Consider the following 239,622-nt stretch of genomic DNA (forward strand, 5'->3'; position numbering starts at 1 on the left):
CATTGTTCACCCCGTGACAGTGAGATCATTCTACCAGTACGTCGAACACCCCGCACAGGCCATCCTAACATTGCCATCCTGCATAATCGTGCCCGCACTACTACATTCCAGAAGTCATTTTTTGTGCACACAGCTCGCGACTGGAATGACCTTCCCCGCGGCTTAACGCTAATCCCTGATCCTGCCCATTTCAAGACTGCCATCGAGGAAGCCATGTCATCGTCATGATTCCCACGTAGCATTCATTGTTAACCGCTGCTCATGCGCCCACCCCCCTCATGCAATGTCCCGCCAGGGACCCTTGAGGTTCAGATAAATAAAAATAAATAACTAAACCCTTTTCGTTAGCCTCCACGTTTCTGCCCCGTAGGTGAGTACCGGTAAGATACAGCTATTGTATACCTCTCCTCATGGATATTGATAAACTGCCATTCATGATCTGAGAGAACCTGCCATATGCGCTCCATCCCAACCTTATTCTTCTAGTTATTTCCCTCTCATGATCCAGATCAACGGTAACTACCTGCCCTAAGTAGGCGTATTCCTTAACCACTTCCAGCACCTCGCTACCAAATGGGAATTGCTGTTCCCTTGCGCGACTGTTGAACATTACTTTGGCTTTCTACATGTTAATTTTTAGACCCACCGTTCTGCTCTGTCTCTCTTAACTCATTGATCATGCTTTGCAGTTTATCTGCTGAGTGACTTCGCAAGGCAATGTCATCAACGAATCGCAGAATACTTAGGTATTCTCCATTGACTCTTATCCCCAACTGTTCCCAATCGAGGTCTCGGAATACCTCCTGTAAACAGGCGGTGAATAGCATATTGGCGATATCGTGTCGGCCTGCCTGACACCCTTCCTTATTGGAATTTTATAGCCGACTTTATGAAGGACTATGGTAGCTGTGCAGCCATTATTGATATCTTCCAGTATTTTCTCATAAGACTCTTCTACACCCTGATTACGAAATGACTGCATGACTGCTGTGGTTTCCACTGAGTGAAATGCTTTCACGTAATCAATGAAGGCTATATATATAGGGGTTGGTTATATTATGCGAATATCTCTGTCACCTGGTTGAAAGTGTGAATATGGTCTATGGTGCAGTATCCTTTACGAAAGCCTGCCTGATCATTTGGTTGATTGAAGTCTAAGGTTGTCCTGACTATTAGTGATTGCCTTAGTAAATACCTTGTAGGCAACGGATAGTAAGCTGATCGGTCTGTAATTTTTCAGATCCTTGACGTCTCCTTTCTTATGAATTAAGATAATGTTAGCGTTCTTCCAAGCTTCTGGTACGCTCGAAGTCATAAGCCATTGCGTATGCAGGGTGGCTAGTTTTTCTAGCACAATCTTCCCTCCGTCCTTCTAAAAGGTTGTTGCCTGATCCTCACCAGCTGCTTTCCAGAAGGGTTGAAGTGCGGGCCAGTTGGTGCATTGTAAATTTTAAAAAAGTCACAAAAGACAGGAACAAAGGAGGAGTGTCCACTCCACAACGACTGGACTATCAACTGAGATTTATTAGATATGACATAGTCCCAGCAAAGCCAGCAGAGCATGAGCAACAGCAGCATCACAAATCACAGCGCATAGGACACACATGTTATCGCATCTACCATGACCGGCCTAAAAAAGCGAATTCTTTCTCGAGTAAGTGCACCGAGGTTGTGCTAATGCAATCATAGCCTGAAAAATTGATATGGTACGCTTCCAAGATTTCTCGCTCTTGTTTTCCCTTACCTCTACCAAGAATCGTTACATTGCTGAATAATTAATAACACCCACATTCATTGCAATGGTGGGGCAAGTTTGCACCGTCATCGGACTCCAGGGAGGAGGGGTGCTGACGCAACCGGACATTAATATACCGACCGATTTGGCCTATGTATACTCTCTCGCATGTGAGGGGGAACTTGTACACGACCTGAGCGACGCACGCCGTGAAACGGTTCTCGTGCTGCGTGGTGCAAACGTGGTTCCTTTCCCTTCCTCGAGAAATGCGCGAGCACAGATCCGAAAGCTTGCGAGGAGCAGAAAACACCACACTCACTCCCTGCTTGGCCGCAAATTTTTTGATGCTGCGGCTCACTTTATACACATACGGCATGACCTCGAGTTTCTTGCGTTCAGTTGCCCCAACGCCAGCCCGCTTCGTACGTTCTTTCTTAAGCTTCTGAAGCAGCGATTCAGCCACTGCTTTCAAAAGGGGCTTAGGGAACCCCGTGGCTTCCAAACGTTGGAAGGGATTGTCAAGGCTACTGTTGATAGCGTGATGACAGCTTTTTTCGAGTGCATTGCATAAACAATTCGTCACAATGCCTCTCTTTACAATCTTAGATTGTGCAGAACCGAAAGGTAACAGAGTTTTCTTGCTTCTAGGCAAGAACATCCAGCATAAATGGCCATCGTCAAAGAATGTTAGTTGCAGTTCTAAGAACCTGATAGAATGATTGCTAGGGAGTTCATGGGTGAAATTAAGAGTGCGCGAAGAAGCTTTAAAAGCCATCAGAACATCGTCTACGGCTGCGGGCAGAGTGTCATCAGGTAAAATCTCTAAAAGTACTAAAAAATCGTCCACGTACCTAAAAACTTTGCACACACGCTTGTTATGAAGTAAGTCGAAGTGTTCTGTGAAATTTTGCTAAAAATATCCGGGAAAGCACTGGAGCAACGCTAAAGCCAATACATATTGAATTTTTCTGAAGAAACAAGGAGCCTTTGAATTCAACAATAGTTGATGACAGGTAAAAAGATAACTACAAAAAGGTATCAACCGACATGTAACATGCGTTCGGAAAGTTCACAGGACTGCAGCGGTCAATAAGTTCACGCACAGCTACAAAGAGTTCATCGTGGGAAATGCTGTAGAAGAGGTTCTCAATGTCAACTGAAAAAGCCATGTTGGCACCAGGGAAACCGTTATTAAGTGCGTCAACCGCTGCCAAGCTGGCCACGCTGAAAGGTTCCTGCACAGGGAGGGCCCTCAACTTTCCCCCTTTTTATTGCTCCTAAGGCTTTCTTTACTTCTCTTTCGTTACATGGCGGGATGACCCATTGCTGTGCGCTACTGTCTCTCTCATTAACGTTGTGATTACACTGGCTACTGTATAGATTTGTGCAGAATTCTTAGGCTACTCTATCTTAACAATATTGCCTATGACATTGCCTTCTTTGTCTCTTAACGTATACATCTGGTTTTACCTATGCCTAGTTTCCTCTTCACCGCTTTTAGGCTACCTCCGTTCTTCAGAGCATTCTCGATTCTCTCCATACTAAACTTCCTTATGTCGGCTACCTTTCTTTTATTTATTCACTTAGATAGCTCTGCTAGTTCTATTCTGTCTGTAGGGTTAGACAACCTCATGCTTTGGCGTTTCTTAATCAGATCTAAATTTCGTCTCCTGAGATAACTTTCCGGTATCCTGTCGAACCGTCCTACCGCCTACTTCTACTGCGCACTCCGTAATGATAGCTGTCAGATTATCGTTCATTGTATGAACATTAAGGTCGTCTTCCTCAGTTAAAGCTAAATATCTGTTCTGCAGCGATATCCTGTATTCCTTTATTTTCCCTCTTACCGCTAGCTCGTTAATGGACTTCCTCTTCACTAGCTTCTTCCGTTCCCTCTTGAAGTCTAAGCTAATTCGAGACCTTACCATTCTGTGGTCGCTACAACGCACCTTTCCGAGGACGGCCACATCCTGCACGATGCCAGGGTGAGCGCATAGTAAGAAGTCTTACTTCATTTTTAATCTCACCATTGGGGTTCTTCCACGTCCACTTCCTGTTCCCTCGTTTACGGAAGAAGGTATTCATGAGCCGCAAATTATTTCTATCTACGAACTCTACTAATAACTCTCCCCTGCTATTTATTTAGTTAGTTACATTACCCCTCAGGGCCAGTGGCATTACAGAGTGGGTTGGTAAATATACAAAAACAGAGAGGAAATACAGTTGGTTACATGAAAGTTTAAATGGCATCTGAATATACAATGTTAGATATTGCTACGCGGAACTGCTCATAATTTACAATGCCAGCAACTTCTGCGAGAAGGTGGTTCCAGTCACGTGAGGTTCGCGGTAGGAATGACTGCGAGAAGCATTTAGTGTTGCATGACACAATTCCGACTTTGTGATTATGATCAATGCGGCGGGATACATAAATTGGCTGGGGAATGAGGTGATCACGTAAAGCGGAATGATGATAAGCTTGTGGAACAGGGCGAGACGAAACACTTTTCTACGCGATGTCAGTGTTGGGAGGTAGAGATTAGATTTCATAGCAGTTATACTCGCTGTGCGGCTGTAGTTAGCAAGGATGAAACGTGCAGTTATTTTGCACCATCTCAAAATCATCAGTTAAGTTACCATGAGCAGGGTCCCATACAGGTGTTGCACACTCGAGTTTAAATTGTATTAGTGTTTTATAAAGCAATAGTTTCAAATTCGAAGGAACATTAAAAAAGTTGTGACGTAAGTAGCCTAGCATGCGATTAGCATTTTTGATTATGTTCTCGGTATGAAGAGCCCAATTAAGATTTCAAATAATGTGAATGCCTAGGTATTTATATGACGAGACTGATTCCAACGAAATGTTATCAATGTAGTAGTGAGGCGGGCCGGAAGTTTTTCTAGACACACGCTTGACTTTGCATTTGTTAATATTTAGCTGCATTAACCAATCTTTGCACCAGTTCCCTATTGTGTTGAGGTCTGACTGAAGTAATGTATTGTCGTTAGCGTTGGCTATTTCTCTAAAAATGACGCAGTAACCAGCGAATAGGTGAATATGAGAGTTCACAAGAGAGGGAAGATCATTAATGTAAATTAGAAACAGTAGGGGTCCAAGAACTGAACCTTGTGGAACCCCGGAAGACACCTCGGTAAAACTGGAGTTATAACCGTTAGCGAAAACAAATTGTGAGCGATTAAGTAGAAAACATTCAATATATTTTAATAGGTTGCAGTCAATATTAAGTTGTTTTAGTTCGTGAGCTAAAAGTTTGTGGCATACCTTGTCGAAAGCGTTTGAAAACTCTAGAAATATACTTCAAAAACGTGGCTTTTTGGGCTTGTTGGTGCATGATCAAGCAGGAGACTATAGCGCATAGTAGACAGGACACAGCACTCGTGTTGTTCGTTTCTTCTGTGTCCTGTCTACTCTGCGCTATAGTCTCTTGCTAGAAATATACAGTCAGCTGGTGATGATAGGTCTAGAATACAATGCAATGCATGTGTAAACGATATTAACTGTGTTTCGCAAGAGTAAAAGTTTCGAAAACCATGTTGCGCAGACGTGAAAAAGGAGTTAGATTCGAGGAAGTTAACAAGTTTGGTTCCTAGAACCTAAGCCATAGTCGCCTACCACTTGGTCCCCAGCCTGCTTCTTTCCTACCTTGAAGTCGCCCGTCAGTACAGTGTACTGGGATTTTTACTTTGTTCATTGTCGATTCCATGTCTTCATAGACGCTTTCAACGATGGGGTCATCATAGCTGGATGTAGGCGCCCAGCCTGCACCACCTTCAGATTGTACCTTTCATTAAGCCTAATTGCGATAGCTGCCACCCTCTCGTTAATACAATAAAATTCATCTATGTTTCCAGCTATATCCTGACTGATGAGGAATCCCACACCTAATTCTCATCTGTCCGCTAATCCACGATTGCACAGTACGTGCCCACCCCTTAGTACTGTATACGCCTCACCTGCCCTAACTTCAATAAGCCCTATGACATCCCATTTAATGCCCGCTAGTTCCTAGAACAGCGCTGCTAGGCTAGCCTCACTAGATAAAGTTCTAGCGTTAAACGTTGCCAGGTTCAGTTTCCAATGGCGACCTGTCCGGAGCCAGAGATTCTTAGCATCCTCCCTGCGTCACAGGTCTGACCGCCGCCTTGGCCAGTTGCTCTGCAGGCGCTGGGGATTGAGGGCCGAGGGTTGTGTGGTTTGTTCATAGAAGGTTGTGACCAAATACTACAGGGTGGGCAAATCATGTTCTGGTGAGGGAGTGCGTTGTCGGTTCTGGTCACCGAGATCAGGCCGTACCCCAGGCCTTGTTATGCAATTCTATCGGCACGTGGAGTTTTTTTTTTTTTTGCAAACCTGGTGGAGAATTGCGCGGGACCGGGATTCGATCCCCGGACCTCTTACAATAAGGACCCCGGACCCGGATCTTATCTGCTCTTGTGTTTCTCCCGTGCACGTGGTTCGTCTAATATTTTGCGTACGTCGATCATCTGTATTATCACCATGCACCAACTAGGTCCAACAGAAGTGTCATTGAAGTTCTTGCACGCAAGGCGAATGCTCTATCTCTACGCCATAGCCGCAAATTACTACCCTGTATATGCTATCCCCATAAGGAAAGACCCTTACATGCCTAGAGTCTTGGGGTGTGGTGGTGCGCCGACGACAGCATTACAGCTATTGTTGCAAAAAGAAGCATGAAAAACAGGCATCTAAGTGCCAAGTCCACACCACAAATAAATCTGGAATTTCTCTATGACGCAGAGAGGCAGGAGGTGAGCTGGCACAAAATCTCAATGTTGGACACATTTTACGGTATTTCTTGTCTTCGGCTCAAAGGTACTCGTACCCTGTTGCTGTCCCGCACGAGCACAGAAGGTCATATCTCACATATCAATAATATTTAAGGCAGCCGAGGAGGCGTGTGTGAGGGTTGTTTTTAAAACGACAAACTACACTGGAGGTTTTTGCAGGTTGGTGTGTCACGGACGGCACCAGTGCCAACCACGCGGAAACACGCCAGCTACTTTTTCAACTGTTGTCATTTCGCGCTGTCTTGTGACAAAGTGCACATTGCCAAATGCTGCACTAACGATCGGCTTCTGCCTACCATGGGTATTGGCTGGGAGAATCCCTCGACAGCACGTCGCTGTCTGCTTGCGCACTTGAACATAGCCACGCGACCAGACTATAGAAGAGCCGTGAAACGTGGGATCACAAAGGCAGAGGCACTTGTATCCGTACAGTCTCTGTGAATCGCGAAGAAATCTCAGCTAGTGAACTTTCCACTTGCAAGCCTGCCTGTTCTGACTTTTATCTGCTCTCTCTTTCCGATATTTGCAAATGCGTGCAATGCGGCCAAATGAAAGAGTTGCTGCAGTCCAGTCGGCGCGCTTTTACGCGTTTCCCTGGCGAGGTGCATCGGCGGCCCAAGCGTTCCGTGGATCGGTACTCAGCTGCTTCCTCGAGCGTGTAGCGCGGAGTGCGGCAAAGCGCGCCGTCGTCTGTCTCCCCGGCGAGTGGCGTCCTGGCGGGTTGTTGACACTTGCCAGTGTGGGAGAGCAATCGACGCAAATGGACACGCATGTTCACACCCTGTGCGGAAGCCGGAAGGGCGTCGTTAGCCGCGAGACAATGGCCCTGTTCGGCTGCCCCGCGTCCGCTTCTGCGGCATTGGCAACGCGGACGCCTGTAACGGGGCGCATCTTCACAACCCTCCGTGAACGCAGCGCACCGTGTGCCCGGCAGCGAGAAGAGAGAGAGCGTGCATTCCATCCGCGCGCATCGTTGTTCCGGGTGTGGGACGTAGAATTGTTCTCTGCGTTAGCATCCCTGTGATAATATGGTGGCGCGTTCGCCTCTGTCGCAGCTTTCAGGCGCAGCTCTTGTTTGAGATGGGGTGAGGGATACGGGGTAAAATGTGCGTCAAAACAGCTTGACTGGCCCCGTCGACCACCTGGCCTGGGTGGTGTTGTTCTAGTGTTCCTTAACCCCAGCTGGTAAAAAAATTGATCCGGACGAGCCATGCGTCGCTTTGGGACCCCGCACACCATTCCTAGGAGGTTGGAGTTTTGGGCATATATATCTTGAAAATTCGGGGGACTTCTTTTGGCGCTTATTGGAGAGCACAGTTATTGTTCTTTTTTTTTCGGCGAATACGATTTTCAATAGGGCAGTTACCTTTTTTACGTGATATAATGCGTTCAGGCACGGTAAAAAATAATTTCGTGTTTAACATGGCATTTCCGTGGCACGTGCAGACAATTTTCCAGTAATTAACCTACAAATGATCTTGCTTAGCAGAGTTGGATTACTAAGCGACTCTTGGAGGGGCAATTGAAGATTGTGGGGAAGGGGAGGGGGGGAGTGGCTGTCTTATTGAAGCAATGCATTTATTGAACATATAAAAAAAATGAATTTCTCCTGTTTTTTTTTTACATAAAACTTTTCGCTGAAAAGAGGTCCCCCCCCCCCCCCCCCTTCCCCCACATCTCTGGCATTAAATCTGTCACTGGTAGGCCTAGCTTGTTGGAGACGGGGCTATCACGATTAATGAAAAATAACAGAAGGGGAATCGTTTGCATGTAAAAACTGCGTTCTCGTCACATTGTCGGGCTGCTGCGCTGGGCTGAGCGAAAGGGCCGGGCGCCGTGTGGCCTGCGTGTTGAAGGAAGGAATGAAACTGCCACTGAACCGTCGCGGTAGCCACAATGTAGCATTTTTCGTCGCGCTTACGCGTGGTTTCGCGTCAGTGTCCTTTTATGCAGTGGAGAAACCTACTTAGCCAAGCAGCTGTCCTAAGCGCGTGATGACAGCGAGCAAACAGCGCTTAGCTAGCGGACGGCAAGGATGGGGAGCCTCCCCGTCAGCAGGTGCGAGTGCACGAGGCTATACACAAGTGCGCTAATCCAACGTGCTCACTCTTTACTTTGTTAATTCTCGCCTTAGACTGGCTGTAACATTCACCCCCGTATACATTTAGCTGGGGCGTGCAAGTGAAGGGTACTGGCACTTTTCAGTTAAAACCGAATGCCGAATACCGAATTCGGCGTGCTTTCACTGTTTTTCTGTCAGTTTAAACCGAAAAGAAAAACAGTGAAACCACGCCGAACTCTTACCGAAAAGTCCACACGCTAAGCATACCCTAATGCACTGTACCGTACCGTACAGTGCCGTACCGTGCCGTACTGTCTTTTGCACAACATAGCATCATAAACGACAATAATACTTGTGTACATATCGAAATGGAAGAAAAACAAAAAAACAACAATTTAAGATCGAATGAATTTATATCTAGAGCCCTCCGTTTTCGAACCTTTAGAACCCGATTTTGCTCTATTCTTGCACCCCAAACACATTCCTTAAAAATCGGATTAAATTCGATTTCTCATCGAAAATGCCCTTTCTAGAGCACACACAACGGCATGGGAATGAGAGCCTCGTTAAGATATACGCATGTGGATATGAACGGAAGGGAGAGAACATACGTTTTCCCGAAGAAAGCTGAAAACACCGCACGAAAATTGGAGGATTTGGAGGAGTTCGTTGAACTGGTGGTCTTAAACCTCCTTTAGCCCTTGCTATTCTTCCCAAGACTTAGTTTGAGAATATGTACGAAAAATAACTTGCGAGAGGTCAAAACGCGACTACTCCCCCCCAGGCATTTATTCGACAACATGTATCAAGCGCTGTCCACGCTAACGACGTTGTGCCCCAAGGCTCTTGCCGGTTGAAAATAGCCTCTATGATGTTTGATTACCATTTTAACAGTATACAAGACCGGCAGGTCTTGAATGCACATGAAGTGTTTCGTATACGAGATTGACAGTATATGCGACGTAAAGTTATAATGGGTGACAAAACAATATAATTTGATGAACAGCTTTTACTGTGCGACCTGTCAATTCCATGTTGTTTATGAAATATTCAGCAAAATAATATGACATTGTGTCCTGCAGAAATGCGAGCGCTTACAACGAACTGTCTTTTGGTGCAAAAAAAAAAGTCTGAGGCGCAGAAAGTTTTTGCTAAAAAAACTGATTTGTACTTTATTTGAACTAAAAAAATATTGGTAGATTTCTACCCCCCCGATTTCAGTAAAAAGTAAAACGCGAAAGTGAAGGTCCCTATTGCCTATATATATTTGATTTTTGTTTAATGTGTAGTGATTATCACTGGGATAATAATACTTAGATTAATGTATCGTTGAAAGAAAATTACTTAAAGCAGCAGAAAAAACAACCATGCCGCCGGTGGGATCCGAACCCACGACCTCCGAATGTCGCGTCCGGTGCTTTTACCAACTGATCTAAGGCGACGGCTGCCCAATCTGCTGCTCTCATGGGTATTTATGTTTATTGGGTGTAAGCGAACCTTGGGAGTGTTCACCAGCGCCACCCCCGTCCATAGCGGCGGACGGAGCACGTCCTGTAATACCGCGACTGTGATGTGGAACGTCATCTAACGGCGAGGGCGGAAACTGTGCGAGAGCCCTCTTATGCTACCTACGGCATCAAGACTGTCAGCGACGTCCATCACATCGCGAGACTACGTGACGCGCGTACACGGTGGCAGTTTCTGTCTCGCCCGCTTTGGAGCAGCGAAGTGGCGAGGAGTGCGGAGCACACCAGCATGGGCGGGGCTGAGCTTGTCGCGTGGTGCGTAGGTCCCTAAGTCTCGCGGTTTCAGTGACGTCACTTTGCGCCTTCCCGCAAGCGCGCGCTTTTCGAGTGGCGAGGGAAATGGCCCAAATTAGGCGAGCCATAGCGGCGAGGCTAACCCCGTTTTCAAAAACCCAGTGCCGTTAATTTTTGTGCGGCAGTATTTTGATTTAATCTGTACATCCGCAGATCGTCGCCAGCATTCCATAAACGACAACACTTTAGCATTGGTTTCCATCCTTGATAATGTGTAAAATGTAAATGCACATACCTTCAGCAGCTTTGGCTTCAGAATTCTGTAGATAGCTTTGAAGACTTCAGATATGACGCCAGATACGGTGTTCCATGCCACATGGAATGAAAACTGCAGACATAACGCTGTTGCCTGAAAAGAAAATGTGGGCATTAGTGTAATGTGGATAACTATGTTTTCTCCAGTATTGGATTTCAATCTGTGGCAATGCACACGAGGTAAAATTATCTAATAATAATAATAATTGGTTTTTTGGGGAAAGGAAATGGCGCAGTATCTGTCTCATATATCGTTGGACACCTGAACCGCGCCGTAAGGGAAGGGGTAAAGGAGGGAGTGAAAGAAGAAAGGAAGAAAGAGGTGCCGTAGTGGAGGGCTCCGGAATAATTTCGACCACGTGGGGATCTTTAACATGCACTGACATCGCACAGCACACGGGCGCCTCAGCGTTTTTCCTCCATAAAAACGCAGCCGCCGCGGTCGGGTTCGAACCCGGGAACTCCGGATCAGTAGTCGAGCGCCCTAACCACTGAGCCACCGCGGCGGGGCTAAAGTTATCTGCTAAGCCAGCTTTCAACACGCAGCTGAAAATGCTTAAAAAAAAAGAACTTCCTAACTGCCCTTGCAGAGAGGCAGCATTCAATTGCTGCAAAGCAAAGAGACAACTTCAAGTGCGAGTGCTGGCAGGTGTAGATGCAGAGGTGCCATTTAAAATGTAACCTGCAGAAAACGGCTAAAAAATGCATACAGCAGATGCTTCGAACGCCAAATCTATGTTGCAGTGGTATTTGTATGGAAGTACCGCTAGAGCTGTCCAATTCGTTTGTATGGCTTGTTTCGTTAAACAGAAGTTAGCCCGTTATTTTGTAGCTCCCGTCATGCTGTTTTGTGATGGGGGACGTGTTATAAATGCAGTCTGTCGCACCGTGTATTGTTTGATTTTTCTTTATTTGCCACGATCGCTTTCGTTGTAATGATTTGATGATCACTTTGCGTACTTAATGGAGGAAACCGAGATATTGTTACTGATGCGCAAGAGCAAATCCTTGAGGAATTTATTTATTTATTTATTTATTTATTTATTTATTTATTTATTTATTTATTTATTTATTTATTTATTTATTTATTGTGCCCTCAGGGCCAGAGGCGTTACAGAGGGGAGTGGGTTACATAGGATAAAACAAAACAATGAATAAAATACAGTGAGTATTACTGGAACACAAATTGAACTCCTGAATGTACAAAGTTAGCTAGTGCATCGCGAAAACGTTGGTCACCTTCAATGGCTGCATTATTGGGGAGAAGGCGGTTCCGCTCGACGGAAGTCCGGGAGAGGTGAGACTGAAGACAGGCGTTGGTATGGCACTTTGTAATCCCGACCTTGTGACGATGATCAATGCGACGGGATAAGTATTCGGGTGGTGAAATGAAATCTTCATGCAGCGTGACGTGGTGATATACCTTGTGAAAAAGAGTTAAGCGACTGGTTTTCCGGCGAGATTGTAAGGATGGGAGGGAAATGTGAGCTTTCATGGCTGTGATACTTGCGGTACGGTTATAACTGAAAAGGATGAAGCGAACGGAATTATTTTGGACAAGTTCGAGAAAAGTTACAAGGTTTTCATGCCTAGGGTGCCATATGGATGGTGTATAGTCAAACTTAGGACGTATTATTGATTTATAAAGTAAAAGCTTTAGGGACGATGCAGCGGCGGAGAAGTTGCGACGTAAATACCCTAACATGCGATTAGCTTTATTAGTCACGTATTCGATATGGGTACGCCGTGTTAAGATTCGTGTGATATCAACGCCTAGATACTGATATGCTATGACAGAATCAAGAGGAACGCTATTCAAATAATATGAAGAAAGAATTTTGTGTGGGTGGGAAACGAGCATGAACTTACATTTGTTAATGTTTAATTCCATCTTCCATATTCTGCGCCAGTTAGAGACAAGAGTAAGATCGTACTGGAGAGTGCCTATGTCACTGTGGTTACTCATTTCCCAGAATATTGAACAGTCATCAGCAAAAAGTTGGATGGCAGAAGATAGGGTAGAAGGAGGGTTAACAATATAAATTAAAATGATAAGCGGTTCAAGGACGGATCCTTATGGTACACCAGAAATCACGTTAGTAAGCGGTGAGGGAGTGCCATTAGCGAATACAAATTGCCAGCGGTTAAGTAGGAAAGATTCAATCCATCTGAGGAAGTTAGGATCGAGATTAATCGAGATTTAATAATTTGTAATGTAACAATTGATGACACGCTTCATAAAAGGCTTTCGAAAGGTCTAAAAAAATGCAGTCTGCTCGAGATGACTTGTCAAGTATGCGGTGTAGCTTATCAGTGAATGGAAGTAACCGTGTTTCACATGAATATGTTTGACGAAAACCATGTTGCGTAGGCGTAAAAAAGGAATTGTCATCAAGAAAGGCAACGATGTTAATAAAAATTATATGTTCAAGTATTTTGCAGTATGTGCTGGTGAGTGAAATGGGACGAAAATTTTGAGGCGAGTGCTTACCGCCGGACTTGTGAAGTGGAACCACCTTCCCGATTTTCCAATCGATAGGAAGGCTTGATGAGTCAAGTGACTGCTGAAGAAGTTTTGTTAGTATAATTGAACTATAAGCGTAAGCACTACTTAAGAACTCGGGGCTAAGCGCATCATATTTAGGCGAAGAATCACTTTTTAAATACTGGATTAGTTTAGCAATGCCAGGTACATCAACAGTTATAGGTGACAATGGAGAATGCTTGCCGCTGTATATCGGGAAGATGAACATTGGAACTCGAGGAAAAGCTTTCAATGAATGCATAGTTTAGTACAGTAGCACAAATATAATTGAGAATAAGGTTACCAGAGGTGCCATGTAATGTAATTAAAGGGTCACGCGCAGGGTGTACAGATGGTAACGTGGGAGAAAAAGGTATTTTTTGTAAGTTTAAGCACGTTCACATATTCGTCAGAGGCAGTCTTGTACGTCGCACATTAGAAGGTGAAAGCTTGACAAGGCGGTACAAACGTTTCTTCTTGATAGATAATCGCCTGATGTGTGAATTGTGCCAGGGTGCCTGTGGAACAGAAGTGACGATGCGCTTAGGGATATACTTATCGGATAGTTCATGTACCTCGATTTTGAACAATGCCCAGTTTTTTTCGACAGAGCGAGGGTAAAAATTTTCAAGACAGCGATCAATAAATGCACATAGTTCATTATTATTAGAGGCAAAGTTAGGACTTTTATAATCCGGAATTAGTTTTCTTATTTTATTCACTTTGGGATGAGGTGTATTAATGCAGAAGTTTAGTAGAAAGTGATCACTAATTCCTGGTAGATACGTTAGGCCTGTGGCTAATTCTGGATTAGTTGTTAAGGTTAAATCCAGAGTATTCGCAGTGCTTGCAACAGCCCTATTAGCTTGCGTTACTGAGTGAGCGAAAACAATGTACAGAGGTCTAAGGATTCCTTAGCTTGTGACGAAGGCGGTGAAGAATAAGGCGGCTGGGCATTCCACGAGATTGTAGGAAAGTTAGTCTCCGAGTAGAAATATCGGTGACGAGGGAAATCGTGTGCAAACAAGACTGATGGCATCATGGAGTTCATTAGTAAATGTGGACGAATAGGAATGAGAACGATAGCAAACTCCACCTATTTTTAGATGACCTATTACCACTGAAGCAATAATTATGTTTAAATCGGCGCAAATCTGAATGCATGAAGAAGAAATGTCTTGAAATGGCAAGTAGAACGCCGCCGCCACGTCTTGCCGTTCTATCACAACGATAAACTAACGATGAGCATTGTGAAAGATTTCAGTATCGGACGCATAGGATGGGAGCCATGTTTCTGTTAGGGCTACAATATGAGCCGCACATGTGTCAATGGCGGTAGATAAGTTTGTTCGTTAGGAAGTTAGGAGATGACAACTGTCCAATGCCCCTCGCGCTTCCCTTATAAAAATGGTCTATAGACAGTCTATAGACTTCCTATAGACTCTGTTGGCTTCCTATAGATATTTATTTTTGTCTGTTCATAGTCTATAGACTGTCTTAAGACAAACGTCTACTAAAAGTGTATGGCCATAAAGCTATAGATTGTCTATAGACTGTCGATAGGATTTGTATAGCCTCTAGACTGTTATATAGGGTTTGGCTATAGAGAGTCTATAGACTTTATAGACAGACGTCTATGGACAGTCTATATACTGTCTAGAGAAATTTTTGTTAGGGTTCCCTACAATTCAACAGGAGATTCAGAACTAGCATCTAATCTGTTAGCTTCATCACGCGCCTCGATCGCTCCGACATCTTTAGTGGGCACCTCTTCCGGCACGCTAGTTTCAGCACGTGTCACGATCTCGTCCACAGTGTCAGCGCTTGCGTTAGCACTTGTTATTGAAGCATAGCTTGTTGTATCGTAATTTAAAAGAGCGAGGACAAGCGCACGCGCTTATTCTCGTCGATATCGCCGCTCCGCGACGTGATAAGGCGCTGACTAGCCGGCCAGTCGACGCTCGCGCGATACTTTAGAAAAAGTGGCCGACTGTACGTGCACGCATCAGTTATTGCGTACAGAAGTTTAGTAGGCATACCTTGCATTTTTTTAAAGCGAAAGCTTTACTACTCCAGCCAGCGAGCCATTTCGGCTCGTCGCGCACCTCAGCCGTATGCTCGTGGCCTGACCTTGAGCCGCCGTTGCCTGGCAACGCCGCAGCCGTGCTTTAACAGATGGCGCCGCCATCGACGCCACTGTCGTCGCCGCTCGCTCCACCAGATGTGCTCCGCTGGGGGGTAGAGGGAGAGGAGGTGCCACCTCGCGGGGTACCTATATATATATATATATATATATATATATATATATATATATATATATATATATATATATATATATATTTGTGCGATTAGCCTCAGTGTATTGTAGTCGTTATGAAGAGCGCGAAAGAGACGCAACTACGACAGAACGAAGCACAGAAGAGCGCGCCACACGACTCGAGAACCGTCGTAACGAAGATGCGGCTAAAAGAAGTCGTGCCACGTCCCGGAGTGACTCTTCACTTGCGGAAGAGACCGGTTTGAGTTTTCGAGAGCGTCGGAATGAGACGTTGCGTAGACGACGTGCCGAGGAAACGAAGCTTTCGCAATTCAACTAGGGTTAACCAGAGCTAAACCGCAGCCATTTTTTTTTCAATAGGGTAGTACATACAAGCGTGTAATTTAAGTTACATGCGCTGCAAAATGGCATACAGGCAGACAAATTTCGGCTGCCCAAGCAAAATTAGGACCCTTAATAAAATTCGCTTTCACAGGTTCGAGATAGTTTGGCGCTAGTCATCTCGACAAGAGCGTCCCACGACATGTTCTCCTGAAAAACAGCGCCCAAGCTTTTAACGACAAAGGTGATTTCAACGTTTCCTCAGATTGGCTCAGATTAAAATGATGATTTATTGGCTTGTTTCTTGGGCGGAAAGTAACTGCTTTTGTTTTAGAAACATTTATAAGAAAGGAATTCACTTCGCTCCAGTGTGCCAAAATCGCTATAGCGTTATTTGTTTTTGATGCCAGCTCAGATAAATGAGGTCATGAGAAAAGAAAAAGTGTGTCATCGGCGTATACTATAAATCTAGCATCCTCATTAATGTTTATTAGGTCATTTACATAACTGTTGAACAATAACGGGCCAAGAATGCTCCGTTGAGGAACACCACTCCGAAGTGATGTAAAGTTTATCTGTAATTATTTACCTGTACTTGCTGCTTTCGATTTTTTAAGTAATTGCAAAAGCATCAAAAATAGACCTCGAAATCCGTAATGTTCAAGTTAATTGCAGGAGTACTGTGATTAATTCTATCAAAAGCCTTCGAGAAGTCTACGAAAATTTCTTATGCTTATTATTTTCGCCCGAACGATTCTAACTGGAATAAATACATATCAAACATATGTACATCATCTTTCAAGAAACTTTGCTTGCTCAGCCATAAATTAAAAGCTGTCCCTGCTAGTGCAGAGCTCCTAGCCTACACGTCCTTCATCAAACCTAAACTAGAGTACGCATGCACCGTCTGGGACTCTTACACAAAACATAACATCGACATGTTGGAAATGATCCAGCGAAAATGGGTTAGATTCATTTTTAACAAATACCGTTCCAATGACTCACCATCGCTCTGATCGCGCAATATAACATGCAGACACTGCAAACACGAAGAAGAATTCAAAGGTTGAAGCTACTTTTCTTACTCAAAAATAACACTTTCCATGAGCCCTGATCCATTTATTAAACCCAGCACAACGCGACTAACAAGAAATGATCACCTGGAATCACTAACACCGTACAACGCTAGGGTCGATGTTTTTTAAATACTCATTATTTCCGCGCACAATAGCACAATGGAATGAACTCCCGCCTGATTTACTAAACAACACCAATGCCTTTTACAAAATTGCTTGTTGACAGTTGCTGAGTGCTTGATTCTTGTTCTGTGCCATTATTTATATTTGCTCTGCGATGCTATTTGCTGTATTTATTTTATGCCTTTTTGCCCCTCCTGCCAGGACCCATTTAGGGTCTGCAGTATACTGTAAATAAATAAAAAATTATTTCCTTTTGTTTTAGTAATGTGCTCTCCGTTGAATGGCGCTTTGTGAATCCAAATTGCAAGGGCGTTAATATGCTATGTTTAGTCAAAAAGCGCTTCATACGGTCATGCAAGTTTTTCAACCCGTTTAAAAATGATGGATAAAACCGATATCGGTCTGTTGTTCGAGATATTGTTTTTGCCACCTCCTTTAAAAATGACTGAAACTTGTGCCATTTGCAGGCGGCGCGGTGAGTCCCCGGTAGAAAAAATTACTTACAATATGTTCCGATAACGGCACTAAATTGTCCATGGCACGCTCAATTGGCTGTACCAGTAGGTCATCAACATCGACAGACCGGCTTGTTTTTAAATGCAAGAACACTTCTCTAATTTCAAGAACCGTTGCCGGAAGCAAAAATGCACTTTCACGTGTTCTGTTCTTTACATACATTTTTCAGTTTGAATCATGCTTGCCGCACGCCACAGAAGCAAAAGTAGTATTAAAAGTTTCAGTGATTGTGCCACCAATAAGTGTTGTTGTTAATAGTCAGTTGGATGGGAGGATCACTATGGCTTGACTGGCGGTTTAGCACAGCATTTAGCCGCCTCCAGAGAAGGTCAGATCGTTTGGTTGTGTCACTGTTTAAAAGGTTTTCGAGGTAGCGCTTCTTACTTCTGCGCAAAAGTTGTTCTATTTCTATGTTTCTTGAAAGACGTAAGGTCTGCTAAATTTCTGGTCTTTATGAAGCGCTGAAAGAGTATTTTCTTTTCCCGAATGAACCTAAAAACTTCAAAAGTCACCCAGGGTGTTCGAGCTAACCGTGGTTGACGCGTTTTTGTAGCGTACGAAAAACAGCAGTTGTAGATAATTTTGACCTTTTCTATGAATAATTCATATGCCTCGTTAGCACCTTTAGAATAAAAGACTTCCTGACAATCAGTTTTACACAGGCAACTAAAAAACAGTGCCATATTTTCGTTATTAATGTCACTGAAACTAGCAGCGCGAGGCTCTTAATGTTTCAACTAGCAGCGAATCACATATACGCACCAAACGAATCGGTAAATGATCACTCACGTGCGCAGCTAAAGTTCCGGAATAAATAGGTGTATTTTGGGAGTTTGTGTTAATGTCGTCAATCAGCGTTGACGTTCTTATGCCCGAGCACGCATTCTGCTGGCCTCCGTCGCGCCTGCCATTGCGCAACGCAAGTCCGGACTCTCGGCCATGTCGCGGCTTGCAGCGTGATTAATCCAGGCTCGCCCGGCGGAATCCTCCCCCTCCCCCTCGTAAGCTCCGGCTCGAACCGCAGCCGACGCTTCGGCGGCAGCCCTTTCCCGGCTGCAAACTTGGAACGGCCGAGCTCCTCTCGTCCATTCGTCAAATTCGACAGGTTGAGAGCCCCAGTTGTTACCGTGTTCAGTTGAGTGCCAGTGGGATGAAAAATAACACTCATGCATGCATCAGTTGTTAACTAGCGTTCAAGCTGAATCTTGTGGTATTGTCGCGGAGTTTCAGGTCCGGACCTGATTTCTGCAATGATCGCGGCGGATTTGCCACCTGACCACGCCAGCGCGCTCTCCACCCTGTTAGTTTCCTACAGTGACGTCTTAGATTTTGGGAATCGTCCTCTCGGCCAAACTACTGTCGTGACCCATCACATACATAAGGGCGATGCCAGCCCCATACACAGAAGGCCCTATCGTGTCTCTCTTCTGAGCGCCATGTTATCCAGACGGAGGTGGATAAGATGCTGGCGAACAACATTATCGGGCCTTCTAGTAGTCCGTGGGCGTCCCCTGTGGTGCTGGTCAAAAAAAAAAAAGATGGCAGTTGGCGCTTCTGTGTCGGCTATCGCTATCTTAATCAAATAACAAAGAACGACGTCTATCCTCTTCCGAGAATTGATGACGCCCTCGACTGCCTACACGGTGCCAGCTATTTTTCTTCCATTGATCTCCGTTCAGGCTACTGGAAAATTGCTGTTGACGAACGGGATCGTGAGAAGACAGTTTTTGTCACCCCCGATGGCCTGTACCAATTCAAGGTCATGCCTTTCGGCCTCTGCAACGCTCCTGGCACCTTTGAGCGTATGATGGACTCGCTCCTGCGTGGATTCAAATGGACGACGTGCTTGTGCTACCTGGATGACGTTATCGTTTTCTCTTCCACTTTCGAAAGCCACTTACGCCGTCTTTCTACTGTCCGTGCCGTCTTCCGCCGCGCCGGGCTCCAAACCAGCTCCAAGAAGTGCAGCTTCGGCCAGCGCCTAATTTGGTCCTCGGCCACTTGTTCGATCCTTATGGTGTCAAGCCCGACCCTGACAAGGTTGTGCCGCTCGCGAGTTCCCCACACCCCGTTCCTCGAGCGATGTGCGCAGTTTCCTCGGGCTATGCTCGCATTTACGCCGGTTTATCCCAAACTTCGCCGACACGGCCCGTCCCTTTACCTCCCTCCTGAAGAAAGATGTGCCTTTCTCCTGGGGCCTTGACCAAGCTTCACCGCACTTGTTGTGGCCCTCACTGCTCCACCTGTGCTGGCCCGTTTCAGCCCTTCTGCGCCTACGGAACTTCGCACCGACGCCAATGGTCATGGCGTTGGGGCCATCCTTGCGCAGCGCTAGCACGACCACTATCGTGTCGTTGCCTACGCCAGCCTCCTGTTATCTCCCTCTGAACGTAACTATTCCATAACTGAGCTTGAGTGTCTTGCACTTGTTTGAGCGTTAACAACATTCCACCCTTATTTGTTTGGGCGGCCGTTCTGCGTGGTTACAGACCTAAGAAGAGCTTCAATTCTTATAATTCATTTCCTTTGCTCGAGTTTTCGTCAGCCAGAGGAGAAACTTTAGAGCCGGTGTTAGGTTCTCGTTTAGACAGACATTGTCGTTGTTGTAGGCAGTAGCCACATGCAGTGGCTAGGCCAGTTAGCTTGACTGCGCTGCTGCGCGCTCCCGTGAGGCTCGCAGCGGCTGGCACCTGTCTCGTGCTCGTGCTGGTACTCGCCGGGTTGGAATAAACCTGTCCTGTTGGCATCTCAACAGTCGTCGATGAGCGCACCCCTTTTTTTTCATCCATTTCTCCTTGATCTCTCGCCTTCTAAGCCTTACCAAAATTGGAGGAGCTGTCTTTTATTTGCCTTTAATGCGATGATTAGCCTCGATTTCATCGTGGCTGGGGGCATCCAATACCAGCTTGTTAGCCAGGAATCCAACAACTTCCCTGAGATCAGCGCCAGGGCTTGGTTTTACGCCATGAATTTCCAAGTTCCTTTTCATTAAATACAGCTGTAATTTACCAACAACTGCTTCTAGCATAGATTTTGAGCGGTTCTGCAAGAGGAACTGAGCTTCCAAATCACTTGTTCTTTTTTCTCGAAATCTTTCAGGTCGTTGATTTGATTTGATTTATTTGTTTCTTTCTGATGCAGAAAGAGGAGCAAGAGCAAAAGACGAAAGGCCTGACGATGGCTCTTGCCCGCATACAGTTTGGCACAAACGTTAAACATAGCTTTAAAAAAGTTTCACACCAAAATCTTCTGGGGGAAATAAGAAGGGGAAAAAAAGGGAAATAAATCATGTAACGAAAAAATAACAGTATACGACAAACAATAATTCGTACATGCCGACACAAAATACTTGGTACAAAGATTGCAAATATAACAAAATTCTGAACATGGTTGTTGCAAGCTTTGGAACAACAAAATTGCAACATCATAATAACAAAACAACAGTAAGATACGCAATGATAATGCACTCCTAAAAAATAGCAATCAGGGACAGAAACATTGCACATTATTTGAGTTCTAAGTTATTTTCCAGCAGCAGAGCTCTAAGCGTGTTTTTGGAGACATTAGCACTCAGATCTGTTAATTCTTGTATTTCATTTAGAAGGTTAGCTGTTTCATATTCAATATGTTGTCGTCCATGATTCGTTTTTATTTTTGGCGGCCGTAAAGTTTCCTTACGGAGTGTGTATGCTGGAACTGCATTGGATTTTTGTATACGGTAAGCTTCGCTTTCTTTATGTACTTAAGCAATTTGAAATAATAAATTTGATTGGCCTTTATCATTTTGTATTTCAGGAAAAGCGACCTTGTCCGCTTTTCTAGGAGCCCAGAGTTTTGAACACATCGTCATTGTTTTTCAGTTGACTTGATTGCTTCCCTTTGCTTTTCAATGCTGCCTCGCATTGACTCATGCTTTGTCAGTTGTTCCTCCTACTTGTCTTGTAATTTATAAATGTGAAAAATCATCGGTGGCCCAGCTCCTAAAATGCTAGTTCTACCTAGTGATGACAAAGGAAGGAATTTTAAGAAAAGGCTACTAATAGAAGCTTTAAAAGAGTCAGGTAACCTCATCAGCCATCCTTGAGTGGGAAAGGGCCTCGAGGCTCCCGACCAAAATAAAAACCTCAGCCGTCTTCTTAAGAGTGAAAAAGTGGCTGAGGTATATCAAAGAATGAAGAGAAGCAGTGGGTAAAAATTTAAAGCTTGCCGAGAAAACCTGCTTCTCTTAAAGAGGTATAACACAAGGTGTGTCAACAATTCAAGCTTGACCCAAGAGCAACGTTGGGTGTAAAGGAATGTACTCATTTTAAAATTCAGTAAAATATTTTTCCCTACTTTTTCAAATTTCGTGCATGAGTATAAAATGTGATTAACTGTTAGTTCGTCTCCACATTTTTCGCAAACAGGTTTGTCTTCTTTTTTCAATAGAAGGTTGTGTGCAAGGTGTGTGTGGCCTATACGGAGACGACATAAAATAACTTCAATGAAACGGTCCTGGTGAAAACATGACTTCCATTCACCTAACACTGGCTTTACCAAGTGTTTGTTGGTTGCTTCGTTGTTCCAAGCGGCGGACTTACATTTTTTTCTTGATTTATGATATACTAAGTTCATGCTATTCTTAGAGGGTACACTTACTTTTTTTATCTGCTTGCCGCCAGCTTGAGATGCGCACAAGTCTGCTCTCTCGCCTTTATTTCCAATATGACTCGGTACCCAGCAGAGTTTTGTTTTGTCCTTGAGTTACGGCTATTGTTATGTTGTGTAATATGTCACCAAGCAGCGGAGTGATTGCATTTCTAGAATGAAGAGTCTGTGTAAATAATGCTGTTATTGAAGTTCTCATTTTCTATTTTTCTACGGTCGCACAGACTGCGTAACATTCGGCAGTGAAGATGGATGCACACTGTGGAAGTCGTACTGTTTCCTCCCAATTCCCTTGTATTACTGTGCTTCCAACGTAAACATTTTCTTTCGAACCATCAGTATAAATATCCGCGAAGCCCGAGTATTTTTCCTCGGGTGCTAGGAATTCCTGTATGATAGGTTCTTGTGGAATTTGTTTTTTGTTTTTGCGGAAATATGTAAGAGTGATATCACATGTTGCAGGGAAATTGTACCATGGAGGTAGTCGATTTGGTCTTTGTGCAACACCAGGTAATGTGTCAAGTACGTCAAGATCCTGACATATATATTCAAATCGCAAGAGACTGGTATCTTGCGGTTTGTTGTTTAATATTCTGAAAAGTCAATTCGTTACAACTGGATAGCAGATGTGTTTTGGTAGAAACCTTATTTTCAGGATATATGCATTGGTCAGAGCGGTGCTTCTAACTTCAAGAGGGGGCTCATTTGTTTCTACATAGAGGCTGACTATGGGATATGTTCGGCATGCGCCGCACGAGAGGCGTAAGCCTGAGTTATGCACAGGATCAAAATTTTTAGGTAAGACGGTCTTGCTGAACTGTACACAATGCATCAATAATAAAAGGATGACCATACCAAATAGCGATAAATGTGCACGAGGCATGCTCTATCAGACCCCTAGTGCTTCCCTGTGAGCACTTTGAGTATGTTCAGAAATCGTTAGGCTTTCTTTTCAAGCGTGTTTATGCGCAGTAGGAATGCGAGTTTTTTGTGGAATGTTATGGAGAGAACTTAGACCCATTTGTGTCTGCCCAAACTGCAAGTCTGTTTAAAGTTAGTTGTATCTGTCACTCGCAGGTTTATTGGCTGGAGGATGTGCGTGCTATTTGAAGGTCATTGACATATACGGAACACATGATATACTTTGGAATTCTTATTGCTATGGAATTCATTTTTACTATAAAGAACGTGATACTTAGGGGTGAATACACCCGTGCGGTACCCATTTTCCTGAATGAATCTTCTCGAAAGGGTGGAACCTAGGCGTACATGTACATGAAATGAACGGTCAGAGAGAAAGTCTTTCAAACAGTTAAGCACCCTGCCACGGATACCTAGGTACGCAAGGTCCCGAAGAATCCCAAACTTCCAGGTGGTTTCAGAAGCCTTTTCCAAGTTCAAAAATACTGCCAGACAGTGTTGTTTGTGTTTTCTGGCGGACATGATGGTCAGTTGTTGAACATGCTTTCTTGAATCCACATTGGTGGATGTCCAAAAGTTATACTTGAGGACAAACATTAAGCTAATGTTCAAGACACAAAACATTTTGCGAGAAAACTCATGAGTGCGTTTATGGGTTTATGGGGGTTTAACGACACAAAGCGACTCGGGCTATGAGGGACGCCGCAGTAAATGGCTCCGGAAATTTCGACCGCCCGGGGTTCATTAACGTGCACTGACAACGCACAGTACACGGGCCTCCCCAGTTTCGCCTCTATCGAAGTTTGACCGCCGCGGCCGGGATCGAACCCGCGTCTTTGGGGTCAGCAGATGACCGAGCGCCATAACCATGTGCCACTGCGGCGGCAACCCGTGAGTGCAATTGGTCTATAACTACCAGGAGAGGATGACGGCTTTTCAGGTTTCAGGGATGGTACAATAACATCTTTTTTCCATGCTTGCGATATTTTTTCATTTTCCATATTTTATTGAAGAATTCAAAAGGACCTCTATGGCATCGTCAGAGAGGTGGGCCAGCATATTGTAATGTATTTTATACGGACCAGGTGCTGTCTGCATACCTGTTAACAGTACTTCATGTATTTCTTGAAGTGTAATTAAGTTAACTGCCACTTGTCGAAAGTCCGTTTTTAGCTGTGTTTTTGTACTTTAAAAATGGATGTGTGTAGCGTGAGGAACTAGAGACCGCCTGAAAATGCTCCGCTAGTTTGTCTGCCTATTCATAAATAGTTGCTTCTGCTCCTGGGGTAGTGAGAAAAAAAGACTGTGAAGGGGGAGAAGCTGCCATTCAGTTTACAGACTTGCTCCCACATTTTCTTTTATGTGACTGAACTGTTAATGAAAGTTATATAGTTCTGCCATGAAGTTTTCTCAGCCCACCTACGGCTGGCTGTGGCTCTCGCCTTTCTGAAATTTTTAAAGGTTTTCTTGTGTTGGTTATCTACGAAAAATGCCCCAGGCTTTGTTTTCTTTTTTTTTCGCCTCTCGACATTCCTGTGTGTACCAAACTTTATAATTTTGTCGCACTACTCCCGAGGATTAAGGACTAGACAGCCATGCTGTAGCGGTTATACAGGTTGGGAATATTGCATTCAGTTCGTCTATACCGGATCATCTGAAAAGATTTTCTCCAGACTGGCTTTTTCTCGAAAAATTGCCAAGTCTTCTAAAAGCAACTTCCAACGGCAATGTTTGGTGCGGATGATAGGCTGATACTGACAGGCAAATGATCACTCCCGTACGGGTTATCAGAACAACCCACTTAAAATCGGCAAAAACAGATGGCGAACTAAAAGATAAATCTAAGCAGCTCATTTTTTCAGCGCTTGTAGGGCAGTACGTGAGCTTTCTCGTATTCAGTAGGCACACATTATTGCAGAGAATAAAATCTAAATTGCCGCCTCCGATGTCTGTTCCTAGCCCAGAAAGAGTAGTTAGCATTAAAATTCCTAACTACCAGATATGGCTGTGACAGCTGTTCAAAAAGGGCTTCTAAGTCATGTCGTGTTACGGACAGATGTGGCTGAAATTTAACCGAGCATATTATTTTTGTTTTAAAATGAATGACGGTGACTGCTACAGCTTCATATTTGGTGTTAAGATTTATTACGTGGGCTGCAACACCGCTCTGAACTATAATAGCAACGCCTCCAGAGAGCCTACTTGCCTGCTCTCGGTCTCTTCGAAATACTGTATACTTTTTAAAAATATGTTTGTGTTGAAGTCTCAAGCTTTGTCTCCTGTAGGCATAATGCTACAGGAGACTGGGAATTTAAGAGGTCTGTTGCATTTCTTTAGTTTTTAGAATTACATGGCAGTTCCAGTGGATAAGGAATGCCACGACATGTTTTTTTTTTTTTTTGGGGGGGGGGGGGCGGTGGGGGGAGGGGGAGTATTCAGAACCTTAGGTCTCCATGTTGGCCCGTTTTCGGATTTTTATATTTTTTTCAATCAAGAGAGCTCCGCCGCCGTTGAGGCGTAGGCGAGCTCTGATTTGTGTCCATCGGCTCAGTGGAGGCGCTGGAGTTCCGCGGAGAGGCTGCGGGCTTCTCCCGATGAAGGGAAGCCTTGCGGGCTGCCGGCTTGGTGGCCGACGGGCCCTTTTTCGGGGGTGGCATAGCAACTTTCTCTGCTACGTCTGACAGAGGCACCGTTGGCAGTGCCTCAACCTCACTGTGTGTAAGCTAGTCAGGTGCCTGAGACCGGTGTGGTGCGCCGCGCCCACGCACCACATCGGCGAAGTTTGTATGGGGGGGTGAAAGAAATGTGCCCTGTGTCATTGCGTAACGCCTTTTTGTTTCTTTAAATGTTATATTTTCTTCTGTCTTAATGGTAATTATTTACTTTTCTTTCTTCCAGGCAGGACGCAACCTCGTATAAGCTGCGTGGTCACCTTCGCAGTTTGCGCATCGTGGTGCAGCATCGCAGTCGTCGGATCGGTGGTCATTTGAGGCACATTTGGCACAGGTATCACTGCCGCGGCAGCTTTGGGACCCGTGGGGAAACCTCTTGCATTTGAAGCAGCGCCTAGAGTTAGGTATATATGATCGGACGGAGATTTCTGCGTACTCTACCACGGCTGGCTCAGGCAGGGTGGAGGAGGCAAAAGTCAGAACAAGGTGTTTCTTCGTAATTTCTTTGTTTTCTTTGCGGATTGTAATGCTATGTACGTTAGTCACATTCTGAGCAGACAGTCCATCAAGCATCTCTTCCCTGTTAGGTGTATAAAAAAAACGCCGCTCGGCTGCTGACCATGCGGGAGTGAATTCGTCGACGACGGCACGGGCGTCGGGCGCGCGACGCTATTTCGCGGGCAAAAAACACTCCATGCAGGCCACGCTTGAGTTCCAGCCGCACGTTTTGCAGAAAAGAACAACTCCATCAGTTCAAAAACAACATCTCCAAACTTCGAAACCCAATGCCTGCAATGAGCGCCTCCCGACGCCTGTGAAAGACTTCTCTACTCAGTGTCCCGCAGTTGCGGCGCCAATTTTGTCCGGAAGTCGGGCGGGCGAGATTTCCGCAGAGCGCGCGTTCGGCCCCGAAGTTGGGCGTCCGATCCGGGACTGCCCAGGCGAGCAGGGAAGCCTCCTTCCTAAGCCAGTGCCCGCGTGTGCGTGGTTTTGTGCATCCAAGCTCGCGTCTGCAGAGAGTCGATCGAGCGACGATGTGCGAGTCTTGCGCGACAGTCCCCCACTGGACGGCGCTGGTTCGGTTGGCGGCAACACTTCGAGAAAAATGCTTGGCAAGGTCCGTGCCTTTCGTGCGTGCATCGCCGCGTGCCTTCCGCCATATTTAGACAGATGTCGCAAAACGGAAAAACGGCACCAGGCAGAAATGCCGGATTTAAGCGCTTATAAGCAGCAGGTCTGGTTAAATAGGAAGCATTCCCTAAAAAGTGGCAAAAAAGGCAGGTAAGTGCAAAAGTCCCCCGTTTAGGCATTTATAGGCATTTTTAGGCAAACGCCTAAAGTTCTAGACACTAATTATGTACTATCATACTCAATATGAGCTGCAACGCACAACATAGGGTAGAAAATTTTATCTTTCAGTGGTTAGTATAAAGAACAGGTACCGCCAATATGTGTACATGCTAGGCGTGGTGTGACAGTGCGCTGCACGTCTCCGGAGGGCCGCTATATCCGCCGACATCTTTCCTTCGTGGGACATCCGGAAGTGCTTGAGCAAGAGGCAGCATGGCACCAGGAATCGTCGGGTGTCGGGGGCCAGGGCTCATCATGGGTCTGAAGGTGGCAGCCTGGCCGTCATCTTTATTCCCACGCCAGCAAGTGTTCAACTGGTCAGTCGCACCCCACAAAAGTATAAGTGGCGCCGGTCGGAGGAGAGAAAGCCCAAGCCGGTGGGAAAATGCGGGGGAAGACGAGGAATGCCGCGGGCGCTGAGAGGAGGACGAGGGTGACGCTCCTGCCTGGAAAGAAGCAGCATCGCTCGAATGGACGGGAAAAGAAAGAAAAAACCCAGTCAGTGGGTAGTAGTAGAAAATTGCATTGGCAAGGAAGGTAAAAGGCTCCAGGAGACATATACAATGGGTGGTGTCTTCATTTCAAGACTCCACTGGCCTCGGCCGCCGCTCTAGCCCGCGAAACGAGTGTGCGCTGCTGATCAAGCTCCGAGCTGAGCAGAGAGGTCTCCCATTGCTCCTTCGTTCTATGTGTTGTGATGTCCGGGGGTTTCGGGCCCTTACATCCCCATGTAATGTGGTATGCATCGGGCCGGTCTTCGCACCACGGGCATTCGCCTTTGTAGCGCTCGGGGAAAATGATATTGTATTTGCAAAGATTGGGGAATGTATCGGTCTGGAGTTGCCTCCATTCCCGAGTGCCGAGACGACACCGCTGGCAGTCGGTCCTCCGGCGTCCGAAGCGCCCAAGCGATCGGGTAGACGCTGAGCATGAGCGAATGAACAAGGTCGACTCCGCAGTACCTCCGTTTTTTCTTACGAAGACTCCGGCGCCAACGTAGCGGCATGTAAGCTTGGGCACCCCTGCCTCTGCATCGTGTACTCGTTAACATGTAATTCTCGAACATATCCGTTTTGTTCCGACTGAGTCTAGCGTTGTCTCCTTGCCTCTCCGTCCCGTGTGAACCCGCACATATATCGGGCGTCACAGCAGTGTACAAAACTGTATTGCTTTGCTATGTGAAAACACTGTTGCTCATTCACTTCTGACGTATTTCAGGTCATACTTAGTGCGGTAGTACATCTACGATTTTGCAACTGTGGCCTTCATTTTGTACTGCTCACAGCAACCTCCTGTGCATGACATACATATCCAAGAAGAGTTGTGCTGTGGACTGGTTGGTTCCTGGTTCCCTCCCCTTAAAAAAAAGATGAGATAGTTGAGATATGAAAGCGAGCGTGAAAGGCTAATGGCATCCATGAAAGACCAGAAAGAAGTACCTACTAAGATTGTTTGAAAAACAGGTGAGACAAAAGCTGGTCGATCAACAGGTGCGGTGCGATGAAAAAGAGGGCGCAAACAAAACGTAGACACGGAAATAGCACAACAGGACGAGCGCCTTTCTATAATGAATGCTGTGTGCGGAATGTGGCATTCTGTCAATTCAGTATGAAAATAGGGTATTCAAAAGGCACAGCAATGGCACATATGCAGCCTGCTGCCCTTCATGGCTGTCTAATGAATGCCCAGCGGATGCTACTGCCATTAGAGACCGCAATAACACCTCAAAACAGAGATCAACAATAGATACGATTTTCTTTTGCAATCTGTCAAGCCAAATGCAGCATGGAAGACATTGAGACTTTTCTTCCAAGTTAATGATTTACAATACCAGCTGTTTGCAGAAGAAAAAAATCTGTCGTCACTTTGGGTTGAAAAACTCTTTGTAACATGAAAGACAGAGAAATGGTTTCAAAGTGGTTGCTTAGGAAGTCATCAGCTGTCATTGTCGATTATTGCTTGCTTCATTCATTGCATACCATTTATCTTGAGCTTTGTCCTCAACAGTATCTGCTGAAGCGCCAGTGATGACGCCTGACGGTTACTTAGATGCATCCATAAGGCTTCACTTGTTCTGAAAACCCAGACAACGCTAAGGAATTTCTGTATGTTTACAAGTAATCGGCATCACTCAGTCAATTTCACACACTTGTTTACTGATATTCCTTTACTGATGTCTCAAATACCCATTGCTGGCGTATTAAGAGTAGAAAACTGAGCAAGATGGTAATCATTCATGTTATCGCAATGTAAAAAAAAATGCAAACAGACACGGATAATTTTTCACGCAGGTCGGGTTGGACATTGGTGACACGGATACAGTTAACAGTGAGGGAAGGATAGGAGTACTGAATAAAGTAGAGGATAAACTGGAGGTAAGGAAATATATAAGTGAAACTGGTGCACTTGGAACTCATGCATATTGTTAATCACTAAACAAGCCAGATATAATATATTGGCAGAAAAAAAATGCAATACGTTCATGAATCTGAAGTGCATTGGAAGTGCTTCTGCACAAAAATTAAGCCCCCTGAAAAATTTGCTTGCTAAAATAAACTGCTGTTCTGGTAATTTTGTTTTCAAGCTCAAGCAAGTTTCAGAGCTAGTCAGCTGCAGAATTGGTTTTTTTTCCTGCAAAGTATCACAACCAAAAAATGTTTTTTTTTATTCTGAAAGCCAATATCATGAGCGCTGCCGAGCATGTGATGGCAACGGTAACTGTGACCCAATCGCTTCTACCACAGAACAATGGTGTTAGAAGACTGCACACATGAGGGTCGCAGAGGTAGATTTCTCCTGGAGCAAGACAAGTTGCCACGTGCAGAAAGAGTGAGATGTGGTGCCCATATACATTAATTCTACCCAGTTGAGTAAGCGACAAGGCCAGTAGTTTCCTCTGTTAAACCGGAGAGTGGCGACACGTCGATTGACGCCCCGGTCACACCAAAGGTGCAAAGGGGGAGCAGATTGTCTAGGATTTCCTTTAAATTCACCTAACAGCCTTAGCAGCAGCCAATGAGCAAAGTGGAAATAGCTAAGTCGGTGAAAATGGGCCCTAACACTGTGCACGTGGTTGGACAAGTGGGAAGTGGCCTTGTCTTTCATACATACTAGCTTGGCAGATAACGACCATAAAACGGTTGCCTCACTTTTTTCCTCGACGAAAACTAGTGTATTACTGTACCATAGCATAGGACATGTAAAAGTAGCAGTAGAAAACAAGCACAGAGGCAAAGAAATGCCAAGACACAAAGCTTGCTTCGCTCTTTGGTCACTAAAAAAAAGACAAAATGGGCACCTCATATTGCACAAACAGCGACCCACAAGATGAGACCGCATTCTGAGCAAGATGTGGTAAATGACTGCAGACACATCTACTACGTATTGTGTATCGCAATGCATCTCGCGAAGCAGTAAGCACGTTATGGGCAGCACACTTTTAACAAGCACCAAGCCAAACTGTGAAGCACTGGTGAACATATGTCCTATCAGTGTTAAAGTGGCAGGAGGAAAACAGTTTGATGACATTTTGTCTCTCACTGTACTTAAGCAGCGAACATATGCACACTGTGCACGCGTAACAATGAAGCAGATCAAGAACTGGCAACTCTTCAGTAGCGCTAAAGCATGTGTTTAAGCACACACATCAAGTTTGAAAATGGTAGGAGGAAAGTTCCTTGGACGCTTCCTGTCTCGTGAAAAACTACAGCCCCAGAGCTTCCTGCACTCTGCATGTCAGAGCCACCAGTCGTCACACACGAGTAATAAACTGAAAGTAAAATGGGGTCCTGTTTAAAGAACAGAAAAATGGTACTTATTTTTGCCTAGTTGTTTTTACATCATGGACAAAAAAACAATCAAAACAAAAAAAACTCATATTAAAAGGGCAAGCACAACAAGGATGAGCCCCTAAACGTCCTCAGGACCTGTACATTTTATGGCAGGAAACGAGTCCGCAAAGTTAAGCGAGCACTGGCCGCGGACCACACGCACATACTCGCTTGTGCGAAGAAGCCTATGTACCCGCTTGGGTCAAGGCGAAACGCCTCGTCTGTGAAGGTTCAGGAGGGCTTTGTGCTCTCCTCTGCAGCCCGGGGTCATAATGCAATTCAGTTAAGCTTTCGGGGAAATTTCCGTACGTCTGCATACATCGTATTTGCACGTTGCAATGTACCGAAAATAGAGACGCAGCTCTCAATGCTTAGTAACTGCACGATCCCGAATAAATAGTCGGCGCAACGGTACCAGGAGTTGGGGCACCTCGCGCACGCTGCTTTGACCGGCAATCCATGCCGAAAGAATGCTGTCGAAGTTCGATCGCAACAGCGATGCCACGCTCCGGACGAGTTGCAGGTAATAGATAAGCTGGCTGCAGATGAGCGGGGTGGGTGCGGAGGGGCGGCGTGATGGATGGTTGTTGACAGTGGCGGGAGCCCGCCCGGTGACACGCCGGCCTCGCCCTCTGGGAGCGCCCCAACTGAGCGACGGAAACGGGTTCTGCCGATTCTCATTACCCCCGCACCCTCTCATTAGGCACAGGCCGGAAGTGTGCTTTACGGTGTGATTCCAGCGGGCGGCCCCGTTTTGTGACGCCAGGCTGACCTCCGGCGCTACCGCGCTCCGGCGGCCCAGTTTCGGCCAAGGTCACCGGGTGTGCATGCCCCGCCTCCTCAAAGGGCACGACCGATCAACACGCCAGCCCTTTCTCGGGCCCTCGTCTGCAGGGACACTCCGGGCGTTCGGCTGCGACTCTCCTTTCTCTCTCGAAAGGCGTCAATTGGCGGCGGCCTGCATGTCCGACAGAGCCGCCTGGAGGCGCTCGGGAGCAGATAGCAGAGCAGTTACCAGATAGCCAGGAAAATTTGCAAACTCTGGTTAGTTGTTGTGGAGACGGAAGAGACGCTCTAGGTTTCAGTTTTAGCGCAGCTAAGTCCGGTGTAAAGATTTTCGACGAGACAACTGATCAGGTGCACACAATATCAAGGCCATGAAATACCCAGAGTGGCTACTTTCGGGAATGCGGTTCTGTGCTAAAGGGCAGAAGTTCAGTCGTGATTACAAGCAAATTTGAGAGCTGTTGGAAGATCAGCACTAGGTGCCCACGGCAAAACCACAAATGCGGCAATGCAGGGGGATATGGGCTGGGATCGTTCGGAGCACGAAAAGCTCAGAGCAAAATATTATATGAAGAACGCCTGAGGAAACTGGACGATAACGGGTGGGTAGCAAAGGTATTTAAATGCTTATTACAGAGGAAGTTGACTCACAATGGCAGAAAATAACTAGCAAACTAACCAGTAAGTATACAGGACACAATGAGTACGCAGGACACGAGAAATAAAGAGCATTGAACAACAGGCAAAATACGCGGAAGGAAAAAACTGGATTAATTCTTTGGAAAAGAAGCATAGTGTCGAACTATATCAATACTGGAAAAGACAGATCAGGAAGGAATCATTCTGTGGTAACTCAAGATGCAGTGCCGCACTCTTTGAAGCTAGATCAAGGTGTCTTAGAACGGGCAGCTACAAAAACAAATTAACGAAGATGACACAAGTGCTGTGTGTGGTAAATCTGTACAAACAACTGAGCATCTCAAACTCGAATGTGAAGATATCCATCCGGATGTCGACGCCGGTACAGTCACTCTCCCTGAGGCCCTAGGATTTAGAAATACGTGTAATAGTGGTTATGTAAATAAATCTGCGGTGGAAGTTAGCAAAAAGTGATTGGAAGATTGGTGGCTCAAAAGTAGAGAGGTGACAAGTGTAGGACTGAAACATATTTAAAGAAAATGGCGAACTTTAAGACAAATTTATAACACAGCTAAATAAAACTGTTATAAATTTCCCCCCGTTTCAAAGGATAGCTCCTACCTTCCATCCATCCATTTATAGGATATGCTGGAGCGCTGAATCCCCGTTGTCGGCACTTCCGGTACTTATCCGTGGAATGATACATCTCAAAAACGCACGCGACGAAATTACACAGAAAAGTGGCACAGCTAAAGAGCATCAAAAAGGTCGTTCCACGCTAAACGTCCCTGATCCAAAAGTGATCATAGCCGATTCTTGTGAAAAAAATTGGCTAGTTATTGATTTTGTAAATAGAGCTTCGTCTAAGCATTTTTGTGGAATGAAATTTTTTTTCCCTACTCAAGCGGTCTTTGACGGTTCCGCGGAGCAGCAAAAAATGGTTGAGGGTAAAAAATTTGAAACTGTGTGTGAATGATAGTGCATTTGCAAATATTTTTACATATTTGGCATGGACTGTTGTTATTTGACTATATTAATAAAATAGTAATGATAGCAATACTTTTATTACCAATAACGAAAGCTGCGCATATAATCAGCCCTGCCAAGGCCATTGGTGGCTTCAGCGGCATCGCCTGGCAGGCGGCGAAATCGAATACGGTACAAAAAAGAAATCAGCAAACCTGAGTATAGCACCTGGCAGAAAAATACTAAATTTAATACAGCGTCTATGCAGAAAATTTTTCATTCAGCATAACAAAATATGGAACATGGAAACAGCTACGTGTCTCGACAAAACGAAACCCTGTAAGAATTTAAATTTAGAGTTTTGTGATTCATTCATTGCTTTTGTTTCTGAAAACAACTATTGTCTAGTTGCTGGGGGCGATGCAAGTATTGTTAAACGCGGCAATAACCAAACTAGATATTTAAGTGACTTCATAGCATCAAATCGGTGCAATATATCATAATAGATCAACCGACTAGAATTACTACAGAATGTGAATCTGTACTGGACCTGCTTATTACTAATTCTTCGTCATTAAAGACTAAAGCTGGTAAAATATCAACTTGTATTAGCGAGCCCCTTTGGTATTTATCTGCATCGATAGACTAAAAGTTGTAAAAATTTATTATGAAACAATCTGCCAAAGCACTGCCCTCAATGCATTTCGTGACGCCATGAAACAAGACAGTGGGCAACATGTCGACAAGTTAACAGATGCCAATGAGTCATATAACATATTTGCCGCTATCTTAAAGCGCTTGCATTTTGCACATTTCCTCCAGAGAAAAAAGTGAAAGCACAATCGTAAAATTCGGAAACAGTAGATTACTCCAGAACTACACTGTGAAATAAAAAGAAGAGACAAACTATACCAAAAATTTCCTAATACTCGTTGATTAGAAGACCTTCTTATCTTCAAGCAATATCGCAACAAGCTGACAAAAAACAAAACTAGGATCTGCGAGAGCCGAGTATTACCATGCCTTTCTAGACGTTAGTCCGGCCGATCTGATTACGAATGGACTCGCCTAAACACTCTGTTGGATAGGAACCATTCGCATGACTTGCTGAAAAAACCTGCAAGTTAATGAGCACGAACTCTCTGGCAAACATCTTGCTGAGGCGTTTAATGTTTTCTTCACAAATATCGCTATAAGCAGTTCGTCATGCGTCGCTTTAGACCATGTTCACACTAGAAACAATAAATCGATATTTATGGAACCCGTAGATGTGCAAGGGGTTCTATCCATCATTACCAGTTTAAGAAACAGTGTTAGCGGTGACATTAATGGTTTGCAAATCGGACTTGTTTGTTCGTTTATTCATACTGTCAGCCCCAAGTAAGAGCCTTTACAGGAGAGAAAAAAATATTATAAAGAAAAGATACAAAGTCTTGCTCCATGTCGAGCCACAAAAGACAATGCACCACAATGGTAGAATCTATAAAAAGGAACATGCGGTGAACAAAGGCAAAATACACTGGTATTATGCGCATCAGAAACAGAAATACATGCCAAGCCGAATTCATATAAGAGAAGGTGAGAGCGTGTAAACCAGCATTACAAAGCACAGAGAGAGGAAGATATGAGAACTAGATCTGGTAGTTCTTTCGATTATTTGATCGCCCTTGGGAAAAATTCATGTTTCAAGGTATCAATCCGTGTAATTGGTGGCTGTATGTATAAACTGTACCTGTGTCTGGAGCGTTGATCCGGTGAAATTACGAGAATTCAGATAAGTTAATTTTAGCCTGGTTATGAAAATTTTAATCGGTCGAACTTCGTCCTTAGTTCTAAAGCGGGAAGGTTTGCACGCCTGCATAGTTCTGTAGGAGAGTGCACGCTCTGATATTCATTAAATATGAATCTGGAAGCCAGTCAGTTAAGTTCGTGGCGCTATGCGTGTTTGCCGCGTCTGGGTTCGCGAAAGAGAATGCCCACTGAGTTTGTTTTTTTTTCCTGCCCTCCGCGCAACGGAAGATATGGGGGTGAGCCACAGTCGCTACCGGGCGCGATAGGGGAAGGTGCACGTTTTTACGGCGAGGCCGGCGCACGCGGCCGGCGACGAGCCGTCATAATCCGCGTCGCGGCGCGTGGTTTTTGTCCCATGTCTGCGGCGCCGCTGAGCAAAGCGTCGAGTGTCGATGGCGGCGCTCGTTGACAGCTTGAGGCGCGGTCAGCAAGACATTGCTGCGCTAGCTGCAGACATGAAGAATGACCGTTCGTTAGCACGAGTCAACCTCACATGCACAGGGAAGGGACGCGCGCTTTGTACGAGAGCTTCTGTACATCCGTCTACTGTGCGTGATGACTGTTTGTGAGGGACGGCGCCGAATAGATGGGTCATGAAGATGGCCTTTCTTCGAAACTGGGTTTACCAGAGGTTGAAACAAGTCGTACCAGTGGGAAAGCGAGAGCGTTCGCCAAGCTCGCGGGTGGAAAGGCGAATACTGTGAAATCTCGGTAGTGGAGACTACATACTTGTACAGTGTTGGGCGAGATGACTTATCTTCTTTCTCCATTCATTGATTGGCTGTGCTCTCCTTTCCACAATCGTTGATTGGCGATGTTTTCCTTTCACGAATGATGTATCGGGTGGATGTTTGTGAATTTACCTCATTGGTTACTGTCCCTACCAAGGGCGGGAACCTAGGGTTTAAAGCTAGCTCTTTCGGCAGGACTGAGCGCGGGCTTCGTCAGCTAACGCTACAAATCAGTCAATTTCAAAGAACTTTTCTCCTTGCTTGCATTTTTCTGTGTTTTATTAATTGTTAATAAAAAGTTAACCTCTCCAGATGTGTCCTCGAGCAACGTGATTGAGCCATATCGAAACTGCGAGACAAGCATCCGTTAACCATCGACATCAACTCTATTCCCCTCTATAATATATGGAGGGAAATAAACTCAGTTGTTGAACCCTGTCCAATTAATGTCGGTTAGTTGCAGTGTGTGGGTCCCATACTATTTTAGCATATTCAATAATTGGCCTTATTAGCATCTTACAGGCCAGGGTTTTCAATTAAGGAGTTGCGTCATAGTCTTCGCCTGAGTTCCAACATAACTTTATTTGCCTTGCTACATATTTCATTGATGTGCGTGTTCCACCTCAAGTACGGGGTGAATATTAATCCTGAATATTTATATCTTGTTGCCTTTTTTTAGTTCGTCTGGACCGATTATGTATTTATACCTGAGGGACACCTTCTTTATTGTTATAGTAATTACGGACTGATTTTACTTGGTTCAGCCACATTTGCCATTCGCTGCATCAATTTAGAATTTTTATTAAATTGTTTTTAAGGTCTAAATGGTCACTTAAAGGCTCGACCCTATTATATATGACGCAGTCGTCTGCAAATAACCTTAGTACAGTAGTTATATCAGAAGGCAAATCATTAATAAAGATCAGAAATGAGAGAAGCCCCAAAACACTGCCTTGAGGTACTCGAGAAAAAACCGGTTTAGAACTGAATTTAATGTTATTTATTTCGACATACTGCTCACGAGAGTGCAGGTACGATGTGAAACATTTCGTAAAATTTGGATTTCAAATTTTTTCATTCATTTTTAGCAAGAGTTTTGGATGCGATACTTTATCAAACGTTTTGTCAAAGCTAAATTAGTTAATTCAATCAGTCCTCGGCTATTTATTGTTTGTGAAAGACCATGAACTGTCTGAACAAACTGCGTTATTGTAGACAACCTCTTACGCAAACCAAGCTGCAATTTTGTGTTAATAAATTGCAAGTTTCCAGATAATTTGAGACATGATTACAGACAATGTGCTCAAGCAGTTTGGAGCAGGTGCTCGTAAGAGAAATGGGCCTGTAGTTACCTACGTCTGATGTGCACCCACTTTTGTGAACCGGAATTATCTTGGTTTGTCTCCAGGCTGTAGGAAATGTTCCCTGGGTAAGCGAATATTGAAATAATATAGTAAGATATTTAGCGACCCGCTGAGCATACCTATATAGGAACTCATTCTGGATATCGTCGGGGGCCGGTGGATTTCTTAGTGTTAATGCGCAAAAAATGGTTCAGGACTCCTAGCTTCCTCGTTGATCAGATGGTCAGACACTCAAGGGCGATCAGATGAGTCATAAAAGTATGGTAGTGTACCATCATCGTTGGTACCATCGTTGGTGGTGCCTGTGAAATATGTAGCTGATATTCTCGCGGCTGTTACAAAAATTTTAAGCGCCTTTTTAGAGACGGCAATCTTTCCAACAGAAATGCAAGTGGCTGCAGTAAGTGCATATAGAAAGGGAGGCCGTAATGAACTGACAAACTATAGAGCTATTTCAATACTCCGTCTTTTCGAAAGGCTTCGTTACGTTAAGCATTCGCGCATGTCCAGATTTACTGATAAGCATACCCTGCTGAATGAATATAAGTTTAGTTTCGCCAAAAACAAATCCACAGCGTTAGCTTTACTTCATCAAAAGGCATGCATCCTACAGCAGTTTGAAACTAAATGTATTATAACTGGCTTATTCATAGACTTTTCCAGGGCCTTCGACTTATTAAATCATAATATTTTGTTTAAAACACGAACTTCATGACCTTCGCGGGCGAGCATCACTGGTATTAAAATCTTATCACACAGGACACAAGTAGTACAGTTAAAAGATGTAAGATCAGGCATCAAAACTTTGCATTGCGGTGTACCACAGGGAAGTGTATCAGGGCCTCTACTTTTTAACTTGCACATAAATGACATCGTAAATGAACCCTGACGCAAAATTCGTAATATATGCAGATAATACAACTGATGATGATGTTGGATTTTTATGGCGCAAGGGCAGCTTTGACCAAACAGCGCCATGACACAAGGTAGCTTTCATTGCACAAGGTGGGGTCAAAGACCCATTTCCCAAGCATTTCACCCTAAAGAAGCCGAGCACCAGGTAGAGGAAAAATAATACAACTATACTTTTTCCCGGTACTGATATCTCACAAGTATTCTCACCACGCAATAGTACTATAAGAATGCTGAAAAGACTTGCTCTCGAATGCAATGCGTATACACGAAAAAAAAAATCGCAATATTCAGGCCCCAAAAACAAAGCAGTCATTCGACACTACGATATTATGTTAAATTCACGTAGCATAGGGATTGTTGGCCATTATAAATGGAGTCGTATTGCCATTCAATATGACCTGGAAACAACACATCATTTCTTTGGCAAAAAAATTTACACAAGTGGCAGGTAAAGGTAACATCACATATCTTCTTTCAAGCGGCATTTAAACTTCTGTATAAAACCCCTTTATTCCAGTCTTAATTAATGTCATTTGGTATAGGGAGCAGCACCTTTCTCTAACCTACATCGCATTCATTTACAGCGAAAGAAGTACATTCGAAACATCTGTAATGAACCATATATGGATCCCATAGCACGAATTTTTCCTTAAGTTCTGCTTTAGCAAAGTATATAATGTGTATAAGTATCACATAACGATTGAATTTAAATCGTATATGCAGAAAAATACGCCTAATCGACGAAACTTAGCACAGTTAAAACGTAAATAATCCATTATTCCGCATGATCACCAAAAGAATGGGTTGCGCCTGCGACCTGCCTTAGTACCGGTCAACAACCGTTATGTTATAAGGTATCTGCAATCCTAAATACCCATCAAAACAACGACACAAATATGCACGCATGTTCTTATCGTGCCATAAAACTGATGTATCCACTGATGCACGACACGTAACCGACAAATTTTGTTTCTCTTTAATTATGTGTTTTGTGCGCTACTTTGTGTGTCATTATTCCATGTACTATCTCCACTATAACGACGGGGTTAGCGGGCCAGCCAAGTTACCCTTGAGCAGCTTTTAAAGCGAAAGCTTTACTGGCCTAGCAGGAGCGAGCAAACTCAGCTCCGAGACACATGACGTCACAACCATGTGACGCCATGTGCCATAGCAACGCGTCACGTGTCTCCATCGCGCCGCCGAGCCGAGTTTTCGCAGTCGCTGCGTCGGGGCTCCACAGCCGCGGAGCGGCTGCTGCCTGACCACGTGATCTAGCCGAGCCTCAACTGGTTGAAGGAAGATTAGCTCCGGTTTAACTTCTGTTGAATCTGGTTAGAGAGCAAAGGCTGTGGTGTATATCGGGTAAGTAGATGCGGCTTGGCCTCTATAACGTTGAGTGCGTTCCGCACACTGGAAAGGCAGCGCACCCACCCTGGCAGGTGGCAGTTAAATTAATGGTTGATCGCGAGAGGTTGGTAACCCAATGAAAGCTGCGGCCTACTGGTGCAGTGCCGCGTGTCTGCCACAATGTTGTCAGCACTAATGCATGCAGCCCACATCTCTCTCTCCCCACCACCACGTACCTCAAAGCGCGATTGAGGCGTCCACTGACCCAGGGAGCCAGTTATGCGCCCTTCCTTTTCTCAATTATCGGCGTCTAGAACGTTTTAAACGCCAACGCCAATGAACACAATCAACGCCGATAGCTTCCACGTTGCATATCCTGGATTAGCTGAGCAAATCTACAGCCAATTTTTTTTCTGCACCATTTTCATGTATTTGGTTATACTTAGAAAAACAAACAGTTGATTTGACTTGAATTTTTTTAGTTTTCTTGGTTCAGTAAAAAGGGAAAAAGTTGTGTGTTTAATTTTTTTTTGCATAATCTTCGTTCAAGCCACAATAATCTTGACGCTTTCGTCTGTGTTTGTATTATCTGTATTATCTGTGTCTGTATTAAAGTTGAATAAAATTGGTAAAGAAGTCGTTATTAAAAATTACTTCGAAAATTCCAAAATAAACAAAAACAATGCATGACTAACTAGCCCTGCAACGTGTTTTGTTAAGCAAACTCCCCAAAAGTGACTTTTTCTTGAGATTCAGATAAAAAGTATGGATTGAGACACTTAGACAAACATGCGTGAAATGGTTTATTAATACACACCAACTTTGCTTGAATCTAGAAGTATTAATTCGAATAAATTTTGTTTGAGGCGAGAACACAAGGCATAGGAAACGTTCACATAAATTCATCATACCATCGCTAGATGTCAAAACTATGTCACGTGTTCCTGCAGCTTAGTGCGGATGCGCGCGTTGTGTCACAAGCTGTGATCTGGTTCATAAGGAGGACACTTTACAGCAGAACACTTTACACTTTATTGCAAATTTCACACATACAAAGAGTCCCAAATACGGGAAAGTATTGATCTGCAATTATCGAACTATAGTCAGGTTTTGCATACGATTGTAAAAGATGCAAAAGCCATCTCGGATGATGGAGGAAGTAAGGCAAATAGCTGTGAAAACAACTCGCCTAAGGCCTTACCACACCAAAGGTAAACAGCAGGCTCTCGTTAATTGGTAGCAGGTGTCCAGGCTGCCGTGTACGAATAATTGTTACATATCTTTTTTGGTGCTGAACTCAAGGCAACCACTTCAAGGCACATTGTAGGGCAGGCACAAAGTGTACTTGAACTACCTGAGAATATTTACTTCATTTTTTTTATTTCCAGAAGCCACTAAACGCCCTCCCTACGAGGGTATTACATAGGGGGTAGCAAAAATGCAAACATAAAAAACTGAACAGTTAACAAACTAGAAAAACAGAATGGTTGAACAGGTAACAAGTATCACTGTGGCGGACCAACAACACGCTAAAAGAACATAGTGATAGCTAATAAACAGTGCTAAACATAAAAATCAAAACGCATTACGGTGAACAGAAATAGATGAATTATACATCAATTTCACTTTTTAAAAGTTCATTAAACACTGACGGATTAATTTCAGTTGCAATTGGACAAGGCAGCCGGTTCCAGTCAATAATAGTTTTCGGAATGAAAGATTTAGCAAAACCTGAAGTATCGCATGTGGCGTGTTTGATTTTGAAAAGATGGTCACGGCGTGGGAAGACTGCTAACGGTGAGTGAAAGAAATCGTCATGAAACAACGGATGATGTTAAATTTTGTGAAAACGTGTGAAGCGAGTAAGTTTGCTACGATGGGGAAGGTTATCAAGTCCAGCTCGAGTTTTTAGCGCCGTGACACTAGTGAAACGTGAGTAATCCGAATATATATATATATATATATATATATATATATATATATATATATATATATATATATATATATATATATATATATATATATATATATATATATATATATATATATATATTAATAAAACGAGCAGCACTGTTTTGCAGGGATTCGATGTTATCTAGTAGGTAGGCTTGGTCCGGATCCAATATGGCTGAAGCGTGCTCAATTTTAGGTCGAACTAATGTAGTTAGGCAAGTTTTCACAAATTCACAGGAGCATGTCGAAGCTTACGTTTTAGGAGGCCAAGAGAACGGTTAGCGGCTGCAAGAATCTAGTCAATGCGATAGTTCCAGTTTAAGTTGCACTGTGGGTTAACTCCTAAATACTTTTAAGTGGAAGCTATCTCCACAGTTATGTCTTTAAGAGTGTATGTGGTTGGGAGACGGCTATAATCTCTTGTAAAGGAGAGGGACTTTGTCTTAGAATGATTTAGGGTCGTTAGCCAGGATGAACATCTAGCGTTAATTGAATCGACGTCAGTTTGCAAAGACTGGCGGTCAGTGTCGGTTTTAATGGCTCGGTACAAAACGCAGTCATCCGCAGACTTTAACAAATGAGCGGTTTTACATTTAGCACCGGTCAAAATGCAACTGCCAAGTCACTGTGCGCATTAAGAGAAAACCACAGACATGCAGCAACCCTATGAGTCACCCAAGCTTATCTTTACAGTAGCGTGACAACTCGCAATGTGATTTAATTTTTGTCAGACTATCTTGACATGTAGACACACGCTTGGCTGGGCTGCGAACGCCGTTATTGTCCAGGTGCTTCATTGTGAACATTGGTTCTGCGAAATTGGCAGCCTCAGTGTCAGGCGACTCTTTCTCCCCTGGTGCTGCAAGGCTCTGCAAACCATCCTTGCTGGCTTTCCAACCTTCTCGGCGATGCCCATGCGCTATGCCATTTTGCTGACCTGAGATTTCCGGCCGCTATCTTGAAATTGTGAACGAAGAACGTTAGAATGCGAGTAGTAAGAGCGAATGCTCTTAAAAAGCGTGCTGCAGACATCCAAATGAGCAGCCACTGGACCCAGAGCCCTCTTGCTGCGCGGCCGGAGCCAACCCATACAAAAAAGTCCTATGGGCGTCTATGGAAAAAGCTATGTAAGTCTATGGCCTTTTATGAACGTCTATAAGCACCCACAGAGGTGCTTATTGCCAGCTATTGAAAAATCTATGCCACTAAAGCTATAGCTTTGGAACCATGCAACTGTCTTAAGCTCTCTATAGAAAAATATATCAGCCTGTATAGACAGCTATAGACAGAAATAGGAAAGGTCTATAGCTATTTGGGCCAAAATTCTATAGCCGGCCATAGGACATTTTTGTATGGGAAGTGAAGACCGCGAGGAGTATTGGTCAGTATACGGACAGTGAGCCGTCGTGTCGTTGTAATGTGACCTGTGGATCTGACGGTCTGCCGGCTACGGGCCCTCGACACAGGCGTCCGCCGAGCATCGACGTAGAGTGGCAGAGCTAAGTACAAGGCAGAAACTGCGTTGGCATCCGCGGTATGCCCACTGAGATGGGCCCAAGCGCGCCGCTTGGTTGAAGAACTCGAGGTCGTTCCTCGCTCGCTTGGCTTTTCTCAGCATATCGCAGCCCCGGCCAGGTCTGCCGGCACTTCAAAATGCACTGGTGTGCACATCATGTGTACGAGAGCAGACGACGCAGCAGTCTGTGTGTAACTACTTTTGGGGCCCACGGGACCAAGGTTTCTGCTCTTCCCTGGGCGCGACGCCAGCACACCGCGACGCTCAGAAGTCGGAATCGTTCGGTATAAATAATGCTATATTACATTAATTACGGCGCATATGTGTATCGCGGAGTGGGTTTCACGAGTCCTGGGGCAATTCGCAACGTTTGAGACAAAACACGCCAACGAAAAATTTGGTGTCTCCATCCCTTTAAGAACAAAGAACGGATATCTTCGTTCATACCTTTTGCGGTATTCCGATAGTGTTCAGTGCCGCCGCGGTGGCTCAGTGGTTATGGCGCTCGGCTGCTGACCCGAAAGACGCGGGTTCGATGCCGGCCGCGGCGGTCGAGTTTCGATGGAGGTGAAATTCTAGAGGCCTGTGTACTGTGCGATGTCAGTGCACGTTAAGGAACCCCAGGTGGTCGAAAGAAATTTCCGGAGCCCTTTACTACGGCGTCTCTCATAGCCCGAGTTGCTTTGGCACGTTAAACCCGCACAAAACCAAACCAAACCGAGAGTGTTTAATAGGCGGCCTGTTTTTGTTTATTTAAAGCGGAGACTGCGCAGTCAAGGGAAGGTGCGTACGTCTTATTCGTCGCGCATTTGCTCCGAAGGCCCCCCGCCTTCTAAGCGCATTCTGATGCATTTTTGTTTTCTTCTAGAAAAGTGGTAGAAAAATGCATCTTTCTTGTGATTCCTGCGCTCTTAAACCAATTGATGACGACATGAGAGCCATGCCAGAGGTTTTGGTGGCATCCATTATAAACGCTACCGATGCGGAGCTCGCGCCGGCCGCAACGACGCGACACTTGGGCGCGAAGCGGCAGTCGAACAGCAGCGCCAAACGCGGGATGCTTCCGCGCACCCGGAATGTGGGTCTGCCGCCATCCGGGGACACGGCTCAGCGCTCTCGGTAAGCGGGCGTCGGCGACACACCGGAGCGGAGACCTGAATGAGCTTCGGCCACTCGTGAGCGTGCGTGGCCGCGAGCCGCCAAACAAGTCACCGTTACACCTTCTCGCCTTTCGGGCGCCGAGCTTAGTGCGGCCACTGCAGCTCACAGCTGGCTCGCATTTGTGCGTACAGGAGCGTGCAGTGCGAACGCCTGAGCTGCTTGCGATCAGCCCCCTTATTTGCTATCGAAGTGCCCACCGCGGTGGATACTATTATGGCACATGGTACCACCGCAAGAAACAAGGACGAAGAGAGAAGAAACACAACACGAACGCCTTTCTTGTCTTTCTTCTCCCTTCGTCCTTGTTTCTTGCGCTGGTACCATGTTCCATAATAATGCAAACCAACTAGCCCAGCTGTCTACCCTTAGCGGTGGATACAGCGGCTGCTGATCCCAAGGTCGCGGAGTTGATCACCTGGCGCGGCGGCTGCACTTGGGTGGAGGTGGAATGTAAAGACACTCGCGGGCTGTGCAATGCGAGTGCGCGTGGTCTAATTACCCAGAGCGCTTCGCTGCGGCGTCCCGTATAGAGCGACGAATAAGGCTTGTTGGTACGTACGTACGTGACTGAAAATGACTGCAGCCCGCAAAAAAAGCAAGAGCGCTGATCTTGCACTGTTTTCGCGCGACTGCCCATGAGCAGCATCAAGCCGGCCGTCGATCGAGAAGCGAGATTGCATTCGCCTCTTGAGGGTCATCCCCTTTACTACCGACCTGAGTGCAACCGCTAACAATCCTGTAATTTATGAGTGTGGTGCGCAACATCGATATGCCACCGCTTCGTGAACGTACAGGACGTTTGATTTTATTCAATTCTGGCAAAACTGAAAGTTAGAACGCGTAAGGTAATTATAACCCAGCGTGAAAAGCGGCGCCATCTACATGTTATAACATTCTTGTAATATATCTGTAATGAATAAAATGAAACGGTCTGCACATACACTTCGATGGATGCTTTACGCAGGCTATCGATCACGCAAGTTTCTAACTACACTTCAACATCAACTCTGAAAGACAATGTTCTCTGCACAGATGAAATTCGTGTTCGTTTCCGAAATTATCATTACCGGCACGTATTATCGCCGCATGTAGGCAAGTTGCCAAACCTTTCGAGGTTGTTAGCTTTACTTACGAACTGCCAAACAAAAACCGCCAGCAATAACTGCATTCAGTTTCCAGAAAGGAAGCAGTTTTTTTTTCTTCAATTGAGTCTGCTCACTGGCAGTGCAATCAGTGGGATCAGGCGACATCTGCTTTTCTACAGCGACCATTCCAAGCCAGGAGCCACATGCATTCAGAGGCCGTGATAAAAGTTGAAATATTGCGATGATCAGCTTCAGGCTGCCTTCAGCAATCAGCAATTTTCTTCACACTGAGCTTCTGTTTCAGCGTAATAATGATTACAGAAACTTGTTATGAAAGTACTAGTGAAGTTGCGCACCTGTCCGACTACAACACATATGTGCAGAAGCGTATTGATAAACGAGGTGGTGGCGTCGTGACAACAACGAAAAAGCTTTCAAATGCAGCAATCTTACCGACTTTGTTATAACCCACGAATAACACGAAACACTGCCGTAACAAAGCGGCAGACACATCTGCTCCATTATATACCGGGCTCCTAAAGGCAGCGCTCCGAATTTCGTTTGCTTTCTCTATGGTTATACTGCAAGTAAACTTGAGGCCGAATACATATTGCGGAGCAAGCAATTTATTAACGTCATAAATAAACCAACACGGCTGCATGCAGTGAAGGCAATTGATGTCTTCATTAGTAACTGTCCGGTTGACTGTCTTCATCATTAATGCCCAGATAAGTCATCATCTGCCCATTCTTTAACTGCCCCAAAACAGCGCATATTTCGTGTGGTACAGTGTTGACATATACGCCACGCCACATTAAATTTATTTTGGGCAGCACTCGCAGGCGTGGACTGGAATGTTGTGCTCAGCAAAAATGATCTAGAGGACTCATACAGTGCATTCATTGCGAGCAAAATTTTCTACTTGAGTCTTAAAAAAAAAAAAATCTCCCAAGGCCAACAAGTCCCTGATAACAAAACAGTGCCTTCAGATGATAAAACAAGAAACGGATCCACACTCAACAATCACTTCAGTTTCCTCTCCTACTGATGTTTCAGCTAATGAACGCATTCCTGAGGTTTTCACCCTCCAACCCTGATAGCGTATGTATCATTTCTCTCTCTCTCTCTCTATTCCAATTTTTCGCGAAATACAAAAAACTGGGAACGGCGTGAAAAAAGCAGTGTTCCACCACTGCTTGACAAGCCACGCCACCCCTGAATGTTGGCAGCCGCACATGATGCACAACACATATGTGCAGAAGCGTGGTGGTAAACGGGGTAGTAGCGTCGTGATAACACACATTCACTGAAGTATGAGCATTCAGGAATAGAAATTTGAAACAACACTCGCTACAAAATAACTCGGAATAACAGCAACATAAAGACGAACGCGTGGTACTGTAGAAATAGAAAAATTAGAGTACATTCTTATACTATCACGAACAGCCCTTCGAGTAGGGCGCTTTCGAGCAAAAACAATGTTTTAGTTAACAGTGCAGTTGAATATACAGGTTGCGAATAGAAGACAGTGACGTGGCACTAAATTCATTAGACAAAGATGTGCTTAGAAACCGAGGCAATCATGAAACCATAGTTGGTTCTGAATTGTGGGGTTGCATACGAGCCACAGCTTCTAATGTGAATGAATGAATGAATGAATGAATGAATTAATTAATGATTTAATTTTATTTTTTTGTCATAGCGAGTGGAGACTTGGACTAAAGGTACCAATGACCGGACGAAAGGTCCCAGCCCCTTACAGTAAACAGTTCCTACAGCAGTGATAAGAGAAGGAAATACATATAGAGGGCAAAAGTACAGAATTTACAAAACTGCAAACATACTACGCTTGTAATACGCACTACACAGTCACAATGCACACATAGCACATCTGCACTGTATATATTCATTTTGTGAACGGATGTACGTACATACAAACAGAAATGGAACAGAATGACATTGATCAAGAAAGGAAACTACATCGGCTAGTAGCAATGCGGTGAACTCTTTTTGGAAAGTACCCAATGGAGTGCTAAAGTCTAACAGTTCCTCAACCTTGTTTAATATTTCTGTTGACTGATATAAAAATGTCTGCTTTCCATAATTTGCTCTTGTTTTCGGCTTGTGTCGGATGTTTCGCCGTAGAAGTCATAAGAAGATTATAAGACGATGTCACAAGAAGTAAACTTATCGCATCTCTCAAACTATCAACATCTGCCGGCTGCGATTAAATGAACTGCAAATTACTAAAAAAACACCATGTCATTGTCTACCCAGACACCGCATCTGATCTCTACACAATATCTAGAAACCAGGGAGGGTTGTCTGTGATGACTAGAAAAACACTGAAATTAAGCCCATATATAAAGCAGATGACCGCACGAGCCCTAATAACTATCGTCCTATTTCTGTCGCCAGCATTCCGTCTAAACGGCTTGATCACATTATTTCCTCCAGTCTAGAGTCACCTGCAATCTGTTCGTTTCTTCTACTCCAATAAGCACGGCTTCTGGAAGCAGTTATCATGCGGAACCCAGCTCGCAGAGTTCACTCACAGCATTTTGAAGTCCTTGGATGACGTTGTTCAGGTAGACGCCATCTTCCTAGATTTCTCAAAAGCATTCGACCGTGTCTCCCACAATATGCTTCTTCTAAAACTCTCAAATCTTGGAATTCCGCAGAACTTGCTGCCCTGGTTAGAGCATTTCCTGAAAGGACGCCAGATATTAACCTACGTCAGGATCTGCCGCTTACCTCTCAGTTACGTAACAGCTGGTGTCCCGTAAGGCGCAGCCTCATAACCCGTTATTTCTCATCTACAAAAATGACCAATCTGTTAACATGAAATTTACGGCACGTTTATTTGCCGGTGAATGCATCCTTTACAGCCCCATCCTGTGCCCTTCCAACAGGACATAAACTCTGTCGCATCGTGTTGCGATAAGAGGCACATGCCACTTAATCGGTACAAATGCAAATTCATGTCATTCTCTCGCAAACGCGCAGTAATCGGCAGCACTTACCGCATTAGATCAGTAGCCATTAGCCCAACATCATGCTATAAATACCTAGGAGTGCACAACACGTCATCGTTATCATGAGTCACGCGTATCCAAACCATCTGCTCCACGGCATCACGTACACTTGGTTTCCTCCGGTGCAATCTAAAATCCGTATTGCCTGAAACTGAGCAGATGGCATACACAACGTCCGTCCGTCCGAGGCTAGAATACACATCTTCTGTCTGACACCCTTTGCAAGCATATCTCACCTCAGACCAAGCAAGGTTTCCTAATTCACAATGACCCGCCCGTTTTACCGCATTGAAATAATCAAGCGATACCAACGTCACTTAATTAAAACGATCCCTCTGCCTTCAAACACCAGCAACTCGCCGCGTTCACGTCTATGCCTTTTGCACTCTTTCTTTTATCGCTCACCAATATATTCCTTGCTTAAATTAGGCGCCGCGGATGCTCAGTGGTTATGGCGTTCGGCTGCTGACCCGAAATACAGGTGCTCGGAATTTCCGGAGCCCTTCACTACGGCGTTCCTCACAGCCTGAGTCGCTTTTGGACGTTAAACTACCATAAACCAAACCAAACCTTGCTTAGAGAACTCTAAAGGACGTCATCTCGTCTAAGCCACAGCCATCCCGTCGCACGCATTAAGGCGCGCACCTCCGCCATGAGCAGCTCGTTTTTACCCGACGCCATAACACTATGGAACACCCTGCCCGATATTACAACCACTTGCTCTGACCGCCAAATATTCCGCGACAAACTGGTTGCTCACTTTTTATAAACTCACTGACCCGTTTTCTGGAGCTCCGCATTACGTTACTTTGAAACTGCTCAAACCGTACCACGGCGTTGAAGTGCCAACTGTACCTTCTTTTGTATTTTGAGTGCCTGCCTTTGCATTGTTTAGTTTCTATCATTCCTTTTAGATCGAACGTTATTGCCCTGGTTTTTTTTTCTTTTGCTTCATTTTTTTTTGTTTTGCAACCACCCCAACCTGTACGCAAGAACCCCCCCCCCCCCTTATGTAATGCCTTCGGGCCTTTAAAGGACAAATAAATGAAATTAAATGAAGTGAAACTATTTTAACAGAAGAAGGTCAATGCATGACATAGTGCGTTTTAAGACGTATAGAAATGAAGTTGCTCCTTTTCTTCGCCAAGCAAGACAAGAGTCTATAGACAAACTGTTCAATCCAGACGTATTAAAAAAGAATGAGCTTGCTTGGAAAGCAGCAAATGGAATTCTAATCGAGATGAACATGCCAGCGGTATGCTTGATGTCTTAGTTGATAACACACCACTGAGTGGGAAACTTTTAGCAGAAAAATTTAATTATTTCTTTGTGTCACTGGCAGATATCAACCATGGCCCCCATAATGTGAAATGCCGAGACTGGCGGGCTCCTTCCCGTGCATTCTTGATGCCAGCAGATGCCAGTGAAATCAAAACTTGCCTCTTGGCTCTCCGCAACAGCAGGTCACGAGACATAAATGATCTCAAAATGCTGGCGATGTAATGCGCCCTGTACCAGTGCACATCTGTAGTTGTCGTCTCGAAGAAGCAGCGTTTCCCCGAGAGATGCTGATTGCCAAAGTAAGCATTTTTCATTAGGGCGGAGACAAAGGTGGCCTATCAAACTATTGCCCAGTTTCTATTATCCCTATTTTCTTGGTGTGTTTTGAAAAAAAAAATAATATAGGGGCGAATGTCGAGTTCCTGCCAGAATTGTAACATACTAACGCCGGGCCAGCATGGTTTTCGGAAAAACTAGACAGAAAATGTGCTTCTCACCGAAAAAGAACTAATTTTGGAGCCATTTCAACAAAAACTGTTCACTCTCGGCTTTTTTATCGAATTTTTGAAAGCGTTTGATCGCATCAATCACTAAACAGTATTGACCAAACTCGATCACTATGGTTCTCCCAGAAAGTTTATTGAAATAATCAGGTTCTACCTTAGTTGCCGTGTCCAATAAGTAACGGTAAACAATGAGTCATCAAGCACCTCACTTCTGGTGTTCCGCAGGGCAAGGAGTTGGACCACTGTTTCCCTCTTTTATGCCAACAACACAGCCGGGATAAGTGAAATTCCAAGTTTTGTCATTTGCGCCAATGACACCACTCTACTCTTCTGAGCCGCAAATGTGTGAAATATTGAACAGCAAGGTGCAGATTGTTTGCACCAACATCATAAATGGTTTGAGCCAAAATCACTAGTCATTAACACCACAAAAAGCAAAGCTGTACTTTTTAGGCCTCGTTATAAGATTCCTTATACCCCATAAATTTGCCTAATTATGGGTTCCTTACTCGTCCAGATAGTTCGTGCGGTCAAAAGTGTAGGAGTGTTTTCTGATGAAAATTTATCATGGAGTGAACACATCGAAAAGATCAAGGACAAGTTGTCGAAGGCTATCGGTGTCGTATCTCGGCTGTATTATTTTTTGCGTAAACGTATTAAGCAGATGCTGTACAATGCGCTGTATTCTTCTGCTGGTAATTATTGCTGTTTGGTCTCGGGTACAAAGTGATTAACAAATATCATAAGCTTACATCTACTTCAGAAAAAAAAAGTTCGAAATATTGTCAATTTTTCGCAGTTTGAACATATCGAACCGATATTTGCATCGCATGGCGTCACTCCCCTTCCCTAACTCAATGAATCTATACTGCTAAGGCGGTATAAAACAAGTGTTAGACAAAATAATTGCTGTATGACACACCTGTTGAGTTTAAAATGTCAAGAACTTAAGTACGCCAGCCGTACTGGTCTCACATGCTTTGTGCCTAAAACTAAATTGAATTATGGCCACCAAATACTTTTTTGTACTCTTCCGTGCTTATTAAATAAAGCATCTGAATTGATGTACACTTAGCTACCACCGCCACTGTTGTGCCATTGTGATTAGCCCTCGTTTTTACTGTGGAAGCACGACTTCACGAGGTCAAACCGGCTCATCGTTTTGTGTGATACTTGACCTTGAGGGCTACTTTGGACGAACCATAAATAACTAAATTAAATGAAGATTACCGTGACTGAGCATCGAACCCGCGGCGGCGCGAACAGATCAGCTTCGCTGGCCACTGCACGAGGGCACTATATATGCTGTCGCCGCAGCCGAACTCGCCTCGTGTTAAACTGCAGCACACTCACGCGCTGTGCATTGCACATCGTCTTCTTCATCAACTAATACCACTCATCATCATCAGCCTGACTACGCCCACAGAAAGACAAATAAATGCCTCTCCCTTACCCTGCAATTAACCCTGCTCTGTGCCATTTGCGGCAGCCTTATCCCCGCACCTAAATTTCTGCCGCCTCCTTCTACGCTTCCCTTCCCTTTGAATTCTTAAGGACCATCGGTTATCCTGCCTTCGCCTTACATGCCCTGCCCAAGCCCATTTCTTCATCTTGTTTTCAATTAGCATGCCATTAACACGCGATTCTTCTGTCACCCACTCTGCTCACTTTCGGTCTCTTTACGTCACACGTATCATTTTTTTTCCATAGGTCGCTGCGTTGTCCTTGACTTAAGTTGAACCCCTTTCGTTAGCCTCCACGTTCCTGCCCCGTAGGTGAGTACCGGTAAGATACAGATACACCGGATGACGTATTCATGGGTGGGGCCCAGTCCCAGAACTGTTTTCTTTATTTTTCCCTGGTGCCCCGCGTGTACGAGTTGAGCAGGGAGAGAAGCGTAATTTTTAATCGTCTATATCTTCGTTGTTATTGATGCTAGCTTAAGACTATGCAATGAATAAAAAGTCGCTTGTAAATGTTTCAATGCTTAGAAATGATGCTAAGAATCATTCACACCAAGTATGAGTCTTCGGAACTGAGCCGGCAATTTATTATAAATTTTTAAAAACCGTGTTTTTTTTTTAAATTCGCGGGCCGATTGGTGTGCTCGTAGTGACCGATTTTGGAACTAAAATCGAGGAAAAAAAACGTCACAATACCAACGACGTCGCCAGGCCACCACACGCTGTCATTCGCTGGAGCCACGGCAGCCACGACGTCACGGGCACACTTCCGGTAGCCGTGGAAATCGTCTGCTCGTGCCGCCGCGGGACCCTCTCACAATGTTTATAGATATAGTTGAGTTTCGAAACTCTACCGCCGGAGTCGGGCGTGACTTGCCCCTAGGGAGTGTGAGGGCGCTGCAATCGACGCTTGTGCCGTCGTGGCCGTCGCGCGGTGCGGACGACAGTGCTCATCTCGTTGGATATGGTGGTAGAATGTTTACTCTACGTCCAGTTCTTTTTTTCTAAAGATGTCATTCCATTCATGGCTTTCAGTAACAGCTAGCCGTTCTCCTTCGCAGTTTGATATCTATCAAGGAAAAGTTTGAAAGGTGTTATGAACGACACTACCGCTCATGCATATGCAGCCGCTTCCTGTGATCAGGAAGTGTTATTCTTATTGGACTTCCGAGCATTTAAGTGGCGCGGCACTGCTTTATCCTCTCTGATTATCTGATATTCAACAAATATGACTGCCTGCTTCATACGCGGTTGCACAAGCGGCTGAGGATATGCAAGAATGGCCGCAATTGTATATTGGATATGTAATTGGATATGTAAGAATGGCTCACTATGTGACCCTCTGTTCCTGAAAAAGTGAAAAACAGGAAAATCTCTGCGCTGTCAGGCTGTTCGAGAAAACACACACTGTATGTGATTAAGTTTCAAACAATCACTTAGCGTAGAAGCGTAGACATCAATGGCGACGTCGTGGAGATACACAAGGCGCACTGAAGAAAAAATCCGGTCTGCGCGACTTCTGATCAATCCTGCTTATCCACCTGTCGTTTATCTTCAAAAAGCGGCGATCGCCGAACATCTAGGGTGGACAGAGTTTATAGCAGCACGCAACCTGTATCTTTTAAGTCAGGTTAAGAAAGGCGAGCCACATAATTATTTGGAGAGCACTTATCTCACAGCTATTAGCGAAAACGATGCTTCCCACCCTGCGACTTCCTCAGAATTGGAAAATCTCACAAAGTCAAATTATTTTAATGCCGCTTTTAGAACCAGAGCCTGATCTTCTGCAAGTGCATTTTTTTTTCAAACGGAAAGAAGAGGCTGTTTATCTTCAAGAGAATTGAGCATCAGTTTTCGAGCTGGCTGGAACGCTAGATGAGCCCAATTGGTTCATTTTTACTCGGTAACACACATGCACTTTTTTGCAAAGTAAGATGAAAAAAAAATAGATCCATGCAAAGAGAGCGTCTATAGTGGTGTTAGGTCGCCCGGGCCCAGAGCGAGGCTGGAGCAGCCTAACACCGCCTGGAAAAATAAAAGGAACGCTAGTAGGAGTTTACCTCCAAATACGCCCACAGTATAAATTGCCAATAAATTCAAGTGCGTCCTTTCATTTTTAATAGCCTTAATGCAGTACTTTTATTATTCGCAATAGTTTTCTTGGTGTCACTTCTTTGGTGATTGCTTCCCTCATACGCGTTCTTTCATTAGAAATGTTCGCATTAAAACGATGGTGCGTTGCCCGGTGCTGCAGTTAGAGTATATCATGAATCAGCACATTGAGGAATGTTGCATCATGAGCGGCAACGTAAACCAGATGAACGGGGCGCTGAGCGCACTAAAATTATTGTCCGTCGCCGGGACACGTGTGCACGGAGCTATACGGCGGCCTGACACGACAGGTGACGAGCAAGTGCATTTCAAATTATACCGCAACACGCCTAAATTAGCGCCAGCCATATGCGCACTAGTTCGTGTGCACTCTTGTCGCAGATGTCAGCACGGTGAACGCAGCATGTAGACGCATCTCTTTGCTGTGTGCTAGCATGCAGGAGCGGGTGCGCAACATATGTAGTGCTACCAAAAAAAAAAACAAGCCAACGCGACTCAAACTTTTATCCACGCGATAAAACAAGCGTGCCTTATTGAAATAATGACTAGTTGTCGAAGAGGGTCGCTGAACAAACATTCTACCAGCGAACTCTGAAACCGCTGCGCAAGTGAAACGTTGGGTGCTAGCAGACAACGCTTGCCCAACCGTAGGGTGCCTCGATGCCAGCGCTGCGCCGTCGACCGCAGCGCCGCGGTGGCAGGAACCGCGGCGTGACTAATGTGCAGATTTATATAGAGTTAGTTATACTCATTTGGGATAAATGCACTGGTAATTTTTAGTGCGTAAGCACTAATGCAATGGGTACTAACCCCGAGCAAAATCATCTTTGTCCGTTAGCAGCTGGCCTAGCGCGAGCGCTCCGTCCCACGGCATTGCCCCCTCATCGTCGTCTTCTGCTTAGCAAAAATCCGTGATCTTGCACTGATTAGGCTGTAGTAACCATTCTCGGCAGTTTTTTTTTTATTTTCAACGACTGGGTCAAGACTTTAACAAACGACACTGACAAGAAAGTAAACAGGCGCCTGGCCGAAGTACATTTCACTACCTTGCCGTTAACGTCGACCCTCTCTTTGTACGTGCTCTGGCGTTTCTCCACTCCTTAGATTTGCTTTACGTACCGGCTCTTATTCATATATGCAGCCTTCAATTAACTCATGGGTATTTCTCTGATAAAGCTAGTGTTGTGAATAAAAATGACGATTAAAAAATTTCCCATTTTTCCAGCAATGTTTAAATGTGTTCCTAGATTAGCAAAAAGAAAGCTTTCTCTTTTTGTGTGCGCATGTGCGACGTGCGACACATCAAATAAAGCCGTCAAAAATATGCAGCCCATGCACCGCTTAACGAAACACGTAATTCTGAGCAAAAATTGCTCGCACGTCGCAGTTTTTCTTTCTCACTCTGAAACTTGTGACACTGCAGCCTGGACTGGATCGATATTGAAAAAAAAAATGTCTGTTGGTATAGCATTGCTAAGCACGAAATGTTTTGCGAAAGCACATTTTTTTTTGCAGGTGGACACCAGTGCCACGTACGTGAAAGCGCGATTGAAGGTGTCCACTGACGCAGGGAGCCAGTTATGCGCGTCTTCAACTTTTCCATCCTCAATGCCCTTATACCCAACGTATACGCCGACAGCCTAAGCTCTAGTGCCGTGTTTCTGCCACAGCGTTGTCCACAGCATTGCATGCAGCGCACATCAGTCCGTCCCTACTACATAACTCAAAGCACGAATATTAGTTTTACAGTAGTACTAGTTGATGAAGAAGACGATGTGCAATGCTCAGCACGAGAGTGTGTTGCAGTTCAACACGATGCGCGATCGGCTGCGGCGATAGCATAGTGCTCTCGCGCAGTATCCAGCGGAGCTGATCTGTTCGCGCCGCCGCGGGTTCGACTCTTCGACTCCCAGTCATGGATATGTTTATGGTTTATTTTATTCACTTCTTTAACCTGGAACAAACCCACAAACATACAAATATCACGAGATCTTGCTAAAATGTTGCAAGGTTTTAACGCAATTAAACCGAGCAGACGTGCTAAAGCATGTGTTTAGCCTGGTTGACTCATGGTTTCGCTTTGGTGGATTGCCGGCATGCCTAGTGACGATATTAGTTCGATAGTAGTAAAGTGTGGCCTATTGGGACTAAATTCACTGGAACGGGAAAAGTACCGCATTCGTTTTCTCTCGCCGCCGCGCCGGCCGGCCAGCGCGCCCGCGTTCCCGATTCGTTCTCCGCGGTGACGCGGTCATTCCCTGCCATAAATGGTCCGCTCGCTTCTTTCTCGCGGCCGCCGGCACACAGATAATCCGGAGCATTACGTAGCACTTGCTCTTATGGGCCGAGATATGCGTGCACAGCAAGCGGCGCTGGACCAAATATGGCGGCTGGTTGCGGTACTTTTCCCGCTCCAGTGACTTTAATTGGGACGAGGGAAGCGCCGGCTACTCTTGTAAAAGCTAATCGATGAGGCAGCAGGGCGAGAGGCAGGGTCACAAGGAGCACTTCTCCAGCAGGAGCGTCAGCCGACTGCCTCAAGAGCTTCGTCATCGTTGGCGCGTGATCATCTTCTTCATTCCAGTACATTAGTTGATGAAGACGACGTTGTGCAATGCACAACGCCGGAGCGTGTTGCAGTTCAACACGAGGCGTGATCGGCTGCGGCGATAGCATGGTGCTCTCGTGCAGTGGCCAGCGAAGCTGATCTGTTTGCGCCGCAGCATTTCAGGGCAATCGGGAACCTGCGCTGCCAAGGTGGCACTGCAATTGTTCCATTCGGTGACTCAAAACTGCTTTTGTGAGCCGCTTGGGCCGCTTAATTGGGCCGCTGCAAACGCGAGAACACATTCTGCGCGATTAGATACCCGCGTTTGGCTGATAGAATTCATTACCTAGCTTCTCTCGGCGTAGCCCATATAGCTGACGCACCACGTGCGCCTTCGACAGAGCGCGGAGGCTCACGCCAATAAGTGCCTGAAGGTGGCGCGGAAAAGTACTAAGAGTACTACCCAAAACTGCTTGCTCTTCTCGCTAGGCAGTGTGTTATGGCGCTGCAATCGGTACCGCAAACTTCAGCGCAAGTTCCCCATTGCCTTTAGGTGACACTCGTAACGTGCGCAGACGACGGCGCGGCACACTGAATGCAACTTTTGCTAAGCTGATATCAAGCTCAGGAAACCGGGCGCCTGACAAAGTGTGCGACCAAGGTGTTGTTAACTCATTCAACAAAAACAGCGCCATCAGTGGAAGCGAGCAGTGTCCACCAACCTAGGCCCCATGTCAGCGACACTGAAATAATATCCTGGCTCTGCTCCGTACTGGAGCACGAAATGTCTTGGCCGCAATTGATATGGGCTCGTTGCTCTTGCGTCGTCAGCCACTGCAGTGCTCGAATCCCAGTTGGTGCACGGTCATCGCTGCCACTCACGAGCCAGTCCTCTAATACGTTTCGCGGGTGCTTTTTGTGGCTGCGCCCAAACTTGAGGCCTCACCTTGCGCATGCACGCATTGATTCATCTCGCTGCAAGCACTCGCTGCATGCCAGCTCTCCAGGACAGCATTGCTCCGAAGAAGGCAGTGCGTGCCCCGTTTGCAACGTGGTGTGTGCGTTTTCTTTACGAGGTCGCCCTAAGCGCTGTGCAGGATATCGAATTGCAACTGGAACGTCAGCTCCCTGGTGGGCATGTCCCGCTTTCCGTGGGCTTAGCCAGGATGAGACTCGCTCTCTGTTCGCAGCGCCAGGGACGCACGCATGAGCTCACAAATGGAACGCTGCGCATGCGCCGTGCCGATATATCCTCTTCGAAACCACGCTAAGAACCACGCGCGCTCTATGCAAGAGTGCTGTCCACGTCTAAAACATTCCATTGGCTAAACGTCCTTCAGACCGACATAGAACTAGCACACTGATGGGCCAAGCGCCAAAAAAGATGGAAAATATGTTACTTGCTCTGGCGGTGCCAAGTATTCACTTGCAGCACAGCACGTGCTGGGTGTGTTAAACGTCAAGCTTTCCCTGCTTTGCGGCATACTGATTAAGCTTACGCGCATCTCCTGCAGACGAGTGCCAGGACCGGTTTCTCGTTCTGTCTCTTTTTGTGGCTGTCGTTGCGCATGACCGTCAAAGAGTGAGAGACTTATACATAACCAGACCCTATAAACGGCAGGTGCTGCCTGGAAAGAATCTGTGCATATTAAGACACAACCTGCTGATACTTAGCGTTTCCTTTTAGTACTTCAGGCACAGCATCTCTGCACTAAAGGTGCTTGAAGAAATGATGACGATTACCGTTTATGGCGCAAGGTCAGCGTGGCCAATGTCTGCTCTTTGTCTACTCAATGTGGGGTCAAATACCCATTTCACCCAAGATAAGCCGAGCACCACGCCAGGGCAAAGCTTGTACCCATTGCATCACCGGTGGGCACCCGGAGACACTAGGGATCAAACCCCCCGCATGCGAGGCGGATGCCCAACCGACTTCTGCGCTAAGAAATATAACACTACCCTGTTTGTACGTGCGTACTTTTAGCCTTAACGTTTCTCTCTCTTTTTTTGCGTTAAATCGTCGACTGACATAGGCGTTAGCACGCGTTGTGCCCGTGGCCACTGCAGATTCGTTTCTCTGCCGGTGGCCGTCCCGCCAACGTCCAGCATATCCGCAGACAGAACTTCCTTGGAGGAGGCCGACTGGCCCCCTAATTTATATATACAAGCAGGTGTGAGCCTGTCGGGACGGCCAGAGAACTTATTGCCGACAGGGTACCCAAATGTACTACTCGAGCTTGTAGAGCTATGCGTCTTCTTCTCATTGCTTCGCCCCCCGTGGATGATCATCTTGGGTGCAGTGTGTCTGTGGCTAGGCAGTGACGTCTGTGTCGCTCCCTCGGCAGCAACCCTGGGCCGCAGTGTTGTGGGGTGATTGGCAGCCGCGCTGACCCCCGGCGAGGAAAAGGCCGGCCGCGAGGTCAGCTGGCGGCGCCTCCCGCGGCAAGTGGGCCGCGCCGCGCAGCCGAGCGTTGCAGCGGCGCCGGCGGCCACTACGGATCGGGACTGCTCCGGAGCCACCTCGTCCGCCGCCGTCGACACGTGAGTAGTGGGTGCCGCGCGGCGGCGAGCTGCCCCCGGGCAACGCCGGGCGCCGCTCCTCGCGCGCCGCGGCTTATCGTCGATTGGCCGGTGACAGAAGCGGCGGCGTCTCGCGAGTGAAGATGGAGATAATTTGCGCTACGGATTGGACCTGAGTAACACGGAAAAGCCTACTGATTTTCCCTCAATCTGGAGCGTTTTTTGCTTGCCTGTTTTAAACGATGTCCCCCGTTGGATTAAGCGGAACTCTGTTTGAGCGTTCGAGTATTTCGCCCACATTTTTCGCGCTTTGTCGCGGTTGGATAGGTCCGTAATCTAGGTATGGTTGACTTCCCTTCCGACGAAGCAAGCTTGGCGCAACAGATCAGAGATCGCTACGAATTTTCTTAAGTATTTGCGCGGCGGCGGTTTATTTAGTGGCCTTTTATTTAATAGCGAGTGGGCTTGGCATACGTTTATGAGTATACGGCGTCGGCGGCAGCATCTTTCGGTGTAACGGGAAAAGCCTCTCATTCCGCAGACTGCCCCCGAGAGACAGCAGAGTGTTTCTTTTTTTTCCCCCTTAGGCCGATTCTCTTTACAGAAATCGGCCGGCACGTTGTGTCGAACAAATGTGTTAGCACTGAAAATATATGTGTATCTGGCCTCAGCGGATCAGCCGTCAGTGCTTCTCGTTTGTAATATCGGAGTTCCTCCGCCCCGGCATTTCGGCAACCTTGACAGCTCATCTTACGACAGCCAAGTTGCTGAACGATCGCATACCGCTGCGACACGCGAACATCTTTCAGATAGCAGTCCCTGGTTAGCTGAAGCCAGCTGTTTTTTTTTCGGTTCAGTGCCAGCATTGTGAGAACTCTAGAGTGACAGGTTTGGACGAAGCATCCCGCCTTATCCTTGATCTTGGATGGCACCGCCGTTCGTCTTGTATGGCGTGTCGATTTGCTACCCTGGCTAATCGCCTCGGGTATAGGCAGTGACGCAAGTTTTTGCTTCGCTTCTGAAAGTTTGTTTGCTTGTTTTGTTTATGGGGGTTTAACGTCCCAAAGCGACTCAGGCTATGAGGGAAGTCGTAGTGAAGGGCTCCGGAAATTTCTACCACCTGGGGTTCTTTAACGTGCACTGACATCGCACAGTACACGGGCCTCTAGAATTCCGCCTCCATCGAAATTCGACCGCCGCGGCCGGGATCGAACCCGCGTCTTTCGGGCCGGCAGCCGAGCTTCTGAAAGTTTGCTCTAGAACATTCCGAGTTGTGAAAAAGTTCTCAGCCCAGAAATGCAAGGACGAGTCTGGAAACGCAACCACAGCGCTGACTTGAACTTACTGTAATGACAGAAAGGAAGGAGGGAGGCATGGAACTATTGTGTTTAGTTTTTGGATCACGACGATTCACTCGCGGTTTCTCGCCACCTAACGGTTCTTCCCTTTTTAGCTAATCCAGCGTCATATCTCCTTTTTTATTTTGTCTTGTTAAACCTTCTTACTATTTTAGAGTTCCTAGACTGTCGCGCATTTATCCTTCCAGTTTTGCGCTGGGTTGTTGCGACAGCTTCTACCATTTGGCGTCTGCCCAGCAAGTGTTTTTCTCCATCGCGCCACCTGCCTCTATACGCATGCCTTTTAGTCGAGCTCAAGTCGGTGATACGGTTGTGTTTCTAGCCTCATCCTCGTGTTTATGGCTTCTCTAGTGCGAGCTATCAACGAGCTTCCACTTTTGTAAACCACTGCGCACTCAGAGTTAGTCACAAAACTGTTTCCGCTGTGCGTCGTGGCCGGCGCACGGAGGAGATTTTCCCGCAAGCATGACGTCGTGACTCGAGTTTTTGTGAAACGAGCGAAAAAGAAACGCTGCTTCCGTGTGGAGAACACTTCTCAAAGCGGCCCGTCATTTCGGAAGTGCACGGGGCCACGGAAACGCGCCACTGCTCGCGGGAGGGGGCACAATTCTTTCAATCTGCAAATCAAATTGCGGCGGCTGGTGAACGTGGAGAGAGGCCGTGAGTGTGGGCCATCTTGGGGTCGCGCTATAATAGACCGAACAAAAGGGGTTATTCCCGCTGCACTCACGGAGGAAACAACAAGAGCACTAGCTCCAAGCTCCTTGGTTTCAGTGGGAGCCAAGTTCCTGTCAGTTTTTGTGTAGTCCACGCTGCAGGAGGAGGCAGCTTTAAAAGCTTGCGGTCTTCGCAAGGTCCCCTGCGGCCGCGGCGGCGAAGCGACAGGGGCACGTGCTCTCTGCGCCTGTGCACAGCTGGGGACAGTGGGTAAGCCTCCGGTCGGGGGCCACGCATGCGGCGAGGAGACACCGTTCACGGTGCCACCTGGAGGCGTCGTCGTGAGGGTGTTTACGGACGTGTGTAATGCCTTCAATATTCTCCGGGCTGTAGCGCGCGCTGAGACTATGTTAGCAGTCTTTCGGATAACCAGTTCCTTGAGCTCCCCTGCTCCGCGGTTGCAAGCTTCCAAGTTAGTGTAAGTGTAGTAAGTGCCAAGAGCGAGGATCCGCGGTTTCGCCCACCGAAAGGGGATAGTGCCTTGCTGGACAGCTGTTCGAGTAGACGGCATTTTCCCCCCCAAGTGACAGTCGTGTCGTGTACTCACTGAGGACTCCTGAAATGTTGCGCTAGAGATGATAATGGCGGACTCTCTTTTCGTTAGCCTCCAGGTTTCTGTCCCCGTAGGTGAGTACCGGCAAAGTACAGCTGTTGTATACTTTCTCTTGAGGGATATTGTTAAACTGACATTCATGATCTGAGCGAACCTGATTTGTATCCCCTGCCATCTATTAGTTTACAAAAATGATGCGCACATTCCCGTAGCTGTGTCACCGTTGACAAGCCCTCCCGAAGCCGGTGTTGGTACTCATTTAAAAAAATGGTTACGAGCTAAATAATGGCGAATATGTTTAGACAATGTGCTCTAAAAGCTTACAGCGCACTAATGTTAGTGCTATTGGCCTAAAATTGGAAATATTAGTTATGTCTCCATCCTTAAAAATTGAGGAAACCATACAAATCGTCTAATCATCAGGAAGCGTACCTGTGATCAATGATTGTTAATAATTATGAAGAGATATCTAGCTGTCCATTTTACGTACGTCTTTAAAAATAAATTCTGTATTTCATTCTCACCTGCATGTAGCCTGAAGTGTTTTACTTCAGCACTGAAGCCAAAATTCCCTCGTATGTCACTTGCAGTTTGTCCCATTCGGGCAAATTATTATACGACGTGAACTGTGTCGGTTCCTGATCATTCACAGTAAGGCCGTTCTGTACGTTTATTTTGGTTATTGATGTCTTGGTTGCCGACAGGTGCCTCGAATACTTGTGGGGAGATGTACGAAGATAATCCGATGGGTACACCCCGAGCCAAATATTTGGATGTTTGTGGGTTTGTGCCAAATGAAATAAATATTGCCGTGACTGGGATTCGAACCCGCGGCGGCGCCAACCGATCAGCTTCGCTGGCCAGTGCACGATAGCACCATGCTATCGCCGCAACAGATCACCCCTTTTTTTTCTTTATTGCCTGGCTTTGGCAAAAAGTTCACGCCTGGTGTTAGACTGCAACATATTCTCGCGCTGTGCATTGCACACCGTCGTCTTCATCAACTTCCATGTGTTGCGCGAAGAGAGACAGAAAATTATCCGTATTCACGGTCGTCGTTATATTTAATGCAATTCTGTTTTCGCACGTTTAAAGAATTTACGCAAAAATTATGCCATTTTTTTAATTCATTGTGGCGTTGTAAAACGTATCTTTTGATGCATTAAATATTTATTTCAATCTTTTATTTAATGTTTGTAAGCCATCCGGTAGAGCAGTGTTTAATGATTGCGGTAGCCTTGCTTTAAGTCTAGACACTAAGTTAGCTGAATTCTTTTTTAGGAATACACGGATTGTGTACATGTTTTCTATTATATTGAAGGAAGCCAGCAGTCACCGAAACCTACTAATATCCCAGTGATCAACAGCACAAATTAATAAAAAAAAGAAACATCCCCTATGCACCTTGGTTTCGGTGACTATTGGTTTGGTTTATAGGGGTTTAACGTCCCAATGCGACTCAGGCTGTTAGGGACGCCGTAGTGAAGGACTCCGGAAATTTCGACCACCTGGGGTTCTTTTACGTGCACTGACATCGGTTTCGGTGACTATTGGCTTCCTACATGTATGTCATAACGAGGCCCTCTTTTCCCTTCCCTTGTCTGCTAATTGCTTTACGAGGGTCTCGGTTCTGGCAGTCTTGATGCCATAGGTAGCATAAGAGGGTTCTCGCACAGCTTCCATCATCACCGTTCGATAACGTTTCACGTGATACTCGCGGTAATACAAAATGTACTATGTCCGTCGCTATCGACTAGGGTGGCGCTGGTGAACACTCTCGAGGTTAGGTTACCTGCAAAACATAATATACCCCTGAAAGTAGAAGATTGGACAGCCGTCGCCGTAGCTCGGTTGGTAGGGCCCCGGGCGCATAATTCGGAGGTCGTTTAATTTTATCTTGCCCATTGAAAAACGTTTGCATCGTAGCCAGTATGCCACCGTCAGGACGAGGATTTGTTTCAGTCTCCCCCTCTACACATCAGCAAAAGTGTCATTATGTTCCAACAATCAGCTGTAAGAACACAAAGTGTCTATGGACTCGAGCACTAGCCGATCACGGCAGTCATCTCAGATAAATGTTACAAAACGCTTTTCGCCAACCTAGGCGAACAGCAGAAGGTTGGCCATCGTCGTCGAACTAATGCCGCCCACTAACGGTTTGACGAAAACGCTCCCTCCGTTGATGTCCGTGTTCCTTGCGCTGTCCGCCGACCGCTGGCAATTCGGTGGGAAAAAGCGTACGTTGGTCTAACTAAGGTTGGTGCAGCGCACCAGGTCAGTGTGCTGGTAGTGTCGCATTTACATGGTGATTAGTTTCCGCTGACCTCAATTATCCTAGCACATCGGAAAGCCAGAGGTTCTTTCGTGGAAAGGGTGCTTATACCGGATTTCTTTTGAGTTGTGGCGCTTAGATAAAAGACATTTTTTTTCTCTTGACCTTCGTCGACCAGCAAAGTTACGCCTGCGGCGGGAAAGCGCCCTCGTCGTCGGATCTCTGCACGTGGTTGGACTCTTAACAGTGACTCGTTCCGGAGGCGTGGTCGGCGCTTCATGAAGAACACGGGTCGACGGTGGGATCTCCTTTTTGTGACAAACGCGGTGACTCGTGGGCCGCCAGATGTGTCATGCGTGGATGCACCCGGGACCCACCGAGGCCCAGCCAATGGAGCATGGCGGCCGTCAATGAGCCGTCAAGCGCGCGCACGGGCACTCACCCCGACATGGGTAGCCTCGGTGCTGCCGGCTATTTACCTCCAGCGACCAGGCACACCTTTTTCGCGGCTGCTCCGCCGCCGATCAGTGTGGGTCTAAGGCCGCACACGGTGGGGGCTGTCCCTGTCACCCGGAGACCCTTCGCCCAATCTGGAGTACTCACACAGTCTCTTTCCATCCGACGGGCTGCTCTGCTGGTCGTCGCTGCCATCGAACCTATCCCCCCGTGTCTCTTCCTATGGGCAGCCGTGCCTCAATCGGCGTGCTCCTCCCCAGTCACGTGGTGTGTGACTTTTTCAAGTCATCTGGGCCAAGGAGGCTGCGAACTGAGCTCAACACCTGCGCTTCGTAGTTCATGGGCACCTCAAGTGCGGCTCTAGAGAATTTTGTGTGGTGTCGCACCATCGATTTGCTAATGGGGACAAACGAGGCATTACTGCAACGTTCTTACGCGGCACGTGATTCAGTGCAGATTCTCGAAACTGTCTGTCTGAACTCCGAGACAGGTGGCCCCAAAACGTTTCAGCAGCTTCAAGAGAACGTCGTGCCACCAGCGCCGCTCCGTCCACCAGCTACACATCTGACGAAGGCTCTCACGGAGGGAGAGAGAGAGATGGGGAAGAACGGAAACGGAGAGAGGTTAACTAGGCGACGCCCAGTATGCTACCCTACACGTGGGAAGGGGAACGGAGGCTCTCACTGTGTGTGTGGCTGTGAAGAATGTATTATTCGACACGTAGCCAGCTGGAGCCGAGCGGAAGAAGCTGCTAGAGTACACAGTGCATCGCGGCCGGAAGAGGCTTGTTGTTTTCACTCACCTGAACTTAAAAACACTGTCTACAAACCACGGTTTATCGGATTTTGAGCTCATGTAAAGGTAACTGTTGATGCGCGGGCTTTGGCAACAACCAGGTAGTCTCAGAAAAATAGGGCCGGTTCTCGTTTGTTCCAAGTTGTGAAAAGTCAAAAACGCCGAGCCTGGGTTTTGTGGTCACTAACAGATCCATTTCACTGCGTATTCGTGCTGGCGAATAATAAAACCAAGGAGTGTACTACCGACGTACCACCACTTACAGACGATATGCATGGTCCTGCAAAGACTTTGTTAAAGAGAGCGCAGAGAAATCAGCCAGGAGGCGAGAGAACGGTTAGTTATAACGGCAAACCGAAGGCGCATGACTGATTCCTCTTCGATGTCATGCCTGAGACTGTGGGGCACCTCCCACGAAGGGCAGGCATGAACGACTTCTCCGACAATCGGTATGTGGCCGAGGACCTTATCGTACGTAATTACGATCCACCTCTCGATGGGCCTACTGCCGGATAATCTTACTCAGCGGTGCCTGGGCCATCTTATTGCCTCGTATTCGCGCAGTGCGCGGCGTCATGGCTTTTACTTCAGAACTTCGTACGCGTTCTTCTAAACGTCTAGATTCTCTGCGCGCTACGCAGCTACCCGCAACCGCTGCTGCTGAGATGCTAGCTGAGCCCTCACTTAAATATGCACTCACATTGCTGTTTGAGATAGCAGGGTGATATCCGGGTAAGGCAGCGAATAAAAGAAAAAAATAGGGTGTAGATGAACACAGTGCTCAAGCGTTGCATACACCTCTGATATGCTACGATGAATGACTCACTTTGTACGAACAAGCTGTTCGTTTGACTGTGCACTGAAAGGCGCACCGAAGAGTATCGCTGCGACAGTAAATACCGGCTCACACATTTAGCCTCCCGTTTTGTACGCTAACGATGAATAAGAAAGCTAATAGCAGCTAATTAGAACGCTGGGAGTAGGTTTTTAACACAATTGTGCAGACAGCTTTCTTTTAATCTGCATTGCCGTCACTGTTTTTTTGAGGTTCTAATTCCCTGCTTCGTAACCAGTTAGCTGGGTTACCAGTGATCGGATACTGATGCCCCTCATCAAGTTGTGCCGACGACCTGCCTCGGCCATCACAACGCGAAAAAGGCCCGTTTCTCTTGGCGCTTCTCAGCCCTGTGACCATCAGCGTCCATGCGTAGATGCATTGGCGAACGCACTCTTCTATCGCAAAAGTCAACAGGGTACTCAAGAACTAGGGAGTGGATGCCCTTCAAAGGAGGCCCTCCAGCCAACGGCGTGGACTGGTTTTCATGACGCCGCGGTTAATCTGATTAAGCCGTGGTTATTCCCTATTGATCTGCCACCCCCTGCGATTTCACGCTATCAGGTCCAAGGCGATCGGTCAAGGGGGAGGGGAAAATCGGTCAACGTTCCTGGCTGGATGGGCTCCATTGAGGGACATTTGCCGCTTTGTTCTTGCGTTGTATCCTACTATGGTGGCACTTTATTTTCAGAAGGCCCTCTAGCAAGCCTACTGAGAGCGGAACTCAGATTCGTAGCTACGTGACCGGGTCTTTCAAAGGGTACCTAGTGGCCGGAAAGTAGCGGCAGTAAAAGAAAGCGCGAGGCGCCAGAGTTCCCTCACAACGTCATTTCGTGGCAGTTCGTCCACAGGTTTGACCACTTTGTCCTCAACTTCACAGCTGCCTGCCATCCGCAATCCTTGGTCACTGCGCCACTGGATGATGCCAGAATGAGCCTTGGCCCGGGCGCATTTTGAGCTGTCTTTTGTTTAAACTGTTCACGGGCGTGTTGGGCAATGTGATAGTCACTTACGAGACCAATTCATAAGAACAGGGATGAAGGCGGTTGTTGCGTCAGTTAGGGACTTCTGTTCAGCCATTATTGAAATTTTCCTGTACTGCTTAGAACCTGTTTAAGTGATGCGATGTAAGCAGAACGTGCAGACAAGATTATAGATGCATCAGAACTCTGTAAGTAGCACCAAAACTTGCTTCCCGGGTTCTTTCTGCATACCTGTGGTCGACAGCCATGTCCGAGTTTCATACGCAGAATTGCGCTACCACTGCAGAGTGCACAAGCGATAATTCGACGGCGACAGATATGGCGTGCTCTTTTTCGCATTCACTGCAGCCTTGAAATAAACTTGAGGGGACATTTAGGTTCCGGGGTACAACGCGATAGCGCTAAAGCCCGTATATGCGGAATTCTCTAGTTTGCATTCATAGATCCCATCCACTCCTGGCGCAGTGATGCTGCGGCTAAAGGATGCCCTGCAATGGCAGGTGCGGCTTGTGAGACCCAGGTTGCCATCATTAACTGCAGTCTGGGAGGACGTTGCCAGGTCACGTTACTTAGGTGGCCCACCTGCCACCTTTAGGTTGCTTCTCTGGGGATTTTTCGTGGATTTTTAGCTCACGTTCGACGATGCTGACACCGACGTCAGCTTTTCTGTGACGCGGGGCTCTTAACGCTATGGCGTTAAAATGTAGCATCTCCGCTGCATCGATGGGTCGACGTAACTTATCCCTCTTTAAGCGATAGCGTTATGTGACGTTCTTTTTCGGAGACCAGGCCATTTCCACTGCCCTTCGACAACATCCATGATGACAGAGGCTTTGCAGGGAAGGCCACCTGCAGAGCAGAGCGCATCACTTGGTGCAGCGTATACTGAGGCGAGGAGCAATAACTGCATACTGTGCGGCTGCTGTAGCAATTCATAATGCAGACAAGATTCGCATCATAAATAAAACGCACGCAGAAGACAAGGAACAAACAAGACGTTACTGTGCGGCACTTCCAACTGATTTTATTTGAAAAACCTCGACGTTTAAATAAATTCAGTTATCATGAGGTGAAAACTAATCGCAGTCATCCAAAAAAGCCATTTCATTGTCCAACAAAGGCAGTGAAGGCGTGCTGATGCATTTGTCACCAGATTTCTTAATAAAAAAGACTTCGATAATTTCACGCTGAAGCATATCCTTGGCGTGACCCAGAAACTGCGCCTTGTTAAACGTAGGTTTGCATTTGTAAGTCCGGCAGTGTACAGCAAGATGGCCGCTGATACCATCCTTTACTAGATTAAAGTGTTCTAGCGCTCTTTAATTAAAACAACGTCCTGTTTGGCCGATGTACACTTTTTTACACGTAAGAGGAACGATATAAACGACCTTTTTTTACACAATTTGTTAACTCTGCGACGTGCTTAATATTAAACGGCGCATTTTTCCTTCTCGTTATCATTGGGCAAATTTTTGACAACTTCCATGGTGCTGAAAATACAACGTTAACGTTGTATCGGCCAGCAATTTTCTTCAGATTGTGGGATATATCTTATGTAGGTACGGTATTACTTGGGTGTTTTTGTGTTTCTTTTCTTTATCATTCGCTCCTTCTCTTTCTTTTCTGCAATAGGCTCTCACAAACAGCTGAAATACAATCATCAGGTAAACCAGACATGCGTAGCCACTCGACTTGCTGATTGACACTATCGGTCATTTGATGGGGGCAAGTTTTTTTACAAAGCAGTTGATGCATTTGATGGCAATCCCGCTCTTTATGATCTTAGAATGAGCGCTGTTAAAAGGGTGAAGGGTCTTTTGTGACCTAGGGTTATACGTCCAAGAGATGTGGTTCGTTCTGAAAGAAATTTTGAGACCTAAAAACTGTATGTTGTATGTGCAGGGAAGTTCGTACGTGAATTTTAAAACTCTTGCTGCGGCTTTAAAAGCCGTGATAATTTCTGCAACTGTGTCGTCAAGGGATAAAATATGCGGATTGTCAAGAATCACGAAGTAATCATCTACATATCTAAAAATTTTTCAAACATGAAGGCCCTTTAGTGAAATGTTAATCAACAAAACAAAGGTGTCACAAAGTATGGGAGCTACTGAAGAACCTATGCAAATACCAGCCTTTGGGATATAAAAACATTCATTAAAATAATACCGTACCTACATAAGATATAAGGTAATACCGTACCTACATAAGATATCCCACAATCTGAAGGAAATCTCCGGCCGATAAAACGTTAACGTTGTATTTTCAGCACCATGGAAGTTGTCAAAAATTTGCCCAATGATGACGAGAAAGAAGAACACGCCGTTTAATATTAAGCACGTCACACAGTTCACAAATTGTGTAACAAAGGTCCTTTATAGCCTTCCCTTACGTGTAAAAAAGTGTACATTGGCCAAAGAGGGCGTTGTTTTAATGAAAGAGCGCTAGAACGCTTAAATCTTGTAAAGGATGGTTTCAGCGGCCATCTTGTTGTACGCTGCCTGACTTGCAAATGCAAACCTACGTTTAAGAAGGCGCAGTTTCTGGGTCCCGCCAAGGATAAGCTTCGGCGTGAAATTATCGAAGCCTTTTTTTTTATTAAGAAAGCTGGTGACAAATGCATCAGCACGCATTCACTGCCATTGCTGGAGAATGAAATGGCTTTTTTGGATTACTATGATTACGTTTCACCTCATGATAACTGTATGTATTTAAACGTCGAGGTTTTTCAAATAAAATCAGTTGGAACTGCAGCAAAGTCCTGTCCTGTTTGTTCCTTGTCTTCTGTGTGCGTTTTATTTACACTGCCAGGCTTGTCTGCATTATGAATAGCAACCAATCAGCCCAATCCACCGTGCTACTGCTGTAGCAAATAGCTCTCAGAAGCTTTGGCAACTGGGCAAGAGCTCTCCGAGTGCGAAAAAAATGCACATTGCGCCAGCTTTCTGCAGATCCTGTTGTCAAGGTGGCTCCATCCACTCGCGCAAAATTGCATCTCGCATATGTAGGCGATTGATTTCCTCTTTGTCGATATTTGCACTGCTAAACTCAACGTCTCTAAAGCACTGCTGGTTAGCTACACGGATGACAGAATTGTTTAAATGAGGGCGCCTTCCGTATAGGGGAGCTTTCTGATGGATGGAAGTCGCCGTTCATCGCGAGAGCTTCTCAGTTTTGCACTCTGCTATTACAAACCTTGACTCCACGCCGCTTTCAAGTGACGTAATATTGGACGCATACCGGCTTGAGGAGGGTGTTTTGTGAATTCACTATATCGAGGTATCGCGCAAGCAGAACTTGCGCTTTTGTTCTCTCGTTTTAATGCGTTTCATTGGGCTTTCGACAATTCTTGAAATAACTCTGCCGGAGAATTCGAGAGACGCCACTGCGTTGATCGCCGCTCTTTCCGGAATATTTCGTTTCCTGAAGCTAATAGAACGAGAAGACTGCGATGGTTCTGCGTGGTTTCCTGGAACCCCCCGTCTCGTGGATGGTCTTCAGACTCTCGCTGCAACCCATGGTGCTTGCCTTCACGCAGCGCAGCACGGCAGTGTACTGACCGCATCAGGTATAGTGACGGCCTTCACGCGGGCGGCGTCTTCGCGGCCTCCCGCTACTAACGTCAGTTCGGGGCCGACACGAGTGACCACAATGTGTAAAAATATAGCCACTCCTTATCCTAAGGAGTGACTTCCTGCTCGCACTTGGCGAGCGTCCCCTGACGGAGGGCTTCGTTTCTGCCAGCCCTGCTTGGGGATTCCGCGCGCGTGTGGCGGCGACAAGGCGATCCGCATGCCGCCGCCGGCTCTCATCGATGTCCAGCTTTCCCCGGCGGGGAGCGGCGGAGAGCGTGATCGGAGCCCCAATCAGATCCTGGCATGCGATGCAATGGGAATGGCATAAACGACGCTCGTCTTGGCATGGTGCGAAATAACGGCCAAGAATGAACGGAAAGAAAAGAGGCGCCGACTGGTGTTAGTGCAGCGCCTCTCCTACGTAAAACCTAACACTGTGGAGGGAAAAAAAGCATTAGCTTTAGGCTGTTCTGCCTTCCTTCAGCTGAAGGCATGAATGAATACTATGCAGGAGAGAACCCAGCATAGCAGACCACCAACGACGGCATGATAAAATATCGCGCATTTCGGTCAAGCAAGGCCAGACAAATAATTGGTTATCGTTTACTAGTATAGTGCACGTTGCGTTTGCTTCTTGCAGAGGCTGAGCCATGGGCTGAGCACAGAGCTGAAACGCCAGAACCACGTGGCAATGACTGCAGACACCGAAATCGCTTCTAGACGCGCAAGGAAGGAGGGGTGGACACGTGGGATCAATGCCTCTATCGTGTGACAGAATACATGCAGACCGCATGCGCAATCTCCACGACGCATTTCTTTTGTGCGCCGAACAATTCAAAAGATTTAGAATAATGTGTGCCCACTTACGTGCGGCAAGCTCACGCATTGTGTGGGACGTTTGTAACACCAGCACTTTTAGTTGAGCGTATGCAGGGCTCAAAGTCGGGGGGGGGGGGGGAGGGGTCTCAAACCCCCCACAAGGGATCGAAGACCCCTGCGCTAGAACGTAGGAACTGTATGAATCCGAAGCAGGAATCATTTCGAAAATTTCGCTGTGATTATTACTATGAATCATTAACACGTTTTCGAAACCCGAAACGGAGAAAAATAAAAAGTCAGCAGCACTGACAAAAAAGGCTGAAAGGAAAAGGGAAACCAGTGCCCAGAGCTGGCCACTCAGCTAGAAGGCTACACAACAGCACAGAACAATTATGAGCACACTGGTAGAGCATCGGGATCGCTTGCTTCAGGTCCGCGTCAGAAATTGAGCAAACAGCGACCTCCAAAGATGATTTGCATAAGATCATGTGTAAAAGAGACCACTTTCTCTCCCTCTTCATTTCCCGCACCACCTGGTCCTTGAAGACGCATCTTCGATGGCGCCAGACTTTAAGCACTGACGTATGCAAATGTGGACACCGTTATCAGCATAATTCCGTTATCTAGTTTTTAAAACAGAAACCTTTTTTTTTTCAACAAACCGAGGTTCGCTTTTATAGATAGGAGTGGCCTGCTTGTCAGTGGAAATAAAAATAAAGCAGATTTATCGCTCATACGTGTTCTTATGGGCGATATGACACGAAGTGAAAGTCCCATGCACCATTTATGCCCAGTGAACGTAATGAAGAAAGGAGCAGCAAAAACGAATTCACTCATAAGCGAGTGGTCCTGCTTCCAACCGCGCCGCCTTATTGAAAGCTCTGTTTTAGCCTACGGAGAAGCCACGCACGCGAAAGTCGAGAGATCGCGTACTTAACGCGAGCGCACGCGAAACCTGGATTTTAAATAGCGTTTAGCGCATGCACATTACAAAGCACGGCATTTTTTTGCGTAGGATATCCGTTTGCGTCTGCGTACGTATACTAAAATTGCCTATTTCATGAGACGCCCTTCTATCATCAAAGGTATCGGTCTGTTCTGAAATTCTCTGGCGTGCTGTGAGAGAGTTTCACCAGTGCCAGCGCCTGAAAGTTGCGTGTGTGTTTCCTGCAGGGATTTGAAATTCTTGCCAAATTTAACTAGTGCGACCTGGCTCCATCTGGTGTCATACTATTTTTTCACTACTACACTCTATCACCAATCTCCTGCTTGTCCTTGTTCGTGCGCGCAGGGTTAATTTTTGCATAAAAGATGGGAGGGCGCTTGGGCGATCCAAACCAGAAAATGTACTTCACCTGGGAGCAGCCAGAATGGTGCGCTGCTGGAATAAGGTCCATTCTCTCACTCCCACCCCCTTCTTTGCTTGATGGCTTGAAAGGGGTTAACTCTTAAGCGCTTCGCTCCCCGAGCTTTGGCCGCATATCCACAGAAAGTTCTCAACTCTAATTTTTGTACGCGGAGGAACTAATACATTCGTGTCGCGGTGCAATTTACACACCTGGAGGGGGAATGGAACTTGCCTCCTTTTTGTGGTACTTAAGTGCTGCCATCTATCGCCACGAAAAGTTCAAATCTGAGTAGCCTTGGAGCTGGATAGCCCCCTGTAAGTTTCGTGCTAATTTAGATGAACATCGAGCCCTGCAATCGAGAACAGAGTTGGAGTTCTCGCGCTATTCTTCTTCTTTGATCGGTTTCATCAGCATTCCAGAGGCGTGCCTCTTCCTTGATCATCCTCAGTGAATTGAGAGCGTCCTCCAGGACAGGGATTGCCCCGGTTCGTCGCATTATTCCGGGAATTTCAGGGCCGCGAAGCGCAGCGCCGGTGCCAGCTGACAGCTGCGTGCCGAGCATTGAAACATCGGCGGCGCAACAGTATACGTATGCGTATGCCAGCTTCAGAAACACTCGGCTCCCGTCTGCGTTTCATCCGAGAGTTGGAATCACATATTATAGAAGGACGGCACGAAGGCGGACTGGCGCATTACCTGACATGCGGTGTCGGCCAGGGCAATGCATCCATCAACAAACGAAGAGCGTCCTGAGGATTTTCCGCGCCCTTCCAACATGGCTCCTTACAGGGGTGGCCCATTTGGTATGCCCGTCACTTGCGCGCCACGATTGACTCCTCGACTTGGCTTCTGCCGGCTCGCATACAAGCGTCACAATCTGACTCCTCAGAGCTTGCTGTCTGTAGAGACAGCCACGGATTTATGCTGTCCGCTTTGAACGTGCACTCGCTCAGCGCCGTTGTGCGTTCTCTGGCAGCGGGACACTCCGAGGTGCGAATCGTAGCTCTTGAGCTGAAGCGCGTTCGCATGCGAATTTTTTTCTAGTGCCACTGCGTCCGCACAGGCGGATGAAGCACACACTCTGCACACACTGTATGGCCTGGACCACCGGAGACTGCACTGCATGCGCAGCCAGGAGAGAGCGCTTCACATATTTCTTAACACACAAACGCAGACGAGCACTTTCTGGGCCCATCACTGTCGCAGGTTTACGGAGAAGGAAAGAAGGGAATGCCTGGAGGCCAGTGGAGGGCGCTGGGAGGGGGAATTGCCCCTAAAGAGTAGAGATGTTTTTGCAAACTGTACAACGCCACAAAACAGAAAACGCTTGTTTTGTGTCGTTCTGTTAACACCACACTGGGCGGAAGAACTGAACAAGGAATGCACGTGCTGCTACAGATAATCACTTTGCAAGTTCTTTTCCTCTTCTGAAACCTTAAATATTCTGTAATATTTTATCCATGCAATACATAACGTTCCGCCCTCGAGCTCATGGCTACCGCGAAGTGGCTGCTGAAACCTTCATCAACTCGCACATATCGCCTGAGCGAACGCAAATGTGTTATAAGAAATGTACGATATCGTGAGAGAGCAGCTGACACAATGGGTCTTCCTTGTATTTTCTTATTTCCTTCGACGTCCAGCTCAGAGCAATAGAGTCTACGCAGTGCCTCCCGGCAGCATACCATTTAAAGCGGAGATATTGGAACCGGAGGTGCGTTGTGCCACTTGGCTAGTTTTCTTGCGTGGTCCTTTCCGAGCTAGGCCAGCAACTTATCATCGCAGTGCCGTTGAAAAGAGAGACGCCAGCCGCACGAGGGCCAGCGCCAGGTTCCACGAAACTGCTTTCTTCTCCGCAAGACTGTCCTCCCGAGCATTCTTCCACTTGGTCCTACTGACGCGTCGTCTTCAGGAAACGCCGGGCCGTGCGAGGATGTAATTGCCCGGCGGAATGCGGCGGATCATCTAATGGGCGCCTGCTTTGTGCGGGCGCGCCATTCCGAGCATAAAAGGCAGCCGAGCGAGCAGCGGGGTCAGCCGAGCATGGCGGATGGCCCCGCCGACTGCCGTTACTGGTGCAGTACAATGACGAAAGACAAAGCCGCGCGCAGGGGCGTGATGTAGAGAGCAGTGATATCTCTCTCGCGCTCTTGTCAGCGTTTCCTCGTGCGCACCCGTCGCGACGAATGCGGCCGCTTTAATGCCCTACTTCAGCGGCTGGAGCTGCAAGTTATTGATTCCAAGGAGATGAAATCCTTGTCGGGTTGTCCGAGCTTTTGGTGCTTACGACTCCAGCAGCTGAGCAGAGAGCGAGGAGGCCACCCGCATTCGCTCGGGACATGGGGAAAGCGAGTAAAAAGCAGCGGCACGCGCAAGAAAAAGAACGGTGCACCCAGTAAAAGGGCAGCCACCCTCCGAAAGAAACAATTGTGAGCTGACGTGAGCACAGCGTCGCCGTTGCAACGAGAGGGTAACAACTTCCGTTCTGAAGACGCCTCAGTTACTTCTTGCTGATACAGAACAGGTTTACAGCGTTTCCGTCCGTGATTGGTTGCGAAAAGTGCGCGGTATACATCGCAGCCAAGCTCCACTGTTGTGTCTTTTAATGCCCAAGTTATCACGCGTTCTTATCTCATTACCATGACGTTGAATTTTCACGACTGCACGCTCAATTTCACCTCTCGCGATTAACACACACATATCACCCACTAAAGCGTCGAGCGATTAGTATAGTTTCCGATTCTCCTTTCGCTAATGACTATTAATTTCACCAGGCCATCAGAGGTGTTATAGTTAGTACGGAATGAGCATACTTCCCGGTTGTTTGGCTCCGTGATGTAGTCTGTATTCAGCTCAGAGCTAGCCCGCTGCGTGTGGGCTTAGTTCATCTCTCGCTGGCGGGTGGTGAGATGTGAGGGATACCTGCGAGGCTACGGAATGAAAAAACCGGCTGCAGTCCTTCACAGCCGACCGCTCTGAGCTGCCCCCGGGTGTCGGTCGACGGCCGCGCCCCTCGAGAGGATGACCGGGCCAGCGCAGCGTTTCCTCGGTTCGCTGGGCGACAAGAGAGCAATGAGGGCACCGGTGGCAGCCGGCTGAGCGTGCATTCCGCGCCGAGTGCATGCATACCCGCCTTAGTGGTCCGTCCAAGCGGGTGCCAGCAGCTGTCACGCTGCTTCCTTCGAAGCATCAGATCCCCCATGCGTTCTTCGGCGCTGAGGGCTTTGAAAAAAAAAATACTGCGCCTCATCCACAGACTGGGCGGTGCGAAAAGCAAGTTGCCAGAGAACTGACGACCGGCGTTCAGTCGCGGTCGCCGATTATGAACAAGTTCGCGACACGTGCATTGCACCGTACCGTTGTCATAAAACTTGAGTCCCAGGTTGGCGTATGAGGCTCTGCGGGGTATTTAGGCAGAAAAAGATGGCAGGCTGGTGGCATCCCACGACACTCTCAGTAATTTGATTTTCCAATAGAGGCAGACTATTCATTAACTGCAACCCAAAGAGTAAGGCCCAGTCTCGAGCCAAGGGCTCTGGTCTTCGTTCCTTCCTTCAGTGCTTTGGTGAACAATATTTTTCGTTCACAACGGAACGAAATAAACCAAATATTTCGTGCCCTCCTTCAACGGGCCCTTCTCCATCTCATTACCAGGCCTCGGCACTGACTGAAACGTCAAGGTCCAGTCGCCTCATTAGTTCTCTCAATATCCTTTCGACCAGTCCGACAACTCAGGCTTCAGCCCGCGTAGCACTTGTCGAAAAGCCACCCAGATACGCTTCCGAGGAACGGCCTGACTGCTGCTTCGAAGTTGGCATCAACTAGAAGAGAACCGCTAACATGAATTGCCTGCTCTAAGTAGCTAAGGCTCGTAATTTAGTTACTTGGCTACTGGGTACAGACATGAAGTCGAGAGTATGACGGAATCGCGTCTGGACGGGGGATACATTGAAAAGACAGAGACCCCGACCAGTAAAAGGAAATTTAATGTTGACGTTTCGGCGCCCAGAACGGGGCCTTGTTCACGTGAACAAGGCCCCCGTTCTAGGCGCATCTCTGCTGTAATAAGACATAATCGTATCTCTGCTGCCCGTGTATTTGTGCGCTGGTTCCAACGTCTGGCTGCGAGTAAATGCGGTGAAGTAAATGAAGCGCTAAATCAACCGCGACCTCACATCATTCATCCTTCCACCTGTGGGCGCCTACTCACGTCATTTTCAAGCGACAGCGAAGGGCGCCTCAGAGTTGTATGCTTCAGCATGACGGTTTAGAGGTTGCACGCCGGGCGACTCGAAGTTCCGTTAGTGGACGGTCGCTCTGTCGAAAATGCTACGTCACGCTCTTGTCACGGAGATCTCGGTTAGGAGGCAGGTTCGTTCAGTCGGTATACCTAGTCTTCCGCCCACTTTTTCGCTGATGTGCAAATTCCACCTGTTTCTCAACAAGATTAGGGGGAGCTGACACCGTTCTCTCGTGACCGTGGAAACGTGGCTGGCTGGGAACGACTGAGGACACGCTTATTCTACACACGCACAGCCGGCGTATTCTGCACTCGCAACTTAGCCCTCGATTCTCCTCTGCACACCCCCTGCGGTCCGACAGTGCACGCGAGGCGCCTGCTAACTAGATGGTGCAGGTGGACGCTGCATGAAGGGTCAGCGGGCGTACGAAACCTTTCAAACTGTGAGAGGAGCCTCGCGAATTCGAATGTTGGGATAGACCGTTTGCTGCGCTCCAAAGCGTTGATGTGCGGTCCTCTTGGTCACACTAAAGCGCCGACACGTTGCTCGCTCAGGTGTTTGGCGGAAACATCCTTTCAGTTTCGTTTCGACGCTACATCTGGCCGAGTCTGAGGACGCGACGGTTAGCATGGCGCATGAAAACGCACAACGCGATCTTTTCATCGGCGTCAGGTATGGCGTGCAGCACCAGTCTGCAATTCTTGTCCAAAAGCTCCTCACCAGGAGAAGTGAGGATATTTGTGGTTCTTTGTGCGACCGCACCTGGCGTATCCTTCCTCGTATCAAATTCACAGTGAACCTCAATTCTAGCTGTACCCGTGACATGGATTTCGATCTGAGCTGGTTGGTAAAATTGCAGTTTTAACGCCGCTAATTCGATGTCAATGTTCCCTTCACACGAAACACACAAAAAAATGAAACAAGAAATCTGAAAGTCATCTACACCAAGGCGTTTTGAAATCTAAAAGAGGTATAGCTCAGATTTCATGCATCCGTCCGAAGTCTTGAAACATTCAAACGTTGCATTAGCCTATAGGAGAATGCAACGCTATCTGTCGATTACAATAGATTTACCTTAACGTCTTGTAGACTTCTAAGGGATACATTGATTCGCTGTGAAGAAGTGTTTTAGCCGTTTTTTATGTCTGGTAATGTAAAGCTAATAAATGAAAGGCACTTTACGAGGAGGCCATGCTTGATGTCCCACAAGCGAAATGAAATGTGAAGAAACTGCAAATGTCATGCATGCTTGGGAAGCAAAATGTATGTTTTAAATGTGTGCTAAAGAGCATGAGAAATATTCAGTCGCAGAAAATACAGCCGCAAATTAAGCCCATGGAAATAAAAATATGCGTGGGCTATTTAATTTCGTGAGACGCAACCTCATCACCCTGTCATGGGCAATGAAAATGCTATAATCCGTGAAGACTCTCAAAGTAATTTTATTACTCTTTGTGGACAGGACGCAATTATTATTTTGATAAAACCGCGACATATCTATGGTTCGGAGAACATATAACCCCAAGTAACCAGACCGAAACAAGCGGACTATGTTTTCTCCTCACTTGCTGCCGCAGGGGTGATGCGCCCGTCTGCTCCGGTCAGGCCACGGAGCAAGAATGATAGTCTTCCTCCGTTGGTCAGGCGCATCACTCCGCGTATTACTTCGCCGACGAGAGAGCTGCAAACCGCCATGCGAATGGCTGAAAGGCAATCCGCGCGTGCTTTTAGTCATGGTAGCCATGTTGGTTGATTCCTTCTATTCTCTGCGATCAGTTAAAAAAAAAAAGGCGGGAACCGGGATGTTTCATTCGATTTAATAGGGAAATCGAAGCTTCTAAGAATGCTGGGAGCGTGTAAATCGTGTTCCTGCGATGGGCCGACGAGCTTAGAATTCAGTTCAGCGCGCCTTTATGGGCATGTGGGAAAACTTGCTGCTATGTTCTCGCTTACCGCTCTTGTCTGGCATTTGGTCTGTTGTCTACAGATTAAAGGCATGGTAGCTGTGGGCAGAGGTGTGGGTACCAAGCAATTGGTGCATGCGATGACACAGCAGTTTCTTTTTCTACAAAATTTTGCATATCAAGAGTGGAAAAGAAAATGCTGTGTCATCTCATGGTCCCATTATCTGGTGTCTCGACATCTGATAAGCGTAAATACGCCTATAACCTGTAGACAACAGGTAAAATGTCAAGCAAGAGGCAGAAGACAGTACAATAACAGTACACAGATTTGTTCTCCCAAGCGTGCAAGACACTTGTGTTTTCCCCAAACTGAGTTCGTATCGCTCGTAAGACTTGTGGCATGGGCTCTTCGTAAAATGCCTTTCAATCTGCCAGCTGCGTAACTGTAAGCGAATTGTGCAAGCGTGACATGTTCTTGCAGCGTTCACTGTGAGAATAAAGCTTTGGGAGGGCAAACTGTGTCAGTTAAATGCAGTCACTGTAGAACTTCAAGTAAAATTTACACTAAAGAAATAAAAAGAAACAGTGTGGTTGATTCTCAATGCGGGAAGGGCTCTCAGTGCAAAAGAAAACTAATAAATGGCTTCAATTAAAGAACCATTTTATTGCCTCAATAAAACATGCCTGCTGCTTAAGATTGAAAAAAGCGAAACGCTGAATCCAAACACATGACAAATGAGTTCAAGGTTCCAAAAAGTGTCTCTCGGAAGGAACAGTTGAACGGCATCTGCTACACATGATAGGCCCCAGGTCCATGTCTCCCATGAAGACCGCAACACAGATGTTGCTTGCAGTCACACTCCACAGACGGAGTGAAGAAAGGCCACTGGGCGTGCAGAAAAATTATTGTGAATTTTAAGCGCTCGAAATTTGGTCCCGGCTGCGTGCATTGCACAGGCACAAAATACACACGAGAGCCCGCAACTAATAACTGCTTATCATGTTCCATTCATGATTCTATGCATGCTGCTTTAAGCAGAGTGAAAGAATAAAATGACGGAAATCTTACTTCAGTTTTGAAATTTGGATTACAATAATCCAGTTTCCCTCGCTGTATAAACCACTTCTGTTTCTGAAAGGCTTAAAAAATTGTCTTCCCTTTCTTGAGTCATTGTAGAGAATTTGCTATTTTTCCTTCCGTTTTCCAGTTATTACTGTCTTCAAAGCTGGTCATGCATCGCCACCTTCAAAAATGTGATGTTAACAGTCCAGTGTTAGTATTTCTGATGGCATGCATACATACCTGTGTTCGTGCAGCAATTCGTTCGGGCACCTCCCTATTTACCCAATGTACATTTTGCCCGGAGATTAGTATACTGAACTCAACAAACAACTTTATTAACTTGAAAACTTTTGCTCATATGTCGTGCCGCAACCAGCGTATTTACTTGATTCTACGCGTACCCTTTTCTGGAAAAAACACTTAAAAATTGCATACGCGTTATAGTCGATCGACTGCAGCAATAAAACTACATCAGCATCATCCTACTTTCGTCTGCGTCACAAAAATGGCGGCTTGGTACTTCTTGCGCATCCATATTATCGATATCGCCTTGGATACTGAGAGTCCCCTCATGAGTCCCGTCAGCAAGGCGCCGACCTGCACTTGAGCCAAGAGAGAAACGTCGGTTAAGAAGTCGCGCCGACTTCGGGTTTAAAGAAAATTACAGAAGGCCCTTAGGGATGCTTGGTGATTTGAAGGCGAAAGTATTAATTTTTTGATAGTTTCTCTTCCTTTCTAATAGCACACTTTTCGTTATAATAAAGCGGGAAATGCAATGATTGGCCAAAACTGAATTCTGCCACGAAAATGAGAACACGCGTGTGCGCATTATGGGGTAGCTGCGTTGCAGGGACCGAACAAGACGGTCGTGACATCGGAGGTTGACGGAGATCATGCATGCTTGGTGTGGACTCCGGTTTATTTGAGATTGGGAGGCAGATACTTCGCTGGGTAGCGAGTTTTGGCCTGATTCCACAGTTTAATACTCGGAGGTAGTTTGTGTGCAAGACTACTGGATAGTCGGAGGCTGATGGGGCTTCGTGCAGATTCCGGCCTACTTAAAAGTTTGCGCTGGTAGTCTTCACTGGGCGCACTTGACGACCAAGTTGTAATATAATTTAAAATAAACGTGTACTTTCGAAGAAAAATTTGTCCTCTCAGCCCGTCGCAATGTGTCACCGATTCAGCGAACCACCGATCAACGACGAACAACAGCCTAACAACGAAGAAGAAAATATAATTGAGCATCTCAACTGAAGGCACGCAACTTGGAAGCACTGTCTCTGAATGGCCACTTGGACTGAACACTCTCATTGTTCTTTACTTGACACTGTATGCTGACAAGAAATTGGCGATGCGAAAAAGGCATCGGCGACATGCTGATGAGGGCGCTGAGGTGATTCGCTGAGTGCAATTGCTCGTTGCCTGGAAGCGAGCTTGTCCTCATAGAGAAGCGCACTGGCAGCACTAAGAGTATAGTCATACGACGCGATAGGTGCCAGCTCCGCGATTGGAACAATTCGCAGTCTACGTGGCCGCCATACGCACGCAATGTTTGTGTTGCAACGCGCTTTCGCTCGAGGCGGGCACGTCGCGACTTGTTTTGCGTGAACCGCGGGGCTAAAAGATAAAACAGCGATCTGCTCCATACAGGGGCAAGCCCGGTCCAAGACAGCTTCCCGGCAGCAGCGGAGGGCGTATCGCTTCTCACGGAGGCGTCCGTTGATGGCCGCAGAGGGCGCTCCTTTTGTGACGACGCCTTTATCAATGCAACTCGGGAAGCGTGCGCGGAAGGCGTGAAAATGTCGTCGTAAGAAGTGAGCGTCGAATTTCTTTGTTGCTTGGGAGGAGAACTGCGATCCAAGTTTCACTCGGCGAGTGTTGTTTGCGCGCGGCGCCCGAAGCGTGCAAGAAGGACTGCGGCGTCTTAAAGGTCAGCGCGAAGATATGTGAGAAACGTGGCAGAAGGCGCGCCCCAACGAACTCGCCGGGAATTCCCACTGAAGGGCGTGCTTCCGCCGGACGCAGCCGTTGGCCCGTCGACGACCCGAGCTGTCAGCAGCCCAGCGCCAAAGGGCCATGCGGAGGGCCGCAAACGCTGCCCAGCCGCCATGGTCGTCGTGCGCGCTTTGACGGTGCTGCTTTTGCCGCACTCATTTCAGAGAGACGTAAAACGCACGATGAACAGTGACGTATGTTACATCCCAGTTTATGCGCGGAATGTCCTCTCTGTCCGGAGCAAGTCACTTTTCGGCATGATCCGGTGGCCCTTCCACCACCGGTGCACTGGCTTCCGAGCGCCACGCAGGACTCCGTGCCACCGAAGTTGTTGATGCCTTGGTGGCTGCCATATGCGGCGTGCCACCAGGTGCAGCGCATATTAACCGAGTCGCTTGTTTTTCTGCTTATGCCAACATCTTAGCCATAAAGTTCCTCCCATGTCTCTGCTGCAATGAAATGTCAGGTTGCAGAGGAAGGAAATACGCGTGGAAGAGCGATTTCCGTTTGGAGGCTTATTGGGGTAATTAGGAGGAGTAGTCGATTGGGAGGAGTCGATTGGTGGCAAAGCGTCGTAATAATAATAATCATCATCGCCAACCCAGCTGTACGTCCACTGCGTCAGCAGCGGCCACCTAGGCCCACATGACACTGTATAGCCCTTCGCTACGCTTGCCTTCTCTTGCAATCCACACTGTGCGTTTCCATCGATAATCATGCCTTCGCATTACATGCCCATTTCTTAATCTCGACTCATTAATTCGCGTTCGCTATCCTGCTGACTCTTATGCTGTCTCACTTATTGTTAACATGAGGTCGCGCCGCGAGTCAATGAAAAGCGCATCGGTGGTGTCACGCGCTGGCGATAACGAACTCTCGATTTTGCAAGATCGTTGCTTAAACCGACGTCTAAGTCTGGGCGCACGGTGTACAACCTCTGTCGGTGCAAACGACTCGCTTCACTGCAGTCAGTTGAGTGCGCGCCAGACGTCCGCTCGGATATATCCTCGAAACCACTACACTGGCTGGCACTTGAGGCGTATACCGGGAATGTGCGGCGCCGAAGCGGGAACGCCTCTTCGCATACGTGGCACCGCGGTACTCCGCTCGCGTAGGTGGCCATGTCCTCGCGGATGAGAGTTGAAACGGGGTCCGGCGTACGCACTTGGGCACACGTCAGCGCAGCTGCTGGAGCACATTCTCACGCACAGGTGGGAGCAGTGAGGGGAATGCGCTCCAGACTTGCACGCTTCTTCTCCCTTGGAGAGGCTTTCACTTTTTCACCTGTGTGCGAGATCCCCGGCCGAACTCGATCGGGATGCCGCGTTTCAAATCTTGGTGCAATAAACATTCATAACAATGACCGAAGGTGGTTACATGTTAAGAGCGAATTATCCAGTCTTGGGGAGAGCTTATTTGCGACGCAGCACTAAGCTTCGCGGACGTCCTGCTCCGGAGCCGCTCCGTCAGCTGGTCCGAGGCTACCTTGGGGGAGGAGAGGGATGCGGAGAGCGGGGGGATTGAATGGCAAAGGGGAAGGAGAATGTTCCACATTAGCGTAGGATTCGGAGCAATTGTGGCACTCTGGGGAGGGATGGAGACAGTAGAGGAAAGAACGGGCAGGGGTGAGGGGCCGATTTGTCTGGAACAGAGAGCTAGCTGTACGAAGAGATTCTCTAATGTTGTCATAGTGGAAATTTATTTTGAAATCTTCGAAAATGTCGCCATAGAATCCCTTCGGCACTCGCATTTTCTGCCGGGTGTAGTAGGTCGGCCTTGCGGCGTCCACAGCTGTCAGAGCGGTTGTCTCCTCGTTGGTCCCTTAAGGTCTAAACTCGGGAGACAGTCCCTGGATTCTCCGAATGTAATGATGCACCGGATTCCCCACCAGCGCAGGGCTGACATTTCTTCAGCTCCGTTACGCTAAGTGAAGTATGTGCAAGGAGCAGTAATGTTATTTCGTTGTAGAGGAGCCCTGATATCTTTTCTTTGCGGCATTTTTAACAGCGCTGAAGAACCCCTAAACTGCGCGCCAAGAGGAAGGCAGTACAAAAGCCGCTGGCAACGCAGTCAGTGCGCGCGAGATTAATCCGGTCACGTGACAGTGAATAATATATATCTCGTAAGTTTCGCCGACGAAGCATCTGCTTCGACCAATGTTGAGTGGCCTGCGAACATCTAGGGGGGCTTGCGATGCACACGGAACACGTAGATATTGCTCCTTCTTGGCGTGGTCTAGGGTACGGCGACGCCACAGCGGCGCCGAAATCATCACATTTGAGGTTTCAATTTGCTCCGCGAAGGCGCGTTTCACGTCGATGGTTTTGGCACGCGGAAGCGATTTTCGGCAGCGCATCACAAGTGGCGCGTCTACTGCGACCGGACAGGCGTCCAGCTCACACTTCGTTTCCTTGTTCGCGTGAAGCGTTTAAAACAGCAAAATAATATGAAAGAAAACTCTTCTTCCGAACTCTTTGCCCTCCTCCGTGAGCAAAATGATAGGTGTACCGCTCCCTTTACTTCCTTCTCTCCTGAAGCAGGGCCCCCTCACACAGGCCTGCATCACATGAACACAGGCTGCACAGCATCCTCCTCGGTCAGCAGTGGGACACGGGGATATTCCATGCCCACAGATTAGGTGGTGATCTCTTGGTCGCGGAGTGGTGACGGCCTTCAGTTCTTTATGACAAATATACACTGCGGCTACTGCGGCTACTACAACTCCGTAAGCACGGAAAACCTCCATTGTGCAGCTTCCCCCCCCCCCCCCCACACACACACACATAAAGGAAGGGGTGGGGGGTGGGGGGTGGCAATCAATTCGATTGGTGCGGAGGAAATACGATAGCATGCTTCTTTCACCCGCCAATGTGTCTATAGTCCTGATTCTGTTCCATTTCTGAGTTCATTGTGCTTCACTGCCCAATCTATGTCAATTCTGTTTCTATTCCAATTCCGGCAATGCAACTTCACAAAGCGTTAAACTAAATGGCCACCGTGCTGACACAGGAAACAAGGTCTAAAAAGTAGTGTCGGAACATTTTAATCAACGTGGCAACAACTTCGATGAACTATTCGTTCTTCAATCAGGCTTCAAGTCTGCAAGGGACAGGGAATACTGAGAGGCATTTCTAATCCACAAATTTGAAAGCTACAACCAGCAGGGATCAACATCTCCAAAGGCAACTTAGGCTGTGTCTGGTACTTTCCGGCACTGATGTTATTCTTTAAAAGAGGCCTTGCATGTATTCAGAACAAAAATAGCACAAAAAATTATTGCACCGGTCTTTTCATGGATTTAACGTCCCAAAGCGACTCAGGCTATGAGGGACGTCGCAGTGAAGGGCTTTGGACCTTTCGACCTCCTGGGACTCTTTAACTTGCACTGACATCGCACAGTACACAAGCCTCCAGAATTTCGCCTCTATTGAAATTCAACCGCCATGGCCGGATCGAGCCCGCGAGTTTCGGGTCAACAGCCGAGCGCCACAACCACTGAGCCACCGCGGCGGCTCACACCAGTCATTTCATTACTCCATACCGACTCTTTAGCGTTTCTTTCACCCTACCTCCCTGCCTACCCGTCCCCTTCTCCTCCTTTTTTATTTTTCCTCTTTGCCTACTTTCACCTTATGCTCTGCACCACCTGCTACCATATCTCAGGAACCGTTTGCTTTCTCGCTTCCCCCCCCCCCTCTTTTATTTCGCTCCTTCTCTGTACCCCTCTCTTTTTTGTCTTTGCTTCCCGGTATTTCGTTGGGCCATATTTTTCAACTGTGTTCCAGTTTTTCCAGGTCATCATGCATGCATGCATGCTGCATCCATGTATGCATCCATGCAAGTAGCCGTCGCGGTGACTGAGTGGTTATGGCGCTCGGCTGCCGGCCCGAAAGACGCGGGTTCGATCCCGGCCGCGGCGGTCGAATTTCGATGGAGGCGAAATTCTAGAGGCCCGTGTACTGTGCGATGTCAGTGCACGTTAAAGAGGTCGAAATTTCCGGATCCCTTCACTAGGACGTCTCTCACAGCCTGAGTCGCTTTGGGACGTTAAACCCCATAAGCCAAACCACACACACACACACACACACACACACACGCACACGCACACGCACACGCACACGCACACGCACACACACACACACACACGCACACGCACACGCACGCACGCACGCACACACACACACACACACACACACACACACACACACACACACACACACACACACACACACACACACACACACACACACACACACACACACACACACACACACACACACACACATACATACATACATCACGGCCGGTTGATAAGCAACGAGGCCATCCATCCATCCATTCAAGAAGAGGTCCGTATGCGAGAAGAGGTAGGCGGACACAAATCTCCAACCTCAAGCCTGCTGAAAATCTGCAGTGCCAAACCACCGAAGAGCGTGCCGAGTAATGTGCGAGTCATGAGGCGAAAGGGTTGGAGAACAATCATAGTACCTTCGGATCGCTCATTTCAACCGCCCTTGCAACTTCCGCTAGAGTAATGGCTGCGTTTTGCGATTGTAGGAAAGAAATTCGGTTTTCGCTACATTCTTAGATTGCTTTTGCAGCACCGCCGATACAATGATAATATGGAGAGCTATGTATGATAGCAGTGACATCGTTTATAAAAGCAGCACAAAAAAAGAATAGGGCCCTGGGGCACGCCACTGGTTGCTCTGTGCCCGAAGGATGTCTGCAAATTAACTTCACTATAACAGTATCGGTGCTGGAGGTAGATTCGTATAAGAGCAACAATGGAGACGTCAACATCATACAAAGGGAGCTTCACAAGCAAAAACGGATAATTAACTATATCGAAGGCCTTACTCATAGACAGCATCAAGCAGATTCCTACTGAGTAGACTGCAGGGGCAGCTTGCGTCATGAAAACATGAAGACTTGCTTGTAGTAGGGTGACCACGAATAAATCCGTATTACAATAATAATAGTAATAATTCTTATTATTTATTAACAAATTTATACCACTACGGTACAAAAAATCAGGTTCGCCTGAGCCATCAGAGGGCCTTGTGTATTACGATAGCTGTTAATAATAATAATAATAATAATAATAATAATAATAATAATAATAATAATAATAATAATAATAATAATAATAATAATAATAATAATAATAATAATAATAATAATAATACCCCGCCGCGGTGGCCCAGTGGTTATGGCGCTCGGCTGCTGACCCGAAAGACGCCGGTTCGATCCCGGCCGCGGCAGTCGCATTTCGAGTGAGGCGAAATTCTAGAGGCCCGTGTACTGGGATGTCAGTGCATGTTAAGAACCCCAGGTGGTCGAAATTTCCGGAGCCCTTCACTACGGCGTCTCTCATAGCTTGAGTCGCTTTGGGACGCTAAACCCCCATAAACTAATAATAATAATAAGAAAAAGAAGAAGAAGAAGTAGAAGAAGAGGGGTATCACGTGCCAAAACATGCAGCGCCTGAAGCTATGAGGGCCGCTGAATGCTAGTTAGTTAGTTATATTGATTTTAATGGCGCAAAAGCAACTGAGGCTATGATTCGCCAAACACACGGTTAGAGTTTTTGTTAAAGGTTACGCTTTTTATATCTAAAGTTTGTTTAAAACATTGGCTTCTCTGAGAAATTTAAAAATGCTTGAAAAATCAACCAGTGCTTGATCTCCTAAAGGTAACATGGGGTGTAGTGGGATGTATTCATTGTACAATGTTGTGAAATATTTTTTCCTCAGTTTTTCCAGTTTTTTGCATACAATTAAAATGTGGTTTACCGTGAGTTCATCGCCACACATTTCGCAGAGAGGTTTGTCTTTTTTTGTCAGTAAGAAGTTGTAAGGTGTGTGTGTCCAATGCGTAGTCGACACAAAATAACTTCTATGAAACGCTCCTGATGTGTACATGATCTCCATTCTCCCAAAACAGGTTTTATAGAATGTAATTTGTTGTTTGTTCGTCCCATGCAATCTGCCACTTATTCCTGAGTTTACTGTGCAGTAATTTAGAAAAATCCCTCTGTGGTATGTTAACTTGTTTTATATGGCCAATTCTAGCTTGTGCTGCGCAAGCATCTGCTCTCTTATTACCTAAAATTCCAACATGACTAGAGACCCAGCAGAATATAATGTTATGTTTTTGCTTTGTAATTTTAACTATGTTATGTATGATTTTTCCTATTATGGGTTCAGCAGCGTTTGTAGAATGCAGCGCTTTTAGCATACTCAGTGAATCGGTGTAAATGATGCTATTTTTTATGTTTTGTTTTACTATTTGTTCTACAGCTACAAAGATGGCATAACACTCTGCAGTAAATACCGATGCATACTGTGGCAATCGTATCATTTTTGCATTTGTTCCTTGAATTACTGCACTTCCGACATGACTTTCTGTTTTTGAGCCATCAGTGTAAGGGCCGCTGAATGAGTCATTCGAGTTTAGTATACGTGTGGCGTAATATAGCGCTCCCTTCGCGCGTGAAGTTTGGAGAGCATTAGGGCCTTTTCGCGGCTCATGGTTCTTTTTAGCTTGCTGCGATCAACGCAGCTGTGGCTTAGTGGCTTGAACATCCGTCTGGCATGCGGGAGGTGCGAGGTTCCAACCCCAGTGCCGCCGGGTACAGAATGGGTACAAGCTTTCCCCTGGTCTGGTGCTGGGCTTATTTTGGGTGAAATGCTTGAGGAATTGTTCTTCGACCCCATCTTGCCTAAATAAAAAGCGCCACAATGTACTTTTACCGCACAAAGCGGATTTCGATCCCTCGCGGATAGACTTTCCATCTAGGGAGGGTGAGGTGACAAAAGGCCCTTTTCCAAGCATTTCACCCTATAAGAGCTGAGCACCGGGCCGGGGGAAATCTTGTACCCATTAGAAAACCGGTGTTTACCCGACGGCCCTGGGGATCGAACCAAGGACCTCCCGAATGCGAGGCGGAAAGAGAGAGAGAGAAACCCTTTATTGAAATGCAGAGATTTTAGCCGGCATGAAAAATCATCTGACATGTCATCACTATCACTAGTATCTGCTTCGAGGTGGTGTAAAGGTGCTTGCCAATGGACAAGAGCATGTTATGAGCCCTTTCGACACGTTCACTGTTTGACTTGCAGGTTCCATTCCAAACATAAGAAGTAGAGGCATGTAGTAAAAAGACAGCGATGCTGGCATGGTTGGTACATACTGACGGAGACGACGTAACAGCGCTTAAGATGAATATTAGATGTTTCTGCGCAAGACAGTGCATGCGCAGAGGGAGTTCGCTGTCTTGAAATCGGCGACAAGCGCCTTGACTATCACTTCTGGTGAGGTCTTGGCTTCGAGAGTGTGTGCAAAGGGTGATGGCCTCGGCGATGGACGGCGTTTCGGCAGCCATGAAGAGCTTCCTTCGTGCAAAACGAGAGAGCGTGTATGGCAAGAGCCATCCGTTCGGTCCTGTTGACGGCGGTAGCTTTGAACAGCTTAGCATTTCTCCATGTTTGCCTTCGGCTCTTAACATGGTTCTCTTTTCTGGAGCAGCGGGCACATTTTGTAGGTGCGAGGCTGGTGGTATATAGAGGTAGCTTGGGAGATTAGTGCTCTTGATGCAATATTTGACGACACTGTCATCATTTATTGTACCCTTAAAAGCCCCACCTGGGGTATTACATAAGAGGGGGCGGGGAGTGATACTCAACAAAAACACTCAATTGAAAAGTTACAGAAATGAAGAAGGCGCTGTCATGAAAAGGAAGAGGCAGCAACATTTTAATGCAAAAGCAATACTAGTCGCGCGCGTGTGTGCGTGCGTGCGTGCGTGCGTGTGCGTGTGTGTATGCGTGTGCGTGTGCGTGCGTGTGTGTGTGTGTGTGTGTGTGTGTGTGTGTGTGTGTGTGTGTGTGTGTGTGTGTGTGTGTGTGTGTGTGTGTGTGTGTGTGTGTGTGTGTGTGTTGTGTGTGTGTGTGTGTGTGTGTGTGTGTGTGTGTGTGTGTGCGTGCGTGCGTGCGTGCGTGCGTGCGCGCGCGCGCGAGCTCTCACACGGTTCTATTCCCCGCACCTCAGGAAGAGTTTTTATTTTTCTTTGATACCTCGGTGACGTCATTTGGGATTCTTGGGATCACTGCTGCTGATGAACGCCGACGACACCGGGTTTCAGCTGCCCAAGGACGGAGCTTTGGGAAACGCCCGAGGTTACTTCATGAGTGTCGAAGTGATACCCTAATTCCGACGACTGTGAACAGTTAATCCAGGATAAACTGAATGGATCAATACAGAGGCATGAGACGCCGGTCGTAGGTGAAGGAGGCGATAAAATGCTTTGGTGAAGTCTAGGAATATGACGGCGGTTTGGAATTATGATTCTAGGCTGAAGAGAAGAGAAGGACTGTAGTGAATGCAAAGAGTTGGGTCTCGCATGAAAGGCAAGGGCGGAAGCCATACTGATTCTTAAAGAAACATGGGTTATTATCAAGGCGGCGTCTTTGGAGTAAATTATGTGTTCCATGGTCTTACACGCGGTGCATGTTCTTGAAATGAGGCGTTAATTTGGTAGATCTGAGCGGTTTCCGGATTTGAACGGGGCTTATTCTGCTTAGTCTCCAGTCATCCGGGATCTAACTGTCAGCTGGGAACTGAGTATTGAGTACAGTTTGTGAAAACAAGGCTGGAAATAATTTTAGCAAACTTAAGTACCTTTGCAAGAATCTTGTCAGGGCGGGGACTACTTGACAGCTTAGGTTGTCGATGAGTTTTACGATGCCTTCAGCAGTAATACGAATAGGGAGCATGTGGATCTAAAGAAGGTAAGCCGAGTGTTCTTAGGGCATGTTCACGAGTGAAAATAGACTATAAGTGCGAATGCATGACAACGGAACGCTGATCAGTCGACACAGGACAGCTGTCATGATTAAAGAGGGAAATGTTATAGCATTTGCTACCCGTATAGGAATAGGTACATTCCAGGGTTTTGGGGAAGCTGATATGTAGGATGCTCAGTAAGTCCCGGTGGTGAAGCTTTTTCTTGGAGCGTCTTAAATGGTTTGTGTGCTCCCTCTGGCAGGAAAAATATTGGCGATGTCTTGGCTGCACGAAGAAGTCTTTTTTCTTCCTGAATAGTTTTCTCGCAACGTTAGAATACCTGTTTCGCCACGAATAGAGGAACGTACTTGTTAACAAGCGATAAGAGTGCGTTTGTTTAACAGCCAGTTTTCGTCGACCGATTTGTGATTCAGGAAAGGAATGAAAAGATATTTCTAATTCTTCGCTGACACCGGAAATATCTGCTGTGTTGTAGTCGCGTATGAATTTAATGGATGGTTGTCGAAGACGGGCGGGGATGGATAAGTTGAATAACAGCATTTTGTGATCGCTCGGGCCATTGCCACACGACATTGACTGTATCAACTCTGCATGGGTGGAAAAAACCAGGCCAAGTGTGTTATTATTACGAGATGGCATGCTGCATGCTGACAGTCTACGCAAAGTTAAACATGAGAACAAGGTAAATAAATTATTTGGACGGCCGGGACGATGCAGATAAGCTTATCCAATCAATATCGGGTAAGTTGAAAACGCCACAAAGTATACAATCTGCGCGAGGAAAGCGAGAGTTCAATTCCAGAAGGCCCGAGTGCATGTCATTAGTAAAAGAGATATCACAATTCGGTGAACAATAACAGGCAATCAGTATGCTTGTGCTTCCAGGAGACAAAAAGTTGACACAGAGAATTTCATGGTTCCAGTCAATATCAAGAGTGAAGGGGGGCGTACCCAATTTTCAATACGAGTTTCTACGGCTTCCTTCATGGGGACGAAACCAAGAATGTTTGCAGGCACGGTGGGCATATACTGATATGCGTGACAGTAAGGGATTATAAACTGTGAGGAGCGAACACTGGGACGCCAATATTAAGGCGCGAGGACTTATAAAGCACATTTGTGCAATTTGCAAGGTTGTGTGATGGTTAGGCAGCAAAGAGAAATAGGCATTGCTCTGTAGAGGACTGCCAGTCGCGGGGGCATTTCAACTACGCAGACGTACGAACAGCTTTGTTAGTCTAACGCCTGTTTGAGCCAGTTGGCTCATACTTGAAGCATAAGGGTAAGGGAAAAAATAGACTGTCCTGTTTTGAGTGTTCCTTTGTCCGCGTTCTTTTTCGTGTTGGCTCTTATGTTTCGCTTTCAAAGTTTGCGCCTGAAGCATTTGGCCTTAACGCCGGTAGCGCTGATGCTGTACCTGAGTAACGCCGGTAGCGCTGTAACTGCTGTAACGCCGGTAGCGCTGATGTAGCGCTGATGCAGTACCTGAGTCAAGGACATGTCTTATAAAAGCGGAAACATTTTTGCAGCTGTTGCACATTATGCGTCACGCATTTCCCGTACACGAAGAGAAATTCGGCGACCTGTGCGCATCTCTGTCAAGGCGCTCGAATGAGACGAGCGGAGGAGTGTGAAATGACAAGCAGGGCATTGCTGTGCTGAATGCACAACATTCGAAATGATAAAGCGGAGAACGAAAATAAGTGGCAACGTACGCCGGGTATGCAAAACAAAAATAACGTTCAAGTGCAACGGCTGCAGCAGTTTTAATTGACGTACGTGAGTTTTTTTTTTTAAGTAACTGGGCGCGGCTTATCCCACGTCAGGGCGTTCCATTCAGCCGGCGCGCGAGTGCACCAGGACAAGTTGCACTCTATATTATAGCAGTGTTCAACGCATGCAATGGTTGAAATATATTTTGGTGAAGCAAGCAAGAACGGCAGAAGCCTAGGAGTTTATGCAATTACGCTTACGCGTGATGGAGCTGAAGCTGAACGTCGTTCTTTAATACCAGATAAACGTGAACGGAGCGAATTTGACGCGAGATTGGTGGTTTTGTTAAAGTGTCATGTTCTACATTAGGCTGCCGGGGTCCGCACTTCGTATAAATTCTTTTTTCACTTCATTATTTTACTACCATATCCTAATCGACTGTGCTTTTGATACCGCAGCTGACGACCGACTTCGCTTGCTAATTATTGTTCCCGAAGTCATGGACTGCAGCTACCAATGATAAAGCGACAAAAGAAGGAATGGGACAAACAATCATTACAAAACAAAGTCCCTTACAAAACAAAGTACCTCTGGCAGTGCTGAAGCGTGTTTAATTTTAAGATGGATATCGATGATGAGATCAGATCTGACGGAGCGTGCTACGCTTTGAAGACTGAGCGAGTGATTGGCTGAAGCGAATGGAAACTCACCGTGATGGTGCCATGATAGATTACCATAAGTGAATGTCGAGGTATTTAGCTAAACAAGAGTGCAGTTATGCAAACCCGAAAAAGTGAGAAAGAAATCGAACGTTTGCATGGTCGAAGAGCAAAGTTTGCTGTGCAAGGGAGTATAATGCCTACACCAACAAGCAGCCGCAAAGACCACAGACTACCAAATAGCACCAAATCAGGATGGTGAAATGCAGCGAGGGCGTCGTGAATGGTGCTTTCTCGTTGGAAACAACACGACAGGCTCCGCGAACATAGAAATGGCATAATGTAATTTAGTGGCAGTAATTTGACTATGAACTACATAAAACCTAACAGAACACGTTGTGGGGCTAGTTGGTGAAGCATTGTTTCTCGAAGTTCTTTATAGCGCTACAAAAAAAAAAACAAGGACACAGGAAGAAGCATACAGCACGGGCGTCCGTCCTGTGTACTTCTTCCTGTGTCCTTTTTTTTGTAGCGCTATAAAGAACTTCGAGAAACTGAACTACATAAAGTGTGACTGTGAACCGCTTTTTTTAATTCTTTAACAAATGTTTGATCGTGCGCAGGAGTGAACATCAGCTAACCCGTTAAATCTCGGGAGGTGCACAGATTGCCTCACTGAAGGAGGATTGTGTTAGCTACCCGTGTGTCTCCGTGTCGCAGAAAGAGCTGGCGTTAATATTATATCAATCGATGATCCCCGTCATGTGCCGCATGCAGTCGGTGCTCCGCCTCTATCAAGATCGCTATGGTGTTTCTTGGAAAATCGCTTGGAGGTTTTTTTGTGTGTTGTATTCCTTTTGTCTTCTGTCCTTTGCGCAGCACGGATGTCGAAGCAAAACCTTTCCAAGATGAAGCACCGACTGACCGCAGTCATTGATGTCCATTTCCACACAGAGCCAGAATAATGTACAATGATATCATTCCACTCTCGTAGCGTTTTGATTCTTTTCATCGTTGCCAAGCGAAGCCACGCACCGCGGTCATCAGGAGCCTTCATTCAGCACGCAGACTGATGAGATATTCAAATGCAAAGCATCTTCGCATTATGCAGAGGTTCTTCTCCTTCGCTTCTGCTGATGGTGATGATGATTTTGATGGTGCAAGCGCAGCTTAGCCAAGCGCAGCTTAGCCCTAGCGTCGCCGTGGCTAACATGTGCTTCCATTCCATCCCGCACTGGCTGACGGAAAAACAAAGCGCGGATAGAATACTGTCGAATGGCGTTAAAGCCTGCAGAATTTGAGGGAACCGCATTTTACCCCAGCGACGAAATTCCTCAGGGTGCACCCTTCTCCCGAGTTGCCCTTTTCACAGCATCAGTGGACATGTCGTCGTGCTTTGTATTTCCCGGCGCTTTCTTCGCCGCCCTCCAAAGGCACGTAGCGCTGTCAAAGCCGGCGTCAAGTAATCAGAGGCCAAGCAGGGCCTAGATGTCGTCATCCACCAGGTCTGAGAATTCATACGTGTCTCGATTGCTGCTTTTGGCTTTTGTTAGATTTTGTTTCCCACTTATACGCGTTCCTTTCTCGAATAAAGCTTCAGTTGCGAGTTAGCGCTTGTCCTTGTGTTTTTCTTCGCCTGTATGTATTTTAAGCGATTTTTCAACCATCCATTATCGCCAGCTAATTGGCCGACTTTCTGCCCTTCTAACTGTTGGAGAAGCGTGACTGAATCCGGCCAAGAGCGGTTTTCGGCAATCATTCCCGTCACCCGAACGGGCGGCAGGAACTGCAATGCGGACCGGTTTCTTTCAGTGCTTTCCACCCATCCCCAGCTCAGCGTAGGGTGATAAAAAAAAAAATGAAAGTTTGTCAATGTATGCGCGTGTCATGAATAACAGGTTCTAGACGGGAAAGGCCTTGGCTCAAGCGTGCTTACCAGACCGAGCGATTGCGACGCAAGAACATGTGGCATGGGTGCGTCGGCATGCGACGCACTGGTATGGCCCGTCACTACGCAGAACCGCGACAAAGTGAGGCGAGAGCTTGCTGATTCCCGTGTTTGCCGTTGACCTGATGGAGTCGTTCACAAAAGCTATATAAAGTTAGTATTTACTCGTTACCTGTCCACACTGACATGATAACTGCCAAAGCCTCTCGACTTCTGTATTTTTTTTCCAAAGAAATTTTTGAAAGTGCTCCCCAGGTACTGGAGGAAACCCTGTATTGTCAGGCCAGTGTTGGAATATGCTTGCGTAGCATGGGACCCTTTCACCGGCACTCTCATAGACAAATTGGAAAGGGTACAGAAACGCGCCGCAATTTTTGTGGCAGGGAACTATAACTTCCGTATAGAAAGCTCAGAAATTCGCGACATTATTGAATGGAAGGCTTTCTGTATCCGAAGAAAAATCTGCAGGCTGAAGTTCTTACATAGTATTTATAATGAATCCACCTGTATTAATAAAAGCGCTTATTTAAAACAGCCACATTACATATCGGAGAGAATATACAACACAAAAAAGATTCCGAATTATCAATGCCGTATTAATCTATTGAAGTATTCATTTTTCCCCAGCACAATTCATTACTGGAATAGTCTTCCGGATGATATGGTTTGCGCACCCAATTTTCAAACAGTTATTGAAATGATAACCTGGTGTACCTGATGTTATGTTATCGTTGATGCTAAGTGGCTGTGAATTCATTTCTTCTTGTTTTCTTATGCTGTGTTACCTTACTGACATGTTCTTAATATCTTCTTTGCGTGTGCTATCATATGTCGTTAATGCCCCTACAATAACGCCTCATGGGCGCTGTGGGTACTTAAATAATAAATAAATAAATAAAACTCTGAGCTAAAGAATCTGGTGTGAAATTAAAAATGGATATATTTCCAGACTGTTGTTCGCTAATTGAAGAATGAAGGAAATGCCAGTTTAGTTTCCATGTACACGGAATCAAAGTCAAGCACTGTTAATTTGATTCAGTTCAACATTTGGGGGTCACACTACAGGCACCTGAATTGGGATCTCTGTACTAGTTCAATATATATCATAGAGGCCAAGAAAAACTTCTCACGGGAAGTGTACGAAAAATGGAGAGGTGTTCGATGTAGTAAGGGGCACACATTTATCCAGGCCAAGTAATCACCGCTGATCTGGACCATGAGATAGAAATTACCTAAAGAATAAGACTAGGTCGGACGGAGTATTTGGCAGGCGCTGTCAGGTTATGGACCGCAACTTGCCGATACTCCTCGACTAAATGTATTCGACAGTTGTATCCGGTTAGCGTCGTACGGTCAGCCGCCAGAGCCTTCCCGTTCTTTTTGTGCCTGTATCCAGTTACTACCGGTGAGCTCTCAGCTCGAATAAACCGTGTTCACAAGCTCAACACGTCCGTCCGTTTAAAGCGCGTACGCCAGTCAAACCTATGTAAAGCAGTTGGATAAGTGGCTGCACAGTGGAGGCCAGCACAAAATCCTGAAGTTGAAGTGAGAAATGCCAACTCGAATTAAGCTTGGCGAATGCAGAGAGCAGATAACCTAGCGAGGAGACTCCAAGTGTCGAAAGCCCACATATTTTTTGGAAGAGAGTTTTTATGAAGAAAAAAAGCGAAATCGCGTCCACCTGCATGATGACGAGAACTTATACTGGATATTAACGACAGTCAAGCTCAACAAACCGCTGTAATTAAGACACACATTAGAATCGCGCCGCTATTCAATTGAGTTCATGCACTTCGTTACCATAGCTGCGCCCTGTAACGTTCACGAATCTTCCAAACACTCTGGGACAGACACGCATGATAAAGAGTAAGCAGACCTCAAGGTCGCTCTGATGCCGATAAGTATGGCATTCCCCGTTCGAACAAATTACCTGATAATGCCTGTCTCGATGCATCCGTTAATAACATGTCGGAGATTGTTTTACTATCATATCTGCGCCTGGCTCTGCGTCTTTGCCTGAATTATATCAGCCGAGCCTTCGCTCTTTTCTGTACTCGATCCCTCTGAACAAGACGTGTGAAAATTAAAAGCGCTGATCCACTTGGTTACATGCAGCCTGCGCATGAAAAATTACACGGGCTGCAGTTTTCACCGACAGAGGTCGACGCATAAGTGTCTGATTTAAATGAAGTACGCTGAATCGACGTGCCCCAGTGCAATCATCCAATATTTAGCGCACAATTTCGGATCTAGCGATATTTTGTCTTATTCGGAAGCTATTTCCGTTGTCTTCATCATCGAGAAATGAGCATTCAGAAAGCCACGCTGGCGACGCCCTTTCGTGATTAACGCTAGCCTGATCGACAATAGTCAGGCCTCATACAGCACGATTAATTACGCTTCTTTGCAGAGCTAGCCCTTTAAGATCGCGGGTCCCAACATTTGCAGCACTTTTTGCTTGCCCTTCCTGAAGCACCTACACTCGATGCAGGTACTTTGTTCTTCAAATGCTGCCACAAAACGGTAGATACACCTAAATCAACAACCTGTTGCGCATAGCGACGAAAATGCAGCTTACGTTATGCCTGACAAACGATCACGCTTCTGTAAAGTCGCACTGCTCTCCCCATAGCTTTAGCACGCAGACAGGCAGGCGTTTAGACCATGGCGCCTTAATACTGTGCAGCTCCTGATCAAACAGCAGCCGTGAGCTTCTGCCGGCAGTGGTAAGCCGACAGATCTGGACTACTGCGTCCTATAACGGCCAGTATTCTACAAACACAAAGTGAACGGGGGAGGGGCGAGCGCCTTCCCCTCCCTTGTTCACTTTGTGAGCGTCAAGAAACCATCTGCCGACCCTGTCTCTACCAAGTATTCAACATGGTTTTTTTAAACAAAAATAGGTTCACCAGGGTTCTTGCCTATTTAATTGAGTGTTGGGTGCGAACGCCTCTCAGAGCGCTTGGCTTCCCTCATTTACGGCGTGTTTTTAGCCATAGTTGTTGGGGTGAAACATGGGGAGAATGCAGCACTGTGTTATAAATGCGGCTATTTCCGGTTTATAGCGGACATTTCACGCCTGTACCGGGTTCTCTCGTGTATTAAGGATGCGTTTCTGGGTTACGCCAGAAAGCGGAAATCAGCGAACGGTTGCTCTTCGAGGGTCATTTGCTTCCCAACTCGACAACTTCGCATAGTTCAGATATCGCACTTCATCGTCGCGAAGGTGACTCCGCTGTCGTTGAAGCACCTCACACATTTTTCTACATCTAACGCTCCGTAGATCGCTCATAACGTAACACTTTGTAACCGGCAGCTTGCTACCCATCAATGCCAGCACCCCTTAACGGGCGACCACGCGTGTCAGTGGCCGTATTCTATAAGCAGCTCATTTTCCGCTGCCCATTTCGCGTCCATTCGGTCCTGTGTCAGTGGTCACTCAGATGTACCCGCGGCTTTCAAACGTCTGCGTGAAGCGACCCGGCCATTGGGTGGTTGGCGACCGGATCTCACCACAGGCTGCATATCGCTGCCAATGGTCACGTCCGGTCGCCTGCTGTAGACAGAGCGTTGCGATGCTCCTCGCCATTGGCTGCACATTGCATCCAGTTTCAGCCAATGGTGAGATCCGGTCGCCGGCCACCCAACAGCCGGGTCGCTTGCCACAGACGCTTGAAAGCCGCGGGTACAGCGTGCCTCGTTAATATGCACACTTTGGTTCCCCAGCAAAAGTGTCCATAAAGCGAGTCATCTGTAGTAATGAATCATGAAAAATATACATATTCTGAATAAAAGCACTTTATGATTACTGACCGCTTCTCTGCGTAAATGCGGGCAGAGAAGTGGACCTCGCGCAGTCATGGAAGCTCCAGGTTTATTAATCTGGTCGTCATTATCAGAACGTTCGATGCGCCTAGCGATCTATGAGAGGCGTGACGGTGCCTCTTGGTGTGATGAAGTATCTTCTACTGCCACTGTTCACACCTCAAAAACTCTCTACTCACTCGGCTGACAGCTGCTGAATATATTTTTCAATGTAGCGCACAGAGAGAATTCTTTTCGTCAGCCATTTATGCAACGAGGGAAATGGTAAGGCGCGTTGACCGGGAACATTGCTACTATAAAAGAACGAGACCACAAACACACAAAAAAGCCATTGCTGCTGCATCTGCACTTTCGCACTGCCTTTCCCTGGTGCTCTGCACTCAAGATGCATGGGGCGGAACACGTGGTACAGGCATTTGGGAACGGGACAAAAATATACGGTCACCAATCGGCTCCATGCATTTTCACGCTGTCTACTGTCCACACAGCGAGGTTTCATATTAACGAGGCGTAAATAGATTGAAATTTTAGGTCCCCAGAAAAATTTCCAGAATTCGAGTCGTCCATATTAACGGGGGTCGTATTAACGGAGCACAACTGTATATCTGAGTGACCATTGAGAGAGGACCGAATGGAATTCAAAGGAAAATAGACAGCTTATCGAATACGGCGGCAGGTTTCCTTTGGTATGCGCCGCGCTTTCCTCTGTTCTCGCGGAGTGCGTCATTCATATAGGCACTTGCTCGTCCGACACTAAACCAGGCGGAGCAATCTACTGACTGCCCTCTTGTTCCCCTGCGCAGGCACCCAGATCTGAAGATGAAATGGAGCGTGCAGTCTGCTGAGACATTGACTCTGCTGCAGGCATACGTGGTGAGTGATGGGCCACCTTCCACGAGCTTTTCTCAAAGATGGGATCATGTCTTCCAACTCTAAATGCCAATCATGCAATGATGCTTCCACTGTATTTTGTTAACTTTTAAATTTTAGAGCTGTTCTTTCAATAAGCTAAGCCTTTATATCCACACAAGAGCGTCTGGTTCGTGGAAGCGATAAGAATAAGAACAAAATTCAGTCTTTTTGCTTTTGCATATTCTCAGCCTTTTATTAAACGCTACTGAGCGTCAAATTTACTTCACATTATGTCCCAGCAGTGCGCGCGCCTTGATCGCTGCCGCCATGACGTGCTTGGAAGACAAAACGAAGCACTTTCCGTTGGACCACTTAGTCAGTCGACCGCTTCTCAAAGTATCTTTCCACACGCGTCCTTGATGTTACGTTGAAACGACCAAAGAGATGGCACAGAAGACGCTGTGGCGACCTTTTCAACGCGCCGTCAAAAGGAGCCTGTGGTAAAAAAAAATTAACAGTCAATTTGCGTAGTTAGGCCAAATTGTGTATTAGGTGTGCCCGCAGTACGGTTCCGGTGTTCGGATCGTTTGCTACTTTACATTCATAGATCCCCTCATACCATTGCCGGATCAGTGCCTTGCGATGGCAGGTGCTGCCATCGGTGGAGTTTGTGGCACGCAGGGTGCAGTGTGTGTGTGTGTGTGTGTGTGTGTGTGTGTGTGTGTGTGTGTGTGTGTGTGTGTGTGTGTGTGTGTGTGTGTGTGTGTGTGTGTGTGTGTGTGTGTGTGTGTGTGTGTGTGTGTGTGTGTGTGTGTGTGTGTGTGTGTGTGTGTGTGTGTGTGTGTGTGTGTGTGTGTGTGTGTGTGTGTGTGTGTGTGTGTGTGTGTGTGTGTGTGTGTGCGCGCGTGTGCGGGGGGGGGCGATATGCATGACAACAATGACTCAGACGTGAGAGGAGACAGCTGAATTGACGTTTCGGCCGCGGGACCGGCCTTCGAGAGAAAAAAAAAAGTGCGAAAGGGTTAGCAGCGCCATATATTTTGGCGGTGATGTCTGTATCAAAGTGTATTTTCCAGCGCTTTTGTTATTGCCTGACGAGGCACCTGTGAATTTATGAATTAGAAACGATTCCCTGACTTCTCGGTCATGGCGTGATCTAAATCCACATTCCAAAACTCTAGATTTTGCTCTTGCTCATCATCGCTTCGTGCGTGCTGTGCGTATAAGAGCAGTGGTATGCGAGGATGACTTCAGCTTTTTCTTGTTTTCACCAGGCACTCTGCCGGAGTCGATGCGTTTTGCCGGCCTGCGTAATTTTGTCATGTCAACATTTCTTATCACAAATATAAAATAACTTAATTTTTTAACCACAGATGCATCCAACGGATTAGGGTGTGTTGTTCTTATGGTTGTAGTGAAGGTGCTGACATTTTTTTCTGTTCAGCAGGTTCAGCCGCAGGTTAAGTACCGCATCACGAGACGGCGCGCTCTCTATGGAACTGTTATGTCGTGCAGAGGATGAAATTACAGAACTCGGAGACCTTGCGAAGTGCGTCGTCTCCCTGAAAGCGTGCGATAGAAGCAAGGAAAAATCAGCGGTGGCGAAACGCCGGCCTCCTGAGGCGGTCATACACTCGCTCTTATGGAGACTCTCTCGACTCAGCATGTCTCTTCTCTTGTAAGCAAAGCACGCTAGAAGCGACGAGGCCGGCTTCGCTCTGAGCGGATGAGCACGGAAGCACGCGATGAGCAGGCGAGTGCACGGAAGGAGAGCAGTTTTCAGCAGCGCCGAGGGTGTGTTGTGCAGTGAAGTGGCAGTGCGGGGCAACCGTCACCAGTGCTGTGGCGCGCAACTTCAACGACTTTTTTCTCGTATTAAGCAAAAAATACCTCGGTAAAATTGCTAGGCGAAGTTAAGCAGCACCACGCACTTTTCTGAAATTTCGAAATTTTTTTCTGAACGTCATTCAGCTCAACTTTAGATAAAGATTTTTTTTTTGTGGTACATGTAAGGGAGAGCAAATTAAAAGTTTTATATTTCTCGTGAATTTTTCGTGCAGTTTTTTTTAATTAGAAAAATGAAACGCCTTGAGCTAAAAAACAGATTCAAAAAGCCGGAAAACTCTGTATCGACAATTTCTTGATGCATAATACAAAAGTACAACTTCTATACATTGTTCATAAAGAAGTGTCTGTGTTAAAAAGAAATAACAGTTTGTTTCTAAGTTTTTTACGGAGACCGAGTTTGGCACTTGTCTAGAAAATTCAAAGAGCTGTCACTTCACGGGACAACTTTTTCCCGAGATATAGCAGGTGTTTTTGGGAAGACGTTAAGCAATTTTCAAAAATAGGCTTTTTGGTGTAAAAATATGGCTTTTGCGGCATAGTATTAGCAATGCTGGTGGACACCGGAAAGCTGGTGAATTTTCTTAAGTAGTAAGCTGGTTAAATAATTTCTGATAATTATCTTTTTAACTATCACAGCTAAGCAACTGGCTGCAACTAGAGACTTGTAGCCGATCGTTAGTAATAGCCATATCACTTTTTAAAATTTCGAAAACACATTACCCTCGCCGCTGTGGCTCAACAAATTTTGGCTACATCGCGCCAAAATACATGCGCTTTCGAAAAGCATGCAGGCAAAAGCAACCCCTTCAGTGGAAGTAATTAACTAGCCAAAGAAGCCAAATATTGTCGAGCCACATCAGCGAGGGTAATCGCGTTTTCTAAATCCTAAAAAGATGATGTGGCTATTACTGACGCCCGGCTACAAATATCTAATTTCAGCTAGGCGCATACCTTTAATAGTTAAAAAGTTAATTATTAAAAACAAGTTAACCAGCTTATTGCGTAAAATGATTCGCCGGTTTTCTGGTGTCAGCCAGCACTGGTAGTAAGTACTATGCTGAAAACCTATTTTTGAGAGTTACTTAGTCTTACCTGAAACAGCTGGTATTGAGGGAAATTGCTTTAGAAGCTTCAGTAAAAGGCCGCAGGTTTTTCTTTAAATAAATCGAAGAGGGTCGAGCTTCGAGTCTGGCGTGTTTGGCATGGACCGAACCAGATGCGAAACGAAGGCCGTCTCTTCACAAGACAACGCCCACTAAATTAGCCTGGGCTCGCCCCCCGGCCACAGCGAAGCGCAGTCTGACACCGTCTCGTGGCCTCGCAGGTGCTGTTCGTGTGCAGGGGCGTCGGGGTGACGATTCCGATGCGGCCTCCAGGTAAGGGCCTTGGCTTGGCCGCAAGTTTTCTATGGTTTTCCAGCTCAAGTTATCCAGCTAAACTGTGCTACTATAGTTGGGCCGCACATTTCGCACTTTTTGCTCCCTCGAGTGCAAAGAATGTGCAACTGCATCCTTAAATACCGCGCTGTACGATCGGAGTCAGTCCGTGGGTAGTGCGCTGGCTTCGCCCACCACCAGTGGTGAACGTCCCCGTGATTTGCAGCCTAACGGTCCAAGCGCTGCTCGGAGCGCAAAGTAAGCTGGCAAGCGAGGGGGGGGGGGGGGGGGGGGGCAGAGAAATGATGTGCATCACAGGGTAAGACGACAGACGCTGTTCAGCGTGCCAGGGCGTACTGGCGTCCAAAAAGAATTGTAAGCCTAATCTGCATGCGGTTGGATGTTGGAGACAGGGGCACCGCTTTAGCCCCGCAATCTACGTGCTCGGATGTGGAGCGAGCTGTCGGTCCGAAATCAAGTACAAATTGTGAGCCACTTAGACGAGCACGAATTCCTTGTCATGTGTTAGTTTTGGCACTTTTCGCGCCAGCCGTGGCCTAGTAGTTTGGTCGTCCGCCTCGGCTGCGGGAGGTGGCAGGTTCGAAACCCACCGACGGGTACCCACCGAATGGGTACAGGCACACCCCGACCTGGCGACCGGTTCTTCCGTGGGGTGCAATCCTGGGAGAGGCTCCGTATATCCCGCTTCGCTCTTCGGAGCACCCATTCTGTTTCGAATAGCAAGAAATTGCAGAGACCGTTGATATTGAAGCACTCTCCTGCCGAATGTGCCGTTAAAAGGTTTTGAACGCACAGCCCGTTCGCATGAGGTCGTGCTCGCATTTTTCAGCTGGTCTGCGCTCTGATCTAATTTCCGATAGCTGTTTTAAAGTATTATGTCGAAATCTTGAAGTTCTCATTTTTACTCAGATAAGATATACACAAAAAATAGGAGAAGGAGCCAAACACTGAAAGCGCTGCGGACTGCCCAGCTGGACGCTTCATTTTCCAAACTTGCCGTCTCACGCCTTAAGTCCACAGAAAGCGCACACTGGTATGAGAAAATATATCGTTGCCATTAGCGACCTTGAGAGGCATACACAGGTCGCTTAAGACACCCTGGCTGCATGCAGTGCCCTGATAGACCGGTATATGGGTGTATTTTCCAAGCGTTTTCTCCCTTGCGAAGCCGAGCATCAGTGAGGTTGCGGTGGTGCCCGTAAGAAAAAAAAAACGCTTTAGTGTTCGACGGTTCAATTATTCGACCTCCAGGTCAAGAAAAAAAGATTGCTGGCATGTGCGCTTTAGGCAATGAGTTGGCATTCATAAAGGTATAAATATGTGTTTTTGTGAACAAAGTCAGTCGCGAGAATGCGCACGTCCTTGTGCCCTTCTCGTCCGTGTCTTTTTCAGCGATTTTTCTTCGCTTAAGTTAAACCCGAAAAGGATAAAAAGCATTCGTGCAATTTGAGGACTGTGTGTCGCTGGCAACAATAGTATTATGCCTGTTGCAGTGTTTTGTAGCCAGGCCTGACTCTTTGTTGTGCAAAATAAGTTGTATAATTAAAGTTTCCACATTTCTGGTGGATGATACTGCTCTGACGTCGCGTTGGAGCTGCAAGCGCTCTGCGTCCGCGAGTGGACGCAGCCGCTGCGGCCCTCCAAGAGGTGCGCGCCGCATGCTCCGTCGGCTCGACAGACGACTCGGTGGCCGTCGCGGCCACCGGTGCAGCGGCGCTCAGTTGGCCTTTGACCATTGATTCAAGGGCCTTCAAAATGGCTGCCGTGTGGCAGGGGTATTACTCTCTTCATAGACCTGATGTTTTCTCTTTAATTATCCAAACGTGCGCAACGCCAGGCATACGAACTCAGCGCCCTTTACGAGCTCCGTTAGGACAGACGAGAACGCATAAATGCCCTCAGCAGCCACCAGTTTGGCTGTTCTCTTTCCTTTTCTCCTTCATTTGAAAGTTCTAAAGCCTAATGCCAGGAGCCGGAAACATTACTTTGTTTGCCAGTACCCGCAGCTTTCAGGAAGTGTCAACAAATTAACTGCGTATTTTTTCAGCACGTACGTACGTACGGATTGCAGGATTTTAAAGCAGGCGTATTTTAGCGATATTACGCCTGTGAAAATATGCTGCAACAATATTTTTACGTAACGCTGCCGATTGAAAAGTTTCATCTTTTCAAAGTTGACATCAACGGCGGCATAGTGGCCTCAGCGTCGTTTGTTGGAAGTCAATTCCGGTCGTTCCACGTTCGATGCTGGAGATCCGTAGCGGCGTAAATATGGCCTCGGGATATTTTTGCGCCCTTGCCAGCCAGCAGCTACGATGGTCCATCCGCGGCCATTCCCTCTCCCCGGAAGGGGCAGCGCTGCATGCCCGGCGGGGGAATCGCGGCCGCTGGCCACACCTCCGTAATGACGGCTGCTGAGCTTCCTCGCGTGACCCAGTAGGCGTGACGCCGCACATGAAGCGCCAGCTCTGCTGCTGCTGCTGCTGCTTCTGCTGCTGCCTTCTCTCGTTTTGTTGTCATGTCCAACGATATTCTACTTCGGACACAGCGTAACCCTGCCAACTACCCCCTCCCCTCCTTTTTTTTTTACTTTTTGGAAATCGACTGCCTGCATCGGCTGAAAATGATGCTTGCTTTTTAAAAAGAAAAAAACACCGGGCCGGAAGATATAAAGGCTGCGCGCTGTTAACCCTCACTTTGAAGCGAGGCAGTTGCTTCAGAACAGAAGACAAGCATCGCAGTTCCCGCGATTCAAATATGGCTGGCGCCACTGAGTGCCGTGAAAGCCGGGGGCTGCTTCAATACCGTCAGCCGGTTCCTGAATTCAGCAGTTCCCTTCGACGACGAACGCCATCGGTAGATCGGGTGGATTGAGCAGCCACGGGGCATACAAGGTCACCAAAGAACCCATGCAGCACAAAGTGGCGTATGAAATGTGGGCCGCTGTCAGTCCGATGTGGGCTCCGATAGAAGCCGATGTTGGTTTTGCAGCACGGGTCAGCATCGGCCCAAGGTTGCCATCGGTCCTATTTTGAGCCGGTGTAGGCAACCCATTGGGGGCGACGTCGGTTTTGCAAGTGGGGCCTGCAGCATAGCAATGTCGGCAGCCCACTGGGTTCCTGTCGGTCTTGCATTCTCTCCTCGCGTAGCTGAAGGGATCGATGCAGGTTGGGCGTGGGAATGCGGGCTCGGATAGTCCTTCGAATACCGATATGGGGCCGATGGCGGCCTGACGTTGGCAAGCCCGCCTTAGGCTTGCCCACGTATTCCCTACAGGGGGGGGGGGGGGGGGGGGGGGGTTGCAAGAGCTGCTTCAAGTATACCCACGGTGCACGCGCAGGGTCAACCTGATGCGCCGCCTGGGCAAATATTTTTTTTTAAAAAACCTCTAAACGGCTCGTACTAGACTGGCAACGCTGTTTCAGACTCGGCAGCTCGACTCACCTGCTCATGAGTCGGCGCGATGCAGCTGATTCGGACTGTGTTTCCAATTAACGCAGTCAGCGCGATGCAGCTGATTCTGACTGTGTTTCCAATTAACGCAGTCAGACGTTAGCTGTATTAAAAGTAAATTTCGCTTGAACAATCGGAGCAAAACGCAACGCCAATTCCCAGCATCACTGAGCGAAAAGAGACAGCTGAAAGTGTTAATGGCAGTCAAACCGGGAGATGCTCCTCTGAAAACCCGGGCCCCCTTCTCCCCTCTGTGCGGAGAAGTTCCAGCTATGCTTGTACCGTTTTCTGACATACTGGGGGCTACGTAAGGAAGCCGCCTCGGGACGAGTTAAGCGATAAAATAACTACACTAAAAATTTCGACTTGATTAACACCGCAAATTAAAAATAAAAAGAAATATAAACATTCCTCTGTGCCCCTTGGTTTCAGTGACTGCTGGCTTCCTTCATGCATGTCATAACGAGACCCTCTTTTCCCTTCCCTTGTCTGCGTAACTGCTTAACGAAGGCCTCGGTTCTGGCAGTCTTGATGTCATATAGGTAGCTTAAGAGGGTTCTCGCACAGTTTCCGCCCTCGCCGTTCGATAACATTTCACGTGATACTCGCGGTATTACAGGATGTACTATGTCCGTCGCTATCGACTCGGGTGGCGCGGGTGAACACTCTCGAGGTTAGGTTACATGCAAAACATAAAATACCCCCCCCCCCCCCCCCCCCGAGTAGAAGATTGGACAACCGTCGCCTGAGCTCAGTTGGTAGAGCACTGGACGCGTAATTCGGAGGTAGTGGCTTCGGATCCCACCGGCGCAATGTGGTTATTTTTTTTCTGCTGCTTTCAGTTATTATTAAGGGATAAAATAATTACACTAAAGATTTCTAATTTATCATCCCCTCAATTTAATAATAAAGCAAGTGGAATATCACCTTTGGTTACGGTGATTGCTAGCTTCCTTCATGTATCTGATCAAGACGTTCACCGGGGAAATGAAAACATTTCAGTCCTACGAATCTTCGGTATTCGTGTGTTGAACGGTAAATATGAGTTTTTTGCACCAAAACGTACTTTTAAACACGTATGAAGATAGGTTCTGGAACTATAATGGCAGTCTGACACCTACTGAATTTGAGCTCTAGCTGGTACTGTTTAGTGTAAATTGGAAAACGCGGCTTTCAAGGCGGAGCTAGCAGTATTATCAAAAGCTTAGCAATAAAACGCAAGATAAGTGATATGAGGAATTGCAAGATGGAACGCATTGAAGAAGCGCTAAAGCGCGCAGTAATCCTGTAGATAGCAGGAAACTAGGCTCTGGAGTATATAAGCCAGATATTCGTAGTAAAAGAGTAACATTGCAACGTCATTAACTTAAAGGGTAAGATAGTTAGGGTGGAAGGAGAGCTATTTACTATATAGGGTGTGCTAATACACGACATCTTCGAATTTCGGATAAATTCGGTTCCACGGCCTATAGGTGGCACGCACAAAAATCCAATATGGCTGCCGGCGCGCTGATAAACCACCACCGTCTTGAGTGCGTGCTCGTGTGTGTATATCTGTGCACTGTGCATTTGATCATCAAGCACACGAGTACGTTTAATGATGCCGCTGCCAGCTGGGCGTCGTTGTCTTTAGTCGCCGTATTAAGGCATGTTGGAGTGGCTGAGACGGGAGTCCGGTGTCTGGTAACAAAGCGAAGAGATTCTTAATGCTGGACGCCTAATCTGCTCCGGTATTAAAACGTGCACGACTGTATGCGTCAGTCTGCAATGGGTTTTTCTACAGACATCTCACGTGCAACAAATGCCGCATGAAGTTTGTGCACCATTCCGTAATGGTATGTGGAATATATTTGCTCTTCGCCGACGAGTTGGAGGCCCCGTGTCAGAAAAAAAAACGCCGCTTTCTTGCAACTGTCATTCGCGCTTTGTCGAAATGTTGCATGCGCGTGTCCCCATCGTACGGCGCGGGTATTGAGGGCAGAAAAGGCTGCATGACGCAAAATAAATACATTCATAAGTGCTTCCAACGGAAATTTTGTTGGTTTGTAGAAGCGAATTTCGTTTTTATTCTTGTAACGATGCTCTTTTGTCGGTGGTCATGTGTCCTGAGAGGTAGGCACCGTGAAGAGACTGCAGTCTTCTTCAGTCTCTTTAACGGGCGTCCATGCCAGTGGATCTGTGAAACATGACATGAATTAGACAACTCTAATACCCCTGTCACCAGGGCTCCACAAAGGTCTTTGAGAATCAGGCCCCCATGTCCAAAGGCGTAAGGAGTGCAGCTACATGGCACAAATGTTGCGCCTTTGCTGCTAAGGGCCTTGGAGGCGAAGGCGCCCGTCAGAGACCTTCGGAGTCCTAAGGCGCGGCCTTCGAGAACCTGCGATCGCAGCTGTTTAAACACCTCCATTTCTCTTCGCCACTGCTCAAGCTAGGTCTACTGTGAAGGTGCAACGGTTTTGGAGAGGTGGCCCCAATTAAACCATGTATTTAAGTGCGTTGGTCGACAAAACGGGTTTCCTTATATAAAATTTCTCGCTTGGGGGCAAGGGCCCCCTTAAATCCGCCCCTGCATTCGGTGTTAACCCGCCACGGTGGCTCAGTGGTTAAGGCGCTCGTCTGCTGAGCCGGAGTACCCGGGTTCGAACCCGGCCGCGGCCGCCGCGTTTCGATGGGGGCAAAACGCAAAAGGCGCCCTTGTGCTGTGCGATGTATAAGTGCGCGTTAAAGATCCCCAGGTGGTTGAAATTATTCCGGAGACCTACACTACGGCACCTCTTCTTTCAATCCCTCTTTTATCCCTTCCCTTACGGCGCGGTTCGGGTGCCCACCGAGAGATAAGTGAGACAGTTACGGCGTCATTTCCTTTCCTCAAAAATAATTAAAACCAATTCGGTGTTATTACTTCCAACTTAACCATTTTTCAGACATAAGGCAGTCATTTATATCAGTGTTCACTTTTGTAATGCGGCGTAAAAAACTCTTTTGGTTACCATGTATATATACTAGCCTATAAAAAGGCGATATGAAAGACCTGAAAAACGGGTACGTATACGGGATGCGGTGCCGTTATGGTGTCTGAACGTCGGCTCGCCGTAGTGTAGGGCTCCGTATTCTCGACCTGGTGGTTCTCAAGGTGCACTGACATGGGAGTAGTCATCCACGTCTAACCTTCTCCCTCCTCGCCCGCTCACTGCGGTCCTCCATGCTTGAGGGAACAAAGGGAGGGACGACAACACGCGTACACTCAGATATGCCATAGATTGCTCTTGCAAATAATACACATAGCTATAAAACATCAACTAGGCATTCCTCGGGACGAGAAGGCCATAAGAAGGGCCTCCGCGGCGGGTGTCTACAAGAAGCATTCAGCGCGCTAAGGTGGGAAGAGTTAGCGATGAGCGCAGCGGTGGCCTAGTCGGCTGAGCACCTGCCGTATATGGTAGAATTACTTTTAAAAGTAATTAAAACACATTGCTAATTACATTCCTGAAAACGCAAAAATGTAATTGAATTAAATTGCCAGTTACTCCTCACAATAAGTAATGGCATTACAATTACTTCTGAAAGTAATGCAATTACCTTTAAATAACTTCTTAGTAAACAGAGTCAAAGAAATACCAACTTCTCTCGACGCGCACATTCCTTGGTCTTCTCGACAAATTCCGTCCCAGCCAACTACTCCTCCATCCCTTTTCATTCCTTCAGCACGGGTCATTGCAAAGATAAGGCAACACCAACAAAACAAATAAAAGGAACAGTGGCCCAACACTCGTCACGAGCGGCCATTTGAACTACCGAGGCAGCTTATTTATTGCCTGGGTGGTCCCGAGAATAGACCTCGGCCGCTTACGCTGGGTAATGTCTACGTCATGCGCATACGCACCTTGGCGACGAGTGCACCACCGCGCCCCAATCTTGGGAGTGCCTCGGTGCGCTCCTGACTAGTTCCGGCGTCCCAAACACAGCCTTGCATCTTGCTGTTTGGGCGCTGCGCGCCACGTATGGACTCTCTTGTGTTTTTCACCTATAAAGTATCTTACTACTACAGTAGGATAAAACTTTAAAAAAACAGCAGTTGTTAACACTGGGCCACGGTCCGCGGCGTACTGTCTCACTCCGCTTGCCAGTCACAAAAGTAAACGAAATCAGCTTTTAAACGTTTGACTCTATTAAACAAGGCCAGGTGTCCAAAGTTAAGAGTTCATAACTTTTTTGCTGTGATTAGCTTCTTCTTTAGATGGCAAGAGAAGTTTTAACAACGGAATACTTTTTGTCGTGGAGGAATTCTGTGCACCGGTCCTGAATATGGGCGGAGCTTCACTGCAGACTTAAGTTGTATCCGACTATAGTACTGCTGCCGGGCTGTGGCAATACTGCATGGCATCGTAATTTAGGGGAATGGATGCCGCTTTTCCCCCTTCTTGTATAAATGACCACGTTGCGGTAGTGCCCCGATCGTAACGCACGGCGAACCAGCCGAATCTCCGAGCCCGAGAGTCACGATAAATTAGCGGCAGCGGCAAACGTGGCCTCTGCGAAACCACGGAAATATCCCCTCGCCCCTTTCATTGGAGACTTTGGGAGAAAAGGAGCGGCGAGCGGGAGGTAAGGACCCAGTGTGACACTCTGCTATCGCACCTGGTCGAGTTGCTGGCGGCCAGCTTCAAAGCGGTCGCCCCGAGAACCTGCCGCCCGGTGAACCTGGACTGGAGCTGGCGCCAGCTGCACTGCAGCGCTGACACATTGAGAGGGCACGGACCAGGCTTCGAGGCGGCCACCGGGAGTAGCGCTGTGTGTCACTAGACTCCCGTAAAAGGAGCCCGGCTGTCTTCTCGCTCTCCGACCGCCCCGTCTCAATTCTAACAAGATCTCAATACACTGCAAGAAGTCCTTTCCTGCTCCAACTCCTTTCCAGGCGACCTGCGTGAATCACTACGACTCCCGCCTCCTATGCCCACGCGCAGCGACCCGACAGCAGAGAATGCCAGTGGTCTCGGAAGCAGTCCGTATACGTTGTTCTTGCCGCGCGTCATTCCTGCCTTCGAGGCGCACGAGAGGTCAAAGCTCTGACGACACAAAGAGTAGCAGTTCATTTGAATGAAAGTAATTTCGCTAGTAATTACTTTTGCTGGGGTTGCAATGTAACTCATTTCATTAATCAATCACTAGACCACAAGTAATTCAATATATAATAAATTACCGGAAAGGTAATTAAATTACATTAATATCATTACACTATTTCAATGATAGGTGTAACTTTAAGAGACCGGAAGCGGGCAGAGTGGGTGAGAGAAAAAACGCGGGTTAATGACATCCTAGTCGAAATCAAGAGAAAGAAATGGCCTTGGCCAGGGCATGTAATGCAAAGGCAAGATAACCGCTGGTCTTTAAGGGTAACGGAGTGGATTCCAAGAGAATATATAATTGGTTTTTTGGGGGGAAAGGAAATGGCGCAGTATCTGTCTCATATATCGTTGGACACCTGAACCGCGCCGTCAGGGAAGGGATAAGGGAGTGAGTGAAAGAAGAAAGGAAGAAGGAGGTGCCGTAGTGGAGGGCTTCGGAATAATTTCGACCACCTGGGGATCTTTAACGTGCACTGACATCGCACAGCACACGGGCGCCTTAGCGTTTTTCCTCCATAAAAACGCAGCCGCCGCGGTCGGGTTCGAATCCGGGAACTCCGGATCAGTAGTCGAGCGCCCTAACCACTGAGCCACCGCGGCGGGTACGTAAGCGTAGCAGGGGGCGGCAGATGGTTAGGTGGGCGGATGAGAAGTTTGCAGGCAAAGGGTGGATGCAGCTGGCAAAGGACAGCGTTAATTGGAGAGACATGGGAGAGGCCTTTGCCCTGCAGTGGGTGTAGTAAGGCTGATGATGATGATGAGTATTTCAATTACTGCCAAGTCTGGCATTCGCCTCGCATGCGGGGGTTTCGATCCCCAGCGTCTCCGGGTGCGCACCGGTGGTGCAGTCGCTACAAGCTTTGCCCTGGCTTGGCCCTCGGCCACGGAGGAAGACTATATAGGAGAGGAAGCTCCGCTGTCTGCGGCGACCAGAAAAGGTCACAAGCCCGCGGCGCCACTATCATGCTGGCGGTGCCTGGCGGCCTGGAAAGAAACTACTGCCTGTTTCGGTTGCCAAGGCAACCGGTCGAGCGTGTTGCTCCCGTTCGGCCGCGCGCGCCTGACTTCTATTGAGGGCACTCTTGCGCGCTTCTTTACCGCTGATAGCCCGAAGAGCAACTGGTGCTACGCTTCAACCATTTGAGCACAGACACCGATAAGAACTGTTGCTGTTTGACTTAAGGGCGCATAAATACAACGTCACGGCGTGCCCGCTGAAGCAAACACCCGTGTCGTCTCCTTGTCGTATGCTTTGAGCGCGCGCCGCCGGAGAGCGCGCTGGAGCCGCCTGCCCTAGTGTTCCTGTATATGGGAGCATATACAGGAACACTAGCCTGTCCGGGCGCTGCATTTTTTTTTTCGCTGCTGCTTTTACGTTGCGCCGTATGGCGCCGCCACTGCATGCGACCACGTCGGCGCATAAAATTGTGACATTACCTGATTGCCTGCGCTCGCTCGCGCTGACGGGAGTTTCACCTCCTGTATAGTCTTGCTCTGTGCGCTCGGCTTATCTGACGCCACTGACGTTGACGCCACCTTGAGTAGACGGCGAGTAGACATTGACCTTTTTTCTTGGCCAAGCCGCGCATGCGTCATGAAAATTCATCAACATCACAGTTCGCTATTAATTCGAATACATCAGCAACCTCGTATTTGACGACGACGTCATCCCGGTAAGCAAAAGGGGGATGAATTACAGTGTACGATTGTGGGTCTAAGCGCGCAAAGTGAAACGGTGGGCTTAAAAATTAGAATGAATAAAACCATATTAATTTTGAATCATTTGGCAAAATAGCAACCAGTCGCGATAGGTGCGCTTCAAGTATACCGAACTTTGAAAGATGAAGACAGAGACTACAGCAATGAACACGATTTACTTCTCCTTTGTCCTTGTCACTTGTCCAGGGCTTGTCCTCTTTCCTTCTGCAGTGCCTGCCTTCACCTGCGCTTTCAAAATTCGGTACGATATGGCAACTGGCCCAACAGACAATTTAGTGCTTCCTATAGTTAAGGTGCATCTATGTGATCCAAGTAATCACAACGGGTACAGATCATGAGAGGGAACTTGGCAGCTGAATAAAAATGGTCTGGAGCGCAATATCCTGGCATAACTCAATTATGAACAGAAGTGTATCGGTACACCTGAAAAAGAAAGTATAAAACTGATGAATCTTGCAGTAGTTAGCTATGGGGGCTTAATATGGGGTGTGAAAAATATTCTACCTGGTGTTTACGCTCTCCTGTGTGACGCACAGAACTCAGCGAAAGCTCGAAGGGCGATTACGATACTTCGTAATGCGTTATTACAGCGCAGCTGCCGTGGGGGTCCCTCCTGTTGAATGCGGAAGTTTTCCTGGTAATTTTAACGCAAAGTGAAGTATCCATGATATATTATTTAGACATTTGAAATATTTTTTCTATTTTCCAAGTTTTTTTTAAGGCATGAAGTTGAAGCGTACTTTTTTTTCGAGAGTGTTCTCCAGAGTGTTGAAGGGCCGCCTGGTGGTTTGTGAAATGAACGCCCGTACAACTTTCGATCCCCGACTTTCCCAAAATGTTCCAGATTCCAAATGGTGTCATATTACGCACATATCGCAGGTGTCGCACTGTGCCGTTCACGAAGCCATGACCTCTTTCAGGACAAGCGTTCAGAGCAGCATTATGCGAGTGCCCTCCACTCTGAGCCTACAAGACGACGAAGCGGCCACGGTAGCTGCGCATATGACTGACGATGAAGCTCCGGCCTGGATGGGCTCCGTATAAGAGCTTCCGCGGTTTAAAAAAAAAACTGAAAACAAAAAAACAAAAGCAACGCATGCAAAAACAGCGCAGCCGTTTATGAAAAGGAAATCAATAGGTGAAACATTATCAGCTAGGATTACTGCATCGGCTAGGATTAGGTCGATTAAATTGTCTGTGTAGATACGAAGAGAAGAAAAGCGTGATCGCAGGTGCCCAGCAGCCGAATGGAGTGACGATATTATGAAATATACTAGAGCATCATTGCGGCAGCTGGCGTGAAACAAAGTCGGGAGGTGATTGGTAAAGGCGTTTTTCCTGCCTTGGACAATGCTGGTGGCGATCGATACCTTTCCTTAGCTGAAAAATGCAATAGCCTTTTTTGTGAGCAAGAGGCATGTTCAGAAAATTGTATTATCTGCCCTTGTTTGCATATCACTCGAGGAGCAAAAAACCTGAGTTTTCTTGAGTTCTGTATTTGCAGCTTGCCATTGATTGGAGCAGTCTATCGGCACACGTGATACCACCGAAAACTCGTCCGAGTTATACGTCTGGGCCGCGAAAAGCAACTGTTTTTTTCATAGCTCCCACGTCCCATAAATGTTTGTGATCTTGTCTTGTTTCTTACAGAAATTGTGAGGATGAAATACACTGTAAGGGGTAGCTTAGACTATCTTTTGAGCTGGCCATGGAATTACCAACCACCAAAAGTGGACATTTGACCTCAAAAATCTGGACCTCAACCTCAAAAGAATTTGCAACCTCACTCAACCTCAACCTCATCAGTTGAGGTTGAGGTCTCCTTCGACGCCCTAACCTCTCTTTTCCTGAGGTCACTGCTGACCTCACTGAACCTCACCTCAACCTCAAATTATGAAGTTGAGGTTGGCTGCTCAACCTCAAAAAAAAAAACGAAAAACAAACAAAAAGCGATTAAGAAGTTTTTCAGTTAGCAACAGTTCTGAGAATCCTGTGAGACAGGCAAGCCAAAATGATGATAGACGATCTGTACAGACACTATTGATGTGCACGCAATAGGAGAAGCTTGTAATCTGGGATGAGCCGTCAGAGAGTTTATGGCCTGCGGGCAGGGGTGTCCCCTACGCGGTTACCACCAGTACGTTGGTGAGTACTTTATATGTGTCAATATTTGGCAACCTGCTTTATGTATACTTGTTCGTATTGAAGCCTCTCGCTCATTCATGCACGAACTGGCAATTCGCAAACATAGACCTTCTACACCATATACCAGAGATCGGGAGGAGGGGGAGGTATTAACGATGCTGTTTTTAGGCTTGAGAATAGTTACCGAATGTAAGGAAACTGGTCGTCGATGTACTTTCTAATGCCTCCGTTATGCAGACGCATATCGATATATTTCGATTTTCTAGCTCTATCCGGCATAGCGATAATGCTCTTGAGTTCTCTGTATATTGCCTTCGAAAGCACTTCACAAGCTGAGACTGTAATACATTAACAGAGGCACGTTGCGTTAAGGGCCCCGTGACACAGAAAAGCGCGTGTCGTCGGCGTCGTTGGCCGGGAGCGAAAAATCCCAGAAGCATTAATAAATAAAACCGAGTAGTAAATTGGTCGAGTTGGGGAATCGAACCAGGGCCTCGGGAGTGCGAGACGAGCTCGCTAACCACACCTTCACGCCAGCTCGATGGTTTGGAATAAACAAAGGCGCGTCTATGAATACGGTGTTGTCTTAGAAGGGTGCTTTTCCTTCACTTACGGCGCGGTTTGTGTGTCCATCGAGGTATGTGAGACAGCTAGGCGTCATTTCGTTTCCTTAAAACCAAATTTATTTTCATTTTCTTTGCCTTACGGCGTGTTTGGGGTGGAAAAAATTGAAAAATGGTTTTTGGGGAAAAGAAATGACGCGGTATCTGTCTCACATATCGGCCGACACCCGAACCGCGCCGTAAAGGCCGATTCACACGATGGACCGTTCGCCCGCGGCCCGCGCATCACGTATTCGTGCGCCACCAAATTGAGAGGCGTGCTGTCGGCCCGCGGACTGGACAACAAAGGAAATTCAAGTGCCTCTCCCCTCGCGGGAATTAGCGGCGGTCCGCGAAGATGCGCGCGCTAGCTCTGGCAACTACCGCTCTTTATAATATTTGGGCTGCCGCATTTCGCTGAGGGACGTTGAGCTGGCGCGGTGTTTTGACAAGCTACACTGCGTTCGCTACCATGACAAAGCGGTCGACGGGGCTAGCAAGACGGCCCAGGTCAATGAGGAACTGGACAAAGGGCGGCACCTGCATCATTCAATCGGAGTCATGGGTCGTATATGGGTTCCAGCACTTCGGATCTCTTTTGTATTCTTTCATATCTAGTTCTGGGTGCATGTTTTTTTAGGAAAGGGGGATCCTAATGCGACTCCTGTTCTCCTTGTTAATTTCCTCCCTTTCTTCTATAATTGGTTGTTGGTTTTTAGGGAAAGGAAATGGCGCAGTATCTGCCTCACATCTCGGCGCGATCGCCGAGTCTCCTTGAAAAACACGAGAAATACAAGCCGCAGATAAAAATAAAAGCCGTTCTCCGGTGCATTTGAGCGCGTGTGTGTGTAGGCAGACACCTGAAGGCTTCATTTAAGAATTGAGAAAGAGGTGTCGTAGTGGAGGGCTCCGGAATAATTTCGACCACCAGGGGTTCTTGAACGTGCACTGACATCGCACAGCACACGGGCGCTTTAGCGTTTCGCCTCCATCGAAACGCAGCCGCCGCGGTCGGATTCGAACCCGAGAACTCCGGATCAGTATCCGAGCGCCCTAACCTCTCAGCCACCACCAAGATGTTTCCTTTCCTTAAATTGTTCGGACAAGGCGTAGCGCCGAACGGACAATGGCATTCCGTGGATTCCCTGGCAACGCTGCAACAGGCTGTCGCGGCCTCTTAAAGACGAAGCTTATGCGTCCTTCAATTTTTGAAAGTGAAAGCTAAACTGGCCGCGAACTTGCGATTTCGCCGTCGCGTTGCTTAGACGAGGCACATGACGTCACAACGGGCGTCTCGCCGCGGATATTTCTCTCGCTCGCTCTCTAGCAATACCACCTAGGTAACTTTACAAAGCCCCCGCATGACCTCCTCGCCAAGCGTCTACGTCACTGCTAAGAGATGCAGCGCGCAGCAGGTTGACGTGGCGCCATCTGGGAGAAAACTGACTAAGCGGAAAAATTCTGTTCCCTCGATCGGATTTGGAATTATCCTGGCTTGGCTCGAACTTGGCTATTTTCTTGTCGCTTCAAATAAAACTCAAGAAAGCTCTTTTCCTATTTTTGCCACGCTTATATTAACGAGTTTATAGTTTGAAATATTGCAAAAATAAATGTCGTGTTAAGCCTTGCATCCTTGCTGTCAACTGCGGCTTTAACAATGTTTAATATCAAACTCTACTTGCGCTTGAAAGCTAATGCCAGTCCGCATCCTAAGTTGGTTGGGGACACTGAGACAACCAGTACGCACATGGTCATGGTGCTAGCTCACGTGAATGTGTCGCGTTTTCACGGAAGAGCTCAAGAACTGTGCAAGCTTTTTCATCTGCAGAGGCTTCGTTTGCGTGTTTGAACCTGCGTAGCCTCAGTTCTGAAATGCCTAGCTGCTGCTGCGCCCCAGGCTGCAGATCAAATTATGATGGTGGTCCGAGTGTTCGCGTCTACAAGTTTCCTGCCGACGAGACGCAAAGGGCAGCATGGACAAAGGCTATTTCTCGCGAAGATTTTGTGCCAATCAAGCACACTGTGGTAAGCGTCACTTTTGGTGCTGTTTTTCAGGATGCTTGCCTTAAACTTTTTGCTTCAGTAAAACTTCTTTTTAGGCTAGTTAGTGCATTTTGAACCAAGGAAAAGGAGCAGCGCAAAAGCATGCAACTACGCAAGAAAAAACAAGACACGAGCGCTGTTTTCGCGTTTTGTGCCGTGTCTTGTCCTTTCTTCTCTTGTGGTTGCATGCTTTTGCGCTGCTCCTTTTCCTTGGTCTTGTGCTTCACACGACATTTTTTTTATGGCTTGCTTCGGAGAGGGGACTTTTTCTTCACTTTCTTATTACTTCGCTTGCGGAGTTTTATTTCCCAGTTATTTCGCTTGCCGAATTTTGTAAGCCTGTCGCCCAAACCTAATGGACTTGTGGTTTTACTTTTCTTTTAGGTGTGAAAAACACTTTCAAACGAGTGACTTTGTCAGGTTTGCAACGTACACGGACGAGAACACTGGAAACGTTATCGAAGTTCCGCTGCAGCGTGTCCGCCTGAAGCTAGCTGCTGTCCCGAGTGTGTTTCCCGGCTGCCCGAAATATCTCTCTCAGCCACCATCTTCGCGAGAAGCTCCTGCAGAAAAGAAGGCCCGACTCGAGGCAGCGTCACTGCGAAAAGCGATAGAGCTTTCTGTTGCTGCTCAAGAGGAAGATCGCAGGAACAAAATTTGCAGTTTTGGGGAGCTGTGTTCTGCCCTTCTGAAGCTTAAGACTTCTGACTTCTGGACTGTGGTCACTACGCAGGCAAAGGTTTTGTTCCTGGCGCTCTCCCTCGACCAAGCTCCCGCAGTGCGTTCATCAGTGGTGGTTTTAGACGACCTGTCTGTTAAGGTGTTTCTCGGAGGGTCCCGACTCCACAATCTTGGAGACGAATGTGTGCCGTCACAAATGAAGGATTTAAGGGTGCTTGATAAAGTGCTGCAGTCTGTTGAAAAGCTGCTGAGTTGTGCTAGTGGCAGCGAAAAGGAACACCAGCTTCTCGCAACTGTGCTAATGCTCCTGGATGAGGTGAACAAGGATTATGAGCTCCAAGAACATCATGGATGGAACTTACAGGTACTGAAATTTGTGCGAAGCCAAGTCGAGCTTGTTTTGAAAAATGTGCCTCGATATCCACCAGATGTACTTGTGTTTTCAGGTCTGCTGTATACCATTTCTCCACATGCATACAGGTTCATCAGAAGCTCGCTTAAAATTAAGCTGCCGCACCCAGACACTATTCGACGACTGTGTTCGTCATATCACATGAATCCAGCACTTGAACAGCAAGATCCTTGTTTCTTGAACTATGCTAAAACTGTATTGCAAGCAATGGCCGAACATGAGCGCACTGTGACATTAATGATAGATGAGATCCATCTTCAAACCTATTTTGAGTACAAAGCAGGCTTCGTTACAGGTGCCGCAGCCAATAGTTCCGATCCGGCTAAAACAGCATATGTGTTCATGCTACAAAGCCTTTTGTCAAGTAACAAGGATGTTGTTCACATTTTGCCAGTCGCAGAGATAGATGCAAAAGCACTGCATCTATTTTTGCACAAGCTCATTACTGACCTTGAGTCACTGGGATTTAAGGTACTAGCTGTTGTTTCAGACAACAATGCTATCAATCGGAAAGCCATGACATTTTTTGCTAGCCCTCCCAAAGCCAGTATAGTTTACACACACCCAGCTGATTCCTCTCGTCCACTGTTTTTCATTTTGGACCATGTGCACCTTTTGAAGTCAATTAGGAACAATTGGCTAACCCAGAGAAGCAGTGGAAAGTGTATATATTACCCTGATCCAAGCAGCAATGACCCAAAGCCACCTATTCTTACGGCATCATTTAAATCTTTGTGTGATCTGCATGAGGCTGAGCAAAATAACCTTTTAAAGCTGGCACCAACACTCTCACTAAAAGCACTGAACCCATCAACTATGGAGCGCCAGAACGTTAAGCTTGCTCTCAGGATTTTTCAATGAATCGACAGCAGCTGCACTGCAATGTTCCGCTGTACAACATGCTAAAGGAACAGCAGATTTCATAAACACCATTTTGACATGGTGGCGAATAGTGAATGTAAAGACGCCAAGAAAAGGTGAACGCCTGCGTGATGAAATGCAGTCTCCGATTGCGTCAACAACATGTCCACAGCTTGAATTTTTGAGGAAAATACCAGAGTGGCTAGACTACTGGGCTAGCCTCAGATACGATGCTGGCCACCTGACGAAAGAAACTCACATGGCTTTTGGCCACACGAGCCACGCTCTGCATGAGATCGCTTTATACTGCCTTGAAGAGCTGGGATTTTGGTATGTGCTCCTTGGAAAATTTCAAACAGATTGCCTTGAGGATAGATTCGGGAAGTATCGCCCTGCCCCGCCGCGGTGGCTCAATGGTTAGGGCGCTCGACTACTGATCCGGAGTTCCCGTGTTCGAACCCGACCGCGGCGGCTGCGTTTTTATGGAGGAAAAACGCTAAGGCGCCCGTGTGCTGTGCGATGTCAGTGCACGTTAAAGATCCGCGGGTGGTATAAATTATTCCGGAGCCCTCCACTACGGCACCTCTTTCTTCCTTTCTTCTTTCACTCCCGCCTTTATCTGTTCCCTTACGGCACGGTTCAGGTGTCCAACAATATATGAGACAGATACTGCGCTATTTCCTTTCCCAAAAAAAAACAATTACTTAGCGCACACCAGCAAGGAGAGACGCTCTCTGACAGCTCACGGTTATGTGTGTCGTTTTGTTGTTATTTTCTAGGTGCATGATAAATACGATCAAATAATTAAAATCTATATGCAAGTAAAGCAATTACATGTTACCTGTGTGTGGTCGAGTTATTTTACGCGACTACACAGATGAATTTAGGCAGAGCTTAATAACCAGACCAGCCTCTGAAAGGTTGTTCAGAAGGAAGACGAACTGCGAGCAGTTTTAACAAGGCGGCTTTCGTTGCACTAAAGCATACGCAAATAGTGCGTGGGCCAGATGGTCTTAAGTTCATAAAGAAGCTGCTTTAAGTCAGCTCGATTTGCATCGCCCATTTGGAATCATTATCAAGGTTACCTGATCAATGCACTCGAATCTGTTCAAAATCGCGCTGCTCGCTTCATTCATTCATCGTACTCTTATGACATCAGCGTTTCCTCCTTAAAAACAGCATCCGGATTATCACCCTTGTCGCTCCGCCGTCGCATTGCCAGCCTGTCTTTATTTCACAAATTCTTCCACAGCCGTATGCACATCGCACCTTAAATTCTTCCCCCGGCACGCATATCTCATCGCACCAGCCATCACCTACAAGTTGCCCGTCCACGCTCACGCACCGTCACTTTTTCTACTTACCTCTTTCCTCGTGCAGCCGCAGACTGGAACGGCCTTCCAAACAACGTTGCCATCATCACTTGCCCATGTCTTTTCGCTGAAAATGTAAAAACTTTCCTTTTATTGTGAATCTGTGCTTTTATTTGTTGCCGCCCCTTATGTAACACCCCTCTTTTGGGGCCTTTAAGGTAATAAAATGAAATGAAATGAAACCATGAATTGTCTACTGAAATGTCATTTGCATATATGTGATACCTGTACAATGATGATTCATTCTAATGTCCTTAAAAACCAGACCACTTGTGTAGAGAGTCCTTAGCACTATAGATATTTTCGGAAAAATAAAATTCTCTTAAACAACCAGATGGTCTTCCTGTGGAGTTCTGTTTACAGTTCTGGCATATTGCAGGCCCCATTTTCTCGCAATAATAATAATAATAATAATAATAATAATAATAATAATAATAATAATAATAATAATAATAATAATAATAATAATAATAATTGGTTTTTTGGGGAAAGGAAATGGCGCAGTATCTGTCTCATAATCGTTGGACACCTGAACCGCGCCGCAAGGGAAGAGATAAAGGAGGGAGTGAAAGAAGAAAGGAAGAGAGAGGTGCCGTAGTGGAGGGCTCCGGAATAATTTCGACCACCTGGGGATCTTTAACGTGCACTGACATCGCACAGCACACGGGCGACTTAGCGTTTTTCGTCCATAAAAACGCAGCCGCCGTGGTCGGGTTCGAACCCGGGAACTCTGGATCAGTAGTCGAGCGCCCTAACCACTGAGCCACCGCGGCGGGGCATTAAAAGGTGGGGCGCAAGTGTTAAAACTGAGTTTCACTCGGCATGTCTTTCCCAATTCATTAAAAAAAAGGCCGCATTGTCCTGATCCCTAAAAAGTCCCCTTTCTCGAGATGTCCAGCAGATTGGCGCCCTATCACCTTACTAAATTCAGATTATAAAGTATTAGAAAAAATTTCTCGCCCGCCATCTACGGTCTCTTCTCCCGTCCCTCATTTCCTGCCACCAGGTTTGCTCCATCCCGGGTCGTGAAATACATAGTTTATCTTCCGTGACGCGACATATCCTACAGTATACTATACGGCGGCGAACACAGGGTTTTCTTGTTTCCCTCGATCAAGAGAAGGCGTTCGACTTTTTAGAGCATGAGTATAATAACGGTACAGTGGATGCTTTCGGTTTCCCACCTTCATTCGTGCTTCTCATTAACGAGATATGTACAGAGACATTTCAAGCACTCTGTTCCTCGACGGCTGGGAAAGTATCGCATATGATGTTTTCCGCGGCGTCCGTCAAGGTTGTCCGCTGTCCCCCCTATTGTTTGTCTTAGCATTAGAGCCTTTCCTCCTGGCAGTTAATCACCACTCTCTCATTAGAGGTCTGGCGTTGCCAGGCAGTGAGGCAGTACGCGTCACTGCTTATGCAGATGACATCTCACAGACTAGTTAGCTGGTGAACGCAGCCTGCTCAAAGCTTTAAACGTTTTTCGTGAGTATGTCGCCTTGTCGGGGGATGCTCTTAATTATTCGAAAAGTCATTACTTTTTAATGGAGTCTCCTCAGAGACGTATTACATGTGCGATACCATTTTGTAGTGGTGTGTGCAGATGCGAATTCTAAGCGTGACCTACGACTATGCTGGAATATGGGATGGTATGTGGTCTTCGGTCGTAGAGGGGATTACAGCTCGTGTGCGGAGGGCCCAGACATTTGACCTGCCTCTGCTTGAGAGGCGCTACCTTGTTCAGTCGGTCGTGCTGGGTGCCTTCTGGTACGTTTGCCACATTGTTAAACCACCCCTGCGCGTCATAAGGCGGGTGCAGACTACAGTTTCTTCCTTTTTTTTTTTGATCAGGCGGAACCGAGCTTGTGGCTCATGCTGTTCCTGGACAACCACGAGAGAGAGGCGGTATTGGCTTTCCAACTTTGTCCATCACGTCCTTGTTGTTACCTTTGAAGTGTATTTTGCGCATCCTACTGGACCCGCCGCGGTGGCTCAGTGGTTAGGGCGCTCGACTACTGATCCGGAGTTCCCGGGTTCGAACCCGAACGCGGCGGCTGCGTTTTTATAGAGGAAAAACGCTAAGGCGCCCGTGTGCTGTGCGATGTCAGTGCAGGTTAAAGATCCCCAGGTGGTCGAAATTATTTATTATTATTCTGGAGCCCTCCACTACGGCACCTCTTTCTTCCTTTCTTTCACTCCCTCCTTTATCCCTTCCTTTACGGCGCGGCTCGGGTGTCCACCGAGATATGTGAGACGGTTACCCCGCCATTTCCTTTTCTAAAAACAAAACAAGTGAACCGACGGGGTTCATAGAGTTCATTGGCGCTGACTGCATTGCAAAGACCGTTCATTTTCACGAAAGGAAAGGCGCACAACCAGCTCCGTCGGTCAGTGGAGACCTCAATCTCGCTTTCATGTACGTGGCGTTGGTGTCCAACTGCAAAAGCCAGCTTTGATTGCGTTACCCACACTGGATAGGCAGTGCGCCCTCCCTGCCAACCAGGGAGGTGGCATGCAGTTAATGGTTCATCGCGAGAGATCGAACACCAAATGAACGCTGCGGCCTAGCTATTGCTGCAGTGCCGCAAGTCAGCCACAATGCTGTCAGCGCTAATACAATCATGCGATATCTCTCTCTCATCACCGCCACATGTATCAAAGCACGAATGAGGCGTCCGCATATCCAGGGTGCCAGTTATGCGCTCTTTCTTTGCTCAAAGCCATCGGCGTCTAGAACATTGTCAACGCCAACTCTAATAAACACACTGAACCCCGACGTCTTTCGCTTTGTATATCCTGGAATAGCTGAGCTAACCACATTAATTTTCTCACTTTCCTTCCCTTACGGGCGCGGTTAAGGTGTCTACCGAGATATATAGGCGCCCGTATGCAGTGAGATGTCAGTGCACGTTAAAGATCCGCGGGTGGTAGAAATTATTCCGGAGCCCTCCACTACGGCACCACTTTCTTCCTTTCTTCTTTCACTCCCACCTTTATCTGTTCCCTTACGGCACGGTTCAGGTGTCCAACAATATATGAGACAGATACTGCGCTATTTCCTTTCCCCCCAAAAAAACAATTACTTAGCGCACACCAGCAAGAAGGGACGCTCTCTGACAGCTCACGGTTATGTGTGTCGTTTTGTTGTTATTTTCTAGGTGCATGATAAATAAGATCAATTAATTAAAACCTATATGCAAGTAAAGCAATTACATGTTACCTGTGTGTGGTCGAGTTATTTTACGCGACTACACAGATGAATTTAGGCAGAGCTTAATAACCAGAGCAGCCTCTGAAAGGTTGTTCAGAAGGAAGACGAACTGCGAGCAGTTTTAACAAGGCGGCTTTCGTTGCACTAAAGCATACACAAATAGTGCGTGTGGTCTTAAGTTCATAAAGAAGCTGCTTTAAGCCAGCTCGATTTGCATCGCCCATTTGGAATCATTATCAAGCTTACCTCATCAATGCACTCGAATCTGTTCAAAATCGCGCTGCTCGCTTCATTCATTCATCGTACTCTTTTCACATCAGCGTTTCCTCCTTAAAAACAGCATCCGGACTATCCCCCTTATCGCTCCGCCGTCGCATTGCCAGCCTGTCTTTATTTCACAAATTCTTCCACAGCCGTATGCACATCGCACCTTAAATTCTTCCCCCAGCACGCATATCTCATCGCACCAGCCATCACCTACAAGTTGCCCGTCCACGCTCACGCACCGTCACTTTTTCTACTTACCTCTTTCCTCGTGCAGCCGCAGACTAGAACGGCCTTCCAAACAACGTTGCCATCATCACTTGCCCAAGTCTTTTCGCTGAAAATGTAAAAACTTTCCTTTTATTGTGAACCTGTGCTTTTAATTGTTGCCACCCCTTATGTAACACCCCTCTTTTGGGGCCTTTAAGGTAATAAAATGAAATGAAATGAAACCATGAATTGTCCACTGAAATGTCATTTGCATATATGTGATACCTGTACAATGATGATTCATTCTAATGTCCTTAAAAACCAGACCACTTGTGTAGAGAGTCCTTAGCACTATAGATATTTTCGGAAAAATAAAATTCTCTTAAACAACCAGATGGTCTTCCTGTGGAGTTCTGTTTACAGTTCTGGCATACTGCAGGCCCCATTTTCTCGCAATAATAATAATAATAATAATAATAATTGGTTTTTTGGGGAAAGGAAATGGCGCAGTATCTGTCTCATAATCGTTGGACACCTGAACCGCGCCGCAAGGGAAGAGATAAAGGAGGGAGTGAAAGAATAAAGGAAGATAGAGGTGCCGTAGTGGAGGGCTCCGGAATAATTTCGACCACCTGGGGATCTTTAATGTGCACTGACATCGCACAGCACACGGGCGCCTTAGCGTTTTTCGTCCATAAAAACGCAGCCGCCGTGGTCGGGTTCGAACCCGGGAACTCCGGATCAGTAGTCGAGCGCCCTAACCACTGAGCCACCGCGGCGGGGCATTAAAAGGCGGGGCGCAAGTGTTAAAACTGAGTTTCACTCGGCATGTCTTTCCCGATTCATTAAAAAAAAGGCCGCATTGTCCTGATCCCTAAAAAGTCCCCTTTCTCGAAATGTCCAGCAGATTGGCGCCCTATCACCTTACTAAATTCAGATTATAAAGTATTAGAAAAAATTTCTCGCCCGCCATCTACGGTCTCGTTTCCCGTCCCTCATTTCCTGCCACCAGGTTTGCTCCATTCCGGGTCGTGAAATACATAGTTTATCTTCCGTGACGCGACATATCCTACAGTATACTATACGGCGGCGAGCACAGGGTTTTCTTGTTTCCCTCGATCAAGAGAAGGCGTTCGACTTTTTAGAGCATGAGTATAATAACGGTACAGTGGATGCTTTCGGTTTCCCACCTTCATTCGTGCTTCTCATTAACGAGATATGTACAGAGACATTTCAAGCACTCTGTTCCTCGACGGCTGGGAAAGTATCGCATATGATGTTTTCCGCGGCGTCCGTCAAGGTTGTCCGCTGTCCCCCCTATTGTTTGTCTTAGCATTAGAGCCTTTCCTCCTGGCAGTTAATCACCACTCTCTCATTAGAGGTCTGGCGTTGCCAGGCAGTGAGGCAGTACGCGTCACTGCTTATGCAGATGACATCTCACAGACTAGTTAGCTGGTGAACGCAGCCTGCTCAAAGCTTTAAACGTTTTTCGTGAGTATGTCGCCTTGTCGGGGGATGCTCTTAATTATTCGAAAAGTCATTACTTTTTTATGGAGTCTCCTCAGAGACGTATTACATGTGCGATACCATTTTGTAGTGGTGTGTGCAGATGCGAATTCTAAGCGTGACCTACGACTATGCTGAAATATGGGATGGTATGTGGTCTTCGGTCGTAGAGGGGATTACAGCTCGTGTGCGGAGGGCCCAGACATTTGACCTGCCTCTGCTTGAGAGGCGCTACCTTGTTCAGTCGGTCGTGCTGGGTGCCTTCTGGTACGTTTGCCACATTGTTAAACCACCCCTGCGCGTCATAAGGCGGGTGCAGACTACAGTTTCTTCCTTTTTTTTTGATCAGGCGGAACCGAGCTTGTGGCTCATGCTGTTCCTGGACAACCACGAGAGAGAGGCGGTATTGCCTTTCCAACTTTGTCCATCACGTCCTTGTTGTTACCTTTGAAGTGTATTTTGCGCATCCTACTGGACCCGCCGCGGTGGCTCAGTGGTTAGGGCGCTCGACTACTGATCCGGAGTTCCCGGGTTCGAACCCGAACGCGGCGGCTGCGTTTTTATGGAGGAAAAACGCTAAGGCGCCCGTGTGCTGTGCGATGTCAGTGCAGGTTAAAGATCCCCAGGTGGTCGAAATTATTTATTATTATTCTGGAGCCCTCCACTACGGCACCTCTTTCTTCCTTTCTTTCACTCCCTCCTTTATCCCTTCTCTTACGGCGCGGTTCAGGAGTCCAACGATATATGAGACACATACTGCGCCATTTCCTTTCCCCCCCCAAAACCCATTATATATTATCCTGCTGGGGGACGCGTCTCCGGCGCCAACCATAGAGCGGTACTTTTTGGGCCCTTCTAAGCGCTTTTTGAATCCCTCCGCCCCTGTTAATCATGAACCTCAATCAGAACAGCCTACCGCTTTCTACGCTACGTCAGTGGCCTTTTTCCGACATGCAAGCGCTGTAGCACCTGATGTCATTATGGGCTCCGGAATAATTTCGACCACCTGGGGATCTTTAACGTGCACTGACATCGGACAGCACACGGGCGCCATAGCGTTTTACCTCCATGAAAACGCAGCCGCCGCAAAACGCTATGATCCCCGTGTGCTGTGCGATGTCAGTGCACATTAAAGATCCCCAGGTGGTCGAAATTATTCCGGAGCCCTCCACTACGGCACCTCTTTCTTCCTTTCTTCTGGAGGAGACGTTGCAGGCGCGGCTGACACCGTTTTCCGCTATGTCGGCAGCGTTGGTCTTTCATGTTCCCCTCAGAAATCGGAGTTCTAGGCATGCACATTCAAAACAACGGTAGCCAGACAAACAGATTAATCAGGCGTATCGCGAACAAGTACAACGGTATGAAGAAGGCGGGCCCCAGGAGGTTGGTTCGAGCCTTTGTCCCTAGTCGTATCGTCTACTCTGTACATTACTTACATCTCCATCAATCAGAAAAGGGCAAAGTAGAGTGCCTCATCACGCAAACCTACAAATCCACCCTTCATCTCCCCAAGTGTGCACCCACTGAGAGACTTCTACAACTAGGGATACACAATACGACGACGGAATTGGTTGAAGCCCATCGTGTGGCTCAGTACTAGCGTCTATGAAGAACTCCAGCGGGAAGAAGTGTTGCGAGAATTGCAGATTGGATACGAATCCACACGCAGTCCCGGAGGCCAGCTCCCCACGAAAATACATAAAAAGCTCTATATTAATCCTATCCCCAAAAACATACACCCTGAACACCACGCCGCAAGCGGAAAGCGCGGGCAAAAGCACTACACAAGAACTATTCCCAGCTCCAGGAGACAGTCTACGTCGATGTCGCAGAGTATCCTGACCAGGACGCGGCTTTCGCGATAGGGGTAGTCGGCAAATCGGGCAACCCCCTTGCAGCGGCAACTGTTAAGGTGAATCACGCGGAGGAGGCCGAGGAGGCGGCTATCGCCCTGGCCACCGCCTCAACGGAAGCTGAATATATTCTCAGCGACTCCAAAACAGCCGTGCGAAATTTTGCGAAAAGCAGAATCCACGCTGCCACCGCGTGTATTCTTGACAGTCCAATCTACCACCTAACCACCAGATTCAAATCATCTGAGTGCCTGCGCACTCGCCATAGCGTTTTACCTCCATGAAAACGCAGCCGCCGCAAAACGCTATGGCGCCTGTGTGCTGTGCGATGTCAGTGCGCGTTAAAGATCCCCAGGCGGTCGAAATTATTTATTATTATTCTGGAGCCCTCCACTACGGCACCTCTTTCTTCCTTTCTTTCACTCCCTCCTATATCCCTTCCCTTACGGCGCGGTGCAGGTGTCCGTGGATATATGAGACAGATACTGCGCCATTTCCTTTCCCCGAAAACCAATTATTATTATTGGTTTTTCAGGAAAAGAAACTGCGTAGAAAGTGTCACATATCTCGGTGGACACCCGAACTGCACCGTAAGGGAAGGGATAAAGGAGGGACTGAGAGAAGAAAGGAAGAAAGAGGTGCCGTAGAGGAGAGCTCGGGAATAAGTTAGACCACCCGGGGATCTTTACGTGCATGCTGACATCGCAAAGCACACGGGCACCTTTAGCGTTTCGCCTCCATCGAAAAGTGGCTGCCGCGGTCGGGTTCGAACCCGGGTACTGAGAGAGAGAGATGTGTACTGCATGCATTAGCGCTTACAAGGCTGTGGCAGTCACGCGGCACTCCAGCAATAGGGCACAGCGTTGATTGCGAGGCCAACCTCTCGCGATGAACCATTAAGTGCCACCTGCTGGTGTGGCAGGGTATGCGCGCTATTCAGTGTGCGGAACGCAGAATTGGTGGTGGTGGTGGTAGTGTTTATTTATTAAAATAATAGTACAAAGGAAAAAAAGATTTTTGCTAGCCCCGGCATCTGCCATCGATACTGAAGCACCTGAGCTGGGGCAGCGGAGATAAAGGATAGCAGGCACAATGGAGAAGTTAAATGAAAGAGGCGAGCAGACAGGAAGAGAGGATAGGGGGAGAAGTAATATATACAAACTATTTACACAATAAGAAATGTGTCCAGGTTGTGCGCGTGATTAGTTCATGTTGCAGGAATTAAAACACACGCGCACAGCACTGCGTTGGCTACAACTGGAGTGGGGCGTCCAGTTATTAATCGTTCAAGGTTGAACTCGCTTGAGCGTTCGGTCACTGCGTGTAACTGCCTGACGGAGAACAGAAATTGAAATTGAAAATTGGTTTTTGAGGAAAGGCTCGCATATATCGGTGGACACCCACACCGCACCTTAAGGAAGGAAAATTAAATGAAAATTGGTTTTAAGGAAACGAAATGAGGCCTGTCTCACATATCTCGGTGGACACCCGAACCGCGCTGTAAGCAAATGCTGATGAAATAACTTTAATTGCACCCGTCAAGGAATCAGAGGGCGGTGAAGTCTTGACCGCCGTCATCTTCCTCCCCTTTCAGCAGGCTGTCAGCGGCGTCCAGGGCCAGACGGATGACTTTTTAACGCAAAAGCCTTAAGGATCTCTTGTAGCGGAAAAGCCGGTGTCGTCGGCGGCGTTGAACGCGAGCGAAAAATTCTCCTCCTCCACCTACTCTTCCTCCTCCTCGCAATGTACCCCACTGCCCCAACAGAAGGCGCGCGACAGCAGTGCCTCCCGCTCGTCTCGTTCGCACGCAGTGAGCCCGTGGTGGGGGTGGTAGTGGTTTTATTAAAAATAATAGTAAAAAGGAAGGAAAAGATTTTTGCTGGCCCCGGCATCTGCCATCGATACCGAAGCACCTGAGCTGGGGCAGCGGAAATAAAGGATAGCAGGCAGAATGGAGAAATGAAATGAGAGAGGTGAGGGGACAGGAAGAGAGGATAGGGGGAGAAGTAATATGTACAAATTATTTACACAATAAGAAATGTGTCCAGGTTGTGCCAGTGCGGGCACGCAGGAATCGCGCGGTGAGCGGCGAACAACACAGCGCACATCCAAAGCGCGTTCACCACGAAGCTTGCGGCTTCCTGCCCGTTCGTTCGGCGCGGAAGCTATGCTGGCGTTCGTTGCATCGGGTTTGTCGAGAACGATGTGCCGACGAACTACGACTGCAACTTGAGTCCGGCGCATTTCGGCAAGGCGCCTGGCAGCGCTTCTACGCGGTTTTCCGCTCCGCGCGTTCGCTTCACCGTATGTAGCAGGGCGATTTGTCTAACGGGCAAGGCGTCGCGCCGAATGGGCGATGGCGTTCCGTGGACTCCCTGGCAGTGCTGCAACACGCTGTCGCGTTCCACTCTTACAGGCGAAGCTTAAGCGTCCCCTAATTTTTGTTTATGTCTGTGTAGAAGTGAGCGGGCTGTTTTATTAATGCAAAAGCATTAAATGGCTCACTTTCAAGTTTATATCCGCAAAAAAGTGTCCGCAAGAAACGGCACTAGGTAACGTCACGCGCCGACGAATCATGCGACGAAGATGATGATGTCACCTAATCATAAGTAATATAATTAGATAACGCTAAGACTAATATTATAATTAGTGAAGACATCATATGAGTACGAAGTCATACCAGGTCACGTGACAGCGATGTATTGTGCCAGCAAACCTAGTCACGTGACGCTGTAATATGACATCACACCTACTCACGTGACGATATAATTTCTCGTCATACCAGGCCCCCATCCACCCCCTTCCACCCCCATTTCAAGACCAATATGGATCCTACATCAATACACATGCTCGCATGACGCATTACAGAGTGCCCAAAACCCGATCCACATTAATGACATTCGGATTGTCCAGCAGGTAAACGCGCCAGTTCTCAGGTACGACATACTGCAAAGATCATGCAACGACACATGCCTTTGACTCTCCAGATGATGGCGATGATGATGGTGCTAACAGTGTATCCTTATGAGCCCGGGGAAGTCTGATATACATCTACCAAATTAAAAGTTGCCAGAATATTGATTAAATATTGCACATTAGCCGGCAACCGAAGACAATTTATTGGGTGGGAAAATATGAATACCTGCGGCTAATAAATGGGGAGGATGATATTGATGTTCCTGTGAGGGCAAGACCCGCCCCCGTTTCCGCCACTTCCCTCCAGGTGGCGATGGTAATGGTTTCGCAATCCTGGGAATTCTCTGATGACTCGGTGATACTGCGGCATTTTGAAAGAAATGGCTAGATTACGTCTTCGAACCCTGTGCCAACTATTAAAATCGCACGGGTCGAAACAAGTGGCCTAGAGTGGGCAGCGTGAACCGCTCTCTCTGTCAAGAGTACTATGGCTTTCCAATCAAATTTCCCCGCAGCGAAATCTTTTTTCGAGCCCACTCCCCCCCCCCCCCCCCCTTCCCCCAGGGAAAAAAACCGCCTAACAACTCATAGGCCTCAACAGAATGCTGAGACACACTGCTTTAAGTCAATCACTTGTTTTCCTTCAAAACGGTACGCCAGCATACTGAACGTTTTTTACCCGCGAGCACCGTTTGAGCATTCTGCGAAGCCTTTTAAAGTGAACGATGGGTGTCTGCAATATAGTTAAAGGAAAGATAACGTGTAGTGCTTGGCCATCTGCAAGGCTGGCCGCCAACCTGACTGATACCATACGAGAAAAAAAAAAGAATGATTAGAAACATACAAACAAAAATCGCACACTAATCACAGAAGCGAACAACAGTGTGCCCCATTAAATGTCATATTAGAAGGTTGGAAAGAGCGACTTAGCAGCACAGCGCGAGCATGTAATAATATTCACACATCTTCATTTAAAAAAAAAGGAAAAGGAATCAGCTACCACATCACCATGCATTCATTATAGTTTTGCACTTTTTCTCCGCTGTAACACCGCTATGCTGGCGCGTTCGTTCGTGTTGCGGTGTTTCGGCATAATAAGCGAATTTCCGAGAAGGAACAAGGAACCGGAGACCAAAAGAGAGGTTATTCAGAAGGTTAAAAAGTGAAATTATTTTTGCATCTGCTTCCATTACGGAACGGGAATATACAGGATTAGTGTGAGATTCCAAAAGGAACCGGAGACCAAAAGAGAGGTTATTCGGAAGGTTAAAAAGTGAAATTATTTTTGCATCTGCTTCCATTACGGAACGGGAATATACAGGATTAGTGTGAGATTCGAAGGGGGAAGTCACCGATCAAAAGCTTCCACTGTGTTATACAGGTTTTTCTGGCTTCGTGCTTGTTTATTCAAATCAGCAGATGTCGTCGTTAGGAACAGCATGAATCATACTCTCTAAACCTGTGCTGACTACTCCAGTTTCTGTTAAGTCAGCTTGTAATAGTAACAATAATAATAATAATAATAATAATAGTTTATTTCCAGGCAATTGTACATGATAGTAACAATTAACCCACTTAATCATTGCTGCTTGTGAGCGCGGCTGGGCAGTACAGCATGACTGCATGAGGACAAAGCCTTGCTCAAAAACAAAAAAAAGAAAACATAATATTGGAAGCACATAAATGTTCCAAAGAAATAAACAAACACATCTATATCGCAAAGTAGCGAGGCTCAAAACAAGGTATTAGTACTGGCATAGTATATGAACAAGATTGTATTTTCCTCATTACACATAAGAAAAAACCAGACAGGCCGTTTTGCAAATGAATTATCTTTTGAGCACTACATATAAAGGAAGAGCATTGTTCCAAATTAATTGTCTAATAAGGGCAGCATACGAAAAGCACCCGGTGTCATTCATTTGACTCCACAAATGACCGTATAAATGCCTTAATTTTTTCGAACAGAGGTGAATGTGTTGAAACATGAAGGTACGTGAAATGCGCGGGTTCTCTTTACTTAATTAGTGTACAAACGTGGAATACTAAATTTCTCTATGTGTACAGCAGGATCCTCTTTATTCGATTGCAAGGCAAGAGCCATGACGTCAGCGCTGGCAACGAGCATGAACACGAAGCAGTCTTTCATGGGGCCACCCGCGCTGCGACGAATTTATTGTGTTTGTTGGACTGAGCTTATTTGTTTGCGGCATCAAACAAAGCCACCGCGGGTCAATGTGAGTTACGTGCTTTGCGCGCTCCCTGGCGTTTGAGCCAACCGGCGGGCAGCTACGGGTGCTACGCCATCGGGGCAAGGGGGAGGGAGAGTGGCGTGCTGTGACAGTAACACTCCTTCCGGGAAGACCAGAGGGGTGCGTCTTCCTGTATTCTCGGGCTGCGCGGACATTGCGGCGCAGCCCCGGAAGCTAAGAGCGGACTGCGGCATCCGGTTGTCTAGACAAGGGAAACCGAACACCAAGCGTCATTGCGGTGATGCGCTGCAACTCCGCTTAGGTAGCGGCACTCTTCGGAGTAAGACTTGGCAACTCCAGAAAGTCACGACTTCAAAATTTCGACCTCACTGAGTGACGACATCACTCAACCTCAAACTCAGATGTGAGGTTGAGGTCTGATTTGCTGACCTCACTCACAAAATTTCGAGCAGTCGCCGACCTGACCTCAACCTCACTTCACGACGTGAGGTTGAGGTCATTTTGAGGTTGAGGTCGACCTCATGAGGTTGCCCCCCTCTGTCAACCACACTCTGCAGGGGCATAGGCAGTTATGGACTACGCCATGATGACAGATCGAGTCGGTATGCCTGATTAAGAAAAAGTTATTGTTGCAAACTGTGGCAGGAAAAACCAAAGAATCTCTGACATTGTATGCGCAAACACACCGCTTTTTGTCCTTTTTCTTCGTTAGAAGTTCAGAGGGGATGACGAATTTATAAAGATTGTAAATAACCGCTCGTTGACGGGAAGGCGGCAGTAGCCAGATGAAATAAAGTGTGCCGTTCAAAATGCGAAGAGACTGGCAGTGTCCGTGCCATGAGCACCACTGGTGGGCCCAGCATTGAGGGGAGGTGCAGTGCCTACCGGCTTCTAGCACAGTTGTAAGGAGTCAGCTTTTACGCCAGCAAATGTTCCCAGAAAGCCGCGGTAATAATTTTTTCTTAGCTCAAAACGGGAACAGTCACATGAAAGAAGACACGCAAAGGCAATAGCGCCTGTCTTCTGTCATGCTGCTTCCCCCCCCCCTTCTTTTTTTGCTAAAAATGAACCAACGCGCCCAGAAGAGTTTACCATGCTCATAATTCCGCACAAGCGAGTTTGTTTGCGCGGATACACAGCACAAACTGTTTAGCTTGACAGCTCACTCGTCCGCTACCAATGTACCGTTTTCTACCTACGCGCCACATGCTTTTTTTTACTTCTCACGCTGTCGTTTGCGCTTCAGGGGATATACGAAAGTGTGTGTTTTGGGGATGAGCTGTGTGTTGTGTTCGAACAACACAGGAACGCTCCAAAAGCGAGTCTGCCGTGACTGATACACAACCGTATATTCGGGTGCAGCGCTTCGTTGCGTCTTGAATAAAGATTCCAAATAGACGGTATGTTCGAACCCCACGCAGGTTTAACAACCGGAAGTGACAAGTGCGCTATGAGGGATTAATTTAGACCATCTTTAACGTCCGCTTACATCACACACGGGCATATTTCGCCTCCATTAGCAGGAACAGCAGCCTCTCGATGGATGGGCACTGCAACCCTTAGAATTCTGTCAGAATCCCAGCCGCATTCAGATGGAGACTAAATGTACGAGCGAAGCGTAAAACATTCGGGAGCCCATTTCTATTCCTGCCATAGCAGAAATTCTCCAATTCGATCAGCCATGGGCGGCATTCGTGCAAAATTCGGAGACAGACGATCTAGAACAGCCGCATTGAAGTGAACCGCTGGTGGAGATGGAATCCCAGGCACTGGGGTGCTGCGTCGTCTCGCTCTGCAACACTGGGCGCCCGGGACTCCCTGCACTTATCCATCGACGTTGGACGCAACTCTCCGCTACAAGCACGAAATAAAGCTTCACTATGCCAGCATTAGAGAATCGCCTCCGCGTTCTCTCCTGTATACGTCTGCCTATATCAGCCGGCTTTGGTGTCACCGTGAAGTGAGGATGGGTGCAAAATCCTCACAATGGGGCGCTGGGCAGCATGGGTTCCCTCACTGTCTTTGACTACCGAAATCAAAGAAACAGCTGAGCCACGCCAGTTTCAAGCGGAAATTTGGAGTCGGATATCTCGAAACACTGGAATAGTCTAGGAATACGACCGACCTTGAGTTTCCAATGTCATTATGCACAATAAGTGCGTGGGAGTAAAAGTGTATTGGATGGCTTTGCTCATTTACAACACTGGCGACAACAGTTATACTCTCACTTTGTGTGCGCGTGGTTGCATAACGTGCGTTGGTTGGTTTGTCTTTGGTGAAAGGAAATGCCGCAGTATGTCACATCTCGGCGGACACCTGAACCGCGCCGTAAGGGAAAGGATAAAGGAGGGAGTGAAAGAAAGAGGTGCCGTAGTTGAAGGCTCCGGAATAATTTCGGCCACCTGTGGATCTTTAACGTGCACTGACATCGCACAGCACACGGGTGCCTTAGCGTTTTGCCTCCATAAAAACGCAGCCGCCGCGGTCGGGTTCGTGCAAAGGCGGCTTTCGTGCACTGCTGATTGCGTTTTAATTAAAGCCTGATTTTGAACACCTTTACAAAGGCGCAGCATTCGGAGGGCATTGCGCGAGAGTTGGCTTCGATACTAAAATTGTGGAAGATGAAAGCAAAGCATTTTGGAGTATAGATACTGAAGGACCTGTGTCCGCGTAACTGTGGCACAAAATGGAATGAGCGGAACAGGAAAACTGCGTGGCCTGGCACGAGACCTGACCTCCGGCCCGTGCGGCAGTGCTTGAAGCACGTGCCTGCAGAACGATCGAGTGGATTTGACGCACTCGACAGCAGTTCTTTGTGCGAACTCCATTTTGGCCGGTCTTGGCGCTCTCCGTCCGTGCGCTAGTGCGGGCGACGAGAGCTCACCGCGTGGGCACGAGCGTGACCTGGCATCGGCGATGCGCTCACGAAACTTGCCTCCGGTAAGTATCGCATGGTTCAGCAACCTCACAAGAGTATACACGCTCTCATGTCTTTGTAGGGAGCCATCTGAGCTCTTGTAAGGTTGCTAGTGGCTTGAATGTCTGTGTAGAGAGCTTTCGCGGAGGCGTAAGCTTTGTCAGCGCATTGCCGATAGCAGGTCAAGCTAGCGCCTCGTTCGATTACGACAAGGCGCGCAAGGAATGACCCATATGCCGTGACGTGTTACTATCGCGCTCGAGCGCTCTGCATTAAGGACGAATCGCCGGACATATTAGTGTGTGGCTAAATTGATCACAAACTCCCCACTGTGTGGCCCCAGTAAGTGTGCAATAATTCGATGGTGACTCCTGATGCTGGAAAACACAACCGCCGACCAAAAGGTCCGGATGCGAGCGGTCGTTCGTTCCCATAGGTTCCAGAGTCGGTTCGTGAAAGAAAAAAAGAACACTTAGCCTGTCTAGCCGACCTCGTGCATATACGACTGAGCAGACAGAGTCCTAAGTGGCGAACCTTGCGCAGGCATTCTTCCCTCCTCGCTGGCACTGGGTTCCGGGTGCCGGTCCTCGCTCGAGTGTCTGCTGTTCGTCGCCAACAGCCACTGCAACTGGCACAAGGGCGCCGTCTGTGACTGCCAGCCGTACCACGTGCGCCAGAACGACACGGCCTGCCTCAAGAGTGAGTGCGCTTGCCGCGGCATAGACGCGCGCCCCCTTCTCACACGCAGCTGTCTTGCAGTGGAGGCGCGGGGTTTCTGGTGGCCTCATGTATTTTTGAACACCATGCGGGCAGCTCTCTTCGAACAAGTAAAACTCGTAACCTTACTCACTCGCTGATGCTTTGAACTCACACGCATGCAGTCAAAATTATTGCTCATCTATAATGTTAGCACGCATGCACACACCAAAGAGTGCGCATAGCGCAATCTGTCAAAACTGCGCATATGCACCACCTTAACGCGGGAAGGTGGCATACTCAAAGAAAGACTTCAGATATCTGGGCGCTAAAACTCGATCATAATTGTAACCCTTACAAATGTTTTTTTGCTGAAAAATAACATGTGACTGATCAGCGTTGACAGGTCACGTTAAAATAGCATTGTTTTGCTTTTGATGCAACATTGAGGGTGCATTGAGATCTCCTGAATAGTAGCCACTGAAATAGTTAAAATTTCATTGAGTACAGTTGTGTTGAAATTTTGCTCTCGTATCTCGTATATCTTGTTGGACATTCTTCAGAACTGCCACTGCACATAAAAGTAAAAAAAATCGTATGCATGCGTTCCTATTACACCGGAACGTCCACTGCCAATGGAATTCGCGGGGTGCATCTGCTTCTATTGTAAGAAGTGCAGACAATGAGTGTCCACACTTTATTGCTGCAACCTCCAAACATCCGGTCGTGCGTGTCTGTGTGTGTCGCAGCGCTGTTGTGTTTTCCACTTTTGTGCCATCTTTGCTCTGTTAATATGGAAGTGTGTATACAGGGTGATATTTTTTACAGGTTACATATTTTTTTATTTTTAAAAGTGTGAAAGATACATCGTTGCGGTCTGTGCAGGCGAATTGTGCACCAAGGCAGACATTGTGCACATGATATTGTTACGTGGCGGTTAGCCGAAGAAAGAGACACAATGATCAATGGCAATGAAATGATTTAATGGCTGCTGGCCTAGCGCGAGCGCTTCTGTCCGTGCCACTGCACAGTTCGTCTTCTTCGTAACACTACCCGGGGCCACCGAGCGATCCTCTCGATCGGTGACAAAGAGACGCGCGAAGTGATTGCGGGCTTAAGAGGATGGTTGGACCGGAACGAGAATGGGGTGAGGTGCTGGCCGCCACGATGACTGAGATGGCTGAATGATTCCTGGTCTTGAAGTTTCCGGGCCTAAGCTTCCGGGACGAGGCCCCAGGACGCGCCGATCGGCCTGGGCAGGGGAACGGTGTCTTCAGATGTACGCGGCGTCTCGGGTCGGTGGGGTCGATAGGTCAGGTCCTTGCACCGGGTTCAGTTCGTCGTGTTGAGTGGTCTGGGCGGGGGACGGGGCGGGGAGGAACAACGGCGAGGTCGGTTCGGGTCTGAAACGCTGGGGCACGGCCGAACGACGCACGCCAGGAACTCACGGCTGACGACCACGCCTAACGCAGGGCGCGGAAGCCCCCCGGACCAGGATGTCGTTGGTACCCCGTACCTCCACCAAATGTTACGTGGCGGCGAGCCGAAGAAAAAGACACGATGATCGATGGCAATGAGATGATTTAATGGCTGCTGGCCTAGCGCGAGCGCTCCTGCCCGTGCCACTGCACAGTTCGTCGTCTTCTTCGTAACAAAATGGCTCAGTACGATCAGTACACGATTGATTGCCTAACATTTACTAATCAACTTTTTAATTTTTTATATTACGGCCATGATTATATTGCGAAATTGACGGCCGTGAACATCGAAATTTTCTTTATTGGCAATGTGGTTCGAAATATAGAATGTCAACTGTACGCATTTGGAAGCTCATTGAGTTAGTTTTCCCTTGTTGCACATTTGCGATATGGTGTCGCTGAGCATAGTATCATCGCCGGAATCCCGTTTGCTGCTTGTACGCGATAAGATACACAAACGGCGTTTACATTAACTGCATTAGAAACGCCAGCGACACCATTTTATAAGTGTGCAACACTGCAAGCCCATCTCAAGGAGTTTTCAAACACGTATTTTTGACGATCGACATTTCGAACCACATTGCCAATAAAGAAAATCTAAAAATTGGGCCCACCTTAGGTGCTGGCGACCTTCAATTTCGCAGTATATTCTTGCCTCTTACAATTAAAATAAAAAAGTTGATCATTTTATTTTAGTAACTTAATTTTTCTATTACTGAGCTCTGTCAAGTGTACAATGCTCTTTCGGGAAGCTCACAGGCAAAGCAACCTCTCCAGTGCACGCAGCTTGTCGAAATGGCCAAAATTTGCTGGGCCACAGCGCCGAGGTTAACCACACTTCCGAAATTCTAAAAACTGATATGGATATTAATTTCGGTGGGCTACACACCTCCCAGTAATTAAAGAGTTTAACAGGAAGTTAAAAGTTAACCGTTAAATATTAGTTAACGAGCCTGCTAGTTAGCACGTCTTGGCTGTGTCGTGATGTACTATCCCGCTAACAGTGCTACGCCAAAAAAGTGCTCTTCTAACTCAAAATGCCTTTTTTTATATTGTATAGAGACTTGGTGAAACGCCCTGTATACTCCTACACAAGGGTGTGCCGATGGGTGCAGGTGATGAAGTGCCAATCAGCAGTGTTATGTGAATTATTTTAAGTCGAAAGCCTTTAATGTATCTTGCTCAAGTCCGTCCGTCCGTTCGTTACGCTATTCAACTTTATCAGAAAAAAAAATCATTGTGCACGACGGCGTTCGAACCACCACCCTTCCGTCCCGCAGCCGAGCGTGCTAACGACTACGCTACTTCCTGCCGACGCATATGTAGTTCTCCTTGTCTAGGACGCTGGAGAGTGTGCGCAGGAAGGCGTCGAATCAGACGGACGACTCCCAAACGCCCTCCAGTGTCTCCAGCATTTAAGATTCCCAAACAATTGTGCACTTAACATCTTAACCACAAATTAGTCACACACGCAGCAACACCACGCTAAAGGATTTCGCCTCACCGCACTTTAGGTCAACAAAGTTCCCCCCTCCCCTGAATTTTTATGGCTATTTATTTATTTATTTATTTATTATGTGTGCAGCACAATCAATGAGGCTCATTTGTGATGTTATGTTAGTTGAATACTTTGATTCCTTCCAGAACACCAAAAACAAAGGCAGTATAGCAGCCGCTTTTGCATGAGCGCACACAGGAATCCTCCACAAAATGTAGCCCTGAGAGCGCATTTTAACTTGGGCACTTTTCTCGCATGTCGAGAGGAGAGCTTGAGCCGCTGCCTGCGTTTTTACCAAGCAGGATTCAACTTCAAAAAGAGCAGCAGTTGGTAACGATGGGCGCCCTGTGCGACTCCATTTGACCTGGTCAAAAAAAGTAAACTAAATCAGCTTTTTAATGTTTGACTGTGTCAAACAAGCCACAGGCATGAAAAATCGTTAGCTAATAATTTCGTCTGGTTGTTAGCTTCCTTTTTAAGAAACAAGAAATGTTTTAACGGACTATATTTTTTTTTTGTCGTGGAGGAATTCTGTGCGGCGGCCCTGCATGTGAGCGGTGCTTCACTGCAGGCTTAAGTTGTATCAAATTATAAGCATAAAATCCCCGGCAAGGCTGTGGTTGCATCAGGCGCATCCAGATTGGGCCTGCCGATTTACTTAAGCTTAGCTACATGACCGCCTTCGCAATTGAACCTTAACTACTAAGCAAATATTTCGTAATGAAGTACTCGGTGAAAATGTGATTGGGGTTTCTTCTCTAAATATTTACATTAAAAAACCTTTGAGTCTGTGCAGGGTGCTCCACATTTATTGGAGTCCCGGTAGCCGCGACTGAGCGGACCGTTGACGTTGCTGGCCAGGCCGGTTGCCGAAAGCGTTCTGTGCTGCGCGAGCGAGCTCTTCCTTCATCAGCGCGGCTGGCGATGCCAGCGCCGCTACAGTGCCCCCCCCCCCCCTAGTGCGATGCGCGATGAAGGAAAAATAATAAAACGGTATGTACAAGTTTCTACATGCTAATGAAGTCCAGGTCAGAGTTCGTGAAGGCCACCGGGCGGGAAAAGAAAACTCGGGCGGTTGAGCCTGGCTGCTTCGCAAAGGGTGAGGGGAGCCAAAGGATGAGAATGATGATGCACAAAGCGGTGGGAACAAAGTGCTGGTCAAACCGTCAAAGAATCGTGCAGGCCGTCCGGGGTCCGAAGACGCGGCTCAGTCCGGCGACCCTGGCTGTGGCGCTGGGGTTTAGCTTTCGAGGGGGCGTCGAGGGACGCGTGGTGGCAGTGGAGGGCAGCTAGGCGCGCTGCGGGCCGTGAGAAACTGCTGCCGGGCGGAGCGGCCCTGTATATATCCAGGCAGGCGGCTACAGGAGGCGCAACGAGGTGCGAGCCAGGGGAATGGCTGAGGTGGACTGCATGGGACATGCGCACTGCCAGCCGTGATGGGCTTGAACGCAGCGGGCGGCCGCACGAGCACCACCGCGCGGAGCGGCGCCGCGCCGTTCATGGAGGAGGACTCCAGTGAGGTAGCGGCAACAGGAGGTGCCCTCAGCACCGCGACAGCGACCAGGGGAGCGTCCGTTGGCCTGGTCAGCCTAGGCATCTTGCCAGACGACGGCCGATGACGCTGCAGCACGGTTTGAAACTGCACCTGCAGTGGGTGAGAGGTTGTGTGCGGTGGGCTCCCGTTGAACCCGCTTGTGACGACGGCCGAGCCACTGGTGGCAGGCTTCTTTGAAGACGCGAACACCGGTGAGGAGCAAGAAGGGCCCACATCAGCGGCCTGGTTCAGCGCGAGCGAGCTCTTCTTCTTCTCCATCAGCGCCGCTGTCGACGCCAGCGCCGCTACAAGTCAACCGAGCCTCGACAAAATATAAACGGAATAATAATAATAATTATAAGTTTTTGGGGAAAGAAAATTGCGCAGTATCTTTCTCATATATCGTTGGACACCTGAACCGCGCCGTTAGGGAAGGGATAAAGGAGGGAGTGAAAGAAAGAGGTGCCGTAGTGGAGGGCTCCGGAATATTTTCGACCACCTGGGGATCTTTAACGTGCACTGACATCGCACAGCACACGGGAAGGTCATTTCTGTAACGGAACCACAGCAGGCTCTCCTTTAGCTATTAAATTTGGCTAACAATATTGTGAGTACTGTCGTCATCGCTTGTGCTGTTCGCTCGGGGCGCGTCTCTGGCTGCAGGTTAGAATAAACCTGGTCGATGAAGTCTTGTCTTAAAATATTTTCACTGCTGCGCTTAGGACGCTGTTGCGATGGTAATGGGGTCGTCGTATAGCGCACCAACGCAATTTTCCAAAACCCAGCCCTTCTTGTCGACAGTTTCTTGTCTTTCTCCGCTCTGTTGCTGAGAATGGGAGCACAGGGAGAGCGCTACCTGACTGCCATCACCAATGCACTTAATTTTTCCCCGTGGGAACCACAGGAAATGGGCAGGCATAGTAGCACGCACGGACAGGGTTCAGAGGACCGAATCCGGGTGATGCACAGCACTGGAACGGCACGTTTAAACGACTACCTAAACAAGACCAGCACATGCTGCTACACCGCAGCTACATGCAAGCATCTTGGGAAACGACTCTGGCCCCTCACAGGCGTGAAAAAAGAAGAATATTCCAGTAATGTCCTCTTTCTTTAAAAAAAAAGAATATTCCAGTAATGTCCTCCCCGCTGCGGTGGCTCAGTGGTTAGGGCGCTCGACTACTGATCCGGAGTTCCCGAGTTCGAACCCGACCGCGGCGGCTGCGTTTTTATGGAGGAAAAACGCTAAGGCGCCCGTGTGCTGTGCGATGTCAGTGCACGTTAAAGATCCCCAGGTGGTCGAAATTATTCCGGAGCCCTCCACTACGGCACCTCTTCTTCCTTTCTTCTTTCACTCCCTCCTTTATCCCTATTCAGCTAAAAAAAACAGAACGAGGCGTTGCGAGCTGAACTTAAATTGGTCAGGCTGCAGTCACAAACAACTCACGACAAAACACCCGAAGCCCTGCCAAACTCACAGTCAGTTTATGAGCGCGTCATTGCAGAGCTGAGGGCTGACAGAGAGGAGCAGAATAAAAAGTTCCTACAAGTTATTCAGATGGTCAAAAACGAGCTCGCAAACGAGTCCGCCAACACTAGGAAATACATAAACTCTGCCATTGCCACAGTCCGAGGCGAATTCAAATCGAAACTCAACGAGTGCAACTTCAGAAATAGGAAATCCAAATATGCCGACAGGCACCCCTTTCCAGAAGAGGACGAATAAGGACCATGGCACATAGGGGACAGGAAACAATTATTTCGCAATGGAATTGTCGGGGCTTTAAAAAGACAAAAGCAAGCCTTCAATTTTTCATCGACATGTCGGAGGCGCCACCTGCTGTAATAGTACTTCAAGAAGCAAATACGATCATCAGCATGAAGGGGTACAAAACTTTCCAAGACGAGCATAGCCTAGGAATACTTGTTCACAAAGAGTTTACCGCAACGCTGCAAGAACCGCTAACCGAAAATATCGAACATGCTTACATTGAAATTCTTCCCAAACACAGGGGAAAACGCAGCTTGCACATACTGAACGTGTACAGTCGCCCCAGGGACTCAAGTCGTCAGATAGCCACGCTATTTAATAATTTTATCAAGAGGGCAGGTAAGGACCCCCTCGTCATAGCCGGTGATTTCAATGCACCCCACCAAGCATGGGGATATCACTTTAACAGCCCGAAAGGCAGGAGGATCCTTGAGATCGCTAACAGAGAAGGGCTCACAATCTTAACGGATCCCCTGCATCCCACCAGAGCGGGTAATAGCGTCAGCAGAGACACCTGTCCCGATCTCACGCTTGTGAAAAACTGCCTGCAGTCCACCTGGTCTAACACTGGCGAGTCCCTGGGCAGTGATCACTTCATCATATCCTGCACTGTTCAGGGAGTTAAATGTCGGAAACCATTTGGCAAGGCTAAGATTGTGAACTGGGACAAGTGGAGAGAGGAGCTCGCACGTCTCCCGGACGAAGATATCACAGATATTGAGGCATGGACAGCGCTACAGATGAAAACCGTCGCCAGGCATTCTGCGACAGTGAACACCACGGAGGAAACTCCGGCAGTTGACCCGCACCTGTTACACCTGTGGGAAGCCAGGAGATCTCTGACAAAGAGGTGGAAAAGGCAAAAGTTAAATCGCAAGCTGAAGACCAAGATTGCAGAACTCACCAAAGAAGCGGATGACTACGCACATAACCTCGCTAACCAAAACTGGCTCAAGCTGTGTGATGAGCTCAACGGTAAAATGGGCACGGCTAAAGCATGGGGACTCCTAAGATCCCTTATCGAGCCGAACTCAAACCGGAAAGAGCAAACAGACACGCTCTGTAACGCCTTGCACAGCTATAAAGGGGACAACGGAAGCCCTCATTGCAGAACTTGCACGGAAATTCCTCGATCTGGGATCCTCGTACCCTCTCCCTGCGTACACCGGTGCACCCAATGAAGAGATGGACCAAGACGTAACGGTTGAGGAACTGAGGGCGGAGCTTGACGTCATGCGCAAGAACACCGCTCCTGGACCGGACCAGATAAACACCAAGATTCTCTTTAATATGGATGACATCTCTTTAAGAAAATTAGTGAAATACTTCAACACGCAGTGCTGGCACAAGGGCCAGATCCCCGACTCCTGGAAATTGGCTTTAGTGCGATTTATTCCCAAGCCCAATAAGCCATGCGATATTGATCATTTACGACCGATCTCCCTGACGTCGTGTCTGGGTAAACTGTTCGAGAGGGTCGTGAACGCCCGACTGAAGCGACTCCTGAGGAAGACTGATATCCTCCCTGACACGCTGTACGGGTTTAGAGAAAAGCTGTCTACACAGGATATTCTCCTCCGTATCAGAGAGGATATTCTGGACAACCCCGGTAGATGTCAGGTCAAGGCCATCCTTGCGCTCGATTTAAAAGGGGCATTTGACAATGTCAACCACCAGGGAATACTGGATAAGCTTAACAGCGTCAACTGTGGTGACCGCACATATAATTACGTGAGGGACTTTCTCTCCAATAGAATAGCGTCAATAAGTATTGGTGATCGGACCTCCTCTCCGTTCAATCTAGGTTCCAAGGGCACTCCGCAGGGAGCGGTCTTGTCTCCGCTTCTCTTCAACCTGGCCATGCGTGGGCTACCAGAGAAGCTAGACCGCATCCAAGGCATTGAGCATGCTATATACGCCGACGACATTACGATCTGGTGTTGCAGCGGTAATGAAGGGGAAATTCAAGGCCGGCTTCAGGAAGCAGCGAATGTCGTGTGCCAGCATGCGGCGAGGTATGGGTTAACGTGCTCTCCCGAGAAATCAGAGTTACTCCTGATCGACCGTGGCAAGAGGCAGAATACGGGGCTTTTGCCGTCCACTCCCTCTGTCACCATTACGGTCCAGGGTATGAGCATTCCGATCAAGAAAGAGATCAAGATCCTGGGAGCCATCATACCCAGCGGCAACACTAACACCACTACAATCAGACAGCTCCAAGCCTATTCCGAACAAGTCTCTAGAATGCTACGCCGGGTAATCAAGAAAAGAAATGGGCTAAGAGAGAAGGAGGCCCTAAGATTAGTTCAGGCTTTCATTCTCTCTAAACTAACATACGCCACCCCGTACTTACGGCTTAGCAAAAAGGAAAAAGACCAACTAGATGTTATTATTCGAAAGGCAGTTAAGACGGCGCTGGGACTCCCTTTATGCACATCCACTAAGCGCTTACTACAGCTGGGGATCCATAACACCATCGACGAACTAATAGAGGCCCACCGTGTAAATCAAATTGTCAGGCTCTCAACATCTAAGCCTGGCAGGAAAATATTACAGAAGCTGAGAATCAGTCCACCCCGGGAAGTCGCTGACAAGATCGACATGCCCATGCAGATGAGATCACACATTACGAATCACCCCATACCAAAACGCATGGATGAGGAATATAACAGAGGACGGAGACTAGCCAGAGCTAGACACCTCTCTAAGCGCTGGGATGGAAACAAGGACACGATCTACGTCGATGCGGCTGGACCCGCTAACGGAGTCGCGGCAATTGCAGCAGTTTCACCCCGGGAGATATCATTGCAAGCAGCCTTATCCAAGCGGTGGATACCACATCGGCTGAAGAAGCAGCTATCGCACTAGCGATATCAAAGAACAGCGAGGCAATGGTTATGTCCGACTCACACGCAGCGGTACGCAATTACCTCAGAGGCCGCGTTGGCGCTCCGTGTTGGGAAATTTTGGAAAGGTCTAATCCTTCCAACATCCAGATCTTCTGGACGCCAGGGCACCTCTCAACGACGGGCAATGAGGCGGCCAACACAGCTGCTCGAGCTCTCCTCCTCCGATCATCTGGCACGCAGCCTCTCTCTGACATAGTTGACAACCCCTCACCCTTACTAAGCTACGCAGAAATTACGGAGTACTATAAAATCACAAGAAGGGAATATCCTCTTCCTCACAAAACCCTAAGTAAATATGAAGAGCACATAATCAGGCGACTACAAACTAATACTCTGCCCAATCCTTACCTAATGAGTAAATGGTACCCAGAAACCTACAATTCGTCCTGCCCCTTCTGTGGAGCTGTTGGCACACTCTTTCACGCGGTTTGGGAATGTCAAGAAAACCCAGACTTGGACAGCAATCCCGATCCGACTCATGAGCGCTGGGAGGCAACCCTTCATAGCCACAGCCCACTCGACCAGAAATTGCTGGTTGAGAGGGGCCGGATTATGATGGCGACCAATGGGTTCTCGTACTGAACCCACCCAGTTTTTGTGCTCTGAATAAATGTTTTTCCTCCTCCTCCTCCTTTATCCCTTCCCTTACGGCGCGGTTCAGGTGTCCAACGATATATGAGACAGATACTGCGCCATTTCCTCTCCTTCAAAAAACCAATTATTATTATTAATGTCATCAAACACTTCCCAAGGCAGAATAAATTTTCTCACAACGCTGTCCCATCTGACAGAAATGGCTCAACGGCCGCGATTTGCCTTTCTAGATCCTATCACGTCCTGCATTTTTTAGACGACCCTTGGAAAGCCGTGTGTCTATCTCGCCGTGGCCCTAGAAAATCAGCTCACTGCGTTGGCCTGTGTAGTGCAGGTGCATGCATAATCCGTCTCTGCACTCGGGGCCGCGAGCTGATTCTGTTTCCTTTGACTGAAAGGCGCAGTCGTCGTCACAGATGCCTCACAAAGCTGCGCTGCCGACGAGCGAAAACCGCATTCGGTATCTCCAGTGACTGGAATTGTCGGTTGGCGGGTTTTGTGACGGATTACGATTTTAACTCTGCTTTCAAGCTGAAGTACATGTGCAAAATAAACGATAAAGTAGATGATGCCTGCCAAACAGCATTACAGGGGCTTCTGCCACCCTCTGGGTAACAGCTTTAGCATCGCTTGTTTATGCTGCATGCAGTCTGGACCCCGGACGCGGCGGCTTACTTCACGAAGTTGCTGTACGCACGAGAAAATAAGCGTCGTATTTCATTCGCACTTCCTGCCTCTCATGATGTGACGCCAAAGCACAAATTCCGCATAAACTTATTTAATTTGCATAAATATAAAGCATGCGCTAGCAATGGGTTGCAAACAAATCGTGTTTTTTTTCATTGCCCATTTCTATGAATGGCATCATGATGTTTTTACGTTGCAAGAAAATGAACGTAGCTTGGAGACCATGCGCTGCCGCTGACCTGGGTCCCGAGCTAGAACTCTAAATCTGCACCCAGAGAGCAACACTGCGCTTTCTCAAGCAAGAGCATAGGTTGCACCAAACCGGTGCAATGGGAAATTTTTTTTCTTTCAAGACCGGTGCACTCAGCAAATCTGGCGGGGGTGCACCTTCACTCCATCGAGGCTCAACGTTCGGCAGATTGGCCCAACTGCGATTCACCTCCGTTCGCGCCGTCTACCGCGGAAGGTGTGTTGCACCTGCCAAGCTGTGGTTTGGGAGAGCTGCGCTTGCCCAGGAAAGGCTCGCGGGATTTCTCTGACTGTAAAAGTCTCCCGGGCTTCACTTAATTTCCGCCCCCAAAACCTCTCTGGCGGCTGTCGTGAAGGGATTTTTTTTTTATTTCTACAACCCGTCCATTAAGCGTATACACTGTTTTCGCCGCTGTTCTCATACCTGGATGCACTGCACATGACGACACTGTCATCCCAGAGCATATTGCGCGGCCAGCTTATAGTCACCTCTTCACGTTCTACAAAGGAATTTGTGACTCGCTCTTTCTATTTGAGAAGCCAATCGTAGGCTGGTTCCTGCAGCGTCGGCTGCCATATTTCATTACCAGCAGAAGGGATACCTAATTTCAGTCTGTTTCAATTTATTTCCATGCATCGTACATGAAGAGGTGAGTGAACTTCAAGCAGCTTGACTGCTTCCCACCGCCTTTAGAAGTGCAAAGCAGCCGCTCATAATAATACATACAGAATGGCCGCTAGTATCAAAGAAAAACAGTAAACACATCTAGCGCTGCCATTAAGTATAGGCGAAAAGTCCAAAGCCATTCAGATGCGAATTGAGGCAAATATTGCGTAGAAAATAAGCCAGCTTACTATGGGCAATCACCCACAACAAAACTGCGGTTGTCTATAGGTCGTGCACAGCATGTCTCAGCAAATCGCCCCCGGTGGCGCGCGAAACGCTGTGGCCCTCTGCAGCGGCGGACCCTGTTTTTCTCTTGCAGCGTCGCTGCTGTCGTACGGCTGCGCCCTGGACGAGCAGTGCTCCCTGCGCGTGGCACACAGCCGCTGCGGCTCCGACGGCCTCTGCCAGTGCCGAAGCGGATACCTGCCCCTGCGCCTCGACAAGTGCCTGCCGCGTGAGTGCACCCTCTTTGGTGCTCGACTTCAAGACGCCTGTTTTGTCGTCTAAACCCGGTGGTGGATACGCATCTCGGCAGAGCTTCCTCCGCCATTTATTTCTTGCTGAACGCTGCAACGCCGACGCATTAGCGATGGAGCGAGCGGCTCTTATTTCGCGGAAGCGCGCTTCGCAAGGTGCCTCCTCTAGTGCTGCCACCACCGCTGCATTTTTGTCGGCGTTTCGACACTGCGTAGTTCGCTTGTCTTGAAGCTATGCACTGGCTCTCTTGCTGTGTTCAGTTGTGGTCAGTACTCGGCGATTGCGCAGCGGCCAAGCTGGACGACTACTGCCTCAGCGAGCAGCAGTGCAGGCTCGCTGACCCGTTCAGCTACTGCAAGTACATCATCCCGGGCGTGTACGGCAAGTGCAAGTGCCCCAACGGATACCTGCTGACGCGCGCCAACGAGTGCCTGCCCTGTAAGTCATTCGCCCGAGCGGCATCTACTCCAGACGTGGGGTCTCAGTACCGGCATTCGAATTCTAAAGGTTTTTCGCAGACCGGTGCCAAGCGCCTGAGTGAGTCGAGACAGTGATATGACCAGCGCTGTGCGGGTGTACGCAATGGGGAACCTGAGCTGAAGTTTGCGGTGCCGATTGCAACGCCGTAACACACTGCCTAGCGAGAAGAGCAAGCAGTTTTGGGTAGTACTCTTAGTACTTTTCCGCGCCACCTTCAGGCGCTTATTGGCGTGAGCCTCCGCGCTCTGTCGAAGGCGCACGTGCCGTGCGTCAGCTATCTGGGATACGCCGAGAGAAGCTAGGCAACGAATGCTGTCAGCCAAACGCGGGTATCTAATCGCGCAGAATATGTTCTCGCGTTTGCAGCGGTCCAAGCGGCTGACAAAAGCAGTTTTGAGTCGCTGAATGGAACAATTGCAGTGCCATCTTGGCAGCGCAGGTTCCCCATAGCAAGCAGGCATGTTGTCACCGCAGATAACAGCGCTCATCTGGGGATGCGCTGCAGAACAGTCAGTGCGAGATGCACAACTTTGATAGGCACCCTAGATCATAATTTCAGCAAGACGGGTGTCCTAACAGGGTAACATCAAACCTGCACCCACCTTTATTCTCAGGGGGTTAAATAGATTGATCTATTGTCACTGTGCCCTTGAAGGCTTCTCGGGTGCAAACGGTTAGGAACCCTTCTTAAAGCTGCCTAAAATACGGTGCTAATTAATACTGTCCTTCTGATTGCAGACGCCTGTGCCTGATGCGTGGAATTGTGTTTATTGATATGTCAGCGTTAGACGGCTCAGTGCAAGCGGAAATGGCGAGCTCAGTCTGCCAGTAGCCAGTGGCAGCTGGCCTACCGGGCTACGAACGAACCTAGTATGCTACCTCTTATATAACCAACTTTAGTATGCCGCCTCGAATGTAACAAAATATCGTGTGTCGAATTCGGATATATCAAACCAAAGTGTGCCACCTCGAATATAACTAACTGTAGTTTGCATGTAACGAACGTTGGCTGCTGACGCATTCAAACGATCTACCGAGGATCACCTAAGAGAGTTTCTTTGTGGCGTAAGGTGTCTGTAGCAAAATTAAAAGCCTCGCATAAAGACTGAGCCCCACTGCGAGGTTGGATATACAGGGTGTCTCTGATAAATTTACTTAGGGTTTAAAAATATGTGGAGGCACTCGAAGACGACGCGACCAAATGCATGTCGCTGGCTATTGTATAGAGCAAGTAACACTATTTTTGTGTTCTGATTAATTGCATAATTAGTCGAGATTAATTAACCAATTTCGCAAGCAACGAAGTTAAGCGAAAAAATCCAATTAACGAGCTGTAGACCGGTCCGAAAAACGTCCGATTGAACAGTTTCTAACTTTCCATCTATTACGTATTTTTTTCCCGCTCACTGAAGATGCTCGCGAAATAAAAGAAAAAACTACACAGAATGTTTACTACATTCGAATCGGTGCGAAAGCACGGATTTTTGCCACGTAGAAGACAATGAGCGGGCAGTGCCGCGGGCCGGCCGAACAGACCACGCGACAACGGACGGTTGTGCTCGTGGTTGGTATACCCATCGGTATGGTCCTTACGCACTAAAAACACCACGTGACATGCCTGCTCGCGCGCCGCGATTGCAGTGCTCTCGAGCGCTCGCGCGTACGAACGAACAGATCAATGAGCGGGACTTGGTGCCGCTTAAAAGGCGACAGGACAGCGACGCAGGCGCTGGCTGTGCGATTTACGCCAGCTCTATGCTTCCCTCTCGGCGGATCATGATAACGATAAGCGGACGCAGCCCTTATCGCTTGCGCCGGCGTAAATCGCACAGCCACTGCCAGCTTCGCTGACCTGTCACCTTTTTAGCTGTAGCACATCCGGCTAAATGATACCCGGCAATTTTGAGAGCACTGCAACGCGGCACGCGGTATGTCACGTGGTATTTTTTTTGTATTTCGCGGACATCTGCAGTGAGCGGGAAAAAACTAATACGCAATAGATGGAAAGTCAGAGACTGCTCAGTCGGATGTTTTGCGGACCATTCTACAACTTTCTCATTGGAATGTTTCCTCCAACTTCGTTGCTTTCGAAGTTGGTTAATTCATCATCATCATTATCGTTATCAGCCTGAATACACCCGCTGCATTGCAAAGGCCTTTCCCATGTCTCTCCAGCTAACCCTGTCCTTTGCCAGCTGCGCCCTCCCTATGCCTGCAAACTTCTTAATCTTATCCGCCCACATAACATTCTGCCGCCCCCTGCTACGATTGCCTTCTCTTGGAATCCACTCCGTTACTCCTAAGGACCAGCGGTTATCTTGCTTTTGCATTACATCACCTGCCCAAGCCCATTTCTTCCTCTTGTTTTCGACTAGGATGTCATTACCCCGCGTTTGTTCCCTCACCCACTCTGCCCGCTTCCGGTCTCTTAACGTCACACCTATCATTCTTCTTTCCATGGCTCGCTGCGTTGTCCTTAGCTTAAGCTGCACCCTTTTCGTTAGCCTCCACATTTCTGCCCTGTAGGTTAGCACCGGTAAGATACAGCTGTTCTACACTTTTCTCTTGAGGGATATTGGTAAACTGCTATTAATGATCTGAGAGAACCTGCCATATGCGCTGCGCCCCATTTTTATCCTTCTAGTTATTTCCCTCTCATGATCCAAGCCGCCGCGGTGGCTGAGTGGTTATGGCGCTCGGCTGCTGGCCCGAAAGACGCGGGTTCGATCCCGGCCGCGGCGGTCGAATTTCGATGAAGGCGAAATTCTAGAGGCCCGTGTACTGTGCGATGTCCCCAGAACCCCAGGTGGTCGAAATTTCCGGAGCTCTTCACTACGGCGTCTCTCATAGCCTGTGTCGCTTTGGGACGTTAAACCCCCATAAACTAAACTAAACCAAACCTCTCATGATCCGGATCACCTGTCACTACCTGCCCTAAGTAGACGATTCCTTTACAACTTCCAGGCTCTCGCTGCCAATTGTGAACTGCTGTTCTCTTGCTAGACTGTTGAACATTACTTTAGTTTTCTGCATGCTAATTTTTAGACCCACCATTCTGCTCGGTCTGTCTAACTCATTCATCATGCTTTGCATTTCTTTCCTGGGTGACCCAGCAAGGCAATGTTGTCAGCAAATCGCAGGCTATTTAGGTATTCTCCATTAACTCTTATCCCCAACTGTTCCTAATTCAGGCCTCGGAATATCTCCTGTAAACAGGCGGTGAATGGCATTTGCAAGATCGTGTCTCCTTGCTTGACACCCTTTCTTATTGGAATTATGTTGCTGACTTTATGGAGTACTATGGTAGCTGTGTGGTTCCTATATATATATATATATATATATATATATATATATATATATATATATATATATATTCTTCATTCGCCTTCCTTCGACTTCATTTGCCTTCTCTGCTAATAGCTTAACGGGGGTCTCGGTTCTGGCAGTCTTGATGCCATAGGTAGAATAAGAGGGCTCTCGCACAGTTTCCGCCCTCGCCGTTAGATGACGTTCTACGTCACACTTGCGGTATTACAGGACGTGCTACGTCCACCGTTATGGACGAGGGTGGCGCTGGTGAACACTCTCAAGGTTCGCTTACACGCAAAACATAAATACCCACGAAAGCAGCAGATTGGACAGCCGTCACCGTAGCTCAGTTGGTAAGAGCACCGGACGCGATATTCGGAGGTCGTGGGTTCGGATCCCACCGGCGGCATGGTTGTTTTTTCTGCTGCTTTATAACTAATTTTCTTTAAAAACTAATTGATTGGCACTAGATATAAAAAAATAGAAACATTCCCCTATGCACCTTCGTTTCGGTGACAGTTGGATTTTTTAATATGTTTGTGAAACGAGCCCCTCACTTCGTTTGCCTTCTCTGCTATATATATATATATATATATATATATATATATATATATATATATATATATATATATATATATATATATATATATATATATATATATATATATATATATATATATATATTGGTTGATTGAAGTCTAAGGTTGCCCTGACTCTATTAGCGATTGTCTTAGTAGATACCTGGTAGGCAATGGACAGTAAGCTAATCGGTATGAAATTTTTCAAGTCCTTGGCATCTCCTATGAATTAAGATTACGTTTGTGTTCTTCCAAGCTTCTGGTACATTCAAGGTCATAAGGCTTTGCGTATACACGGTGGCTAGTTTTTTTCTGGCACAATCTCCCCTTCGTCCTTCAAGAGATCTGCTGTTACCTGATCCTCACCAGCTGCTTTTCCCCTTTGCATAGCTCCTAAGGCTTTCTTTACTTCCTCTTTCGTTACTGGCGAGATGACGCATTGTTGTACGCTACTGTCTCTCCCATTAACGTTCTGATTACATTGGCTACTGTATAGATTTGTGTAGAACTCCTCGGCTATTTTAACTATCTTATCCATATTGCTAATGACATTGCCCTGCTTGTCTCTTAACGCATGCATCTGGTTTTTACCTATACCTAGTTTCCTCTTCGCCGATTTTATGCTACCTACGTTCTTTAGAACATGCTCGATTCTCTCCATATTAAACTTCCTTATGTCGCCTACCTTGCGCTTGTTTATTAACTTCGATAGCTCCGCTATTTCTATTCTGTCTGTAGGGTTAGACGCTCTCATGCTTTGACATTTCTTAATCAGATCTTTCGTCTCCTGAGATAACTTGCCGGTATCCTGTCGAACCGTCCTACCACCTGCTTCTACTGCGCACTACGTACTGATAGCTGTCAAATTATCGTTCATTGGATGAACATTAAGGTAGTCTTCCTCAGTTAAAGCTAAATATCTGTCCTGCAGTGATATCTTGTATTCCTTTATTTTCCCTTTTACCACTAGCTCGTTAATGAACTTCCTCTTCACTAGCTTCCTCTTTAAAGCTGAAACTTTTACTAGTAGCCATTTCTACAATTTGTGTATGTGTTCACTCGGAAGTATTAACCTTAGAGGGCTTCTAAACCAGGGATGATTTTTACATTTCTATAATATTAAAAAAAAACTTTTCCTATACCTTGTTCTTCGCGCATGATGGCCTCAGTTGCCTATGTGCCATAAAACCCAACACAACAGCAACATCTTCACTAGCTTCTTCCGTTTTCTCTTGAACTCTAAGCTAATTCGAGACCTTACCATTCTGTGGTCGCTACAACGCACCTTTCCGTGGACCTCCAGAACCTGAACGATGCCAGGCTGAGCGCATAGTATGAAGTCGATTTCATTTTTAGTCTCGCCATTGGGGCTTTTCCAGGTTCACTTCCTGTTCTCTCGTTTACGGTAGAAGGTATTCATGATTCGTAAATTATTTCTTCCTGCGAATTCGGCTAATAACTCTCCCCTGCTATTTCTAGAACATATACCATAGTCGCCTACCGTGCGGTCGTCAGCCTGCTTCTTGCCCACCTTCGCATTGAAGTCGCCCGTGAGTACAGTGTATTACGATTTTAATTTATTCATTGCCGAGTCCACGTCTTCGTAGAAACTTTCAACGGTCTCGTCATCACAGCTGGATGTAGGCGCGTAGGCCTGCGCCACTTTCAGCTTGTACCTCCTATTGAGCCTAATTGCGATAGCTGCCACCCTCTCGTTAATACTGTATAACTCCTCTACGTTGCCGGCTATATCCTGATTAATGAGGAATCCCACACCAAGTTCTCCTGTATCCGCTAATCCGCGAGAGCACAGTATGTGTCCGTCCTTTAGTACTGTATACGCCTCGCCTGTCCTCCTAACTTCGCTAAGCCTTATCACATCCCATTTAATTCCCGCTAGTTCCTCGAACAGCACTGCTAGACTAGCCTCACTAGATAAAGTTCTAGCGTCAATCGTTGCCAGGTTCAGATTCCAATGGCGGCCTGTCCGGAGCCAGAGATTCTTAGCACCTTCCGCTGCGTCACAGGTCTGACCGCCGCCGTGGTCAGTTGCTTCCCAGCCGCTGGGTACTGAGGGCCAAGGGTTTTCTTTTTTCACCATCATCATTTTATTTTATAAAACCAATACATCAAAACTTGATTGGACCTATAGCCAGCTCGGCTAGTGAAAGGTCCAAATACATGATATTCACTAAAGAATGGCAAACATTCAAAATACATTGCAAATATGTTAAGCACATATATATTCTGAAAAACAAAAAAAAATAGGTTTATGAATGTACAAAACCAAGCACAAACGCATTCAGTCCCACAGTTCTGGGCGGACAAGAAAAATGTTTTTCAATAAGGCCGAAAAATTATGGTTGAGTTTGATGTCATCGAGAATCTCATTCCATATCTGGGCGCCATTGTACTCTAATAGCCTTTGACCGTAAGTGTTATGACAAGGCGGTAGGTTAAATCTATTATTAGTGGCGGCTCTTGTTTGTCTCAACGGCGATCTAAACAGTCTAAGAGGAATCGCATCATTAGTTCTTAATACTGTGTTTATTATTTGAGCGATATTTAGTTTGTATGCAACTGATACCAATAATATTCGCAGTTCTGGAAAGAGTGGTCGGCTAGGGTCGATTGTCTTTGCGAAGGTTATGGTACGAACAGCACGCTTCTGCAAGCGTAAGATTGATTCTAAATACCTTTTATAGGTACCGCCCCATGTCTCTAGACAGTGACATAAGTGACTATGGACAAACGCGAAGTACAATATGCGTAAAATCGGTGCACGAAAACACTCCCTCGCCCTTAATAAAATATGACAGCTGTAAGCTAATTTAGAGCAAACATTTTTAATTTGCTGCTTCCAATGTATGCCCGATTCAAAGACTGTACCATAGTACTTGGTGTGGGAGACATTAAACAAATACGTACCGTTTAATGTTAGAAATAAGTTATCACAGCTAATACTCTTTTTCCTTGAGTGAAATAAAGTATACTTCGTTTTCTCGGTTTTAAGTGTGAGCCGATTGCTTACGAACCACTGGGAAATTTTACTACGTTCCTCGTTAATTTTGCCTTCCAGATCCTCTAATGTATCTCCTGTAAAAAATAGCACAGTGTCATCAGCGTATATAACAGCTTCAGAATAGTTAAGAAACAATGGAAAGTCATTGATGTATACAGAAAAAAGAAGGGGCCCGAGTACAGAGCCCTGCGGCACGCCAAGTGTGATTTTTTGAGGAGCGGAGATATAGTTTCTGGTAACAACGCATTGCTCTCGACTAGAAAAGTAACTTTTGATTAAATCATAAATTTTGAACTGGTTTTTTCATAGAAGGCTGTGGCCAAGTACTACACCAGGGTGGCCAAATCCTGTTCTGGTGAGGGAGTGTGTTGTCGGTTCTGATCACCGAGATCAGATCGCACCCCAGGCCTGGTTATGCAATTCTATCGACACGCAGAGTTCTTTTTTTTTTCAAACCCGGTGGAGAATTGCGCGGCACCGTGATTCGAACCCCGGTCCTCTTTGCACCCGAGGCGGACGCTCTACCTCTACGCCATCGCTGCACTTGTTGGTTAATTTATCGCGACTAATAATTCAAATAAGCAGAATACAAAACATAGTGAATTTCTGCATGCAATAAACAGCTACATGCATTTGGTCGCGTCGTCTTAAAATGCCTCGGCATATTTGTAAACCCTGACTACAGTTAGCTGGGACACCCTGTATACATGTTTCGGCAAATGTGCAAGCGCAAAGTACACGGAGCATTGTGGTGATTTGCAGCCATGCTTGCACTGTGTGCCGGCTTCATCTGTCTTTGTACGTGGACACAAGCGGTTCCGCTTCCGATCTCCTCGGAGCATTTGTGTGCTGATGTGCTGCAGCGTTGAGGCTTTGTGTCATATACTGCTGAATGTTGCGGATAGAGCAGGTTTCGTGGTAGATGCATGAAGAGGTCCTCTGTGTATTTGCAATGACTCATGATAATGGCGTGCACCCAAGTAAACTCATGAAATTATTCTAGCTGCACCCTTCCATAATGGTGCTGATTGGTTCCAAAACCATTTAGAGCATGGGAGTAATCTCCTATGAAGCGCCTACTTTATGTGTTTTTACATGCCCATTTGGGCTGGTGCACGGGTATGAGGTATAGACGCTGCAATCCACCGTTAGGGGTCTAAAGTGGTTTACAGTGTACTAGTAGTAAGCGCCCATATGCGCATTGTCAAGCTATGGGCTGACGTCTTGACTCGGCAGTTTGGTAAAATGTTCATTCGCAATTGCAATGGCAGTGAAGAAATTTGTGTACTGCAGAAACCGTGGTTAAAATGTAACGTATTATCCGCAAAGCTTATTAGTCGACTCTCGATATTTCGAACTCGAAGGTTTGGAATAAAGGGGTGCCTTTTTAATTCACTTGAAGTTGACGGGACAGGACCGTAAGCTGGAATAAACCCGCAGTCTATGGTAAGCGAGCTCGTATCACCGAGGTTGCGCTCGCAAGAATTGTGCGCCGTGTACAGTGTCCAACATGACTGCAGAGAACTTACCGCCGTGCATGCAGATCTGGAGAGTGCCTGCCGGACGGACGAGGACTGCTCGCGGGTCACCCGGCACTCGCGCTGCGGCCGCAAGGGCGACACCAGCGTGTGCGTGTGCGCGCGGGGCTTCCGCATGTCGCGCAGCAAGATGCGCTGCGAACAGGACTCCTCCGGTGAGGACCCCTTGCCCGTCCCGAGATGGGCGTAGCGCTAACGCCGCCGCCACGCTTGCACGCAGGGACGAGCGCAAACGAGGTGGCGCTGCAGGCGGCGTCGCTGGGACAGCCGTGCAACGCTACCGCCGAGTGCCGGCTTCGCGACAAGCACAGCGCGTGCGTGCGCGGCCTCTGCGACTGCCTGGCGCCCACGACGCTCTGCAGCGCACGCAGCACGGGTGAGTTCTCTGCGACTATCAGGACTTGGTACCGGCCAGAGCGTAATTGCGACAGTACAAGTAACTGCTGTAAGTGAACTGGAGAGATGGCGACCAGCGTTCGCAAAATAAGCAGGAATTCATCACGTAACTCGCGCGAGGAGAAAGCGCGGACTACAGACAGGAAAGTAGAAAGGGGATACCTGAACAATAGCCGGCGGGAAGTGCCGGCGGGTAGCGCTGACGTGAAGGTTGATAGATGGCGCCCCAGGCAAACAGGGTTCTCTGTTTAGCCTTCCTGGATATCGGCGCTGCGTACAACAAAGTATTAGGGGGCTCCTGCGTAGCATACTTACATCTGAAGGCATCAGTCATGAGCTAATAGAACTGCTAACAAAAATTAACCGTGATAATCAAGTTCAAATTGTATGGGAACTGATGAGGAGTGTGACAACAGTTGAGGTAAACAAAGGATTAAGGCACGGCTGGCATTTATCACCATTTCTGTACACGATTTACATGATAAATATTACTTTTTTGTAAAAATGTTGTAAAAATGTTGTAAAAATGTTGTAAAAATTAGGCCGAAGGATTGTATAGCAGCGGCTCCAAGGTTCAGTGTATGCTTACAAAATTGTGCTATTAGCGGTTGACAAGAAGATTTAAAAACCCTGGTTATTATTTGTGAAGACGAAGCAGACGCACAGGCTTTGCTTTTAGCGCAAATAATTCAAGTTCGATAATACTGACAAAGATCGGATGCTTACAATACAATCGATCAGGCATCCAGTGCTGGCAGAATACAAATATTTCGGGGTACGGGTAAACGAAGGACAGACATAGAGGACGAAAAGGCTACAAGGGAGAAAGGGCAAAGAGATGCCGCTATGGCGAAGCATATGGAATTATGGGGGTAAAGCAGGTGTGAAGCATTTGTAAAGGAATAATGGCATCAGGGCTTACCTTTGGGGATGCGGTTTTGTGCCTGATGGCAGAACTTCAGTCGGAACTACAAATAAATCAGAGAGCTGTTGGGAGATAAGCTCTAGCTGCCCACGGTGAGACCACAAATGAGGCAGTACAGGGGGACATGGGTTGAGCGTCGCTTCAAGCGCGGTAAGCAAAGAATATGATATTATATTAAGAAAGCCTGAGTAAATTGGACGATAGCACATAGGTAGCTAATTTATTTGAATATTTGTACAGAAAAAGCTTTGTCAAAGTGGCGGGAAAGGACTAGAAAGCTGACCAGTCAGCAGGCACGTATCCAAGGGGGATGGGCGAAATCAAGTTTGCCCTCGCCTTCCTGTTCCCTTGGCAGTGCTCAGCCAGCTGCCAACAATCCCCCCCCCCCTTGTCGGCTAGAAAAAATTACATTGGATCTCTTCCGAAAAAAATTCCTGGCTATGTATCTGCCAGCAAGTGTGCAAGAAACCAAAACAGGGCAATAAAGAGCTTTATACGCCGGGCCAAACTACAGAGGGTGAGAACTGGAATAATTAAATGAAAAAAAAGCAGACTATGATCCTAGATAGAAAATTAAAAAGACAAATTAGCAAGTAACCATTATATGGCAATTCAAGAAGCAACTCCCATGCTCTTTGAAGCTCTAGATCAGGACGTCTTAAAACGCGAAGCCGCAAAAAGAAATTTAAGCGAAAGGATGACACTTGTGCAGTGCATGGTAGATCCTCAGAAACAATTCAAGATATTTGACGCGTCTATGGCTGCACTCATAGAAAAAGCGCGGGGTGTGCGGCGGTCGTTGGATCACGGCTACCGCGCCAGCGAAGACGGCGGGCAGATGACCGAAGCCGCTGCCGAAGTGCGCGCGAGACTGATGAGAGTTGTGATTCTCAGGGGGGGCAGCAGCAGGGCAGGGGGGAGAGAATTGGGGGTTAGCGCAGCCCGGTAATTGCCTCCAATGAAGGGGTCACCACAACCGGGCTTTGCTGGGGAGGGGGGGATGATAGAGTAGAGGGGAGGAGGCGGATCTGGGGCGGGAAAGGGGCACGGAGTGGAGGCAGGGCAGGCCGCGAACTGATGAGCTATAAGCGGCGAGGTTTGCCATTGCAAGCGTGTTTCGCGCAGGCTGCCTAAACGACACGTTCCAGTGCCGGAGCGGCGAGTGCCTCTCGTGGTACTTCGTGTGCGACGGCCTCAAGAACTGCGCCGACGGCAGCGACGAGTCAAGCTGCGTGCCGCACCGTAAGTCGGCGCCCTCCGCGCCCTCTGGCGGGCTCCGCTGAACACTCCGCTCGCGCAGGCTGCCCGGCCGCGGCGTTCCAGTGCGACGACGGCACCTGCAAGTCCCGCGCCGCCGTGTGCAACGGCCGCTGGGAGTGCCCCGACGGCAGCGACGAGGCCCGCTGCTACCGGGGCGTCAAGTGCGACCGCGCCGCCTTCCGGTGCCGCAGCGGCCAGTGCGTGCCCCAGTACGCGCTCTGCAACGCCGTCGTCGACTGCGCCGACGGCAGCGACGAAGACGAGCAGGCCTGCGTCCACGGTACGCATCCCTGGCGGGGCAGCGATGCGGCACCGGCCTGCCCGAGCGTCTTGTTACGCCCAGCCGGACCAATTTTCCGCCAGGTCTATGCAAAAGCCAAGTCGTTCGCAGTATATGTACACTATCGGGGTGGGCATTAAACAGCGAAAGAAATAGGCTCGATTGGCGGTTCTCTGGGAGCTGGCGTGCGAAGAAGATGGAGCTGTCGCGCAATGCTTCGTGAATGCGCGCCTCTGTCCTCGGTCAAGGCCCACAATGCTGGAAGCAAGGTGAGCGGTGGGCGGACACTCTAACGGGAGGCTTGCCATGTTGGCTTCGGGCAGATGCTGTGAAGGAAAAACAACGAGGTTCTCTAGAATAATACGGTTCAGTGCGGAGATCAGTCGAAAGAGCATCTCCGGCTATGAAGTACAGCGCCTCGGGTACTCCCCAAGCAGCACAGGTAATCGGCCCAATATTGCAACAGGATAGTTCCATCCTGGTCCTCTGTAGGGCCGGCCTTTGCCTAAGCGATTCCAATATTGGGCCAATTACCTGTGCTGCTTGGGCCGTTGCAAGCAAGAGAGGAGAAATGAAGCGCATTCATTGCTGTGGTAGCATTCGAGGACACGACTGCACATTCTTCATTCATAAATGACGGAAGTCAACAGCCACCGAAACAAAGGACCATAGGGGATGACTTTTTTTTTGCGAACACTGGCGAACTCTCTCAAGGTTAGCTTAAATTACACATAAATACCCCCGAAATCAGCAGATTGGACGGTCGTCGCTGTAGCTCAGTTGGTACAGCACCGGACGCGGAATTCGAAGGTCGTGGTTTCGGATCCCACTGGCGGCATGTGGTTGTAGTTTCTTCTGCTTTTCTTAATCTCCCATTGATGAAAAACTACAAATAAAAAAGACGTACCCAGTGCTCCTTGGTTTCGGTGGCTGTTGGTTTCCGTCATTTATGCCATAACGAGCACTTTTTTATAGCGCGTATATTTTATTTTTATAGCGCGTACAGAAATTGCGTGTGGTTTGCACTGGCGCACAGCCGCGCCGTCGCCGGCCGCCATGATTGAGGTGCACGTAGCAGACGAAGTTCTGAAAGGCGCAAAAGACACACACACAGGAAAAAAGGGGAATGACGAACTCATGGGATGACGAAGCAGACGAACTCATGCTCCGCAAGCATGTTATCGGTTTTCACTAGCGCACAGCCGCGCCGTCGCCGGCCGCCATGATTGAGGTGCACGTAGCAGACGAAGTTCAGAAAGGCGCAAAAGACACACACACAGGAAAAAAGGGGGATTACGAACTCATGATGACGAACTCATGGGATGACGAAGCAGACGAACTCATGCTCCGCAAGTATGTTATCGGTTTTCACTGGCGCACAGCCGCGCCGTCGCCGGCCGCCATGATCGAGGTGCACGTAGCAGACGAGCTCATGCTCCGCAAGCATGTTATCGGTTTGCACTGGCGCACAGCCGCGCCGTCGCCGGCCGCCATGATCGAGGTGCACGTAGCAGACGAACTCATACTCCGCAAGCATTTTATCGGTTTTCACTGGCGCACAGCCGCGCCGTCGCCGACCGCAATGATTGAGGTGCACTTAGCAGACGAACTCATGCTCCGCAAGCATGTTATCTGTTTTCACTGGCGCACAGCAGCGCCGTCGCCGGCCGCCATGATCGAGGTGCACGTAGCAGACGAACTCATACTCCGCAAGCATGTTATCGGTTTTCACTGGCGCACAGCCGCGCCGTCGCCGACCGCAATGATTGAGGTGCACGTAGCAGACGAACTCATGCTCCGCAAGCATGTTATCTGTTTTCACTGGCGCACAGCCGCGCCGTCGCCGGCCGCCATGATCGAGGTGCACGTAGCAGACGAACTCATACTCCGCAAGCATGTTATCGGTTTTCACTGGCGCACAGCCGCGCCGTCGCCGACCGCAATGATTGAGGTGCACGTAGCAGACGAACTCATGCTCCGCAAGCATGTTATCGGTTTTCACTGGCGCACAGCCGCGCCGTCGCCGACCGCAATGATCGAGGTGCACGTAGCAGACGAACTCATGCTCCGCAAGCATGTTATCTGTTTTCACTGGCGCACAGCCGCGCCGTCGCCGGCCGCCATGATCGAGGTGCACGTAGCAGACGAACTCATACTCCGCAAGCATGTTATCGGTTTTCACTGGCGCACAGCCGCGCCGTCGCCGACCGCAATGATTGAGGTGCACGTAGCAGACGAACTCATGCTCCGCAAGCATGTTATCTGTTTTCACTGGCGCACAGCCGCGCCGTCGCCGACCGCAATGATTGAGGTGCACGTAGCAGACGAACTCATGCTCCGCAAGCATGTTATCTGTTTTCACTGGCGCACAGCCGCGCCGTCGCCGGCCGCCATGATCGAGGTGCACGTAGCAGACGAACTCATACTCCGCAAGCATGTTATCGGTTTTCACTGGCGCACAGCCGCGCCGTCGCCGACCGCAATGATTGAGGTGCACGTAGCAGACGAACTCATGCTCCGCAAGCATGTTATCTGTTTTCACTGGCGCACAGCAGCGCCGTCGCCAGTCGCCATGATCGAGGTGCACGTAGCAGACGAACTCATGCTCCGCAAGCATGTTAACGGTTTGCACTGGCGCACAGCCGCGCCGCCACCCGCCGCCATGATTGAGGTGCACGTAGCAGACGAACTCATGCTCCGCAAGCATGTTATCGTCGCGTGTCGCATTCAGACTGTCGTTTGGAATACGCGTGCATCGGAGATTCGGCCGGTAGTCGCCCGGCGCGACTTCATTAGATGGGCCCACCTTTCCTGCTTTATTTAACACCCACCCACTCTTTTCTTTCGTTTCTCTTTTCTTCCCAACTCCCCTTATGCCCGGAGGCAATAAACAACGCTACCAAAAAAAAGTATGCCTCGATAACCAAGGCACGAACTCCGCTCTTAACAGGTAGGCATGCCTCTTTTCCTCACAGCGAATGAAATGCAGAAAAGCTTCACCGACCGTTAAGTTTCATAGGTCAGTTCTCGGCGTTTATATCAAATAATCAAACTGAAAATGTTAGCTTGTACGCAGTTAAGGCATCATCGCCACACTCTTTTCGTAGAAATGGAAGTTTCCGCTGGCAAACTTCCACTGAGAACAGATTTTGTATAGCCTGGCGTAGGCCAAAAATGAAGGTACCGCCTTCAGTGGCCGTTTTCGCTAGGAAAACTGCAAAACAGATCGGATTTCTGAGGAGGCTACACCGCGGCATTCACTGCCAGGCGCGACGTCATCGCGGAATTATGTTTGGTCTTGACGCCTCCGGCTTGGTTCTAGTGGCAGGAAGCAATACTCAAATCGAACTCTGTCATTCCTCTTTTCCTGCCGAACAATCATGAACACAACCAGAAGGAACAATAAGTGGATTTTTACTAAGAGCACAGATGAAATGAAGTTGTCCTGAGTGTCTCTTTAAGAGACCTTGAAATACCATCAGTTTCACAAAAAATACCAGTGTACTTGCGAAGCCGTTTTATTGAGATCACAACGTTAATCTCATCGATTTCGACGAAATTCGAAGTCGTTCATGTGCACGTCAGTGTTCCAAATAATCTAAATCGTCATGAGCGCAACTGGAACCGACGTCTGACTCTATGAGGCAAGAGCTTTCTTTGTGTTCCGCTTAATCGGCTGAGATAAACATTTTGAAGAACAATTTTATCGCCTCGGCGAGCTGAGCGCCACCGTCATAGCTCACGTGCGTGCATACACAAAAAACAACAAATAAACGAAGTAATTACTCCAGCTGCGGTAAAACGGTCACGAAAATAATGCTGTACAGAAACTTGGGCAAGTCGTGCTGGCCTGGTGTCTTCTCTGTGTACCTACGCTCAGGTGGATGCCAGTGAGTAATTACTCCCTCGCGTCTGTCGCTGTGCTGCAGGTCAACGGTGCCCCGAGACAAGTTTCCGGTGCGCGAACGGGGCGTGCCGCTCGTCCGCCATCCTGTGCAGCGGCGTCGACGGCTGCGGAGACAACAGCGACGAGGCCGGCTGCCGTGTCTGCCGTGAGTGGCGTCCACTGTGCGGCGGTAGCCTTGCCTAGCTCACCGCGAAACCCGGGCAAGGGACCGTAGCCATGCAAATATATCACGCAGAACGGCTCTTACTTGAGCGGCGCACATTTCATGCGCGTTTGCTTAAATCCTCGACTACAGCGCGAAGGACGAGTCTGAGCGGTGCTGTGCGAGAACTCGCGAAATTAAAGAGGCCCTGAAAGGCGGTCTCAACAAAGGTGCCGTACTCCTGGTACGCTATAGAGCGCCGCTTCACGAATACCATCCAGCAAGAATTTTTAACGCGATAGCGTCAAGGAGCGCGTGTCGCAGAAAATCCGGCGTCGTCGTCGTCGTTGACCGTGAGCGAAAAATCCACCAAAATCTCCAGATAAGCAACCTAAGAGGCAGGCGGCCCCTTATTGTCACTCGACCTTAATTGTGGGATCATCACAACCTGCCCACCGAATTCTGAGCAAAGTGCCCGCCGCGCCAGATGGAAGTTAAATTAACGATTGGTCGCTCGGGAAGAGCAACCTAGGTCGCACAAACCCCATCCGTGGCAGCACCTGCCGTCACAGGGCAGTGGCGCGTCGCATAACCACTGCGCCAGCAGTGGCAAGGGTGTAAAATAGAGAGTGACTAATTCTGCATATATGGGAATTGCGTCATCCCTTCAGGAGGAGCTTAAGTGTTCCCTCCAATTTTTTTTATCGTTTCGTAGAAGGTGAGTTATCAGCAGTCAGAATTTGAATTTCGGCGTTTTCGCGCCTCTCCCTCTCGTCACTTCCTGTGCGCTCAAAGGTCGGCGCTTCTTCCCCGGGGGCGGAGCTTCCTGACTCGCCGGAGCTACGCGGCTTATTGGCCACGGCCATTGTAACTGCATGACGCCTGAAAGAATGTAACCAATAGCCGTCTCTGGACAGAATTACGCAGGAGCGTGCGACGGAGGAGGGCGCGAGCACGAAAAAGTCGCCGGGAAGGACTCGCCAACTTTCGCCCACGATCATGAGCTTTTGGCGCAGGTATTCATGACGAGAGATCTAGCGATTCAGTGAGTTTATCTACTCTCCTCAGAAGCTGTTTCAGAGCCCCCTTTAAAAAGGCGCATTCAATGAGCGAGGCCAGCGCGCGCTGTAATCCACGAAAACCGGGAGGGGCATTTCTATTATTTTTTTATTTTTTTATTAATTGCCCCAGCGTAAGCACTGCTGCACGCGGGAAGCCACGAGTCATCCGCGTTATGCCCTTCTGTCCCTACTCGACGGCGCCGCCACTTGATGCGGATGCTGTCTTTTGCGCCGTTCCGGGATGGCCTAAGAAATCGGTTCGCACGGTCGCTTCGCAAGCGACTATGAACGCTCGTTTCTGCTGAAGGCAACTAGCAAAAACTCAGGCGACGCGCTTTGCAGGATAGGCTGTGTTCGCCCGCCGACTGTACAGGCGAGGATCGCCGAGGTTTTCAGTTTAAGTGATGACACAGTTTTGATTGGGAACGGGTTTTTCGGCGAAACTACCTACTATGCTTGTATTTTGTGAGTGTGTAATTATGCCGAAGCGTAGGAACACGAGGATGTTCGAAAAGCTATAGCGCAGAGTGAAATGGCGCAGAGTGAAATGACTTGTGTGGATGGGGAAAGCTTTTCTTTCCCATAGCCTCGATTTCCTGCATCGTCCTTTCCTCAAGCTGTAATTGAGCAAGCGTTTGGAAGTTTACTCGGTTGCTTTGCAAAATGAGGGCAGGGGCACAGGGACTAAAAGAGTGCATATCTTCGCGCCACAGCACATAACAGGGCCTGCACTGAAAGCGTCTGCGCAGCAATACATATATCGCGGCCGCCGGATCATCTCTCGGGCAGCCATGTTGTTTTTCTAGTGGCGCCCCCTATAGGCCATAAAACTTGCGAGAAGTTTTGTCCTTGTTCTTCCGTCCTGTATTATTTTTTAAGTGTAAGTAAACAGTTAATTCTCCCGAAGTTGACTCTGTGTAATGTGACCGAGCAAGTTCGAGCTTGGACGACGCTTTGCGTACTGTTACCATCATCGGCCTTCCTCTCACAATAGATAGATAGATAGATATGTTTATTTGAGTGTGCCTCAACAGCCAAGTGGCCTAAACGAGCGCACACTAGGTCAGATACATCAAAAATACCACTTCAAAAGATTTAAAAGCAGGCACGAAAACAACAATTAGGCAAATATGTCCATGTCATTAAACGTTTTGTTATATAAGATTTGTAAACGAGTCATTGGACAGATGGCGTGCAAATCGGGATAAAATGTGTCGAAACATTTTGCAGCTTTTGCATGCGGCACACGAAAATTCAGCGACATCAGTAAGGTCCCACAGTTAATGTAACCGCGCACGACGTTTTGCAGAAACTGCATGTCACGTATGCGTCGCCTGTCGCCAAGGGTAGACATATTGAGGTCTGCCAAGAGAGAATCATAGTCGTAGAAACGACGGCAACCAACATATCTATCATAATAGATGCGTATGAACTTACGCTGGACATTTTCAATTTTCGTGCAATAGGCGACAGATACGCTATTCCAGGCTACTGACGCGAACTCAAGACGCGGTCTCACAAGGGCACAGTATAGGCCGTGGTTTGCATTGTCCTATAAGCCCCTTTTATGTCTAAAAACTGCATCTCAGGCCGTGGTTTGCATTGTCCTATAAGCCCCTTTTATGTCTAAAAACTGCATCCACAGTGGTCGTTCACAAGCGTGAATTGCTCGGCGAGTTGGTTATTCATGTTCTATCAAAAAGAAACTGCGAAAATTGCAGGAAAAGACGACAACGACACACACACACACTCTCTCTCTCTCTCTGTCGCCCTACTTACAACTGATTTATTTCTCGCTCCTCCACGTACTCAAACCAATTCCGCAAGCGCGCATACAAAAAAAAATCACAGTGAAGTCCGGTCGTCATTCCAACTCCTATAAAAAGCGCCGCTCTTTCTCTGTGATGACAGACGGATCGCTTATGACTAGATTGTTTTCTTTGCATGTGCGCCTGCGCAAGAAAATGGCTTTAAGTACGTGGAAAAGCAAGAAATAAACCACTTGTAAGTCAAGTCAGGCGACAGTGTGTGTGTGTGTGTGTGTGTGTGTGTGTGTGTGTGTGTGTGTGTGTGTGTGTGTGTGTGTGTGTGTGTGTGTGTGTGTGTGTGTGTGTGTGTGTGTGTGTGTGTGTGTGTGTGTGCGTGTGCGTGCGTGCGTGCGTGCGTGCGTGCGTGTGTGTGTGTGTGTGTGTGTGTGTGTGTGTGTGTGTGTGTGTGTGTGTGTGTGTGTGTGTGTGTGTGCGCGCGCGAGCGTGCGTGAGTGTGCGTGTGTGTGCGTGTATACGTGCATGCGCCTTCTCCTGGTCCTGCGTCTTCGTTTTCGCTGTTTTTATAGAACAGTGGTCGCTCTTCGCTTGCAGCAATTTCGATGTATTTTGTGACTGCAAACAAGCTGTCGTCTAATCTACGTCCTTGTCTGAATTCATTCATTCCGCGTTCCCCTAAAACCATTGCCTCTTCGGCCCAACGTTGTAGTTGATCCTTGATGGCTCCTTCGATGGCGCCACTGCCCCGCTTCGACGGCAATCCGGCGCTGGTGGCTTTCAGTTCGTCGATCTCGGCGCATACGATTTCACACTTGTATCATGCGCGGCCAAACCAAGTAAGTGCCGTTGTCAAGCTTGCTCCGAGACAAAAGTCGCCACAATACGCAAGCTTTGCGCGCAGTTAGTCGGGGAAATTTCTATAAGTCTTCACGATAAAAATGCACTATACTGCATATGGTGTTTTCTCTGTCAGGCCTAAATTCCCCTTGCACGCCAACTAACCGTTCCGCAATCGCTTTCAGAGTGCGCACGGGTGCAGGAGGCGGACCGGTCCTGACGGAAGGCTCAGCAGAATCGACGGGAATGCTTGCGCTCTTCGCGGCACCAGGACCACCGAAGCGCCCCCCGATGCTGCGACGCCGTCGGGAAGTCAGCGCAAACGAGCGAGCACAACGGACACCCAGCAGCGAAGTACGCTGTGCTGCGCGTACATTTTGGCCCACATTCCTATTGCACGCGGCCGCTTTAGAACAATGCGCAGGGCTGCTACTCAGGCCAGTTCAGTAGAGCCTGTGCGCGATCAGCTCAGAGCGGCTGCGGACCGTCCAGCTTCGGTGATTTTGCTGCAACCCTTTGATGACGCGATTCTCTGTCCGTTGACAGACAGAGGACCTGCAATAAAAATTGAGTCGTGATTGCTTGGGGTGATTGTAACGCTGCACCCTGCCTGAAGCAGGAAGAAGCGTGTATGAAGAGAAGCTCGCAAGAACTCTGCGCGCGTAGGTCAGGCGCCAGAGCCTCTGCTCTCCAGTGGCGTCCTTCGATGGTCTGTGTTTGTCTTCAGCATGGATAACCTTCTAAAATGTCGCGCAGCATACCTTCTACGCGGGTGCAATAGCTGTGGACGTTTCGGCGCGCCGCACATCTTAAAATGCCGGGTTTACTTTAAAGCAACACCGGCCATTGAGAAATTCATGCGAGAAAGGGGCCGCCCTAGAAGGTTTGTGTTCACTCTGGGCACGAAAAGCTCGAAACAACGCGCTAAGTACGTTTCAAGAGTTGTTCCAGACATTTCGCGTACGTCGGCGGCAGACAGCAGTCGCGACGACCGAGTATTTTAGCAGCGGTTCTGTAACAGCAGGAATAAAAAGGAAACGTGTAGCAGCTGTGTCACTCTGGGTGAGCACTTGAACTTCACCATAAAGAAAGGGAGTTAAAAAGGGAAAGTTGACCACGTGTCCACTGAAGAGGCGTTCTTGTGACGTCATGGTGTGTTGCTCTTCTGCTGGAACTGCCACTCCGCAGTTCGAGCAGTAAATCATGCAACCTGTAGCCACCTGCGATGTCACTCTAGCGTGTGTAAATGGATTAACCCTTTCAGGCCCACTGGATATTCCAAGTGGAATCACCGAATTTAGAGGCCGCCAGTCTTCCACTGAGCAATAAAGTGCGACTGTTTCTGCAGTAGTTCAATTCAATTCGTTTATTTTCCAGAGTGGTACAAACACAAACTCTGAATGATCCCCTGGACTAAAAGTTGCACTAAGCAACTTGACGACGGCCCAGGGGCCACCTTACAAGACAGCAGTCGACGCAGATTATTAAACAAAAGAAAGGAAACCGCACTCATCAAAGGTCACATTGAAAATATATGGGCGATAAAGCAGGTCTCAAAAGCGCATATATACACGAAACAAACAGTGAGTCAAAAAGAAAAATCACGAGATGATATGGAAACTCACGGTCAAAGGACAGTCAGTTTAAAACCACGGCAAGATGCATCAAATCAGGGTGACACGTAAGAGTTCAGTTGAGGTTACAGAAATAATTTTTACATTCTTTCTTAGATGGAAAAAAATCCTTTGCATATTTGTTTAGAAGTGATGGACCATTATGCTTTCATGACTGAAACTTGTTTTGGGTGCGGAGATAGAGAACTAGCCAGTGTGGGGGTTTCTAGTGAATACGTCTGTTGTCCGCTGTTGTAATGTTGCAACAGTTTTAAGAAAATTTGCAGATTCAACGGACGAAAAATAAAGCCGGTTTAGAACTTCCCACATTTAGCACTTGATCAACTTATACTAAAGGCCTTTTACCTGGCCGACATATGCAAGTAGGTAGGAAAGGGATATATAAATGGCGTACGCTTTGATGTCACCATCGGCTGGCACCACTTCCTCTCTTGCATCGTGTAGAAGAATCAAAAACCATTTCTGTTTTTCTCTAACGATGTGGAAGGGTACAAGTAAGCTTCACGTTACTCCTTCAAAACAGATTCTTTCGGTAAAACGCATTTACAAGGGCTAAAATATGTCGCACAAAATAATGGCTCCAAATGGAATCACTAGATACCTGCGACTGCTTGTGTCGTGTAAATACCGCTTCTTACACAGCCTATATGCAACAATGAACGTTGTTTCCTCCGAAGAATCTTCCTGAGGATCCCTGATCCTCAACAGGATCCCTGAGGCTGGGTTACACCTCCTTCCGAGCGGTGATTACACCGAGTCCTTTTGGTCACGAATTTGAAAAAAAAAATGGTCCACTTTTAGGCCTACTTGTCTCAGCAATGAATGCTTAATTTGCTTTCGAACAAACAAAAAAAAAATCCATACAATCATTTTACAGAAACCGGGTAGAGTTTCGAAGCGAATGTGCAACGTATATATAAGATGTCTGCGCACAATTCGTTTAGAAATTGCTGTTTTCAGGACTGATCCAGGACACTCCCACGTCGAGCAACAACTCGGGGTTGTCGACATTTATTTGAAACGAATGCAACCTGTACAAATAAAACCCGCGCATCGCCTATAGTTAGGTTAGCGATGATAATGAAGCGAAATCCTTAATGTTGAGTGGTGGCTCTCGGTGGACACCACAGCTGCACCGTCAGGGAAGGGATGAAGTAGTAGTGGTAGTAGTGGTTCATTAAAATAATAATAAAAAGGAAGAATAAGATTTTTGCTAGCCCCGGCATCTGCCATCGATGGAAGGATTGCAAGAATGGAGAAAGAAAGAGGCGCCGTAGTGGCGACTTTTGCATTTCGGCGCCATCGAAATACTGCAGGATTCCCGCGTGCGACGAGTGTAGAGTAAATAAGGGTACCAACGACACCCATTTTCGAATGCGACGGCAGTGGGGGCTCCGCGGAACGGCCGTCGCTCCAATACCCGCACCACGACAATTGGTGTCACGTCCACGCGGCGCTGGATGCTTGCAATAACGCACTGGGAAGCGTTCAGCGCCGGAATCGGAAGATGTTTAGACGATAACTTACAGTACAGAAACAGCTAGGGCCGATAACAGGCCGGTGTTTTTAGCATTCATTTCTGGACACCTGCGTACATACGGGGGCCTATTATGAAACACACTGAGAGATGAAAGGATCGGTGATGATAGTACAGTTGCTTAAGGAAAGGTATCCGGATACCAAGTTCAAGTCGCATGGAAAAAAAAGGTAAGCAACGGGCCGACAGACGTTTTTCATAAAAGGTTAATTAATCACTGCTGTTGTTCTTTATTTGTCCGACAAAAACAAAAAAAAATAAATGAGGGTATAACTCCCCTTATAAGAGGAACAGCTGTAGAAGGGCTGCCGCTGAATCTAATATATCCAAATTATATTGCTATTACGAATATATGTAGACACGAAAATATTAATTGTTGCGTAAATAAGCAGACGTTACGATCTTCAGAGGTACCGCTGGTAAGGCGTTTACAGTGGGGTCATCAGATACTTGGCCAGACGAAAGGAAACGTATCTGCAGAAGCGCTGCCTTGTGAAAGTGGTGGACGAAGACTCTAGACGCAGTTCGCAGGAAGGTGGAAAAAAAAGTCCATTTATGAGGCTTTTCATTTTTGCTCGAAAACCTACGGCATCTCTCGCCTATCGGAGATGACCTCAAACATGCGTGCACATGTAGTGCTGCCCTCTCTTGGGGGACGCTTAAGCTTTAAAACTAAAACACGATAGCCTTTAACTGTGCACAACTGCCTAATTAGCACGTGTCACTAAAACAATTCCGAAAGTCAAAGGCCACAACGCATTCACTAAATCTTTCTGCTTGAACCAACGAGCCTTCGTGGCCTGCGTCAGCAGCCACAGACTATTGATCATTGCTTTGTGTTTAGTCGTGACGTGTATTTTTGCGACATTCTACAACGGACGTTCAAAAATACTTTGAGATCGCGCCCTATACTATACGATGGAAGGTGCTAAGTTTCCATGTGAACTTTTTCTACTCACGGGACAGTGTAGCCTGTGGAAGAGCCGCATGACACATCGCCACGCAGAGCCGCCGCGTTCATCGATGTCTCTGTGCAGATATCAGTGTGCGCAAACCTTTACTCGTTGCTTGTGTGTGTCTCCCAAGCAGGATGCTGGTGACTATGTATGACGGGTTCGCAGGATGCGGCCTGGATAAGTAAAGCTAGAAGTCTCAGTACGTATTGTACTTGCATGCAATAATTTTTTTTTTAAATAAAGCCTTCGTGTCCAGTGTGTAGCGTCTCGCAGTCTTGGATTCTATTCCCACCCAAGTTAACACAATTTTCTTTTCAGCTCAATTATTTTACTTCGGTAACTTTCCTGACCTTCACTGACTCTTTGTTCCATCTGGATTTTTCGCTTACGAAAAACGACGCCGAGTTTTCTGCGACCGGGGACCCTTAAAGGAGCTGTGAAGGGGGCTCTAATAAAGTTGCGGCATGCCTAAGATATTGAAGCACGCCGCTTCACGAATAGTGTCCAGCAAGGATTTGTTTTAAATGCGCTTTGTTATCTGTAGTTAGCTGAGTTATCTGTAGTTAAAATTTGAATTTCAGCGTCTTCCCGCCTATCCCTCTCCTCTCGTCACTTTTTGCGCGCTGGAAGGTAGGCGCTCCTTCGCCAACCCCCCTGTGGGAGCGGAGCTTGCCGACGCGCCGGAGATAAGCGGCTTATTGGCCGCAGCCACGGTAGCTGCCTGACGTCTGAAAGAATCTAACCAATGGCCACCTCTCACCTTGTCTACGCAGATGCGGGGGACGGAAGAGGGTGCGAGCATGAAAAAGTCGCCGGGAAGGGCTCGCCAATTTTGACGCGCGATTGTGGGTCGTCTGCTGCGTGTAGAAGAGTATTATTTGGCTCCGGTTTTCATGGCAACACAGTGCAGTGATTAAGTGAGTTAATGTGCTCTCCTCGGAAGGAGTTTCACAGCCCCTTTAACGCTATCGTGGGCTCACCACCACACTTTGCCGGCTGCGTTGAATTACCTGCCGCTGTGGACTAATAATATTAATAATATTAATTGGTTTTTGGGGAAAGGAAACGGCGCAATATCTGTCTCATATATCGCTAGACACCTGAACCGCGCCGTAAGGGAAGGAATAAAGGAGGGATTAAAAGAAGAAAGGAAGAAAGAGGTGCCGTAGTGGAGGGCTCCGGAATAATTTTGACCACCTGGGGATCTTTCACGTGCGCTGACATCGCACAGCACACGGGCGCCTTAGCGTTTTTCCTCCATAAAAACGCAGCCGCCGCGGTCGGGTTGGAACCCGGGCACTCCGGATCAGTAGCCGAGCGCGCTAACCACTGAGCCACCGCGGCGGGTCTGTGGACTGCGGCATAAAAGGTTTCACTGCAAACCAAATCTGCCTCCACGCGTAAAAAAGACCTTCGTATTAGTCTTTGTGTTCACGCCGACTCGCGGCTGAGGAGGCCTTGGAGTTTGTTCAGAGAAGCGGCTGGGACACACACGAGTCAAGCCGCGACACGCCACGCGCCTGCTTACGGAAGACGCCTGTGCGGAGAATGGAAAGTGGCGGTGCTTTCAGATAGAAAGCATATGTAAACCATGATTCAACTGCGAGGTTTATTCTACGCTGAAATACTGATAGCGACACTTCCAATAAGAGAGAAAAACACGTTATTTGGCGACAAATTAGACGCTCAGCATCTTCTTGGCCTCTCGTGCCAAGGCTAGTTGTGCAGCTAGCTCTGCGCAAACCGAGCCAGGCACGCCAGGTTAACGGCGGTGGTTGAAGGGAATGGGATGACTGCTTGAAACTACCAACAAAATATTCATCATTGCGTCCTTGAAGACGGCCCCCGTAATGATTTGACTGACCTTAATTGTTTTTTAAGGATAATGTTCATTCATAAAAGACAGGTATTACACAAACCATACAGAAAGATCATACAAGGCAGTAGCGGGACCTCCTACAAATAAATAAGTTTTTGCACAATAATATTGGAAGGACAGCAAATGTAGCCAAAGTAAACAAAACCAGCGAATACAATACGGCAAATGAAGAAAGAGCAGCTTGAAAATTTCATACGAGGCTGCTGCAGTTAGAACAAAATACGTTAAAGTTTTGCATAATTTTATAATGCTTCCCGACACACATATGAAACAACTCCGGTGTGAAATATGAACAAGCGCGGCCGCGTTGGCTCAGTGGTTATGCTGCTCAGCTGCTGACCCGAAAGACGAGGTTTCGATCCCGACCGCGGAGGCAAATTTCGATGGAGGCTAAATTCTAGAGGCCCGTGTGCTGTGCGATGTCAGTGCACGTTAAAGAACCCCAGGTGGTTGAAATTATCCGCAGCCCCTGATTATGGCGTCCCTCATAGCCTGAGTCGCTTTGGGACGTTAAACCCCATAAACCAAACCAAACCAAATATGAACAATCCGGTATGCAAAGCGAAACACTTGTTTGGTAGTAGTGTTACGCTAATGTGGTATCACGGATAACAGTTGGTGTTTGAAACGAAACAGTGACGGCGATTGTTGGACATCAGAAGGCAGGTTATTACAGATTTGTAAAGATGCAAGAAGAGCAGTGTGATTCCCATAATTTTGTGCGAACGGTTGGTAGTAAAAAAATTGTTGCCCTGGCAAATTTCCTTTGGTATAGTTATTGATGACGGCCTCCCACTTGATTATATTTGAGGTAATGGTATCGTGCACAGCTTTATAGAGCAGGATTGCGAGACTAGAGGCAATCAGTGAAGCAATTGATAAAATGTTGCGATCGTGAAGAAGCAATAGCACTGCTGCGGTATGAAATGCAAGTTATTATACGAATAGCCCGATTTTTGATGATGCTGTAGTTGATTTAAATTCGATGGGTAAGTGTTTCCCCATGATGTCATGCAGTAAGTAAAATGTCTATGAATATGATGAATGCGTAGTAAAGAGTATCCCGACTGAAAAATGGACGCGGTTTTAGTAATGCTCTGATTCCGGAAGCACACTTTTTGTTTTATGCTTGAGATGCGCTCAGTGTATTTAAGGTTAGCGTCTAGAGTGACACCATGAAGAGTGCAATGGCCAGATACTTCAACGAATGGGAATTAAAAGCGAGCGATGGAATGTGTGCAGGAGCTAATACCATGAATGTTGTCTTAGAAGGGTTAATCTGTAAGTAGTCGCGATGACACCAGAGTAAAATATTATTGAGACCAGTAGTGAGCATTGTTGTTAATGAGTGAATTGATTTATCGGTAGTGCTGTGTCTTGGGAGGGGAATGACACTGTAGCCGAGGTGTAACAAGAACTCGGGTTTACTGTCAGCCGGCCGTCAGACCGCGCGTCCCGCTGGTCGACGACTGCCCGTGCAAACAGCACGCCATGCGCTTATATCGAGATACAGTGGGCCAAGAATGGAACCTTGAGGTACACCTGCATTAAATGTACTTAAGTTAGCACATTAGAAATGAACACAGCTTTTTCTCTGTCTGATAAGTAACGCTTGATCAGTTAGAGAGGCGGCCGTATTGCCCGTACAGCTTCTAGTTTAGTTAGTAATACAGAGTGGACGATAGAATCGAAAGCCTTGGATAAGTTAACAAATTCCGCACCGCCAAAGCACCCCCTTTCAACGGCAGATTTAATTTTGTCAGTGAAGGCGAGCAACATTAGAGTTAGTTGAATACCGAGGGGAACCCGAATTGATAAGGCGACAGTATATTGAACCTTGAAAAGTAATTAGGCGCTGCTCGATTCACTTTTCTATTAGTCTGCCAAAAATGGTAAAGTGGCAGTGGGGCGATAATTAGAGAATGAAGGTCACCCTTCTTGAAAACTGGAATAATCTTAGTTATCTTGAGCTGAGCAGGAAATATTCCTGTTTCGAACATGAGGTCAATATGTGAAAGAGGGTAGGCAGGGATGAGCGCTCATCCCTGTGTCGTCGTTCTCTCGCCGTGTTTGTCTTTTTTAGCGCTGACCTGTTTCAAACGAAACGCTTTACACTGCTTTGTAGTGGCCACTTATCTTAGCATATTTGCCAATATCTTCCCAGATGCCGTTCTTTCCGGCTCTGCTCAATGCACGAAATTCCTCGCCATCGGTGGGTAAACCATGCTTGGCGACAATGTCGTCGCGTCACTTGCGGATCTCTGATCAAAGCCAAACTAGATGGTACAGGTCAGCAAGACACATACAGCCACAGTACGGGCACTTCACAACGTCAGTATTGCCCTCTTGATGCCAGCGAGGGTCGGAAGCCATTTAGAGATTATGTTTGGCGTGTAGGTGGCATCGGCGATGATCTTATTAATGCAAATCTGCTCATGCCGTGTGAGACCAGCTGAGGTATCAAGGTAACCCGGTGGCGTAACGGCCGTAAGTCGTGCACGGCTCCTCTGTTTAGCGCGCTCTAGTCGACACGTTCGGACAGCCAGGTTGTTGGACATATCAGCAGGGTGGTCGGTCACGGCAGGGTATTCCAGCGGAGGAAGGAACGAGTCACTCTCCCGAGCCGCGTTGGGAGCGGAATGGTTCCCGTCGTCATCGCCCGTGTGCCCAGGGATGCACGCGAGGCGGACGCGCACGTTGCGTGTTGAGAGGGTTCTGATTATAAAAGTAATCTGCTGTGCAATTGGGTGGGTCAAGAATGGTTTGTGGAGCTCGCGTACAGGTTCATAAGAATCAGATAGTATTCGGATTTTGCGCGACATGTCAGTTTGTAGCAATTGATTGCCGACCAGAACGTTTTCCACCTGCAGTACAGCGCCATATATATAACGAGCAGCTCCCCTTCCGTTATGCACCCACCGGGTGCAGCAATAGTACGGGTACCGCTGAAATTGAGATTCTCACGGCTGCGCCATATCATTGATATGGCGCCGTCTTTAAGGGATGCATATACGTATATGTCCTCCTCATCTTGTTCTCTATCAGCGGCCGTGTGTCGAGCTAGGTGGAGCTTTGCCGCCGTTTGTGCTCTGGGTGGAGCCGTACGTCTGTAACGGCCGAAATGTGGACAAAGCCAGGGCAGAGCCGTCCGGCCTTCATAATCAAATGGTACAAAGAGTTGGCGGTCCCAGCTTCTCAAAGGGCGTCTATGTTTCGTGCAAGTTCTGCGTGTTTCGTGCCGAGTTACAGCTTCCTCAATGATTTTGTGTACAGAAGGAAGGACCACCGCTTCCTCTAGAGCCGTGATGCGCGTATGTCGTGTTAGACCTGTCATGGTGCAGAACGTGACCCTGGGCAGACGAGTTAGTTCTTCGCAAACTTCCGTGGTCAGTTCGTACGAGGGGCGCCGTAGAAAATCTTGCCAATTGCTACCGCGCGAACCAACGTCTGACAAGCCTCCTGCCTTGCACCACCGTACTTGTTTGACATACGAGCGATGAGGCGGAGGGTGCTCTTCCAGGTGCTCTTGAGGCGTTTGATCCAATTACGAGGACTGTTACAGCTGCTGACGGGAACACCGAGAAGCTTGATTGATCCGTTATGAGATGTGAGCACCTGGCCCGCCATGAGAAGATGCAACTGCTGGGACGGGTTAGTACGAGCCCTGCCATCAATGCTGCGAAATTCAGTCTTGTCAGGTGCCAGTTCGCGGCCCAGCTCAGTTAGTGAGGTCTCCAGGATATGGAACGCTGCCTGCAGCTCGGATTGCATGTGATCGACGGACTCAAAATCATTGGCCTCGACCCACACTGTTACGTCGTCCGCGTAGATCGCGAATCTTGCTGCACTGTTTTGTTCTGCCCGTCTTGCTGCCTTCGCCATCGCAAAGTTAACAGGAAAGAGCCCATGATTGAGCCCTGGGGAACTCCCCTGTCTAGGTAGTATGTGCGAGGGGTGCATTCTTGGGTACCACAGTTGAGACGTACGGGTCTGCTCTGGAGAAAGTTTCGTATCCAGTTCAGCACCCGTTGACTTGGGTAGGACTGGGAAAGCTCCACAAAGATGACGCTTTGATCGACGTTCTCAGAAGCTTTTCTCATGTCGACCGCGAGGATTTAGTCAGGCATGAGGTGGTGGGAAGTTCGATTAATGACTCGCCGAAGCAGCCACAAGCAATGTTTTCTACTCAAATTGGGGCGAAAGCCAGTTTGCGCAGGGTGGTACCAAGTTGTAGTGTATTCCAGGTAATATTGAATCCTATTGTTGATTAGTCGCTCAATCAAAACGGTGGAAGTGAGAGCAATTGGTCTGACGTTGGAAATGATAGAAGGATCTTTTCCAGGCTTTGGCATGGGGTTAACCAAAGGAAATTGGCCATGTAGTTGTATGTGCGTTCCCCGACGTTTAGAAGAGCCAGGTTTTCGCGAGAGCTACATCTGGCCGAGTGGAACTCGCTCAGTCGAATTGCGAAGTCAGTCTTTCGCCGCTCCATTTCGCTGGCGTTCCTTCTTCATCCTTCATCTTCGTCCCTGGACGTGGATTCAATCTCTACTCCTCTCCACTCGACACGGCGCATGCGCACAGCTGTTGCAGCTCGGTTTCACAGGCGCGCAGTGCCGCCGGCAGCAGCAGCTGCTCCCCACCACGTGACCAGCCAGCTCAAGGCCACGACGCCGCCACGGAGCTCAAGGGGTGCCACGCTGAAGATCGCTACAATAGGATTTTGAGGAAATGCGTGCCGCAGCGGCGGTACACCTGTGGCTCGGTGCGTGGCGCATGCGCATAACTGACTAGCGACGCTTGCGCATTCTTTCGCTACAAAAACATTAATTTGTGGCTCGCATTATCGGGTGCTGTTCAGCCCTTTCGCTTTCCTTTGTACAGAATACGCAGTGACATCGAAATCGAGCTTAAAAATTCTGTGTTACCTGTTACTCAGTGTTATCGAAATCGAGCTTGATGCTGTCGGTCTGTCTGTTGTTGCCAGGAAGTAAGAAAAGGAAAGTGCACAGGCCTGCCCACTGGCTCAAGCCGAGCCACAATCGCTACCACGTGCAGATAGAATGACCCAGGCCGATCCGGGAGGCAGTGCAATACCGGGCCAACTGGTGGCGGAAGTGAAGCAACCTTCAAGCACTCCGCCACATTTCCAAAAATATGTTGGGTACAAATGGGACACGGATCAGATATTCTACGGGTCCCAACCAATGATGATGATGCTTGAGGCTCCAGCCGCTCCTACATGCTGTGATAGAGAACATGGAAATGTGCTCTCGTTATGAGCGTAACTTCTGTTTAACTACATGGTTTATTTATGTTGGGTGTGTCAGTGTACTGGCATAGCTGAATCACAACTGAGCAACACCTTAGTCGGCTGACTGAGCTGTTAGGCGGAACAGCTTGAAAACAATCAATATAAATGCGGGGTATGGATTTTTGAATGACCACATTTTGCAACTAGGCCGTTTTTTGTTTGTTTTGTTCTCGCCAAATTTCCATCCAAGCATGCGACCACGGCTTCCGCACTTGCTATGTTCTCAAACGCATGACGAGCCAACAGCCCACGTCTGGTAGCCTTCGCCATCCACGACCACTGCACTGCATTTGTTGATGCGCTACGCTTTTTGAAACCCAGCCGAATTGGCTTTCCCGCAGTAGTGGCTCAGTGTTCAGAGTGCTCGGCTACTGAGCCGGACTACCCGAGTTCGAACCCGACCGCTGCGGCAGCGTTTCGATGAGGGCGAAACGCTAAAGCGCCCGTGTGCTGTGCGATGTCAGCGGACGTTAAAGATCCCCAGGTGGTCGAAGTTATCCCGGAGCCCTCCACAACGGCGCTTCTTTCTTCCTTCCTTCTATCAGTCCCTCCTTTATTCCTTCTCTTGCGGCGCGGTTCAGGTATCCGCGATGTGACAGATACTGCGCCGTTTACTCCCACCCCCCCCCCAAAAAAAAGTTTTCAGTTTATTTTTTCTTTGCGCTTCGAGTCCATCAAAACGCGGCCGCCGCCGTGACCGGGTGATGTGCGTTGTCAGTGCACGTTAAAGATCCCCAGGTGGTCTAAATTATTCCGGAGGCCTTCACTTCAGAGGGCCCAGTTTCAGTTCTCTGATCGTATCTATTACCATACGCAGTGTGTCCAAGGCGGCATAATATTTCGTCATGCGTGTACTACATGCTCTAGATAAACCTTCGAGGAAGCCAATCCGTTCTTGCTTACTGTATCATCACTGAGTGTGAAAACTTTAGAGCTTAGAAGCTGTCCTTTCAGGTTTTTAAGGACATGTGCTGGGTCAGAGATGAAAAAAGTTCCTTCCCATCTAAAGTTGGGTGGGGTATTGAGCACGAAGTTGTCGAATGACGGTGACTCGAAAAGCCAAATTCTCTCCACATAGCGGAGATTGCTGCACGCATGTCACAGGTGACTGACTACCCGTACTCTTAGAGAAATCTGGCTGCATATCCGGACTATTTCCAGGACCTATGCCTTGAGTACAGAACCGTCCACGTGCCTACCAGTAAATTCATAGGCTATCACCTGCTTCCACCTTTGGTTTACCCCACCTATTATAAACACCAAATCATGGTTGGCTGCCTCTTCAGGCTTTGAGGGCAAGGTCGTTCCTCCCAAAAGCACGTCTTCTCCCCGGTCGAGTTCAAATCCCGGTGCTATCTCCATTTCATCTAGAAAGAGGACACAGTCTTTTGCCGCGTCCTCCATTCCCTTTGTTTTCGACCTGATTACGTCCATCACTTCATGCAGGTTACCTGGCAGAAACTTCACGCTCTGAATTCTTCATGCTAGTGTTCTGCTTGATGGCAGAGGGTAGCCAATCTTTCAGAGAGTTTCATACCCACGGGTTCCACAAGCAAATTTAATTTTTACGCCTTACTTTACTGTTTCGCTGACCATGAATTGCCACGATTGTTGTTCCCAGAAAAGGCACGAATTTGGTCTTCAATTAAAAACTTCGTATTTCGTGAGAAATTAGCTGCCTCCTTCTGCAGCTTGCGAATCCGGTTCTGTAGTTTTTTGACAGTGTTCTTAGATTCTTTATGGTGTTTTTTTCAGCCTATTATTGGCTTCTGTGAGATCTACTATCTTGTTCCTCAACTCTGGTGCCTCAGAATTAAAGGGTTGAGTCGCACGAACCACTGCAGTTTCTTGAGGCTGTACATCCGCGGTGGTCGGAGTACGTTGCTCACTAGCATTGCTGTTTTCTGTCCCCACCAATGTCTCATTTTACACTCCGTCTGACGATGAATCTGCTGGAAGATATTCTTGCGTGTTTAAGGGAAGGGTGTTTCTCACTTCTGGTGAAGAACCTTGTGCGTCAGCGTCATCACTGAACAATGCAGGCACATGCACACTTCGGTCCCTTGGTGGCCTTCGCTCTTTAGCAGGTTCTGGAAGCAGAAAAAATAAGCGAAAGTTGCTCTTTATATATTTAAAATAGTTGTCCTTTTGCAAAACACCGAAAGTAAGCTTTTCTTCATTGTAAAGGACCCTTCACCATGCGGCCCATCCTAAACGTCAGGTACAGCTGTTGTAAACCCTTCATCAAAAGGAATGGCTAGGCAAAGCTGGTGCTAATCCCTTTATCCCGACAACGTGTCGTGCAAAGGAAAGGAACGCGGAACTGTTCAGCCTATATATGTCTGCAGCATTGCAACTTTTTTTTTACCCCAAAGCTGGTTTGGCGGCCAGGGTGAAAGAATTTTGCTGTGCCAAGAAGCTGACCTCCAAAGTTTTGAGAAGAGTCCATAGAAGACGCGCCAGAAAATTTAATATGCATGCACACCAACCACTTCCTCACTCAACGTCTTCAAATGTAGAAGACGAGGCGAGAAGCAACATGGCCACAAACACCAAGGTTAGCAGGTATCTGACCTTTCAATGGGAACATCGTTGCGACAGCATTGTGCTTGAGCTTCTTCCATTGTCACATATATTAAGGAGCCTAAATTAAATTTTAAAGGAAAGAGGTCTGAAGAAGACGACGTCGACTAACCGAAGAATAAAGAAGAGGAAGAAGCATTCGGTGAGGTGGAGAGAGATGATTGGTGGAGAAGAGAAGAAGACGACGACAAGGCTTACGTGGACTAACACCGAGGCTATAAAAGGGCGTGTGAGAGCGAGGAACGGGGGGAACAGCAGAGAAGCGGAGGCTTCGGCGGGTCAGGGACACTTTGGCTGGAAGAAAGCGACGCGACGGCTACTGCTCCGCTGAGCTCGCGTTCTGCGGCATCGCATCGTGGACTTCCTGCCGTGGTGGGGGTGGTAGTGGTTTTATTAAAAATAATAGTAGAAAGGAAGGAAAAGATTTTTGCTAGCCCCGGGATCTGCCATCGATACTGGAGCACCTGAGCTGGGGCAGCGGAAATAAAGGATAGCAGGCAGAATGGAGAAATGAAATGAGAGAGGTGAGGGGACAGGAAGAGAGGATAGGGGGAGAAGTAATATGTACAAACTATTTACACAATAAGAAATGTGTCCAGGTTGTGCGCGTGATTAGTTCATTTTAGAGGAATTAAATCACACACGCGCACAGCACTGTGTTGGTTACAACTGGAGTGGGGCGTCCAGTTAATAATCGTTCAAGGTAGAACTCGCGGAGCGTTCGGTCACTGCGTGTAACTACCTGACGGAGAACAGACAGGACGTCAAGCCCGTGTGTTCGAGGAATGCACAGAGGCTCACCAAAGTTCGCTCACAAGTGCGCGCACTGCCCTGCGGCCACAATAGCGTCTTGATGGAGTCTGGTAGTATGCCCTGCGCCCTATAGGCCGCGAGCATATCGCGACGAGCATCGGCGAACGCGGCACAGTGAAGGAGCAGGTGTTCTAGTGTTTCCACTGCACCGCATCCGTCACACACATCACTCGTCGCGATTCCATCCATCACGGCGGCGGTGATCCTCTTCATCTGCAGACAGGCCTTGGTCGCCGCGGGGCGGAAGGAAAGGCGCCAGTCGATGTCCAGGCCAAGGTACCGCACCGATTTACGCCAAGGAATCGGAGTCCCGTCCAGTGACAGTGGCGCAAGGTGCGCGCGCGAGCGCGAAACGCAGGCCATGGCCACCGATTTGTCCGCGCTCAGCGACAGACCAAGTCGCGCAAGCTGGCATCGATTGCGGTCAGGGCTCCCTGGAGGCAACCCCGCACGCGGAACACCTCGCCCGGTGGTCCCCGGCACCACAGAGCTATGTCGTCTGCATATATGGAAATGTACACATGGTGTCGGCCGTTCGTGGCGAGGGAGGCCGGCACCACCGACATGGCCACATTAAACAGAAATGGCGATAGGACAGAGCCCTGCGGCACGCCCATGTCCACCGGGCGAGGCTTGGAGAGCTTACCCCCTACTCGTACGCGCATGGTGCGCCCGCTCAGGCAGCTATGAACGTATCGCAAAAGGCGCCCGCTCACACAAGCCCCCTCAAGCACCGCGAGAATTGGTGCGCGGTGAACGTTGTCAAAAGCGCCCGAGACGTCCAGCAGTAGCAGCAGCGCAACCTGGCCTGCCGCCCTGGCATGCTCCAGCGCTGTAACAACGTCCGATATAGAATTAGCCGTGCACCGCATCCCACGAAAACCCGTCTGCCGCTCGTCAAACAAATCAGCCTCCGCAAACCGCTCGTTCAGACGCTGCAACGCCATATGCTCCATGAGCTTACCTGCCGTCGATGTTAATGCCACTGGCCGGTATCCGCTCAGCTCCGTAGGTGGGCGCCCTGCCTTTCGGATGGGACAAACGACCACGGTTCGCCAATTCTCCGGTAGCTCCCCGCGTTCCCACACCAGGTTGATCTGCTGCAGGAGGATCTGTCGTTGCTGTGCATCCAGGTTTCGCAGCATCTGGTATGTCGCCCCGTCCGGTCCGGGCGCCGAGCGGCCGCGGCAGCGCTGCAGCGCATTGTTCAGTTCCGCCGCGGTGAACGGCGCATCACATGGACCTTCCGAGGCGACGGGCGAGGGACTGGCGTCGCTTCTGAGGCTCTCAGGAGCAGCTATGTTAGCGGCGTTTGCGGGGCAGGGCGGCGCGAATCGATCGGCAAACCGCTCTGCCATTTCTACAAAGCTGAGCCCGCTGGAGATTGCGAGGACGGCCAGCGGTTGACGGTTTGCCTGTGGTTCGGTGATGGGCCGCAGGGTGTCAAACAGCCTCCGCGAGCTGACATCTTCCTCCATCCTTTGGCATCCTTTGAAGCTCGCTGCGGGCGGTATAGCTTGTTGGCGTGGCGGCGCGCTGCTGCGTTCAAGCGGTTGTAGACAGTCCAGTCGGCGGCTCTGTCAGTCCGTCGCGCCCGTCGCTCTGCGCGATATCTCTTCTCGCGCAGATTGAGCAGCTTCAAATCAGGTGTGGGCTGCCCTGCCCTTACCTCTGCTCGTAGGGTGGCTGCGAGAGTGCTTCGGACTATACTTGAAAAGAAATCTGCGCCATTGGCCGCCGCCTCGTCGACCGCCCGCCTGAACGCACTCCAGTTGGTAATGGACTAGGCACGTTTGGGGCGCGCCTCCAACGCAGTGGGTTCGATTAGGATGGAGTATTGATCCGAGCCCCAGAGAGATGGTGATCGGCGCCATGTCGCCTCGATGCCTCTGGGTGCGAAGGCAACGTCGATGCAGGAGCCGGTTGTTCCGCGTCGTCGAAAGGTGGGCTCGCCGGTGTTCAAGGGGGTGAGACCCAGCTGCGTTGCTGCGTCGTGCAGGTCGTCTCCACGCGCGGAGTGGCGCGCACTGCCCCACGCACTATGGTGGGCGTTAAAATCACCATAGATGATTTGGCGCGGGGCACAGCACGAAGACACAGCACGAAAACACAGCGCGTTCCACGCGACAGCTGGACGCACATAAACACTGGCCACCGACGTGTCAACACCACCGACGCGCACTGTCACCACCACGCACTCCTGGGCGTCAGATGTCGCCGCCGCCGAGCCGACGAGGGTGTGATGGACGTCCTGCCCCACGTATATCGCGCACCTTGATTTCCCGGGGCGATGAGATGTGACACAACAGGGCACTGCGGCACAGGTGGGTTCCTCGCACGTGGTGGCTGAGAGGTAGCCAATGTAGCCAGGTAGCCGCATGTGGGGCTCCCCGTCATGTGAACGTACGTACGTCTCCTGCAGCGCGATAACTTCCGGCGAATCCTGTGCGATGCGAACTCGCATTTCGGCGTACCGCGCCGCAAGGGAGCGCACGTTCCACTGCAGGATGGATGGTATGCAGGAGGGAGTCCGGCGGCTAGCCATCATGCTGGCTTATCTGTGCGGGAGTACCCGCTGCTTCTAAGCAAGCCCGGTGTCCATCGGTGCCCTCCGGGGAAAGTGCGCTGAGGGCGCGTAACGTCAGCTTTAGGCGCGCGATCTCCGCGTCCCGTGCGTCAGGGGGCTGGCCATGAGAAGCGGCCGTAGGCTCGGGCCACGCTGTACGGGACGCCGGGCAACCGGATCGCCGCTGCCGCTGCCGGCCCTGCCGTTGCTTCGGTGACTGCTGCTGCTGGGGTGTTCCCCTGACGGCCTGCGCATAAGAAAGCGCGCGCGGCGTCTGCTGATTTTGCTGGGCTGGGGCCGCTGTCTCAGCCTGGACGACGGCTCGGACAACCCGCCTGGACATCAGTGCCATGGATGTGGCCATTAAAGTGGACACGTGACGCTCTCGCTGGCAGTGCGGGCATGCTGGGTCAATGGCTGCGTGCCGCCCCCCGCAGTTAATGCAGCGGGGCTTGCTCGCTCAGGTACCAGGCTCGTGCGGCCCGCCACAGCGCGTGCATCGGGCAGGAGCACGACACACCTCAGTGGCATGCCCAAGGCGGGCGCACTTGGCAAACTGGAGCGGCCGGGGACGGCAGGGGCTACCGCGAGCCTGCGCTTGAATATGGTGATGAATGCCGGGGGTGTCGGCGCCGCAAAACGGAGAGCGAGTGTGCTGCTCGACAGAGACGCCGACACCATCGGTACCGTTGACTCCGTCGCCGCTAGCAGCTCCTCCGCCGTCCTGCGCCCGTCCACACCGAAGACCAGGCCGTAGCTTTGATTCCGAGGAGGAGGCTCCTTGGCGCAGACCGGCACGCCGCAGATGACGGCTGTGGCTAGCAGGGCCTGGAGAGCATCGCTGCTCCCCGCGTCCACTGCCACCACATTCCGCCGCATGTTTACCCGGATGGCGAGGACGCCAGGGCGGGATCCGATCTCCTCGGCCAACTCCCAGCCCTGTTCCCTGGTAAAGGCGGTGCCCCGCTTCGCCGGCCGAAACAGCACCGTCCCCAACAGGCTGGACGGGACCTCCACGGCAGCCTCGGCTCACTCCAGGGCAGCTGTCCGACGCCGCTGCGCCTTGGTAGTGATAATGCGCCACGGCACCAGGCTGGCCCCAGCATCAGCGTCGCCGCTGTCTGCGGCGTATTGCTGCGGCGCGCCGCGGAGTTGGGCGCGCTCACTGCCAGCCGATGAGGCCCCAGCCGCAGCCTGGTCTCGTGCGGCGGGATTTGGTGAGGACGCACGCGGTTTTCTTCCGGATGCCGTCGCCCCAGCAGCAACAGCAGCAGCATCAGCAGCAGGCTGGAGGTGGGCTCCATGGGGCTCGTGCTGGGAAGACCCTGCTCATTCGAGTGTGGAGGGAGAGGGAACAGTGACGGTGGGGGCTTCGAGCTTCCCGCTTGGCCACCGCGATGTCCCTTTTGGTTTCCGTGTCCCTCTCCTCCTCGGACCCTGTTGAGCGTCGCCGTTTCCGGAGAGCAGACTCGTCCATTGGGGTGCACATGCTATCCTCGGCTGCAGGTGTCCGCGGTGAGCCCGCAGCAGCAGCTTCAGGGGGAGAGGGCATCACAGCCGGTTCCCCAGATGTAGCAATGGCGGCAGGAAGCGCAGGGGTGGCCAGAGGCGGGGAGGGAGCCGCCATGGAGTTCTGCGTCTGGTGAGCGAGCGCCATGGCGTCCCTCAAGGCTAGAACGCGTGGGTCCGCCGGCGACACGTTCTAGGTCCCGATGACGGACTCGAGGTTCGCCGAGGTGGTGATGAGCGCCGCCGTCAGGCTCCTCACCGTGTCCCGCAGATCAGCGATCTCGGCCTGCGTTCGCCGAATGGTGCTGGACGACCTTGTTCTGGATGGCGTTCGTCTCCGCGATCGTGAGCGTGAGCGGCCTGCCCTGCGTTGCTCATTATCACCACCGAACACAGGCGTTCGCTCGTTCACGGTGTCTGTGGCCTCCATGGGGAGACCCCGCAACGCCGCGAAGCCTTAGGCCCAGCGTCCGAAGGAGCAGAGAGCTAGAAAACACGTCCGCTCGCTTCGAGCGCCCGCCGAAGAATCTAAATTGGCGCAGTATCTGCCTCACATATCGGCGGACACCTGAGCCGCGCCATAAGGGAAGGGATAAAAGAGGGACTCCGGAAGAAAAAGCGGCGACGGCGGCGACGAAGCGCGCGGCGCACCCACTCCTCCTCCCCGGTTGCCATGGTAACGGCGCATGCGCACAACTGGCCTCCTCCCCATGTACCATGGTCGGCGAATGCGCACAACTTGCCTTTCGCGTGTACCGCGAAATGTTCGACCGGTAGCATAGTGTAGCTCCCGCTAATAAGAGGTGCAGTAGTGGAGGGCTCCGGAATAATTTCAACCTCCTGGGGATCCAGAAAGTGCACCGACATCGCTGAGCACGCAGCCACCTCTGCGCCTCGCGTCCTTCAAAATGTGGCCGGCGCAGCAGGGTTCGAACCCGAGTACGCCGAATCAGTAGCCGAGCGCATCGTTTTAAGAAAGGGAAGGTCGCAGTAGCTCTCACATCTCGCTGGGCACCTCAAGCGCGCCTTAAAGCATGCAAATGAAGGCGCATATGTCATCGGTCCGAACCCCTGTCACAAGATATAGCCTCAAACTTGACTAAAACATTTAATCTATATGAAAGAGAAGTGCTGTCACAACACCCGGAACGCTGTACGATGAACGGTTGCTCAAAATTTTTTTTCAAAACCTAGTAGGCAATCATGCCCCCCCCCCAATTAGTTGAGCCAATGATGCTATCACTAGATTTAATCTGTCACCACCATACCTGATACCTGATTTAATATTTACTGCAGGTCCCTGGACCCAAGATATTAAATTTACTTTTGGAATATGGCGGTGTGCTCGGCTTGAAGCACTCTTGCGCTGGTTTGCCCGGTATTGCACTGCCTCCGGGAACGGCCCGGGGCATATTAGAGCGCACATTTTCTTTCTGTTTTTTCTTCCTCTCCTATCTTATAACTCTCCTACTTTCAGCACGCAGCAGCGAGCGTGGCTCGGCTTGAGCCAGGAGGCAGGCCCGTGCACTTTCCTTTTCTTCCTATCAGCAACAGCAGCAGCAGTACGTTCCGCACACACCAGTTCTTATTGCACACACACACATCGCGCAGGGTTGCAGAAAACAGCTCTGTGCACACTCATATCCCAGCAGAAACGCGTATGCACAGGCGACGTACCCGCCGTGGTGGCTCAGTAGTTAGAGCGCTCGGCTTCTGATCAGGAGATCCCGGGTTTCGAACGCGACTGCAGCGGCGGCGTTCCGACGGAGGCGAAACGCGAAGGCGCCCGTGCGCTGTGCGATGCCAGCGCACGATAAATATACCCAGGTGGCCGAAAATGAAGCTTCTCTTCGTTAGGTAAAGTAGTCGCGTAGGCCGCAGAACGACCTTGAACGACCTTCAGCCCAAACACGTTGGCCGTGTATGACCATATGTGATACAGTTATGGTGTGGAACCCATGACCCCTGACACTGACGCATGAACTTTAGTTGATCTTTGACCTCTGACCTTGAGTTGACCATTGACCTTTGATACTGGATGATTTCATTGACCTTTGATACTGGATGATCTTTGGGTTAAATTGGAAGCTATTCTCGCCAGCCCGGACCCAGACGTTCAGTATCGGACCAAGGCAAGAGCGTAGCAAGTCGCCGACAGACAAACTGCCGGCCACCTAAATCGGCTGAAGAAACCCAAGAGCACCATCTTCTTACTGACAATAAAGTTTTCTCTGTTTCTCCCCTTACGGAGCGATTCACGCGTCCGCCGATATGTGAAACATGCACTGCGCAATTCGTTTTCCCCAACAACAAATTTTCCAGCACCAGCGAACTCGAGTGCTCCTACACGATATTCCGCGCTCAACCATGCAAATAGTCTGCTAATTTCGCAATGTTATATGTGCCGATATCATCAGACCTTACAATTCACATATTCGACGCAGCCCACAAGGCTCTGCGGTCGTATGAAATACCTGCGTCACGAACTGCTGTGGCATCTAATAATGAACATATAGCGACAACCACGTTATGTACCGAAACGACCCAAGTTGTGCTGGTATTACAGCAAAGCCGCCGAAAGTGTCCTCGTACTTCTTCAAATATGGCGCCTCAAACTTCCTCAACATTGTGTGCTGCTTGAGGAGATGAAAAGCTTAATACCATCTCTGAATAGGCGAGTAGATTTTAAAGCAATACGAGATTTGTTCACCGTCGTAGGAATCACTTGTGCCACAAATTCCGCAAGATTCTGGAAATTTAGAAAATTGGTTTTTGCGGAAAGCAAACGGCACAGTACCCCTCTCACATATAGGCGACACCCGAAGCGCGCCGAAAGGAAGAGGTGCCGTAGTGGAGGGCTCCGGAAAAATTTTGGCCACCTGGTGATCCCTAACGCGCACTGACATCGCACAGCTCACGGGCGCCCCTGCGCCTCGCAGGGGCGCCTACATCGAAACGCAGCCGTCGGGTTCGAACCCGGGAACTCCAGGTGTGACTGGCTCACGGGGTCAGTGGACACCTCAGTCGCGATTTGAGTAGTCGGTGCCGTCCGCCTGCACATTGAGGCAGTTATGCATCTCTTCTTTTCGCAAAACCAACGGAAGGCTTAGACTCCGTTGATTTTGAGGAAATCAAGGCTCACAACTGGCTCCTTGGGTCAGTGGAAACCACAATCGAGCTTAGAAGTAGTGACGGTGGTGCCTCCCTGCAAAGAGCCGTGCTAATGCACAATATATTGTGCCTAGTAATGCTAAACCGCCAGCCATTTCTTGTCTCGTGTGGACTGAAGTGAAATTCAAATAAAATGTGGTAATGACGATGACAGTGAACCACTTATTCTTGAACCGCCAAGCGGTTTTGTGAAGAGTGAAACAGAAGTTATGAATGGCGGCGTTTCCTCCAGATGACCTACCTTCAGATAGCAGATCAGCTGTTGTAGACGGCTTACAATGTGTCTCAAAATGATGATGATACATCTGACAAAATGAACTGAATGTCACCTTTAGTTCAGTTTGTTTAATAAGTCTTTCTTGTTTTGTTAAGGGTTCATTGTTAAAACAGACTCGGGTTCACTGACCTGTGACTTGACAGAGCTCTAAATGTGAAGTCGTTGTTTTTTCCCTCCCGCATAAGCATGCTGCAGGCTTCCTCAAATAATTAAAAAAAAGCTAGTAAAGATGACACCTTGGCGTTAGGTAATCATCATCATCAACGGTCGCAAACTCTCTCAGAACGTTTTCGTCTTCGACGACCAATTATTCGTTCTACGCCCTGCTCGAGGAGCGCGAGCAGCGCGCGAGCATCGCGAGAGCACCAGCGCTTAACACGCGCAGCAGTGTGCCAGCGCAGTGCGACCGATCGGCTTTGTTCTATCGTGGCTGCGACTCGACGCAAGTAGGTGAGCCCGTCGTTTCCTTTCTTTGTCTTTCGCAGTGCTTCGCTGCCTATTCGGAGGGCGAACTACTTTGACTGTTTGTGGAGGTTGAGGCTACGCACTCACCGCGGGCGATGCTCTCTAGGCGAAGTAGGCAGGACAGTGCTATCCGTCTGTTCAGCGCGACGAAGTGCAGTTGAGGGGAGCTTGCTCTCGTAACGCCCGATAAAGGAACGGTTTACTCGGCACTGGCTTCGAATGAGGGTGCAAGTTCGCGTCAGCTATTAGCAAGCGGAGGCGGTTCGTAGCTGCCGAGTCTGCTTGAGCCTCATAGCTTGTCAATGGAACGCGTGCTCAACTGGAAATCGTCTTTTTGCACCAGCGTTATGCCACCACTCTGGTTCAGGCTTACCTCAGAATTCAGTGTGGCTTCTCGATCGCAGCAGCAATGCGGTTCAAACTGAGTTTATCTCTGCCAGCGCAAATTAGCTATGCCAGCGCAAAGCTGGACATTTGGTTTCAGAACCTGATGTTCATTGGCGTAAGCGAAAATTCCCTCTTTTGGAGCAAAAATTTCCGTTTGGGGACTTTATTCGCAGCACCAGCTTTAAAACACCGACAGTTTCAAAAATTGAGACGATTTAAGTTCTTACATTTGCTGACCTTGCGCAAAAATCCCCAAATGGAACATGACTGTTCAGAACGAGCGTTGCTGGTCGCGCCACTCCTACAACGCCTATTGTGTTAGAGCCATTGGTCAATTTCATGACGTTCCGCCTCGCCAAGCGCACAGAACTATTACCCACACTGCGCGACAGGATATATTAACCTTTAAGCCTCCCCCAAAGCCACTGATGCTGGGCTTTGGCAGCCCCTGTGTAATACCCCTGGATCTGCTGTGGCTTGTCACTCAATCGCACAACAGCGTGATTTATAGCCACGACCACACACGTTATATACCCCAGTTATGCCACGTTACATTCCAAATCTGCTAAGGCAGATGCTTAACGGCCTCATATGCCAGTCAAGTGACTAACTCGTGCGGTAACTCTCAGCATCTCCGGTGGTAGCCTGGAATTTTTTGCGCTTGGCTGTACTCTAGATTCAGTTCAGTGTAATCGATGTTAGTGATTGTTTAATGTAGGGCAATCATTTTGTGAGCTCTAGAACGCGTCGCCGAATAGGTTTCCACCATGACTGATTGCTCTAATCGGCATGGACGCTAATCATTTTCGGTATTTGATTAACTGGGGATGACGCCCTGGCTTTCTACCCCTGCGGGGGTTGGGAGACGATGTGGTTATTAGCAAAGGTTTTTGGGTCAGAACTAATAGCTTCTTTTTACCGGACGCTGCAGTTGTCAAGCCAAAGAGAACACCTGGTCCTCGGGGCAAGCTAGTACCTAGCAGATTCACCACCGCCGCCGAGAACCACTCGCAGGTACTTGAGCACCCACCTGGTAGCCACCGTGCAATGAGCCGGACTCCGAAAGCCGCTGCCGGCCCCAACCAGCTGAGGGAGGAGCTGAGGCAGCAGTTGTTGACCACGTTTGCGGCCAAGAAAAGGGAATCGGCAATGGGAGAGGGCACCCAGGCCGTGGAGGATTCCTGTTCCGCGGCGTCCGGAGAGCCGCTGAAAAAGCAGCCCCTGCCAGTAGTGTCCGCCACTAGCTGCGGCTGCCACAAGTACGATGACCTACACGTGCACGTCACTGTGCTGTGTCCGTGCTCTCGGCCGACCCCTACCGACAAAGCGACGCAGGTATTTAAAGCGTGCCACTGCGATATCCATAACTTGTCATTTCGAAATTCAATGCATTTTTAAAACTGTTGTACACGTTTCACCTATGCAACTAAATTTTTTACTGGGTTCGCAGTCGTGTTTAGGAAGGCCCCCAGCCAATTTTTCAAAAAATAATCTTTCCGAGTTATAAACCTGAGTTTCGCGGCATAGTAATATCTCTTTTGGCGGACATAGAAAAGAGGCAAGGATTGTTACTATCAAGCTTTTAACTTATTCTTGATAGTCAACTTTGTAACTTTTAAACTTTTAGCCGACTGGTCGTACTGGCCACATCAGTTTTTACAATTTCTATACCGCTATTACCCTCGCCGCTGTGGCTCATTTGGCCCCCGAAAGATGCGTGCTTTTCAAATGCACTTGTCTGGCAAGCGCAAAAGCAGCGCCCCCAGCGCACGTCACTCCAGGCGTACCTGTATGGGACCTCCTCTCTCCCGTGTGGGTGTCGCGGGCGGGGCAGAGAAGGTCACATGACACGTGTGCGAAGAGTCAGAGAATCGGAAAGTAATCATGGAGGGTAATTGCAACTGCTTTCGCAAAATTCTTGCATAAGATGTCTGATCGCCCCATGAAGTTTTTTCTTAGTAGGTTTTTGCGCCTCATGTGCCTTTCCGTCTCTGCGCAGACTGACATGGCGCGCACAGACGAGCAGCAGAGGAGCACACCGCGAGGAGTTGGGATCAGCGTCGACATCCTCCATACGTCGAACGAAAGGATGTTTTCCCAGACATGTTCACACGAGCTTGCAGCCAGCGTTCCAAACGGAACTCCCGTCACTCCCCGCCTCCAAGGGGTTCCGAACAGCGCAGACATTTCTGGTGAGTAGCAGAATAAGCTTCATGGTATTAGACGTGGCCTAGCTTGTGAGGTCGTGTGCGCACATTAAATTTATGTTGCCAACAGGGACACTCTATATTGGTGTATCGGTGTGCATGGATAGCCGTAACGCTGACATGTGTTGGAGTATAGGCACCTAATTTTGGTGACACGTTTTCTTCTCTACAATTACGCGAAAGACATTACTACACATGAATCACCATGTGGTACCCACCCACGACCATTAAATAATTCATAATCACATTTAACCAGTCATGCTGTTTCGGTTTTGGTTTCAACAGCCGAATGATGGCTGCGACGTGAATGAGTGGTTTTATAATCACTGCTTCATCGTTTTAATTCTATACAGTGTTTACAGGCAGCCTTCCTCAATAGCCGGAATGACGACTAATGTGGAAGGAGCGATTATATTGTAGTTTTTTCATGTCTCACGTGACAAAACCACTCTTTGACGCTACAGTCCTCATTCGGCCGCTGAAACCGAAACAGCACGACAAAGAAATACGATTATAAATTATTCAGCGCCGGCAGGAGAATACCGGATGGGGATCCATGTATATCAATGCCTTATATGCTAGTATCAATGCCTATGCTAGTATAACTGCAACCAAAGCATGCAGGAGAATGATTCGAGAAGAGGAAGGAAAACGGTTAGTCAGCTTCAGTGATGTTTAAGTGCTTTGTTACGTTGCACTTTTGAGTATTTTATGTTCAGAGTGCAACGACGACTTAGAGGGAGAGCATCTATATAGTGTGGTAGGCGCTCGGAATGCCTGTATCACCGAAGACACGCCGCTGTTCTTTTTTTTTGCAATCGTCCGTTTACGTGGCTACCAACCCCCTCGTGCGCTATCAGCGGCTTCAACGTGGCCAGCGGCCAGCAGCAGATTGAGAGCGACCGTGTGTGTCGAGCTCATCGCGATCAGCTGTGGTCTATTGCTCTGGGGTGCCCATTATACTGGTTAATGGCTTAGTACGATTCCTAGGCAGTCAATTTTCCTGTTACGACACACGTTGTCTCATGCGTCATCAACGAAGTTTTCGCACCAATGTGTAATTGCAGTATTACCAGGTTTTGTGGCATCGTTTTTGCTAGTTTTTGCTTTTGTGGTGCATAGTAACGCAGACGCTGCGAATTGCAAAGATTGCGGCTGTGCATACTTGATATTGTTGGTAAATGCAGCGCGGCAAGGTGCTCGTCTTTTTCTGATGTAAACCTTCGGAAGAACTGGCACCTTTGTATGCACTTACACCCCTTGAACTGGCATTACGCAAATAGAAAATAGCTTTTTTTTTGGAACCAGGCTGACAACGCAGAGATAAAGTGCTTCAAATGGGGAAAAATATATTCTGGAACCCTTCACTACGGTTTCTTCCGTTGCCCACCCGTAGTTTTATGACGTTCAACACCATAAGCCGTGCCTTTACGCACCTTAAGGCCTTACAAAGAATGATGTACCAATCAGGTGCAAGCCGCATTTTTGGACCGAGAGGACCCTGCTTCATTCAACTCTGTTACAAGTTTCGCATTCCGCATGTAGTGAGCGAGACCGAATAACGCCGCTAGCAGGCCTCAAAATCGTGCTCATCTATAGTAGGATACAACTTAAAAAAACAGCAGTTGCTAAAACTGGGCCACGGTCCGCGGCGTACTGTATTACTCCGCTGGCCCATCGTAACAGTAAACGAAATCAACTTTTTAACGTTTGACTATATATATATTAAACAAGCGATGTATCAAAATTATAGCTCCCATAATTTTTTTCTTGCGATTAGTTTTTTGTTTAGGCAACAAGAAATGTTTTAACAACGGGCTATACTTTTTTGTCGTGCAGGAAATCTGTGAGGCTGTCGTGAATATGGGCGGAGCTTCACTGCACACTTAAATTGTATCCGACTATACTAACATTGCCTCTTCTGGTGCCGCTTAATGCTCGCCCCGACTTATCTTTTCGATAGCCTAATATAATTAAAAGCATCGATTCTAATTATAACAACCCGCCGCGGTGGCTCAGTGGTTATGGCGCTTGGCTGCTGGCCCGAAAGTCGCGGGTGCGATCGCGGCCGCGGCGGTCGAATTTCGATGGAGGCAAAATTCTAGAGGCCCGTGAACTGTGCGATGACAGTGCACGTCAAAGAACCCCCGGTGGTCGAAATTTTCAGCAGCCCTTCACTGCCGCGTCCCTCATAACCTGAGTCGCTTTGGGACGTTAAGCTCCCATAACCCTACCCTCTAATTATAATGGTTTAGTGGTTACGTTGCCCGCTGCAAATTGGAACGATGCTGCGAGCAACGTGAGGAACCTGTTCTTTCGTTTGGAGAGGAGCAATGAAGTGCAGTGTATTTTATTGTATATATGCTGCTCATCCCTGCTACTATTTTTGTGAAGCGATAAACAACTTTTAACTTTCCTTCCCGCCATACCACGGGGCGAAAAAGCGACTACTATTGTAACGGTGCAAGGTGACAGCTACTAACATTTTACCTGTACACGGGTCCTTATTCATCCGTCGTTTTAAGATGTGCTTTTGGAGCTCGACCCATGCGGAAATTTGAGTGAATTGAGTGACCGATTACTTCTATCGTATTATAATTGCTTCAAGGATTCATAATACTTTACTCATTCATTGTCCGCAGTTCAAGCTCTCGAAGATGAAGGAAACGTCAGCATAGAGGACGGCAGCAAGTAAGTTTCCAAAGGCTTAATTTTTGAAAAGCATGCCAGGCATTCCAATAGCAAGGCGTAAAATTTTATTTTATTCAAAACCAGTGTTAACTGTTATTGCTTTTGAATGCGTTTTTAAAACTTGAGCGACTTCGAACTGTGCATTCATATTAATTGCGAAAACAGAATTGTGCAGTCAGGGATCGCTTTGACTACGCGCTGCTCTAAGGTAAAGGAAAATTCCGAAAGCACCTCTGCACATTGTAGTTACTTGACGTTGTTTCCGCGCTCGTTCTTTCCGCCGTAGCCATGCTCACAGTTACACAGCGGGAATTGTACGCTGGCACCATTAACTGCAGACTGCATGTAATACACGGTACTGCTGAGTAGACAAAAGAATGGAAATGAGGGGATTGTTATGACACATATGAAGGAAGCCAACAGTCTACAGCACCAAGAAGCATAGAGAAATGTACATAATTTTTTTAATAGCGGTGCTGATCAGTAAGAGAATAATAGTGTACACATTTTATCGCTGAAAGATAATTGGTTCGAAAGCAGAAGAAAAAACATGCTGCCGGTTGAATCTGAAACCACAATCTCCTAGTTTGGCGACCGCTGGCTTCCTTCACGCGGTACCGTTTTTAATTACATCGAAACCATGCTCTGGTCTTTATTCTGCATTCAGAAATTGAGTAAATGGTTCGCTTTTGAAGCCTGTGTAACTTACTCCTGGCTTAAAACTGGCGTACAGAAGTGGCGGCTATAACTGGCACCCGCCGATTCCGTGCCGAATTTTTAAAACGTCATTGTATATGCCTGCATATGATGTCACTCGAGCAATCACGTCAGACAGTGCGGGATGCTTTAATGGTTAGACTCTGATTGGCTGGCTGAAGCTGTGGCTTCTGGAATTGTTTCTTAGCCGGTTCGTGCGCATTTGGTGGCTACATACGTGACGTACAGCACACTGCACTGACTGGAACTGACGCAGAATGGACTGCACGAAAAGCGAAAAAAGAGAACAGTCTAACTGTTTAAGATTTCCGGCCATGCGCTGGACTGGCCATGACGACAAAAGCTCCCACAGAGGCGCCAGTTGAACTGAACGGTGATGCCCTGCACTTACAATATGGAACGTCGATAAGCAAATAAATGAGTTGAAGCCGCACGTACCGGTAACTGAACACGGATTTTGTGGCGTATATGTGTTGTCATGACGTTACGATAACTGAGTGCTAAAGTGTCACTCAGTGCATAACCACCATGATCATCAGCAGCGTGACTACACCCACTGAGGGGCAAAGGCCTCTCCCATGTCTCTCCAATTAACCCTGTCCTCTGCCAGCTGCGCCCACCCTATGCCTGCAAACTCACTAATCTCATCTGCCCACCTAACCTTCTGCCGCCCCCTGCTACGCTTGCCTTCTCTTGGAATCCACTCCATTTATCTTGCCTTCGCAGTACATTCCCTGCCCAATCCCATTTCTTCCTCTTCATTTCGACTGGAATGTCATGAGCCTGCCTTTGTTCCCTCGCCCACTCTGCCCGCTTCCGCTCTTTTAACGTTACACCTATCATTGTTCTTTCCACGGCTTGCTGCGTTGTCCTTAACTTAAGCTGAAGTCTTTCTCGCCAGCTTCCACGTCTCCGCCCCATAGGTGAGTAACGGCAAGATACAGCTATTGCATCTCGCCCAAACTGTCCACAGCTACCGCTGTAGCCGAAAACGCAAGTTCGCCATCACACCGCGGTATCGGAAGAGCGCTTATGTACTTCACGTTATGCCAAATCAGTGCGGCCTCTCCAGTTTGGTATTCCCACCATCAGCGAGAAATTTTGCATGAGAAATTTATTGAAGTACTATTTTTCGTGATAAAATGTAATTCATTGTACAAATGAAACCGTCCACTCGGACCTCCTTGTATAGATTTTTCCGCATAAAGCCGACCCTGGCTCTTTTGTCACTGTTCCTTTCACATGTCCGCTTAATTATATCTGTTAATGTGCATAACTTTAATCTAATCATGTGGTCATAATAGTGTTTTGTTTGTTTTTCTTTTAATAACACAGTTTCTGCACTCTTCTCTTTTCACCTGTTTCCTCCTTCTGCGGTAGCACGACGGCATGTTAAGGTTGCACGACGCCAGGGTATAAGCATGCATCAATCGCTGCACTCAAATTAATGGGGTCTGCATCATCGCATAACAGATCTTTGGGACTGTACCACGCAGGGAAGAGTGGTACCCAGCACACCAAGTGTTCAACGGCGCTGACACCTCGCGGATCTCGCCCGCCGACAGGAGGCGCAGCGTTCACGAGGCGCTGGCCCGCGTGCGGGACACGCTGTTCGAGGCGCTCCGGGACACGCCTCGCGCCATGGCTGCCACTTCCAGAACCGCCATATTCGAGAGCGTGTTTCCCGCCATGCCAACCTCGCCGACTCCGTCACCACCCACTGCGCAGCCGCTCTCCTCGCTGCTTCGGGTACGTGCACATTAACTTTGCTGGCACAGTGGAGCTGCCGCGTCGGACGAGTTTGATGCATCATTGTGATGGTACGCTTGTCGACGAACCTAGAGAGTTCGAGCGACATCCGCCGTTGGCCTCCCGGTTCGAGCGGAGTGTGGTCCGTTACCTTTTGTCGCCTTCCGTGGCCAGCTGTTGCTGCGCGCCTATTTCGCTGCCGGACGCACTATTTGTGAGTGGCTGCGCGCATCGTACATGACGCAGTGCTTTTTCGGCTGTTAGAAACTGAGGCCCCGGCAGCCGTAGTTTCTAAATACTACCTAGAGGGAAAGCTGGCGCCACCACCTATGCGTGTTTCTTAAAGAGCACTTATTCCACCGCGGGAACGCCGGGAAGACGAGGCCTCCTTCTTGGCTCGGCCAGTGTCAGGCCGAAAGCGTGGATTCTACCTCAAAATTAGTAGTTAAAACGCAATTCTCACCTCTTTGCAAAAATTAAATTCATTCAATACTGCGTTTTTCGCTTCTTGAATAGATTTAACGCAAGTGAAAGGTGTGTGTTAGGGTAATAAGGAAGCTTTTTACAGCATTTCTTCGAGGACTACTTCGAGAAGAGTCGTAATGTTACGGCTAAATCCACTTTTTATGCCGAAGACCAGCCAAGGCAAGTAAGAAACGTCATCTTCCCGGCATTCCTGCGCCTATGCACATAGGCTGACTTGTAGCGCCGCCAGCTCTCCCTCTAGTTATGCCTGGATATGCCGGCAACGCTATGCCGGCAGCGAACAATGCGCAAAGCGAAAGGCGGCCTCTGAAATCCGAGGCGTTAAATGACTTTATAAACAACGCATTTTCGCTTGCGTGTTTTCTTCTTTCCAAAGATGCCCTAGAGATTTTTATCCACAGAGCACCCCGTAGTGTTCGCCCACGACCACTAAACAAATTTTAATTGAAATTTTCTTCACAATGGTTCGGTTTCATCCACCGAACGACGGCTGCGACGCGCAGTAGAACCCCACGTCACGTGCGGCACGGAAAAACGGCAATATAACTGCTAATTCGGCGTTTGTTGTATAGATCTTGAAGAGTTCTGTTTTAAATGTTTTAGGGCCTGAAAACAACGGATCAGCATTAATATTGCAGCCCCTCCGCGCATCACCGACGCAGAATTGAACCACACGTCAAAGCCATCGTTCGGCTGAAGAAACCAAAACCGAAAAGCATGAGAGAAGAAATTGAACTATAAATTGCCGTACTGTCTAAAAAGGAATTTCTCTGCCGCTCCACGCGTGCTTGAATTCGACTGCGTGGATTCAATCTTCCCGGCGGTTCAGCTCACCGTGAGGGCGTGGCGTTGAGGAGTATCCGGGTTTATGCTGCTCTGACGCCTGAGGTCGGGTCCTCCTGGACATGACATACCCTGCTTCTGAACTGCCCCTTCTGTTCTTTAACCCTCTTATGCAGAAAGCAATATTTGCGCGATAAAAATATATAGTTTGCGGTCGTAGGTGAACACCCCGCGGTGATCTTTGTGTTCTAATATCCAACGCACTATGTGAACGCAGAAAACACGCATTAAATTAGGTGTCTATGGCAGCACGCTCAGACAGGCTAATCCCGAACCCAGAGGCAAACTGCAGATATCGCTCAAGCACTGAAGAGCAGGCTCCTCAAAAGTTCTAAACATGTGTGTACATCGGCTCAAAGGGACCAGAACATTGATCGTCACTACAAACACGTGCGCAGATTTTTGTGCACATTCTTGCGTCTATAAGTTCTGCAACATTTGGAGTAAAGTTTTTCTGCGGAAGTTACGCACACGTTTTTAACAGGAAAAGTTGACGCTTCGTTTATTTATACTGTTTATAACTCCAGTAGACGGATGCCGTCTATGCTTTTGCCCAGAAGGCCATGAATTTCGGATACGAGGAGCTTTCATTAAAACAGGCCTCTTCGACTGGAAACCCAATCGAAAAAAAAACTATAGAATCGAAATTCGAAAAAAAATCTTTTCTCGCAGTGACTGACTTTCACTAGTATTGTAGATTTTGTAGTGGTTCTGTTGCTACTCTAAGGAACAACACAATACTACAGAAAATCTGCTCTAAGTTCATGCACAGAAATTCTACAGAAATATGTTTTCACAGCCGGCAGTTTTCTTTTGTGTTCTTCGATAGGCAGCTTTTTTACTAAGTGATAGAATAAAAGCTGGTAACCTTCTTACTAAACTTAGAACTGCACTCAATACCTAGAGTATGCCACTTACACACAACCGTCAGCAGTGGCGATGTTCGCGTGCCGTCGGTTTGCTGGTGGTACTTTCACGGAAGAAGATTGAGCTATTTTCCTTCAAGTTACAGCACGGACCCAACATTTTGAAGGCGTTATAGTGACGCTAAAACATGAATTTTCAATGGAAAACAAGACTTACAGTAAACGTGCAGTTGTCGTATGACAACCTCAGTTGCTTACGCGCCAATGAAACCCTGTAAAAAACAGCTGCAGCTTAAATCACGTCCAGCATAGGGTAATTAGTACTGTCCCCGCAGTTGATGCCGTAGAGTTCCATTCTCATTTTTTGTGTCATGCAATGACTACTGGTTCTTTTGGTGAATGTGCAACAATGTTGATGGTGCTCAGAAAGCTTCTCTTCGGAAAGGAGGCGTTTCAAGGGAAAGTTTGAATCTTTCAAATCTGGCACCCAGCGTAGCGGTAACTACCTGCCCTGACGTCTACATAAGGCAAGCAGTCACCGCTGATCCGCATCATGAGAAGAGTAAGAATGGGGCGGAACGCATATGGCACGTACGATCAGATCATGTAGAGCAGCTCGCCTATATCCCTCAAGAGAAAAATTAACACAACAGCTGCATCCCACCGGTACTCACCCATGGGGCAGAAGCATGCATGGAGGCTAACGAAAAGGGTTGAGACCGGAAGCTAGCAGAGTCTTGAGTAGGTGAGGGAACAAAGGCGGTCTAATGACACTGTCACGGATCTCCCCGGAGAACACTCGGACTGAAAGAATGGACTAGGCGACGGGTGTACCCACAAAAACGCACATTTAATACACCCTATGTGACACACACACTAGAACACAAAACTAACAAAACTAACCCAACACACAAAGGCTATAAATACAGATGACCCGGGCACACTGCTACCAGCGTCTACTACTAGCGTTCTACTATTCGTGGTTGGCGTTCGTGCTCATGGTTTGTTCGGTGCGGCTGCGGCGTTGTATGGCTCCCGTAGCCGGCGTCGAGGCGGCGTTCGGCGTTCGGCGTGCTTGGGCTGGCGTTGCTGGCGGGGTCGCTGGCTGCGTCGTGCAAGCTCCCGGTCCAAGCGCCCGTGGAGGTGATGCCGGTGTTGTTGGGGTTGGGGCACCACCCGGATGGGTGTCAACAGCGCTGGAGACACCCCTGGCCGTAGCAGGTGGTAGCGTCCTCCGTTGACTCCCCGGAACGGGCTCAGGCACGCCAGGAAGTCCACGATGCGGAGTCGTAGAACGCGAGCTCACCGGAGCAGTAGCCGGTGTCGCTCTCTTCCAGCCGATGTGTCCCTGACCTGCCAGAGTCTCCGCTTGTCTGCTGTTCCCCCGCCTGCCGTGCCTGAGCCCGTTCCGGGGAGTCAACGGAGGACGCTACCACCTGCTACGGCCAGGGGTGTCTCCAGCGCTGTTGCTACCTAGCCGGGTGGTGCCCCCAACGCCAACAACACCGGCATCTCCTCCAAGGGCGCTTGGACTGGGAGCTTATACGACGCAGCCAGCAACGCCAGTCCAAGCACGCCGAGCGCCACCTCGACGCCGGCTAGTGGATCCATACAACGCCGCAGCCGCACCGAACCAACCGTGAGCACGAACGCCGACCGCTAGTAGTAGAACACTAGTAGTAGACGCTGGTAGCAGTGTGCCCGGGTCGTGTGTATTTATAGTCTTTGTGTTTTGTGTTAGTTTTGTTAGTTTTGTGTTCTAGTGTGTGTGCCGCGTACGGTGTATTAAATGTGCGATTGTGTGGGTACACTCGTCGCCTAGTCCATTCTTTCATCCGAGTGTTCTCCGGAGAGATCCGTGACATCCATCCGTCAGCGCGGTTTAGTTCGAAGCTCTTGTCTTCGAAATGAGCCTGCACATGAAGTTTTTATTGGAATTAGCCCCACATTTCCGGCTCGAGAATGAAAACAATGAACAAAGCAGGCAAGAAAACAAAGAAGTCCAAATATATCAGTCTAATTACTCTAATGAGCGCCTCAATCTGCACCTGACATATTGTGTTAATCTCATTTACTGATTTAATGCGGCGTCGTTGGACGAAGCATCAGGCTAACAGTAAGCGCACGCTACCCAACGCCGCATACGTGTCAAAAACTGAAAACTCGTGAGTAAATTAATCTGTATTGGTTCCTAGACGACCCAGATGCACAGTAATTGCAACAGCGTATGTTCCCTCGTTTGTGCTCGTGCTCTGTGCCTTGATTTGTGCCGGCCGCGAATCGCTGACAAGCGCCTCATAAAGGCAAATATTCTCTAATGAACAGAAGCGGCGAAAGCACGTTTGGTGCAGATTCAAGAGCGAAAACATTGTGTCATGCAATTTCGGGTGCAAGCAGGCAAGCGGCAGGCAACGGACGGTTCGGCGCTGAAGCGTACGTGCCTTTGTTTTACGCCGAGCAAAACGAATAGTGCGGAAATGACATCTGACCAATACAAATGTTTTACTACATTTAGCTGGTTAAACGCAAAGCGTTAGATCGCAACAAAAGCAGCACTGAACCCAAACACTGGTTGTTTACAGGTTTTACAGGCGAGTTCGGCAACGTCACAGCGTTAGGGGCAAATGCCCCTTGACGTCGATGGATTCATTCAGTTCTTCAAGCGACGTCACTCCGGTTTAGAATAAAGGTGTGATTAATACGATTTACCGAACATGTCGCTTCGAGGGACATCAGCACCGTTAACGACGATAGAAACGGCAGGCCATCCTATGGCCACCCATTATCGTCAGCCGCCGCAAACACACCGTGCAACATGGTCTCAGACATAACAGCCAACGCTCCGTGGCACTGGGGTCAGTCCTCCAAGCCACGTGCTTCACCATCCGCGTTAAATATGCGGATGCTGGTATTCCTCCCCGAGATGCTATTTCAGCCATTAAGTTCTACATACGGCTAACTAACAAAGCGAAGGACAAAGAAAGTGACACGACTACGACACTGTTATCAAGATAATAAAGCGGCAGCCTTTATCGTTGCGTTCATGAGCGATATCTGTTTTCGGCTCATTTGTTCGAACGCCCAGATTCCCTCAATGTGCACTGACGATAGCACAGCTCAATACCAGATTGAAAGCGCTGTACGCCTCACCTGGTACCAGGCGGAGGCCTTCAAATTCTCGTGAGCCTCGTCGAGCTGCTCAGAGAAAAACTCCTCGCGCGTTCAGCGCACCACATGCTCGACCTGGCTCTCGAGCACCATGGCCATGTCTGTAGGGTCGTTCTCCTTCATATATTTGCTGAGATTGGACACAGCCCCGGAGAGGGCCTCGCTTTCACTTTTGATGCGGTACGACTTCAGCAGTGCCCGAATCTTCTTAGCATACCTGGAGCAACGGAAAAGGATGAAGCACTGTCACTGAACTGTGATTTGTGACTGGAAACGGGGAGGAAGAAGTTTGCTAGGCTGATGTGTTTTGCTGGCAGCTGCTGTTCTCTGGCTCTCCTGGTGGTTCCGGCTTGTTCATCATTGCAGAGGCCGTACTACGTTGGGGGGTTTTGGCCAAGGTGTAGGTTAAAGTGCAGTTCATGTGAACCTGACGGTGCATTTTGCTGAGAGATGTCGTTGACCTCCCCAGAAGGGTTGGCAGCTTGGTTTGCCAGCTTGCCAGCCCAAAGCGTGCCGCTTGATTCCTTCGAAAAAATGGCATTGACGCAATTCCCGTGGCTCGCGTCCCAATCGATGAGGGTGCAAACAAAATGAAAACCCCCAAACTAAGTCAACAGGAGCTAAGATCATTGACAGCCCATTATCTGAAGATCTCTGAAATGCGTCCATTTGGGTGTTGAGGCATTGTTTGCAAGTCCTCAGGCATCGCTAGTGTTGCTGACTTACTTCAGCGCAAAATTTTCAGCTCATTGCCGGCGAAAGCATTCATTCCCGAACAGCTTGCATGTGTCAAGGCTATCGTACGTGGTGTTTACCCAGCACCATCCCCGCAAGAAATTCTAGAAGAATTTCAGGATGCAGAACTTGAGGTCCTTTCAGTCTACCGCTGTAGTAGAGAGGTAAATGGCTTGCGTGTTGCTGCTGAGCCTGTAATAATAACTTTTGCTGGCTCTAGATGCCCTACTGAACTAAAACTCTGGCCGATTTTTTACCTTGTGGACCCTCTAGAACCCCGCTTTCTTCAATGCACCAACTGCTGTCGGTTCGGGCATAGCGGAAAAGCATGCAAGTCGGAGACCCCCTGCCGTTTATGTGGAGAAGGTCATTCTGCTGATAACTGCACCTCAGAGCAGCCTCATTGCTGCCTCTGCAGCTACATTCATTTAGCTGATGATTCCCGACTGCGCAAAACGTAAAGAAGAGCATAGCTTTTTGGACATTATCAAAGAGAAGCGGTGCTCAAGAGCCGATGCTTACGCTGCTCTTAACAGGACAAAAGACTCATACGCTAGTCGTGCGCGCTTCTGTTGGGGACATTGAGTCCAACTTGACTGCCTCAACTGTGACCGCAGTGGAAAAAGCCCTTAATAATGCGGTTGAGCGAATGCTAAACACTTTTTCTGAGGCGTTGGCTCAGTTTGTTGCAGTTCAATCTGTGTAACCATCAACATCAGTCCTGCAGCAGCGTCTGCATCTGTTTCAGCTTGTGCAGCTAGTGCTGGCCGCTCAACATCACCTCCTGATGCTACTCAGATCCCACCTAACATCTCTGTTCCTAGCATTGCATGTCGGACTGACATCTGCACACAGATGTCGAAATGTCGTGTCCTACGCACAAGCGCCGTGCTTACTCGTCACCACCTAATTCTAGATCTCCACAGATGAAACCTGAAAAAGGGCCACCCAAACTTCTTCCCCATGTTGATATCCTTAAAGAGGCAGGTTCTGCCTCTTCAAATGGTCAGTAATCATGGCAGGTACCAAAGTATTACACTGGAATTGTCGATCCGTATTGTCTTCTCTTCCAGATCTAGAAATACTTATTCACAATCTAAACCTGATATTGTGCTTTTTACAAGAAACTTGGTTATCACCTTGTAAATCATTTTCAATGAGCAACTTTCGAGTTTTTAGGTCAGATCGAAATGTTGGCAGGGGAGACAGATTGGTAACCATGCTATGTAAACATTTATGTCATCAGGCATCTATAAGAAAATTCTTCTCCCTGGCTGTGAGCTTCTAGAGATCAAAATTTCAATACCGCATTGTGCCGATATTACAATTGCTAACATCTATTTTCCTTTAGGTGCACACAGGACAGAGTCTTTAGACAGCTTGGTTACTGGCACAAGCAGTGCAGTCATCGCAGGAGATTTTAATTCTCACCATAGTGACTGGGGAAGTCGTACTGATTACTGTGGCAAGCTTCTCTGGCCGTGGCTGTCTGGAAATGCTGTACGCTGCTGCAATTCTAGAGAAATAACCTTTATGTGAGGGGTTGCTCCCTCGGCCATTGACTTAACATTATCAGCAGGTAGGCTAGAGGTGACTGACTGGTCGACAGAGGATTCGGGTACATCTAGTGATCACCGTCCTGTAACAATCACTATCCAGTGATCTCTGCTCAAAGCTTGTTGTGTAACCCATAAATTTGACAACCACCATATTTATAAAAATTAGATTTCCGCCTCATTTGCATCTATAGTTAGTACAAGCCGAGGAAACAGAGCTCAGCAGATGGTTTCATTTTTGCAAAATGCAGTACACCCTTCAATATTCGCTGTACCTGCAGCAGCCTCTAAAAACAGCCATCTCCTTGGTAGACAGAAGAATGTGAGAAGGCCTATCATCGTAGAAAAGCGGCCTGGAAGAGGCTACCCTGCAACCAGAGTCCAGCTAACTGGTTAAATTACAAATTCTTCTCTGCATCTTTCAAAAGAACAACTGCAAAAGCCAAGGAGGAGTACAACTAACATTTAAACATATATCTTTCAAATCCTCGCAATCAGAAGGCCCTGTATAGATTCATGGCACATAACAAGAGTTCTGCAGTCTCTCTCCTAACTAGTTCAACAGTGTTATCTCCACAAAGTGCTTAGGAAACCCTGGAGTGTATTTTTCAGGGATTGGCGTTACGCTTCCAGATGCAGAGAAACGTCCCTTTGTGCAAAATCTCACCCTCTTCGGATTATACCGAGGTTGATGCATCAGAGCTCCTCTCAGCCCTGGCAATGTTGCATCCTGCTGCTCCAGGACCAGATGATGTCAATGTTTGTACGATTAAAATTTTATCCGAAGATTTTACAAGCGACCTCTTAGATATGGTCAATGCTTCGTTGGAAAATGCATGGATTCTAAGCACTTGGAAGACAGCTAAAATTATTTTATTGATGAAACATGCAGGAAAAGGATAAATCTTAGATAATATTTGGCCACTTGAGCTGATTTCAAATTTAGTCATATTAATAGAAAGAACAGTGCACAGTCGCTTCTCATAAGTTCATGACGTCAACGGTCTCAGCTCAGCCCAGATTGGCTTTCGCCGCGGATGCTCTACATGGTCCGCGCATGTGGATCTAGAAAGCAGAATTCGGCTTTCGCTACGCAGAAGGGAAGTTTCAGCTTTGGTCACTCTTGAGTAAAACTTTTTGGGCTAGTTGGTGCATTTTTTAACCAAGGGAACAGAGCAGCGCAAAAACATGCAATCACACAAGAAGGACACAGTGCTCGGGTTGTGTATTGTCCTTCTTGTGTGATTGCATGTTTTTGCGCTGCTTCGTTCTCTCGGTCACTCTTGATGTAGCAAAGGTCTATGATAGTGCAGAACATACTCTTTTGCTTAACAGACTTGCTCAGTAACATCTTGCAACCTACATTTATGTGTGGATATGTGAATTTCTCAAGGACAGATACTTTTATTGCACTACCCATATGTGCTAATACATATTATCAATGAACGAGTGTGCCTCAAGGATCGGTCCTATCCCCGCTGCTTTTTAATATTTTGCTCAGTGGCATCCCCATTCGTCCTGATATAACAGTTTTTGTGTATGCAGATCACATAGCTTTTTTCGCCTCGTCCAGGGATATCCATTCCCATTACCAGATTCTGAAGGGATATTTGGATGCTCTTGGAGTATGGAGGCAGTCAACGAAAAACGCCTTCAAAAATCTTTTAGTCTTTTTAATTTTTGGCCCCTGTTAAACTTGAGAAATGTTGAACGCCCTCTTTACATGTTTTTAGCCGCACACAGCAATTTTTATTGTTTTTAATGGTTTTATTCTTTCACTATCGTTTCCACGAGTTTTAAACTTTTATAAACCCATTTTTTCGCCATTCTTTCGCATCCTGTTTAATCCTTCATCTGGTTTTTCTTAGTTCGCGTGACGGCCCTCTACACCGTGCAGTTTTTTATCGTTTTTTTCTGTTATATCGCCTCTTCCCTTCCGTCCTTCTCAGCCTCAGATTTCTAAATTCATTATTTGACGTGACTATTCACTGTTTCCATGTGACCTCGCATACCTGATTGTACCCTCTTGCTGCCACCTTATATATGTTTGTGCAAGTTCTCTCATGAGACGGACGATAACATATTTCATGCCCCGTCCATTTACATTCGTCTAAAAACTGAAGGTCAGAGTCTTTACACGTGTGCAAAATATCTGGTGGCACTTTTAAGAGAACGAGCGCGAGCGGGTCACTTCTAGGCCTGTGCTGCTGAATTTACTCTTGAGCCGGCGAGAAATTTAGACATTTAGCAGCCGTCCCTTCCCAGTCAACTACGTATATAGTAGTACAGGCACAGAAATGCATTACATGTGCTCGCTTTCTCACACAATGGCACCATTATTTAAAGTAAGCCATGCTGCACACTCTCTTGACGTCATAACTGACATCTCATAAAAAATTAGACAAGTTTGTTTATGAGAAAGTTTCGCATGGTTTCCTTAGCAAATAATCATCTGCTTGAATCGGTTTTGTTGTGTTGACTTAGCTACGCACAGTCACATTGGTCAACATCCAAGACAAACATATTAGTAAACCTCAATACTCAACAAGGCACTCATATTGGTAAACCAACAAGATACAATTAGCCCGACAGCTCGTCTTATTCAAGTACGGACACAGTCCGATGGTCAAGCCACCGCTCTCAACCTAAAATGGTCAAAACGACGCAAGGTTTGCAAGGTAATATCCCCATTGAGCAAAGAGCGTTGCCCCTCGCGAGTGAAAACTGAGCTGCCAGGCGTCCTTTTATTTCTGCTTTCTACACGGAAATCAAAATTCCGAACATAGACAATAGGTTTACCGCTTTTACAGCCTATTGGACAACGGAACCATAACTCGACTACTGCCTCTTTTCGAACCAAAAGGCCCCCTGTAGCTGATTAAGACTCCATTGCAACCCATTTGTGATCAATGTTTAAAATACAGCGACAATCTAGATTTCGTCGTATTCTACCGCTGACCGTTGATATAGCTGAAAAATATAGAATATATTTCATTATAGACAATACTGCAGTCGGTACAACTGGACTACTGGCACCTAAAATAGTTTATCCAGAATTATAAAGCCCTTCCCCCACCCAACCCCCCGACTAAGACTAAGCAGGCTAAGAGACCACAAAATAAGCGATATTGCTCACTCCAATGGACGCCTTTCGTTCCTTGGGCGGGCCGCTGTAGTAGTGCATGGGATTGCAGTTGTTATTGAAGATGAGGTCCTCGTACCACAGCACTGAGTACTCGTCGCCATCCAGGTCAGAACCTAAGCACAGGTGGAGACTACATTAAGGGGTACCATTGGCAACAAGCTGCGTCCGGCCGTCTCTCAAAGCAGTGACGGAGAAGGGCCTTGCTAAATGACCCAATTAAATAGAGATCAGTCAGTAGAGGAATCGCTGTGACTCCGAAATGAGAAACTGCGAAAGATTTTATGCCCCAGGTCATGGAACCTCACAGTACGTTTTTTCTCACGCTGTGACTGTGCTCACAGCATATATCAGTCAAAGCCCGCAGGGTCCTGGCCTTGGCAGAGCCCTGACCTAACGTGCATGTGAACTAAGGCACGCTATCCGTCACAAGCACAGAGAGCGACGGTTACATCCGTCTCCGCATAGCTCAGTGTCAACAGGGAGCGCGCCAGGAAGGGTGCGTACCGGCCATCTCGTCGGGGTGTGGCCGCTCCCCCTTTTGAGAGAAGACAGTGCAGTCGCGCACGTGATGCAGCTGCGGGACATTCACTGCCTCCAGCTTGCGGATGTCCCCCGGGTGCATGCACGGGTTCTTGGTCACGATCACGCCGCCTGCGCATCCCACCATGCATGGAATACTCAGTGATTTTAACGCAAAGTGTGGCTGCAAATTCAGGTGAAAAAAAAACGTATCTCAAGCGTCAACCTTTCGGCTCCTCTATGCGATGTAACGAAAATAATAATAGTCCTTTCCTTCCAAGCCCATGAATAAAATGGATATACTCGCGGACAGCTTTTTGTGGCTATGAAGTGAAGCTACGAGGGCGAGGCGCAAGGCTTTCACATGCGCGCTCTTGCCACGCTCTCACGAGGGAGAGAGATAGGCGTTTAAGCTGGCGGCGAGTATAATATACTGTTTCGGCTCCAGATGCCGGTTTCTCAAGATTACCGCGATTAGCAGCGCACAACGCCCGGGTACCTCACCACTGTATATTCTTTATTGTCTATCCGGTGCTGTCAACATAAAAGCATCAATCCGTGCAAACCACGGATATCTCCCAAGATATATCCGGGACATTTCTTGGACAACTGAGCATTAGTAAGTCCTAGCTTTGGCTTCAGACATGAGAATGCTGTGACCAGAGAAGGAGCTCGCAGGCGAGGCCGAAACGAGATAATTTCGGTCAGAATCAGCACACGCGAAATCTAGGTGTGCGTCCATCTATACAGACTGCAATAACTTGTTATACCGCCGGAGAATTCTACTTTTAGATCCGACTACAAGAATCTATATTTCTGCAACAACAGCCCTCGAATACGCAGCACATTTGCATACGCCTTCAAAACATGTACTCGGGCACTTTATTCCCCTATCATTTCTAACTGCGTTCACATTAATGAATCCTTTCGAATAAAATACGAAAGCTGCTGCCTAAACGCACCAAGACCACGCTGCGCTATGTTTGCTATAGCACGAAAATAGGTAGCTGGGATACCTTCGAGGATGGTCGCAGGGTCGTTGACCTTGTACCGTAGCATGTCGTTCGAGTACTGGACAAACACCTGTCCATACTCGAGCGTTCCGGTCTCGTCCAGCACGCCGAACATGGTGCGCCCATAGTTCGGAGGAACCAGAATACGAGCCTTGGTCCTCAGTTCCTCTGCAAAGGCGCATACATTATCCGGCGTGAAGAGACAAGGGTTCGTCGTTCACACATACTGTTGTAGAGAAGTTTCGACAAGCTCCCTGAGGGCCATTCGATGCCTTATTAGCTGAAGTCTTTTGCCTCAGGAAACATTTATCTTTATGGGCCATCTTTTACTTGGCCATAATCTTTGTCGTCAATTCGCTGAAAGTTAAGCCGGTCCTTTAGGTGCCATATATGCATTCGTCGGCTATTACAAGGCTTGTACACGGGTCAAAATTATCCGTTGTTCACTGTGACACTGATTGAAGGCATTTCAGACCAGATACCACATTCTAGAAATGTGTGGTTATTGTAGACGCTAAGGGCAATGACTGTAACGATTACCACAATAGGCCTGGCTAATGCAAGCGACAGGTTCTCAATGGTGTCACCTATAGCTTTTAATCTATTGTCTGTAACATTAAACACATGGTAAGAATCTTATGATTGCGCTAAACGTCGCACAAAACTGACAAGGAGCATCTGGTGAAGAAATTGGAAATTTGAGATAACTTTGAAAGATCCCGGAAATTACCGCAACTAATCAACAAAAGGACGAAGTCGGGGCCAGGGTGCTGCCTCTCTACACTTCTTCTCAGACTACGAAATGAACAAAAGTGGTTAAGCTCGTGCGTTTCATTCACTCAGGACCTTCTTGTTGACGGCGCGAACCAGAGCCCGAAAGTAGGGCTCGACTGTCAGGTCAATGCCCACACCGGCCAGCTCCTTGTACGGGAGACGCAAGGCGCAGTAGGCACGGAGAACCTGCACAATTAGTAAGGTGCCCAGTTTCGTTATCAGTTTACAAGCTCCGTCCCACTTCAGAGGTCGTCGACCCCGTCACCGAAACCCTGAATCCATCCTTAAATGCGACTAAAATGGGATCGGATGTCGAACATGGGTTTCAGTAATTCGACTAAAATAGAATCAGCTGTCGTACATAGGGTTCAGTTAGTCGTCTAATATGGGATCGGCTGTCGTACATGAGCTTCAGTTATACGTAGAACAGTGCAACACACTGACACCACACATGGCACAAAAGCTGCGAACATGAAAAAATTTCTCACAATGCTGTCGATGAAGGAATCGAGGATTTTGTTCTGCATCATCAGGAACACCTCGGCCTTATACCACTCTGCTCCAAGATGGTGATCATGGGTCGGTTCATGTAAAAACGCCTGCGAGGAGCACGGTGAATCATCACGGGCGTAAATATACTGTCGCGGCAGCACGCTCAAAATGCAACTCTGTTGCAGTAATCTATTCCTACAATTTTCAATGCATGCCACGGATTATCCTCACTACAGAATCAGCGACGTCCACCGCAGAAGGAAGGCGTGCCCCTTCACGCTTTGTAACATACTGTGGCTCGATGACTATGCCTTCTGTCTGCTTGTGGTAGCGAGCAGCGAAGTACAGAACAGTGCACGACTGCCAAAATTGCAAGCTTTAAGTCAGATGTGTAAGTGCAGCACTGAGAGGGAAAAGTACATTGAAATTTTCGCGCAAGTAAGCACAGTCTTTCGTCGCTATCCATTCATTTGGTACTCATTCCAGTGGGTAGAGAATGAATACCCCTCCCGTATTCTAGCCTTTCAGTTATCAGGTTTATCTGACCCAGAGGAAAATTTTGTCTACAATCCTGCTTCCCGTAAACTTTTTGCATTGACTGTTCTTGGCCACGTGAAAAAAACGGCACTACACTTCAACAGAAATTGTGGGATGCTCTGCACGACAATTCATTGTAAGCGTGGAACAGCAACCCGAACTATGGATAGCTGAAAATTCGCTACGATGCTCGTAAGGAGCCCAGCGCAAGCCCACTAGGACACAGCGTAACTGCAGTCGGACACAACTGAAGAACGAAGCGGCTCTCACCCGTAAAAGGACCCCCTTCCAGCCAATGGCGTCAGCAGATTTCCATGACCCTGCTAGCGTGACATGCGGGAAGTGCCAGATGAAAAGCGATTGTCCACTCCCTCTTTGGTCGGGGACAGTCCCCTCCCTGCATTGTCGCGCCGCTCCTTGCGTTGTCTAGCTAGCAGGGTCGTGAGAGCCGGCCGTCGCCATTGGCTGGAAGGGAGTCTTTTGACTGACAGGGAAAAGTCGATTCGCTCTTCAGTTGCATCCGACTATAGTGGACTGCGGGAGAGAGTACGGGAGAATTATGTGTCTCTGGGTCCAACTGCTTCTCTAAGCGCTTTCTGTCGATGGTCGCGGTCATAGCGCATGAAGACAACGCACGCGGCTTGCTCGTCTTCAGCACGTATAGGTCGGAGTGGTCCGAGTGGAACTTGCGCATGCTCTCGCGGAAGACGATGCGGCAGCCGCTCAGCGTCGGGTCCAGCAACAGCATTCCCTTGCAGCCGCCGTAGCGGATTTGTACGGCACACGGCTCCTCGCCCTCCTCCAGCTCCAAGGCGTGGTGGACTTGCGGAAGGGCAGACAATTAAGGCTTCTATGAACGACTATGTACTTAGGTCACTCCATACATTATACGAAAACAAAACTAGGAAAAACCGCCAGGACCTTGTCATATGCGTGATCTGCGGGACTACACGATTCCCAGTTCCGTACCGGTACACGCTTTCTCCTGGCCTGGTGCTCGTGTTCCACTTTATTAGGGTCTCAACGGTCAGATCCGCTGGGTCATCATAACCACAAAAGACGCACTGCCGAGAGCACCATCTCTAGACTATCTAAACGGCAAGAAGGCGTATGCAGCTATCGCTGCAAATATACCGTCCTATTCCTCACAGGTTTCTGCAGTTCAAGGAGCAGAAACCTGTCCCATGCATGATGCATGAGTAGACATTGGAATTGGAAAGCTCTTGGACATTGATAACACATCCACTGCTCACAATAGACGTACGATCGCCTCTCCTGTTCAAAAGAAGCGAAGCATTATCATGGTCGGCAGAGTTCTGGGTAGAGTATTCCTGTCAGGAAGTTAGATCGGATAAGATGGCTGTGGGAGGTGCGAGGCATGAAAAAAAAAGGCTTCTGCTGTTAACAAAAAAAAAACTTGCAGGACTGTGCCCCCACCCAGTTAAATGCAAAGTGAAACCATCGGTCAAGCTCTGTCTGCTTCCGTGACCTTCGGGATCCCGGCCGACGGACAGACACGCTGCGGAGGATGACTACTTTGAAGTGCGGTTTTGATTAGTGGGAATAAATGTTTTTGCTCTCTCCCTATCTCTGTCTCTCACACAGGACTGTTACCGGGTGTCTAACGTGAATGTATGAGCGTTGGCAGGGGTGTGAAAACAATGAATTTTTCAGGACGGCCTGCCGCTACTTGGCACGCTGCCAATTTCTCTAGTCGATTCAAATTCACATCGCCTTGGCACGATAACAATTTCTCTAGTCGATTCATATCGAGGCATAGTAATTGCGCGGGAGCGTCTTGGCACCGACGAATTTCGTTGCTACCCGCGCGGAAGTAACTTGGGGCGCAGGCAAAATCACCGCCGGCACAGCCACGCTTGCCTTGGTGGCATCAGCGACACATTAGCAAAGTTTAGAATAAGTTTAGACTGGTTGTCGATAAGGACGATAATATACATACCTTGCGTAGCAGGCCGTGCGATATTCGCCCTATGCCGTCGCTGAAGATGTACTCGCGATGGGAACCATCGCTGCTGCGGCCAGGGGCTGCGTGCCGGATGTCCGGTTCCACAGACGTGTTTTGGCTCGGGACCGTTAACAGACCCAACGACTGCGAAAAGGCCTGCACGCAGGAAAAGAGGTCTCCCGAGTGGGCAACTTCGTCCTAGCTGGCTGGCTATAACATTGGTGATACAGAATTCATGTTTGTGCAGCTGGGAGTTGCGAAACTTGTGAAACCATTGCGCAAGTATAGAGAACATTAAATAGTGGATTCTCAGAAGTAGAAAGTGTGTAATGGAAACAATTAATACCTTCATAATAGGAACTGGTACTCCAAAAAGAGGCTGATTTACTCAAAAAGTAGGCTGATTTGCATGGCTAGATCTCAGGGCATAGTCTGCGCAGTGTCGTAAATATTTATGAATGCTAGTCTTACTTTCCATTCCCCTCTGGAGTATTTTGGCACCCCCGCAATCGATTCAAAAACGCGCAAGGCATAACTTATGATGATGTGGATAATTTCACAGGCAGCTATGAGTCACTGCCCATGGCGCCTGATCCCTGCGAACCACTGATCAATGAAGGGCTCACATTGCTGCAGTGCCATCGAAACATATATGGATTAACGCAATGCACCTGGCCTCGAAAGTGTGCTGAAAGATGGTGAATGGCAGAGCCTTTTGGCTCAGCCTTCTTGCAAACAAAACTTCCCTTACTAAAAGCGAAGAAGAGATTCCCTCACACACTTTTATGCGATTTAGTTGCTTTTCTCGTCACCTCTGTCAACAAGAACGTGACTGGCCTCTGACCTGTCCGAGCCGTGCCATGAACTTGGGCACACTGAGGATGGTAGAGAGATCGCCGATTCCATCGCGTATCTGCTCCGCGGTGTGGCCCTGATTGTCGTGCGTGTACAACCAGACGCCGTGGTTGCGTAACTGGCTCGTCGAGCTACCCAGGAGCATGAACCGGCGGCCACCAATCTTCAGGCCGGACGACAGCGGAGGCTTGATCACCTGTAGAAAACAAGCCCAACGTTGAAGAGAGGACCTAAATGGACGCCTTACATTGTCATCGCAAAGAGCACACCCCATGCATCACTTTCCTCAGTGCTCCTATCAAATATCTTCATGCAGTTATGTGCCTTCCTCTGTACTTCAACTACATTGATCCATACAGCTGCGGAATGAAAAAGCGACGGCGAAATCAAATAAAATAGGCAAATAAAAGCACATCAATGTGCGACTGAAATGTAGCACTACTGCTAACGTAGATTTGTTGCATGAAATTCTGATTCCCTGTGCCCTTCAGTGCGAAAGCAATTAGCCGCACTCCTCGGGTATCAGCAGTGTCTGTGCGTGTGAAGCCTTTCAGTAGCAAGTGTATTACCGGCTCTATAGGTGAGTGGACACGTCAGTGGCACTGTGAATAGGTGGCGCTGTGCACTTACAATTTGAGGCAGTTACACGCCTTTCCTTCTCTCGAAACCTGTGGAATGTTTAGACTGTCGACTTTGGAGAAAGGAAGGAACATAACTGGATCCCCAAGTAAGGGGACACCTCAAAAGCGCTCTGAGGTACGTGGCGGTGGTGTCCATGTGAAAAAAACCGTCCTTTCGCCCAGTCTTTTGTGCTTCGCAATGCTAAACCGCCAGCCATTTTTTTCCCCTTGAGACTTCAGCTACTGCATTTTTCCAAAAATTAAGCACGCTACGGCTACTTGTTTCCTTGGCGATCATGAACCTCCGAACAGCATACCGCGGTGAGAAAGTCGTCCTTGCAGGCACCCAACGAAAAGGAGATGAGCTTGCAGTCGTCGTCCCGCACGACGATGCGCAGGGCGTAATCTGGGTCGCAGTGCTGAAGCAGGCGGCTCTTGCACACAAGTTGAGGGGGCATGTAGACGCGCCGAGTGGGCGTCAGGATCACCTTGCGCACCTTGACCATATGGGACGGTAGCTCCTGGGCGATCACCGAGCCTGTGAAAACGTCGATGCGCTGCCCGTGCGCCCGATACCGGAAGTACAGGTGCTCCAGGGCACTGCGGAACCAGAACATCTGCGCTGTACCGCGCCACAGTGACACTGTTCTTGATATGCTGGATATATAGAAGCGTTGCACAATGATTGGTAGGAAAAAGAGGCAATAACGTTGATGTACAGTAAGCATTGAAAGGAACTGTAGTCCGAGAAGAAATTAAACTTCTTTTAAACACGATTATGTTCAGGGCTCACCGGCACTTCTTACGTGTAAAATGAATTTTTTCCCCTCACTTTTTGCTTAAAATGACACCTTGAGATCTGGCTCCTCAAAATCGCTAATCTACACACCGTTCACTTACCTGTGTGCCCGTATTATCACACAATTAGCATACTGCATTTCTGCATGCAGTCTTTAACCGACCACATGTCTTAATACTGAGTTCTTTGTGTATAAAACTGAGTCCTCGTTCAGTTCTGTAATATTGCGCACTTGTCAGCCAACTTACAGCAGCGCAGTCTACACCATGTCATGCAGCACTGCACCAACATCAGAGGTCTCCCATGCGCCCGCGTGGTGTTACGCTTAGATCTTTTGAATAAACGCTTACTGAACGTCGGTATGCACCGTATGCTAGCAGGGTGAAAGAGATAGCACGACCTATCCCCTCATTTGTTCGCAACCGTTCAAAGAGCAGCTATTTTAATATCAGCATGTACACATTTCTAAGCTATTTATCCGACGATCAGGCACACAATAAAAAATTTCCGACATCGGTGGCTCACATTGCATGAAAGCAAAAGTTATCCACATTTTTTTTTTTTTGCGATACGCTGGGAAGACACAGGAAACCGGACTTCGAATTTTGTAACGGAAAATGTCGTGAGCAAGCTTGGTGACGGCAAGCAATGTGCCGACAATAATGCAGATACAACACCTTTGGAAGATTAAAGTGAAACTTCTCTAAGAAAGCAGCATGTCACTTTTCGATGCAGTCTCTGGTAGTTCCCACTTCCGCTACCATTGCCCTATACAGTCTGCAAGCCGTCGTGAAGGAATGAGGCGGAATGCTTACGCCAACAGCGGGCTATACTTGTGACAACTTCGTCGCGAAAGAAGCAGGTGCCTCTCAGGTGTTCACCTTGGGGAAACTGGTGGAGTAGTTCAGGGGAACAACCTGCCGGGCTAGTTGGTTATGAATTCTGTTTACTAGGAAGTGCAAAATACGGACGAGGGACGGAGTAGGGGACACAAGCGCTCGTGAACGTGTTTCTGTGTCGCCTACTCCGTCCCACGTCCATTTTTTTTTTGCGCTTCCTAGTAAACAACATGGTCCATCGCTTCTGGTCGGTTGCGCGTTCCCAAGAAAGAGGATACTGCAAACTTGAATGTAACTTCTTTCACTCTGTTTTCTTAATTCGTTACACTGCGTTCCTCACGTTTCCACTAGCCTCATTTTACCGTCACTATCTAAGAAAAAACGAGGTTCTACTACTGCACACATCCGCATAGTGTTGTGATGGGCACGAACTGAACATGCTCTGCTACATAAAACACATCTGTAGTTACACTGTTCAGCTAAAAAATAACTAGCAGAGGTTTAGCGCTTGTTGAACCTAGTAATACGAGCCAAAGCTCTGTTAAGCATAGGTACATATGGTTTGGCCCCGGAGTCAGTCTGGTGCGCGTCATAACCATGGCGAGACAGAGACCAAGCGCCAGCGAAGCAACTGCTTTTGCAACCTTTTGCTAGACACGTGGCAGAGCAGCAACGAGGCCCGGAGCGAGCCCAGCTGCGGCGACTCTCCACGGCGAGCTACGTATTATGACGTTCCTTGCTACGCCTTCGTTGCGCCGGCTCAAGGTGAAACGCGCACTAACTTGACCTTGGGAGTTGTAGTGGGAAGAGTCGAGCTTTCGCTCTAAGAAAACTGCTGTTCTGCTGCTGCCTTGAGTACAGAATTCTGCAATATAACCTTACTTAACATAGTTCATAAAACAAATCTTACTGAATGCCCGTTAGTTGGCGTTCGGCGGAGCCTGACATGTGGAAAACTAAATACCGAGCGTATTACAACAGCGCCCTCTACTAAGGCCACTGGGCAATCGTGCTTTTCCTTTCATCCCTGTATAGGTGGCACATTATTGGCCAGGTGCGAGGCGAGCGGGCTACGGACGTTAAGAGGGCCCTTAAGCTTTTGTTGTTAAAGCCAGCCTGCCAACCGGGCTCTCACCTTTCCCTGGCTAAGCGAGAAATAGATCTCGAAGAGGGCTTCTTCCAGGGCACGGGGACACTCCTCGGCGCACGCAACCAACTCAAGGAGCGTTTCCCGGCAGCTCTGAGCATCCATCGCGAGCTCATCGGTGACCTGCAAAGGCAGTAATCCTCATGTTGCTCGTCCGCGTTCGACAGTGCAGCTTTCAAGCGCCGTTCGAGTCGTACGCCCGCTTAATTCTACTTCTCTTCGGGAAGCTCTCTATTGAAAACCAAAATGACACCGAAGGTCCGCAAAATTGTGTGCAAAGAATAGTGACGCAGTTTTATATTTACGCCAGGTCATGGCACAGCGCGATATGCCAGAACCGCCAACGCAGCAATTCTCCGAACGAAGATCATCTTTATTCGTCAACAGCGTAGATCCAATGCATCGGTGTAACCCTTACTTTGGAAGCAATATGCATTCGCTCGTCATAATCCTTATTGATTCTGCATTTCAAATTGTTTAGTGTGGTATGAGGGGAACGTCCCGAAGTGACTTATCCTGTCAGGGACGTTGCAGTAGGTGACTCCAGAATTTATGGTCGGAATTTTTGATTAATTCCGACCACCTGGGTATCTTTAACGACCAACGACAGTGCACACCGCACGGGCGCTTTTGCGTTTCGCCCCCACTAAAGCGTGGCAGCCGCGACCGGAATTGGAACCCGGGTCCTCCGGGTCAGTAGCCGAGCACCATGACCACTCAGCCAATGCGGCAGCTACCTTTAGAACGCACTTGACATGAATCTCCTGGAGGTCCTGTACATGGAAATTATGTGATGTACTTGATCCAAGTCCGACGGATATAGACATGCAAAAGGTGTCTTCTACTGTCTGTCATGTATGTCTTTTAACTTATTCTTCAGAAAGCGAGAAGTTTGAAAGTGACAAGAACAAAAAATGTTCAAGAAAATCGAAGGTTTCACGCCGACGTCATGGAACATTTCTAATCCCCACACTTTTGACGTTTGTTCTTAGGGTAGAGCTTACAAGAAATTTATGCAGCGAGTTAAATACCTACCTGAAAGGTCTCGGACCAGACGCTGAGCAAGGCGTACACGACGCCGAAGTCCTGCACGCCGGGCCTGGCCACTGCCTTCAACTCGCGCGCCTGCAACTCGCGCACCGGCACGTAAAAAACCTGCGCGTTTTTGCGCGTGCGCAGGATCAGGTTGCAGAGAGGCGCCTAGTGGCGGAGTCCACTGAGCGTCAGGCGCATCACGCGGCTCCTGCCCAGAACGTCGGCACCGCACTTGAAGGGTCCTTCACCGAACTCGACGGCCCGGTCCCACGGGGTGGTGTCGGACAGGTCGAACTGCGACCGGCAAGGTGGTGTGTGAGCAAGCTGTTGTGCGGCTTATTTTGAGGCTGACTGGAATCAATTATTATTATTTCATGAGTCAAGGAACAAACTCAGGTTAATGATGTTTTCATCAAAATCAAGAATAGCTATAGCATTGCAGTCCATTGGCACGGCACGTAATGCGAATGCACGATAACCGATGGTCACTTAAGGTAACAGAGTGAATTCTAAGAGAAGGCAAGTGTAGCAGTGGGAGGCAGAGACTAATGTGGGCGGATGAAATTAGGGAGTTTGCAGAGATAAGGTGATCGCAGCTGCAAAAGACAGGGTTAATTGGGGAGATGCGCAAAAAGCCTTTGTCCTGTGCTGACACAGTTATACTACTGCTGCTGATGATGATGATGACTGACCTAAGTTAAGCGCCCATCATCTACACTAATGGCTGTAATAGTAAGGAGCTTCTAGAGTCACCACTGTCATAACTTAATGTTTGTGTAAAAAAACCAGTGCAGTCACGACTGTACTGTCATACTATCACTATGCCCCGTGAATGGGATAGGGAATATATGGGCTCTGGGCCCGTCAAATTAAACTTTTGACATTACCGGCATAGTCGTTTTGGCATTTTTGTGTGTATTCCCATTGCCCGAAGTCTGTTAATGCCTCTTAAGAAAGAAGGAGAGCGGGACATGGTTGAGAGAGAGAGAGAGAGTAAACTTTATTGTTCCAATTGAGAGGTTTGGTTGCGTGCCCGGAGACTGCCGATGTCTTCCAGGCTGAGCGTGGTTGGCGCCCTTAGTCCAAGGCACCACTGTCCCTGGCCATCCGGCATGCGTGGCTCACTAGGTCTCTTTGGACATTAAGCTGGCTGCTGGTTAGCCGGTCCTTCCACTGCTCCGCATTTGGGTCTTTATTATTTCGGAACGCTACATTGTGTGTACATTCCCATGTAGTAGTAGTAGTAGTATGTTTATTTGGCCATATTATATACAATATGCCCTCGAGGTGAGGCTAAAGGAGGTAGACCAAGCATACCTCCTGACAAGGCCTACACCCCGATCACACATCATGGAAAGCGGGGGCCGAATGGACAAAAGATAAAAAACAATGAGCAAACATGATCACAATAGAAAATAGTTAATGATAGACAATAATAAATATCAATTAACAATAAACGAAACATTTCATAAAAGCACATTCAAAAAATAATAAAGGAAACAGAACACAAACACACTCAAAAAATAAAAAACTAAGTATACAGAATTAGCTGAAATTTAACCGGGGGGGGGGGGGGGGGGGAAAGAATCGTCAGTTTTTTCTTGAATACAGACACACTATAACTTTCTAAAGCAATCTGAGTAAGATACTGGTAGGCATTACACAATGTTATAATTTGATAATCGGTTGTTTGTTTACCATAATTTGTTCTGGGTCTTGCAGAAGATAGGGCAACGGAACGTAGACCATACGCAACGTTTCTTGAATTATAAGTATTCGAAAAAGAGCTAATGTCATGCTTGACTTTATAAAAAATGTGAAGAGGCAAACTAAAATTGTATGAATTAAAGAAATTGCGAACATGAAATGTTTCAAAAAGATTTGCTTCAACAGATGAACTTGAACTTAATAAACGTAGAGCTCTTTTCTGGAGAGAAAGCAATTTGCATGAATCAGTTTTGTTGCATGTACCCCAGACTAGGTTGCAATACACCAGGTGAGAATGAACAAGGGCAAAATATAACTGTTTTTTAACTTGTAATGGGAGGAGATGTCTAACACGATAAATAACATAAATAGATCTGGCCATTTTTAGTCTAATGTAGTTTATATGATCACTCCAACCCAAATCGCTACGAAAAAACACACCAAGGAACCGGCAACTATGAACTTGCTCGATGTTAAAGTCATTAAAAAATAGTTTGATGTGATGATCTAATGGTTTGTTTTTTGGATGAAAGAGCATAAACTTTGTTTTGTTTACGTTTAATTGAAGTTGATTAACATAGAGCCAAACCGCTAACTCCTCAAGCCAGGCATTACATTGGTGTTCAATTACTTGGAGACTGGAGCCGGAAAAAAAGACATTAGTATCGTCGGCATACATCATGATATTAGGAGTTAATGGAATGTTTACAATGTCATTAATATAGAGAATAAATAAAAGTGGTCCCAAAATTGAACCCTGAGGGACACCGAATTTTATCATACCAAAACTGGATTTTACATCATGAATCTTAGTGTACTGTATCCGTGCAGTTAGATAACTTTCCAAAAGTGAATTTGCCACTCCACGGATCCCGTAAGTCTTTAATTTATGGAGCAGTATTGTATGTTGCACAGAATGGAAAGCTTTGCGTAGGTCAAGAAAAATTCCAACAGAAAAAAGCTTAGTTTCAAAATTGTTAATTATAGAGTTTTTAATATCTAACAGAGCAGATTCTGTTGATTTACCGGCCTGAAAGCCATACTGTTGGGGGCAGATAAGATGTTTAGCTTGTAAGAAATTGTTTAGTCGCCTATAGAGTACACGCTCAGCTAACTTCGAAAACAGTGGCAATGCCGAAATAGGACGGTAATTATTTGGGTCATTTTTGTTGCCTCCTTTGAATAAAACGGTAACGCGCGCGACTTTTAATTTGGTAGGGAATACACCAGAAAGTAGCATTCCGTTACAAATATGCGTAAGAGGGCCAGCAATAATATTTACAGCACATTTGATAGGAAAAGCAGCAACTTCGTCATCTCCAGGTGAGCAGGTGTTCCTAAATGAATTAATGATAGAAATAACTTCATCCACTGAAGTAGGGGACAAAAATATAGATTCAGTACTGCAAGAGGGTAAGTATGAGTCGACAGTCCGGGTTGAATGACAGCTAGCAGAAGGTCGGTATGCTCCGGCAGCTAAAAAGTGTTCATTCAGCATATTGGCAAGTGAAACTCCAGCATAATTTCACCCCATTGACTTTCAGCTCAGAGGGAAGACAATTCTTCCTGTTCCCTATAATAACGTTAATACCTTGCCAAAGTAATTTAGGATTGTGTAAGATTGACGAAAACTTATTAATATAGAAAAAAAGATTTAGCTTTCTTTAGATCTGAGTTTAATTTATTTCGAAACTTCTTAAACTTAACTAAATCATCCGGGCATCGCGTTTCCAAAAAACGAGAGAACATTTTGTTCTTTTCTTTAATTTGTTTCAAAAGTGCTCCTGTCATCCATTCTTTTCTAGCCTTTCTATGTTTTTTTTATAGTTTGAGTGGAAACGCGGCGTAATAGCATTCAAGCAGCTTCTGAATAAATATATCATAAGCACGGGGACGAGTCATTTTCACCATATACATCTACCCAATTAATTGTAGACAACAAGTGACAAAATCTGGAGATGCTCTTTTCATCATTAACTCTACGAGCGTGAACGGGTTTATTCAATTTGGTCGTATCAGGAAAAAGTGAAAAGAAAGGCAAGTGATCACTAATACCAGAAGAAAAAACACCGGATATGCAACTCTGAGGTGGTAAATTAGTGAAGCACAAATCAATTAATGTTTCAGAGTGCAAGGATATGCGAGCAGGCAATTCAATAGTATTGTCACAACCATTAGACAGCATTATTTCATTTAAATTAATCTTCAGAGCGTTATCCTCCAAAAAGTTAATATTGAAGTCACCTAGCACAATGATACGCCAGTTGTTTTGGTTTGCAAACTTCAGAAAACAATCAATGAAGCGAAAAAAATTGTCAGAATTTCCTTGAGGGGGGCGATACACAACCATTAATAGCAACTCTATGAAAAGCAATGCAGACAGTTTCAAAATCAGTACAAACAAGTGAATAATCCGACAAGACCTCAAAGCACAAATAATAAGATACACCACCACCCCGCTTTCCATCTCGAAATACTGAAATGGGTTTGTAACCAGGAAACTCGCTGACATCTGCATTTGAGGTAAACCATGTTTCAGTGAAGGCAATAAGGTCAAAATTAAAGTTCAGTTTAGTTAATTCAGCTTCTACTTCTTCTGATTTATTTTTTAGGCTTTGACAGTTCAAGTGGTAAAGAGATAGTGTGTTGCGAGGATTGTAAGCACCGTCCTTTAGAAAGTCGGTGAATGACTCGGCAGTAAAATAAGCCATTGTTGAGCAGGCGTACTACGCAGACTCGCAGCAACAGTGATTAAACCATCTTATCAATGTCCTCCTCACAAGCGATCCTGATGGCTCGTGCACCAGGTTGCTTTCGAGCGTAGATCTTTCCTTCCTTAGACCAGACGAAAGCGTACTTCATTTCCTTAGCCTTCATTTTAGCGAGCCACAGTAAATTCCTGCTAGAAGCCGTCAGGTTATCAAAGAATCGAATGTCATCTTCGCATTCTTTGCGCTTTGAAATCCAGTCTGTTTTTGTGGATGATATAACGTGGGGGTTGCCCCGCACCACGGACATGTATCCCTATACTGCTCTGGATACATCTTATGTAGGAAATGAAGGTTGTAGAAGGTCCTGTTTAAAGTCTTCACCAGCATGTCGCCTCGTATTGTGTTAGCTGAGGGTGTGGCTGGGGGTATTTGCGCCTTCTGTATTTAATGAGGTTGAGGATAGCTGCGTACGTGAGCTCCACCGTCATCCACGGGCCGTTCGAGGCATTTGACGCACCAGCTCGGGTAGTGAGCTCGCGAGATAGCTTGTCTGCCTTCAGACTGCCTTTGATTCCGGCGTGTCCTGGTACCCAGTAGATCCTATGTTGGATATTTTCATTGGTTCGCTTCGTTTTCAAGAGTATCTTTTGTGCTTTCTTATTGATTCTTCCTGCCATGTAGCGTCTGCACGCTTCCTGGGAGTCATTTAAGATTGCGAGATTTGTTGGTGCGATAGCCCTCGGCTGCCGCTAGGCTACAGCTAGCTCCTCTGCCTCAGCTATCGCTCCATCTCTCGTGGATGCACCGCTGATGAGGTCACCTTCCTTCGTTGTTACAACCGAAACTGTTTTCTTGATGCTTTGGCTGCGATTCCAAGGATACAGTGTGGCGTCAGTGTACACTACTCGATCTTGTGTGGCTATCTTCGTTTCTACATATTTAGCCCTTGCCTGTCTTCTTGCTGCGTGGAGGTTTGGATCCATATTCCTGGGTATGAGACTAACATGGAAGGTTCGACGTATTTCATCTGGGATGTTTTCCGACCTGTCCTCGATGTCCAAGGCTTCTTTATAGTTCAGCCTTCTTAAGAGGGCCCTTCCTGTTGTCGAGTTCCTTAGCCTTTGTATTTGCGACATGAATTGTGCCTTACTAAGCTCATCAAAAGTGTCGTGCAGCCCCAGTTCGGCCAGCTTGTCGTTTGACGTGTTTCTTGGTAATGTTGTGATCGGAGGCCCCGACAGCTTGAACAGACGAGCCCGGCAGGGCGCCATCGAACTATGCTTGACCCAAAGGTGCTGTCGTCCTGAGAAGAGGATTAGGAACGGCTCCTGGCGACGGCGAGCTGTGACGAAAGGCCTCTCATCCCTTCGTCCGGAGTATGGAATGCGGCATTGCTCCCGAACTGCGCCCTCACGTGGACTGGCAGAAAGACGCGAACAAAGGCGCCGAACCCGCCTCGCTCGCTTGCACGTGCGGCCAGACAAAGCGGGGGGCGGACACGGCTGATTCATCTTACCCTCTGGAATGCCCGGGGCCGTCAGGACGCCTCTTTCCCACAGAGGGCATCACCGCCTGCTAAGCCAACGACCTTGTGCACATGATCAACCCGTCGGAAAACACATTCCGGGACGCCTCTTTCCCACGGAGGGGGTCACTGCCTGCTAAGCCAACGACCTTATGAACCTGCTCAACCGGTCGGAAACAATTCCAGGACCTCAAGGCGCCAGGATTCCTTATCGCCTGTGCACGTGTTTGTGGGGGCGGAGCGGTCACGCGGTTAGGGAAGAGACTATGAAGAGTGTGTCTGCCCATTGGACGCTTGATCAGCCACCGGTTTCCCTAACTAGGTGCCTAGGGAATATCCACTGTATTTAAGCCGCGATTTGCTGGTTTCAGAGCACTCCATCTCTGACTTTTGGGTCTCTCTGCTCTGTTGTAAATATGTAGCACTTCATCTCGGACTTTTGGTCTCCAGGCTTCTCTTGTAAATATGTAAATAAACCTTCAAGTTTACCAACCCTCCTTAAGGCTTCCCTCCGTCGTCTGCAGAGTTCATCGTCATGCGGTGAAGACCTCGGTGGCCGATACCCCAAGCATATCAGTAAGTTCAGAGCTGTTTTGTAGGCTGCTTTGATTAGAACCTCCGTCTGATTTTCCTCGCTTTTGAGCATGTTGAGGTATGGTAGTGAGTAGATTATTCTGCTGATGACTAGGCTGTTCACTAGTTTCAGCGTGTCGCACTCCTTCATGCCGTATCTTCTGATGATACTCTGGTTATCATGCGGCAAACTTGTTCCGTTGATTTTTTTAAGGAGGTTTATCGTGTGGTTGCATTTGCCGTTGCTCTGTAGCCACATGCCTAAAATTCAAATAGTCTCCTTTTCCGGGATGGTGTTGTCCTCGAGCTTTATTTCTAGTCTTGCATCCGTTGGTTTCTTTCCTATCCTAAGGATTTACGATTTTTTCGGTTGAGCAGGTTAAACCCCTCGTTTTGGTTGTATTGCTCGATGCAGGTTGCTGCCTCTTGCAGTTGCTGTTCCTTCTGCCCCAGTGATCCCTGGTTCGGCCATATAGTTATATCGTCCGCATATATGGCATGTCCTATGCCCGGGATGTTTGCAAGTTTCCTTGCCAGACCGATCATGCTTAGGTTAAAAAGGATTGGCGATATAACCGATCCCTGCGGTGTGCCTTTATTTGGTGTGTCTATGGTACCGCTTCTTATATCTCCTAATCCTACTGTGGCCGTTCTTTCTGTCAGGAAAGATCTTACATAGTCGTGGATTCTCCTTCCGCAGTTGGTATTGTTGATGCCTTCCATTATAGCCGCGTGGCTAACGTTGTCGAAGGCCCCTTTGATGTCAATTGCCATAATTATGTTTTCTCCTTGCTGCGGGGAATTGGCAATTACCTCATGTTTGAGTTTGTAGCAGGATGTCTTGCGTTGACAAGTTTGCCCTGAACCCAAACATGCCATGGGGATACAACTCATTGTCCCTCTAGGTAGTTTTGAATTCTTTTGGTTACAATTCTTTCATAGAGCTTGCCGAGCAAGGTGTGAGTGAAATGGGCCTCAGGTTTTTTATGTGTAGTTTCTTTCCGGGTTTGGGGATCATTACAACCATAGAGTGCTTCCATTCCTTGGGCACCAGTCCTGCCTCCCATTGTTTGTTTAGGTAGGTAGTGAGCTGTTCCACTGCCTCGTCACCCAGGTTGCGAATTAGGGAATTCCTAATTTTGTCTTCTCCAGCTGCTGTGTTTCTTTTGATGGACCTAATTGCAGCGTAGACCTCATCTCTGGAGATCGGTTTGTCTAGCTCCGGGTTTTCTCTGCCTTTGTAGTTTTCTTGATAGGCCGTGGGTTTGTCCTGGCCGTAGCATTTGATGCTGACTGCTTTAAGTAGCTCCTCATCGGTTCCTTCATGCTGGTGGACAAGGCGGTGGATGGCCTTGTTGCATTCCGTCTTTGTTTTGGTAGGATTCATTAGACTCTTTAAAATCCTCCATGTTTTAGTCGTGCTCAGCGTGCCGTTAAGTGAGTTGCTGAACTGTTCCCAGTTTTGCCTTGCTAACTGCATCGCGTATTCCTCCGCCGTTGCCGCAATTTCGGCGATTCTTTTCTTTAACTTACTGTTCCACTTTTGCTTTTTCCATCTTTTCACGAGGCCTCGTCTTGCCTCCCACATCCTGATTAGTCTCGAGTCTATCTCTGGTGTAGTCTCAGTTCTATCTATTTCCTTTGTATACAGCTCTTGTGCTTGACTTAGCTGCTGGGTCCACTCCTCGATTGAGGAGATCGCCCCTTTTATCTGTTTACATTTCCTGCGGAAGTTATCCCAATCCGTAATTTTGGCGCACCTATTTTTCTTTTGACGTATTTGGTCTCTATCGTGGTTCTGATTATCTAGTGGTCGCTTCCTAGGTTCTCTAATAGATTTGTCCACTCTGCCTGTGCTCCTTTTACGAAGGTTAGGTCTGGGCATTTATCTACGCTGACGCTATTGCCAATGCGGGTGGGTTGATTTTCATCTGTGAGGAGGGTGCATCCTGTGGAGTTCCGCCGCTTCGTTTACTCTTGCGCCCTTCTTTTCCCCATTATGGTACCCCCATTTTGGGTCTCTCGCATTGAAATCTCCGGCTATAACGAGGATGTTGTCCTTAGCTTTCTTGCTTGTTTGTTTAAAGAGTTTGTTGAAATCTCCGTCCTTCTGTCTTGGGGGGCTGTATAGGTTGACAATGAAGATGCTTTTTGCTTTCAGCTTACGTTTCGGTATGACTTCTGTTATTGTGTGTTCGATTTTGGAGTCCAGAATCTCTCCATGATCTATCGTATTTAGCCTTTTGTTGATGAGGGTTGCAATCCGCCGTTTTCTTGGCATGTGAAACCCTTTAGTGATAGTGGTGTGGCTCCTTTCGATTCCTGCAGTAGGAGGAAGTCCGGTGGCGTTCCTTGTGTGTAAATGAATTGCTGTAGGAGTCCTTGTTTCCTCTTAAATCCTCTGCAGTTCCACTGCCAAACGTTTAATTGGTTTGTCCAGCCATGATAGTTCGTTAGAGGTGCTGCTTGAGTTTTCGGTGTTGAATCTTCTTTCGTTGTATAGCCTGTCTCGGACTTCACTCGTTATCTTTTGTGTGTTCCGAGTTTTTATGTAGCTTCGGATGTACTGTATGTCCTGATCGTGGGCTGCCTGTTTTAGCATTAGTTGCTCTATTTGTTTACTCTGTTGTTCTATCTGTTTACTCTGCTGTTCTTGTATCTGCTTAAATTGCTGCATAGCCTGAATTAGTGGTTTTAGCTGTTCTGTTAAATTGGGTTCTCTAGGTTGCTGGAGCCTATATTCTGGGGCTGGGGGTGATTTTTGGGGGCTGCTTTCTTTTAACGTCCTCACCTCCCTTCTGAGCTCTTCTATTTCTCCTAGTAGCTGTTTGTTAATCATTTCCAGTTCCCTGTCTTTTCTTTCCTGCGGAGACAGTGATTTGGGAGGACCCGCTTCCCAGCTCACCTTGGTTTCGTTGGTTTTCTTTTGCTGCGGTGCCGCGTCTTGTTTTTCCTGTTGTTTCCCTAGAGGTGGATACGAGTCGTCCCTCTTCTCTCCTCTGGGTTTGCATTTGGTTCCTTCCTGGGGGCCCTTGCTTCTGCTTCTGGATCTTTCATCGAAGTTGCTGCCGTTGTGGTCTTCTCTTTCCGAGCTGAACCATCTTGGTCTTCGGTTGCGGCTCCTGCTCCTTCTCGACTGTCCCATGGTTCTTCCGTTGCTGATGTGTTGCCGTCCTCTCAGCTCCTCTTTAGTTTTCAGTCGTTTCTTGCAGTCGCTGCTGCCTGTGATGTGGGCTTCCCCGCACATCATGCACTTGATCTGGCATTCGTGTTCCGTTGCCGGGTTCTTGGTTCCACATTGCCTGCAGGTTCTTTCTTCCGGCGTGGGGCAGACGTCGGAGCGATGCCCCTGCTGGCCGCAGACGAAACAACACTGCCTGGTTGGTCTATACGGTTATGTCTTATGCTCCACTGTGTCGAGTATCATCAATTTTGGTATAAAGGGTCCGTCGAAGGTGATGAGAGCTGTTCGGCTTCTTCCCAGAGCTCTTGCGGCCAAGATTTTCACCCCCTTGGTCTGGACTCGGAGGTTTTCTTCGTTCTTTCGGCGTAAGGCCTAATGGTATGCCGTGAGTTACTGCTCTTTTGACTTCCTCCGGCATTGCTACGCATGTTTGGACGTCGTAGCTTCTGTCCTCGAAGGTCAGCTGATTGATTTTCCTAATGTTGTCTGCTGTTTCTTCTTCCGCTGCGCTGGCTATAATGATATTGGATCCCGGTCTCAGCCTGGTTAGAAATCTTCCTCTACTGATCTTCCCGCCGCTTGCCTCGTAAATGGCCTGTGCGACCTGATACGGGTATTTATCTCCCACCTTGAGTCCACCACGTGGTCTCATGATGATTTTGACTTGCTCCCGCGGGAGTGGTGGCAGCGCTTGCGTAGGTCGTCGTTGCTCTTTCGCCAATGTTCTTGTTGCGCCGCAGGCGTTGCTGCGTCGCGTCTGACGTCACCGGCAGCTGCGTTTGCTGGCGCCATCTTGCCATTGTTCTTCCCTTGTAGAGGCTCCCTTGTTTTCGAAATGGCAGCTTCCTTGGCTTCTCGCCTAGCCTGCTTCATGAATCATTTGGATTGGACTACCTTCCAATGCTTGTCTTTCATGCTGTCGTAGGATCCGCCGATATCGGTTCCTTGCTGTACCTCCATGGTTTTGTGGGGGCCTGTGCATTCCGCCTCCGTGCGTTGCGCATCCTCCAATTCCGCATAGTTGGTGACCTCCATTCCTGATTCTTCCTCTCGATCTTGGGCTGGATCGGATATCGGGTTTCTTGCCGTGGTTTGATTTTGCGTTCGCATCTTCACCCCAGCCATCTCGGGTGTCCGCATGGCCGGTCGCCCCTGCGGACGCGGGGCTGCTAGGCCTTGTCTGTAGGCCTAGCTCCCCCGGTCACTCGGCCCGATTTCGCAGACCGGTAGAAAAGCCAAAAATTGGCTTACCGGGTTGAAAAAGGTTTCCTGGTGACCCTCGTCTTGTGGTTTCGATTCCGCCAAAATTATTTGGTGGCCAGGTGAATTGTCCAGTTGAGGAATTGCTTTTTCACGGAGCCCATGCACCGCACGTCCGCTCCGCGTGGCGATCGCAGCGCCCTCTCTCATGCGCTTACAACATTTTCGGCTAATTGGGCGGGAAAAAAAATATCAGAACTGATTTAACGCGGCTTTACCTTTCAAAGAATGTTGTTTGCAACGCTCAGCTCGGCGCCTTGTCGTGACGCTTTCCACCACTGATCTCTACTAGGTGGCTGGATGCCGCATTCCCGCTTTCCGAAGTGGGCGCAAGTGAAGCCACCAGAAGTTGGATGACATGTCCCGGAAGTTTGGTGTCTGCTGTGTATTCCAATGCAAAAAGTCGCGTCTTTCGCCCTCCCGTTCTGTTTTTCGCGTTGTTTTCATGTAACGCCTAACGGTAATATCAAAGGAAAAAGCAAGCTCAACGTAATAAATGAGAGCATTGTTCGCGGAACACTGTAATTTCAGAGGAACCGAAGTGAACAGGCATTCATGTCTCACCATGCCGCGGTAAAGGAGTACGTGTGTTAAACACTATTTTCTGATCTGGTTCTTGTCTTCCAAGAGTAATTAGGATAATTAGGAGAAGTAGTGGAATGACGATGAGTCTAGGTCATCTTAAAACCAAATTTTCGTGTAGCAAAGAAAAGGCAATGGCGTGGAAATCCTGGCACTCGAAGTTTTGGGTTGGTGGCAGACAATGTATCTTCTCATCGGTGGCAGGTGATGTTTATCGCTTTAGTGTGTGACTTACCTTCCACACATGCTTTTAATCTAACTCTATAGCACAGCCGTGTTCCATCTACACAGCACGAGAGAAACGACTGACGAGAAAGACTAATGCAGCAGCGCATGTGACAAGCGCTGTTAGAAGTCAACTGCGCCAAGCATAAATAATAAGAGCCCATTCAGGCATAATATGCTACAGTACGAAACAGTACTTGATACACTCCGTCGAAAAAGCACTACCATATACCTTTTGGACGCGCTAATGTTAACCAGCAGAACACCGACGGCACCTCACCAGATTGTGGCCTCGCTCCGGTCTAAACACAATCCGGCAAAATGGTCGCTGCAAACTCGGCTGCCTAATGAAGGTTTCCACCTATTCTTTCTTAAATTTATCCCCCATTGATGGTATAACTTGGGTTTAGAGGGCGACAACGCGCATCACAACAAAGAGCAGCGTTGGCGACGCTAGCGAACGGGACGACACAGAGCTGAGCAGACGAGGCTCCGTATGTACTGTGTGCAGTGACGTTCTGTTGTCTGCCAGTGTTGTCCCATAGCGATGCAATGGACCCTTATTTTTAAAACGTCTTTCCCGAGGACTTTTCTGCTCTCCTCATGCAGTTGACGGCGCAACAGGTAGGCATCGTCATGAAAAAAGATGAGAACGTCGAAAAGAGAAAATGCTAAGTGGAAAACGAAAACCAAAACTGAAAAACCATGCTGAGGTCCGATTTCGTGCATTGACAAAGGCTGACTTCCGGGACATGCCACCCAACTTCTGGTGGCTTCACTTTCGGGCGCCCGATGCGGCATCCAGCCCCCTAGTAGGGATCAGTGCTTTCCACTGCCTAAAACAAACGGTGCCACTGCCGCCCTTCAGCGAAAAAAACGCCGTTTGTGGGTTTTGGTTTGCCTATCTCTGCGTAGACGATTGCGCTTTCGCATCATGCGCGGCTCAACTAAGCAAGTACCGTTGTCAAACTTGCTACGATACAAAAGTTACCATAATACGCAAGCTCTGTGTGCAGTTTCACCGTAAATGAGCCAGCGGTTGAGGCTGGAAATTTTTTAGTCTTCATGATAAAAACGCACAATAGTGTGTGTGTGGCCGATCCCACACAGGGGGATCGGCCTAGAATTGACAACTTGCAGAACGTCAAGCGCCCTCTACAAATTTCCAACCAAAAACCCTCGTTCGCAGACGGCAATCCCGCATTCTTCTTCGAAAAGGGGGAGAGGGCCCTTTATCTGCATGAGGGAAGCTGCTGAAAGGACACAATAAAGCAGAGGTGCGAACCCGAGGAGCAGGCCGAGACAGGTACTAGTCAAGGGAATGTATCATTGCAACCTTTCAACGACTTCCCTTAGCACTGTCTCTGAAGCTGGCGGTGAGACCATATCGGAGCTTCAGGTTCTCACAGATTTGGGAACAGCCCCCTTTCTCTCAACTACCTCAAAAACCCAACCAGACGGACTTCAGTCAAAGATGTTTTCGTTCAAATCATTATGCGCGCCTTGACTTCGGTCAACAGACACCATGCACAGTTAATTGGCCAAACGCTTTGTCACCTGCTCCCACGCTGTGGCCACGTACAAGACCCACCTGGATTTCACCAAGACCTGCCGAGATATGCAACTAGTTCTACAAAGCCTTCGACTCAAGTGCCTAGTCCACACTCCGAAAGGCAAGAAGATTGTATCCCAGGCTGAACGACGCCTGGTGCAAGCAAGGATGCACGAGTGCTATGACATCCCGAGGCGGAGGGAGCTGGACCTGTTCTTCTTGCGCCGACAACTTGAACATCGACTCGCGGATGTCTTCGACCCACTGAAGGCATTCGCCGAAAGTGTTTCCTCCACACAGCAGAAAAACAGAACTCATCTCATGCAGCAAAACTCTGCAAGTTGCAAAAGGAGAAAGACAAGGCAAGTAGACCACCTGAGACAACTCCAACTTTGTCACCAACCTATCACCGAGATCGCTGTCTGCGAACGAAACTTCTGCCTTGGCGAAAGGCCACGGGTTCAACACCACGTCAGCGAAGCCACCCCTCGCACAACTAGTGGCAGCTGTGGAGGACGGTATCAAGCATGTTGAATCTTCCGCCCGCGAAAAAGTTCGGCTAACAGCTAACGGGGTTCTGTTCAAGATTCCCGGCCGCCAGCCGCAGAACCTCTCGAGAGGAGAAATGTCAGTTCGCAGTCTTCGCAACGACCAAAACATCGTCATCCTCCTGGCAGACAAAGGGAGTGCTACGGTGGTGCTCAACCAACAGAATTACGAAGAAAAAGTCAAAACACTCCTTGACGGTGCAGCTTACGAGAAATTAAGGATCCAACCCCGCAACTTAATTCAGACCAGAATGAACAAACTTTTAGCATCCACTAGGAGTCATAACACCTCTACTTACGCTTGATCTGCTGGAACGGCTCAGCCCGGCTTTTTACGGACTGCCAAAAATTCATAAACCTGGCGTTCCGCTGCGCGCCATCGTCGACTTCGCCACCTCACTGCTTAAGGCACTCTCGGCCTACCCCCACAAAGTCCTATCACCCCTGACAGGCAACTCATCAACGCACATGCGCAACTCCAGCCACTTCATCGAACGTCTTTCCCACGTACAACTGGAAGCGGACGAGTGCATGGTTTCATTCGACGTGGTCTCGCTCTTTACCAGCGTTCCTGTGCCCTTTGCCGTTTCCGCAGCGAAGCAAGCCCTCGAATCGGACGCTGACCTGGGTACCAGGACGAGCCTGAACCCAGAACTCTGCCGGCTTTTAGACTTTTGCCTAAGCAACACAGCTTTTTCGTTCAAAGGAGAATTTTATAAGCAGACCAGCGCCATGGGCGCCGCGATCTCGGTGACTGCTGCCAACCTGACGATGGAGGCCATCGAAGAGTAAGCACTGATGTCGTTCCAAGAAAAACCCAAAGTTTTCATTTGTTACATCGACGACTGTTTCTGCATTCTGAAGACATCACAGGTCGAAAATTTCCTCGCACACCTCAACTCAGTCGAGCTTTCTGTTCAGTTCGCAATGGAACGAGAAGTGAACAACACATTGCCATTCCTGGACGCCTTGATAAGAAGAAAAGGGGCAGATCTAAATTTCGGTGTCTATAGGAAGCAAACCCATACGGCCGTTACCTAAATTTTAATTCCAACCACCCTACTAGCCACAAGGGATCCGTCGTCTCCTCTCTCCTGAGAACAGCAAAGTCAAAGCTCTACCGAAGCTAAGCGGAGAAAAAAGCAGAAGCCACTGTTCACACCGACCTACAGAAGAATGGCTACACACGTGGCTTTATTCAACGCGTTGGTCTCCGTCAAGCTCGGAGGATAGGGGGACCAGCCAACAATGAAACAACGAAACGCGCGCATTGTGCTTCCATACGCGAGGGGAACCAGCGAGGCACTCGCACGCATTCTCGGAAAACGTTGAATCCACGTGGCTCACAAACCTGTTTCGACAATAAGCCGCTTCTTACCACGACCGAAAGACCGCGAACCCAGAGAAAAACAACCGGGTGCCGTCTACAAAATCTCATGCTCAGAGTGGCCGGCTTCATACAACGGCGAAACAAAAAACCTCCACCAAAGAATAAGGCAACACAAAAATGACATCCGGCCAATGAATTCAGAATCCAACCCCCTCGCAGAACACTGCGAATGCGTCGACCACCGGATAGCCTTCGAGGAGGTGAGCGTTTTGGCCGTGGAGCCAAACCTGTTCAAGAGGCGACATGTGGAGTCATGGCACATCCGGCTCAAAAAAAAAGGTGGCGATGAATAGGAGTCCAGGAACACTCCCCTCGACGTACGTTAGTGGACTGCGCCACATGCTAACAAAGGGACAGCGAAGGCAGCAACCCGCTGCTGCTGCTGACGCACTTTAGTCACCCCTGAAGAAGGGACCGAGTTGGTCCTGAAACGTTGGGTAAAGTTAAAAACATGGTTGGCATCAGTTTTCTCTCAACTATCTCACAAACCCAACCAGACGGACTTCCGTCGAAGATGTTTCCGTTCAAGCCCCCTCACCTTTTCGAAAAAGAGTACAATGAGGGGGGGGGGGACTGACTCATCTCCCTTCGCGCTCTTTCTGTTAGGAGAGCAGGAAGTGAAAACGCGGTCTGTGAACGAGGGTTTTTGGTAGGAAAATATTTTATGACAATCAATTTCCTGCAATTTTGCAAGTTGTCCATTGGGGCCCGCAGAGTTTTTCCGATGATTTTTTTCATGGACAAAAATAAAACGAAGGCTGGGGAAGATAGAAGTAAACAGAAACACCGAAATAAAGCGGGAATAACACACGCAGGAGATGGACACTGAGGGATTTGTAGACAAGTGATTTCTCTCGCTCCTGCATCACCCACTTCCACCTTCACGTTGCTGCCAAGTGTTTCAACGAAGGTGAACAAAATTTTTTTTAAATAGGCTTTTTCAGGTATGAAGGCGGCTTCTGCGGCACAATAATACCTGCGTTGCCGGACATCAGCAAAAATGTCAATGTTAACTAGTTAGCCGCTTAACTAATTCCTGATAATACACAATACAGTTAAGCTGCTGGTTACAATTAGACACTTGTAGTCGGTCATTAGTAATAGCCATATCAGTTTTTAGAATTTCGAAAACGCAATTACCCTCGCCGCTGTGGCTCGACAAAATTTGTCTGCATCGTGGGAAAATACATGCGCTTTCGAAAGCATGTAGGCAAAGCAACTCCTGCAGTGCACGTAACTAGTCGAAAAAGTCAAACTTTGTTGAGCCACAGCGGCGAGAGTAAACCCGCTCGCGGGTTTTTTCCACGACGCCAGTACTTTTTACTTTTACTATTTATTTTTACTTTCCATGTCCAGGTGCTATGTCCGTGGCTCTTGACATCTAGGTGCTATGTCGATGTCCGTGACTGTTGTGTCGTCGAAGTGCAATCAACTAATTACAATTCATCAACTAAATGTTTCACGCAGCAGCATCTCATCCCGACTATCTAACAATCAAATTTTTGCACATTTATCTTCACAAAACGAAGTAATCGTGCGGAGAAAGTTTTGCTGACAGGAAGCACGGGACACATACACGGGGCTATTGTGACGTCCAAGTGTAATTTTCGCATAAATTAAAATCCACCAACCAAATTTTTCACACAGCAAGAGCTCATCACGCACTATCTGACCCAATCCAACTTCTCCACATACACCTTTATAGGACACAAATGTGCTGATAAGCTATGTCGACGTCCATGGCTATTGTGACGTCGAAGTGTAATTGTTGCGTTTAATCAACTAATTACACCACATCTACCAAATTTTTCCACAGCGATATGACTAGTCACACACACTAACACAACCAAACTTTTGCACATTTATCTTCTCAGAGCTGCATAATCGTGTGGAGAAAGTTTAGCTGACACGAAACTCGGGACATAGCCATCTAATGCTTTCGCACTAAAAAGAAAGCGTGGGCAGGCTGCACACGGGAATAATGTTCAGCGGCGAGTGCGAGTATGAACAGAGCAGCGACTGTGCGCGGGTTGCAAGTTCAGATGGTTGAGCCTTGAGCGGTCACCCAAGGGTTCCTCGCATTTCCGGGCAGTCGTGTGCGGCTGGACCATTCATAACGGCTTGCGAGCCATAAGTGTGCCGTGCGCGGCCAGAACCGTGACGCTGCGGCGAACCGCACCTCTTGTATTTTTTTTGTCACTCGGAAATGTAACAAGAAAATATATCACTGTCGTTGAACACCTGCATCATCTTGTCAAACTCCTATTGGAAGCCGCTCTCATCCGCGATCGGACCAACAAAGAAGACTACTGATCGTCAGTGGAACATTACTAAAACCACGTAAAATATGTTCTCTGCACCTTGGCCCAGCGTGCGGTTACCACTGTAGACTAGCAGCGCAATCAATTTTATCATGCAACAGTAAAGAATTGGTGTACGAAAAATGAAGTAAAACCGTGGCGTGCGGCTGCGTGCAGAGCAGGCGGACAGCGATACATCCGCCCACCTCCCCTAGCAGGCCAGATTTCGAACCAGTACGCGATTGCAGCAGGTGCGAACACGCCCCGCAGTTATCCGGCCGCCAACCGATATGAACGTAACTGAAGGAGGAATTGGTGCTAGAGTCTGTAAATCGTGGCCACAGGCAGGTAGAGGAAGTTTCACCCACCAGGTAAAACAGTCAAACACCCTAAACACAAATGCCTTCATTATGCCGCTTAAATAAAAGAAAACCTAATATAAGCTAATGGAATGTTCAGGGTGAAAAATGATTTATATAGAAAAATTGACACTCTTGAAACTACTGCCTCCAGGCAGTATTGTCTTTTAATGATTCCAGTTAATCCAAGAAGCACATAGCTGCGAATGCCTCTCGAAAAAAGCCCCCCCCCCCCCCCCCCCCCCCCCCCCCCCCCCCCCCCCCCCCCCCCCCCCCCCCCCCCCCCCCCCTTCTCCCTCCCAGCCAATGTTGGCGCGATTATTCCCACAGACAGTCAGACAGCAGTCAACGCAGCGCAGCTAGGCTTCCAAGTGCCGTGTAGTTTCCGACTGTTGCTTGTGTGCCACCCCTAAGTATGAGAAAGACGTCGGTAGTGTCCTCAGGTACCTACGCATCGACACTGTGACCAAAAGATAAGGCACGCTGTGAGCAAAGTGCAAACAGGTACGGAAAGGGCCCACCTCACGCTATACGCAGACTGCAATATGGATTTAGAAGTTTGTGCCAGCACATCAACGGTGCTGACATTCAGTAGAGGTTTTTTGAGAGTAGAACTGAATGGGCGATGGATTCGTGCTTTGCGGCTTTGATAGCGCGGCTGATTTGGAACTTCAAGGCATAACCCGGGGGGCCCAGTCGGTTTGCTATCATCAATAAGTTTTGACAGCTGACCTGGAAAATGTACACGCATAAGCAAGAGCGGTCAAATACATTCGAGGTATCCTGATGAACTCGCAGCCAGCCTGTCCTGCATGTCTTTTAGTTCTCCGCGCTTTGCTTTGGGTTCGGATGTTACAGCCCACTACACAACAGTACAGCATCAAGCCAGCTCCGTTTGTACACACTACGCGAACATGTAAACTTTGCTGTGTCACACGTGAGGTAGCTGCATTGACTGCCGTCTAGGACGGCAGGCAGGCGGACTACCCAGGAGGCACAGCGTTGCCGGCGTTCTTACAAGCTCCCTATACCAAATGACATCAGAGAGGGCTATCGAAGGGCCACAACTGAATTCCTGGCAAGCACAACACGACAGTTTGAAAAACGAATGGTATGCAGTAGCCCTGGACAGCAAAGCAGGCAAAGTAATTTTGCCCAAATGTGACAAAGCCTGCTTAGTGCTTGTGCAAGAGTTCACAGAGCAACACAGCCGTGTGATAGGCTCATAAAAGTCGTATGATAATCAGCACAGTAATTACAACAGCAATGTTTTCTTATCACCTCAACAACAACTTATTTGTGCCTTTAGCTGTGCAGTAAAAATTCTGCATGAAAATCTGACGTTTTAAATCAGTCACAGCAGAGGTAATTATATCCGAAAGCATTCCGTTTTCACAAGAGTGCCCGACAGCTTGATGTTTCAGAAACATTCAGGAAATTTCTCTAACGCTGCTCTGCATGCCTACACACGGCCTGAATTTTATTGCTGTTCATGTTCCATCTCCACAGAAGCGCGAGCGCACAACCGAATGTGAAAAAAAAAAAAGCCGCGAGCGCGCACGGGCAAGAATGCACCTACGCGGGCAGACTCCAAGGTTTGTTTCGGTCTACTTTAGCCGATATGACCACACTAGACAAAATTG

At 47.9% G+C, this 239,622-nt stretch overlaps 2 protein-coding genes across 2 annotated transcripts; both read left to right on the forward strand.

Moving 5' to 3' along the window:
* Positions 1-57,907: 57,907 nt before the first annotated feature.
* Positions 57,908-168,567, forward strand: LOC144125606 (uncharacterized). The gene is made up of 13 exons (XM_077659172.1): positions 57,908-57,917; positions 58,541-58,700; positions 99,351-99,420; positions 102,572-102,623; positions 136,696-136,851; positions 148,555-148,689; positions 149,001-149,150; positions 157,645-157,794; positions 157,860-158,015; positions 160,086-160,202; positions 160,261-160,500; positions 164,430-164,552; positions 168,399-168,567. Exons 1-13 carry the CDS (start codon positions 57,908-57,910, stop codon positions 168,431-168,433), a joined length of 1,554 nt encoding a protein of 517 aa, XP_077515298.1. The 3' UTR covers positions 168,434-168,567.
* A 23,689-nt stretch (positions 168,568-192,256) lies between these two features.
* LOC144131964 (uncharacterized) lies at positions 192,257-203,531 on the forward strand. Its single transcript, XM_077664471.1, has 5 exons — positions 192,257-192,639; positions 193,304-193,496; positions 196,154-196,202; positions 198,416-198,668; positions 203,446-203,531. Exons 1-5 carry the CDS (start codon positions 192,352-192,354, stop codon positions 203,479-203,481), a joined length of 819 nt encoding a protein of 272 aa, XP_077520597.1. The 5' UTR covers positions 192,257-192,351; the 3' UTR covers positions 203,482-203,531.
* The last annotated feature ends 36,091 nt before the right edge of the window (positions 203,532-239,622 follow it).

The sequence above is a fragment of the Amblyomma americanum genome, chromosome 1 (assembly GCF_052857255.1).
Source record: "Amblyomma americanum isolate KBUSLIRL-KWMA chromosome 1, ASM5285725v1, whole genome shotgun sequence".
Classification (NCBI taxonomy): Eukaryota; Metazoa; Arthropoda; class Arachnida; order Ixodida; family Ixodidae; genus Amblyomma; species Amblyomma americanum.

Bases quoted from the DNA above. Each gene is read 5' to 3' on its own strand.
- LOC144125606 (XM_077659172.1), top strand. The intron at 160,203-160,260 runs GTAAGTCGGCGC...CCGCTCGCGCAG, and splicing joins GTCAAGCTGCGTGCCGCACC to GCTGCCCGGCCGCGGCGTTC. The intron at 160,501-164,429 runs GTACGCATCCCT...GCTGTGCTGCAG, and splicing joins CGAGCAGGCCTGCGTCCACG to GTCAACGGTGCCCCGAGACA.
- LOC144131964 (XM_077664471.1), top strand. From the start codon at position 192,352: ATGAGCCGGACTCCGAAAGCCGCTGCCGGCCCCAACCAGCTGAGGGAG. The intron at 192,640-193,303 runs GTATTTAAAGCG...GTCTCTGCGCAG, and splicing joins CTACCGACAAAGCGACGCAG to ACTGACATGGCGCGCACAGA. The intron at 193,497-196,153 runs GTGAGTAGCAGA...CATTGTCCGCAG, and splicing joins GAACAGCGCAGACATTTCTG to TTCAAGCTCTCGAAGATGAA.